Source organism: Falco punctatus (genome assembly GCF_963210335.1).
Source record: "Falco punctatus genome assembly, chromosome: 5".
Taxonomy (NCBI): Eukaryota; Metazoa; Chordata; class Aves; order Falconiformes; family Falconidae; genus Falco; species Falco punctatus.
The window spans coordinates 189,270-477,627 of NC_137584.1; the positions used below are offsets into that span (position 1 = coordinate 189,270).

At 46.8% G+C, this 288,358-nt stretch overlaps 1 protein-coding gene across 1 annotated transcript; it reads right to left on the minus strand.

The window, feature by feature from the left end:
• Positions 1 to 101,086: 101,086 nt before the first annotated feature.
• Positions 101,087 to 239,025, minus strand: LOC308064564 (vigilin-like; the record flags this gene model as incomplete). Its single annotated transcript, XM_080389200.1, is given in 19 exon segments — positions 101,087 to 101,149; positions 101,523 to 101,639; positions 101,901 to 102,005; positions 102,311 to 102,450; positions 104,017 to 104,134; positions 104,136 to 104,149; positions 104,323 to 104,419; positions 104,751 to 104,867; positions 105,129 to 105,233; positions 105,539 to 105,678; positions 129,988 to 130,066; positions 233,272 to 233,376; positions 233,938 to 234,045; positions 234,260 to 234,469; positions 235,301 to 235,516; positions 235,997 to 236,203; positions 237,843 to 238,058; positions 238,598 to 238,641; positions 238,947 to 239,025. Coding segments are annotated over 19 exon segments (2,280 nt in total).
• Between the last annotated feature and the right edge of the window lie 49,333 nt (positions 239,026 to 288,358).

The window sequence follows — 288,358 nt, forward strand, 5'->3', positions numbered from 1 at the left end:
ATTGTGCATATTAAGGCACACCAGAGAGTGAGCTCAGATTTGGAAAAAGGGAATGAACTGGCGGATAGAGAGGCAAAACAAGTGGCCAAAATGAAAATAAGAGTGGCAGGGGCTTTAATTCCCGATAGGCATATTTCCCTACAAGATAAACCAAAATATACTAAGGAAGATCAGAAACTCATTTCAGACTTAGCAGGGTCGTATAATGAAGAGGGATGGGCTTATACCCCACAGGGAAAGTTAATTGTTCCCTCATATTTACTGTGGCATTTAATACGGGAAGAACATAGGAAGAGACATTGGGGAATGGAGGCTCTGTATAAGCATCTGATAAAAGATATTGTAGCTAGAAACTTATATACCACAGTGAGACAGGTGACTCAACAGTGTGAACTTTGCCTCCAAACTAATCCAAAGAATACTCCCAAACTAGAAATGGGCCAGATTGGAAAGGGTAATGGGCCTGGACAACAATGGCAGGTTGATTTCACAGAACTTCCAAGAAAAGGGGGGTACCGATATTTGCTGGTATTAACTGATACCTTTTCAGGTTGGCCAGAAGCGTTCCCAACCAGAACTGCCAAGGCTCGGGAGGTAACTAAAATACTAATACAAGAAATAATACCGCGTTTTGGGGTTCCAGCAACCATATCCTCTGACAGAGGACCACACTTTGTTTCAAAAATAGTGCAACAAACCAGCCACCATTTAGGTATAGATTGGCAACTTCACACCCCATATCGCCCTCAGTCGAGTGGCCAAGTGGAGAAAATGAACCACTTAATCAAACAGCAAATTGTAAAATTGGGACAAGAAGCAAACTTGCCATGGCCTCAGTCTCTCCCTTTAGCCCTTTTGCGTATACGGACAAGACCGAGGGCAAGGGAAGGACTGAGCCCTTTTGAAATTCTGTATGGACGCCCCTATGGAATACAAAAGGGGACATCAATGCAAATTGGGGACGAAATTATGACTTCCTATATGGTGGCATTGAGCAAACAGCTCAATAAAATTGGAAAACATGTAATTGGAACCCGAGGAAGGGGTCTGGATGGGCCTGTACATGATATTCAACCTGGAGATTATGTATATGTAAAGTCTCTTGCAGAAAAAACCTTGAAACCACAGTGGGAAGGACCATACCAAGTACTCCTCACCTCCTTCACAGCAATCAAAATTAAAGAACAGAATTCCTGGATTCATCATACCCGTGTGAAGAAGTCGCCACAAAAGCTTTGGACATCAGAAATTCAAGGGCCATTAAAGCTCAAGCTAAAAAGATAGGATGTGGGTTAAATTTAACATGATTCTGATAATTTTACAGGTGATAGACACAGCGGCCTGGCAAGAGAACTGGTATGTACAGGCGATTCAAAACATCACCAAAATTTTAAATAAAACAGATTGCTGGATCTGTACCCAAATACCAAGACATGCTGGTTATGAGATACCGTTAATAGGCATCCCACTGCCAGTTTCCCTAATGAACCGCCAAGACGGCTCCTTTTGGGGAAATACAATCTGGAGCACAGACCCTCAGGTTAAGTGGAGACAGGGACTAAAAATAACTGTTGAAGAGACCAGCATATTAGGGGATAACTGCCTGGTAAGTTCGGGAAAAGGGCTGTTTATGGGAGAACACCTAAATTGTAACAGAAGTCGTACATTAAATATGACAGGTAGAGATTTGGGATTTTTGAAATTGAACTATACCGGTCTCCCGACCCCACAAGGGACAGGGTGGTATTGGTTGTGTGGCACAACGGCTCATAAAGTCTTGCCCATAGGATGGCGAGGAGCATGCACTCTGGGAGGTCTGGTCCCCAATATTACTATCATTGACAGGTTAATACAACCCCCCATAAGGAAAAAACGAAACGTTGTAAATAACCCCCTCATAAACAGACCAACGAGTTTCCACAGTTTTGCGCGATGGTTCATTCCGTTTTTAGGGGTTAGTGAGTTGGAAAAGGCAATAATAAACATCTCAGCTGTAATAGAAACAGTGGAAAATAGAACAGTTGATGCCCTCCTGGCACTCCAGGAGGAAGTTACTGACTTATCGAAAATAGTATCACAGAATCGTATGGCCTTAGATTTGCTATTAGCCTTTCAAGGAGGGGTATGCACTGTGATCAATGTAGATTGTTGCATGTATGCAGATCAGAGCTGGCGAATCACCGAGGACCTCCAAGAAATAAGGAAACAAGTAAATATTCTACATAAAGTGACACAAGACAACACTTCTTGGAGTTTTTTTTGAATTATGGGAGAAATTGACATCCTGGTTGCCCAATCTAACATGGTTAAAACAATTATTTGTAATGATCATTGTAATTGTCTTTCTATTTTTAATTATTAGTATAGCTGTCCGTTGTGGATTTTGGTGTTTTAAGGGAACTGGAAATTCCTATAGCGAATGGAAGAGAAATCAACTGCGACAAAAATTAGAATCTAATCAATACTTCGAGTCTGAGTAAAAGAATTTACTAATTTATTAGAAAAGGGGGGACTGAGGGGGTGGGGGGGTAAGAGATAGGGTAGAGTTTAACAATTGTAATAGTCTGTTTAGCTGTTTAGGGTAAAAATTGCAAAATTTAAGCTGTTTGCCAAATCTTACACGGTTTGCTTGGGTACTGTGATAAGGTGTACGGGAGTAAAGGGCTTCATGACCATATAAGTCCAGCTTTATGACCATATAAGTCCAAAGAAAGATTACAACCTTGCAAGAACAAGCCAAAGCTGGTTCTGCGGTTTGGACAAAGAGCAGGACGTTACTGAGCCTGCGCCAGATGTGGGGGTCACGAGGAAGACTCACCTGCCTTCATCCTCAGGACCCCTGACGACCACCACCAGGGGACACTGCGCAAACTCAGTCGGGAGAGAGATATGGAAATGACTTGCAGAACTAATTTTAATACAAAGCGGGGATAGGTAATGCATATGTATAGGCGTATTACATCATATTATGAATATGTAATAAGTTGTCTTATAAAAACAGAGCAAGTTTTCGTATCAGGCGCACACGGTTTTGGCGGGACTACTCACCCGTGCTGCCCAGCGCTGAATAAACATACCTACTTTACAATCTTACAGATTGTGGAGTCTGCTTTCCGCACGTCAGTTTTGGCGAGCCAGCCAGGAGGATCTCCATCGGCTGCGGGACCGACTGCGGAGCGGACGCTCCTAGGCGCGCCCCGAGCATTTTACTCGGAGGAGTCTCCGCTGCCGGCCGATCACCGCGGGAGTGGACAACAGCCTCTTTAAGCTGCGGATTTAACGGTATGTTTAACGAAGGGATTTAAGCGTACGCACATTCGGGGCTGCTGATAAATCGCGCAGAGACGTCTGGCGTGCAGCATAGTGCCCGTGGGTTCGGTACCTGTAGGGTTTGGGACTGCAATTGGGAAACTCGCTGGCTGATAGAGCGGCCGGTAGCGATCTCGGGGATAGATCGACTGAGTTTGAGGTAACCGCTGTATCCCATTGTTGGGAGCCAGGATGGACCTGCTAATGACCGGTATATGAGAAGCAGGAGAAGGGTAAGCGGGCCTCTTGTAATTTACAAGATATTTGCAGCTGCTAGAAGGTTGTTAACTGGAGCGATGCTATGTTAGCTTTCTTTTGGTATTGATTTTGGTTATGGCAATAAGGCATTTGGAATAGACTACCGATTTGAATTTGTCGAACCATAGTGTTTGTGTGAAGTGATGTGTGTGTGATTTTCTCTGAGTGCATGGACGTCCGTGAGAGTGGAATTGAGTGAGAATAAGTGAGAGTGTGGCAGACAGGCGTGAAAAGAGAATTTAAAAGTCAGTTTAAATCCCTTAAGAGTATATTGAAAATGGGTAACACCCAAGGAGGGATACTGAAAAAAAGTCCTCTGGGTTGTATACTCGCCCATTGGAAGGATATTGTAGGGAAGGGAAGCACAGAAAGTAAAAAGACCCTCATTAAATATTGTAATCAGTGGTGGCCATTGTATAAGTTAGAGGGCGAAGTTAAGTGGCCATTTAATGGAACATTGGATTATAATACTTTGTTACAGCTTATGCTGTTCTTGAGAAGAGAAGGGAAATGGGATGAAGTATCATAAGATATGTTTTTCACTCTGCGAAACCATCCGGAGTGGCAAAGGGACTGTGGGATAATACCCCCACAGGACCCTATGGTACTCGCATTGGAGCGAGAAAATAAAGGGGGTAGAAGTAAACTAAAAAGATGCTGTTCTTCCTGCAGCATTGGGCAGAGGTGTACAAAGGCAGACAAAGTTCACCAAGCCCCAGAACAAGACTTAGATGACTTGTTTAAACCTCCCCCCCGGGCACGGGACAAGGATGTGGATTCAGAAGGAGCTTTTAATCCTCCTGATAGCCCTGTATCTTCCCACACTCGGCAGAAGTCTGCCCTGACTACTTTACAAGCACCCCTCCAAGAGGCGGTGGGGCCAGATGGTGGAACAATGCTAATTAAAGTGCCTTTCTCCACTGCTGATTTGGGAGAGTGGAGAAAGATTGCAAAGGATTATAGAAGTGACCCGATAAGTGTAGCCAGGCATTTCCAATTTATCGTAAAACAACACAATCCCGATTGGAATGATATACAATTATTATTGGAATATTTGACTGAAACTGAAAAACAGCTAGTTCTGAAAACAGCAGGAAATTTGGCCGAAGATCATTATAAAATTACAGGAGGGGATGTTAAGGAACATTTCCCCCTCCAAGACCCAAAGTGGGATGCTAATAGATCGGCACATATGCAAAGATTACAGGAATATCAGGAATGGGTTTCGAAGGGAATGGAAAGAGCAATTCCCAAAACTATAAACTGGTCAGCTTTATATGCAGTTAAGCAAACTCCTTCTGAGTCCCCGTCTGAGTTCCTGGATCGGCTGAGGGATGCGATGCGTCGTAACACGCCGCTGGACCCTGGGTCTGAGGTAGGGATCCAGCAATTAGTTTCTTTATTCCTGGGTCAATCTGCAGGGGACATAAGGCGAAAACTTCAAAAGCTGCGTTCTACAGAAGGTAGAAACTTAGAGATATTGTTGGATGAAGCGTGGAGGGTGTTTAGTAATAGAGAAGAAGAATATCGACGGGGACAAAAGAAATTGATAGCTGCCATTCAAGAAAAAGGGGAACGGAGAGGTGGTAGGCGAGATTCGTCTCGATTGGAAAGGGATCAGTGCGCTATATGCAGGGGCTTTGGTCATTGGAAAAGGGAATGTCCTAGAAACAGGGAAGGGGGTCGGAAAACCTCAGTGAATGTGAAGATAGCCAATGTAATAGAAGACTGACGGGAACCTGGGGAATCTACCCTAGCGGATCCACTGGTTACAATTAAGCTAGGGGAAAAGCAGCAGCAAGTGAAGTTTTTGATAGATACAGGAGCAACATATTCGGTTTTAAATCAAGCCTTAATTCCTTTAGGAGATGATTACGTTGTAGTACAGGGAGCAACTGGCCAAAGTGAAAAGGCGTATTTTTGCAAACCTTTAAAGTATAAATTGGGAAAGCAATGGGGTATCCACAAGTTCTTATATATGCCCAACTCTCCAAAGGCACTTTTGGGGAGAGATTTGTTGGAACAATTAGGAGCAAAGATCACGTTTGAAAAAGGGGAAATTACTTTGGAGGTAAAGGATCAACAATATACACAAGCATTAAGTCTAGTCCTAACTAGTCTCCCCTCAGAAGGGAAAATCGATGAGGAAATTCTGAACCAAGTGTATCCAGGAGTCTGGGCTACTGATGTGCCTGGAAGAGCGAAAAATGCTCCACCTGTTGAAGTTAAGATAAAGGAAGGTCAACGACCGGTAAGAATTAAACAATATCCTCTAAAGAAAGAGGACAGGGAAGGAATCCGGCCAGTGATAGAAAAATTTTTGCAGCTAGGACTATTAAAGGAATGTGAGTCTGAATTCAATACTCCTATATTACCTATTCGGAAGTCCGGTGGGTCATATAGGGTGGTTCAAGACTTGCGCGCAGTGAACAGGATTACTGAGGATCTCTACCCAGTCGTGGCAAATCCGTATACCCTACTGACTGCATTGGCATCTGAATTAATCTGGTTTACTGTTCTAGATTTAAAGGATGCTTTCTTTTGCCTCCTTCTCCACGAAGCCAGTCAAAAGTTGTTTGCATTTGAGTGGGAAAATCCTAAAAGTGGTCGAAGGACCCAGCTCACTTGGACGGTGTTGCCGCAAGGGTTTAAGAATAGTCCTACCATTTTCGGCAATCAGCTTGCGAGAGACCTGGAATCCTGGGAAGCCCCGTCCGAGAAAGGAAAATTGTTACAGTATGTGGATGACATTCTGATCGCTACCAACACAAAGGAAGATTGTATGGCATGGACGGTGAGTCTGTTGAATTTCTTAGGGCTTCAAGGATACAGGGTGTCTAGGAAGAAGGCTCAGGTAATGCAGCGTAAAGTGAATTATTTGGGCTATGAAATCAGTGCGGGACAGAGAACTTTGGGGCAGGCCCGCAAAGAGGTGATATGCCAAACTAAAAAACCCCAGATGGTAAAGGAATTGCGAACCTTTCTGGGAATGACAGGGTGGTGTCGATTGTGGATCTACAATTATGGACTGCTTGTTAAACCATTATATGCGCTGACAGCGACTGAGCAGAAACACCTCGAATGGAATAAAGAGGCCGAACAAGCTTTTGAACAACTAAAGAAGGCTCTGATGTCAGCCCCGGCCTTAGGACTCCCGGATGTGGGTAAGCCGTTTCTCCTTTTCTCTCATGAGAAACAGGGCATTGCCCTAGGAATATTGGCACAGGAGCTAGGTCCGTATCGTCGGGCAGTTGGCTACCTCTCTAAACAGTTAGACGCGACTGCAAAGGGCTGGCCTGGATGCCTAAGGGCAGTTGCGGCTGTGATACTAAATATACAGGAAGCCCGAAAATTCACCCTGGGCCAGAAAATGACTGTTTTTGTGTCCCATGCAGTGTCGGCAGTATTGGAAGCAAAGGGTGGACACTGGCTATCTCCACAAAGATTCCTGCGATATCAAGCTGTAATAGTGGAACAGGATGATGTGGAAATCGTGGTTACTAACATTGTCAACCCAGCTTCTTTTCTCAGTGGAAACACAGGAGAGCCAGTGCATCATGACTGCCTAGAAACTATTGAAGCGACATACGCAAGTCGCCCAGACTTAAAGGATAGCCCCATAGAAAATGGAGAAAACTGGTTCACAGACGGGAGCAGCTATGTCCTGAATGGCAATCGACACGCTGGATACGCCATCACCACCAGTCAAGAGGTAATAGAGTCAGGACCTTTGCCCATGAACACCTCCACACAAAAGGCAGAAATAATTGCCCTAACTCGAGCTCTGAAGTTGGCTCAGGGCAAAACTGTAAACATTTACACAGACTCAAAATATGCTTTTGGAGTTGTACACGCACATGGAGCAATTTGGAAAGAAAGAGGTTTATTGAACTCCCAAGGGAAAAATATCAAACATGCAGAAGAAATTCTGAAGTTACTAGCAGCTGTTCAACTCCCTGAGAAAGTGGCAATTGTGCATATTAAGGCACACCAGAGAGTGAGCTCAGATTTGGAAAAAGGGAATGAACTGGCGGATAGAGAGGCAAAACAAGTGGCCAAAATGAAAATAAGAGTGGCAGGGGCTTTAATTCCCGATAGGCATATTTCCCTACAAGATAAACCAAAATATACTAAGGAAGATCAGAAACTCATTTCAGACTTAGCAGGGTCGTATAATGAAGAGGGATGGGCTTATACCCCACAGGGAAAGTTAATTGTTCCCTCATATTTACTGTGGCATTTAATACGGGAAGAACATAGGAAGAGACATTGGGGAATGGAGGCTCTGTATAAGCATCTGATAAAAGATATTGTAGCTAGAAACTTATATACCACAGTGAGACAGGTGACTCAACAGTGTGAACTTTGCCTCCAAACTAATCCAAAGAATACTCCCAAACTAGAAATGGGCCAGATTGGAAAGGGTAATGGGCCTGGACAACAATGGCAGGTTGATTTCACAGAACTTCCAAGAAAAGGGGGGTACCGATATTTGCTGGTATTAACTGATACCTTTTCAGGTTGGCCAGAAGCGTTCCCAACCAGAACTGCCAAGGCTCGGGAGGTAACTAAAATACTAATACAAGAAATAATACCGCGTTTTGGGGTTCCAGCAACCATATCCTCTGACAGAGGACCACACTTTGTTTCAAAAATAGTGCAACAAACCAGCCACCATTTAGGTATAGATTGGCAACTTCACACCCCATATCGCCCTCAGTCGAGTGGCCAAGTGGAGAAAATGAACCACTTAATCAAACAGCAAATTGTAAAATTGGGACAAGAAGCAAACTTGCCATGGCCTCAGTCTCTCCCTTTAGCCCTTTTGCGTATACGGACAAGACCGAGGGCAAGGGAAGGACTGAGCCCTTTTGAAATTCTGTATGGACGCCCCTATGGAATACAAAAGGGGACATCAATGCAAATTGGGGACGAAATTATGACTTCCTATATGGTGGCATTGAGCAAACAGCTCAATAAAATTGGAAAACATGTAATTGGAACCCGAGGAAGGGGTCTGGATGGGCCTGTACATGATATTCAACCTGGAGATTATGTATATGTAAAGTCTCTTGCAGAAAAAACCTTGAAACCACAGTGGGAAGGACCATACCAAGTACTCCTCACCTCCTTCACAGCAATCAAAATTAAAGAACAGAATTCCTGGATTCATCATACCCGTGTGAAGAAGTCGCCACAAAAGCTTTGGACATCAGAAATTCAAGGGCCATTAAAGCTCAAGCTAAAAAGATAGGATGTGGGTTAAATTTAACATGATTCTGATAATTTTACAGGTGATAGACACAGCGGCCTGGCAAGAGAACTGGTATGTACAGGCGATTCAAAACATCACCAAAATTTTAAATAAAACAGATTGCTGGATCTGTACCCAAATACCAAGACATGCTGGTTATGAGATACCGTTAATAGGCATCCCACTGCCAGTTTCCCTAATGAACCGCCAAGACGGCTCCTTTTGGGGAAATACAATCTGGAGCACAGACCCTCAGGTTAAGTGGAGACAGGGACTAAAAATAACTGTTGAAGAGACCAGCATATTAGGGGATAACTGCCTGGTAAGTTCGGGAAAAGGGCTGTTTATGGGAGAACACCTAAATTGTAACAGAAGTCGTACATTAAATATGACAGGTAGAGATTTGGGATTTTTGAAATTGAACTATACCGGTCTCCCGACCCCACAAGGGACAGGGTGGTATTGGTTGTGTGGCACAACGGCTCATAAAGTCTTGCCCATAGGATGGCGAGGAGCATGCACTCTGGGAGGTCTGGTCCCCAATATTACTATCATTGACAGGTTAATACAACCCCCCATAAGGAAAAAACGAAACGTTGTAAATAACCCCCTCATAAACAGACCAACGAGTTTCCACAGTTTTGCGCGATGGTTCATTCCGTTTTTAGGGGTTAGTGAGTTGGAAAAGGCAATAATAAACATCTCAGCTGTAATAGAAACAGTGGAAAATAGAACAGTTGATGCCCTCCTGGCACTCCAGGAGGAAGTTACTGACTTATCGAAAATAGTATCACAGAATCGTATGGCCTTAGATTTGCTATTAGCCTTTCAAGGAGGGGTATGCACTGTGATCAATGTAGATTGTTGCATGTATGCAGATCAGAGCTGGCGAATCACCGAGGACCTCCAAGAAATAAGGAAACAAGTAAATATTCTACATAAAGTGACACAAGACAACACTTCTTGGAGTTTTTTTTGAATTATGGGAGAAATTGACATCCTGGTTGCCCAATCTAACATGGTTAAAACAATTATTTGTAATGATCATTGTAATTGTCTTTCTATTTTTAATTATTAGTATAGCTGTCCGTTGTGGATTTTGGTGTTTTAAGGGAACTGGAAATTCCTATAGCGAATGGAAGAGAAATCAACTGCGACAAAAATTAGAATCTAATCAATACTTCGAGTCTGAGTAAAAGAATTTACTAATTTATTTGAAAAGGGGGGACTGAGGGGGGGGGGGTAAGAGATAGGGTAGAGTTTAACAATTGTAATAGTCTGTTTAGCTGTTTAGGGTAAAAATTGCAAAATTTAAGCTGTTTGCCAAATCTTACACGGTTTGCTTGGGTACTGTGATAAGGTGTACGGGAGTAAAGGGCTTCATGACCATATAAGTCCAGCTTTATGACCATATAAGTCCAAAGAAAGATTACAACCTTGCAAGAACAAGCCAAAGCTGGTTCTGCGGTTTGGACAAAGAGCAGGACGTTACTGAGCCTGCGCCAGATGTGGGGGTCACGAGGAAGACTCACCTGCCTTCATCCTCAGGACCCCTGACGACCACCACCAGGGGACACTGCGCAAACTCAGTCGGGAGAGAGATATGGAAATGACTTGCAGAACTAATTTTAATACAAAGCGGGGATAGGTAATGCATATGTATAGGCGTATTACATCATATTATGAATATGTAATAAGTTGTCTTATAAAAACAGAGCAAGTTTTCGTATCAGGCGCACACGGTTTTGGCGGGACTACTCCCCCGTGCTGCCCAGCGCTGAATAAACATACCTACTTTACAATCTTACAGATTGTGGAGTCTGCTTTCCGCACGTCAGTGGCAAGTGAGGCCCGACTTCAGGAACTCTGATAAACGAGCTTTTGAAAATAGGCTTAGACCCAAGGAAGTTCTCTATACGAGGGACTTGTAAGAATACACAAAGGCAAGTACGTTCCCCTATAGCCTTCACATAACAGGTACTACCCCCCTGCCTCCATTCAGCCAAAACAGCGTCGACAGCTCCCTCCTCTTGAGGTGTTTTAGCTCTACCCAAGCCAGTAGAGCTCTGCTTTGCCCCAGGGTTCTCCAGGCACGTAGGAGGGAACAGCAGGCAGAAGACCTCCTTACCAGGTCTGCCACCATCTTTTGCATGTATTCGGTGCACTTGTCCACCTCATTTTTGGGACCTCGGAGCTGGACGATGTCACTCTTGTGTGCAGCAGGGTCTGGGAAGTTGATGATAACCTGCAGGAGTGGTCATTTATAGTTAGCTCAAGCAAAAGCAAGAACCCTTGTGTCAGACACATGCAAAGGTTGGGGGGATCCTACACATCCCCTTTTCCCATTCAGAAAAGGGTAACCGTGTTAGCGGCCTCTGGCTAAAAGAACTATCTTCTCAGACAGTTGCGCTACAGAGCCACTAAAGTTACGACTTCTGTGACGACAGGCCTACTACCCACGTAGGAAATAACCCCTCTGGATTCCTCATCTCCTAAAAAGCCTTACCTCTGGGAATTTCTCCCGGATTTCCCAGATCCGCTCACCCTTCTGCCCAATGATGGTCCGGTGGAATTTCTGCTCAATGATTAGGTCCGCAGTGTGTTCATTTTCCTGATGGGAACAGAGGGCACGCTGAGTGTTCAGCCAGAGAGCCATCTACTTTTACTTAGCGGTTTGCTGCCCGACAGTTTACTTGCCAGCACTGTCCCTCTTTTCTCTAGACAAAATTCACTCTGCGTTGACAGAGAAGGGCTACCCGAGGGAACAGAGGAAGACATTTGTGAAGAGGAACTTGCACTTGTCATGAGATCCAAGTGCTCGGTGGGCAAGGGGCACACACCCGCACCAGAAGGTTACAAGGGAACACGAGAGCCCAAACCCTGCAGTCTCCCAAACATCACATCCTACTCACCCACCATACGGGAAGCGAGTTCCAGCAGCTCTTTCTTGGCCTGTGGGACCCCCTGTGGGTCTCCTTCAATTCCGATCAGGTTGCTCTTCTCGTTGTCCGGGGGAATGCGCACAGACACCTTGTACAGATCCTTAATCCCGTTAACTTCAAGGCAAGGACTGTGGTGACGCAGTCTGCTAGGCAAAGACTTGGAAGCAAGGCACCTTGATTATCACTGCTCAGAGGCTGTTGAAGAAGTAAACCCGCCTCTGGGAAGGGCTCAGTGGGGTACGGTTGAGACAGGGGAAATTGCCTCTTCACCCTGGAGTTCAGCGAGAGCAGACCTGTGCCACACGAGAACCTGTACAAGTAAATACCGTGGCATCTACAGAGCCAATTGTTCGCTTGTCAGAGCGAGGCGTGTTTCTTCCCCAAACAGTATCACATTTAGAGCAGAGGATAATCATTCATTTCTACCCCAAACTCTTTGCTGGGGACATGTTGCAGTGCTATCAAACTAGCAGACCGCAACAAGGCTTTACCGTTGGCCATATTCTACTGCCGGAGCTGTAGCACCTTCCTCCAGAGGCCAGACCACACTGCTCCTCCTCCATCTGACACCCTCTCCCACAAGCCACAGGGCTATTTAACCACTTAGCGGGAACCAGCTACACCTCCACATCGTCCATGTCAATCAACCCACTGCCTCTGAGGCAAGGCCACAGCTGCATGTTATCAGTGCAAATCAACCCACCACCTTCATTCCTCTACAGGGAGAAGCTCACCAAGCAGATTTCCACCACCCACAACTGGCTGCTAAAATGTCATTCGCACAGAGCAACGTGTGGGGACAAAAAAAAACCAACTTCCTCCAGGACACATCAAAGTAATTCCACTACTGTTCAGGCTCCCAAGGTACTTTCACACGTTAAAGCCATCGCAAGGCCTCACGGCCCATTTCTCTCCTTGTACTACCACCACCACTCCAGAAAAGCAGAGGAAATGTGATGGAGACAGCACACTGGGTGAGCTACAAAGCCCCTGATACCATCTACTAAACACGAAGAGCGTGAGCATGGGAAGGACTAGAAAGGCACTCCACTTACTGTTAGCTCCGTTCTTGCCAATGAGGTGTCGGTGGAATTGGTGGTCAACCTTGATTATTGCGTAATCCATCCCGTTGATCTAAAAAGAATTCTATTTTTTATAGATATATATATGTATGTATGTACAATTATTATATATTATATTAAATAGGGCCAGGTAGGACAGGCCACCGCTTCTGTCTCGTGCCCTAAGTAACTGCCTACTGCCAAGCATTGGCACTGACTCACCAGCGGTCAGCTCCAAGCACTTCTGCTATTAAGCAGAGCACAAGCATTCCTCTGCTTTGAGAAGAGAGCACTGTGCTCATGAAACATTGAAAAGACTTACTTATGTGCCTCTCCGGCTATAACAAAGAGAATCCTTCCTTCTCTGCACCAAAAAAATTAATGCTGACTTTTCAAGAATGCTATGGATGAGTTTCATAACCAAGGGGTGTCATCCACCTGCCACACAATTTGTCTTCTGCAAGTTCGATTAAGCACATCAAGACATCATAGGGATGTGACAAACACCTCATCACCTCTGCTCTGTTGCCCCTTCTTCCCCCAGGTTCTTCCTGGAACTAGTAACTCCAGCTCACCAGTTCCTTGACCATGGCTTCAATCTGTTCCTGAGCCACATGCACATCTTCTGTAGGTCCTTCCAAAGTGATGTTATCCTGTGGCGAGCAGCCTCGCAGTTTGCCCTCTTGCCTGTGATAACAATTGTCTCCGAGTTGCTGTTCTTTGCTGGGAGATCAATTATTGGTGTTGCTTGCTTTACGGATCTGCCACAAAGGGAAAAAAAAAAAAAAAAAAAAAAAATCATCTCAGAAGCGTCCCATGTCAGAAGCAAAGCCCTTGCAGGCTATATTGGACATCACCGATGAGCAGGAGAGAGCATCCAGTGGGATTTTGCTGCAGGCAGTGATCATCACGAGCACTTGAGTTAGGAACAATATCTCCCCTTCTTGATGTTGGCACCTCCTTTCCCTATGATGTTCTTGTGGAACTGTTTGCAGATGGGGACAGAAATAGAAAAGCTGTTTTCAAGCTAAGGGAGAAAGGAAGGGAGAACTGAAGATTACACTGTCGTGGCAAGTGAGGCCCGACTTCAGGAACTCTGATAAACGAGCTTTTGAAAATAGGCTTAGACCCAAGGAAGTTCTCTATACGAGGGACTTGTAAGAATACACAAAGGCAAGTACGTTCCCCTATAGCCTTCACATAACAGGTACTACCCCCCTGCCTCCATTCAGCCAAAACAGCGTCGACAGCTCCCTCCTCTTGAGGTGTTTTAGCTCTACCCAAGCCAGTAGAGCTCTGCTTTGCCCCAGGGTTCTCCAGGCACGTAGGAGGGAACAGCAGGCAGAAGACCTCCTTACCAGGTCTGCCACCATCTTTTGCATGTATTCGGTGCACTTGTCCACCTCATTTTTGGGACCTCGGAGCTGGACGATGTCACTCTTGTGTGCAGCAGGGTCTGGGAAGTTGATGATAACCTGCAGGAGTGGTCATTTATAGTTAGCTCAAGCAAAAGTAAGAACCCTTGTGTCAGACACATGCAAAGGTTGGGGGGATCCTACACATCCCCTTTTCCCATTCAGAAAAGGGTAACCGTGTTAGCGGCCTCTGGCTACAAGAACTATCTTCTCAGACAGTTGCGCTACAGAGCCACTAAAGTTACGACTTCTGTGACGACAGGCCTACTACCCACGTAGGAAATAACCCCTCTGGATTCCTCATCTCCTAAAAAGCCTTACCTCTGGGAATTTCTCCCGGATTTCCCAGATCCGCTCACCCTTCTGCCCAATGATGGTCCGGTGGAATTTCTGCTCAATGATTAGGTCCGCAGTGTGTTCATTTTCCTGATGGGAACAGAGGGCACGCTGAGTGTTCAGCCGGAGAGCCATCTACTTTTACTTAGCGGTTTGCTGCCCGACAGTTTACTTGCCAGCACTGTCCCTCTTTTCTCTAGACAAAATTCACTCTGCGTTGACAGAGAAGGGCTACCCGAGGGAACAGAGGAAGACATTTGTGAAGAGGAACTTGCACTTGTCATGAGATCCAAGTGCTCGGTGGGCAAGGGGCACACACCCGCACCAGAAGGTTACAAGGGAACACGAGAGCCCAAACCCTGCAGTCTCCCAAACATCACATCCTACTCACCCACCATACGGGAAGCGAGTTCCAGCAGCTCTTTCTTGGCCTGTGGGACCCCCTGTGGGTCTCCTTCAATTCCGATCAGGTTGCTCTTCTCGTTGTCCGGGGGAATGCGCACAGACACCTTGTACAGATCCTTAATCCCGTTAACTTCAAGGCAAGGACTGTGGTGACGCAGTCTGCTAGGCAAAGACTTGGAAGCAAGGCACCTTGATTATCACTGCTCAGAGGCTGTTGAAGAAGTAAACCCGCCTCTGGGAAGGGCTCAGTGGGGTACGGTTGAGACAGGGGAAATTGCCTCTTCACCCTGGAGTTCAGCGAGAGCAGACCTGTGCCACACGAGAACCTGTACAAGTAAATACCGTGGCATCTACAGAGCCAATTGTTCGCTTGTCAGAGCGAGGCGTGTTTCTTCCCCAAACAGTATCACATTTAGAGCAGAGGATAATCATTCATTTCTACCCCAAACTCTTTGCTGGGGACATGTTGCAGTGCTATCAAACTAGCAGACCGCAACAAGGCTTTACCGTTGGCCATATTCTACTGCCGGAGCTGTAGCACCTTCCTCCAGAGGCCAGACCACACTGCTCCTCCTCCATCTGACACCCTCTCCCACAAGCCACAGGGCTATTTAACCACTTAGCGGGAACCAGCTACACCTCCACATCGTCCATGTCAATCAACCCACTGCCTCTGAGGCAAGGCCACAGCTGCATGTTATCAGTGCAAATCAACCCACTGCCTTCATTCCTCTACAGGGAGAAGCTCACCAAGCAGATTTCCACCACCCACAACTGGCTGCTAAAATGTCATTCGCACAGAGCAACGTGTGGGGACAAAAAAAAACCAACTTCCTCCAGGACACATCAAAGTAATTCCACTACTGTTCAGGCTCCCAAGGTACTTTCACACGTTAAAGCCATCGCAAGGCCTCACGGCCCATTTCTCTCCTTGTACTACCACCACCACTCCAGAAAAGCAGAGGAAATGTGATGGAGACAGCACACTGGGTGAGCTACAGAGCCCCTGATACCATCTACTAAACACGAAGAGCGTGAGCATGGGAAGGACTAGAAAGGCACTCCACTTACTGTTAGCTCCGTTCTTGCCAATGAGGTGTCGGTGGAATTGGTGGTCAACCTTGATTATTGCGTAATCCATCCCGTTGATCTAAAAAGAATTCTATTTTTTATAGATATATATATGTATGTATGTACAATTATTATATATTATATTAAATAGGGCCAGGTAGGACAGGCCACCGCTTCTGTCTCGTGCCCTAAGTAACTGCCTACTGCCAAGCATTGGCACTGACTCACCAGCGGTCAGCTCCAAGCACTTCTGCTATTAAGCAGAGCACAAGCATTCCTCTGCTTTGAGAAGAGAGCACTGTACTCATGAAACATTGAAAAGACTTACTTATGTGCCTCTCCGGCTATAACAAAGAGAACCCTTCCTTCTCTGCACCAAAAAAATTAATGCTGACTTTTCAAGAATGCTATGGATGAGTTTCATAACCAAGGGGTGTCATCCACCTGCCACACAATTTGTCTTCTGCAAGTTCGATTAAGCACGTCAAGACATCATAGGGATGTGACAAACACCTCATCACCTCTGCTCTGTTGCCCCTTCTTCCCCCAGGTTCTTCCTGGAACTAGTAACTCCAGCTCACCAGTTCCTTGACCATGGCTTCAATCTGTTCCTGAGCCACATGCACATCTTCTGTAGGTCCTTCCAAAGTGATGTTATCCTGTGGCGAGCAGCCTCGCAGTTTGCCCTCTTGCCTGTGATAACAATTGTCTCCGAGTTGCTGTTCTTTGCTGGGAGATCAATTATTGGTGTTGCTTGCTTTACGGATCTGCCACAAAGGGAAAAAAAAAAAAAAAAAAAAATCATCTCAGAAGCGTCCCATGTCAGAAGCAAAGCCCTTGCAGGCTATATTGGACATCACCGATGAGCAGGAGAGAGCATCCAGTGGGATTTTGCTGCAGGCAGTGATCATCACGAGCACTTGAGTTAGGAACAATATCTCCCCTTCTTGATGTTGGCACCTCCTTTCCCTATGATGTTCTTGTGGAACTGTTTGCAGATGGGGACAGAAATAGAAAAGCTGTTTTCAAGCTAAGGGAGAAAGGAAGGGAGAACTGAAGATTACACTGTCGTGGCAAGTGAGGCCCGACTTCAGGAACTCTGATAAACGAGCTTTTGAAAATAGGCTTAGACCCAAGGAAGTTCTCTATACGAGGGACTTGTAAGAATACACAAAGGCAAGTACGTTCCCCTATAGCCTTCACATAACAGGTACTACCCCCCTGCCTCCATTCAGCCAAAACAGCGTCGACAGCTCCCTCCTCTTGAGGTGTTTTAGCTCTACCCAAGCCAGTAGAGCTCTGCTTTGCCCCAGGGTTCTCCAGGCACGTAGGAGGGAACAGCAGGCAGAAGACCTCCTTACCAGGTCTGCCACCATCTTTTGCATGTATTCGGTGCACTTGTCCACCTCATTTTTGGGACCTCGGAGCTGGACGATGTCACTCTTGTGTGCAGCAGGGTCTGGGAAGTTGATGATAACCTGCAGGAGTGGTCATTTATAGTTAGCTCAAGCAAAAGCAAGAACCCTTGTGTCAGACACATGCAAAGGTTGGGGGGATCCTACACATCCCCTTTTCCCATTCAGAAAAGGGTAACCGTGTTAGCGGCCTCTGGCTAAAAGAACTATCTTCTCAGACAGTTGCGCTACAGAGCCACTAAAGTTACGACTTCTGTGACGACAGGCCTACTACCCACGTAGGAAATAACCCCTCTGGATTCCTCATCTCCTAAAAAGCCTTACCTCTGGGAATTTCTCCCGGATTTCCCAGATCCGCTCACCCTTCTGCCCAATGATGGTCCGGTGGAATTTCTGCTCAATGATTAGGTCCGCAGTGTGTTCATTTTCCTGATGGGAACAGAGGGCACGCTGAGTGTTCAGCCAGAGAGCCATCTACTTTTACTTAGCGGTTTGCTGCCCGACAGTTTACTTGCCAGCACTGTCCCTCTTTTCTCTAGACAAAATTCACTCTGCGTTGACAGAGAAGGGCTACCCGAGGGAACAGAGGAAGACATTTGTGAAGAGGAACTTGCACTTGTCATGAGATCCAAGTGCTCGGTGGGCAAGGGGCACACACCCGCACCAGAAGGTTACAAGGGAACACGAGAGCCCAAACCCTGCAGTCTCCCAAACATCACATCCTACTCACCCACCATACGGGAAGCGAGTTCCAGCAGCTCTTTCTTGGCCTGTGGGACCCCCTGTGGGTCTCCTTCAATTCCGATCAGGTTGCTCTTCTCGTTGTCTGGGGGAATGCGCACAGACACCTTGTACAGATCCTTAATCCCGTTAACTTCAAGGCAAGGACTGTGGTGACGCAGTCTGCTAGGCAAAGACTTGGAAGCAAGGCACCTTGATTATCACTGCTCAGAGGCTGTTGAAGAAGTAAACCCGCCTCTGGGAAGGGCTCAGTGGGGTACGGTTGAGACAGGGGAAATTGCCTCTTCACCCTGGAGTTCAGCAAGAGCAGACCTGTGCCACACGAGAACCTGTACAAGTAAATACCGTGGCATCTACAGAGCCAATTGTTCGCTTGTCAGAGCGAGGCGTGTTTCTTCCCCAAACAGTATCACATTTAGAGCAGAGGATAATCATTCATTTCTACCCCAAACTCTTTGCTGGGGACATGTTGCAGTGCTATCAAACTAGCAGACCGCAACAAGGCTTTACCGTTGGCCATATTCTACTGCCGGAGCTGTAGCACCTTCCTCCAGAGGCCAGACCACACTGCTCCTCCTCCATCTGACACCCTCTCCCACAAGCCACAGGGCTATTTAACCACTTAGCGGGAACCAGCTACACCTGCACATCGTCCATGTCAATCAACCCACTGCCTCTGAGGCAAGGCCACAGCTGCATGTTATCAGTGCAAATCAACCCACCGCCTTCATTTCTCTACAGGGAGAAGCTCACCAAGCAGATTTCCACCACCCACAACTGGCTGCTAAAATGTCATTCGCACAGAGCAACGTGTGGGGACAAAAAAAAAACCAACTTCCTCCAGGACACATCAAAGTAATTCCACTACTGTTCAGGCTCCCAAGGTACTTTCACACGTTAAAGCCATCGCAAGGCCTCACGGCCCATTTCTCTCCTTGTACTACCACCACCACTCCAGAAAAGCAGAGGAAATGTGATGGAGACAGCACACTGGGTGAGCTACAGAGCCCCTGATACCATCTACTAAACACGAAGAGCGTGAGCATGGGAAGGACTAGAAAGGCACTCCACTTACTGTTAGCTCCGTTCTTGCCAATGAGGTGTCGGTGGAATTGGTGGTCAACCTTGATTATTGCGTAATCCATCCCGTTGATCTAAAAAGAATTCTATTTTTTATAGATATATATATGTATGTATGTACAATTATTATATATTATATTATATAGGGCCAGGTAGGACAGGCCACCGCTTCTGTCTCGTGCCCTAAGTAGCTGCCTACTGCCAAGTATTGGCACTGACTCACCAGCGGTCAGCTCCAAGCACTTCTGCTATTAAGCAGAGCACAAGCATTCCTCTGCTTTGAGAAGAGAGCACTGTGCTCATGAAACATTGAAAAGACTTACTTATGTGCCTCTCCGGCTATAACAAAGAGAACCCTTCCTTCTCTGCACCAAAAAAATTAATGCTGACTTTTCAAGAATGCTATGGATGAGTTTCATAACCAAGGGGTGTCATCCACCTGCCACACAATTTGTCTTCTGCAAGTTCGATTAAGCACGTCAAGACATCATAGGGATGTGACAAACACCTCATCACCTCTGCTCTGTTGCCCCTTCTTCCCCCAGGTTCTTCCTGGAACTAGTAACTCCAGCTCACCAGTTCCTTGACCATGGCTTCAATCTGTTCCTGAGCCACATGCACATCTTCTGTAGGTCCTTCCAAAGTGATGTTATCCTGTGGCGAGCAGCCTCGCAGTTTGCCCTCTTGCCTGTGATAACAATTGTCTCCGAGTTGCTGTTCTTTGCTGGGAGATCAATTATTGGTGTTGCTTGCTTTACGGATCTGCCACAAAGGGAAAAAAAAAAAAAAAAAAAATCATCTCAGAAGCGTCCCATGTCAGAAGCAAAGCCCTTGCAGGCTATATTGGACATCACCGATGAGCAGGAGAGAGCATCCAGTGGGATTTTGCTGCAGGCAGTGATCATCACGAGCACTTGAGTTAGGAACAATATCTCCCCTTCTTGATGTTGGCACCTCCTTTCCCTATGATGTTCTTGTGGAACTGTTTGCAGATGGGGACAGAAATAGAAAAGCTGTTTTCAAGCTAAGGGAGAAAGGAAGGGAGAACTGAAGATTACACTGTCGTGGCAAGTGAGGCCCGACTTCAGGAACTCTGATAAACGAGCTTTTGAAAATAGGCTTAGACCCAAGGAAGTTCTCTATACGAGGGACTTGTAAGAATACACAAAGGCAAGTACGTTCCCCTATAGCCTTCACATAACAGGTACTACCCCCCTGCCTCCATTCAGCCAAAACAGCATCGACAGCTCCCTCCTCTTGAGGTGTTTTAGCTCTACCCAAGCCAGTAGAGCTCTGCTTTGCCCCAGGGTTCTCCAGGCACGTAGGAGGGAACAGCAGGCAGAAGACCTCCTTACCAGGTCTGCCACCATCTTTTGCATGTATTCGGTGCACTTGTCCACCTCATTTTTGGGACCTCGGAGCTGGACGATGTCACTCTTGTGTGCAGCAGGGTCTGGGAAGTTGATGATAACCTGCAGGAGTGGTCATTTATAGTTAGCTCAAGCAAAAGCAAGAACCCTTGTGTCAGACACATGCAAAGGTTGGGGGGATCCTACACATCCCCTTTTCCCATTCAGAAAAGGGTAACCGTGTTAGCGGCCTCTGGCTAAAAGAACTATCTTCTCAGACAGTTGCGCTACAGAGCCACTAAAGTTACGACTTCTGTGACGACAGGCCTACTACCCACGTAGGAAATAACCCCTCTGGATTCCTCATCTCCTAAAAAGCCTTACCTCTGGGAATTTCTCCCGGATTTCCCAGATCCGCTCACCCTTCTGCCCAATGATGGTCCGGTGGAATTTCTGCTCAATGATTAGGTCCGCAGTGTGTTCATTTTCCTGATGGGAACAGAGGGCACGCTGAGTGTTCAGCCGGAGAGCCATCTACTTTTACTTAGCGGTTTGCTGCCCGACAGTTTACTTGCCAGCACTGTCCCTCTTTTCTCTAGACAAAATTCACTCTGCGTTGACAGAGAAGGGCTACCCGAGGGAACAGAGGAAGACATTTGTGAAGAGGAACTTGCACTTGTCATGAGATCCAAGTGCTCGGTGGGCAAGGGGCACACACCCGCACCAGAAGGTTACAAGGGAACACGAGAGCCCAAACCCTGCAGTCTCCCAAACATCACATCCTACTCACCCACCATACGGGAAGCGAGTTCCAGCAGCTCTTTCTTGGCCTGTGGGACCCCCTGTGGGTCTCCTTCAATTCCGATCAGGTTGCTCTTCTCGTTGTCCGGGGGAATGCGCACAGACACCTTGTACAGATCCTTAATCCCGTTAACTTCAAGGCAAGGACTGTGGTGACGCAGTCTGCTAGGCAAAGACTTGGAAGCAAGGCACCTTGATTATCACTGCTCAGAGGCTGTTGAAGAAGTAAACCCGCCTCTGGGAAGGGCTCAGTGGGGTACGGTTGAGACAGGGGAAATTGCCTCTTCACCCTGGAGTTCAGCGAGAGCAGACCTGTGCCACACGAGAACCTGTACAAGTAAATACCGTGGCATCTACAGAGCCAATTGTTCGCTTGTCAGAGCGAGGCGTGTTTCTTCCCCAAACAGTATCACATTTAGAGCAGAGGATAATCATTCATTTCTACCCCAAACTCTTTGCTGGGGACATGTTGCAGTGCTATCAAACTAGCAGACCGCAACAAGGCTTTACCGTTGGCCATATTCTACTGCCGGAGCTGTAGCACCTTCCTCCAGAGGCCAGACCACACTGCTCCTCCTCCATCTGACACCCTCTCCCACAAGCCACAGGGCTATTTAACCACTTAGCGGGAACCAGCTACACCTGCACATCGTCCATGTCAATCAACCCACTGCCTCTGAGGCAAGGCCACAGCTGCATGTTATCAGTGCAAATCAACCCACTGCCTTCATTCCTCTACAGGGAGAAGCTCACCAAGCAGATTTCCACCACCCACAACTGGCTGCTAAAATGTCATTCGCACAGAGCAACGTGTGGGGACAAAAAAAAAACCAACTTCCTCCAGGACACATCAAAGTAATTCCACTACTGTTCAGGCTCCCAAGGTACTTTCACACGTTAAAGCCATCGCAAGGCCTCACGGCCCATTTCTCTCCTTGTACTACCACCACCACTCCAGAAAAGCAGAGGAAATGTGATGGAGACAGCACACTGGGTGAGCTACAGAGCCCCTGATACCATCTACTAAACACGAAGAGCGTGAGCATGGGAAGGACTAGAAAGGCACTCCACTTACTGTTAGCTCCGTTCTTGCCAATGAGGTGTCGGTGGAATTGGTGGTCAACCTTGATTATTGCGTAATCCATCCCGTTGATCTAAAAAGAATTCTATTTTTTATAGATATATATATGTATGTATGTACAATTATTATATATTATATTATATAGGGCCAGGTAGGACAGGCCACCGCTTCTGTCTCGTGCCCTAAGTAGCTGCCTACTGCCAAGTATTGGCACTGACTCACCAGCGGTCAGCTCCAAGCACTTCTGCTATTAAGCAGAGCACAAGCATTCCTCTGCTTTGAGAAGAGAGCACTGTGCTCATGAAACATTGAAAAGACTTACTTATGTGCCTCTCCGGCTATAACAAAGAGAACCCTTCCTTCTCTGCACCAAAAAAATTAATGCTGACTTTTCAAGAATGCTATGGATGAGTTTCATAACCAAGGGGTGTCATCCACCTGCCACACAATTTGTCTTCTGCAAGTTCGATTAAGCACGTCAAGACATCATAGGGATGTGACAAACACCTCATCACCTCTGCTCTGTTGCCCCTTCTTCCCCCAGGTTCTTCCTGGAACTAGTAACTCCAGCTCACCAGTTCCTTGACCATGGCTTCAATCTGTTCCTGAGCCACATGCACATCTTCTGTAGGTCCTTCCAAAGTGATGTTATCCTGTGGCGAGCAGCCTCGCAGTTTGCCCTCTTGCCTGTGATAACAATTGTCTCCGAGTTGCTGTTCTTTGCTGGGAGATCAATTATTGGTGTTGCTTGCTTTACGGATCTGCCACAAAGGGAAAAAAAAAAAAAAAAAAATCATCTCAGAAGCGTCCCATGTCAGAAGCAAAGCCCTTGCAGGCTATATTGGACATCACCGATGAGCAGGAGAGAGCATCCAGTGGGATTTTGCTGCAGGCAGTGATCATCACGAGCACTTGAGTTAGGAACAATATCTCCCCTTCTTGATGTTGGCACCTCCTTTCCCTATGATGTTCTTGTGGAACTGTTTGCAGATGGGGACAGAAATAGAAAAGCTGTTTTCAAGCTAAGGGAGAAAGGAAGGGAGAACTGAAGATTACACTGTCGTGGCAAGTGAGGCCCGACTTCAGGAACTCTGATAAACGAGCTTTTGAAAATAGGCTTAGACCCAAGGAAGTTCTCTATACGAGGGACTTGTAAGAATACACAAAGGCAAGTACGTTCCCCTATAGCCTTCACATAACAGGTACTACCCCCCTGCCTCCATTCAGCCAAAACAGTGTCGACAGCTCCCTCCTCTTGAGGTGTTTTAGCTCTACCCAAGCCAGTAGAGCTCTGCTTTGCCCCAGGGTTCTCCAGGCACGTAGGAGGGAACAGCAGGCAGAAGACCTCCTTACCAGGTCTGCCACCATCTTTTGCATGTATTCGGTGCACTTGTCCACCTCATTTTTGGGACCTCGGAGCTGGACGATGTCACTCTTGTGTGCAGCAGGGTCTGGGAAGTTGATGATAACCTGCAGGAGTGGTCATTTATAGTTAGCTCAAGCAAAAGCAAGAACCCTTGTGTCAGACACATGCAAAGGTTGGGGGGATCCTACACATCCCCTTTTCCCATTCAGAAAAGGGTAACCGTGTTAGCGGCCTCTGGCTAAAAGAACTATCTTCTCAGACAGTTGCGCTACAGAGCCACTAAAGTTACGACTTCTGTGACGACAGGCCTACTACCCACGTAGGAAATAACCCCTCTGGATTCCTCATCTCCTAAAAAGCCTTACCTCTGGGAATTTCTCCCGGATTTCCCAGATCCGCTCACCCTTCTGCCCAATGATGGTCCGGTGGAATTTCTGCTCAATGATTAGGTCCGCAGTGTGTTCATTTTCCTGATGGGAACAGAGGGCACGCTGAGTGTTCAGCCGGAGAGCCATCTACTTTTACTTAGCGGTTTGCTGCCCGACAGTTTACTTGCCAGCACTGTCCCTCTTTTCTCTAGACAAAATTCACTCTGCGTTGACAGAGAAGGGCTACCCGAGGGAACAGAGGAAGACATTTGTGAAGAGGAACTTGCACTTGTCATGAGATCCAAGTGCTCGGTGGGCAAGGGGCACACACCCGCACCAGAAGGTTACAAGGGAACACGAGAGCCCAAACCCTGCAGTCTCCCAAACATCACATCCTACTCACCCACCATACGGGAAGCGAGTTCCAGCAGCTCTTTCTTGGCCTGTGGGACCCCCTGTGGGTCTCCTTCAATTCCGATCAGGTTGCTCTTCTCGTTGTCCGGGGGAATGCGCACAGACACCTTGTACAGATCCTTAATCCCGTTAACTTCAAGGCAAGGACTGTGGTGACGCAGTCTGCTAGGCAAAGACTTGGAAGCAAGGCACCTTGATTATCACTGCTCAGAGGCTGTTGAAGAAGTAAACCCGCCTCTGGGAAGGGCTCAGTGGGGTACGGTTGAGACAGGGGAAATTGCCTCTTCACCCTGGAGTTCAGCGAGAGCAGACCTGTGCCACACGAGAACCTGTACAAGTAAATACCGTGGCATCTACAGAGCCAATTGTTCGCTTGTCAGAGCGAGGCGTGTTTCTTCCCCAAACAGTATCACATTTAGAGCAGAGGATAATCATTCATTTCTACCCCAAACTCTTTGCTGGGGACATGTTGCAGTGCTATCAAACTAGCAGACCGCAACAAGGCTTTACCGTTGGCCATATTCTACTGCCGGAGCTGTAGCACCTTCCTCCAGAGGCCAGACCACACTGCTCCTCCTCCATCTGACACCCTCTCCCACAAGCCACAGGGCTATTTAACCACTTAGCGGGAACCAGCTACACCTGCACATCGTCCATGTCAATCAACCCACTGCCTCTGAGGCAAGGCCACAGCTGCATGTTATCAGTGCAAATCAACCCACCGCCTTCATTTCTCTACAGGGAGAAGCTCACCAAGCAGATTTCCACCACCCACAACTGGCTGCTAAAATGTCATTCGCACAGAGCAACGTGTGGGGACAAAAAAAAAACCAACTTCCTCCAGGACACATCAAAGTAATTCCACTACTGTTCAGGCTCCCAAGGTACTTTCACACGTTAAAGCCATCGCAAGGCCTCACGGCCCATTTCTCTCCTTGTACTACCACCACCACTCCAGAAAAGCAGAGGAAATGTGATGGAGACAGCACACTGGGTGAGCTACAGAGCCCCTGATACCATCTACTAAACACGAAGAGCGTGAGCATGGGAAGGACTAGAAAGGCACTCCACTTACTGTTAGCTCCGTTCTTGCCAATGAGGTGTCGGTGGAATTGGTGGTCAACCTTGATTATTGCGTAATCCATCCCGTTGATCTAAAAAGAATTCTATTTTTTATAGATATATATATGTATGTATGTACAATTATTATATATTATATTATATAGGGCCAGGTAGGACAGGCCACCGCTTCTGTCTCGTGCCCTAAGTAGCTGCCTACTGCCAAGTATTGGCACTGACTCACCAGCGGTCAGCTCCAAGCACTTCTGCTATTAAGCAGAGCACAAGCATTCCTCTGCTTTGAGAAGAGAGCACTGTGCTCATGAAACATTGAAAAGACTTACTTATGTGCCTCTCCGGCTATAACAAAGAGAACCCTTCCTTCTCTGCACCAAAAAAATTAATGCTGACTTTTCAAGAATGCTATGGATGAGTTTCATAACCAAGGGGTGTCATCCACCTGCCACACAATTTGTCTTCTGCAAGTTCGATTAAGCACGTCAAGACATCATAGGGATGTGACAAACACCTCATCACCTCTGCTCTGTTGCCCCTTCTTCCCCCAGGTTCTTCCTGGAACTAGTAACTCCAGCTCACCAGTTCCTTGACCATGGCTTCAATCTGTTCCTGAGCCACATGCACATCTTCTGTAGGTCCTTCCAAAGTGATGTTATCCTGTGGCGAGCAGCCTCGCAGTTTGCCCTCTTGCCTGTGATAACAATTGTCTCCGAGTTGCTGTTCTTTGCTGGGAGATCAATTATTGGTGTTGCTTGCTTTACGGATCTGCCACAAAGGGAAAAAAAAAAAAAAAAAAATCATCTCAGAAGCGTCCCATGTCAGAAGCAAAGCCCTTGCAGGCTATATTGGACATCACCGATGAGCAGGAGAGAGCATCCAGTGGGATTTTGCTGCAGGCAGTGATCATCACGAGCACTTGAGTTAGGAACAATATCTCCCCTTCTTGATGTTGGCACCTCCTTTCCCTATGATGTTCTTGTGGAACTGTTTGCAGATGGGGACAGAAATAGAAAAGCTGTTTTCAAGCTAAGGGAGAAAGGAAGGGAGAACTGAAGATTACACTGTCGTGGCAAGTGAGGCCCGACTTCAGGAACTCTGATAAACGAGCTTTTGAAAATAGGCTTAGACCCAAGGAAGTTCTCTATACGAGGGACTTGTAAGAATACACAAAGGCAAGTACGTTCCCCTATAGCCTTCACATAACAGGTACTACCCCCCTGCCTCCATTCAGCCAAAACAGCGTCGACAGCTCCCTCCTCTTGAGGTGTTTTAGCTCTACCCAAGCCAGTAGAGCTCTGCTTTGCCCCAGGGTTCTCCAGGCACGTAGGAGGGAACAGCAGGCAGAAGACCTCCTTACCAGGTCTGCCACCATCTTTTGCATGTATTCGGTGCACTTGTCCACCTCATTTTTGGGACCTCGGAGCTGGACGATGTCACTCTTGTGTGCAGCAGGGTCTGGGAAGTTGATGATAACCTGCAGGAGTGGTCATTTATAGTTAGCTCAAGCAAAAGCAAGAACCCTTGTGTCAGACACATGCAAAGGTTGGGGGGATCCTACACATCCCCTTTTCCCATTCAGAAAAGGGTAACCGTGTTAGCGGCCTCTGGCTAAAAGAACTATCTTCTCAGACAGTTGCGCTACAGAGCCACTAAAGTTACGACTTCTGTGACGACAGGCCTACTACCCACGTAGGAAATAACCCCTCTGGATTCCTCATCTCCTAAAAAGCCTTACCTCTGGGAATTTCTCCCGGATTTCCCAGATCCGCTCACCCTTCTGCCCAATGATGGTCCGGTGGAATTTCTGCTCAATGATTAGGTCCGCAGTGTGTTCATTTTCCTGATGGGAACAGAGGGCACGCTGAGTGTTCAGCCGGAGAGCCATCTACTTTTACTTAGCGGTTTGCTGCCCGACAGTTTACTTGCCAGCACTGTCCCTCTTTTCTCTAGACAAAATTCACTCTGCGTTGACAGAGAAGGGCTACCCGAGGGAACAGAGGAAGACATTTGTGAAGAGGAACTTGCACTTGTCATGAGATCCAAGTGCTCGGTGGGCAAGGGGCACACACCCGCACCAGAAGGTTACAAGGGAACACGAGAGCCCAAACCCTGCAGTCTCCCAAACATCACATCCTACTCACCCACCATACGGGAAGCGAGTTCCAGCAGCTCTTTCTTGGCCTGTGGGACCCCCTGTGGGTCTCCTTCAATTCCGATCAGGTTGCTCTTCTCGTTGTCCGGGGGAATGCGCACAGACACCTTGTACAGATCCTTAATCCCGTTAACTTCAAGGCAAGGACTGTGGTGACGCAGTCTGCTAGGCAAAGACTTGGAAGCAAGGCACCTTGATTATCACTGCTCAGAGGCTGTTGAAGAAGTAAACCCGCCTCTGGGAAGGGCTCAGTGGGGTACGGTTGAGACAGGGGAAATTGCCTCTTCACCCTGGAGTTCAGCGAGAGCAGACCTGTGCCACACGAGAACCTGTACAAGTAAATACCGTGGCATCTACAGAGCCAATTGTTCGCTTGTCAGAGCGAGGCGTGTTTCTTCCCCAAACAGTATCACATTTAGAGCAGAGGATAATCATTCATTTCTACCCCAAACTCTTTGCTGGGGACATGTTGCAGTGCTATCAAACTAGCAGACCGCAACAAGGCTTTACCGTTGGCCATATTCTACTGCCGGAGCTGTAGCACCTTCCTCCAGAGGCCAGACCACACTGCTCCTCCTCCATCTGACACCCTCTCCCACAAGCCACAGGGCTATTTAACCACTTAGCGGGAACCAGCTACACCTGCACATCGTCCATGTCAATCAACCCACTGCCTCTGAGGCAAGGCCACAGCTGCATGTTATCAGTGCAAATCAACCCACCGCCTTCATTTCTCTACAGGGAGAAGCTCACCAAGCAGATTTCCACCACCCACAACTGGCTGCTAAAATGTCATTCGCACAGAGCAACGTGTGGGGACAAAAAAAAAACCAACTTCCTCCAGGACACATCAAAGTAATTCCACTACTGTTCAGGCTCCCAAGGTACTTTCACACGTTAAAGCCATCGCAAGGCCTCACGGCCCATTTCTCTCCTTGTACTACCACCACCACTCCAGAAAAGCAGAGGAAATGTGATGGAGACAGCACACTGGGTGAGCTACAGAGCCCCTGATACCATCTACTAAACACGAAGAGCGTGAGCATGGGAAGGACTAGAAAGGCACTCCACTTACTGTTAGCTCCGTTCTTGCCAATGAGGTGTCGGTGGAATTGGTGGTCAACCTTGATTATTGCGTAATCCATCCCGTTGATCTAAAAAGAATTCTATTTTTTATAGATATATATATGTATGTATGTACAATTATTATATATTATATTATATAGGGCCAGGTAGGACAGGCCACCGCTTCTGTCTCGTGCCCTAAGTAGCTGCCTACTGCCAAGTATTGGCACTGACTCACCAGCGGTCAGCTCCAAGCACTTCTGCTATTAAGCAGAGCACAAGCATTCCTCTGCTTTGAGAAGAGAGCACTGTGCTCATGAAACATTGAAAAGACTTACTTATGTGCCTCTCCGGCTATAACAAAGAGAACCCTTCCTTCTCTGCACCAAAAAAATTAATGCTGACTTTTCAAGAATGCTATGGATGAGTTTCATAACCAAGGGGTGTCATCCACCTGCCACACAATTTGTCTTCTGCAAGTTCGATTAAGCACGTCAAGACATCATAGGGATGTGACAAACACCTCATCACCTCTGCTCTGTTGCCCCTTCTTCCCCCAGGTTCTTCCTGGAACTAGTAACTCCAGCTCACCAGTTCCTTGACCATGGCTTCAATCTGTTCCTGAGCCACATGCACATCTTCTGTAGGTCCTTCCAAAGTGATGTTATCCTGTGGCGAGCAGCCTCGCAGTTTGCCCTCTTGCCTGTGATAACAATTGTCTCCGAGTTGCTGTTCTTTGCTGGGAGATCAATTATTGGTGTTGCTTGCTTTACGGATCTGCCACAAAGGGAAAAAAAAAAAAAAAAAAAAATCATCTCAGAAGCGTCCCATGTCAGAAGCAAAGCCCTTGCAGGCTATATTGGACATCACCGATGAGCAGGAGAGAGCATCCAGTGGGATTTTGCTGCAGGCAGTGATCATCACGAGCACTTGAGTTAGGAACAATATCTCCCCTTCTTGATGTTGGCACCTCCTTTCCCTATGATGTTCTTGTGGAACTGTTTGCAGATGAGGACAGAAATAGAAAAGCTGTTTTCAAGCTAAGGGAGAAAGGAAGGGAGAACTGAAGAGTACACTGTCGTGGCAAGTGAGGCCCGACTTCAGGAACTCTGATAAACGAGCTTTTGAAAATAGGCTTAGACCCAAGGAAGTTCTCTATACGAGGGACTTGTAAGAATACACAAAGGCAAGTACGTTCCCCTATAGCCTTCACATAACAGGTACTACCCCCCTGCCTCCATTCAGCCAAAACAGTGTCGACAGCTCCCTCCTCTTGAGGTGTTTTAGCTCTACCCAAGCCAGTAGAGCTCTGCTTTGCCCCAGGGTTCTCCAGGCACGTAGGAGGGAACAGCAGGCAGAAGACCTCCTTACCAGGTCTGCCACCATCTTTTGCATGTATTCGGTGCACTTGTCCACCTCATTTTTGGGACCTCGGAGCTGGACGATGTCACTCTTGTGTGCAGCAGGGTCTGGGAAGTTGATGATAACCTGCAGGAGTGGTCATTTATAGTTAGCTCAAGCAAAAGCAAGAACCCTTGTGTCAGACACATGCAAAGGTTGGGGGGATCCTACACATCCCCTTTTCCCATTCAGAAAAGGGTAACCGTGTTAGCGGCCTCTGGCTAAAAGAACTATCTTCTCAGACAGTTGCGCTACAGAGCCACTAAAGTTACGACTTCTGTGACGACAGGCCTACTACCCACGTAGGAAATAACCCCTCTGGATTCCTCATCTCCTAAAAAGCCTTACCTCTGGGAATTTCTCCCGGATTTCCCAGATCCGCTCACCCTTCTGCCCAATGATGGTCCGGTGGAATTTCTGCTCAATGATTAGGTCCGCAGTGTGTTCATTTTCCTGATGGGAACAGAGGGCACGCTGAGTGTTCAGCCGGAGAGCCATCTACTTTTACTTAGCGGTTTGCTGCCCGACAGTTTACTTGCCAGCACTGTCCCTCTTTTCTCTAGACAAAATTCACTCTGCGTTGACAGAGAAGGGCTACCCGAGGGAACAGAGGAAGACATTTGTGAAGAGGAACTTGCACTTGTCATGAGATCCAAGTGCTCGGTGGGCAAGGGGCACACACCCGCACCAGAAGGTTACAAGGGAACACGAGAGCCCAAACCCTGCAGTCTCCCAAACATCACATCCTACTCACCCACCATACGGGAAGCGAGTTCCAGCAGCTCTTTCTTGGCCTGTGGGACCCCCTGTGGGTCTCCTTCAATTCCGATCAGGTTGCTCTTCTCGTTGTCCGGGGGAATGCGCACAGACACCTTGTACAGATCCTTAATCCCGTTAACTTCAAGGCAAGGACTGTGGTGACGCAGTCTGCTAGGCAAAGACTTGGAAGCAAGGCACCTTGATTATCACTGCTCAGAGGCTGTTGAAGAAGTAAACCCGCCTCTGGGAAGGGCTCAGTGGGGTACGGTTGAGACAGGGGAAATTGCCTCTTCACCCTGGAGTTCAGCAAGAGCAGACCTGTGCCACACGAGAACCTGTACAAGTAAATACCGTGGCATCTACAGAGCCAATTGTTCGCTTGTCAGAGCGAGGCGTGTTTCTTCCCCAAACAGTATCACATTTAGAGCAGAGGATAATCATTCATTTCTACCCCAAACTCTTTGCTGGGGACATGTTGCAGTGCTATCAAACTAGCAGACCGCAACAAGGCTTTACCGTTGGCCATATTCTACTGCCGGAGCTGTAGCACCTTCCTCCAGAGGCCAGACCACACTGCTCCTCCTCCATCTGACACCCTCTCCCACAAGCCACAGGGCTATTTAACCACTTAGCGGGAACCAGCTACACCTCCACATCGTCCATGTCAATCAACCCACTGCCTCTGAGGCAAGGCCACAGCTGCATGTTATCAGTGCAAATCAACCCACCGCCTTCATTTCTCTACAGGGAGAAGCTCACCAAGCAGATTTCCACCACCCACAACTGGCTGCTAAAATGTCATTCGCACAGAGCAACGTGTGGGGACAAAAAAAAAACCAACTTCCTCCAGGACACATCAAAGTAATTCCACTACTGTTCAGGCTCCCAAGGTACTTTCACACGTTAAAGCCATCGCAAGGCCTCACGGCCCATTTCTCTCCTTGTACTACCACCACCACTCCAGAAAAGCAGAGGAAATGTGATGGAGACAGCACACTGGGTGAGCTACAGAGCCCCTGATACCATCTACTAAACACGAAGAGCGTGAGCATGGGAAGGACTAGAAAGGCACTCCACTTACTGTTAGCTCCGTTCTTGCCAATGAGGTGTCGGTGGAATTGGTGGTCAACCTTGATTATTGCGTAATCCATCCCGTTGATCTAAAAAGAATTCTATTTTTTATAGATATATATATGTATGTATGTACAATTATTATATATTATATTATATAGGGCCAGGTAGGACAGGCCACCGCTTCTGTCTCGTGCCCTAAGTAGCTGCCTACTGCCAAGTATTGGCACTGACTCACCAGCGGTCAGCTCCAAGCACTTCTGCTATTAAGCAGAGCACAAGCATTCCTCTGCTTTGAGAAGAGAGCACTGTGCTCATGAAACATTGAAAAGACTTACTTATGTGCCTCTCCGGCTATAACAAAGAGAACCCTTCCTTCTCTGCACCAAAAAAATTAATGCTGACTTTTCAAGAATGCTATGGATGAGTTTCATAACCAAGGGGTGTCATCCACCTGCCACACAATTTGTCTTCTGCAAGTTCGATTAAGCACGTCAAGACATCATAGGGATGTGACAAACACCTCATCACCTCTGCTCTGTTGCCCCTTCTTCCCCCAGGTTCTTCCTGGAACTAGTAACTCCAGCTCACCAGTTCCTTGACCATGGCTTCAATCTGTTCCTGAGCCACATGCACATCTTCTGTAGGTCCTTCCAAAGTGATGTTATCCTGTGGCGAGCAGCCTCGCAGTTTGCCCTCTTGCCTGTGATAACAATTGTCTCCGAGTTGCTGTTCTTTGCTGGGAGATCAATTATTGGTGTTGCTTGCTTTACGGATCTGCCACAAAGGGAAAAAAAAAAAAAAAAAAATCATCTCAGAAGCGTCCCATGTCAGAAGCAAAGCCCTTGCAGGCTATATTGGACATCACCGATGAGCAGGAGAGAGCATCCAGTGGGATTTTGCTGCAGGCAGTGATCATCACGAGCACTTGAGTTAGGAACAATATCTCCCCTTCTTGATGTTGGCACCTCCTTTCCCTATGATGTTCTTGTGGAACTGTTTGCAGATGGGGACAGAAATAGAAAAGCTGTTTTCAAGCTAAGGGAGAAAGGAAGGGAGAACTGAAGATTACACTGTCGTGGCAAGTGAGGCCCGACTTCAGGAACTCTGATAAACGAGCTTTTGAAAATAGGCTTAGACCCAAGGAAGTTCTCTATACGAGGGACTTGTAAGAATACACAAAGGCAAGTACGTTCCCCTATAGCCTTCACATAACAGGTACTACCCCCCTGCCTCCATTCAGCCAAAACAGTGTCGACAGCTCCCTCCTCTTGAGGTGTTTTAGCTCTACCCAAGCCAGTAGAGCTCTGCTTTGCCCCAGGGTTCTCCAGGCACGTAGGAGGGAACAGCAGGCAGAAGACCTCCTTACCAGGTCTGCCACCATCTTTTGCATGTATTCGGTGCACTTGTCCACCTCATTTTTGGGACCTCGGAGCTGGACGATGTCACTCTTGTGTGCAGCAGGGTCTGGGAAGTTGATGATAACCTGCAGGAGTGGTCATTTATAGTTAGCTCAAGCAAAAGCAAGAACCCTTGTGTCAGACACATGCAAAGGTTGGGGGGATCCTACACATCCCCTTTTCCCATTCAGAAAAGGGTAACCGTGTTAGCGGCCTCTGGCTAAAAGAACTATCTTCTCAGACAGTTGCGCTACAGAGCCACTAAAGTTACGACTTCTGTGACGACAGGCCTACTACCCACGTAGGAAATAACCCCTCTGGATTCCTCATCTCCTAAAAAGCCTTACCTCTGGGAATTTCTCCCGGATTTCCCAGATCCGCTCACCCTTCTGCCCAATGATGGTCCGGTGGAATTTCTGCTCAATGATTAGGTCCGCAGTGTGTTCATTTTCCTGATGGGAACAGAGGGCACGCTGAGTGTTCAGCCGGAGAGCCATCTACTTTTACTTAGCGGTTTGCTGCCCGACAGTTTACTTGCCAGCACTGTCCCTCTTTTCTCTAGACAAAATTCACTCTGCGTTGACAGAGAAGGGCTACCCGAGGGAACAGAGGAAGACATTTGTGAAGAGGAACTTGCACTTGTCATGAGATCCAAGTGCTCGGTGGGCAAGGGGCACACACCCGCACCAGAAGGTTACAAGGGAACACGAGAGCCCAAACCCTGCAGTCTCCCAAACATCACATCCTACTCACCCACCATACGGGAAGCGAGTTCCAGCAGCTCTTTCTTGGCCTGTGGGACCCCCTGTGGGTCTCCTTCAATTCCGATCAGGTTGCTCTTCTCGTTGTCTGGGGGAATGCGCACAGACACCTTGTACAGATCCTTAATCCCGTTAACTTCAAGGCAAGGACTGTGGTGACGCAGTCTGCTAGGCAAAGACTTGGAAGCAAGGCACCTTGATTATCACTGCTCAGAGGCTGTTGAAGAAGTAAACCCGCCTCTGGGAAGGGCTCAGTGGGGTACGGTTGAGACAGGGGAAATTGCCTCTTCACCCTGGAGTTCAGCGAGAGCAGACCTGTGCCACACGAGAACCTGTACAAGTAAATACCGTGGCATCTACAGAGCCAATTGTTCGCTTGTCAGAGCGAGGCGTGTTTCTTCCCCAAACAGTATCACATTTAGAGCAGAGGATAATCATTCATTTCTACCCCAAACTCTTTGCTGGGGACATGTTGCAGTGCTATCAAACTAGCAGACCGCAACAAGGCTTTACCGTTGGCCATATTCTACTGCCGGAGCTGTAGCACCTTCCTCCAGAGGCCAGACCACACTGCTCCTCCTCCATCTGACACCCTCTCCCACAAGCCACAGGGCTATTTAACCACTTAGCGGGAACCAGCTACACCTCCACATCGTCCATGTCAATCAACCCACTGCCTCTGAGGCAAGGCCACAGCTGCATGTTATCAGTGCAAATCAACCCACCGCCTTCATTTCTCTACAGGGAGAAGCTCACCAAGCAGATTTCCACCACCCACAACTGGCTGCTAAAATGTCATTCGCACAGAGCAACGTGTGGGGACAAAAAAAAAACCAACTTCCTCCAGGACACATCAAAGTAATTCCACTACTGTTCAGGCTCCCAAGGTACTTTCACACGTTAAAGCCATCGCAAGGCCTCACGGCCCATTTCTCTCCTTGTACTACCACCACCACTCCAGAAAAGCAGAGGAAATGTGATGGAGACAGCACACTGGGTGAGCTACAGAGCCCCTGATACCATCTACTAAACACGAAGAGCGTGAGCATGGGAAGGACTAGAAAGGCACTCCACTTACTGTTAGCTCCGTTCTTGCCAATGAGGTGTCGGTGGAATTGGTGGTCAACCTTGATTATTGCGTAATCCATCCCGTTGATCTAAAAAGAATTCTATTTTTTATAGATATATATATGTATGTATGTACAATTATTATATATTATATTATATAGGGCCAGGTAGGACAGGCCACCGCTTCTGTCTCGTGCCCTAAGTAGCTGCCTACTGCCAAGTATTGGCACTGACTCACCAGCGGTCAGCTCCAAGCACTTCTGCTATTAAGCAGAGCACAAGCATTCCTCTGCTTTGAGAAGAGAGCACTGTGCTCATGAAACATTGAAAAGACTTACTTATGTGCCTCTCCGGCTATAACAAAGAGAATCCTTCCTTCTCTGCACCAAAAAAATTAATGCTGACTTTTCAAGAATGCTATGGATGAGTTTCATAACCAAGGGGTGTCATCCACCTGCCACACAATTTGTCTTCTGCAAGTTCGATTAAGCACGTCAAGACATCATAGGGATGTGACAAACACCTCATCACCTCTGCTCTGTTGCCCCTTCTTCCCCCAGGTTCTTCCTGGAACTAGTAACTCCAGCTCACCAGTTCCTTGACCATGGCTTCAATCTGTTCCTGAGCCACATGCACATCTTCTGTAGGTCCTTCCAAAGTGATGTTATCCTGTGGCGAGCAGCCTCGCAGTTTGCCCTCTTGCCTGTGATAACAATTGTCTCCGAGTTGCTGTTCTTTGCTGGGAGATCAATTATTGGTGTTGCTTGCTTTACGGATCTGCCACAAAGGGAAAAAAAAAAAAAAAAAATCATCTCAGAAGCGTCCCATGTCAGAAGCAAAGCCCTTGCAGGCTATATTGGACATCACCGATGAGCAGGAGAGAGCATCCAGTGGGATTTTGCTGCAGGCAGTGATCATCACGAGCACTTGAGTTAGGAACAATATCTCCCCTTCTTGATGTTGGCACCTCCTTTCCCTATGATGTTCTTGTGGAACTGTTTGCAGATGGGGACAGAAATAGAAAAGCTGTTTTCAAGCTAAGGGAGAAAGGAAGGGAGAACTGAAGATTACACTGTCGTGGCAAGTGAGGCCCGACTTCAGGAACTCTGATAAACGAGCTTTTGAAAATAGGCTTAGACCCAAGGAAGTTCTCTATACGAGGGACTTGTAAGAATACACAAAGGCAAGTACGTTCCCCTATAGCCTTCACATAACAGGTACTACCCCCCTGCCTCCATTCAGCCAAAACAGCGTCGACAGCTCCCTCCTCTTGAGGTGTTTTAGCTCTACCCAAGCCAGTAGAGCTCTGCTTTGCCCCAGGGTTCTCCAGGCACGTAGGAGGGAACAGCAGGCAGAAGACCTCCTTACCAGGTCTGCCACCATCTTTTGCATGTATTCGGTGCACTTGTCCACCTCATTTTTGGGACCTCGGAGCTGGACGATGTCACTCTTGTGTGCAGCAGGGTCTGGGAAGTTGATGATAACCTGCAGGAGTGGTCATTTATAGTTAGCTCAAGCAAAAGCAAGAACCCTTGTGTCAGACACATGCAAAGGTTGGGGGGATCCTACACATCCCCTTTTCCCATTCAGAAAAGGGTAACCGTGTTAGCGGCCTCTGGCTAAAAGAACTATCTTCTCAGACAGTTGCGCTACAGAGCCACTAAAGTTACGACTTCTGTGACGACAGGCCTACTACCCACGTAGGAAATAACCCCTCTGGATTCCTCATCTCCTAAAAAGCCTTACCTCTGGGAATTTCTCCCGGATTTCCCAGATCCGCTCACCCTTCTGCCCAATGATGGTCCGGTGGAATTTCTGCTCAATGATTAGGTCCGCAGTGTGTTCATTTTCCTGATGGGAACAGAGGGCACGCTGAGTGTTCAGCCGGAGAGCCATCTACTTTTACTTAGCGGTTTGCTGCCCGACAGTTTACTTGCCAGCACTGTCCCTCTTTTCTCTAGACAAAATTCACTCTGCGTTGACAGAGAAGGGCTACCCGAGGGAACAGAGGAAGACATTTGTGAAGAGGAACTTGCACTTGTCATGAGATCCAAGTGCTCGGTGGGCAAGGGGCACACACCCGCACCAGAAGGTTACAAGGGAACACGAGAGCCCAAACCCTGCAGTCTCCCAAACATCACATCCTACTCACCCACCATACGGGAAGCGAGTTCCAGCAGCTCTTTCTTGGCCTGTGGGACCCCCTGTGGGTCTCCTTCAATTCCGATCAGGTTGCTCTTCTCGTTGTCCGGGGGAATGCGCACAGACACCTTGTACAGATCCTTAATCCCGTTAACTTCAAGGCAAGGACTGTGGTGACGCAGTCTGCTAGGCAAAGACTTGGAAGCAAGGCACCTTGATTATCACTGCTCAGAGGCTGTTGAAGAAGTAAACCCGCCTCTGGGAAGGGCTCAGTGGGGTACGGTTGAGACAGGGGAAATTGCCTCTTCACCCTGGAGTTCAGCGAGAGCAGACCTGTGCCACACGAGAACCTGTACAAGTAAATACCGTGGCATCTACAGAGCCAATTGTTCGCTTGTCAGAGCGAGGCGTGTTTCTTCCCCAAACAGTATCACATTTAGAGCAGAGGATAATCATTCATTTCTACCCCAAACTCTTTGCTGGGGACATGTTGCAGTGCTATCAAACTAGCAGACCGCAACAAGGCTTTACCGTTGGCCATATTCTACTGCCGGAGCTGTAGCACCTTCCTCCAGAGGCCAGACCACACTGCTCCTCCTCCATCTGACACCCTCTCCCACAAGCCACAGGGCTATTTAACCACTTAGCGGGAACCAGCTACACCTCCACATCGTCCATGTCAATCAACCCACTGCCTCTGAGGCAAGGCCACAGCTGCATGTTATCAGTGCAAATCAACCCACCGCCTTCATTTCTCTACAGGGAGAAGCTCACCAAGCAGATTTCCACCACCCACAACTGGCTGCTAAAATGTCATTCGCACAGAGCAACGTGTGGGGACAAAAAAAAAACCAACTTCCTCCAGGACACATCAAAGTAATTCCACTACTGTTCAGGCTCCCAAGGTACTTTCACACGTTAAAGCCATCGCAAGGCCTCACGGCCCATTTCTCTCCTTGTACTACCACCACCACTCCAGAAAAGCAGAGGAAATGTGATGGAGACAGCACACTGGGTGAGCTACAGAGCCCCTGATACCATCTACTAAACACGAAGAGCGTGAGCATGGGAAGGACTAGAAAGGCACTCCACTTACTGTTAGCTCCGTTCTTGCCAATGAGGTGTCGGTGGAATTGGTGGTCAACCTTGATTATTGCGTAATCCATCCCGTTGATCTAAAAAGAATTCTATTTTTTATAGATATATATATGTATGTATGTACAATTATTATATATTATATTATATAGGGCCAGGTAGGACAGGCCACCGCTTCTGTCTCGTGCCCTAAGTAGCTGCCTACTGCCAAGTATTGGCACTGACTCACCAGCGGTCAGCTCCAAGCACTTCTGCTATTAAGCAGAGCACAAGCATTCCTCTGCTTTGAGAAGAGAGCACTGTGCTCATGAAACATTGAAAAGACTTACTTATGTGCCTCTCCGGCTATAACAAAGAGAACCCTTCCTTCTCTGCACCAAAAAAATTAATGCTGACTTTTCAAGAATGCTATGGATGAGTTTCATAACCAAGGGGTGTCATCCACCTGCCACACAATTTGTCTTCTGCAAGTTCGATTAAGCACGTCAAGACATCATAGGGATGTGACAAACACCTCATCACCTCTGCTCTGTTGCCCCTTCTTCCCCCAGGTTCTTCCTGGAACTAGTAACTCCAGCTCACCAGTTCCTTGACCATGGCTTCAATCTGTTCCTGAGCCACATGCACATCTTCTGTAGGTCCTTCCAAAGTGATGTTATCCTGTGGCGAGCAGCCTCGCAGTTTGCCCTCTTGCCTGTGATAACAATTGTCTCCGAGTTGCTGTTCTTTGCTGGGAGATCAATTATTGGTGTTGCTTGCTTTACGGATCTGCCACAAAGGGAAAAAAAAAAAAAAAAATCATCTCAGAAGCGTCCCATGTCAGAAGCAAAGCCCTTGCAGGCTATATTGGACATCACCGATGAGCAGGAGAGAGCATCCAGTGGGATTTTGCTGCAGGCAGTGATCATCACGAGCACTTGAGTTAGGAACAATATCTCCCCTTCTTGATGTTGGCACCTCCTTTCCCTATGATGTTCTTGTGGAACTGTTTGCAGATGGGGACAGAAATAGAAAAGCTGTTTTCAAGCTAAGGGAGAAAGGAAGGGAGAACTGAAGATTACACTGTCGTGGCAAGTGAGGCCCGACTTCAGGAACTCTGATAAACGAGCTTTTGAAAATAGGCTTAGACCCAAGGAAGTTCTCTATACGAGGGACTTGTAAGAATACACAAAGGCAAGTACGTTCCCCTATAGCCTTCACATAACAGGTACTACCCCCCTGCCTCCATTCAGCCAAAACAGTGTCGACAGCTCCCTCCTCTTGAGGTGTTTTAGCTCTACCCAAGCCAGTAGAGCTCTGCTTTGCCCCAGGGTTCTCCAGGCACGTAGGAGGGAACAGCAGGCAGAAGACCTCCTTACCAGGTCTGCCACCATCTTTTGCATGTATTCGGTGCACTTGTCCACCTCATTTTTGGGACCTCGGAGCTGGACGATGTCACTCTTGTGTGCAGCAGGGTCTGGGAAGTTGATGATAACCTGCAGGAGTGGTCATTTATAGTTAGCTCAAGCAAAAGCAAGAACCCTTGTGTCAGACACATGCAAAGGTTGGGGGGATCCTACACATCCCCTTTTCCCATTCAGAAAAGGGTAACCGTGTTAGCGGCCTCTGGCTAAAAGAACTATCTTCTCAGACAGTTGCGCTACAGAGCCACTAAAGTTACGACTTCTGTGACGACAGGCCTACTACCCACGTAGGAAATAACCCCTCTGGATTCCTCATCTCCTAAAAAGCCTTACCTCTGGGAATTTCTCCCGGATTTCCCAGATCCGCTCACCCTTCTGCCCAATGATGGTCCAGTGGAATTTCTGCTCAATGATTAGGTCCGCAGTGTGTTCATTTTCCTGATGGGAACAGAGGGCACGCTGAGTGTTCAGCCGGAGAGCCATCTACTTTTACTTAGCGGTTTGCTGCCCGACAGTTTACTTGCCAGCACTGTCCCTCTTTTCTCTAGACAAAATTCACTCTGCGTTGACAGAGAAGGGCTACCCGAGGGAACAGAGGAAGACATTTGTGAAGAGGAACTTGCACTTGTCATGAGATCCAAGTGCTCGGTGGGCAAGGGGCACACACCCGCACCAGAAGGTTACAAGGGAACACGAGAGCCCAAACCCTGCAGTCTCCCAAACATCACATCCTACTCACCCACCATACGGGAAGCGAGTTCCAGCAGCTCTTTCTTGGCCTGTGGGACCCCCTGTGGGTCTCCTTCAATTCCGATCAGGTTGCTCTTCTCGTTGTCCGGGGGAATGCGCACAGACACCTTGTACAGATCCTTAATCCCGTTAACTTCAAGGCAAGGACTGTGGTGACGCAGTCTGCTAGGCAAAGACTTGGAAGCAAGGCACCTTGATTATCACTGCTCAGAGGCTGTTGAAGAAGTAAACCCGCCTCTGGGAAGGGCTCAGTGGGGTACGGTTGAGACAGGGGAAATTGCCTCTTCACCCTGGAGTTCAGCGAGAGCAGACCTGTGCCACACGAGAACCTGTACAAGTAAATACCGTGGCATCTACAGAGCCAATTGTTCGCTTGTCAGAGCGAGGCGTGTTTCTTCCCCAAACAGTATCACATTTAGAGCAGAGGATAATCATTCATTTCTACCCCAAACTCTTTGCTGGGGACATGTTGCAGTGCTATCAAACTAGCAGACCGCAACAAGGCTTTACCGTTGGCCATATTCTACTGCCGGAGCTGTAGCACCTTCCTCCAGAGGCCAGACCACACTGCTCCTCCTCCATCTGACACCCTCTCCCACAAGCCACAGGGCTATTTAACCACTTAGCGGGAACCAGCTACACCTCCACATCGTCCATGTCAATCAACCCACTGCCTCTGAGGCAAGGCCACAGCTGCATGTTATCAGTGCAAATCAACCCACCGCCTTCATTTCTCTACAGGGAGAAGCTCACCAAGCAGATTTCCACCACCCACAACTGGCTGCTAAAATGTCATTCGCACAGAGCAACGTGTGGGGACAAAAAAAAAACCAACTTCCTCCAGGACACATCAAAGTAATTCCACTACTGTTCAGGCTCCCAAGGTACTTTCACACGTTAAAGCCATCGCAAGGCCTCACGGCCCATTTCTCTCCTTGTACTACCACCACCACTCCAGAAAAGCAGAGGAAATGTGATGGAGACAGCACACTGGGTGAGCTACAGAGCCCCTGATACCATCTACTAAACACGAAGAGCGTGAGCATGGGAAGGACTAGAAAGGCACTCCACTTACTGTTAGCTCCGTTCTTGCCAATGAGGTGTCGGTGGAATTGGTGGTCAACCTTGATTATTGCGTAATCCATCCCGTTGATCTAAAAAGAATTCTATTTTTTATAGATATATATATGTATGTATGTACAATTATTATATATTATATTATATAGGGCCAGGTAGGACAGGCCACCGCTTCTGTCTCGTGCCCTAAGTAGCTGCCTACTGCCAAGTATTGGCACTGACTCACCAGCGGTCAGCTCCAAGCACTTCTGCTATTAAGCAGAGCACAAGCATTCCTCTGCTTTGAGAAGAGAGCACTGTGCTCATGAAACATTGAAAAGACTTACTTATGTGCCTCTCCGGCTATAACAAAGAGAACCCTTCCTTCTCTGCACCAAAAAAATTAATGCTGACTTTTCAAGAATGCTATGGATGAGTTTCATAACCAAGGGGTGTCATCCACCTGCCACACAATTTGTCTTCTGCAAGTTCGATTAAGCACGTCAAGACATCATAGGGATGTGACAAACACCTCATCACCTCTGCTCTGTTGCCCCTTCTTCCCCCAGGTTCTTCCTGGAACTAGTAACTCCAGCTCACCAGTTCCTTGACCATGGCTTCAATCTGTTCCTGAGCCACATGCACATCTTCTGTAGGTCCTTCCAAAGTGATGTTATCCTGTGGCGAGCAGCCTCGCAGTTTGCCCTCTTGCCTGTGATAACAATTGTCTCCGAGTTGCTGTTCTTTGCTGGGAGATCAATTATTGGTGTTGCTTGCTTAACGGATCTGCCACAAAGGGAAAAAAAAAAAAAATCATCTCAGAAGCGTCCCATGTCAGAAGCAAAGCCCTTGCAGGCTATATTGGACATCACCGATGAGCAGGAGAGAGCATCCAGTGGGATTTTGCTGCAGGCAGTGATCATCACGAGCACTTGAGTTAGGAACAATATCTCCCCTTCTTGATGTTGGCACCTCCTTTCCCTATGATGTTCTTGTGGAACTGTTTGCAGATGGGGACAGAAATAGAAAAGCTGTTTTCAAGCTAAGGGAGAAAGGAAGGGAGAACTGAAGATTACACTGTCGTGGCAAGTGAGGCCCGACTTCAGGAACTCTGATAAACGAGCTTTTGAAAATAGGCTTAGACCCAAGGAAGTTCTCTATACGAGGGACTTGTAAGAATACACAAAGGCAAGTACGTTCCCCTATAGCCTTCACATAACAGGTACTACCCCCCTGCCTCCATTCAGCCAAAACAGTGTCGACAGCTCCCTCCTCTTGAGGTGTTTTAGCTCTACCCAAGCCAGTAGAGCTCTGCTTTGCCCCAGGGTTCTCCAGGCACGTAGGAGGGAACAGCAGGCAGAAGACCTCCTTACCAGGTCTGCCACCATCTTTTGCATGTATTCGGTGCACTTGTCCACCTCATTTTTGGGACCTCGGAGCTGGACGATGTCACTCTTGTGTGCAGCAGGGTCTGGGAAGTTGATGATAACCTGCAGGAGTGGTCATTTATAGTTAGCTCAAGCAAAAGCAAGAACCCTTGTGTCAGACACATGCAAAGGTTGGGGGGATCCTACACATCCCCTTTTCCCATTCAGAAAAGGGTAACCGTGTTAGCGGCCTCTGGCTAAAAGAACTATCTTCTCAGACAGTTGCGCTACAGAGCCACTAAAGTTACGACTTCTGTGACGACAGGCCTACTACCCACGTAGGAAATAACCCCTCTGGATTCCTCATCTCCTAAAAAGCCTTACCTCTGGGAATTTCTCCCGGATTTCCCAGATCCGCTCACCCTTCTGCCCAATGATGGTCCAGTGGAATTTCTGCTCAATGATTAGGTCCGCAGTGTGTTCATTTTCCTGATGGGAACAGAGGGCACGTTGAGTGTTCAGCCGGAGAGCCATCTACTTTTACTTAGCGGTTTGCTGCCCGACAGTTTACTTGCCAGCACTGTCCCTCTTTTCTCTAGACAAAATTCACTCTGCGTTGACAGAGAAGGGCTACCCGAGGGAACAGAGGAAGACATTTGTGAAGAGGAACTTGCACTTGTCATGAGATCCAAGTGCTCGGTGGGCAAGGGGCACACACCCGCACCAGAAGGTTACAAGGGAACACGAGAGCCCAAACCCTGCAGTCTCCCAAACATCACATCCTACTCACCCACCATACGGGAAGCGAGTTCCAGCAGCTCTTTCTTGGCCTGTGGGACCCCCTGTGGGTCTCCTTCAATTCCGATCAGGTTGCTCTTCTCGTTGTCCGGGGGAATGCGCACAGACACCTTGTACAGTTCCTTAATCCCGTTAACTTCAAGGCAAGGACTGTGGTGACGCAGTCTGCTAGGCAAAGACTTGGAAGCAAGGCACCTTGATTATCACTGCTCAGAGGCTGTTGAAGAAGTAAACCCGCCTCTGGGAAGGGCTCAGTGGGGTACGGTTGAGACAGGGGAAATTGCCTCTTCACCCTGGAGTTCAGCGAGAGCAGACCTGTGCCACACGAGAACCTGTACAAGTAAATACCGTGGCATCTACAGAGCCAATTGTTCGCTTGTCAGAGCGAGGCGTGTTTCTTCCCCAAACAGTATCACATTTAGAGCAGAGGATAATCATTCATTTCTACCCCAAACTCTTTGCTGGGGACATGTTGCAGTGCTATCAAACTAGCAGACCGCAACAAGGCTTTACCGTTGGCCATATTCTACTGCCGGAGCTGTAGCACCTTCCTCCAGAGGCCAGACCACACTGCTCCTCCTCCATCTGACACCCTCTCCCACAAGCCACAGGGCTATTTAACCACTTAGCGGGAACCAGCTACACCTCCACATCGTCCATGTCAATCAACCCACTGCCTCTGAGGCAAGGCCACAGCTGCATGTTATCAGTGCAAATCAACCCACCGCCTTCATTCCTCTACAGGGAGAAGCTCACCAAGGAGATTTCCACCACCCACAACTGGCTGCTAAAATGTCATTCGCACAGAGCAACGTGTGGGGACAAAAAAAAACCAACTTCCTCCAGGACACATCAAAGTAATTCCACTACTGTTCAGGCTCCCAAGGTACTTTCACACGTTAAAGCCATCGCAAGGCCTCACGGCCCATTTCTCTCCTTGTACTACCACCACCACTCCAGAAAAGCAGAGGAAATGTGATGGAGACAGCACACTGGGTGAGCTACAGAGCCCCTGATACCATCTACTAAACACGAAGAGCGTGAGCATGGGAAGGACTAGAAAGGCACTCCACTTACTGTTAGCTCCGTTCTTGCCAATGAGGTGTCGGTGGAATTGGTGGTCAACCTTGATTATTGCGTAATCCATCCCGTTGATCTAAAAAGAATTCTATTTTTTATAGATATATATATGTATGTATGTACAATTATTATATATTATATTATATAGGGCCAGGTAGGACAGGCCACCGCTTCTGTCTCGTGCCCTAAGTAACTGCCTACTGCCAAGCATTGGCACTGACTCACCAGCGGTCAGCTACAAGCACTTCTGCTATTAAGCAGAGCACAAGCATTCCTCTGCTTTGAGAAGAGAGCACTGTGCTCATGAAACATTGAAAAGACTTACTTATGTGCCTCTCCGGCTATAACAAAGAGAATCCTTCCTTCTCTGCACCAAAAACAATTAATGCTGACTTTTCAAGAATGCTATGGATGAGTTTCATAACCAAGGGGTGTCATCCACCTGCCACACAATTTGTCTTCTGCAAGTTCGATTAAGCACGTCAAGACATCATAGGGATGTGACAAACACCTCATCACCTCTGCTCTGTTGCCCCTTCTTCCCCCAGGTTCTTCCTGGAACTAGTAACTCCAGCTCACCAGTTCCTTGACCATGGCTTCAATCTGTTCCTGAGCCACATGCACATCTTCTGTAGGTCCTTCCAAAGTGATGTTATCCTGTGGCGAGCAGCCTCGCAGTTTGCCCTCTTGCCTGTGATAACAATTGTCTCCGAGTTGCTGTTCTTTGCTGGGAGATCAATTATTGGTGTTGCTTGCTTTACGGATCTGCCACAAAGGGAAAAAAAAAAAAAAAAAAAATCATCTCAGAAGCGTCCCATGTCAGAAGCAAAGCCCTTGCAGGCTATATTGGACATCACCGATGAGCAGGAGAGAGCATCCAGTGGGATTTTGCTGCAGGCAGTGATCATCACGAGCACTTGAGTTAGGAACAATATCTCCCCTTCTTGATGTTGGCACCTCCTTTCCCTATGATGTTCTTGTGGAACTGTTTGCAGATGGGGACAGAAATAGAAAAGCTGTTTTCAAGCTAAGGGAGAAAGGAAGGGAGAACTGAAGATTACACTGTCATGGTGAGAGGGGGGGGGGTAAGAGATAGGGTAGAGTTTAACAATTGTAATAGTCTGTTTAGCTGTTTAGGGTAAAAATTGCAAAATTTAAGCTGTTTGCCAAATCTTACACGGTTTGCTTGGGTACTGTGATAAGGTGTACGGGAGTTAAGGGCTTCATGACCATATAAGTCCAGCTTTATGATCATATAAGTCCAAAGAAAGATTACAACCTTGCAAGAACAAGCCAAAGCTGGTTCTGCGGTTTGGACAAAGAGCAGGACGTTACTGAGCCTGCGCCAGATGTGGGGGTCACGAGGAAGACTCACCTGCCTTCATCCTCAGGACCCCTGACGACCACCACCAGGGGACACTGCGCAAACTCAGTCGGGAGAGAGATATGGAAATGACTTGCAGAACTAATTTTAATACAAAGCGGGGATAGGTAATGCATATGTATAGGCGTATTACATCATATTATGAATATGTAATAAGTTGTCTTATAAAAACAGAGCAAGTTTTCGTATCAGGCGCACACGGTTTTGGCGGGACTACTCACCCGTGCTGCCCAGCGCTGAATAAACATACCTACTTTACAATCTTACAGATTGTGGAGTCTGCTTTCCGCACGTCAGTTTTGGCGAGCCAGCCAGGAGGATCTCCATCGGCTGCGGGACCGACTGCGGAGCGGACGCTCCTAGGCGCGCCCCGAGCATTTTACTCGGAGGAGTCTCCGCTGCCGGCCGATCACCGCGGGAGTGGACAACAGCCTCTTTAAGCTGCGGATTTAACGGTATGTTTAACGAAGGGATTTAAGCGTACGCACATTCGGGGCTGCTGATAAATCGCGCAGAGACGTCTGGCGTGCAGCATAGTGCCCGTGGGTTCGGTACCTGTAGGGTTTGGGAGTGCAGTTTGGGACTGCAATTGGGAAACTCGCTGGCTGATAGAGCGGCCGGTAGCGATCTCGGGGATAGATCGACTGAGTTTGAGGTAACCGCTGTATCCCATTGTTGGGAGCCAGGATGGACCTGCTAATGACCGGTATATGAGAAGCAGGAGAAGGGTAAGCGGGCCTCTTGTAATTTACAAGATATTTGCAGCTGCTAGAAGGTTGTTAACTGGAGCGATGCTATGTTAGCTTTCTTTTGGTATTGATTTTGGTTATGGCAATAAGGCATTTGGAATAGACTACCGATTTGAATTTGTCGAACCATAGTGTTTGTGTGAAGTGATGTGTGTGTGATTTTCTCTGAGTGCATGGACGTCCGTGAGAGTGGAATTGAGTGAGAATAAGTGAGAGTGTGGCAGACAGGCGTGAAAAGAGAATTTAAAAGTCAGTTTAAATCCCTTAAGAGTATATTGAAAATGGGTAACACCCAAGGAGGGATACTGAAAAAAAGTCCTCTGGGTTGTATACTCGCCCATTGGAAGGATATTGTAGGGAAGGGAAGCACAGAAAGTAAAAAGACCCTCATTAAATATTGTAATCAGTGGTGGCCATTGTATAAGTTAGAGGGCGAAGTTAAGTGGCCATTTAATGGAACATTGGATTATAATACTTTGTTACAGCTTATGCTGTTCTTGAGAAGAGAAGGGAAATGGGATGAAGTATCATAAGATATGTTTTTCACTCTGCGAAACCATCCGGAGTGGCAAAGGGACTGTGGGATAATACCCCCACAGGACCCTATGGTACTCGCATTGGAGCGAGAAAATAAAGGGGGTAGAAGTAAACTAAAAAGATGCTGTTCTTCCTGCAGCATTGGGCAGAGGTGTACAAAGGCAGACAAAGTTCACCAAGCCCCAGAACAAGACTTAGATGACTTGTTTAAACCTCCCCCCCGGGCACGGGACAAGGATGTGGATTCAGAAGGAGCTTTTAATCCTCCTGATAGCCCTGTATCTTCCCACACTCGGCAGAAGTCTGCCCTGACTACTTTACAAGCACCCCTCCAAGAGGCGGTGGGGCCAGATGGTGGAACAATGCTAATTAAAGTGCCTTTCTCCACTGCTGATTTGGGAGAGTGGAGAAAGATTGCAAAGGATTATAGAAGTGACCCGATAAGTGTAGCCAGGCATTTCCAATTTATCGTAAAACAACACAATCCCGATTGGAATGATATACAATTATTATTGGAATATTTGACTGAAACTGAAAAACAGCTAGTTCTGAAAACAGCAGGAAATTTGGCCGAAGATCATTATAAAATTACAGGAGGGGATGTTAAGGAACATTTCCCCCTCCAAGACCCAAAGTGGGATGCTAATAGATCGGCACATATGCAAAGATTACAGGAATATCAGGAATGGGTTTCGAAGGGAATGGAAAGAGCAATTCCCAAAACTATAAACTGGTCAGCTTTATATGCAGTTAAGCAAACTCCTTCTGAGTCCCCGTCTGAGTTCCTGGATCGGCTGAGGGATGCGATGCGTCGTAACACGCCGCTGGACCCTGGGTCTGAGGTAGGGATCCAGCAATTAGTTTCTTTATTCCTGGGTCAATCTGCAGGGGACATAAGGCGAAAACTTCAAAAGCTGCGTTCTACAGAAGGTAGAAACTTAGAGATATTGTTGGATGAAGCGTGGAGGGTGTTTAGTAATAGAGAAGAAGAATATCGACGGGGACAAAAGAAATTGATAGCTGCCATTCAAGAAAAAGGGGAACGGAGAGGTGGTAGGCGAGATTCGTCTCGATTGGAAAGGGATCAGTGCGCTATATGCAGGGGCTTTGGTCATTGGAAAAGGGAATGTCCTAGAAACAGGGAAGGGGGTCGGAAAACCTCAGTGAATGTGAAGATAGCCAATGTAATAGAAGACTGACGGGAACCTGGGGAATCTACCCTAGCGGATCCACTGGTTACAATTAAGCTAGGGGAAAAGCAGCAGCAAGTGAAGTTTTTGATAGATACAGGAGCAACATATTCGGTTTTAAATCAAGCCTTAATTCCTTTAGGAGATGATTACGTTGTAGTACAGGGAGCAACTGGCCAAAGTGAAAAGGCGTATTTTTGCAAACCTTTAAAGTATAAATTGGGAAAGCAATGGGGTATCCACAAGTTCTTATATATGCCCAACTCTCCAAAGGCACTTTTGGGGAGAGATTTGTTGGAACAATTAGGAGCAAAGATCACGTTTGAAAAAGGGGAAATTACTTTGGAGGTAAAGGATCAACAATATACACAAGCATTAAGTCTAGTCCTAACTAGTCTCCCCTCAGAAGGGAAAATCGATGAGGAAATTCTGAACCAAGTGTATCCAGGAGTCTGGGCTACTGATGTGCCTGGAAGAGCGAAAAATGCTCCACCTGTTGAAGTTAAGATAAAGGAAGGTCAACGACCGGTAAGAATTAAACAATATCCTCTAAAGAAAGAGGACAGGGAAGGAATCCGGCCAGTGATAGAAAAATTTTTGCAGCTAGGACTATTAAAGGAATGTGAGTCTGAATTCAATACTCCTATATTACCTATTCGGAAGTCCGATGGGTCATATAGGGTGGTTCAAGACTTGCGCGCAGTGAACAGGATTACTGAGGATCTCTACCCAGTCGTGGCAAATCCGTATACCCTACTGACTGCATTGGCATCTGAATTAATCTGGTTTACTGTTCTAGATTTAAAGGATGCTTTCTTTTGCCTCCTTCTCCACGAAGCCAGTCAAAAGTTGTTTGCATTTGAGTGGGAAAATCCTAAAAGTGGTCGAAGGACCCAGCTCACTTGGACGGTGTTGCCGCAAGGGTTTAAGAATAGTCCTACCATTTTCGGCAATCAGCTTGCGAGAGACCTGGAATCCTGGGAAGCCCCGTCCGAGAAAGGAAAATTGTTACAGTATGTGGATGACATTCTGATCGCTACCAACACAAAGGAAGATTGTATGGCATGGACGGTGAGTCTGTTGAATTTCTTAGGGCTTCAAGGATACAGGGTGTCTAGGAAGAAGGCTCAGGTAATGCAGCGTAAAGTGAATTATTTGGGCTATGAAATCAGTGCGGGACAGAGAACTTTGGGGCAGGCCCGCAAAGAGGTGATATGCCAAACTAAAAAACCCCAGATGGTAAAGGAATTGCGAACCTTTCTGGGAATGACAGGGTGGTGTCGATTGTGGATCTACAATTATGGACTGCTTGTTAAACCATTATATGCGCTGACAGCGACTGAGCAGAAACACCTCGAATGGAATAAAGAGGCCGAACAAGCTTTTGAACAACTAAAGAAGGCTCTGATGTCAGCCCCGGCCTTAGGACTCCCGGATGTGGGTAAGCCGTTTCTCCTTTTCTCTCATGAGAAACAGGGCATTGCCCTAGGAATATTGGCACAGGAGCTAGGTCCGTATCGTCGGGCAGTTGGCTACCTCTCTAAACAGTTAGACGCGACTGCAAAGGGCTGGCCTGGATGCCTAAGGGCAGTTGCGGCTGTGATACTAAATATACAGGAAGCCCGAAAATTCACCCTGGGCCAGAAAATGACTGTTTTTGTGTCCCATGCAGTGTCGGCAGTATTGGAAGCAAAGGGTGGACACTGGCTATCTCCACAAAGATTCCTGCGATATCAAGCTGTAATAGTGGAACAGGATGATGTGGAAATCGTGGTTACTAACATTGTCAACCCAGCTTCTTTTCTCAGTGGAAACACAGGAGAGCCAGTGCATCATGACTGCCTAGAAACTATTGAAGCGACATACGCAAGTCGCCCAGACTTAAAGGATAGCCCCATAGAAAATGGAGAAAACTGGTTCACAGACGGGAGCAGCTATGTCCTGAATGGCAATCGACACGCTGGATACGCCATCACCACCAGTCAAGAGGTAATAGAGTCAGGACCTTTGCCCATGAACACCTCCACACAAAAGGCAGAAATAATTGCCCTAACTCGAGCTCTGAAGTTGGCTCAGGGCAAAACTGTAAACATTTACACAGACTCAAAATATGCTTTTGGAGTTGTACACGCACATGGAGCAATTTGGAAAGAAAGAGGTTTATTGAACTCCCAAGGGAAAAATATCAAACATGCAGAAGAAATTCTGAAGTTACTAGCAGCTGTTCAACTCCCTGAGAAAGTGGCAATTGTGCATATTAAGGCACACCAGAGAGTGAGCTCAGATTTGGAAAAAGGGAATGAACTGGCGGATAGAGAGGCAAAACAAGTGGCCAAAATGAAAATAAGAGTGGCAGGGGCTTTAATTCCCGATAGGCATATTTCCCTACAAGATAAACCAAAATATACTAAGGAAGATCAGAAACTCATTTCAGACTTAGCAGGGTCGTATAATGAAGAGGGATGGGCTTATACCCCACAGGGAAAGTTAATTGTTCCCTCATATTTACTGTGGCATTTAATACGGGAAGAACATAGGAAGAGACATTGGGGAATGGAGGCTCTGTATAAGCATCTGATAAAAGATATTGTAGCTAGAAACTTATATACCACAGTGAGACAGGTGACTCAACAGTGTGAACTTTGCCTCCAAACTAATCCAAAGAATACTCCCAAACTAGAAATGGGCCAGATTGGAAAGGGTAATGGGCCTGGACAACAATGGCAGGTTGATTTCACAGAACTTCCAAGAAAAGGGGGGTACCGATATTTGCTGGTATTAACTGATACCTTTTCAGGTTGGCCAGAAGCGTTCCCAACCAGAACTGCCAAGGCTCGGGAGGTAACTAAAATACTAATACAAGAAATAATACCGCGTTTTGGGGTTCCAGCAACCATATCCTCTGACAGAGGACCACACTTTGTTTCAAAAATAGTGCAACAAACCAGCCACCATTTAGGTATAGATTGGCAACTTCACACCCCATATCGCCCTCAGTCGAGTGGCCAAGTGGAGAAAATGAACCACTTAATCAAACAGCAAATTGTAAAATTGGGACAAGAAGCAAACTTGCCATGGCCTCAGTCTCTCCCTTTAGCCCTTTTGCGTATACGGACAAGACCGAGGGCAAGGGAAGGACTGAGCCCTTTTGAAATTCTGTATGGACGCCCCTATGGAATACAAAAGGGGACATCAATGCAAATTGGGGACGAAATTATGACTTCCTATATGGTGGCATTGAGCAAACAGCTCAATAAAATTGGAAAACATGTAATTGGAACCCGAGGAAGGGGTCTGGATGGGCCTGTACATGATATTCAACCTGGAGATTATGTATATGTAAAGTCTCTTGCAGAAAAAACCTTGAAACCACAGTGGGAAGGACCATACCAAGTACTCCTCACCTCCTTCACAGCAATCAAAATTAAAGAACAGAATTCCTGGATTCATCATACCCGTGTGAAGAAGTCGCCACAAAAGCTTTGGACATCAGAAATTCAAGGGCCATTAAAGCTCAAGCTAAAAAGATAGGATGTGGGTTAAATTTAACATGATTCTGATAATTTTACAGGTGATAGACACAGCGGCCTGGCAAGAGAACTGGTATGTACAGGCGATTCAAAACATCACCAAAATTTTAAATAAAACAGATTGCTGGATCTGTACCCAAATACCAAGACATGCTGGTTATGAGATACCGTTAATAGGCATCCCACTGCCAGTTTCCCTAATGAACCGCCAAGACGGCTCCTTTTGGGGAAATACAATCTGGAGCACAGACCCTCAGGTTAAGTGGAGACAGGGACTAAAAATAACTGTTGAAGAGACCAGCATATTAGGGGATAACTGCCTGGTAAGTTCGGGAAAAGGGCTGTTTATGGGAGAACACCTAAATTGTAACAGAAGTCGTACATTAAATATGACAGGTAGAGATTTGGGATTTTTGAAATTGAACTATACCGGTCTCCCGACCCCACAAGGGACAGGGTGGTATTGGTTGTGTGGCACAACGGCTCATAAAGTCTTGCCCATAGGATGGCGAGGAGCATGCACTCTGGGAGGTCTGGTCCCCAATATTACTATCATTGACAGGTTAATACAACCCCCCATAAGGAAAAAACGAAACGTTGTAAATAACCCCCTCATAAACAGACCAACGAGTTTCCACAGTTTTGCGCGATGGTTCATTCCGTTTTTAGGGGTTAGTGAGTTGGAAAAGGCAATAATAAACATCTCAGCTGTAATAGAAACAGTGGAAAATAGAACAGTTGATGCCCTCCTGGCACTCCAGGAGGAAGTTACTGACTTATCGAAAATAGTATCACAGAATCGTATGGCCTTAGATTTGCTATTAGCCTTTCAAGGAGGGGTATGCACTGTGATCAATGTAGATTGTTGCATGTATGCAGATCAGAGCTGGCGAATCACCGAGGACCTCCAAGAAATAAGGAAACAAGTAAATATTCTACATAAAGTGACACAAGACAACACTTCTTGGAGTTTTTTTTGAATTATGGGAGAAATTGACATCCTGGTTGCCCAATCTAACATGGTTAAAACAATTATTTGTAATGATCATTGTAATTGTCTTTCTATTTTTAATTATTAGTATAGCTGTCCGTTGTGGATTTTGGTGTTTTAAGGGAACTGGAAATTCCTATAGCGAATGGAAGAGAAATCAACTGCGACAAAAATTAGAATCTAATCAATACTTCGAGTCTGAGTAAAAGAATTTACTAATTTATTTGAAAAGGGGGGACTGAGGGGGGGGGGGGTAAGAGATAGGGTAGAGTTTAACAATTGTAATAGTCTGTTTAGCTGTTTAGGGTAAAAATTGCAAAATTTAAGCTGTTTGCCAAATCTTACACGGTTTGCTTGGGTACTGTGATAAGGTGTACGGGAGTAAAGGGCTTCATGACCATATAAGTCCAGCTTTATGACCATATAAGTCCAAAGAAAGATTACAACCTTGCAAGAACAAGCCAAAGCTGGTTCTGCGGTTTGGACAAAGAGCAGGACGTTACTGAGCCTGCGCCAGATGTGGGGGTCACGAGGAAGACTCACCTGCCTTCATCCTCAGGACCCCTGACGACCACCACCAGGGGACACTGCGCAAACTCAGTCGGGAGAGAGATATGGAAATGACTTGCAGAACTAATTTTAATACAAAGCGGGGATAGGTAATGCATATGTATAGGCGTATTACATCATATTATGAATATGTAATAAGTTGTCTTATAAAAACAGAGCAAGTTTTCGTATCAGGCGCACACGGTTTTGGCGGGACTACTCCCCCGTGCTGCCCAGCGCTGAATAAACATACCTACTTTACAATCTTACAGATTGTGGAGTCTGCTTTCCGCACGTCAGTGGCAAGTGAGGCCCGACTTCAGGAACTCTGATAAACGAGCTTTTGAAAATAGGCTTAGACCCAAGGAAGTTCTCTATACGAGGGACTTGTAAGAATACACAAAGGCAAGTACGTTCCCCTATAGCCTTCACATAACAGGTACTACCCCCCTGCCTCCATTCAGCCAAAACAGCGTCGACAGCTCCCTCCTCTTGAGGTGTTTTAGCTCTACCCAAGCCAGTAGAGCTCTGCTTTGCCCCAGGGTTCTCCAGGCACGTAGGAGGGAACAGCAGGCAGAAGACCTCCTTACCAGGTCTGCCACCATCTTTTGCATGTATTCGGTGCACTTGTCCACCTCATTTTTGGGACCTCGGAGCTGGACGATGTCACTCTTGTGTGCAGCAGGGTCTGGGAAGTTGATGATAACCTGCAGGAGTGGTCATTTATAGTTAGCTCAAGCAAAAGCAAGAACCCTTGTGTCAGACACATGCAAAGGTTGGGGGGATCCTACACATCCCCTTTTCCCATTCAGAAAAGGGTAACCGTGTTAGCGGCCTCTGGCTACAAGAACTATCTTCTCAGACAGTTGCGCTACAGAGCCACTAAAGTTACGACTTCTGTGACGACAGGCCTACTACCCACGTAGGAAATAACCCCTCTGGATTCCTCATCTCCTAAAAAGCCTTACCTCTGGGAATTTCTCCCGGATTTCCCAGATCCGCTCACCCTTCTGCCCAATGATGGTCCGGTGGAATTTCTGCTCAATGATTAGGTCCGCAGTGTGTTCATTTTCCTGATGGGAACAGAGGGCACGCTGAGTGTTCAGCCGGAGAGCCATCTACTTTTACTTAGCGGTTTGCTGCCCGACAGTTTACTTGCCAGCACTGTCCCTCTTTTCTCTAGACAAAATTCACTCTGCGTTGACAGAGAAGGGCTACCCGAGGGAACAGAGGAAGACATTTGTGAAGAGGAACTTGCACTTGTCATGAGATCCAAGTGCTCGGTGGGCAAGGGGCACACACCCGCACCAGAAGGTTACAAGGGAACACGAGAGCCCAAACCCTGCAGTCTCCCAAACATCACATCCTACTCACCCACCATACGGGAAGCGAGTTCCAGCAGCTCTTTCTTGGCCTGTGGGACCCCCTGTGGGTCTCCTTCAATTCCGATCAGGTTGCTCTTCTCGTTGTCCGGGGGAATGCGCACAGACACCTTGTACAGATCCTTAATCCCGTTAACTTCAAGGCAAGGACTGTGGTGACGCAGTCTGCTAGGCAAAGACTTGGAAGCAAGGCACCTTGATTATCACTGCTCAGAGGCTGTTGAAGAAGTAAACCCGCCTCTGGGAAGGGCTCAGTGGGGTACGGTTGAGACAGGGGAAATTGCCTCTTCACCCTGGAGTTCAGCGAGAGCAGACCTGTGCCCCACGAGAACCTGTACAAGTAAATACCGTGGCATCTACAGAGCCAATTGTTCGCTTGTCAGAGCGAGGCGTGTTTCTTCCCCAAACAGTATCACATTTAGAGCAGAGGATAATCATTCATTTCTACCCCAAACTCTTTGCTGGGGACATGTTGCAGTGCTATCAAACTAGCAGACCGCAACAAGGCTTTACCGTTGGCCATATTCTACTGCCGGAGCTGTAGCACCTTCCTCCAGAGGCCAGACCACACTGCTCCTCCTCCATCTGACACCCTCTCCCACAAGCCACAGGGCTATTTAACCACTTAGCGGGAACCAGCTACACCTGCACATCGTCCATGTCAATCAACCCACTGCCTCTGAGGCAAGGCCACAGCTGCATGTTATCAGTGCAAATCAACCCACTGCCTTCATTCCTCTACAGGGAGAAGCTCACCAAGCAGATTTCCACCACCCACAACTGGCTGCTAAAATGTCATTCGCACAGAGCAACGTGTGGGGACAAAAAAAAACCAACTTCCTCCAGGACACATCAAAGTAATTCCACTACTGTTCAGGCTCCCAAGGTACTTTCACACGTTAAAGCCATCGCAAGGCCTCACGGCCCATTTCTCTCCTTGTACTACCACCACCACTCCAGAAAAGCAGAGGAAATGTGATAGAGACAGCACACTGGGTGAGCTACAGAGCCCCTGATACCATCTACTAAACACGAAGAGCGTGAGCATGGGAAGGACTAGAAAGGCACTCCACTTACTGTTAGCTCCGTTCTTGCCAATGAGGTGTCGGTGGAATTGGTGGTCAACCTTGATTATTGCGTAATCCATCCCGTTGATCTAAAAAGAATTCTATTTTTTATAGATATATATATGTATGTATGTACAATTATTATATATTATATTAAATAGGGCCAGGTAGGACAGGCCACCGCTTCTGTCTCGTGCCCTAAGTAACTGCCTACTGCCAAGCATTGGCACTGACTCACCAGCGGTCAGCTCCAAGCACTTCTGCTATTAAGCAGAGCACAAGCATTCCTCTGCTTTGAGAAGAGAGCACTGTGCTCATGAAACATTGAAAAGACTTACTTATGTGCCTCTCCGGCTATAACAAAGAGAATCCTTCCTTCTCTGCACCAAAAAAATTAATGCTGACTTTTCAAGAATGCTATGGATGAGTTTCATAACCAAGGAGTGTCATCCACCTGCCACACAATTTGTCTTCTGCAAGTTCGATTAAGCACGTCAAGACATCATAGGGATGTGACAAACACCTCATCACCTCTGCTCTGTTGCCCCTTCTTCCCCCAGGTTCTTCCTGGAACTAGTAACTCCAGCTCACCAGTTCCTTGACCATGGCTTCAATCTGTTCCTGAGCCACATGCACATCTTCTGTAGGTCCTTCCAAAGTGATGTTATCCTGTGGCGAGCAGCCTCGCAGTTTGCCCTCTTGCCTGTGATAACAATTGTCTCCGAGTTGCTGTTCTTTGCTGGGAGATCAATTATTGGTGTTGCTTGCTTTACGGATCTGCCACAAAGGGAAAAAAAAAAAAAAAAAAATCATCTCAGAAGCGTCCCATGTCAGAAGCAAAGCCCTTGCAGGCTATATTGGACATCACCGATGAGCAGGAGAGAGCATCCAGTGGGATTTTGCTGCAGGCAGTGATCATCACGAGCACTTGAGTTAGGAACAATATCTCCCCTTCTTGATGTTGGCACCTCCTTTCCCTATGATGTTCTTGTGGAACTGTTTGCAGATGGGGACAGAAATAGAAAAGCTGTTTTCAAGCTAAGGGAGAAAGGAAGGGAGAACTGAAGATTACACTGTCGTGGCAAGTGAGGCCCGACTTCAGGAACTCTGATAAACGAGCTTTTGAAAATAGGCTTAGACCCAAGGAAGTTCTCTATACGAGGGACTTGTAAGAATACACAAAGGCAAGTACGTTCCCCTATAGCCTTCACATAACAGGTACTACCCCCCTGCCTCCATTCAGCCAAAACAGCGTCGACAGCTCCCTCCTCTTGAGGTGTTTTAGCTCTACCCAAGCCAGTAGAGCTCTGCTTTGCCCCAGGGTTCTCCAGGCACGTAGGAGGGAACAGCAGGCAGAAGACCTCCTTACCAGGTCTGCCACCATCTTTTGCATGTATTCGGTGCACTTGTCCACCTCATTTTTGGGACCTCGGAGCTGGACGATGTCACTCTTGTGTGCAGCAGGGTCTGGGAAGTTGATGATAACCTGCAGGAGTGGTCATTTATAGTTAGCTCAAGCAAAAGCAAGAACCCTTGTGTCAGACACATGCAAAGGTTGGGGGGATCCTACACATCCCCTTTTCCCATTCAGAAAAGGGTAACCGTGTTAGCGGCCTCTGGCTACAAGAACTATCTTCTCAGACAGTTGCGCTACAGAGCCACTAAAGTTACGACTTCTGTGACGACAGGCCTACTACCCACGTAGGAAATAACCCCTCTGGATTCCTCATCTCCTAAAAAGCCTTACCTCTGGGAATTTCTCCCGGATTTCCCAGATCCGCTCACCCTTCTGCCCAATGATGGTCCGGTGGAATTTCTGCTCAATGATTAGGTCCGCAGTGTGTTCATTTTCCTGATGGGAACAGAGGGCACGCTGAGTGTTCAGCCGGAGAGCCATCTACTTTTACTTAGCGGTTTGCTGCCCGACAGTTTACTTGCCAGCACTGTCCCTCTTTTCTCTAGACAAAATTCACTCTGCGTTGACAGAGAAGGGCTACCCGAGGGAACAGAGGAAGACATTTGTGAAGAGGAACTTGCACTTGTCATGAGATCCAAGTGCTCGGTGGGCAAGGGGCACACACCCGCACCAGAAGGTTACAAGGGAACACGAGAGCCCAAACCCTGCAGTCTCCCAAACATCACATCCTACTCACCCACCATACGGGAAGCGAGTTCCAGCAGCTCTTTCTTGGCCTGTGGGACCCCCTGTGGGTCTCCTTCAATTCCGATCAGGTTGCTCTTCTCGTTGTCCGGGGGAATGCGCACAGACACCTTGTACAGATCCTTAATCCCGTTAACTTCAAGGCAAGGACTGTGGTGACGCAGTCTGCTAGGCAAAGACTTGGAAGCAAGGCACCTTGATTATCACTGCTCAGAGGCTGTTGAAGAAGTAAACCCGCCTCTGGGAAGGGCTCAGTGGGGTACGGTTGAGACAGGGGAAATTGCCTCTTCACCCTGGAGTTCAGCGAGAGCAGACCTGTGCCACACGAGAACCTGTACAAGTAAATACCGTGGCATCTACAGAGCCAATTGTTCGCTTGTCAGAGCGAGGCGTGTTTCTTCCCCAAACAGTATCACATTTAGAGCAGAGGATAATCATTCATTTCTACCCCAAACTCTTTGCTGGGGACATGTTGCAGTGCTATCAAACTAGCAGACCGCAACAAGGCTTTACCGTTGGCCATATTCTACTGCCGGAGCTGTAGCACCTTCCTCCAGAGGCCAGACCACACTGCTCCTCCTCCATCTGACACCCTCTCCCACAAGCCACAGGGCTATTTAACCACTTAGCGGGAACCAGCTACACCTCCACATCGTCCATGTCAATCAACCCACTGCCTCTGAGGCAAGGCCACAGCTGCATGTTATCAGTGCAAATCAACCCACCGCCTTCATTCCTCTACAGGGAGAAGCTCACCAAGCAGATTTCCACCACCCACAACTGGCTGCTAAAATGTCATTCGCACAGAGCAACGTGTGGGGACAAAAAAAAACCAACTTCCTCCAGGACACATCAAAGTAATTCCACTACTGTTCAGGCTCCCAAGGTACTTTCACACGTTAAAGCCATCGCAAGGCCTCACGGCCCATTTCTCTCCTTGTACTACCACCACCACTCCAGAAAAGCAGAGGAAATGTGATGGAGACAGCACACTGGGTGAGCTACAGAGCCCCTGATACCATCTACTAAACACGAAGAGCGTGAGCATGGGAAGGACTAGAAAGGCACTCCACTTACTGTTAGCTCCGTTCTTGCCAATGAGGTGTCGGTGGAATTGGTGGTCAACCTTGATTATTGCGTAATCCATCCCGTTGATCTAAAAAGAATTCTATTTTTTATAGATATATATATGTATGTATGTACAATTATTATATATTATATTAAATAGGGCCAGGTAGGACAGGCCACCGCTTCTGTCTCGTGCCCTAAGTAACTGCCTACTGCCAAGCATTGGCACTGACTCACCAGCGGTCAGCTACAAGCACTTCTGCTATTAAGCAGAGCACAAGCATTCCTCTGCTTTGAGAAGAGAGCACTGTACTCATGAAACATTGAAAAGACTTACTTATGTGCCTCTCCGGCTATAACAAAGAGAATCCTTCCTTCTCTGCACCAAAAAAATTAATGCTGACTTTTCAAGAATGCTATGGATGAGTTTCATAACCAAGGGGTGTCATCCACCTGCCACACAATTTGTCTTCTGCAAGTTCGATTAAGCACGTCAAGACATCATAGGGATGTGACAAACACCTCATCACCTCTGCTCTGTTGCCCCTTCTTCCCCCAGGTTCTTCCTGGAACTAGTAACTCCAGCTCACCAGTTCCTTGACCATGGCTTCAATCTGTTCCTGAGCCACATGCACATCTTCTGTAGGTCCTTCCAAAGTGATGTTATCCTGTGGCGAGCAGCCTCGCAGTTTGCCCTCTTGCCTGTGATAACAATTGTCTCCGAGTTGCTGTTCTTTGCTGGGAGATCAATTATTGGTGTTGCTTGCTTTACGGATCTGCCACAAAGGGAAAAAAAAAAAAAAAAAAAAAATCATCTCGGAAGCGTCCCATGTCAGAAGCAAAGCCCTTGCAGGCTATATTGGACATCACCGATGAGCAGGAGAGAGCATCCAGTGGGATTTTGCTGCAGGCAGTGATCATCACGAGCACTTGAGTTAGGAACAATATCTCCCCTTCTTGATGTTGGCACCTCCTTTCCCTATGATGTTCTTGTGGAACTGTTTGCAGATGGGGACAGAAATAGAAAAGCTGTTTTCAAGCTAAGGGAGAAAGGAAGGGAGAACTGAAGATTACACTGTCGTGGCAAGTGAGGCCCGACTTCAGGAACTCTGATAAACGAGCTTTTGAAAATAGGCTTAGACCCAAGGAAGTTCTCTATACGAGGGACTTGTAAGAATACACAAAGGCAAGTACGTTCCCCTATAGCCTTCACATAACAGGTACTACCCCCCTGCCTCCATTCAGCCAAAACAGCGTCGACAGCTCCCTCCTCTTGAGGTGTTTTAGCTCTACCCAAGCCAGTAGAGCTCTGCTTTGCCCCAGGGTTCTCCAGGCACGTAGGAGGGAACAGCAGGCAGAAGACCTCCTTACCAGGTCTGCCACCATCTTTTGCATGTATTCGGTGCACTTGTCCACCTCATTTTTGGGACCTCGGAGCTGGACGATGTCACTCTTGTGTGCAGCAGGGTCTGGGAAGTTGATGATAACCTGCAGGAGTGGTCATTTATAGTTAGCTCAAGCAAAAGCAAGAACCCTTGTGTCAGACACATGCAAAGGTTGGGGGGATCCTACACATCCCCTTTTCCCATTCAGAAAAGGGTAACCGTGTTAGCGGCCTCTGGCTAAAAGAACTATCTTCTCAGACAGTTGCGCTACAGAGCCACTAAAGTTACGACTTCTGTGACGACAGGCCTACTACCCACGTAGGAAATAACCCCTCTGGATTCCTCATCTCCTAAAAAGCCTTACCTCTGGGAATTTCTCCCGGATTTCCCAGATCCGCTCACCCTTCTGCCCAATGATGGTCCGGTGGAATTTCTGCTCAATGATTAGGTCCGCAGTGTGTTCATTTTCCTGATGGGAACAGAGGGCACGCTGAGTGTTCAGCCGGAGAGCCATCTACTTTTACTTAGCGGTTTGCTGCCCGACAGTTTACTTGCCAGCACTGTCCCTCTTTTCTCTAGACAAAATTCACTCTGCGTTGACAGAGAAGGGCTACCCGAGGGAACAGAGGAAGACATTTGTGAAGAGGAACTTGCACTTGTCATGAGATCCAAGTGCTCGGTGGGCAAGGGGCACACACCCGCACCAGAAGGTTACAAGGGAACACGAGAGCCCAAACCCTGCAGTCTCCCAAACATCACATCCTACTCACCCACCATACGGGAAGCGAGTTCCAGCAGCTCTTTCTTGGCCTGTGGGACCCCCTGTGGGTCTCCTTCAATTCCGATCAGGTTGCTCTTCTCGTTGTCCGGGGGAATGCGCACAGACACCTTGTACAGATCCTTAATCCCGTTAACTTCAAGGCAAGGACTGTGGTGACGCAGTCTGCTAGGCAAAGACTTGGAAGCAAGGCACCTTGATTATCACTGCTCAGAGGCTGTTGAAGAAGTAAACCCGCCTCTGGGAAGGGCTCAGTGGGGTACGGTTGAGACAGGGGAAATTGCCTCTTCACCCTGGAGTTCAGCAAGAGCAGACCTGTGCCACACGAGAACCTGTACAAGTAAATACCGTGGCATCTACAGAGCCAATTGTTCGCTTGTCAGAGCGAGGCGTGTTTCTTCCCCAAACAGTATCACATTTAGAGCAGAGGATAATCATTCATTTCTACCCCAAACTCTTTGCTGGGGACATGTTGCAGTGCTATCAAACTAGCAGACCGCAACAAGGCTTTACCGTTGGCCATATTCTACTGCCGGAGCTGTAGCACCTTCCTCCAGAGGCCAGACCACACTGCTCCTCCTCCATCTGACACCCTCTCCCACAAGCCACAGGGCTATTTAACCACTTAGCGGGAACCAGCTACACCTCCACATCGTCCATGTCAATCAACCCACTGCCTCTGAGGCAAGGCCACAGCTGCATGTTATCAGTGCAAATCAACCCACCGCCTTCATTCCTCTACAGGGAGAAGCTCACCAAGCAGATTTCCACCACCCACAACTGGCTGCTAAAATGTCATTCGCACAGAGCAACGTGTGGGGACAAAAAAAAAACCAACTTCCTCCAGGACACATCAAAGTAATTCCACTACTGTTCAGGCTCCCAAGGTACTTTCACACGTTAAAGCCATCGCAAGGCCTCACGGCCCATTTCTCTCCTTGTACTACCACCACCACTCCAGAAAAGCAGAGGAAATGTGATGGAGACAGCACACTGGGTGAGCTACAGAGCCCCTGATACCATCTACTAAACACGAAGAGTGTGAGCATGGGAAGGACTAGAAAGGCACTCCACTTACTGTTAGCTCCGTTCTTGCCAATGAGGTGTCGGTGGAATTGGTGGTCAACCTTGATTATTGCGTAATCCATCCCGTTGATCTAAAAAGAATTCTATTTTTTATAGATATATATATGTATGTATGTACAATTATTATATATTATATTATATAGGGCCAGGTAGGACAGGCCACCGCTTCTGTCTCGTGCCCTAAGTAGCTGCCTACTGCCAAGTATTGGCACTGACTCACCAGCGGTCAGCTCCAAGCACTTCTGCTATTAAGCAGAGCACAAGCATTCCTCTGCTTTGAGAAGAGAGCACTGTGCTCATGAAACATTGAAAAGACTTACTTATGTGCCTCTCCGGCTATAACAAAGAGAACCCTTCCTTCTCTGCACCAAAAAAATTAATGCTGACTTTTCAAGAATGCTATGGATGAGTTTCATAACCAAGGGGTGTCATCCACCTGCCACACAATTTGTCTTCTGCAAGTTCGATTAAGCACGTCAAGACATCATAGGGATGTGACAAACACCTCATCACCTCTGCTCTGTTGCCCCTTCTTCCCCCAGGTTCTTCCTGGAACTAGTAACTCCAGCTCACCAGTTCCTTGACCATGGCTTCAATCTGTTCCTGAGCCACATGCACATCTTCTGTAGGTCCTTCCAAAGTGATGTTATCCTGTGGCGAGCAGCCTCGCAGTTTGCCCTCTTGCCTGTGATAACAATTGTCTCCGAGTTGCTGTTCTTTGCTGGGAGATCAATTATTGGTGTTGCTTGCTTTACGGATCTGCCACAAAGGGAAAAAAAAAAAAAAAAATCATCTCAGAAGCGTCCCATGTCAGAAGCAAAGCCCTTGCAGGCTATATTGGACATCACCGATGAGCAGGAGAGAGCATCCAGTGGGATTTTGCTGCAGGCAGTGATCATCACGAGCACTTGAGTTAGGAACAATATCTCCCCTTCTTGATGTTGGCACCTCCTTTCCCTATGATGTTCTTGTGGAACTGTTTGCAGATGGGGACAGAAATAGAAAAGCTGTTTTCAAGCTAAGGGAGAAAGGAAGGGAGAACTGAAGATTACACTGTCGTGGCAAGTGAGGCCCGACTTCAGGAACTCTGATAAACGAGCTTTTGAAAATAGGCTTAGACCCAAGGAAGTTCTCTATACGAGGGACTTGTAAGAATACACAAAGGCAAGTACGTTCCCCTATAGCCTTCACATAACAGGTACTACCCCCCTGCCTCCATTCAGCCAAAACAGCGTCGACAGCTCCCTCCTCTTGAGGTGTTTTAGCTCTACCCAAGCCAGTAGAGCTCTGCTTTGCCCCAGGGTTCTCCAGGCACGTAGGAGGGAACAGCAGGCAGAAGACCTCCTTACCAGGTCTGCCACCATCTTTTGCATGTATTCGGTGCACTTGTCCACCTCATTTTTGGGACCTCGGAGCTGGACGATGTCACTCTTGTGTGCAGCAGGGTCTGGGAAGTTGATGATAACCTGCAGGAGTGGTCATTTATAGTTAGCTCAAGCAAAAGCAAGAACCCTTGTGTCAGACACATGCAAAGGTTGGGGGGATCCTACACATCCCCTTTTCCCATTCAGAAAAGGGTAACCGTGTTAGCGGCCTCTGGCTAAAAGAACTATCTTCTCAGACAGTTGCGCTACAGAGCCACTAAAGTTACGACTTCTGTGACGACAGGCCTACTACCCACGTAGGAAATAACCCCTCTGGATTCCTCATCTCCTAAAAAGCCTTACCTCTGGGAATTTCTCCCGGATTTCCCAGATCCGCTCACCCTTCTGCCCAATGATGGTCCGGTGGAATTTCTGCTCAATGATTAGGTCCGCAGTGTGTTCATTTTCCTGATGGGAACAGAGGGCACGCTGAGTGTTCAGCCGGAGAGCCATCTACTTTTACTTAGCGGTTTGCTGCCCGACAGTTTACTTGCCAGCACTGTCCCTCTTTTCTCTAGACAAAATTCACTCTGCGTTGACAGAGAAGGGCTACCCGAGGGAACAGAGGAAGACATTTGTGAAGAGGAACTTGCACTTGTCATGAGATCCAAGTGCTCGGTGGGCAAGGGGCACACACCCGCACCAGAAGGTTACAAGGGAACACGAGAGCCCAAACCCTGCAGTCTCCCAAACATCACATCCTACTCACCCACCATACGGGAAGCGAGTTCCAGCAGCTCTTTCTTGGCCTGTGGGACCCCCTGTGGGTCTCCTTCAATTCCGATCAGGTTGCTCTTCTCGTTGTCCGGGGGAATGCGCACAGACACCTTGTACAGATCCTTAATCCCGTTAACTTCAAGGCAAGGACTGTGGTGACGCAGTCTGCTAGGCAAAGACTTGGAAGCAAGGCACCTTGATTATCACTGCTCAGAGGCTGTTGAAGAAGTAAACCCGCCTCTGGGAAGGGCTCAGTGGGGTACGGTTGAGACAGGGGAAATTGCCTCTTCACCCTGGAGTTCAGCGAGAGCAGACCTGTGCCACACGAGAACCTGTACAAGTAAATACCGTGGCATCTACAGAGCCAATTGTTCGCTTGTCAGAGCGAGGCGTGTTTCTTCCCCAAACAGTATCACATTTAGAGCAGAGGATAATCATTCATTTCTACCCCAAACTCTTTGCTGGGGACATGTTGCAGTGCTATCAAACTAGCAGACCGCAACAAGGCTTTACCGTTGGCCATATTCTACTGCCGGAGCTGTAGCACCTTCCTCCAGAGGCCAGACCACACTGCTCCTCCTCCATCTGACACCCTCTCCCACAAGCCACAGGGCTATTTAACCACTTAGCGGGAACCAGCTACACCTGCACATCGTCCATGTCAATCAACCCACTGCCTCTGAGGCAAGGCCACAGCTGCATGTTATCAGTGCAAATCAACCCACCGCCTTCATTTCTCTACAGGGAGAAGCTCACCAAGCAGATTTCCACCACCCACAACTGGCTGCTAAAATGTCATTCGCACAGAGCAACGTGTGGGGACAAAAAAAAAACCAACTTCCTCCAGGACACATCAAAGTAATTCCACTACTGTTCAGGCTCCCAAGGTACTTTCACACGTTAAAGCCATCGCAAGGCCTCACGGCCCATTTCTCTCCTTGTACTACCACCACCACTCCAGAAAAGCAGAGGAAATGTGATGGAGACAGCACACTGGGTGAGCTACAGAGCCCCTGATACCATCTACTAAACACGAAGAGCGTGAGCATGGGAAGGACTAGAAAGGCACTCCACTTACTGTTAGCTCCGTTCTTGCCAATGAGGTGTCGGTGGAATTGGTGGTCAACCTTGATTATTGCGTAATCCATCCCGTTGATCTAAAAAGAATTCTATTTTTTATAGATATATATATGTATGTATGTACAATTATTATATATTATATTATATAGGGCCAGGTAGGACAGGCCACCGCTTCTGTCTCGTGCCCTAAGTAGCTGCCTACTGCCAAGTATTGGCACTGACTCACCAGCGGTCAGCTCCAAGCACTTCTGCTATTAAGCAGAGCACAAGCATTCCTCTGCTTTGAGAAGAGAGCACTGTGCTCATGAAACATTGAAAAGACTTACTTATGTGCCTCTCCGGCTATAACAAAGAGAACCCTTCCTTCTCTGCACCAAAAAAATTAATGCTGACTTTTCAAGAATGCTATGGATGAGTTTCATAACCAAGGGGTGTCATCCACCTGCCACACAATTTGTCTTCTGCAAGTTCGATTAAGCACGTCAAGACATCATAGGGATGTGACAAACACCTCATCACCTCTGCTCTGTTGCCCCTTCTTCCCCCAGGTTCTTCCTGGAACTAGTAACTCCAGCTCACCAGTTCCTTGACCATGGCTTCAATCTGTTCCTGAGCCACATGCACATCTTCTGTAGGTCCTTCCAAAGTGATGTTATCCTGTGGCGAGCAGCCTCGCAGTTTGCCCTCTTGCCTGTGATAACAATTGTCTCCGAGTTGCTGTTCTTTGCTGGGAGATCAATTATTGGTGTTGCTTGCTTTACGGATCTGCCACAAAGGGAAAAAAAAAAAAAAAAAAAATCATCTCAGAAGCGTCCCATGTCAGAAGCAAAGCCCTTGCAGGCTATATTGGACATCACCGATGAGCAGGAGAGAGCATCCAGTGGGATTTTGCTGCAGGCAGTGATCATCACGAGCACTTGAGTTAGGAACAATATCTCCCCTTCTTGATGTTGGCACCTCCTTTCCCTATGATGTTCTTGTGGAACTGTTTGCAGATGGGGACAGAAATAGAAAAGCTGTTTTCAAGCTAAGGGAGAAAGGAAGGGAGAACTGAAGATTACACTGTCGTGGCAAGTGAGGCCCGACTTCAGGAACTCTGATAAACGAGCTTTTGAAAATAGGCTTAGACCCAAGGAAGTTCTCTATACGAGGGACTTGTAAGAATACACAAAGGCAAGTACGTTCCCCTATAGCCTTCACATAACAGGTACTACCCCCCTGCCTCCATTCAGCCAAAACAGCGTCGACAGCTCCCTCCTCTTGAGGTGTTTTAGCTCTACCCAAGCCAGTAGAGCTCTGCTTTGCCCCAGGGTTCTCCAGGCACGTAGGAGGGAACAGCAGGCAGAAGACCTCCTTACCAGGTCTGCCACCATCTTTTGCATGTATTCGGTGCACTTGTCCACCTCATTTTTGGGACCTCGGAGCTGGACGATGTCACTCTTGTGTGCAGCAGGGTCTGGGAAGTTGATGATAACCTGCAGGAGTGGTCATTTATAGTTAGCTCAAGCAAAAGCAAGAACCCTTGTGTCAGACACATGCAAAGGTTGGGGGGATCCTACACATCCCCTTTTCCCATTCAGAAAAGGGTAACCGTGTTAGCGGCCTCTGGCTAAAAGAACTATCTTCTCAGACAGTTGCGCTACAGAGCCACTAAAGTTACGACTTCTGTGACGACAGGCCTACTACCCACGTAGGAAATAACCCCTCTGGATTCCTCATCTCCTAAAAAGCCTTACCTCTGGGAATTTCTCCCGGATTTCCCAGATCCGCTCACCCTTCTGCCCAATGATGGTCCGGTGGAATTTCTGCTCAATGATTAGGTCCGCAGTGTGTTCATTTTCCTGATGGGAACAGAGGGCACGCTGAGTGTTCAGCCGGAGAGCCATCTACTTTTACTTAGCGGTTTGCTGCCCGACAGTTTACTTGCCAGCACTGTCCCTCTTTTCTCTAGACAAAATTCACTCTGCGTTGACAGAGAAGGGCTACCCGAGGGAACAGAGGAAGACATTTGTGAAGAGGAACTTGCACTTGTCATGAGATCCAAGTGCTCGGTGGGCAAGGGGCACACACCCGCACCAGAAGGTTACAAGGGAACACGAGAGCCCAAACCCTGCAGTCTCCCAAACATCACATCCTACTCACCCACCATACGGGAAGCGAGTTCCAGCAGCTCTTTCTTGGCCTGTGGGACCCCCTGTGGGTCTCCTTCAATTCCGATCAGGTTGCTCTTCTCGTTGTCCGGGGGAATGCGCACAGACACCTTGTACAGATCCTTAATCCCGTTAACTTCAAGGCAAGGACTGTGGTGACGCAGTCTGCTAGGCAAAGACTTGGAAGCAAGGCACCTTGATTATCACTGCTCAGAGGCTGTTGAAGAAGTAAACCCGCCTCTGGGAAGGGCTCAGTGGGGTACGGTTGAGACAGGGGAAATTGCCTCTTCACCCTGGAGTTCAGCGAGAGCAGACCTGTGCCACACGAGAACCTGTACAAGTAAATACCGTGGCATCTACAGAGCCAATTGTTCGCTTGTCAGAGCGAGGCGTGTTTCTTCCCCAAACAGTATCACATTTAGAGCAGAGGATAATCATTCATTTCTACCCCAAACTCTTTGCTGGGGACATGTTGCAGTGCTATCAAACTAGCAGACCGCAACAAGGCTTTACCGTTGGCCATATTCTACTGCCGGAGCTGTAGCACCTTCCTCCAGAGGCCAGACCACACTGCTCCTCCTCCATCTGACACCCTCTCCCACAAGCCACAGGGCTATTTAACCACTTAGCGGGAACCAGCTACACCTCCACATCGTCCATGTCAATCAACCCACTGCCTCTGAGGCAAGGCCACAGCTGCATGTTATCAGTGCAAATCAACCCACCGCCTTCATTTCTCTACAGGGAGAAGCTCACCAAGCAGATTTCCACCACCCACAACTGGCTGCTAAAATGTCATTCGCACAGAGCAACGTGTGGGGACAAAAAAAAAACCAACTTCCTCCAGGACACATCAAAGTAATTCCACTACTGTTCAGGCTCCCAAGGTACTTTCACACGTTAAAGCCATCGCAAGGCCTCACGGCCCATTTCTCTCCTTGTACTACCACCACCACTCCAGAAAAGCAGAGGAAATGTGATGGAGACAGCACACTGGGTGAGCTACAGAGCCCCTGATACCATCTACTAAACACGAAGAGCGTGAGCATGGGAAGGACTAGAAAGGCACTCCACTTACTGTTAGCTCCGTTCTTGCCAATGAGGTGTCGGTGGAATTGGTGGTCAACCTTGATTATTGCGTAATCCATCCCGTTGATCTAAAAAGAATTCTATTTTTTATAGATATATATATGTATGTATGTACAATTATTATATATTATATTATATAGGGCCAGGTAGGACAGGCCACCGCTTCTGTCTCGTGCCCTAAGTAGCTGCCTACTGCCAAGTATTGGCACTGACTCACCAGCGGTCAGCTCCAAGCACTTCTGCTATTAAGCAGAGCACAAGCATTCCTCTGCTTTGAGAAGAGAGCACTGTGCTCATGAAACATTGAAAAGACTTACTTATGTGCCTCTCCGGCTATAACAAAGAGAACCCTTCCTTCTCTGCACCAAAAAAATTAATGCTGACTTTTCAAGAATGCTATGGATGAGTTTCATAACCAAGGGGTGTCATCCACCTGCCACACAATTTGTCTTCTGCAAGTTCGATTAAGCACGTCAAGACATCATAGGGATGTGACAAACACCTCATCACCTCTGCTCTGTTGCCCCTTCTTCCCCCAGGTTCTTCCTGGAACTAGTAACTCCAGCTCACCAGTTCCTTGACCATGGCTTCAATCTGTTCCTGAGCCACATGCACATCTTCTGTAGGTCCTTCCAAAGTGATGTTATCCTGTGGCGAGCAGCCTCGCAGTTTGCCCTCTTGCCTGTGATAACAATTGTCTCCGAGTTGCTGTTCTTTGCTGGGAGATCAATTATTGGTGTTGCTTGCTTTACGGATCTGCCACAAAGGGAAAAAAAAAAAAAAAAAAAAATCATCTCAGAAGCGTCCCATGTCAGAAGCAAAGCCCTTGCAGGCTATATTGGACATCACCGATGAGCAGGAGAGAGCATCCAGTGGGATTTTGCTGCAGGCAGTGATCATCACGAGCACTTGAGTTAGGAACAATATCTCCCCTTCTTGATGTTGGCACCTCCTTTCCCTATGATGTTCTTGTGGAACTGTTTGCAGATGAGGACAGAAATAGAAAAGCTGTTTTCAAGCTAAGGGAGAAAGGAAGGGAGAACTGAAGAGTACACTGTCGTGGCAAGTGAGGCCCGACTTCAGGAACTCTGATAAACGAGCTTTTGAAAATAGGCTTAGACCCAAGGAAGTTCTCTATACGAGGGACTTGTAAGAATACACAAAGGCAAGTACGTTCCCCTATAGCCTTCACATAACAGGTACTACCCCCCTGCCTCCATTCAGCCAAAACAGTGTCGACAGCTCCCTCCTCTTGAGGTGTTTTAGCTCTACCCAAGCCAGTAGAGCTCTGCTTTGCCCCAGGGTTCTCCAGGCACGTAGGAGGGAACAGCAGGCAGAAGACCTCCTTACCAGGTCTGCCACCATCTTTTGCATGTATTCGGTGCACTTGTCCACCTCATTTTTGGGACCTCGGAGCTGGACGATGTCACTCTTGTGTGCAGCAGGGTCTGGGAAGTTGATGATAACCTGCAGGAGTGGTCATTTATAGTTAGCTCAAGCAAAAGCAAGAACCCTTGTGTCAGACACATGCAAAGGTTGGGGGGATCCTACACATCCCCTTTTCCCATTCAGAAAAGGGTAACCGTGTTAGCGGCCTCTGGCTAAAAGAACTATCTTCTCAGACAGTTGCGCTACAGAGCCACTAAAGTTACGACTTCTGTGACGACAGGCCTACTACCCACGTAGGAAATAACCCCTCTGGATTCCTCATCTCCTAAAAAGCCTTACCTCTGGGAATTTCTCCCGGATTTCCCAGATCCGCTCACCCTTCTGCCCAATGATGGTCCGGTGGAATTTCTGCTCAATGATTAGGTCCGCAGTGTGTTCATTTTCCTGATGGGAACAGAGGGCACGCTGAGTGTTCAGCCGGAGAGCCATCTACTTTTACTTAGCGGTTTGCTGCCCGACAGTTTACTTGCCAGCACTGTCCCTCTTTTCTCTAGACAAAATTCACTCTGCGTTGACAGAGAAGGGCTACCCGAGGGAACAGAGGAAGACATTTGTGAAGAGGAACTTGCACTTGTCATGAGATCCAAGTGCTCGGTGGGCAAGGGGCACACACCCGCACCAGAAGGTTACAAGGGAACACGAGAGCCCAAACCCTGCAGTCTCCCAAACATCACATCCTACTCACCCACCATACGGGAAGCGAGTTCCAGCAGCTCTTTCTTGGCCTGTGGGACCCCCTGTGGGTCTCCTTCAATTCCGATCAGGTTGCTCTTCTCGTTGTCTGGGGGAATGCGCACAGACACCTTGTACAGATCCTTAATCCCGTTAACTTCAAGGCAAGGACTGTGGTGACGCAGTCTGCTAGGCAAAGACTTGGAAGCAAGGCACCTTGATTATCACTGCTCAGAGGCTGTTGAAGAAGTAAACCCGCCTCTGGGAAGGGCTCAGTGGGGTACGGTTGAGACAGGGGAAATTGCCTCTTCACCCTGGAGTTCAGCGAGAGCAGACCTGTGCCACACGAGAACCTGTACAAGTAAATACCGTGGCATCTACAGAGCCAATTGTTCGCTTGTCAGAGCGAGGCGTGTTTCTTCCCCAAACAGTATCACATTTAGAGCAGAGGATAATCATTCATTTCTACCCCAAACTCTTTGCTGGGGACATGTTGCAGTGCTATCAAACTAGCAGACCGCAACAAGGCTTTACCGTTGGCCATATTCTACTGCCGGAGCTGTAGCACCTTCCTCCAGAGGCCAGACCACACTGCTCCTCCTCCATCTGACACCCTCTCCCACAAGCCACAGGGCTATTTAACCACTTAGCGGGAACCAGCTACACCTCCACATCGTCCATGTCAATCAACCCACTGCCTCTGAGGCAAGGCCACAGCTGCATGTTATCAGTGCAAATCAACCCACCGCCTTCATTTCTCTACAGGGAGAAGCTCACCAAGCAGATTTCCACCACCCACAACTGGCTGCTAAAATGTCATTCGCACAGAGCAACGTGTGGGGACAAAAAAAAAACCAACTTCCTCCAGGACACATCAAAGTAATTCCACTACTGTTCAGGCTCCCAAGGTACTTTCACACGTTAAAGCCATCGCAAGGCCTCACGGCCCATTTCTCTCCTTGTACTACCACCACCACTCCAGAAAAGCAGAGGAAATGTGATGGAGACAGCACACTGGGTGAGCTACAGAGCCCCTGATACCATCTACTAAACACGAAGAGCGTGAGCATGGGAAGGACTAGAAAGGCACTCCACTTACTGTTAGCTCCGTTCTTGCCAATGAGGTGTCGGTGGAATTGGTGGTCAACCTTGATTATTGCGTAATCCATCCCGTTGATCTAAAAAGAATTCTATTTTTTATAGATATATATATGTATGTATGTACAATTATTATATATTATATTATATAGGGCCAGGTAGGACAGGCCACCGCTTCTGTCTCGTGCCCTAAGTAGCTGCCTACTGCCAAGTATTGGCACTGACTCACCAGCGGTCAGCTCCAAGCACTTCTGCTATTAAGCAGAGCACAAGCATTCCTCTGCTTTGAGAAGAGAGCACTGTGCTCATGAAACATTGAAAAGACTTACTTATGTGCCTCTCCGGCTATAACAAAGAGAACCCTTCCTTCTCTGCACCAAAAAAATTAATGCTGACTTTTCAAGAATGCTATGGATGAGTTTCATAACCAAGGGGTGTCATCCACCTGCCACACAATTTGTCTTCTGCAAGTTCGATTAAGCACGTCAAGACATCATAGGGATGTGACAAACACCTCATCACCTCTGCTCTGTTGCCCCTTCTTCCCCCAGGTTCTTCCTGGAACTAGTAACTCCAGCTCACCAGTTCCTTGACCATGGCTTCAATCTGTTCCTGAGCCACATGCACATCTTCTGTAGGTCCTTCCAAAGTGATGTTATCCTGTGGCGAGCAGCCTCGCAGTTTGCCCTCTTGCCTGTGATAACAATTGTCTCCGAGTTGCTGTTCTTTGCTGGGAGATCAATTATTGGTGTTGCTTGCTTTACGGATCTGCCACAAAGGGAAAAAAAAAAAAAAAAAAAAATCATCTCAGAAGCGTCCCATGTCAGAAGCAAAGCCCTTGCAGGCTATATTGGACATCACCGATGAGCAGGAGAGAGCATCCAGTGGGATTTTGCTGCAGGCAGTGATCGTCACGAGCACTTGAGTTAGGAACAATATCTCCCCTTCTTGATGTTGGCACCTCCTTTCCCTATGATGTTCTTGTGGAACTGTTTGCAGATGAGGACAGAAATAGAAAAGCTGTTTTCAAGCTAAGGGAGAAAGGAAGGGAGAACTGAAGAGTACACTGTCGTGGCAAGTGAGGCCCGACTTCAGGAACTCTGATAAACGAGCTTTTGAAAATAGGCTTAGACCCAAGGAAGTTCTCTATACGAGGGACTTGTAAGAATACACAAAGGCAAGTACGTTCCCCTATAGCCTTCACATAACAGGTACTACCCCCCTGCCTCCATTCAGCCAAAACAGTGTCGACAGCTCCCTCCTCTTGAGGTGTTTTAGCTCTACCCAAGCCAGTAGAGCTCTGCTTTGCCCCAGGGTTCTCCAGGCACGTAGGAGGGAACAGCAGGCAGAAGACCTCCTTACCAGGTCTGCCACCATCTTTTGCATGTATTCGGTGCACTTGTCCACCTCATTTTTGGGACCTCGGAGCTGGACGATGTCACTCTTGTGTGCAGCAGGGTCTGGGAAGTTGATGATAACCTGCAGGAGTGGTCATTTATAGTTAGCTCAAGCAAAAGCAAGAACCCTTGTGTCAGACACATGCAAAGGTTGGGGGGATCCTACACATCCCCTTTTCCCATTCAGAAAAGGGTAACCGTGTTAGCGGCCTCTGGCTAAAAGAACTATCTTCTCAGACAGTTGCGCTACAGAGCCACTAAAGTTACGACTTCTGTGACGACAGGCCTACTACCCACGTAGGAAATAACCCCTCTGGATTCCTCATCTCCTAAAAAGCCTTACCTCTGGGAATTTCTCCCGGATTTCCCAGATCCGCTCACCCTTCTGCCCAATGATGGTCCGGTGGAATTTCTGCTCAATGATTAGGTCCGCAGTGTGTTCATTTTCCTGATGGGAACAGAGGGCACGCTGAGTGTTCAGCCGGAGAGCCATCTACTTTTACTTAGCGGTTTGCTGCCCGACAGTTTACTTGCCAGCACTGTCCCTCTTTTCTCTAGACAAAATTCACTCTGCGTTGACAGAGAAGGGCTACCCGAGGGAACAGAGGAAGACATTTGTGAAGAGGAACTTGCACTTGTCATGAGATCCAAGTGCTCGGTGGGCAAGGGGCACACACCCGCACCAGAAGGTTACAAGGGAACACGAGAGCCCAAACCCTGCAGTCTCCCAAACATCACATCCTACTCACCCACCATACGGGAAGCGAGTTCCAGCAGCTCTTTCTTGGCCTGTGGGACCCCCTGTGGGTCTCCTTCAATTCCGATCAGGTTGCTCTTCTCGTTGTCTGGGGGAATGCGCACAGACACCTTGTACAGATCCTTAATCCCGTTAACTTCAAGGCAAGGACTGTGGTGACGCAGTCTGCTAGGCAAAGACTTGGAAGCAAGGCACCTTGATTATCACTGCTCAGAGGCTGTTGAAGAAGTAAACCCGCCTCTGGGAAGGGCTCAGTGGGGTACGGTTGAGACAGGGGAAATTGCCTCTTCACCCTGGAGTTCAGCGAGAGCAGACCTGTGCCACACGAGAACCTGTACAAGTAAATAGCGTGGCATATACAGAGCCAATTGTTCGCTTGTCAGAGCGAGGCGTGTTTCTTCCCCAAACAGTATCACATTTAGAGCAGAGGATAATCATTCATTTCTACCCCAAACTCTTTGCTGGGGACATGTTGCAGTGCTATCAAACTAGCAGACCGCAACAAGGCTTTACCGTTGGCCATATTCTACTGCCGGAGCTGTAGCACCTTCCTCCAGAGGCCAGACCACACTGCTCCTCCTCCATCTGACACCCTCTCCCACAAGCCACAGGGCTATTTAACCACTTAGCGGGAACCAGCTACACCTCCACATCGTCCATGTCAATCAACCCACTGCCTCTGAGGCAAGGCCACAGCTGCATGTTATCAGTGCAAATCAACCCACCGCCTTCATTTCTCTACAGGGAGAAGCTCACCAAGCAGATTTCCACCACCCACAACTGGCTGCTAAAATGTCATTCGCACAGAGCAACGTGTGGGGACAAAAAAAAAACCAACTTCCTCCAGGACACATCAAAGTAATTCCACTACTGTTCAGGCTCCCAAGGTACTTTCACACGTTAAAGCCATCGCAAGGCCTCACGGCCCATTTCTCTCCTTGTACTACCACCACCACTCCAGAAAAGCAGAGGAAATGTGATGGAGACAGCACACTGGGTGAGCTACAGAGCCCCTGATACCATCTACTAAACACGAAGAGCGTGAGCATGGGAAGGACTAGAAAGGCACTCCACTTACTGTTAGCTCCGTTCTTGCCAATGAGGTGTCGGTGGAATTGGTGGTCAACCTTGATTATTGCGTAATCCATCCCGTTGATCTAAAAAGAATTCTATTTTTTATAGATATATATATGTATGTATGTACAATTATTATATATTATATTATATAGGGCCAGGTAGGACAGGCCACCGCTTCTGTCTCGTGCCCTAAGTAGCTGCCTACTGCCAAGTATTGGCACTGACTCACCAGCGGTCAGCTCCAAGCACTTCTGCTATTAAGCAGAGCACAAGCATTCCTCTGCTTTGAGAAGAGAGCACTGTGCTCATGAAACATTGAAAAGACTTACTTATGTGCCTCTCCGGCTATAACAAAGAGAATCCTTCCTTCTCTGCACCAAAAAAATTAATGCTGACTTTTCAAGAATGCTATGGATGAGTTTCATAACCAAGGGGTGTCATCCACCTGCCACACAATTTGTCTTCTGCAAGTTCGATTAAGCACGTCAAGACATCATAGGGATGTGACAAACACCTCATCACCTCTGCTCTGTTGCCCCTTCTTCCCCCAGGTTCTTCCTGGAACTAGTAACTCCAGCTCACCAGTTCCTTGACCATGGCTTCAATCTGTTCCTGAGCCACATGCACATCTTCTGTAGGTCCTTCCAAAGTGATGTTATCCTGTGGCGAGCAGCCTCGCAGTTTGCCCTCTTGCCTGTGATAACAATTGTCTCCGAGTTGCTGTTCTTTGCTGGGAGATCAATTATTGGTGTTGCTTGCTTTACGGATCTGCCACAAAGGGAAAAAAAAAAAAAAAAAATCATCTCAGAAGCGTCCCATGTCAGAAGCAAAGCCCTTGCAGGCTATATTGGACATCACCGATGAGCAGGAGAGAGCATCCAGTGGGATTTTGCTGCAGGCAGTGATCATCACGAGCACTTGAGTTAGGAACAATATCTCCCCTTCTTGATGTTGGCACCTCCTTTCCCTATGATGTTCTTGTGGAACTGTTTGCAGATGGGGACAGAAATAGAAAAGCTGTTTTCAAGCTAAGGGAGAAAGGAAGGGAGAACTGAAGATTACACTGTCGTGGCAAGTGAGGCCCGACTTCAGGAACTCTGATAAACGAGCTTTTGAAAATAGGCTTAGACCCAAGGAAGTTCTCTATACGAGGGACTTGTAAGAATACACAAAGGCAAGTACGTTCCCCTATAGCCTTCACATAACAGGTACTACCCCCCTGCCTCCATTCAGCCAAAACAGCGTCGACAGCTCCCTCCTCTTGAGGTGTTTTAGCTCTACCCAAGCCAGTAGAGCTCTGCTTTGCCCCAGGGTTCTCCAGGCACGTAGGAGGGAACAGCAGGCAGAAGACCTCCTTACCAGGTCTGCCACCATCTTTTGCATGTATTCGGTGCACTTGTCCACCTCATTTTTGGGACCTCGGAGCTGGACGATGTCACTCTTGTGTGCAGCAGGGTCTGGGAAGTTGATGATAACCTGCAGGAGTGGTCATTTATAGTTAGCTCAAGCAAAAGCAAGAACCCTTGTGTCAGACACATGCAAAGGTTGGGGGGATCCTACACATCCCCTTTTCCCATTCAGAAAAGGGTAACCGTGTTAGCGGCCTCTGGCTAAAAGAACTATCTTCTCAGACAGTTGCGCTACAGAGCCACTAAAGTTACGACTTCTGTGACGACAGGCCTACTACCCACGTAGGAAATAACCCCTCTGGATTCCTCATCTCCTAAAAAGCCTTACCTCTGGGAATTTCTCCCGGATTTCCCAGATCCGCTCACCCTTCTGCCCAATGATGGTCCGGTGGAATTTCTGCTCAATGATTAGGTCCGCAGTGTGTTCATTTTCCTGATGGGAACAGAGGGCACGCTGAGTGTTCAGCCGGAGAGCCATCTACTTTTACTTAGCGGTTTGCTGCCCGACAGTTTACTTGCCAGCACTGTCCCTCTTTTCTCTAGACAAAATTCACTCTGCGTTGACAGAGAAGGGCTACCCGAGGGAACAGAGGAAGACATTTGTGAAGAGGAACTTGCACTTGTCATGAGATCCAAGTGCTCGGTGGGCAAGGGGCACACACCCGCACCAGAAGGTTACAAGGGAACACGAGAGCCCAAACCCTGCAGTCTCCCAAACATCACATCCTACTCACCCACCATACGGGAAGCGAGTTCCAGCAGCTCTTTCTTGGCCTGTGGGACCCCCTGTGGGTCTCCTTCAATTCCGATCAGGTTGCTCTTCTCGTTGTCCGGGGGAATGCGCACAGACACCTTGTACAGATCCTTAATCCCGTTAACTTCAAGGCAAGGACTGTGGTGACGCAGTCTGCTAGGCAAAGACTTGGAAGCAAGGCACCTTGATTATCACTGCTCAGAGGCTGTTGAAGAAGTAAACCCGCCTCTGGGAAGGGCTCAGTGGGGTACGGTTGAGACAGGGGAAATTGCCTCTTCACCCTGGAGTTCAGCGAGAGCAGACCTGTGCCACACGAGAACCTGTACAAGTAAATACCGTGGCATCTACAGAGCCAATTGTTCGCTTGTCAGAGCGAGGCGTGTTTCTTCCCCAAACAGTATCACATTTAGAGCAGAGGATAATCATTCATTTCTACCCCAAACTCTTTGCTGGGGACATGTTGCAGTGCTATCAAACTAGCAGACCGCAACAAGGCTTTACCGTTGGCCATATTCTACTGCCGGAGCTGTAGCACCTTCCTCCAGAGGCCAGACCACACTGCTCCTCCTCCATCTGACACCCTCTCCCACAAGCCACAGGGCTATTTAACCACTTAGCGGGAACCAGCTACACCTCCACATCGTCCATGTCAATCAACCCACTGCCTCTGAGGCAAGGCCACAGCTGCATGTTATCAGTGCAAATCAACCCACCGCCTTCATTTCTCTACAGGGAGAAGCTCACCAAGCAGATTTCCACCACCCACAACTGGCTGCTAAAATGTCATTCGCACAGAGCAACGTGTGGGGACAAAAAAAAAACCAACTTCCTCCAGGACACATCAAAGTAATTCCACTACTGTTCAGGCTCCCAAGGTACTTTCACACGTTAAAGCCATCGCAAGGCCTCACGGCCCATTTCTCTCCTTGTACTACCACCACCACTCCAGAAAAGCAGAGGAAATGTGATGGAGACAGCACACTGGGTGAGCTACAGAGCCCCTGATACCATCTACTAAACACGAAGAGCGTGAGCATGGGAAGGACTAGAAAGGCACTCCACTTACTGTTAGCTCCGTTCTTGCCAATGAGGTGTCGGTGGAATTGGTGGTCAACCTTGATTATTGCGTAATCCATCCCGTTGATCTAAAAAGAATTCTATTTTTTATAGATATATATATGTATGTATGTACAATTATTATATATTATATTATATAGGGCCAGGTAGGACAGGCCACCGCTTCTGTCTCGTGCCCTAAGTAGCTGCCTACTGCCAAGTATTGGCACTGACTCACCAGCGGTCAGCTCCAAGCACTTCTGCTATTAAGCAGAGCACAAGCATTCCTCTGCTTTGAGAAGAGAGCACTGTGCTCATGAAACATTGAAAAGACTTACTTATGTGCCTCTCCGGCTATAACAAAGAGAATCCTTCCTTCTCTGCACCAAAAAAATTAATGCTGACTTTTCAAGAATGCTATGGATGAGTTTCATAACCAAGGGGTGTCATCCACCTGCCACACAATTTGTCTTCTGCAAGTTCGATTAAGCACGTCAAGACATCATAGGGATGTGACAAACACCTCATCACCTCTGCTCTGTTGCCCCTTCTTCCCCCAGGTTCTTCCTGGAACTAGTAACTCCAGCTCACCAGTTCCTTGACCATGGCTTCAATCTGTTCCTGAGCCACATGCACATCTTCTGTAGGTCCTTCCAAAGTGATGTTATCCTGTGGCGAGCAGCCTCGCAGTTTGCCCTCTTGCCTGTGATAACAATTGTCTCCGAGTTGCTGTTCTTTGCTGGGAGATCAATTATTGGTGTTGCTTGCTTTACGGATCTGCCACAAAGGGAAAAAAAAAAAAAAAAAATCATCTCAGAAGCGTCCCATGTCAGAAGCAAAGCCCTTGCAGGCTATATTGGACATCACCGATGAGCAGGAGAGAGCATCCAGTGGGATTTTGCTGCAGGCAGTGATCATCACGAGCACTTGAGTTAGGAACAATATCTCCCCTTCTTGATGTTGGCACCTCCTTTCCCTATGATGTTCTTGTGGAACTGTTTGCAGATGGGGACAGAAATAGAAAAGCTGTTTTCAAGCTAAGGGAGAAAGGAAGGGAGAACTGAAGATTACACTGTCGTGGCAAGTGAGGCCCGACTTCAGGAACTCTGATAAACGAGCTTTTGAAAATAGGCTTAGACCCAAGGAAGTTCTCTATACGAGGGACTTGTAAGAATACACAAAGGCAAGTACGTTCCCCTATAGCCTTCACATAACAGGTACTACCCCCCTGCCTCCATTCAGCCAAAACAGCGTCGACAGCTCCCTCCTCTTGAGGTGTTTTAGCTCTACCCAAGCCAGTAGAGCTCTGCTTTGCCCCAGGGTTCTCCAGGCACGTAGGAGGGAACAGCAGGCAGAAGACCTCCTTACCAGGTCTGCCACCATCTTTTGCATGTATTCGGTGCACTTGTCCACCTCATTTTTGGGACCTCGGAGCTGGACGATGTCACTCTTGTGTGCAGCAGGGTCTGGGAAGTTGATGATAACCTGCAGGAGTGGTCATTTATAGTTAGCTCAAGCAAAAGCAAGAACCCTTGTGTCAGACACATGCAAAGGTTGGGGGGATCCTACACATCCCCTTTTCCCATTCAGAAAAGGGTAACCGTGTTAGCGGCCTCTGGCTAAAAGAACTATCTTCTCAGACAGTTGCGCTACAGAGCCACTAAAGTTACGACTTCTGTGACGACAGGCCTACTACCCACGTAGGAAATAACCCCTCTGGATTCCTCATCTCCTAAAAAGCCTTACCTCTGGGAATTTCTCCCGGATTTCCCAGATCCGCTCACCCTTCTGCCCAATGATGGTCCGGTGGAATTTCTGCTCAATGATTAGGTCCGCAGTGTGTTCATTTTCCTGATGGGAACAGAGGGCACGCTGAGTGTTCAGCCGGAGAGCCATCTACTTTTACTTAGCGGTTTGCTGCCCGACAGTTTACTTGCCAGCACTGTCCCTCTTTTCTCTAGACAAAATTCACTCTGCGTTGACAGAGAAGGGCTACCCGAGGGAACAGAGGAAGACATTTGTGAAGAGGAACTTGCACTTGTCATGAGATCCAAGTGCTCGGTGGGCAAGGGGCACACACCCGCACCAGAAGGTTACAAGGGAACACGAGAGCCCAAACCCTGCAGTCTCCCAAACATCACATCCTACTCACCCACCATACGGGAAGCGAGTTCCAGCAGCTCTTTCTTGGCCTGTGGGACCCCCTGTGGGTCTCCTTCAATTCCGATCAGGTTGCTCTTCTCGTTGTCCGGGGGAATGCGCACAGACACCTTGTACAGATCCTTAATCCCGTTAACTTCAAGGCAAGGACTGTGGTGACGCAGTCTGCTAGGCAAAGACTTGGAAGCAAGGCACCTTGATTATCACTGCTCAGAGGCTGTTGAAGAAGTAAACCCGCCTCTGGGAAGGGCTCAGTGGGGTACGGTTGAGACAGGGGAAATTGCCTCTTCACCCTGGAGTTCAGCGAGAGCAGACCTGTGCCACACGAGAACCTGTACAAGTAAATACCGTGGCATCTACAGAGCCAATTGTTCGCTTGTCAGAGCGAGGCGTGTTTCTTCCCCAAACAGTATCACATTTAGAGCAGAGGATAATCATTCATTTCTACCCCAAACTCTTTGCTGGGGACATGTTGCAGTGCTATCAAACTAGCAGACCGCAACAAGGCTTTACCGTTGGCCATATTCTACTGCCGGAGCTGTAGCACCTTCCTCCAGAGGCCAGACCACACTGCTCCTCCTCCATCTGACACCCTCTCCCACAAGCCACAGGGCTATTTAACCACTTAGCGGGAACCAGCTACACCTCCACATCGTCCATGTCAATCAACCCACTGCCTCTGAGGCAAGGCCACAGCTGCATGTTATCAGTGCAAATCAACCCACCGCCTTCATTTCTCTACAGGGAGAAGCTCACCAAGCAGATTTCCACCACCCACAACTGGCTGCTAAAATGTCATTCGCACAGAGCAACGTGTGGGGACAAAAAAAAAACCAACTTCCTCCAGGACACATCAAAGTAATTCCACTACTGTTCAGGCTCCCAAGGTACTTTCACACGTTAAAGCCATCGCAAGGCCTCACGGCCCATTTCTCTCCTTGTACTACCACCACCACTCCAGAAAAGCAGAGGAAATGTGATGGAGACAGCACACTGGGTGAGCTACAGAGCCCCTGATACCATCTACTAAACACGAAGAGCGTGAGCATGGGAAGGACTAGAAAGGCACTCCACTTACTGTTAGCTCCGTTCTTGCCAATGAGGTGTCGGTGGAATTGGTGGTCAACCTTGATTATTGCGTAATCCATCCCGTTGATCTAAAAAGAATTCTATTTTTTATAGATATATATATGTATGTATGTACAATTATTATATATTATATTATATAGGGCCAGGTAGGACAGGCCACCGCTTCTGTCTCGTGCCCTAAGTAGCTGCCTACTGCCAAGTATTGGCACTGACTCACCAGCGGTCAGCTCCAAGCACTTCTGCTATTAAGCAGAGCACAAGCATTCCTCTGCTTTGAGAAGAGAGCACTGTGCTCATGAAACATTGAAAAGACTTACTTATGTGCCTCTCCGGCTATAACAAAGAGAACCCTTCCTTCTCTGCACCAAAAAAATTAATGCTGACTTTTCAAGAATGCTATGGATGAGTTTCATAACCAAGGGGTGTCATCCACCTGCCACACAATTTGTCTTCTGCAAGTTCGATTAAGCACGTCAAGACATCATAGGGATGTGACAAACACCTCATCACCTCTGCTCTGTTGCCCCTTCTTCCCCCAGGTTCTTCCTGGAACTAGTAACTCCAGCTCACCAGTTCCTTGACCATGGCTTCAATCTGTTCCTGAGCCACATGCACATCTTCTGTAGGTCCTTCCAAAGTGATGTTATCCTGTGGCGAGCAGCCTCGCAGTTTGCCCTCTTGCCTGTGATAACAATTGTCTCCGAGTTGCTGTTCTTTGCTGGGAGATCAATTATTGGTGTTGCTTGCTTTACGGATCTGCCACAAAGGGAAAAAAAAAAAAAAAAAATCATCTCAGAAGCGTCCCATGTCAGAAGCAAAGCCCTTGCAGGCTATATTGGACATCACCGATGAGCAGGAGAGAGCATCCAGTGGGATTTTGCTGCAGGCAGTGATCATCACGAGCACTTGAGTTAGGAACAATATCTCCCCTTCTTGATGTTGGCACCTCCTTTCCCTATGATGTTCTTGTGGAACTGTTTGCAGATGGGGACAGAAATAGAAAAGCTGTTTTCAAGCTAAGGGAGAAAGGAAGGGAGAACTGAAGATTACACTGTCGTGGCAAGTGAGGCCCGACTTCAGGAACTCTGATAAACGAGCTTTTGAAAATAGGCTTAGACCCAAGGAAGTTCTCTATACGAGGGACTTGTAAGAATACACAAAGGCAAGTACGTTCCCCTATAGCCTTCACATAACAGGTACTACCCCCCTGCCTCCATTCAGCCAAAACAGTGTCGACAGCTCCCTCCTCTTGAGGTGTTTTAGCTCTACCCAAGCCAGTAGAGCTCTGCTTTGCCCCAGGGTTCTCCAGGCACGTAGGAGGGAACAGCAGGCAGAAGACCTCCTTACCAGGTCTGCCACCATCTTTTGCATGTATTCGGTGCACTTGTCCACCTCATTTTTGGGACCTCGGAGCTGGACGATGTCACTCTTGTGTGCAGCAGGGTCTGGGAAGTTGATGATAACCTGCAGGAGTGGTCATTTATAGTTAGCTCAAGCAAAAGCAAGAACCCTTGTGTCAGACACATGCAAAGGTTGGGGGGATCCTACACATCCCCTTTTCCCATTCAGAAAAGGGTAACCGTGTTAGCGGCCTCTGGCTAAAAGAACTATCTTCTCAGACAGTTGCGCTACAGAGCCACTAAAGTTACGACTTCTGTGACGACAGGCCTACTACCCACGTAGGAAATAACCCCTCTGGATTCCTCATCTCCTAAAAAGCCTTACCTCTGGGAATTTCTCCCGGATTTCCCAGATCCGCTCACCCTTCTGCCCAATGATGGTCCGGTGGAATTTCTGCTCAATGATTAGGTCCGCAGTGTGTTCATTTTCCTGATGGGAACAGAGGGCACGCTGAGTGTTCAGCCGGAGAGCCATCTACTTTTACTTAGCGGTTTGCTGCCCGACAGTTTACTTGCCAGCACTGTCCCTCTTTTCTCTAGACAAAATTCACTCTGCGTTGACAGAGAAGGGCTACCCGAGGGAACAGAGGAAGACATTTGTGAAGAGGAACTTGCACTTGTCATGAGATCCAAGTGCTCGGTGGGCAAGGGGCACACACCCGCACCAGAAGGTTACAAGGGAACACGAGAGCCCAAACCCTGCAGTCTCCCAAACATCACATCCTACTCACCCACCATACGGGAAGCGAGTTCCAGCAGCTCTTTCTTGGCCTGTGGGACCCCCTGTGGGTCTCCTTCAATTCCGATCAGGTTGCTCTTCTCGTTGTCTGGGGGAATGCGCACAGACACCTTGTACAGATCCTTAATCCCGTTAACTTCAAGGCAAGGACTGTGGTGACGCAGTCTGCTAGGCAAAGACTTGGAAGCAAGGCACCTTGATTATCACTGCTCAGAGGCTGTTGAAGAAGTAAACCCGCCTCTGGGAAGGGCTCAGTGGGGTACGGTTGAGACAGGGGAAATTGCCTCTTCACCCTGGAGTTCAGCAAGAGCAGACCTGTGCCACACGAGAACCTGTACAAGTAAATACCGTGGCATCTACAGAGCCAATTGTTCGCTTGTCAGAGCGAGGCGTGTTTCTTCCCCAAACAGTATCACATTTAGAGCAGAGGATAATCATTCATTTCTACCCCAAACTCTTTGCTGGGGACATGTTGCAGTGCTATCAAACTAGCAGACCGCAACAAGGCTTTACCGTTGGCCATATTCTACTGCCGGAGCTGTAGCACCTTCCTCCAGAGGCCAGACCACACTGCTCCTCCTCCATCTGACACCCTCTCCCACAAGCCACAGGGCTATTTAACCACTTAGCGGGAACCAGCTACACCTCCACATCGTCCATGTCAATCAACCCACTGCCTCTGAGGCAAGGCCACAGCTGCATGTTATCAGTGCAAATCAACCCACTGCCTTCATTCCTCTACAGGGAGAAGCTCACCAAGCAGATTTCCACCACCCACAACTGGCTGCTAAAATGTCATTCGCACAGAGCAACGTGTGGGGACAAAAAAAAAACCAACTTCCTCCAGGACACATCAAAGTAATTCCACTACTGTTCAGGCTCCCAAGGTACTTTCACACGTTAAAGCCATCGCAAGGCCTCACGGCCCATTTCTCTCCTTGTACTACCACCACCACTCCAGAAAAGCAGAGGAAATGTGATGGAGACAGCACACTGGGTGAGCTACAGAGCCCCTGATACCATCTACTAAACACGAAGAGCGTGAGCATGGGAAGGACTAGAAAGGCACTCCACTTACTGTTAGCTCCGTTCTTGCCAATGAGGTGTCGGTGGAATTGGTGGTCAACCTTGATTATTGCGTAATCCATCCCGTTGATCTAAAAAGAATTCTATTTTTTATAGATATATATATGTATGTATGTACAATTATTATATATTATATTATATAGGGCCAGGTAGGACAGGCCACCGCTTCTGTCTCGTGCCCTAAGTAGCTGCCTACTGCCAAGTATTGGCACTGACTCACCAGCGGTCAGCTCCAAGCACTTCTGCTATTAAGCAGAGCACAAGCATTCCTCTGCTTTGAGAAGAGAGCACTGTGCTCATGAAACATTGAAAAGACTTACTTATGTGCCTCTCCGGCTATAACAAAGAGAACCCTTCCTTCTCTGCACCAAAAAAATTAATGCTGACTTTTCAAGAATGCTATGGATGAGTTTCATAACCAAGGGGTGTCATCCACCTGCCACACAATTTGTCTTCTGCAAGTTCGATTAAGCACGTCAAGACATCATAGGGATGTGACAAACACCTCATCACCTCTGCTCTGTTGCCCCTTCTTCCCCCAGGTTCTTCCTGGAACTAGTAACTCCAGCTCACCAGTTCCTTGACCATGGCTTCAATCTGTTCCTGAGCCACATGCACATCTTCTGTAGGTCCTTCCAAAGTGATGTTATCCTGTGGCGAGCAGCCTCGCAGTTTGCCCTCTTGCCTGTGATAACAATTGTCTCCGAGTTGCTGTTCTTTGCTGGGAGATCAATTATTGGTGTTGCTTGCTTAACGGATCTGCCACAAAGGGAAAAAAAAAAAAAATCATCTCAGAAGCGTCCCATGTCAGAAGCAAAGCCCTTGCAGGCTATATTGGACATCACCGATGAGCAGGAGAGAGCATCCAGTGGGATTTTGCTGCAGGCAGTGATCATCACGAGCACTTGAGTTAGGAACAATATCTCCCCTTCTTGATGTTGGCACCTCCTTTCCCTATGATGTTCTTGTGGAACTGTTTGCAGATGGGGACAGAAATAGAAAAGCTGTTTTCAAGCTAAGGGAGAAAGGAAGGGAGAACTGAAGATTACACTGTCGTGGCAAGTGAGGCCCGACTTCAGGAACTCTGATAAACGAGCTTTTGAAAATAGGCTTAGACCCAAGGAAGTTCTCTATACGAGGGACTTGTAAGAATACACAAAGGCAAGTACGTTCCCCTATAGCCTTCACATAACAGGTACTACCCCCCTGCCTCCATTCAGCCAAAACAGTGTCGACAGCTCCCTCCTCTTGAGGTGTTTTAGCTCTACCCAAGCCAGTAGAGCTCTGCTTTGCCCCAGGGTTCTCCAGGCACGTAGGAGGGAACAGCAGGCAGAAGACCTCCTTACCAGGTCTGCCACCATCTTTTGCATGTATTCGGTGCACTTGTCCACCTCATTTTTGGGACCTCGGAGCTGGACGATGTCACTCTTGTGTGCAGCAGGGTCTGGGAAGTTGATGATAACCTGCAGGAGTGGTCATTTATAGTTAGCTCAAGCAAAAGCAAGAACCCTTGTGTCAGACACATGCAAAGGTTGGGGGGATCCTACACATCCCCTTTTCCCATTCAGAAAAGGGTAACCGTGTTAGCGGCCTCTGGCTAAAAGAACTATCTTCTCAGACAGTTGCGCTACAGAGCCACTAAAGTTACGACTTCTGTGACGACAGGCCTACTACCCACGTAGGAAATAACCCCTCTGGATTCCTCATCTCCTAAAAAGCCTTACCTCTGGGAATTTCTCCCGGATTTCCCAGATCCGCTCACCCTTCTGCCCAATGATGGTCCAGTGGAATTTCTGCTCAATGATTAGGTCCGCAGTGTGTTCATTTTCCTGATGGGAACAGAGGGCACGCTGAGTGTTCAGCCGGAGAGCCATCTACTTTTACTTAGCGGTTTGCTGCCCGACAGTTTACTTGCCAGCACTGTCCCTCTTTTCTCTAGACAAAATTCACTCTGCGTTGACAGAGAAGGGCTACCCGAGGGAACAGAGGAAGACATTTGTGAAGAGGAACTTGCACTTGTCATGAGATCCAAGTGCTCGGTGGGCAAGGGGCACACACCCGCACCAGAAGGTTACAAGGGAACACGAGAGCCCAAACCCTGCAGTCTCCCAAACATCACATCCTACTCACCCACCATACGGGAAGCGAGTTCCAGCAGCTCTTTCTTGGCCTGTGGGACCCCCTGTGGGTCTCCTTCAATTCCGATCAGGTTGCTCTTCTCGTTGTCCGGGGGAATGCGCACAGACACCTTGTACAGTTCCTTAATCCCGTTAACTTCAAGGCAAGGACTGTGGTGACGCAGTCTGCTAGGCAAAGACTTGGAAGCAAGGCACCTTGATTATCACTGCTCAGAGGCTGTTGAAGAAGTAAACCCGCCTCTGGGAAGGGCTCAGTGGGGTACGGTTGAGACAGGGGAAATTGCCTCTTCACCCTGGAGTTCAGCGAGAGCAGACCTGTGCCACACGAGAACCTGTACAAGTAAATACCGTGGCATCTACAGAGCCAATTGTTCGCTTGTCAGAGCGAGGCGTGTTTCTTCCCCAAACAGTATCACATTTAGAGCAGAGGATAATCATTCATTTCTACCCCAAACTCTTTGCTGGGGACATGTTGCAGTGCTATCAAACTAGCAGACCGCAACAAGGCTTTACCGTTGGCCATATTCTACTGCCAGAGCTGTAGCACCTTCCTCCAGAGGCCAGACCACACTGCTCCTCCTCCATCTGACACCCTCTCCCACAAGCCACAGGGCTATTTAACCACTTAGCGGGAACCAGCTACACCTCCACATCGTCCATGTCAATCAACCCACTGCCTCTGAGGCAAGGCCACAGCTGCATGTTATCAGTGCAAATCAACCCACCGCCTTCATTCCTCTACAGGGAGAAGCTCACCAAGCAGATTTCCACCACCCACAACTGGCTGCTAAAATGTCATTCGCACAGAGCAACGTGTGGGGACAAAAAAAAACCAACTTCCTCCAGGACACATCAAAGTAATTCCACTACTGTTCAGGCTCCCAAGGTACTTTCACACGTTAAAGCCATCGCAAGGCCTCACGGCCCATTTCTCTCCTTGTACTACCACCACCACTCCAGAAAAGCAGAGGAAATGTGATGGAGACAGCACACTGGGTGAGCTACAGAGCCCCTGATACCATCTACTAAACACGAAGAGCGTGAGCATGGGAAGGACTAGAAAGGCACTCCACTTACTGTTAGCTCCGTTCTTGCCAATGAGGTGTCGGTGGAATTGGTGGTCAACCTTGATTATTGCGTAATCCATCCCGTTGATCTAAAAAGAATTCTATTTTTTATAGATATATATATGTATGTATGTACAATTATTATATATTATATTATATAGGGCCAGGTAGGACAGGCCACCGCTTCTGTCTCGTGCCCTAAGTAACTGCCTACTGCCAAGCATTGGCACTGACTCACCAGCGGTCAGCTCCAAGCACTTCTGCTATTAAGCAGAGCACAAGCATTCCTCTGCTTTGAGAAGAGAGCACTGTGCTCATGAAACATTGAAAAGACTTACTTATGTGCCTCTCCGGCTATAACAAAGAGAATCCTTCCTTCTCTGCACCAAAAAAATTAATGCTGACTTTTCAAGAATGCTATGGATGAGTTTCATAACCAAGGAGTGTCATCCACCTGCCACACAATTTGTCTTCTGCAAGTTCGATTAAGCACGTCAAGACATCATAGGGATGTGACAAACACCTCATCACCTCTGCTCTGTTGCCCCTTCTTCCCCCAGGTTCTTCCTGGAACTAGTAACTCCAGCTCACCAGTTCCTTGACCATGGCTTCAATCTGTTCCTGAGCCACATGCACATCTTCTGTAGGTCCTTCCAAAGTGATGTTATCCTGTGGCGAGCAGCCTCGCAGTTTGCCCTCTTGCCTGTGATAACAATTGTCTCCGAGTTGCTGTTCTTTGCTGGGAGATCAATTATTGGTGTTGCTTGCTTTACGGATCTGCCACAAAGGGAAAAAAAAAAAAAAAAAAAATCATCTCAGAAGCGTCCCATGTCAGAAGCAAAGCCCTTGCAGGCTATATTGGACATCACCGATGAGCAGGAGAGAGCATCCAGTGGGATTTTGCTGCAGGCAGTGATCATCACGAGCACTTGAGTTAGGAACAATATCTCCCCTTCTTGATGTTGGCACCTCCTTTCCCTATGATGTTCTTGTGGAACTGTTTGCAGATGGGGACAGAAATAGAAAAGCTGTTTTCAAGCTAAGGGAGAAAGGAAGGGAGAACTGAAGATTACACTGTCATGGTGAGAGGGGGGGGGGTAAGAGATAGGGTAGAGTTTAACAATTGTAATAGTCTGTTTAGCTGTTTAGGGTAAAAATTGCAAAATTTAAGCTGTTTGCCAAATCTTACACGGTTTGCTTGGGTACTGTGATAAGGTGTACGGGAGTTAAGGGCTTCATGACCATATAAGTCCAGCTTTATGATCATATAAGTCCAAAGAAAGATTACAACCTTGCAAGAACAAGCCAAAGCTGGTTCTGCGGTTTGGACAAAGAGCAGGACGTTACTGAGCCTGCGCCAGATGTGGGGGTCACGAGGAAGACTCACCTGCCTTCATCCTCAGGACCCCTGACGACCACCACCAGGGGACACTGCGCAAACTCAGTCGGGAGAGAGATATGGAAATGACTTGCAGAACTAATTTTAATACAAAGCGGGGATAGGTAATGCATATGTATAGGCGTATTACATCATATTATGAATATGTAATAAGTTGTCTTATAAAAACAGAGCAAGTTTTCGTATCAGGCGCACACGGTTTTGGCGGGACTACTCACCCGTGCTGCCCAGCGCTGAATAAACATACCTACTTTACAATCTTACAGATTGTGGAGTCTGCTTTCCGCACGTCAGTTTTGGCGAGCCAGCCAGGAGGATCTCCATCGGCTGCGGGACCGACTGCGGAGCGGACGCTCCTAGGCGCGCCCCGAGCATTTTACTCGGAGGAGTCTCCGCTGCCGGCCGATCACCGCGGGAGTGGACAACAGCCTCTTTAAGCTGCGGATTTAACGGTATGTTTAACGAAGGGATTTAAGCGTACGCACATTCGGGGCTGCTGATAAATCGCGCAGAGACGTCTGGCGTGCAGCATAGTGCCCGTGGGTTCGGTACCTGTAGGGTTTGGGACTGCAATTGGGAAACTCGCTGGCTGATAGAGCGGCCGGTAGCGATCTCGGGGATAGATCGACTGAGTTTGAGGTAACCGCTGTATCCCATTGTTGGGAGCCAGGATGGACCTGCTAATGACCGGTATATGAGAAGCAGGAGAAGGGTAAGCGGGCCTCTTGTAATTTACAAGATATTTGCAGCTGCTAGAAGGTTGTTAACTGGAGCGATGCTATGTTAGCTTTCTTTTGGTATTGATTTTGGTTATGGCAATAAGGCATTTGGAATAGACTACCGATTTGAATTTGTCGAACCATAGTGTTTGTGTGAAGTGATGTGTGTGTGATTTTCTCTGAGTGCATGGACGTCCGTGAGAGTGGAATTGAGTGAGAATAAGTGAGAGTGTGGCAGACAGGCGTGAAAAGAGAATTTAAAAGTCAGTTTAAATCCCTTAAGAGTATATTGAAAATGGGTAACACCCAAGGAGGGATACTGAAAAAAAGTCCTCTGGGTTGTATACTCGCCCATTGGAAGGATATTGTAGGGAAGGGAAGCACAGAAAGTAAAAAGACCCTCATTAAATATTGTAATCAGTGGTGGCCATTGTATAAGTTAGAGGGCGAAGTTAAGTGGCCATTTAATGGAACATTGGATTATAATACTTTGTTACAGCTTATGCTGTTCTTGAGAAGAGAAGGGAAATGGGATGAAGTATCATAAGATATGTTTTTCACTCTGCGAAACCATCCGGAGTGGCAAAGGGACTGTGGGATAATACCCCCACAGGACCCTATGGTACTCGCATTGGAGCGAGAAAATAAAGGGGGTAGAAGTAAACTAAAAAGATGCTGTTCTTCCTGCAGCATTGGGCAGAGGTGTACAAAGGCAGACAAAGTTCACCAAGCCCCAGAACAAGACTTAGATGACTTGTTTAAACCTCCCCCCCGGGCACGGGACAAGGATGTGGATTCAGAAGGAGCTTTTAATCCTCCTGATAGCCCTGTATCTTCCCACACTCGGCAGAAGTCTGCCCTGACTACTTTACAAGCACCCCTCCAAGAGGCGGTGGGGCCAGATGGTGGAACAATGCTAATTAAAGTGCCTTTCTCCACTGCTGATTTGGGAGAGTGGAGAAAGATTGCAAAGGATTATAGAAGTGACCCGATAAGTGTAGCCAGGCATTTCCAATTTATCGTAAAACAACACAATCCCGATTGGAATGATATACAATTATTATTGGAATATTTGACTGAAACTGAAAAACAGCTAGTTCTGAAAACAGCAGGAAATTTGGCCGAAGATCATTATAAAATTACAGGAGGGGATGTTAAGGAACATTTCCCCCTCCAAGACCCAAAGTGGGATGCTAATAGATCGGCACATATGCAAAGATTACAGGAATATCAGGAATGGGTTTCGAAGGGAATGGAAAGAGCAATTCCCAAAACTATAAACTGGTCAGCTTTATATGCAGTTAAGCAAACTCCTTCTGAGTCCCCGTCTGAGTTCCTGGATCGGCTGAGGGATGCGATGCGTCGTAACACGCCGCTGGACCCTGGGTCTGAGGTAGGGATCCAGCAATTAGTTTCTTTATTCCTGGGTCAATCTGCAGGGGACATAAGGCGAAAACTTCAAAAGCTGCGTTCTACAGAAGGTAGAAACTTAGAGATATTGTTGGATGAAGCGTGGAGGGTGTTTAGTAATAGAGAAGAAGAATATCGACGGGGACAAAAGAAATTGATAGCTGCCATTCAAGAAAAAGGGGAACGGAGAGGTGGTAGGCGAGATTCGTCTCGATTGGAAAGGGATCAGTGTGCTATATGCAGGGGCTTTGGTCATTGGAAAAGGGAATGTCCTAGAAACAGGGAAGGGGGTCGGAAAACCTCAGCGAATGTGAAGATAGCCAATGTAATAGAAGACTGACGGGAACCTGGGGAATCTACCCTAGCGGATCCACTGGTTACAATTAAGCTAGGGGAAAAGCAGCAGCAAGTGAAGTTTTTGATAGATACAGGAGCAACATATTCGGTTTTAAATCAAGCCTTAATTCCTTTAGGAGATGATTACGTTGTAGTACAGGGAGCAACTGGCCAAAGTGAAAAGGCGTATTTTTGCAAACCTTTAAAGTATAAATTGGGAAAGCAATGGGGTATCCACAAGTTCTTATATATGCCCAACTCTCCAAAGGCACTTTTGGGGAGAGATTTGTTGGAACAATTAGGAGCAAAGATCACGTTTGAAAAAGGGGAAATTACTTTGGAGGTAAAGGATCAACAATATACACAAGCATTAAGTCTAGTCCTAACTAGTCTCCCCTCAGAAGGGAAAATCGATGAGGAAATTCTGAACCAAGTGTATCCAGGAGTCTGGGCTACTGATGTGCCTGGAAGAGCGAAAAATGCTCCACCTGTTGAAGTTAAGATAAAGGAAGGTCAACGACCGGTAAGAATTAAACAATATCCTCTAAAGAAAGAGGACAGGGAAGGAATCCGGCCAGTGATAGAAAAATTTTTGCAGCTAGGACTATTAAAGGAATGTGAGTCTGAATTCAATACTCCTATATTACCTATTCGGAAGTCCGATGGGTCATATAGGGTGGTTCAAGACTTGCGCGCAGTGAACAGGATTACTGAGGATCTCTACCCAGTCGTGGCAAATCCGTATACCCTACTGACTGCATTGGCATCTGAATTAATCTGGTTTACTGTTCTAGATTTAAAGGATGCTTTCTTTTGCCTCCCTCTCCACGAAGCCAGTCAAAAGTTGTTTGCATTTGAGTGGGAAAATCCTAAAAGTGGTCGAAGGACCCAGCTCACTTGGACGGTGTTGCCGCAAGGGTTTAAGAATAGTCCTACCATTTTCGGCAATCAGCTTGCGAGAGACCTGGAATCCTGGGAAGCCCCGTCCGAGAAAGGAAAATTGTTACAGTATGTGGATGACATTCTGATCGCTACCAACACAAAGGAAGATTGTATGGCATGGACGGTGAGTCTGTTGAATTTCTTAGGGCTTCAAGGATACAGGGTGTCTAGGAAGAAGGCTCAGGTAATGCAGCGTAAAGTGAATTATTTGGGCTATGAAATCAGTGCGGGACAGAGAACTTTGGGGCAGGCCCGCAAAGAGGTGATATGCCAAACTAAAAAACCCCAGATGGTAAAGGAATTGCGAACCTTTCTGGGAATGACAGGGTGGTGTCGATTGTGGATCTACAATTATGGACTGCTTGTTAAACCATTATATGCGCTGACAGCGACTGAGCAGAAACACCTCGAATGGAATAAAGAGGCCGAACAAGCTTTTGAACAACTAAAGAAGGCTCTGATGTCAGCCCCGGCCTTAGGACTCCCGGATGTGGGTAAGCCGTTTCTCCTTTTCTCTCATGAGAAACAGGGCATTGCCCTAGGAATATTGGCACAGGAGCTAGGTCCGTATCGTCGGGCAGTTGGCTACCTCTCTAAACAGTTAGACGCGACTGCAAAGGGCTGGCCTGGATGCCTAAGGGCAGTTGCGGCTGTGATACTAAATATACAGGAAGCCCGAAAATTCACCCTGGGCCAGAAAATGACTGTTTTTGTGTCCCATGCAGTGTCGGCAGTATTGGAAGCAAAGGGTGGACACTGGCTATCTCCACAAAGATTCCTGCGATATCAAGCTGTAATAGTGGAACAGGATGATGTGGAAATCGTGGTTACTAACATTGTCAACCCAGCTTCTTTTCTCAGTGGAAACACAGGAGAGCCAGTGCATCATGACTGCCTAGAAACTATTGAAGCGACATACGCAAGTCGCCCAGACTTAAAGGATAGCCCCATAGAAAATGGAGAAAACTGGTTCACAGACGGGAGCAGCTATGTCCTGAATGGCAATCGACACGCTGGATACGCCATCACCACCAGTCAAGAGGTAATAGAGTCAGGACCTTTGCCCATGAACACCTCCACACAAAAGGCAGAAATAATTGCCCTAACTCGAGCTCTGAAGTTGGCTCAGGGCAAAACTGTAAACATTTACACAGACTCAAAATATGCTTTTGGAGTTGTACACGCACATGGAGCAATTTGGAAAGAAAGAGGTTTATTGAACTCCCAAGGGAAAAATATCAAACATGCAGAAGAAATTCTGAAGTTACTAGCAGCTGTTCAACTCCCTGAGAAAGTGGCAATTGTGCATATTAAGGCACACCAGAGAGTGAGCTCAGATTTGGAAAAAGGGAATGAACTGGCGGATAGAGAGGCAAAACAAGTGGCCAAAATGAAAATAAGAGTGGCAGGGGCTTTAATTCCCGATAGGCATATTTCCCTACAAGATAAACCAAAATATACTAAGGAAGATCAGAAACTCATTTCAGACTTAGCAGGGTCGTATAATGAAGAGGGATGGGCTTATACCCCACAGGGAAAGTTAATTGTTCCCTCATATTTACTGTGGCATTTAATACGGGAAGAACATAGGAAGAGACATTGGGGAATGGAGGCTCTGTATAAGCATCTGATAAAAGATATTGTAGCTAGAAACTTATATACCACAGTGAGACAGGTGACTCAACAGTGTGAACTTTGCCTCCAAACTAATCCAAAGAATACTCCCAAACTAGAAATGGGCCAGATTGGAAAGGGTAATGGGCCTGGACAACAATGGCAGGTTGATTTCACAGAACTTCCAAGAAAAGGGGGGTACCGATATTTGCTGGTATTAACTGATACCTTTTCAGGTTGGCCAGAAGCGTTCCCAACCAGAACTGCCAAGGCTCGGGAGGTAACTAAAATACTAATACAAGAAATAATACCGCGTTTTGGGGTTCCAGCAACCATATCCTCTGACAGAGGACCACACTTTGTTTCAAAAATAGTGCAACAAACCAGCCACCATTTAGGTATAGATTGGCAACTTCACACCCCATATCGCCCTCAGTCGAGTGGCCAAGTGGAGAAAATGAACCACTTAATCAAACAGCAAATTGTAAAATTGGGACAAGAAGCAAACTTGCCATGGCCTCAGTCTCTCCCTTTAGCCCTTTTGCGTATACGGACAAGACCGAGGGCAAGGGAAGGACTGAGCCCTTTTGAAATTCTGTATGGACGCCCCTATGGAATACAAAAGGGGACATCAATGCAAATTGGGGACGAAATTATGACTTCCTATATGGTGGCATTGAGCAAACAGCTCAATAAAATTGGAAAACATGTAATTGGAACCCGAGGAAGGGGTCTGGATGGGCCTGTACATGATATTCAACCTGGAGATTATGTATATGTAAAGTCTCTTGCAGAAAAAACCTTGAAACCACAGTGGGAAGGACCATACCAAGTACTCCTCACCTCCTTCACAGCAATCAAAATTAAAGAACAGAATTCCTGGATTCATCATACCCGTGTGAAGAAGTCGCCACAAAAGCTTTGGACATCAGAAATTCAAGGGCCATTAAAGCTCAAGCTAAAAAGATAGGATGTGGGTTAAATTTAACATGATTCTGATAATTTTACAGGTGATAGACACAGCGGCCTGGCAAGAGAACTGGTATGTACAGGCGATTCAAAACATCACCAAAATTTTAAATAAAACAGATTGCTGGATCTGTACCCAAATACCAAGACATGCTGGTTATGAGATACCGTTAATAGGCATCCCACTGCCAGTTTCCCTAATGAACCGCCAAGACGGCTCCTTTTGGGGAAATACAATCTGGAGCACAGACCCTCAGGTTAAGTGGAGACAGGGACTAAAAATAACTGTTGAAGAGACCAGCATATTAGGGGATAACTGCCTGGTAAGTTCGGGAAAAGGGCTGTTTATGGGAGAACACCTAAATTGTAACAGAAGTCGTACATTAAATATGACAGGTAGAGATTTGGGATTTTTGAAATTGAACTATACCGGTCTCCCGACCCCACAAGGGACAGGGTGGTATTGGTTGTGTGGCACAACGGCTCATAAAGTCTTGCCCATAGGATGGCGAGGAGCATGCACTCTGGGAGGTCTGGTCCCCAATATTACTATCATTGACAGGTTAATACAACCCCCCATAAGGAAAAAACGAAACGTTGTAAATAACCCCCTCATAAACAGACCAACGAGTTTCCACAGTTTTGCGCGATGGTTCATTCCGTTTTTAGGGGTTAGTGAGTTGGAAAAGGCAATAATAAACATCTCAGCTGTAATAGAAACAGTGGAAAATAGAACAGTTGATGCCCTCCTGGCACTCCAGGAGGAAGTTACTGACTTATCGAAAATAGTATCACAGAATCGTATGGCCTTAGATTTGCTATTAGCCTTTCAAGGAGGGGTATGCACTGTGATCAATGTAGATTGTTGCATGTATGCAGATCAGAGCTGGCGAATCACCGAGGACCTCCAAGAAATAAGGAAACAAGTAAATATTCTACATAAAGTGACACAAGACAACACTTCTTGGAGTTTTTTTTGAATTATGGGAGAAATTGACATCCTGGTTGCCCAATCTAACATGGTTAAAACAATTATTTGTAATGATCATTGTAATTGTCTTTCTATTTTTAATTATTAGTATAGCTGTCCGTTGTGGATTTTGGTGTTTTAAGGGAACTGGAAATTCCTATAGCGAATGGAAGAGAAATCAACTGCGACAAAAATTAGAATCTAATCAATACTTCGAGTCTGAGTAAAAGAATTTACTAATTTATTTGAAAAGGGGGGACTGAGGGGGGGGGGGTAAGAGATAGGGTAGAGTTTAACAATTGTAATAGTCTGTTTAGCTGTTTAGGGTAAAAATTGCAAAATTTAAGCTGTTTGCCAAATCTTACACGGTTTGCTTGGGTACTGTGATAAGGTGTACGGGAGTAAAGGGCTTCATGACCATATAAGTCCAGCTTTATGACCATATAAGTCCAAAGAAAGATTACAACCTTGCAAGAACAAGCCAAAGCTGGTTCTGCGGTTTGGACAAAGAGCAGGACGTTACTGAGCCTGCGCCAGATGTGGGGGTCACGAGGAAGACTCACCTGCCTTCATCCTCAGGACCCCTGACGACCACCACCAGGGGACACTGCGCAAACTCAGTCGGGAGAGAGATATGGAAATGACTTGCAGAACTAATTTTAATACAAAGCGGGGATAGGTAATGCATATGTATAGGCGTATTACATCATATTATGAATATGTAATAAGTTGTCTTATAAAAACAGAGCAAGTTTTCGTATCAGGCGCACACGGTTTTGGCGGGACTACTCCCCCGTGCTGCCCAGCGCTGAATAAACATACCTACTTTACAATCTTACAGATTGTGGAGTCTGCTTTCCGCACGTCAGTGGCAAGTGAGGCCCGACTTCAGGAACTCTGATAAACGAGCTTTTGAAAATAGGCTTAGACCCAAGGAAGTTCTCTATACGAGGGACTTGTAAGAATACACAAAGGCAAGTACGTTCCCCTATAGCCTTCACATAACAGGTACTACCCCCCTGCCTCCATTCAGCCAAAACAGCGTCGACAGCTCCCTCCTCTTGAGGTGTTTTAGCTCTACCCAAGCCAGTAGAGCTCTGCTTTGCCCCAGGGTTCTCCAGGCACGTAGGAGGGAACAGCAGGCAGAAGACCTCCTTACCAGGTCTGCCACCATCTTTTGCATGTATTCGGTGCACTTGTCCACCTCATTTTTGGGACCTCGGAGCTGGACGATGTCACTCTTGTGTGCAGCAGGGTCTGGGAAGTTGATGATAACCTGCAGGAGTGGTCATTTATAGTTAGCTCAAGCAAAAGCAAGAACCCTTGTGTCAGACACATGCAAAGGTTGGGGGGATCCTACACATCCCCTTTTCCCATTCAGAAAAGGGTAACCGTGTTAGCGGCCTCTGGCTAAAAGAACTATCTTCTCAGACAGTTGCGCTACAGAGCCACTAAAGTTACGACTTCTGTGACGACAGGCCTACTACCCACGTAGGAAATAACCCCTCTGGATTCCTCATCTCCTAAAAAGCCTTACCTCTGGGAATTTCTCCCGGATTTCCCAGATCCGCTCACCCTTCTGCCCAATGATGGTCCGGTGGAATTTCTGCTCAATGATTAGGTCCGCAGTGTGTTCATTTTCCTGATGGGAACAGAGGGCACGCTGAGTGTTCAGCCGGAGAGCCATCTACTTTTACTTAGCGGTTTGCTGCCCGACAGTTTACTTGCCAGCACTGTCCCTCTTTTCTCTAGACAAAATTCACTCTGCGTTGACAGAGAAGGGCTACCCGAGGGAACAGAGGAAGACATTTGTGAAGAGGAACTTGCACTTGTCATGAGATCCAAGTGCTCGGTGGGCAAGGGGCACACACCCGCACCAGAAGGTTACAAGGGAACACGAGAGCCCAAACCCTGCAGTCTCCCAAACATCACATCCTACTCACCCACCATACGGGAAGCGAGTTCCAGCAGCTCTTTCTTGGCCTGTGGGACCCCCTGTGGGTCTCCTTCAATTCCGATCAGGTTGCTCTTCTCGTTGTCCGGGGGAATGCGCACAGACACCTTGTACAGATCCTTAATCCCGTTAACTTCAAGGCAAGGACTGTGGTGACGCAGTCTGCTAGGCAAAGACTTGGAAGCAAGGCACCTTGATTATCACTGCTCAGAGGCTGTTGAAGAAGTAAACCCGCCTCTGGGAAGGGCTCAGTGGGGTACGGTTGAGACAGGGGAAATTGCCTCTTCACCCTGGAGTTCAGCGAGAGCAGACCTGTGCCCCACGAGAACCTGTACAAGTAAATACCGTGGCATCTACAGAGCCAATTGTTCGCTTGTCAGAGCGAGGCGTGTTTCTTCCCCAAACAGTATCACATTTAGAGCAGAGGATAATCATTCATTTCTACCCCAAACTCTTTGCTGGGGACATGTTGCAGTGCTATCAAACTAGCAGACCGCAACAAGGCTTTACCGTTGGCCATATTCTACTGCCGGAGCTGTAGCACCTTCCTCCAGAGGCCAGACCACACTGCTCCTCCTCCATCTGACACCCTCTCCCACAAGCCACAGGGCTATTTAACCACTTAGCGGGAACCAGCTACACCTGCACATCGTCCATGTCAATCAACCCACTGCCTCTGAGGCAAGGCCACAGCTGCATGTTATCAGTGCAAATCAACCCACTGCCTTCATTCCTCTACAGGGAGAAGCTCACCAAGCAGATTTCCACCACCCACAACTGGCTGCTAAAATGTCATTCGCACAGAGCAACGTGTGGGGACAAAAAAAAACCAACTTCCTCCAGGACACATCAAAGTAATTCCACTACTGTTCAGGCTCCCAAGGTACTTTCACACGTTAAAGCCATCGCAAGGCCTCACGGCCCATTTCTCTCCTTGTACTACCACCACCACTCCAGAAAAGCAGAGGAAATGTGATAGAGACAGCACACTGGGTGAGCTACAGAGCCCCTGATACCATCTACTAAACACGAAGAGCGTGAGCATGGGAAGGACTAGAAAGGCACTCCACTTACTGTTAGCTCCGTTCTTGCCAATGAGGTGTCGGTGGAATTGGTGGTCAACCTCGATTATTGCGTAATCCATCCCGTTGATCTAAAAAGAATTCTATTTTTTATAGATATATATATGTATGTATGTACAATTATTATATATTATATTAAATAGGGCCAGGTAGGACAGGCCACCGCTTCTGTCTCGTGCCCTAAGTAACTGCCTACTGCCAAGCATTGGCACTGACTCACCAGCGGTCAGCTCCAAGCACTTCTGCTATTAAGCAGAGCACAAGCATTCCTCTGCTTTGAGAAGAGAGCACTGTGCTCATGAAACATTGAAAAGACTTACTTATGTGCCTCTCCGGCTATAACAAAGAGAACCCTTCCTTCTCTGCACCAAAAAAATTAATGCTGACTTTTCAAGAATGCTATGGATGAGTTTCATAACCAAGGGGTGTCATCCACCTGCCACACAATTTGTCTTCTGCAAGTTCGATTAAGCACGTCAAGACATCATAGGGATGTGACAAACACCTCATCACCTCTGCTCTGTTGCCCCTTCTTCCCCCAGGTTCTTCCTGGAACTAGTAACTCCAGCTCACCAGTTCCTTGACCATGGCTTCAATCTGTTCCTGAGCCACATGCACATCTTCTGTAGGTCCTTCCAAAGTGATGTTATCCTGTGGCGAGCAGCCTCGCAGTTTGCCCTCTTGCCTGTGATAACAATTGTCTCCGAGTTGCTGTTCTTTGCTGGGAGATCAATTATTGGTGTTGCTTGCTTTACGGATCTGCCACAAAGGGAAAAAAAAAAAAAAAAAAATCATCTCAGAAGCGTCCCATGTCAGAAGCAAAGCCCTTGCAGGCTATATTGGACATCACCGATGAGCAGGAGAGAGCATCCAGTGGGATTTTGCTGCAGGCAGTGATCATCACGAGCACTTGAGTTAGGAACAATATCTCCCCTTCTTGATGTTGGCACCTCCTTTCCCTATGATGTTCTTGTGGAACTGTTTGCAGATGGGGACAGAAATAGAAAAGCTGTTTTCAAGCTAAGGGAGAAAGGAAGGGAGAACTGAAGATTACACTGTCGTGGCAAGTGAGGCCCGACTTCAGGAACTCTGATAAACGAGCTTTTGAAAATAGGCTTAGACCCAAGGAAGTTCTCTATACGAGGGACTTGTAAGAATACACAAAGGCAAGTACGTTCCCCTATAGCCTTCACATAACAGGTACTACCCCCCTGCCTCCATTCAGCCAAAACAGCGTCGACAGCTCCCTCCTCTTGAGGTGTTTTAGCTCTACCCAAGCCAGTAGAGCTCTGCTTTGCCCCAGGGTTCTCCAGGCACGTAGGAGGGAACAGCAGGCAGAAGACCTCCTTACCAGGTCTGCCACCATCTTTTGCATGTATTCGGTGCACTTGTCCACCTCATTTTTGGGACCTCGGAGCTGGACGATGTCACTCTTGTGTGCAGCAGGGTCTGGGAAGTTGATGATAACCTGCAGGAGTGGTCATTTATAGTTAGCTCAAGCAAAAGCAAGAACCCTTGTGTCAGACACATGCAAAGGTTGGGGGGATCCTACACATCCCCTTTTCCCATTCAGAAAAGGGTAACCGTGTTAGCGGCCTCTGGCTAAAAGAACTATCTTCTCAGACAGTTGCGCTACAGAGCCACTAAAGTTACGACTTCTGTGACGACAGGCCTACTACCCACGTAGGAAATAACCCCTCTGGATTCCTCATCTCCTAAAAAGCCTTACCTCTGGGAATTTCTCCCGGATTTCCCAGATCCGCTCACCCTTCTGCCCAATGATGGTCCGGTGGAATTTCTGCTCAATGATTAGGTCCGCAGTGTGTTCATTTTCCTGATGGGAACAGAGGGCACGCTGAGTGTTCAGCCGGAGAGCCATCTACTTTTACTTAGCGGTTTGCTGCCCGACAGTTTACTTGCCAGCACTGTCCCTCTTTTCTCTAGACAAAATTCACTCTGCGTTGACAGAGAAGGGCTACCCGAGGGAACAGAGGAAGACATTTGTGAAGAGGAACTTGCACTTGTCATGAGATCCAAGTGCTCGGTGGGCAAGGGGCACACACCCGCACCAGAAGGTTACAAGGGAACACGAGAGCCCAAACCCTGCAGTCTCCCAAACATCACATCCTACTCACCCACCATACGGGAAGCGAGTTCCAGCAGCTCTTTCTTGGCCTGTGGGACCCCCTGTGGGTCTCCTTCAATTCCGATCAGGTTGCTCTTCTCGTTGTCCGGGGGAATGCGCACAGACACCTTGTACAGATCCTTAATCCCGTTAACTTCAAGGCAAGGACTGTGGTGACGCAGTCTGCTAGGCAAAGACTTGGAAGCAAGGCACCTTGATTATCACTGCTCAGAGGCTGTTGAAGAAGTAAACCCGCCTCTGGGAAGGGCTCAGTGGGGTACGGTTGAGACAGGGGAAATTGCCTCTTCACCCTGGAGTTCAGCGAGAGCAGACCTGTGCCACACGAGAACCTGTACAAGTAAATACCGTGGCATCTACAGAGCCAATTGTTCGCTTGTCAGAGCGAGGCGTGTTTCTTCCCCAAACAGTATCACATTTAGAGCAGAGGATAATCATTCATTTCTACCCCAAACTCTTTGCTGGGGACATGTTGCAGTGCTATCAAACTAGCAGACCGCAACAAGGCTTTACCGTTGGCCATATTCTACTGCCGGAGCTGTAGCACCTTCCTCCAGAGGCCAGAACCACACTGCTCCTCCTCCATCTGACACCCTCTCCCACAAGCCACAGGGCTATTTAACCACTTAGCGGGAACCAGCTACACCTCCACATCGTCCATGTCAATCAACCCACTGCCTCTGAGGCAAGGCCACAGCTGCATGTTATCAGTGCAAATCAACCCACCGCCTTCATTCCTCTACAGGGAGAAGCTCACCAAGCAGATTTCCACCACCCACAACTGGCTGCTAAAATGTCATTCGCACAGAGCAACGTGTGGGGACAAAAAAAAACCAACTTCCTCCAGGACACATCAAAGTAATTCCACTACTGTTCAGGCTCCCAAGGTACTTTCACACGTTAAAGCCATCGCAAGGCCTCACGGCCCATTTCTCTCCTTGTACTACCACCACCACTCCAGAAAAGCAGAGGAAATGTGATGGAGACAGCACACTGGGTGAGCTACAGAGCCCCTGATACCATCTACTAAACACGAAGAGCGTGAGCATGGGAAGGACTAGAAAGGCACTCCACTTACTGTTAGCTCCGTTCTTGCCAATGAGGTGTCGGTGGAATTGGTGGTCAACCTTGATTATTGCGTAATCCATCCCGTTGATCTAAAAAGAATTCTATTTTTTATAGATATATATATGTATGTATGTACAATTATTATATATTATATTATATAGGGCCAGGTAGGACAGGCCACCGCTTCTGTCTCGTGCCCTAAGTAACTGCCTACTGCCAAGCATTGGCACTGACTCACCAGCGGTCAGCTCCAAGCACTTCTGCTATTAAGCAGAGCACAAGCATTCCTCTGCTTTGAGAAGAGAGCACTGTGCTCATGAAACATTGAAAAGACTTACTTATGTGCCTCTCCGGCTATAACAAAGAGAACCCTTCCTTCTCTGCACCAAAAAAATTAATGCTGACTTTTCAAGAATGCTATGGATGAGTTTCATAACCAAGGGGTGTCATCCACCTGCCACACAATTTGTCTTCTGCAAGTTCGATTAAGCACGTCAAGACATCATAGGGATGTGACAAACACCTCATCACCTCTGCTCTGTTGCCCCTTCTTCCCCCAGTTTCTTCCTGGAACTAGTAACTCCAGCTCACCAGTTCCTTGACCATGGCTTCAATCTGTTCCTGAGCCACATGCACATCTTCTGTAGGTCCTTCCAAAGTGATGTTATCCTGTGGCGAGCAGCCTCGCAGTTTGCCCTCTTGCCTGTGATAACAATTGTCTCCGAGTTGCTGTTCTTTGCTGGGAGATCAATTATTGGTGTTGCTTGCTTTACGGATCTGCCACAAAGGGAAAAAAAAAAAAAAAAAATCATCTCAGAAGCGTCCCATGTCAGAAGCAAAGCCCTTGCAGGCTATATTGGACATCACCGATGAGCAGGAGAGAGCATCCAGTGGGATTTTGCTGCAGGCAGTGATCATCACGAGCACTTGAGTTAGGAACAATATCTCCCCTTCTTGATGTTGGCACCTCCTTTCCCTATGATGTTCTTGTGGAACTGTTTGCAGATGGGGACAGAAATAGAAAAGCTGTTTTCAAGCTAAGGGAGAAAGGAAGGGAGAACTGAAGATTACACTGTCGTGGCAAGTGAGGCCCGACTTCAGGAACTCTGATAAACGAGCTTTTGAAAATAGGCTTAGACCCAAGGAAGTTCTCTATACGAGGGACTTGTAAGAATACACAAAGGCAAGTACGTTCCCCTATAGCCTTCACATAACAGGTACTACCCCCCTGCCTCCATTCAGCCAAAACAGCGTCGACAGCTCCCTCCTCTTGAGGTGTTTTAGCTCTACCCAAGCCAGTAGAGCTCTGCTTTGCCCCAGGGTTCTCCAGGCACGTAGGAGGGAACAGCAGGCAGAAGACCTCCTTACCAGGTCTGCCACCATCTTTTGCATGTATTCGGTGCACTTGTCCACCTCATTTTTGGGACCCCGGAGCTGGACGATGTCACTCTTGTGTGCAGCAGGGTCTGGGAAGTTGATGATAACCTGCAGGAGTGGTCATTTATAGTTAGCTCAAGCAAAAGCAAGAACCCTTGTGTCAGACACATGCAAAGGTTGGGGGGATCCTACACATCCCCTTTTCCCATTCAGAAAAGGGTAACCGTGTTAGCGGCCTCTGGCTAAAAGAACTATCTTCTCAGACAGTTGCGCTACAGAGCCACTAAAGTTACGACTTCTGTGACGACAGGCCTACTACCCACGTAGGAAATAACCCCTCTGGATTCCTCATCTCCTAAAAAGCCTTACCTCTGGGAATTTCTCCCGGATTTCCCAGATCCGCTCACCCTTCTGCCCAATGATGGTCCGGTGGAATTTCTGCTCAATGATTAGGTCCGCAGTGTGTTCATTTTCCTGATGGGAACAGAGGGCACGCTGAGTGTTCAGCCGGAGAGCCATCTACTTTTACTTAGCGGTTTGCTGCCCGACAGTTTACTTGCCAGCACTGTCCCTCTTTTCTCTAGACAAAATTCACTCTGCGTTGACAGAGAAGGGCTACCCGAGGGAACAGAGGAAGACATTTGTGAAGAGGAACTTGCACTTGTCATGAGATCCAAGTGCTCGGTGGGCAAGGGGCACACACCCGCACCAGAAGGTTACAAGGGAACACGAGAGCCCAAACCCTGCAGTCTCCCAAACATCACATCCTACTCACCCACCATACGGGAAGCGAGTTCCAGCAGCTCTTTCTTGGCCTGTGGGACCCCCTGTGGGTCTCCTTCAATTCCGATCAGGTTGCTCTTCTCGTTGTCCGGGGGAATGCGCACAGACACCTTGTACAGATCCTTAATCCCGTTAACTTCAAGGCAAGGACTGTGGTGACGCAGTCTGCTAGGCAAAGACTTGGAAGCAAGGCACCTTGATTATCACTGCTCAGAGGCTGTTGAAGAAGTAAACCCGCCTCTGGGAAGGGCTCAGTGGGGTACGGTTGAGACAGGGGAAATTGCCTCTTCACCCTGGAGTTCAGCGAGAGCAGACCTGTGCCACACGAGAACCTGTACAAGTAAATACCGTGGCATCTACAGAGCCAATTGTTCGCTTGTCAGAGCGAGGCGTGTTTCTTCCCCAAACAGTATCACATTTAGAGCAGAGGATAATCATTCATTTCTACCCCAAACTCTTTGCTGGGGACATGTTGCAGTGCTATCAAACTAGCAGACCGCAACAAGGCTTTACCGTTGGCCATATTCTACTGCCGGAGCTGTAGCACCTTCCTCCAGAGGCCAGAACCACACTGCTCCTCCTCCATCTGACACCCTCTCCCACAAGCCACAGGGCTATTTAACCACTTAGCGGGAACCAGCTACACCTCCACATCGTCCATGTCAATCAACCCACTGCCTCTGAGGCAAGGCCACAGCTGCATGTTATCAGTGCAAATCAACCCACCGCCTTCATTCCTCTACAGGGAGAAGCTCACCAAGCAGATTTCCACCACCCACAACTGGCTGCTAAAATGTCATTCGCACAGAGCAACGTGTGGGGACAAAAAAAAACCAACTTCCTCCAGGACACATCAAAGTAATTCCACTACTGTTCAGGCTCCCAAGGTACTTTCACACGTTAAAGCCATCGCAAGGCCTCACGGCCCATTTCTCTCCTTGTACTACCACCACCACTCCAGAAAAGCAGAGGAAATGTGATGGAGACAGCACACTGGGTGAGCCACAGAGCCCCTGATACCATCTACTAAACACGAAGAGCGTGAGCATGGGAAGGACTAGAAAGGCACTCCACTTACTGTTAGCTCCGTTCTTGCCAATGAGGTGTCGGTGGAATTGGTGGTCAACCTTGATTATTGCGTAATCCATCCCGTTGATCTAAAAAGAATTCTATTTTTTATAGATATATATATGTATGTATGTACAATTATTATATATTATATTAAATAGGGCCAGGTAGGACAGGCCACCGCTTCTGTCTCGTGCCCTAAGTAACTGCCTACTGCCAAGCATTGGCACTGACTCACCAGCGGTCAGCTACAAGCACTTCTGCTATTAAGCAGAGCACAAGCATTCCTCTGCTTTGAGAAGAGAGCACTGTGCTCATGAAACATTGAAAAGACTTACTTATGTGCCTCTCCGGCTATAACAAAGAGAACCCTTCCTTCTCTGCACCAAAAAAATTAATGCTGACTTTTCAAGAATGCTATGGATGAGTTTCATAACCAAGGGGTGTCACCCACCTGCCACACAATTTGTCTTCTGCAAGTTCGATTAAGCACGTCAAGACATCATAGGGATGTGACAAACACCTCATCACCTCTGCTCTGTTGCCCCTTCTTCCCCCAGTTTCTTCCTGGAACTAGTAACTCCAGCTCACCAGTTCCTTGACCATGGCTTCAATCTGTTCCTGAGCCACATGCACATCTTCTGTAGGTCCTTCCAAAGTGATGTTATCCTCTCCTCCAGTGAATTTGATGTGAACCTTGAGGTGAAAGACAATGAATCTCTTAAGAATTTGCCAAGATCCAAGCCAGGCCAATGCCCTTGGTTCTTGAAGCTAAGCCTTGCATACTAGGCAATCCCTGACTGGTGGCTAACTACCAGCAATTAACAGCAAGGGGTTACCTTTCCTTGGCGCCACCCTTGGCACCATCCGTCTCCCACTCCCCTGTGCTCTGTAAACATGCCTCATCATGTTAATTGTTGTCTAGACAAGCTCGAGCACATTCCCCTCAGCTGACCGATTGCCACGCACGGTCCTAGTTTCCAGCCCGCTCCTGCGTCTCCCCCTTCCTGTCACACAAAAGAACCTTTGAAAGCCAACGAGTAAAAACAAGGCATAAGTAACCGAACAAATAAAAAACCAACTAAGACATATTAGCAATGTCAAAATAACCCACTGTCTTTGTTCCGTACCATTTGACAATTGCCCCTGTTTGTTTTTGAACAGCTAGGACCAGGTTTGCCATGTTCTGCAGGGCCCTTGCAAACATGACAGCAACCAAGGAAATAGCAAACAACCAAGACTGCCAATTGAGTGAATGGATGCCAAAAAAGGCTGAAATTTTCTCAGATTTTGATACCCTGTTGCTGCAATGGGGCGCCTAAAATCCACGCAGCACATACCATCAAAATCCTCACAGCCGTGTCCTTGAAGCAACAACAAAAAGCAGTGGCAATTTTGACTCACATTCTTAACCGCCTACCAAACAAGGTGATTTAACTCTTCAATGCTTTCCCTGCTGTTACTCTGCATTAGAGAAGAACCGCTGCGACACGTTCCCCTCATAGCCTCCTACTCCATTAGCATCTACAGAAAGACAATGATCGACATTCAAAGTGTAAACAACATCATCTTCTTTTGGATTAACATTATACGTAGCTGGAAGGGCACACCAAACAAGAACTGGTTCCGTCCAAAAGTTCGAAACATAGCATGCCTTCTCTGAACATACCTCTGGGGTCATTCCCTTCATTCCCTCTTCTTTATGCAAAGAGAGACACTTTACCATAACAGAGAAGCCCCCGTTTACATCTCTGAGCCAGGACACAAACCGCAGCTGTGTGCGCCACCAGGCTCAGGGCAGAAACCACTCCTGTAGTTACATAACTATATATCTCTACGAGCGTGCAGACCCCTATTAAACACTAAATAACCATGTTTATCTTTCCTATTCTCCTTCATAATACCTAGTTGTTCTCTCATGATGAATCCTCCCTTCCCCTTATCGGTGTCAAGGGAATCATTGTTCCATGCACATGTCCCGTGTACAATGACTTGTCCTGTTCCCCTGCTTGGTCCGAGAGTATCACCTTTGTTAAGTGGTTTGATCCAGGGTGATAGCGATTCGTTCTAGGCGCTGTAAAAAGCGAAATGTATATTCTACGTCCTGACGTTGGGTATCTAACATGAATGCAAAACAGTAATCCTCACACAGTTTTTATTTCATTCTGTAGGGTCGGTGTCGGTATCCGTGGCCTGCAGTAAAGGTTCACGGAAAGGTCTTACAGTCTTCGCTGGGATCCATCTAGGTCCTTTTTCTGTAGGGACACAAGCATAACCTTTTCCCCATGTAACAAGAGGATACGGTCCCATAATTTTACCTGTGTCTGGATCTCGGACCAATACCGGGGCTTTAACCCGTGCCTCGAAGGAGGCATTTGCAGTGAAACGTCGAACTATCGGTGGGTTGTTATCTATGAAAGAACAATTCACAAAATTTAAACCATACAATGCTTTCCGCAACCGTTCCTCCGGAATAGCCATTCCCCTTCCCCCTTTTTGTTGTTGTAATAAACGTTTTAGAGACTGATGCGACCGTTCAATGAGAGATTGACCGGTGGGGGAATGAGGAATGCCAGTAATATGAGTTATACCCCATAGGGCAAAAAAGGTTTTTACAGTTGTTGAAACATAAAGACAGATAATGGTCCAGCTTAAGGGAATACCTAAAGTAGCAAAAGCACGCATTAAAGGTCTACGAACATCTCGTGCCTTTTCTCCTGTGTGACAAGAGGCAAACAAGGCACCTGAAAATGTATCAATGGAAGAGTGGATATATTTAAGGTTACCAAATTCAGAACCATGTGTGACATCTGTTTGCCGTAATTGTAGGCTTTGTCATCCTCTAGGATTAACTCCTGTAGCAATTGATGGGAAAGAATGTTTTTGACCATCAGGACAGACAGCAACAATATTTGACGCTTGTTGAGAAGTAAGGTCAAACTGTCGCTTAAGAGCTCCAGCATTTCGATGGAAAAAAGAGTGACTTAGTTTAGCTTGTGCAATCCGGTCTGGCAGTACTTGAACTGGTCACGTCAATAGGTCAGCTCGTCGATTGCCTTCTGCAAGAAAACCAGGTAGTGAGGTATGAGACCTAATATGCATAACAAAATAAGGCGCAGATCGAGAGTCCAAAAGGAAAATAAGTTCCTGTAACAGGGCAAGAAGTTGGGAATGCGAAACACTCCGCAGCACAGAAGCTTCAGCTCGTGTAACAATACCTGCAACAGAAGCAGAATCAGTAACAAGGTTGAGGGGTACGTTCCATTTTCGGAAAACACCAACAACTGCATTCAGTTGTACTATTTGAGGTGAACCCGAGACTGTCTCTCTGTGCGAATCCCATTGTCTCCGTTGATCATCCCACCACAGAAGAACAGACTTACGTGATTTGCCCGATCCACCTGTAAACACAGGAAGTGCCTGTAAGGGTTGTTCGCTTCTTCTGGGTTTTAACATCAGACGAAAATCAACGTTAAACAGGTTGTGTGAAGGTGGATGGGAAGTTATTTGACCTGTATATTCTCGCCCGGCACCTCCCCGGGACCTATAGCTTGACAAACTATTGTTGTACAATTCAACCACGAGAACCTCTAACACCTTTACCACTCAAACCTAGCCTTCTCCTTGACATCTTACATATCCCATAAACACCACCTACCCAACACCTCAACACCAAAATCATATTAACCCAAAGCCCCCATACTCACACGCCCCTAAGACTATAGGCGCCCAAACAGCCAACGAAACCACGTCCCCGTAGCTTACAATCCAAAAGCGTGGCACTGAAGATGCCAAGACGGCGTACGATATGAAAGCCGAGGACAAAAGACTTAGTCCTAACCTTACAGTTGGCTCCTGCTAGACATATACATGCAAGTATCCGCGGCCCAGTGTAAATGCCCTAGGCCTCTTGCTAAGACCAAAGGAGCAGGCATCAGGCACACACTACCAACTGTAGCCCAAGACGCCTTGCTCAGCCACACCCCCACGGGCACTCAGCAGTAAGTAACAGTAAGCAATAAGCGCAAGCTTGACTTAGTCACGGCAGCCTTCCGGGTTGGTAAATCTTGTGCCAGCCACCGCGGACACACAAGAAACCCAAGCCAACGGTCACACGGCGTAAAGAGCGGACTAGAGCCTGTCATAATAACTAGGAAACCCAAACGCAACTAAGCTGTCATAAGCCCGAGATACCCCTAAGGCCAACCTAAAGATGATCCTAGTAAACCTGACTGCGGCGAATGAAGAGACGGGACGCAGCTTGATGCAAGCAAATGTCAATGTGTGGTACAGAAGCACGAGGTTTTATACGCTTTCAGAAGCTGCGCGTTCTAAACTAATTGGTTCTTGAAGCTAAGCCTTGCATACTAGGCGACCCCTGACTGGTGGTTAACTACCAGCAATTAACAGCAAGGGCTTACCTTTCCTTGGCGCCATCCGTCTCCCACGTCCCTGTGCTCTGTAAACATGCCTCATCATGTTAATTGTTGTCTAGACAAGCTCGAGCACATTCCCCTCAGCTGACCGATTGCCACGCATGGTCCGAGTTTCCAGCCCGCTCCTGCGTCTCCCCCTTCCTGTCGCACAAAAAGAACCTTTGAAAGCCAACGAGTAAAAACAAGGCATAAGTAATAGAACAAATAAAAAACCAACCAAGACATATTATCAATGTCAAAATATCCCACTGTCTTTGTTCCGTACCATTTGACAATTGCCCCTTTTTGGTTTTGAACAGCTAGGACCAGGTTTGCCATGTTCTGCAGGGCCCTTGCAAACATGACAGCAACCAAGGTAATAGCAAACAACCAAGACTGCCAATTGAGTGAATGGATGCCAAAAAAGGCTGAAATTTTCTCAGATTTTGATACCGTGTTGCTGCAATGGGGCGCCTAAAATCCACGCAGCACATACCATCAAAATCCTCACAGCCGTGTCCTTGAAGCAACAACAAAAAGCAGTGGCAATTTTGACTCACATTCTTAACCGCCTACCAAACAAGGTGATTTAACTCTTCAATGCTTTCCCTGCTGTTACTCTGCATTAGAGAAGAACCGCTGCGACACGTTCCCCTCATAGCCTCCTACTCCATTAGCATCTACAGAAAGACAATGATCGACATTCAAAGTGTAAACAACATCATCTTCTTTTGGATTAACATTATACGTAGCTGGAAGGGCACACCAAACAAGAACTGGTTCCGTCCAAAAGTTCGAAACATAGCATGCCTTCTCTGAACATACCTCTGGGGTCATTCCCTTCATTCCCTCTTCTTTATGCAAAGAGAGACACTTTACCATAACAGAGAAGCCCCCGTTTACATCTCTGAGCCAGGACACAAACCGCAGCCGTGTGCGCCACCAGGCTCAGGGCAGAAACCACTCCTGTAGTTACATAACTATATATCTCTACGAGCGTGCAGACCCCTATTAAACACTAAATAACCATGTTTATCTTTCCTATTCTCCTTCATAATACCTAGTTGTTCTCTCATGATGAATCCTCCCTTCCCCTTATCGGTGTCAAGGGAATCATTGTTCCATGCACATGTCCCGTGTACAATGACTTGTCCTGTTCCCCTGCTTGGTCCGAGAGTATCACCTTTGTTAAGTGGTTTGATCCAGGGTGATAGCGATTCGTTCTAGGCGCTGTAAAAAGCGAAATGTATATTCTACGTCCTGACGTTGGGTATCTAACATGAATGCAAAACAGTAATCCTCACACAGTTTTTATTTCATTCTGTAGGGTCGGTGTCGGTATCCGTGGCCTGCAGTAAAGGTTCACGGAAAGGTCTTACAGTCTTCGCTGGGATCCATCTAGGTCCTTTTTCTGTAGGGACACAAGCATAACCTTTTCCCCATGTAACAAGAGGATACGGTCCCATAATTTTACCTGTGTCTGGATCTCGGACCAATACCGGGGCTTTAACCCGTGCCTCGAAGGAGGCATTTGCAGTGAAACGTCGAACTATCGGTGGGTTGTTATCTATGAAAGAACAATTCACAAAATTTAAACCATACAATGCTTTCCGCAACCGTTCCTCCAGAATAGCCATTCCCCTTCCCCCTTTTTGTTGTTGTAATAAACGTTTTAGAGACTGATGCGACCGTTCAATGAGAGATTGACCGGTGGGGGAATGAGGAATGCCAGTAATATGAGTTATACCCCATAGGGCAAAAAAGGTTTTTACAGTTGTTGAAACATAAAGACAGATAATGGTCCAGCTTAAGGGAATACCTAAAGTAGCAAAAGCACGCATTAAAGGTCTACGAACATCTCGTGCCTTTTCTCCTGTGTGACAAGAGGCAAACAAGGCACCTGAAAATGTATCAATGGAAGAGTGGATATATTTAAGGTTACCAAATTCAGAACCATGTGTGACATCTGTTTGCCGTAATTGTAGGCTTTGTCATCCTCTAGGATTAACTCCTGTAGCAATTGATGGGAAAGAATGTTTTTGACCATCAGAACAGACAGCAACAATATTTGACGCTTGTTGAGAAGTAAGGTCAAACTGTCGCTTAAGAGCTCCAGCATTTCGATGGAAAAAAGAGTGACTTAGTTTAGCTTGTGCAATCCGGTCTGGCAGTACTTGAACTGGTCACGTCAATAGGTCAGCTCGTCGATTGCCTTCTGCAAGAAAACCAGGTAGTGAGGTATGAGACCTAATATGCATAACAAAATAAGGCGCAGATCGAGAGTCCAAAAGGAAAATAAGTTCCTGTAACAGGGCAAGAAGTTGGGAATGCGAAACACTCCGCAGCACAGAAGCTTCAGCTCGTGTAACAATACCTGCAACAGAAGCAGAATCAGTAACAAGGTTGAGGGGTACGTTCCATTTTCGGAAAACACCAACAACTGCATTCAGTTGTACTATTTGAGGTGAACCCGAGACTGTCTCTCTGTGCGAATCCCATTGTCTCCGTTGATCATCCCACCACAGAAGAACAGACTTACGTGATTTGCCCGATCCACCTGTAAACACAGGAAGTGCCTGTAAGGGTTGTTCGCTTCTTCTGGGTTTTAACATCAGACGAAAATCAACGTTAAACAGGTTGTGTGAAGGTGGATGGGAAGTTATTTGACCTGTATATTCTCGCCCGGCACCTCCCCGGGACCTATAGCTTGACAAACTATTGTTGTACAATTCAACCACGAGAACCTCTAACACCTTTACCACTCAAACCTAGCCTTCTCCTTGACATCTTACATATCCCATAAACACCACCTACCCAACACCTCAACACCAAAATCATATTAACCCAAAGCCCCCATACTCACACGCCCCTAAGACTATAGGCGCCCAAACAGCCAACGAAACCACGTCCCCGTAGCTTACAATCCAAAAGCGTGGCACTGAAGATGCCAAGACGGCGTACGATATGAAAGCCGAGGACAAAAGACTTAGTCCTAACCTTACAGTTGGCTCCTGCTAGACATATACATGCAAGTATCCGCGGCCCAGTGTAAATGCCCTAGGCCTCTTGCTAAGACCAAAGGAGCAGGCATCAGGCACACACTACCAACTGTAGCCCAAGACGCCTTGCTCAGCCACACCCCCACGGGCACTCAGCAGTAAGTAACAGTAAGCAATAAGCGCAAGCTTGACTTAGTCACGGCAGCCTTCCGGGTTGGTAAATCTTGTGCCAGCCACCGCGGACACACAAGAAACCCAAGCCAACGGTCACACGGCGTAAAGAGCGGACTAGAGCCTGTCATAATAACTAGGAAACCCAAACGCAACTAAGCTGTCATAAGCCCGAGATACCCCTAAGGCCAACCTAAAGATGATCCTAGTAAACCTGACTGCGGCGAATGAAGAGACGGGACGCAGCTTGATGCAAGCAAATGTCAATGTGTGGTACAGAAGCACGAGGTTTTATACGCTTTCAGAAGCTGCGCGTTCTAAACTAATTGGTTCTTGAAGCTAAGCCTTGCATACTAGGCGACCCCTGACTGGTGGTTAACTACCAGCAATTAACAGCAAGGGCTTACCTTTCCTTGGCGCCATCCGTCTCCCACGTCCCTGTGCTCTGTAAACATGCCTCATCATGTTAATTGTTGTCTAGACAAGCTCGAGCACATTCCCCTCAGCTGACCGATTGCCACGCATGGTCCGAGTTTCCAGCCCGCTCCTGCGTCTCCCCCTTCCTGTCGCACAAAAAGAACCTTTGAAAGCCAACGAGTAAAAACAAGGCATAAGTAATAGAACAAATAAAAAACCAACCAAGACATATTATCAATGTCAAAATATCCCACTGTCTTTGTTCCGTACCATTTGACAATTGCCCCTTTTTGGTTTTGAACAGCTAGGACCAGGTTTGCCATGTTCTGCAGGGCCCTTGCAAACATGACAGCAACCAAGGTAATAGCAAACAACCAAGACTGCCAATTGAGTGAATGGATGCCAAAAAAGGCTGAAATTTTCTCAGATTTTGATACCGTGTTGCTGCAATGGGGCGCCTAAAATCCACGCAGCACATACCATCAAAATCCTCACAGCCGTGTCCTTGAAGCAACAACAAAAAGCAGTGGCAATTTTGACTCACATTCTTAACCGCCTACCAAACAAGGTGATTTAACTCTTCAATGCTTTCCCTGCTGTTACTCTGCATTAGAGAAGAACCGCTGCGACACGTTCCCCTCATAGCCTCCTACTCCATTAGCATCTACAGAAAGACAATGATCGACATTCAAAGTGTAAACAACATCATCTTCTTTTGGATTAACATTATACGTAGCTGGAAGGGCACACCAAACAAGAACTGGTTCCGTCCAAAAGTTCGAAACATAGCATGCCTTCTCTGAACATACCTCTGGGGTCATTCCCTTCATTCCCTCTTCTTTATGCAAAGAGAGACACTTTACCATAACAGAGAAGCCCCCGTTTACATCTCTGAGCCAGGACACAAACCGCAGCCGTGTGCGCCACCAGGCTCAGGGCAGAAACCACTCCTGTAGTTACATAACTATATATCTCTACGAGCGTGCAGACCCCTATTAAACACTAAATAACCATGTTTATCTTTCCTATTCTCCTTCATAATACCTAGTTGTTCTCTCATGATGAATCCTCCCTTCCCCTTATCGGTGTCAAGGGAATCATTGTTCCATGCACATGTCCCGTGTACAATGACTTGTCCTGTTCCCCTGCTTGGTCCGAGAGTATCACCTTTGTTAAGTGGTTTGATCCAGGGTGATAGCGATTCGTTCTAGGCGCTGTAAAAAGCGAAATGTATATTCTACGTCCTGACGTTGGGTATCTAACATGAATGCAAAACAGTAATCCTCACACAGTTTTTATTTCATTCTGTAGGGTCGGTGTCGGTATCCGTGGCCTGCAGTAAAGGTTCACGGAAAGGTCTTACAGTCTTCGCTGGGATCCATCTAGGTCCTTTTTCTGTAGGGACACAAGCATAACCTTTTCCCCATGTAACAAGAGGATACGGTCCCATAATTTTACCTGTGTCTGGATCTCGGACCAATACCGGGGCTTTAACCCGTGCCTCGAAGGAGGCATTTGCAGTGAAACGTCGAACTATCGGTGGGTTGTTATCTATGAAAGAACAATTCACAAAATTTAAACCATACAATGCTTTCCGCAACCGTTCCTCCAGAATAGCCATTCCCCTTCCCCCTTTTTGTTGTTGTAATAAACGTTTTAGAGACTGATGCGACCGTTCAATGAGAGATTGACCGGTGGGGGAATGAGGAATGCCAGTAATATGAGTTATACCCCATAGGGCAAAAAAGGTTTTTACAGTTGTTGAAACATAAAGACAGATAATGGTCCAGCTTAAGGGAATACCTAAAGTAGCAAAAGCACGCATTAAAGGTCTACGAACATCTCGTGCCTTTTCTCCTGTGTGACAAGAGGCAAACAAGGCACCTGAAAATGTATCAATGGAAGAGTGGATATATTTAAGGTTACCAAATTCAGAACCATGTGTGACATCTGTTTGCCGTAATTGTAGGCTTTGTCATCCTCTAGGATTAACTCCTGTAGCAATTGATGGGAAAGAATGTTTTTGACCATCAGAACAGACAGCAACAATATTTGACGCTTGTTGAGAAGTAAGGTCAAACTGTCGCTTAAGAGCTCCAGCATTTCGATGGAAAAAAGAGTGACTTAGTTTAGCTTGTGCAATCCGGTCTGGCAGTACTTGAACTGGTCACGTCAATAGGTCAGCTCGTCGATTGCCTTCTGCAAGAAAACCAGGTAGTGAGGTATGAGACCTAATATGCATAACAAAATAAGGCGCAGATCGAGAGTCCAAAAGGAAAATAAGTTCCTGTAACAGGGCAAGAAGTTGGGAATGCGAAACACTCCGCAGCACAGAAGCTTCAGCTCGTGTAACAATACCTGCAACAGAAGCAGAATCAGTAACAAGGTTGAGGGGTACGTTCCATTTTCGGAAAACACCAACAACTGCATTCAGTTGTACTATTTGAGGTGAACCCGAGACTGTCTCTCTGTGCGAATCCCATTGTCTCCGTTGATCATCCCACCACAGAAGAACAGACTTACGTGATTTGCCCGATCCACCTGTAAACACAGGAAGTGCCTGTAAGGGTTGTTCGCTTCTTCTGGGTTTTAACATCAGACGAAAATCAACGTTAAACAGGTTGTGTGAAGGTGGATGGGAAGTTATTTGACCTGTATATTCTCGCCCGGCACCTCCCCGGGACCTATAGCTTGACAAACTATTGTTGTACAATTCAACCACGAGAACCTCTAACACCTTTACCACTCAAACCTAGCCTTCTCCTTGACATCTTACATATCCCATAAACACCACCTACCCAACACCTCAACACCAAAATCATATTAACCCAAAGCCCCCATACTCACACGCCCCTAAGACTATAGGCGCCCAAACAGCCAACGAAACCACGTCCCCGTAGCTTACAATCCAAAAGCGTGGCACTGAAGATGCCAAGATGGCGTACGATATGAAAGCCGAGGACAAAAGACTTAGTCCTAACCTTACAGTTGGCTCCTGCTAGACATATACATGCAAGTATCCGCGGCCCAGTGTAAATGCCCTAGGCCTCTTGCTAAGACCAAAGGAGCAGGCATCAGGCACACACTACCAACTGTAGCCCAAGACGCCTTGCTCAGCCACACCCCCACGGGCACTCAGCAGTAAGTAACAGTAAGCAATAAGCGCAAGCTTGACTTAGTCACGGCAGCCTTCCGGGTTGGTAAATCTTGTGCCAGCCACCGCGGACACACAAGAAACCCAAGCCAACGGTCACACGGCGTAAAGAGCGGACTAGAGCCTGTCATAATAACTAGGAAACCCAAACGCAACTAAGCTGTCATAAGCCCGAGATACCCCTAAGGCCAACCTAAAGATGATCCTAGTAAACCTGACTGCGGCGAATGAAGAGACGGGACGCAGCTTGATGCAAGCAAATGTCAATGTGTGGTACAGAAGCACGAGGTTTCATACGCTTTCAGAAGCTGCGCGTTTTAAACTAATTGGTTCTTGAAGCTAAGCCTTGCATACTAGGCGACCCCTGACTGGTGGTTAACTACCAGCAATTAACAGCAAGGGCTTACCTTTCCTTGGCGCCATCCGTCTCCCACGTCCCTGTGCTCTGTAAACATGCCTCATCATGTTAATTGTCGTCTAGACAAGCTCGAGCACATTCCCCTCAGCTGACCGATTGCCACGCATGGTCCGAGTTTCCAGCCCGCTCCTGCGTCTCCCCCTTCCTGTCGCACAAAAAGAACCTTTGAAAGCCAACGAGTAAAAACAAGGCATAAGTAATAGAACAAATAAAAAACCAACCAAGACATATTATCAATGTCAAAATATCCCACTGTCTTTGTTCCGTACCATTTGACAATTGCCCCTTTTTGGTTTTGAACAGCTAGGACCAGGTTTGCCATGTTCTGCAGGGCCCTTGCAAACATGACAGCAACCAAGGTAATAGCAAACAACCAAGACTGCCAATTGAGTGAATGGATGCCAAAAAAGGCTGAAATTTTCTCAGATTTTGATACCGTGTTGCTGCAATGGGGCGCCTAAAATCCACGCAGCACATACCATCAAAATCCTCACAGCCGTGTCCTTGAAGCAACAACAAAAAGCAGTGGCAATTTTGACTCACATTCTTAACCGCCTACCAAACAAGGTGATTTAACTCTTCAATGCTTTCCCTGCTGTTACTCTGCATTAGAGAAGAACCGCTGCGACACGTTCCCCTCATAGCCTCCTACTCCATTAGCATCTACAGAAAGACAATGATCGACATTCAAAGTGTAAACAACATCATCTTCTTTTGGATTAACATTATACGTAGCTGGAAGGGCACACCAAACAAGAACTGGTTCCGTCCAAAAGTTCGAAACATAGCATGCCTTCTCTGAACATACCTCTGGGGTCATTCCCTTCATTCCCTCTTCTTTATGCAAAGAGAGACACTTTACCATAACAGAGAAGCCCCCGTTTACATCTCTGAGCCAGGACACAAACCGCAGCCGTGTGCGCCACCAGGCTCAGGGCAGAAACCACTCCTGTAGTTACATAACTATATATCTCTACGAGCGTGCAGACCCCTATTAAACACTAAATAACCATGTTTATCTTTCCTATTCTCCTTCATAATACCTAGTTGTTCTCTCATGATGAATCCTCCCTTCCCCTTATCGGTGTCAAGGGAATCATTGTTCCATGCACATGTCCCGTGTACAATGACTTGTCCTGTTCCCCTGCTTGGTCCGAGAGTATCACCTTTGTTAAGTGGTTTGATCCAGGGTGATAGCGATTCGTTCTAGGCGCTGTAAAAAGCGAAATGTATATTCTACGTCCTGACGTTGGGTATCTAACATGAATGCAAAACAGTAATCCTCACACAGTTTTTATTTCATTCTGTAGGGTCGGTGTCGGTATCCGTGGCCTGCAGTAAAGGTTCACGGAAAGGTCTTACAGTCTTCGCTGGGATCCATCTAGGTCCTTTTTCTGTAGGGACACAAGCATAACCTTTTCCCCATGTAACAAGAGGATACGGTCCCATAATTTTACCTGTGTCTGGATCTCGGACCAATACCGGGGCTTTAACCCGTGCCTCGAAGGAGGCATTTGCAGTGAAACGTCGAACTATCGGTGGGTTGTTATCTATGAAAGAACAATTCACAAAATTTAAACCATACAATGCTTTCCGCAACCGTTCCTCCAGAATAGCCATTCCCCTTCCCCCTTTTTGTTGTTGTAATAAACGTTTTAGAGACTGATGCGACCGTTCAATGAGAGATTGACCGGTGGGGGAATGAGGAATGCCAGTAATATGAGTTATACCCCATAGGGCAAAAAAGGTTTTTACAGTTGTTGAAACATAAAGACAGATAATGGTCCAGCTTAAGGGAATACCTAAAGTAGCAAAAGCACGCATTAAAGGTCTACGAACATCTCGTGCCTTTTCTCCTGTGTGACAAGAGGCAAACAAGGCACCTGAAAATGTATCAATGGAAGAGTGGATATATTTAAGGTTACCAAATTCAGAACCATGTGTGACATCTGTTTGCCGTAATTGTAGGCTTTGTCATCCTCTAGGATTAACTCCTGTAGCAATTGATGGGAAAGAATGTTTTTGACCATCAGAACAGACAGCAACAATATTTGACGCTTGTTGAGAAGTAAGGTCAAACTGTCGCTTAAGAGCTCCAGCATTTCGATGGAAAAAAGAGTGACTTAGTTTAGCTTGTGCAATCCGGTCTGGCAGTACTTGAACTGGTCACGTCAATAGGTCAGCTCGTCGATTGCCTTCTGCAAGAAAACCAGGTAGTGAGGTATGAGACCTAATATGCATAACAAAATAAGGCGCAGATCGAGAGTCCAAAAGGAAAATAAGTTCCTGTAACAGGGCAAGAAGTTGGGAATGCGAAACACTCCGCAGCACAGAAGCTTCAGCTCGTGTAACAATACCTGCAACAGAAGCAGAATCAGTAACAAGGTTGAGGGGTACGTTCCATTTTCGGAAAACACCAACAACTGCATTCAGTTGTACTATTTGAGGTGAACCCGAGACTGTCTCTCTGTGCGAATCCCATTGTCTCCGTTGATCATCCCACCACAGAAGAACAGACTTACGTGATTTGCCCGATCCACCTGTAAACACAGGAAGTGCCTGTAAGGGTTGTTCGCTTCTTCTGGGTTTTAACATCAGACGAAAATCAACGTTAAACAGGTTGTGTGAAGGTGGATGGGAAGTTATTTGACCTGTATATTCTCGCCCGGCACCTCCCCGGGACCTATAGCTTGACAAACTATTGTTGTACAATTCAACCACGAGAACCTCTAACACCTTTACCACTCAAACCTAGCCTTCTCCTTGACATCTTACATATCCCATAAACACCACCTACCCAACACCTCAACACCAAAATCATATTAACCCAAAGCCCCCATACTCACACGCCCCTAAGACTATAGGCGCCCAAACAGCCAACGAAACCACGTCCCCGTAGCTTACAATCCAAAAGCGTGGCACTGAAGATGCCAAGATGGCGTACGATATGAAAGCCGAGGACAAAAGACTTAGTCCTAACCTTACAGTTGGCTCCTGCTAGACATATACATGCAAGTATCCGCGGCCCAGTGTAAATGCCCTAGGCCTCTTGCTAAGACCAAAGGAGCAGGCATCAGGCACACACTACCAACTGTAGCCCAAGACGCCTTGCTCAGCCACACCCCCACGGGCACTCAGCAGTAAGTAACAGTAAGCAATAAGCGCAAGCTTGACTTAGTCACGGCAGCCTTCCGGGTTGGTAAATCTTGTGCCAGCCACCGCGGACACACAAGAAACCCAAGCCAACGGTCACACGGCGTAAAGAGCGGACTAGAGCCTGTCATAATAACTAGGAAACCCAAACGCAACTAAGCTGTCATAAGCCCGAGATACCCCTAAGGCCAACCTAAAGATGATCCTAGTAAACCTGACTGCGGCGAATGAAGAGACGGGACGCAGCTTGATGCAAGCAAATGTCAATGTGTGGTACAGAAGCACGAGGTTTCATACGCTTTCAGAAGCTGCGCGTTTTAAACTAATTGGTTCTTGAAGCTAAGCCTTGCATACTAGGCGACCCCTGACTGGTGGTTAACTACCAGCAATTAACAGCAAGGGCTTACCTTTCCTTGGCGCCATCCGTCTCCCACGTCCCTGTGCTCTGTAAACATGCCTCATCATGTTAATTGTCGTCTAGACAAGCTCGAGCACATTCCCCTCAGCTGACCGATTGCCACGCATGGTCCGAGTTTCCAGCCCGCTCCTGCGTCTCCCCCTTCCTGTCGCACAAAAAGAACCTTTGAAAGCCAACGAGTAAAAACAAGGCATAAGTAATAGAACAAATAAAAAACCAACCAAGACATATTATCAATGTCAAAATATCCCACTGTCTTTGTTCCGTACCATTTGACAATTGCCCCTTTTTGGTTTTGAACAGCTAGGACCAGGTTTGCCATGTTCTGCAGGGCCCTTGCAAACATGACAGCAACCAAGGTAATAGCAAACAACCAAGACTGCCAATTGAGTGAATGGATGCCAAAAAAGGCTGAAATTTTCTCAGATTTTGATACCGTGTTGCTGCAATGGGGCGCCTAAAATCCACGCAGCACATACCATCAAAATCCTCACAGCCGTGTCCTTGAAGCAACAACAAAAAGCAGTGGCAATTTTGACTCACATTCTTAACCGCCTACCAAACAAGGTGATTTAACTCTTCAATGCTTTCCCTGCTGTTACTCTGCATTAGAGAAGAACCGCTGCGACACGTTCCCCTCATAGCCTCCTACTCCATTAGCATCTACAGAAAGACAATGATCGACATTCAAAGTGTAAACAACATCATCTTCTTTTGGATTAACATTATACGTAGCTGGAAGGGCACACCAAACAAGAACTGGTTCCGTCCAAAAGTTCGAAACATAGCATGCCTTCTCTGAACATACCTCTGGGGTCATTCCCTTCATTCCCTCTTCTTTATGCAAAGAGAGACACTTTACCATAACAGAGAAGCCCCCGTTTACATCTCTGAGCCAGGACACAAACCGCAGCCGTGTGCGCCACCAGGCTCAGGGCAGAAACCACTCCTGTAGTTACATAACTATATATCTCTACGAGCGTGCAGACCCCTATTAAACACTAAATAACCATGTTTATCTTTCCTATTCTCCTTCATAATACCTAGTTGTTCTCTCATGATGAATCCTCCCTTCCCCTTATCGGTGTCAAGGGAATCATTGTTCCATGCACATGTCCCGTGTACAATGACTTGTCCTGTTCCCCTGCTTGGTCCGAGAGTATCACCTTTGTTAAGTGGTTTGATCCAGGGTGATAGCGATTCGTTCTAGGCGCTGTAAAAAGCGAAATGTATATTCTACGTCCTGACGTTGGGTATCTAACATGAATGCAAAACAGTAATCCTCACACAGTTTTTATTTCATTCTGTAGGGTCGGTGTCGCTATCAGTGGCCTGCAGTAAAGGTTCACGGAAAGGTCTTACAGTCTTCGCTGGGATCCATCTAGGTCCTTTTTCTGTAGGGACACAAGCATAACCTTTTCCCCATGTAACAAGAGGATACGGTCCCATAATTTTACCTGTGTCTGGATCTCGGACCAATACCGGGGCTTTAACCCGTGCCTCGAAGGAGGCATTTGCAGTGAAACGTCGAACTATCGGTGGGTTGTTATCTATGAAAGAACAATTCACAAAATTTAAACCATACAATGCTTTCCGCAACCGTTCCTCCGGAATAGCCATTCCCCTTCCCCCTTTTTGTTGTTGTAATAAACGTTTTAGAGACTGATGCGACCGTTCAATGAGAGATTGACCGGTGGGGGAATGAGGAATGCCAGTAATATGAGTTATACCCCATAGGGCAAAAAAGGTTTTTACAGTTGTTGAAACATAAAGACAGATAATGGTCCAGCTTAAGGGAATACCTAAAGTAGCAAAAGCACGCATTAAAGGTCTACGAACATCTCGTGCCTTTTCTCCTGTGTGACAAGAGGCAAACAAGGCACCTGAAAATGTATCAATGGAAGAGTGGATATATTTAAGGTTACCAAATTCAGAACCATGTGTGACATCTGTTTGCCGTAATTGTAGGCTTTGTCATCCTCTAGGATTAACTCCTGTAGCAATTGATGGGAAAGAATGTTTTTGACCATCAGGACAGACAGCAACAATATTTGACGCTTGTTGAGAAGTAAGGTCAAACTGTCGCTTAAGAGCTCCAGCATTTCGATGGAAAAAAGAGTGACTTAGTTTAGCTTGTGCAACCCGGTCTGGCAGTACTTGAACTGGTCACATCAATAGGTCAGCTCGTCGATTGCCTTCTGCAAGAAAACCAGGTAGTGAGGTATGAGACCTAATATGCATAACAAAATAAGGCGCAGATCGAGAGTCCAAAAGGAAAATAAGTTCCTGTAACAGGGCAAGAAGTTGGGAATGCGAAACACTCCGCAGCACAGAAGCTTCAGCTCGTGTAACAATACCTGCAACAGAAGCAGAATCAGTAACAAGGTTGAGGGGTACGTTCCATTTTCGGAAAACACCAACAACTGCATTCAGTTGTACTATTTGAGGTGAACCCGAGACTGTCTCTCTGTGCGAATCCCATTGTCTCCGTTGATCATCCCACCACAGAAGAACAGACTTACGTGATTTGCCCGATCCACCTGTAAACACAGGAAGTGCCTGTAAGGGTTGTTCGCTTCTTCTGGGTTTTAACATCAGACGAAAATCAACGTTAAACAGGTTGTGTGAAGGTGGATGGGAAGTTATTTGACCTGTATAGTCGGCAAGTGCCATAACAAAGGTGTCTGATTGCCGAAAAAGCCATTTTAAGTATACTGTTGTTATTGGTAGACAAATAGAGACAAAATCCTTCCCTGATAAGGTTAACAGGCGTGATCTAACTTTAACAATCAGAGGCTCAAACGTTTCCTGTTGTGTCAAAATAGTTTTTGTAGGCTGGTTAGGTAAAAGGATCCATTCAATAATCAACAGGGGGTCTGAGTTCTGAAGGTCCCGTTGAAATATCAGGGCATGAGGCTGTCGTACAGCCGTTTAAAATCATCAAGTAAAAAGGCAGTTCAGGGGCCCATCGGTGGGCCTGTCGAGAAGCGATAGCTGAGGCAACCTGTTGTAAAGAGCTATCTGCTTCAGAGTTAAGATTACGTGGAGAACAAGATTAGTGTCCCCTTTTAGTAGGTCAAACAGAGGACCCAAGTCTGTATTAGAAATTCCCAATAATGGTCGAACCCAATTTATTGTTCCCAGTAATTTTTGTGCATCATGCAGGTTTCTTACATTGGTATTGCTCTGCAATGGTTGAGGAACAATAGTTTGTGCTCTTATCCGCCAGCCCAGATATTTCCAAGGGGGAAACTTTTGGACCTTTTCTGGTGCTATAGAGAGACCTGCCGAATTCACGGCATCCGTGACAAGGGCTACAGCTTTCTCCATGACTTCGTGATGTTGTGCTGCCACTAAAAGGTCATCCATATAATGATACAATAACACAGTAGGCATAGCGTTTCGGACAGGACCGAGTATTTTTGCAACATACCATTGACACGTTGTTGGGCTATTTTTCATACCTTGTGGCAGTCCAACCCACTGATATCTCTGCAACGGAGCTTGCGTGTTGAGGCTCGGAATGGAAAAGGCAAGATTTGGGGCATCATCTAGATGCAATGGGATACTGGAAAAACAATCTTTAATATCTATGACAGTTAGATGCCAATGTCGAGGGATCATAGTTGGAGACGGGAGCCCGGGTTGGAGGGCTCCCATATCTTCCAAAGCATCATTAATTTTTCTGAGATCATGGAGCAAGCGCCCCTTGCCAGTTTGTTTTTTAATAACAAAAACTGGTGAATTCCATGGGCGGGTAGAAGGTACAATGTGTCCTTTGGACAGTTGTTCTGAGACTAAGTTTTGAAGTACGCGGAGTTTTTCCAAAGGAAGGGGCCATTGAGCCACCCAAATAGGAACATCAGTCTTCCAGGTTATTTTTAGGGTGTCACGCACTTCAATGGCCCCATCTAAAAATGTGTATGGATAGACATTCCCCATTGTGACAATACATCACGTCCCCACAAAACCATAGGGACAGGTAGCACAAAAGGTTTAACAGAAGCCACATGTCCCTCTGGTCCTTCAATTCAAATTGGTTCCAAACTCTGACGACTGTTACCAGTCCCCCTATCCCAGCCAGTGTCTGAGAGACATTAGTCAGTGGCCATTGCGGAGGCCATTTGGCTTGAGAAATTACTGTGACATCAGCTCCAGTGTCAATGATCCCATTTAATGCTATTTGTTGGTCGTTGTAAATAAGGGTACACTGATACATAGGTCGCTGTGGAGAAATAGATTGTACCCACAAAATGTGAGGTAACCCTGTAGATGCACTACCTCCTCTCCTCTGCGGAGGGTGATCAGTGGTAAGAGAGCTTACCCCTGCCGGGATCAAAATCAATTGCGCTATTCGACTACCCTGAGGTATCGTACAAGGTGGAAATGGAGTCCACGCCATAATTTTGATTTCGTCCACCCTGTCAGAGTCAATAACACCTGGTAAAACAAATAGACCACACAACGTTGTGGAAGATCTACCAACTAATAGAGCTTGTGTAGCAGGGGGTAATGGTCCTTTGACATTTGTTGATAATAAACGAACCGAGGAATCCAGCAACGTTACTGTGTGTGAGGTTGCCAGGTCCAATCCTGCGCTGCCTGAGGTTGCTGGACAGAGACTTGAGGTGTCGGTACTTCTCTCCGAGCTTGTTGAAATGTCAGCTGTGGCATTTGTGTCTGCACGCGTCGCTGCCCCGCACTCCGCGGTCGGTTTCCCTGTATCTGTTGTCCCTGGAAATCATACTTAGATCGACATTGATTAGCATAATGACGCCCTTTCCGACATGTCGGACAAACTCCACTACCAGGAGGTTGTTGTTTATTCCCCGCAGCCCGCCCAAGACAATTTCTCTTTAGATGACCAGGCTTACCACAACCATAGCAATTCCCCACACCACGCATCGTTGCAGAAGCAGCAGCCATAGCTTCAAACCTGTGGTCAACCGTACCGATTCGGTTACATGCTTCCACCACTTCCACTAGAGTGGGGTTCCGGTTCGGAAGAGACTTCAATAGCCTTTTACAATCAACATTAGCATTTTCAACAGCTAGTTTTGTCAGCAATATACCTCGAGCTTCCGCATTATCTACTTGACGTTCCAAAGCCTGTTTTAGTCTGTCAATAAACTGCATATAAGGTTCTCGAGACTCCTGAGTGATGTTAGTAAAGGCTTTTTGTGGCGTTTGTACGTCAGGAACCTGGAGAAAAGCCTTTTTCGCCTCTTCTCTAAGTGCCTCGAGAGCCGCACGGGGGCAGTGTTGAGCCCGTGTTACCGGATCAACATGTGCACCGGTGCCCGTAAGATGTTCTATTGTTAGTGCAGCTAATACAGGATCATTATGATTAACATACGTGAGGAGGAGTGCTTGCAATCCTCCTTTCCAGTGCGACTCCCACAACGTATACCGAGTCCGGGTTAGCAGCAATCGTGCTAAAGATTTCAAATCACGAGGAGTCACGATATAAGTATCAAACACGGAAGATAACAGACTTATACAACAGGGAGAAGAAATACCATGTTCTGTAACTGTGCGGCGCAGTTCTTTAACAACCGAAAAAGAAAGAGCCTCCCATCGTGCTCCCCCTGCTCAACCCTGAGAATACAAGACCGGAGCAACTATAGTTTTAGCCATTTCTAAATCCCCCTCCTTTAAGGCTTGTCTCTTTATTTTTGCCCACACGTCACGTAGATCAGGAGGGTATAAACCAGGTTCTTTTGCACGGTCTAGCGGTCCCGGGTCAAAAGGATCTTCTTCTGGCAGATACCCCACCGCATTGACACCCAGGGGTCTAGAGCACTGTGACTTAGAGGCTGATAAGGAAAGAGCTATAGGAGCTTGCGATTCCTCCTCCTCTCCTTCCTCTGCGTTCATAGTCTCAAAAATAACTCTCCATGAAGAAAGCAGACGGTGGGACTCAATATTGCCTTTTCTCGCAGAATCCCATAATTTCACCCCTGTGTCGTCCCAAAGTTCCCACGTAAAAATTGTAGATGCAGTCACTGCAGGCATATTTACTTGCACCCACCTGAGCATTGCTTTAAGGTCATGCCCAGAGATATTTTACTTATGTTTATTAAGAAGACCTTTCATAAGCTCATAAACGTCTCCTTCTGGGGACGAAGCCTGATTCCCCATTACGGATTTCCCACAGCTCACCTCTCAACTCCGGAAGGATTTCTTGCTGGCTCCTGCTTCCTTTCAGCAGACCAGTCAAAGTTCTGTGGGATTCGCTGCATGTCGCTCAGATAGGCTCCCTCCTCTTGAGGTGTTTTAGCTCTACCCAAGCCAGAATAGCTCTGCTTGACCCAGGGTTCTCCAGGCACGTAGGGGGGAACAGCAGGCAGAAGACCTCCTTACCAGGTGTGCCACCATCTTGTGCATGTACTTGGTGCAGTTGTCCACCTCATTTTTGGGACCTCGGAGTTGGACCATGTCACTCTTGTGTGCAGCAGGGTCTGGGAAGTTGATGATAACCTGCAGGAGTGGTCATTTATAGTTAGCTCAAGCAAAAGCAAGAACCCTTGTGTCAGACACATGCAAAGGTTGGGGGGATCCTACACATCCCCTTTTCCCATTCAGAAAAGGGTAACCGTGTTAGCGGCCTCTGGCTAAAAGAACTATCTTCTCAGACAGTTGCGCTACAGAGCCACTAAAGTTACGACTTCTGTGACGACAGGCCTACTACCCACGTAGGAAATAACCCCTCTGGATTCCTCATCTCCTAAAAAGCCTTACCTCTGGGAATTTCTCCCGGATTTCCCAGATCCGCTCACCCTTCTGCCCAATGATGGTCCGGTGGAATTTCTGCTCAATGATTAGGTCCGCAGTGTGTTCATTTTCCTGATGGGAACAGAGGGCACGCTGAGTGTTCAGCCGGAGAGCCATCTACTTTTACTTAGCGGTTTGCTGCCCGACAGTTTACTTGCCAGCACTGTCCCTCTTTTCTCTAGACAAAATTCACTCTGCGTTGACAGAGAAGGGCTACCCGAGGGAACAGAGGAAGACATTTGTGAAGAGGAACTTGCACTTGTCATGAGATCCAAGTGCTCGGTGGGCAAGGGGCACACACCCGCACCAGAAGGTTACAAGGGAACACGAGAGCCCAAACCCTGCAGTCTCCCAAACATCACATCCTACTCACCCACCATACGGGAAGCGAGTTCCAGCAGCTCTTTCTTGGCCTGTGGGACCCCCTGTGGGTCTCCTTCAATTCCGATCAGGTTGCTCTTCTCGTTGTCCGGGGGAATGCGCACAGACACCTTGTACAGATCCTTAATCCCGTTAACTTCAAGGCAAGGACTGTGGTGACGCAGTCTGCTAGGCAAAGACTTGGAAGCAAGGCACCTTGATTATCACTGCTCAGAGGCTGTTGAAGAAGTAAACCCGCCTCTGGGAAGGGCTCAGTGGGGTACGGTTGAGACAGGGGAAATTGCCTCTTCACCCTGGAGTTCAGCGAGAGCAGACCTGTGCCACACGAGAACCTGTACAAGTAAATACCGTGGCATCTACAGAGCCAATTGTTCGCTTGTCAGAGCGAGGCGTGTTTCTTCCCCAAACAGTATCACATTTAGAGCAGAGGATAATCATTCATTTCTACCCCAAACTCTTTGCTGGGGACATGTTGCAGTGCTATCAAACTAGCAGACCGCAACAAGGCTTTACCGTTGGCCATATTCTACTGCCGGAGCTGTAGCACCTTCCTCCAGAGGCCAGACCACACTGCTCCTCCTCCATCTGACACCCTCTCCCACAGGCCACAGGGCTATTTAACCACTTAGCGGGAACCAGCTACACCTGCACATCGTCCATGTCAATCAACCCACTGCCTCTGAGGCAAGGCCACAGCTGCATGTTATCAGTGCAAATCAACCCACTGCCTTCATTCCTCTACAGGGAGAAGCTCACCAAGCAGATTTCCACCACCCACAACTGGCTGCTAAAATGTCATTCGCACAGAGCAACGTGTGGGGACAAAAAAAAACCAACTTCCTCCAGGACACATCAAAGTAATTCCACTACTGTTCAGGCTCCCAAGGTACTTTCACACGTTAAAGCCATCGCAAGGCCTCACGGCCCATTTCTCTCCTTGTACTACCACCACCACTCCAGAAAAGCAGAGGAAATGTGATGGAGACAGCACACTGGGTGAGCTACAGAGCCCCTGATACCATCTACTAAACACGAAGAGCGTGAGCATGGGAAGGACTAGAAAGGCACTCCACTTACTGTTAGCTCCGTTCTTGCCAATGAGGTGTCGGTGGAATTGGTGGTCAACCTTGATTATTGCGTAATCCATCCCGTTGATCTAAAAAGAATTCTATTTTTTATAGATATATATATGTATGTATGTACAATTATTATATATTATATTAAATAGGGCCAGGTAGGACAGGCCACCGCTTCTGTCTCGTGCCCTAAGTAACTGCCTACTGCCAAGCATTGGCACTGACTCACCAGCGGTCAGCTCCAAGCACTTCTGCTATTAAGCAGAGCACAAGCATTCCTCTGCTTTGAGAAGAGAGCACTGTGCTCATGAAACATTGAAAAGACTTACTTATGTGCCTCTCCGGCTATAACAAAGAGAACCCTTCCTTCTCTGCACCAAAAAAATTAATGCTGACTTTTCAAGAATGCTATGGATGAGTTTCATAACCAAGGGGTGTCATCCACCTGCCACACAATTTGTCTTCTGCAAGTTCGATTAAGCACGTCAAGACATCATAGGGATGTGACAAACACCTCATCACCTCTGCTCTGTTGCCCCTTCTTCCCCCAGTTTCTTCCTGGAACTAGTAACTCCAGCTCACCAGTTCCTTGACCATGGCTTCAATCTGTTCCTGAGCCACATGCACATCTTCTGTAGGTCCTTCCAAAGTGATGTTATCCTCTCCTCCAGTGAATTTGATGTGAACCTTGAGGTGAAAGACAATGAATCTCTTAAGAATTTGCCAAGATCCAAGCCAGGCCAATGCCCTTGGTTCTTGAAGCTAAGCCTTGCATACTAGGCAATCCCTGACTGGTGGCTAACTACCAGCAATTAACAGCAAGGGGTTACCTTTCCTTGGCGCCACCCTTGGCACCATCCGTCTCCCACTCCCCTGTGCTCTGTAAACATGCCTCATCATGTTAATTGTTGTCTAGACAAGCTCGAGCACATTCCCCTCAGCTGACCGATTGCCACGCACGGTCCTAGTTTCCAGCCGGCTCCTGCGTCTCCCCCTTCCTGTCGCACAAAAGAACCTTTGAAAGCCAACGAGTAAAAACAAGGCATAAGTAACCGAACAAATAAAAAACCAACTAAGACATATTAGCAATGTCAAAATAACCCACTGTCTTTGTTCCGTACCATTTGACAATTGCCCCTGTTTGTTTTTGAACAGCTAGGACCAGATTTGCCATGTTCTGCAGGGCCCTTGCAAACATGACAGCAACCAAGGAAATAGCAAACAACCAAGACTGCCAATTGAGTGAATGGATGCCAAAAAAGGCTGAAATTTTCTCAGATTTTGATACCCTGTTGCTGCAATGGGGCGCCTAAAATCCACACAGCACATACCATCAAAATCCTCACAGCCGTGTCCTTGAAGCAACAACAAAAAGCAATGGCAATTTTGACTCACATTCTTAACCGCCTACCAAACAAGGTGATTTAACTCTTCAATGCTTTCCCTGCTGTTTCTCTGGATAAGAGAAGAACCGCTGCGACACGTTCCCCTCATAGCCTCCTACTCCATTAGCATCTACAGAAAGACAATGATCGACATTCAAAGAGTAAACAACATCATCTTCTTTTGGATTAATATTATACGTAGCTGGAAGGGCACACCAAACAAGAACTGGTTCCGTCCAAAAGTTCGAAACATAGCATGCCTTCTCTGAACGTACCTCTGGGGTCATTCCCTTCATTCCCTCTTCTTTATGCAAAGAGAGACACTTTACCAATACAGAGAAGCCCCCGTTTACATCTCTGAGCCAGGACACAAACCGCAGCTGTGTGCGCCACCAGGCTCAGGGCAGAAACCACTCCTGTAGTTACATAACTATATATCTCTACGAGCGTGCAGACCCCTATTAAACACTAAATAACCATGTTTATCTTTCCTATTCTCCTTCATAATACCTAGTTGTTCTCTCATGATGAATCCTCCCTTCCCCTTATCGGTGTCAAGGGAAACATTGTTCCGTGTACAATGAGTTGTCCTGTTCCCCTGCTCGGTCCGAGAGTATTACCTTTGTTAAGTGGTTTGATCCAGGGTGATAGTGTTCGTTCTAGGCGCGGTAAAAAGCGAAATCTATATTCCATGTCCCGATTTTGTGTATCTCACATGAATGCAAAACAGTAATCCTCACGCAGTTTTTATTTCATTCTGTAGGGTCGGTGTCGGTATCGGTTGCCTGCAGTAAAGGTTCACGGAAAGGTCTTGCATTCTTCGCTGGGATCCATCTAGGTCCTTTTTCTGTAGAGACGCAAGCATAACCTTTTCCCCATGTAACAAGAGGATACGGTCCCATAATTTTACCTGTGTCTGGATCTCGGACCAATACCGGGGCTTTAACCCGTGCCTCGAAGGAGGTATTTGCAGTGAAACGTCGAACTATCGGTGGGTTGTTATCTATGAAAGAACAATTCACAAAATTAAAAACATACAATGCTTTCCGCAACCGTTCCTCCGGAATAGCCATTCCCCTTCCCCCTTTTTGTTGTTGTAATAAACCTTTTAGAGACTGATGAGACCGTTCAATGAGAGATTGACCGGTGGGGGAATGAGGAATGCCAGTAATATGAGTTATACCCCATAGGGCAAAAAAGGTTTTTACAGTTGTTGAAACATAAAGACAGATAATGGTCCAGCTTAAGGGAATACCTAAAGTAGCAAAAGCACGCATTAAAGGTCTACGAACATCTCGTGCCTTTTCTCCTGTGTGACAGGAGGCAAACAAGGCACCTGAAAATGTATCAATGGAAGAGTGGATATATTTAAGGTTACCAAATTCAGAACCATGTGTGACATCTGTTTGCCGTAATTGTAGGCTTTGTCATCCTCTAGGATTAACTCCTGTAGCAATTGAAGGGAAGGAATGTTTTTGACCATCAGGACAGACAGCAACAATATTTGATGCTCCTTGAGAAGTAAGGTCAAACTGTCCCTTAAGAGCTCCAGCATTTTGATGCAAAAAAAGAGTGACTTAGTTTAGCTTGTGCAACCCGGTCTGGCAGTACTTGAACTGGTCACGTCAATAGGTCAGCTCGTCGATTGCCTTCTGCAAGAAAACCAGGTAGTGAGGTATGAGACCTAATATGCATAACAAAGTAAGGCGCAGATCGAGAGTCCAAAAGGAAAATAAGTTCCTGTAACAGGGCAAAAAGTTGGGAATGCGAAACACTCCGCAGCACAGAAGCTTCAGCTCGTGTAACAATACCTGCAACAGAAGCAGAATCAGTAACAAGGCTGAGGGGTACGTTCCATTTTCGGAAAACACCAACAACTGCATTCAGTTGTACTATTTGAGGTGAACCCGAGACTGTCTCTCTGTGCGAATCCCATTGTCTCCGTTGATCATCCCACCACAGAAGAACAGACTTACGTGATTTGCCCGATCCACCTGTAAACACAGGAAGTGCCTGTAAGGGTTGTTCGCTTCTTCTGGGTTTTAACATCAGACGAAAATCAACGTTAAACAGGTTGTGTGAAGGTGGATGGGAAGTTATTTGACCTGTATATTCTCGCCCGGCACCTCCCCGGGACCTACAGCTTGACAAACTATTGTTGTACAATTCAACCACGAGAACCTCTGACACCTTTACCACTCAAACCTAGCCTTCTCCTTGACATCTTATATATCCCATAAACACCACCTACCCAACACCTCAACACCAAAATCATATTAACCCAAAGCCCCCATACACACACGCCCCTAAGACTATAGGCACCCAAACGGCCAACGAAACCACGTTCCCGTAGCTTACAATCCAAAAGCGTGGCACTGAAGATGCCAAAATGGCGTACGATATGAAAGCCGAGGACAAAAGACTTAGTCCTAACCTTACAGTTGGCTCCTGCTAGACATATACATGCAAGTATCCGCGGCCCAGTGTAAATGCCCTAGGCCTCTTGCTAAGACCAAAGGAGCAGGCATCAGGCACACACTACCAACTGTAGCCCAAGACGCCTTGCTCAGCCACACCCCCACGGGCACTCAGCAGTAAGTAACAGTAAGCAATAAGCGCAAGCTTGACTTAGTCACGGCAGCCTTCCGGGTTGGTAAATCTTGTGCCAGCCACCGCGGACACACAAGAAACCCAAGCCAACGGTCACACGGCGTAAAGAGCGGACTAGAGCCTGTCATAATAACTAGGAAACCCAAACACAACTAAACTGTCATAAGCCCGAGATACCCCTAAGGCCAACCTAAAGATGATCCTAGTAAACCTGACTGCGGCGAATGAAAAGACGGGACGCAGCTTGATGCAAGCAAATGTCAATGTGTGGTACAGAAGCACGAGGTTTCATACGCTTTCAGAAGCTGCGCGTTTTAAACTAATTGGTTCTTGAAGCTAAGCCTTGCATACTAGGCGACCCCTGACTGGTGGCTAACTACCAGCAATTAACAGCAAGGGGTTACCTTTCCTTGGCGCCATCTGTCTCCCACTCCCCTGTGCTCTGTAAACATGCCTCATCATGTTAATTGTTGTCTAGACAAGCTCGAGCACATTCCCCTCAGCTGACCGATTGCCACGCATGGTCCGAGTTTCCAGCCCGCTCCTGCGTCTCCCCCTTCCTGTCGCACAAAAGAACCTTTGAAAGCCAACGAGTAAAAACAAGGCATAAGTAATAGAACAAATAAAAAACCAACCAAGACATATTATCGATGTCAAAATATCCCACTGTCTTTGTTCCGTACCATTTGACAATTGCCCCTTTTTGGTTTTGAACAGCTAGGACCAGGTTTGCCATGTTCTGCAGGGCCCTTGCAAACATGACAGCAACCAAGGTAATAGCAAACAACCAAGACTGCCAATTGAGTGAATGGATGCCAAAAAAGGCTGAAATTTTCTCAGATTTTGATACCGTGTTGCTGCAATGGGGCGCCTAAAATCCACGCAGCACATACCATCAAAATCCTCACAGCCGTGTCCTTGAAGCAACAACAAAAAGCAATGGCAATTTTGACTCACATTCTTAACCGCCTACCAAACAAGGTGATTTAACTCTTCAATGCTTTCCCTGCTGTTACTCTGCATTAGAGAAGAACCGCTGCGACACGTTCCCCTCATAGCCTCCTACTCCATTAGCATCTACAGAAAGACAATGATCGACATTCAAAGTGTAAACAACATCATCTTCTTTTGGATTAACATTATACGTAGCTGGAAGGGCACACCAAACAAGAACTGGTTCCGTCCAAAAGTTCGAAACATAGCGTGCCTTCTCTGAACATACCTCTGGGGTCACTCCCTTCATTCCCTCTTTTTTTACGCAAAGAGAGACACTTTACCATAACAGAGAAGCCCCCGTTTACATCTCTGAGCCAGGACACAAACCGCAGCTGTGTGCGCCACCAGGCTCAGGGCAGACAACCACTCCTGTAGTTACTTAACTATATATCTCTACGAGCGTGCAGACCCCTATTAAACACTAAATAACCATGTTTATCTTTCCTATTCTCCTTCATAATACCTAGTTGTTCTCTCATGATGAATCCTCCCTTCCCCTTATCGGTGTCAAGGGAATCATTGTTCCGTGTTAATGTTCCGTGTACAATGAGTTGTCCTGTTCCCCTGCTCGGTCCGAGAGCATTACCTTTGTTAAGTGGTTTGATCCAGGGTGATAGTGTTCGTTCTAGGCACGGTAAAAAGCGAAATGTATATTCTACGTCCCGATTTTGGGTATCTAACATGAATGCAAAACAGTAATCCTCACACAGTTTTTATTTCATTCTGTAGGGTCGGTGTCGCTATCGGTTGCCTGCAGTAAAGGTTCACGGAAAGGTCTTGCATTCTTCGCTGGGATCCATCTAGGTCCTTTTTCTGTAGAGACGCAAACTTAACCTTTTCCCCATGTAACAAGAGGATACGGTCCCATAATTTTACCTGTTTCTGGATCTCGGACCAATACCGGGGCTTTAACCCGTGCCTCGAAGGAGGCATTTGCAGTGAAACGTCGAACTATCGGTGGGTTGTTATCTATGAAAGAACAATTCACAAAATTTAAACCATACAATGCTTTCCGCAACCGTTCCTCCAGAATAGCCATTCCCCTTCCCCCTTTTTGTTGTTGTAATAAACGTTTTAGAGACTGATGCGACCGTTCAATGAGAGATTGACCGGTGGGGGAATGAGGAATGCCAGTAATATGAGTTATACCCCATAGGGCAAAAAAGGTTTTTACAGTTGTTGAAACATAAAGACAGATAATGGTCCAGCTTAAGGGAATACCTAAAGTAGCAAAAGCACGCATTAAAGGTCTACGAACATCTCGTGCCTTTTCTCCTGTGTGACAAGAGGCAAACAAGGCACCTGAAAATGTATCAATGGAAGAGTGGATATATTTAAGGTTACCAAATTCAGAACCATGTGTGACATCTGTTTGCCGTAATTGTAGGCTTTGTCATCCTCTAGGATTAACTCCTGTAGCAATTGATGGGAAAGAATGTTTTTGACCATCAGGACAGACAGCAACAATATTTGACGCTTGTTGAGAAGTAAGGTCAAACTGTCGCTTAAGAGCTCCAGCATTTCGATGGAAAAAAGAGTGACTTAGTTTAGCTAGTGCAACCCGGTCTGGCAGTACTTGAACTGGTCACGTCAATAGGTCAGCTCGTCGATTGCCTTCTGCAAGAAAACCAGGTAGTGAGGTATGAGACCTAATATGCATAACAAAGTAAGGCGCAGATCGAGAGTCCAAAAGGAAAATAAGTTCCTGAAACAGGGCAAGAAGTTGGGAATGCGAAACACTCCGCAGCACAGAAGCTTCAGCTCGTGTAACAATACCTGCAACAGAAGCAGAATCAGTAACAAGGTTGAGGGGTACGTTCCATTTTCGGAAAACACCAACAACTGCATTCAGTTGTACTATTTGAGGTGAACCCGAGACTGTCTCTCTGTGCGAATCCCATTGTCTCCGTTGATCATCCCACCACAGAAGAACAGACTTACGTGATTTGCCCGATCCACCTGTAAACACAGGAAGTGCCTGTAAGGGTTGTTCGCTTCTTCTGGGTTTTAACATCAGACGAAAATCAACGTTAAACAGGTTGTGTGAAGGTGGATGGGAAGTTATTTGACCTGTATATTCTCGCCCGGCACCTCCCCGGGACCTACAGCTTGACAAACTATTGTTGTACAATTCAACCACGAGAACCTCTGACACCTTTACCACTCAAACCTAGCCTTCTCCTTGACATCTTATATATCCCATAAACACCACCTACCCAACACCTCAACACCAAAATCATATTAACCCAAAGCCCCCATACACACACGCCCCTAAGACTATAGGCACCCAAACGGCCAACGAAACCACGTTCCCGTAGCTTACAATCCAAAAGCGTGGCACTGAAGATGCCAAAATGGCGTACGATATGAAAGCCGAGGACAAAAGACTTAGTCCTAACCTTACAGTTGGCTCCTGCTAGACATATACATGCAAGTATCTGCGGCCCAGTGTAAATGCCCTAGGCCTCTTGCTAAGACCAAAGGAGCAGGCATCAGGCACACACTACCAACTGTAGCCCAAGACGCCTTGCTCAGCCACACCCCCACGGGCACTCAGCAGTAAGTAACAGTAAGCAATAAGCGCAAGCTTGACTTAGTCACGGCAGCCTTCCGGGTTGGTAAATCTTGTGCCAGCCACCGCGGACACACAAGAAACCCAAGCCAACGGTCACACGGCGTAAAGAGCGGACTAGAGCCTGTCATAATAACTAGGAAACCCAAACACAACTAAACTGTCATAAGCCCGAGATACCCCTAAGGCCAACCTAAAGATGATCCTAGTAAACCTGACTGCGGCGAATGAAAAGACGGGACGCAGCTTGATGCAAGCAAATGTCAATGTGTGGTACAGAAGCACGAGGTTTCATACGCTTTCAGAAGCTGCGCGTTTTAAACTAATTGGTTCTTGAAGCTAAGCCTTGCATACTAGGCGACCCCTGACTGGTGGCTAACTACCAGCAATTAACAGCAAGGGGTTACCTTTCCTTGGCGCCATCCGTCTCCCACGTCCCTGTGCTCTGTAAACATGCCTCATCATGTTAATTGTCGTCTAGACAAGCTCGAGCACATTCCCCTCAGCTGACCGATTGCCACGCATGGTCCGAGTTTCCAGCCCGCTCCTGCGTCTCCCCCTTCCTGTCGCACAAAAGAACCTTTGAAAGCCAACGAGTAAAAACAAGGCATAAGTAATAGAACAAATAAAAAACCAACCAAGACATATTATCGATGTCAAAATATCCCACTGTCTTTGTTCCGTACCATTTGACAATTGCCCCTTTTTGGTTTTGAACAGCTAGGACCAGGTTTGCCATGTTCTGCAGGGCCCTTGCAAACATGACAGCAACCAAGGTAATAGCAAACAACCAAGACTGCCAATTGAGTGAATGGATGCCAAAAAAGGCTGAAATTTTCTCAGATTTTGATACCGTGTTGCTGCAATGGGGCGCCTAAAATCCACGCAGCACATACCATCAAAATCCTCACAGCCGTGTCCTTGAAGCAACAACAAAAAGCAGTGGCAATTTTGACTCACATTCTTAACCGCCTACCAAACAAGGTGATTTAACTCTTCAATGCTTTCCCTGCTGTTACTCTGCATTAGAGAAGAACCGCTGCGACACGTTCCCCTCATAGCCTCCTACTCCATTAGCATCTACAGAAAGACAATGATCGACATTCAAAGTGTAAACAACATCATCTTCTTTTGGATTAACATTATACGTAGCTGGAAGGGCACACCAAACAAGAACTGGTTCCGTCCAAAAGTTCGAAACATAGCGTGCCTTCTCTGAACATACCTCTGGGGTCACTCCCTTCATTCCCTCTTTTTTTACGCAAAGAGAGACACTTTACCATAACAGAGAAGCCCCCGTTTACATCTCTGAGCCAGGACACAAACCGCAGCTGTGTGCGCCACCAGGCTCAGGGCAGACAACCACTCCTGTAGTTACTTAACTATATATCTCTACGAGCGTGCAGACCCCTATTAAACACTAAATAACCATGTTTATCTTTCCTATTCTCCTTCATAATACCTAGTTGTTCTCTCATGATGAATCCTCCCTTCCCCTTATTGGTGTCAAGGGAATCATTGTTCCGTGTACATGTTCCGTGTACAATGAGTTGTCCTGTTCCCCTGCTCGGTCCGAGAGCATTACCTTTGTTAAGTGGTTTGATCCAGGGTGATAGTGTTCGTTCTAGGCACGGTAAAAAGCGAAATGTATATTCTACGTCCCGATTTTGGGTATCTAACATGAATGCAAAACAGTAATCCTCACACAGTTTTTATTTCATTCTGTAGGGTCGGTGTCGCTATCGGTTGCCTGCAGTAAAGGTTCACGGAAAGGTCTTGCATTCTTCGCTGGGATCCATCTAGGTCCTTTTTCTGTAGAGACGCAAACTTAACCTTTTCCCCATGTAACAAGAGGATACGGTCCCATAATTTTACCTGTTTCTGGATCTCGGACCAATACCGGGGCTTTAACCCGTGCCTCGAAGGAGGCATTTGCAGTGAAACGTCGAACTATCGGTGGGTTGTTATCTATGAAAGAACAATTCACAAAATTTAAACCATACAATGCTTTCCGCAACCGTTCCTCCAGAATAGCCATTCCCCTTCCCCCTTTTTGTTGTTGTAATAAACGTTTTAGAGACTGATGCGACCGTTCAATGAGAGATTGACCGGTGGGGGAATGAGGAATGCCAGTAATATGAGTTATACCCCATAGGGCAAAAAAGGTTTTTACAGTTGTTGAAACATAAAGACAGATAATGGTCCAGCTTAAGGGAATACCTAAAGTAGCAAAAGCACGCATTAAAGGTCTACGAACATCTCGTGCCTTTTCTCCTGTGTGACAAGAGGCAAACAAGGCACCTGAAAATGTATCAATGGAAGAGTGGATATATTTAAGGTTACCAAATTCAGAACCATGTGTGACATCTGTTTGCCGTAATTGTAGGCTTTGTCATCCTCTAGGATTAACTCCTGTAGCAATTGATGGGAAAGAATGTTTTTGACCATCAGGACAGACAGCAACAATATTTGACGCTTGTTGAGAAGTAAGGTCAAACTGTCGCTTAAGAGCTCCAGCATTTCGATGGAAAAAAGAGTGACTTAGTTTAGCTAGTGCAACCCGGTCTGGCAGTACTTGAACTGGTCACGTCAATAGGTCAGCTCGTCGATTGCCTTCTGCAAGAAAACCAGGTAGTGAGGTATGAGACCTAATATGCATAACAAAATAAGGCGCAGATCGAGAGTCCAAAAGGAAAATAAGTTCCTGTAACAGGGCAAGAAGTTGGGAATGCGAAACACTCCGCAGCACAGAAGCTTCAGCTCGTGTAACAATACCTGCAACAGAAGCAGAATCAGTAACAAGGTTGAGGGGTACGTTCCATTTTCGGAAAACACCAACAACTGCATTCAGTTGTACTATTTGAGGTGAACCCGAGACTGTCTCTCTGTGCGAATCCGATTGTCTCCGTTGATCATCCCACCACAGAAGAACAGACTTACGTGATTTGCCCGATCCACCTGTAAACACAGGAAGTGCCTGTAAGGGTTGTTCGCTTCTTCTGGGTTTTAACATCAGACGAAAATCAACGTTAAACAGGTTGTGTGAAGGTGGATGGGAAGTTATTTGACCTGTATATTCTCGCCCGGCACCTCCCCGGGACCTACAGCTTGACAAACTATTGTTGTACAATTCAACCACGAGAACCTCTGACACCTTTACCACTCAAACCTAGCCTTCTCCTTGACATCTTATATATCCCATAAACACCACCTACCCAACACCTCAACACCAAAATCATATTAACCCAAAGCCCCCATACACACACGCCCCTAAGACTATAGGCACCCAAACGGCCAACGAAACCACGTTCCCGTAGCTTACAATCCAAAAGCGTGGCACTGAAGATGCCAAAATGGCGTACGATATGAAAGCCGAGGACAAAAGACTTAGTCCTAACCTTACAGTTGGCTCCTGCTAGACATATACATGCAAGTATCCGCGGCCCAGTGTAAATGCCCTAGGCCTCTTGCTAAGACCAAAGGAGCAGGCATCAGGCACACACTACCAACTGTAGCCCAAGACGCCTTGCTCAGCCACACCCCCACGGGCACTCAGCAGTAAGTAACAGTAAGCAATAAGCGCAAGCTTGACTTAGTCACGGCAGCCTTCCGGGTTGGTAAATCTTGTGCCAGCCACCGCGGACACACAAGAAACCCAAGCCAACGGTCACACGGCGTAAAGAGCGGACTAGAGCCTGTCATAATAACTAGGAAACCCAAACACAACTAAACTGTCATAAGCCCGAGATACCCCTAAGGCCAACCTAAAGATGATCCTAGTAAACCTGACTGCGGCGAATGAAAAGACGGGACGCAGCTTGATGCAAGCAAATGTCAATGTGTGGTACAGAAGCACGAGGTTTCATACGCTTTCAGAAGCTGCGCGTTTTAAACTAATTGGTTCTTGAAGCTAAGCCTTGCATACTAGGCGACCCCTGACTGGTGGCTAACTACCAGCAATTAACAGCAAGGGGTTACCTTTCCTTGGCGCCATCCGTCTCCCACGTCCCTGTGCTCTGTAAACATGCCTCATCATGTTAATTGTCGTCTAGACAAGCTCGAGCACATTCCCCTCAGCTGACCGATTGCCACGCATGGTCCGAGTTTCCAGCCCGCTCCTGCGTCTCCCCCTTCCTGTCGCACAAAAGAACCTTTGAAAGCCAACGAGTAAAAACAAGGCATAAGTAATAGAACAAATAAAAAACCAACCAAGACATATTATCGATGTCAAAATATCCCACTGTCTTTGTTCCGTACCATTTGACAATTGCCCCTTTTTGGTTTTGAACAGCTAGGACCAGGTTTGCCATGTTCTGCAGGGCCCTTGCAAACATGACAGCAACCAAGGTAATAGCAAACAACCAAGACTGCCAATTGAGTGAATGGATGCCAAAAAAGGCTGAAATTTTCTCAGATTTTGATACCCTGTTGCTGCAATGGGGCGCCTAAAATCCACGCAGCACATACCATCAAAATCCTCACAGCCGTGTCCTTGAAGCAACAACAAAAAGCAATGGCAATTTTGACTCACATTCTTAACCGCCTACCAAACAAGGTGATTTAACTCTTCAATGCTTTCCCTGCTGTTACTCTGCATTAGAGAAGAACCGCTGCGACACGTTCCCCTCATAGCCTCCTACTCCATTAGCATCTACAGAAAGACAATGATCGACATTCAAAGTGTAAACAACATCATCTTCTTTTGGATTAACATTATACGTAGCTGGAAGGGCACACCAAACAAGAACTGGTTCCGTCCAAAAGTTCGAAACATAGCGTGCCTTCTCTGAACATACCTCTGGGGTCACTCCCTTCATTCCCTCTTTTTTTACGCAAAGAGAGACACTTTACCATAACAGAGAAGCCCCCGTTTACATCTCTGAGCCAGGACACAAACCGCAGCTGTGTGCGCCACCAGGCTCAGGGCAGACAACCACTCCTGTAGTTACTTAACTATATATCTCTACGAGCGTGCAGACCCCTATTAAACACTAAATAACCATGTTTATCTTTCCTATTCTCCTTCATAATACCTAGTTGTTCTCTCATGATGAATCCTCCCTTCCCCTTATCGGTGTCAAGGGAATCATTGTTCCGTGTTAATGTTCCGTGTACAATGAGTTGTCCTGTTCCCCTGCTCGGTCCGAGAGTATTACCTTTGTTAAGTGGTTTGATCCAGGGTGATAGTGTTCGTTCTAGGCACGGTAAAAAGCGAAATGTATATTCTACGTCCCGATTTTGGGTATCTAACATGAATGCAAAACAGTAATCCTCACACAGTTTTTATTTCATTCTGTAGGGTCGGTGTCGCTATCGGTTGCCTGCAGTAAAGGTTCACGGAAAGGTCTTGCATTCTTCGCTGGGATCCATCTAGGTCCTTTTTCTGTAGGGACACAAGCATAACCTTTTCCCCATGTAACAAGAGGATACGGTCCCATAATTTTACCTGTGTCTGGATCTCGGACCAATACCGGGGCTTTAACCTGTGCCTCGAAGGAGGCATTTGCAGTGAAACGTCGAACTATCGGTGGGTTGTTATCTATGAAAGAACAATTCACAAAATTTAAACCATACAATGCTTTCCGCAACCGTTCCTCCAGAATAGCCATTCCCCTTCCCCCTTTTTGTTGTTGTAATAAACGTTTTAGAGACTGATGCGACCGTTCAATGAGAGATTGACCGGTGGGGGAATGAGGAATGCCAGTAATATGAGTTATACCCCATAGGGCAAAAAAGGTTTTTACAGTTGTTGAAACATAAAGACAGATAATGGTCCAGCTTAAGGGAATACCTAAAGTAGCAAAAGCACGCATTAAAGGTCTACGAACATCTCGTGCCTTTTCTCCTGTGTGACAGGAGGCAAACAAGGCACCTGAAAATGTATCAATGGAAGAGTGGATATATTTAAGGTTACCAAATTCAGAACCATGTGTGACATCTGTTTGCCGTAATTGTAGGCTTTGTCATCCTCTAGGATTAACTCCTGTAGCAATTGAAGGGAAGGAATGTTTTTGACCATCAGGACAGACAGCAACAATATTTGATGCTCCTTGAGAAGTAAGGTCAAACTGTCCCTTAAGAGCTCCAGCATTTTGATGCAAAAAAAGAGTGACTTAGTTTAGCTAGTGCAACCCGGTCTGGCAGTACTTGAACTGGTCACGTCAATAGGTCAGCTCGTCGATTGCCTTCTGCAAGAAAACCAGGTAGTGAGGTATGAGACCTAATATGCATAACAAAGTAAGGCGCAGATCGAGAGTCCAAAAGGAAAATAAGTTCCTGTAACAGGGCAAAAAGTTGGGAATGCGAAACACTCCGCAGCACAGAAGCTTCAGCTCGTGTAACAATACCTGCAACAGAAGCAGAATCAGTAACAAGGCTGAGGGGTACGTTCCATTTTCGGAAAACACCAACAACTGCATTCAGTTGTACTATTTGAGGTGAACCCGAGACTGTCTCTCTGTGCGAATCCCATTGTCTCCGTTGATCATCCCACCACAGAAGAACAGACTTACGTGATTTGCCCGATCCACCTGTAAACACAGGAAGTGCCTGTAAGGGTTGTTCGCTTCTTCTGGGTTTTAACATCAGACGAAAATCAACGTTAAACAGGTTGTGTGAAGGTGGATGGGAAGTTATTTGACCTGTATATTCTCGCCCGGCACCTCCCCGGGACCTACAGCTTGACAAACTATTGTTGTACAATTCAACCACGAGAACCTCTGACACCTTTACCACTCAAACCTAGCCTTCTCCTTGACATCTTATATATCCCATAAACACCACCTACCCAACACCTCAACACCAAAATCATATTAACCCAAAGCCCCCATACACACACGCCCCTAAGACTATAGGCACCCAAACGGCCAACGAAACCACGTTCCCGTAGCTTACAATCCAAAAGCGTGGCACTGAAGATGCCAAAATGGCGTACGATATGAAAGCCGAGGACAAAAGACTTAGTCCTAACCTTACAGTTGGCTCCTGCTAGACATATACATGCAAGTATCCGCGGCCCAGTGTAAATGCCCTAGGCCTCTTGCTAAGACCAAAGGAGCAGGCATCAGGCACACACTACCAACTGTAGCCCAAGACGCCTTGCTCAGCCACACCCCCACGGGCACTCAGCAGTAAGTAACAGTAAGCAATAAGCGCAAGCTTGACTTAGTCACGGCAGCCTTCCGGGTTGGTAAATCTTGTGCCAGCCACCGCGGACACACAAGAAACCCAAGCCAACGGTCACACGGCGTAAAGAGCGGACTAGAGCCTGTCATAATAACTAGGAAACCCAAACACAACTAAACTGTCATAAGCCCGAGATACCCCTAAGGCCAACCTAAAGATGATCCTAGTAAACCTGACTGCGGCGAATGAAAAGACGGGACGCAGCTTGATGCAAGCAAATGTCAATGTGTGGTACAGAAGCACGAGGTTTCATACGCTTTCAGAAGCTGCGCGTTTTAAACTAATTGGTTCTTGAAGCTAAGCCTTGCATACTAGGCGACCCCTGACTGGTGGCTAACTACCAGCAATTAACAGCAAGGGGTTACCTTTCCTTGGCGCCATCTGTCTCCCACTCCCCTGTGCTCTGTAAACATGCCTCATCATGTTAATTGTTGTCTAGACAAGCTCGAGCACATTCCCCTCAGCTGACCGATTGCCACGCATGGTCCGAGTTTCCAGCCCGCTCCTGCGTCTCCCCCTTCCTGTCGCACAAAAGAACCTTTGAAAGCCAACGAGTAAAAACAAGGCATAAGTAATAGAACAAATAAAAAACCAACCAAGACATATTATCGATGTCAAAATATCCCACTGTCTTTGTTCCGTACCATTTGACAATTGCCCCTTTTTGGTTTTGAACAGCTAGGACCAGGTTTGCCATGTTCTGCAGGGCCCTTGCAAACATGACAGCAACCAAGGTAATAGCAAACAACCAAGACTGCCAATTGAGTGAATGGATGCCAAAAAAGGCTGAAATTTTCTCAGATTTTGATACCCTGTTGCTGCAATGGGGCGCCTAAAATCCACGCAGCACATACCATCAAAATCCTCACAGCCGTGTCCTTGAAGCAACAACAAAAAGCAATGGCAATTTTGACTCACATTCTTAACCGCCTACCAAACAAGGTGATTTAACTCTTCAATGCTTTCCCTGCTGTTACTCTGCATTAGAGAAGAACCGCTGCGACACGTTCCCCTCATAGCCTCCTACTCCATTAGCATCTACAGAAAGACAATGATCGACATTCAAAGTGTAAACAACATCATCTTCTTTTGGATTAACATTATACGTAGCTGGAAGGGCACACCAAACAAGAACTGGTTCCGTCCAAAAGTTCGAAACATAGCATGCCTTCTCTGAACATACCTCTGGGGTCATTCCCTTCATTCCCTCTTCTTTATGCAAAGAGAGACACTTTACCATAACAGAGAAGCCCCCGTTTACATCTCTGAGCCAGGACACAAACCGCAGCCGTGTGCGCCACCAGGCTCAGGGCAGACAACCACTCCTGTAGTTACATAACTATATATCTCTACGAGCGTGCAGACCCCTATTAAACACTAAATAACCATGTTTATCTTTCCTATTCTCCTTCATAATACCTAGTTGTTCTCTCATGATGAATCCTCCCTTCCCCTTATCGGTGTCAAGGGAATCATTGTTCCATGCACATGTCCCGTGTACAATGACTTGTCCTGTTCCCCTGCTTGGTCCGAGAGTATCACCTTTGTTAAGTGGTTTGATCCAGGGTGATAGCGATTCGTTCTAGGCGCTGTAAAAAGCGAAATGTATATTCTACGTCCTGACGTTGGGTATCTAACATGAATGCAAAACAGTAATCCTCACACAGTTTTTATTTCATTCTGTAGGGTCGGTGTCGGTATCCGTGGCCTGCAGTAAAGGTTCACGGAAAGGTCTTACAGTCTTCGCTGGGATCCATCTAGGTCCTTTTTCTGTAGGGACACAAGCATAACCTTTTCCCCATGTAACAAGAGGATACGGTCCCATAATTTTACCTGTGTCTGGATCTCGGACCAATACCGGGGCTTTAACCCGTGCCTCGAAGGAGGCATTTGCAGTGAAACGTCGAACTATCGGTGGGTTGTTATCTATGAAAGAACAATTCACAAAATTTAAACCATACAATGCTTTCCGCAACCGTTCCTCCGGAATAGCCATTCCCCTTCCCCCTTTTTGTTGTTGTAATAAACGTTTTAGAGACTGATGCGACCGTTCAATGAGAGATTGACCGGTGGGGGAATGAGGAATGCCAGTAATATGAGTTATACCCCATAGGGCAAAAAAGGTTTTTACAGTTGTTGAAACATAAAGATAAAGACAGATAATGGTCCAGCTTAAGGGAATACCTAAAGTAGCAAAAGCACGCATTAAAGGTCTACGAACATCTCGTGCCTTTTCTCCTGTGTGACAAGAGGCAAACAAGGCACCTGAAAATGTATCAATGGAAGAGTGGATATATTTAAGGTTACCAAATTCAGAACCATGTGTGACATCTGTTTGCCGTAATTGTAGGCTTTGTCATCCTCTAGGATTAACTCCTGTAGCAATTGATGGGAAAGAATGTTTTTGACCATCAGGACAGACAGCAACAATATTTGACGCTTGTTGAGAAGTAAGGTCAAACTGTCGCTTAAGAGCTCCAGCATTTCGATGGAAAAAAGAGTGACTTAGTTTAGCTTGTGCAACCCGGTCTGGCAGTACTTGAACTGGTCACGTCAATAGGTCAGCTCGTCGATTGCCTTCTGCAAGAAAACCAGGTAGTGAGGTATGAGACCTAATATGCATAACAAAATAAGGCGCAGATCGAGAGTCCAAAAGGAAAATAAGTTCCTGTAACAGGGCAAGAAGTTGGGAATGCGAAACACTCCGCAGCACAGAAGCTTCAGCTCGTGTAACAATACCTGCAACAGAAGCAGAATCAGTAACAAGGTTGAGGGGTACGTTCCATTTTCGGAAAACACCAACAACTGCATTCAGTTGTACTATTTGAGGTGAACCCGAGACTGTCTCTCTGTGCGAATCCCATTGTCTCCGTTGATCATCCCACCACAGAAGAACAGACTTACGTGATTTGCCCGATCCACCTGTAAACACAGGAAGTGCCTGTAAGGGTTGTTCGCTTCTTCTGGGTTTTAACATCAGACGAAAATCAACGTTAAACAGGTTGTGTGAAGGTGGATGGGAAGTTATTTGACCTGTATATTCTCGCCCGGCACCTCCCCGGGACCTATAGCTTGACAAACTATTGTTGTACAATTCAACCACGAGAACCTCTAACACCTTTACCACTCAAACCTAGCCTTCTCCTTGACATCTTACATATCCCATAAACACCACCTACCCAACACCTCAACACCAAAATCATATTAACCCAAAGCCCCCATACTCACACGCCCCTAAGACTATAGGCGCCCAAACAGCCAACGAAACCACGTCCCCGTAGCTTACAATCCAAAAGCGTGGCACTGAAGATGCCAAGATGGCGTACGATATGAAAGCCGAGGACAAAAGACTTAGTCCTAACCTTACAGTTGGCTCCTGCTAGGCATATACATGCAAGTATCCGCGGCCCAGTGTAAATGCCCTAGGCCTCTTGCTAAGACCAAAGGAGCAGGCATCAGGCACACACTACCAACTGTAGCCCAAGACGCCTTGCTCAGCCACACCCCCACGGGCACTCAGCAGTAAGTAACAGTAAGCAATAAGCGCAAGCTTGACTTAGTCACGGCAGCCTTCCGGGTTGGTAAATCTTGTGCCAGCCACCGCGGACACACAAGAAACCCAAGCCAACGGTCACACGGCGTAAAGAGCGGACTAGAGCCTGTCATAATAACTAGGAAACCCAAACGCAACTAAGCTGTCATAAGCCCGAGATACCCCTAAGGCCAACCTAAAGATGATCCTAGTAAACCTGACTGCGGCGAATGAAGAGACGGGACGCAGCTTGATGCAAGCAAATGTCAATGTGTGGTACAGAAGCACGAGGTTTTATACGCTTTCAGAAGCTGCGCGTTCTAAACTAATTGGTTCTTGAAGCTAAGCCTTGCATACTAGGCGACCCCTGATTGGTGGTTAACTACCAGCAATTAACAGCAAGGGCTTACCTTTCCTTGGCGCCATCCGTCTCCCACGTCCCTGTGCTCTGTAAACATGCCTCATCATGTTAATTGTCGTCTAGACAAGCTCGAGCACATTCCCCTCAGCTGACCGATTGCCACGCATGGTCCGAGTTTCCAGCCCGCTCCTGCGTCTCCCCCTTCCTGTCGCACAAAAGAACCTTTGAAAGCCAACGAGTAAAAACAAGGCATAAGTAATAGAACAAATAAAAAACCAACCAAGACATATTATCGATGTCAAAATATCCCACTGTCTTTGTTCCGTACCATTTGACAATTGCCCCTTTTTGGTTTTGAACAGCTAGGACCAGGTTTGCCATGTTCTGCAGGGCCCTTGCAAACATGACAGCAACCAAGGTAATAGCAAACAACCAAGACTGCCAATTGAGTGAATGGATGCCAAAAAAGGCTGAAATTTTCTCAGATTTTGATACCCTGTTGCTGCAATGGGGCGCCTAAAATCCACGCAGCACATACCATCAAAATCCTCACAGCCGTGTCCTTGAAGCAACAACAAAAAGCAATGGCAATTTTGACTCACATTCTTAACCGCCTACCAAACAAGGTGATTTAACTCTTCAATGCTTTCCCTGCTGTTACTCTGCATTAGAGAAGAACCGCTGCGACACGTTCCCCTCATAGCCTCCTACTCCATTAGCATCTACAGAAAGACAATGATCGACATTCAAAGTGTAAACAACATCATCTTCTTTTGGATTAACATTATACGTAGCTGGAAGGGCACACCAAACAAGAACTGGTTCCGTCCAAAAGTTCGAAACATAGCGTGCCTTCTCTGAACATACCTCTGGGGTCACTCCCTTCATTCCCTCTTTTTTTACGCAAAGAGAGACACTTTACCATAACAGAGAAGCCCCCGTTTACATCTCTGAGCCAGGACACAAACCGCAGCTGTGTGCGCCACCAGGCTCAGGGCAGACAACCACTCCTGTAGTTACTTAACTATATATCTCTACGAGCGTGCAGACCCCTATTAAACACTAAATAACCATGTTTATCTTTCCTATTCTCCTTCATAATACGTAGTTGTTCTCTCATGATGAATCCTCCCTTCCCCTTATCGGTGTCAAGGGAATCATTGTTCCGTGTTAATGTTCCGTGTACAATGAGTTGTCCTGTTCCCCTGCTCGGTCCGAGAGTATTACCTTTGTTAAGTGGTTTGATCCAGGGTGATAGTGTTCGTTCTAGGCACGGTAAAAAGCGAAATGTATATTCTACGTCCCGATTTTGGGTATCTAACATGAATGCAAAACAGTAATCCTCACACAGTTTTTATTTCATTCTGTAGGGTCGGTGTCGCTATCGGTTGCCTGCAGTAAAGGTTCACGGAAAGGTCTTGCATTCTTCGCTGGGATCCATCTAGGTCCTTTTTCTGTAGGGACACAAGCATAACCTTTTCCCCATGTAACAAGAGGATACGGTCCCATAATTTTACCTGTTTCTGGATCTCGGACCAATACCGGGGCTTTAACCTGTGCCTCGAAGGAGGCATTTGCAGTGAAACGTCGAACTATCGGTGGGTTGTTATCTATGAAAGAACAATTCACAAAATTTAAACCATACAATGCTTTCCGCAACCGTTCCTCCAGAATAGCCATTCCCCTTCCCCCTTTTTGTTGTTGTAATAAACGTTTTAGAGACTGATGCGACCGTTCAATGAGAGATTGACCGGTGGGGGAATGAGGAATGCCAGTAATATGAGTTATACCCCATAGGGCAAAAAAGGTTTTTACAGTTGTTGAAACATAAAGACAGATAATGGTCCAGCTTAAGGGAATACCTAAAGTAGCAAAAGCACGCATTAAAGGTCTACGAACATCTCGTGCCTTTTCTCCTGTGTGACAGGAGGCAAACAAGGCACCTGAAAATGTATCAATGGAAGAGTGGATATATTTAAGGTTACCAAATTCAGAACCATGTGTGACATCTGTTTGCCGTAATTGTAGGCTTTGTCATCCTCTAGGATTAACTCCTGTAGCAATTGAAGGGAAGGAATGTTTTTGACCATCAGGACAGACAGCAACAATATTTGATGCTCCTTGAGAAGTAAGGTCAAACTGTCCCTTAAGAGCTCCAGCATTTTGATGCAAAAAAAGAGTGACTTAGTTTAGCTTGTGCAATCCGGTCTGGCAGTACTTGAACTGGTCACGTCAATAGGTCAGCTCGTCGATTGCCTTCTGCAAGAAAACCAGGTAGTGAGGTATGAGACCTAATATGCATAACAAAGTAAGGCGCAGATCGAGAGTCCAAAAGGAAAATAAGTTCCTGTAACAGGGCAAGAAGTTGGGAATGCGAAACACTCCGCAGCACAGAAGCTTCAGCTCGTGTAACAATACCTGCAACAGAAGCAGAATCAGTAACAAGGCTGAGGGGTACGTTCCATTTTCGGAAAACACCAACAACTGCATTCAGTTGTACTATTTGAGGTGAACCCGAGACTGTCTCTCTGTGCGAATCCCATTGTCTCCGTTGATCATCCCACCACAGAAGAACAGACTTACGTGATTTGCCCGATCCACCTGTAAACACAGGAAGTGCCTGTAAGGGTTGTTCGCTTCTTCTGGGTTTTAACATCAGACGAAAATCAACGTTAAACAGGTTGTGTGAAGGTGGATGGGAAGTTATTTGACCTGTATATTCTCGCCCGGCACCTCCCCGGGACCTATAGCTTGACAAACTATTGTTGTACAATTCAACCACGAGAACCTCTGACACCTTTACCACTCAAACCTAGCCTTCTCCTTGACATCTTACATATCCCATAAACACCACCTACCCAACACCTCAACACCAAAATCATATTAACCCAAAGCCCCCATACTCACACGCCCCTAAGACTATAGGCGCCCAAACAGCCAACGAAACCACGTCCCCGTAGCTTACAATCCAAAAGCGTGGCACTGAAGATGCCAAGATGGCGTACGATATGAAAGCCGAGGACAAAAGACTTAGTCCTAACCTTACAGTTGGCTCCTGCTAGGCATATACATGCAAGTATCCGCGGCCCAGTGTAAATGCCCTAGGCCTCTTGCTAAGACCAAAGGAGCAGGCATCAGGCACACACTACCAACTGTAGCCCAAGACGCCTTGCTCAGCCACACCCCCACGGGCACTCAGCAGTAAGTAACAGTAAGCAATAAGCGCAAGCTTGACTTAGTCACGGCAGCCTTCCGGGTTGGTAAATCTTGTGCCAGCCACCGCGGACACACAAGAAACCCAAGCCAACGGTCACACGGCGTAAAGAGCGGACTAGAGCCTGTCATAATAACTAGGAAACCCAAACGCAACTAAGCTGTCATAAGCCCGAGATACCCCTAAGGCCAACCTAAAGATGATCCTAGTAAACCTGACTGCGGCGAATGAAGAGACGGGACGCAGCTTGATGCAAGCAAATGTCAATGTGTGGTACAGAAGCACGAGGTTTTATACGCTTTCAGAAGCTGCGCGTTCTAAACTAATTGGTTCTTGAAGCTAAGCCTTGCATACTAGGCGACCCCTGATTGGTGGTTAACTACCAGCAATTAACAGCAAGGGCTTACCTTTCCTTGGCGCCATCCGTCTCCCACGTCCCTGTGCTCTGTAAACATGCCTCATCATGTTAATTGTCGTCTAGACAAGCTCGAGCACATTCCCCTCAGCTGACCGATTGCCACGCATGGTCCGAGTTTCCAGCCCGCTCCTGCGTCTCCCCCTTCCTGTCGCACAAAAGAACCTTTGAAAGCCAACGAGTAAAAACAAGGCATAAGTAATAGAACAAATAAAAAACCAACCAAGACATATTATCGATGTCAAAATATCCCACTGTCTTTGTTCCGTACCATTTGACAATTGCCCCTTTTTGGTTTTGAACAGCTAGGACCAGGTTTGCCATGTTCTGCAGGGCCCTTGCAAACATGACAGCAACCAAGGTAATAGCAAACAACCAAGACTGCCAATTGAGTGAATGGATGCCAAAAAAGGCTGAAATTTTCTCAGATTTTGATACCCTGTTGCTGCAATGGGGCGCCTAAAATCCACGCAGCACATACCATCAAAATCCTCACAGCCGTGTCCTTGAAGCAACAACAAAAAGCAATGGCAATTTTGACTCACATTCTTAACCGCCTACCAAACAAGGTGATTTAACTCTTCAATGCTTTCCCTGCTGTTACTCTGCATTAGAGAAGAACCGCTGCGACACGTTCCCCTCATAGCCTCCTACTCCATTAGCATCTACAGAAAGACAATGATCGACATTCAAAGTGTAAACAACATCATCTTCTTTTGGATTAACATTATACGTAGCTGGAAGGGCACACCAAACAAGAACTGGTTCCGTCCAAAAGTTCGAAACATAGCGTGCCTTCTCTGAACATACCTCTGGGGTCATTCCCTTCATTCCCTCTTCTTTATGCAAAGAGAGACACTTTACCATAACAGAGAAGCCCCCGTTTACATCTCTGAGCCAGGACACAAACCGCAGCCGTGTGCGCCACCAGGCTCAGGGCAGAAACCACTCCTGTAGTTACATAACTATATATCTCTACGAGCGTGCAGACCCCTATTAAACACTAAATAACCATGTTTATCTTTCCTATTCTCCTTCATAATACCTAGTTGTTCTCTCATGATGAATCCTCCCTTCCCCTTATCGGTGTCAAGGGAATCATTGTTCCATGCACATGTCCCGTGTACAATGACTTGTCCTGTTCCCCTGCTTGGTCCGAGAGTATCACCTTTGTTAAGTGGTTTGATCCAGGGTGATAGCGATTCGTTCTAGGCGCTGTAAAAAGCGAAATGTATATTCTACGTCCTGACGTTGGGTATCTAACATGAATGCAAAACAGTAATCCTCACACAGTTTTTATTTCATTCTGTAGGGTCGGTGTCGGTATCCGTGGCCTGCAGTAAAGGTTCACGGAAAGGTCTTACAGTCTTCGCTGGGATCCATCTAGGTCCTTTTTCTGTAGGGACACAAGCATAACCTTTTCCCCATGTAACAAGAGGATACGGTCCCATAATTTTACCTGTGTCTGGATCTCGGACCAATACCGGGGCTTTAACCCGTGCCTCGAAGGAGGCATTTGCAGTGAAACGTCGAACTATCGGTGGGTTGTTATCTATGAAAGAACAATTCACAAAATTTAAACCATACAATGCTTTCCGCAACCGTTCCTCCAGAATAGCCATTCCCCTTCCCCCTTTTTGTTGTTGTAATAAACGTTTTAGAGACTGATGCGACCGTTCAATGAGAGATTGACCGGTGGGGGAATGAGGAATGCCAGTAATATGAGTTATACCCCATAGGGCAAAAAAGGTTTTTACAGTTGTTGAAACATAAAGACAGATAATGGTCCAGCTTAAGGGAATACCTAAAGTAGCAAAAGCACGCATTAAAGGTCTACGAACATCTCGTGCCTTTTCTCCTGTGTGACAAGAGGCAAACAAGGCACCTGAAAATGTATCAATGGAAGAGTGGATATATTTAAGGTTACCAAATTCAGAACCATGTGTGACATCTGTTTGCCGTAATTGTAGGCTTTGTCATCCTCTAGGATTAACTCCTGTAGCAATTGATGGGAAAGAATGTTTTTGACCATCAGGACAGACAGCAACAATATTTGACGCTTGTTGAGAAGTAAGGTCAAACTGTCGCTTAAGAGCTCCAGCATTTCGATGGAAAAAAGAGTGACTTAGTTTAGCTTGTGCAACCCGGTCTGGCAGTACTTGAACTGGTCACATCAATAGGTCAGCTCGTCGATTGCCTTCTGCAAGAAAACCAGGTAGTGAGGTATGAGACCTAATATGCATAACAAAATAAGGCGCAGATCGAGAGTCCAAAAGGAAAATAAGTTCCTGTAACAGGGCAAGAAGTTGGGAATGCGAAACACTCCGCAGCACAGAAGCTTCAGCTCGTGTAACAATACCTGCAACAGAAGCAGAATCAGTAACAAGGTTGAGGGGTACGTTCCATTTTCGGAAAACACCAACAACTGCATTCAGTTGTACTATTTGAGGTGAACCCGAGACTGTCTCTCTGTGCGAATCCCATTGTCTCCGTTGATCATCCCACCACAGAAGAACAGACTTACGTGATTTGCCCGATCCACCTGTAAACACAGGAAGTGCCTGTAAGGGTTGTTCGCTTCTTCTGGGTTTTAACATCAGACGAAAATCAACGTTAAACAGGTTGTGTGAAGGTGGATGGGAAGTTATTTGACCTGTATATTCTCGCCCGGCACCTCCCCGGGACCTATAGCTTGACAAACTATTGTTGTACAATTCAACCACGAGAACCTCTAACACCTTTACCACTCAAACCTAGCCTTCTCCTTGACATCTTACATATCCCATAAACACCACCTACCCAACACCTCAACACCAAAATCATATTAACCCAAAGCCCCCATACTCACACGCCCCTAAGACTATAGGCGCCCAAACAGCCAACGAAACCACGTCCCCGTAGCTTACAATCCAAAAGCGTGGCACTGAAGATGCCAAGACGGCGTACGATATGAAAGCCGAGGACAAAAGACTTAGTCCTAACCTTACAGTTGGCTCCTGCTAGACATATACATGCAAGTATCCGCGGCCCAGTGTAAATGCCCTAGGCCTCTTGCTAAGACCAAAGGAGCAGGCATCAGGCACACACTACCAACTGTAGCCCAAGACGCCTTGCTCAGCCACACCCCCACGGGCACTCAGCAGTAAGTAACAGTAAGCAATAAGCGCAAGCTTGACTTAGTCACGGCAGCCTTCCGGGTTGGTAAATCTTGTGCCAGCCACCGCGGACACACAAGAAACCCAAGCCAACGGTCACACGGCGTAAAGAGCGGACTAGAGCCTGTCATAATAACTAGGAAACCCAAACGCAACTAAGCTGTCATAAGCCCGAGATACCCCTAAGGCCAACCTAAAGATGATCCTAGTAAACCTGACTGCGGCGAATGAAGAGACGGGACGCAGCTTGATGCAAGCAAATGTCAATGTGTGGTACAGAAGCACGAGGTTTTATACGCTTTCAGAAGCTGCGCGTTCTAAACTAATTGGTTCTTGAAGCTAAGCCTTGCATACTAGGCGACCCCTGACTGGTGGTTAACTACCAGCAATTAACAGCAAGGGCTTACCTTTCCTTGGCGCCATCCGTCTCCCACGTCCCTGTGCTCTGTAAACATGCCTCATCATGTTAATTGTCGTCTAGACAAGCTCGAGCACATTCCCCTCAGCTGACCGATTGCCACGCATGGTCCGAGTTTCCAGCCCGCTCCTGCGTCTCCCCCTTCCTGTCGCACAAAAAGAACCTTTGAAAGCCAACGAGTAAAAACAAGGCATAAGTAATAGAACAAATAAAAAACCAACCAAGACATATTATCAATGTCAAAATATCCCACTGTCTTTGTTCCGTACCATTTGACAATTGCCCCTTTTTGGTTTTGAACAGCTAGGACCAGGTTTGCCATGTTCTGCAGGGCCCTTGCAAACATGACAGCAACCAAGGTAATAGCAAACAACCAAGACTGCCAATTGAGTGAATGGATGCCAAAAAAGGCTGAAATTTTCTCAGATTTTGATACCGTGTTGCTGCAATGGGGCGCCTAAAATCCACGCAGCACATACCATCAAAATCCTCACAGCCGTGTCCTTGAAGCAACAACAAAAAGCAGTGGCAATTTTGACTCACATTCTTAACCGCCTACCAAACAAGGTGATTTAACTCTTCAATGCTTTCCCTGCTGTTACTCTGCATTAGAGAAGAACCGCTGCGACACGTTCCCCTCATAGCCTCCTACTCCATTAGCATCTACAGAAAGACAATGATCGACATTCAAAGTGTAAACAACATCATCTTCTTTTGGATTAACATTATACGTAGCTGGAAGGGCACACCAAACAAGAACTGGTTCCGTCCAAAAGTTCGAAACATAGCATGCCTTCTCTGAACATACCTCTGGGGTCATTCCCTTCATTCCCTCTTCTTTATGCAAAGAGAGACACTTTACCATAACAGAGAAGCCCCCGTTTACATCTCTGAGCCAGGACACAAACCGCAGCCGTGTGCGCCACCAGGCTCAGGGCAGAAACCACTCCTGTAGTTACATAACTATATATCTCTACGAGCGTGCAGACCCCTATTAAACACTAAATAACCATGTTTATCTTTCCTATTCTCCTTCATAATACCTAGTTGTTCTCTCATGATGAATCCTCCCTTCCCCTTATCGGTGTCAAGGGAATCATTGTTCCATGCACATGTCCCGTGTACAATGACTTGTCCTGTTCCCCTGCTTGGTCCGAGAGTATCACCTTTGTTAAGTGGTTTGATCCAGGGTGATAGCGATTCGTTCTAGGCGCTGTAAAAAGCGAAATGTATATTCTACGTCCTGACGTTGGGTATCTAACATGAATGCAAAACAGTAATCCTCACACAGTTTTTATTTCATTCTGTAGGGTCGGTGTCGGTATCCGTGGCCTGCAGTAAAGGTTCACGGAAAGGTCTTACAGTCTTCGCTGGGATCCATCTAGGTCCTTTTTCTGTAGGGACACAAGCATAACCTTTTCCCCATGTAACAAGAGGATACGGTCCCATAATTTTACCTGTGTCTGGATCTCGGACCAATACCGGGGCTTTAACCCGTGCCTCGAAGGAGGCATTTGCAGTGAAACGTCGAACTATCGGTGGGTTGTTATCTATGAAAGAACAATTCACAAAATTTAAACCATACAATGCTTTCCGCAACCGTTCCTCCAGAATAGCCATTCCCCTTCCCCCTTTTTGTTGTTGTAATAAACGTTTTAGAGACTGATGCAACCGTTCAATGAGAGATTGACCGGTGGGGGAATGAGGAATGCCAGTAATATGAGTTATACCCCATAGGGCAAAAAAGGTTTTTACAGTTGTTGAAACATAAAGACAGATAATGGTCCAGCTTAAGGGAATACCTAAAGTAGCAAAAGCACGCATTAAAGGTCTACGAACATCTCGTGCCTTTTCTCCTGTGTGACAAGAGGCAAACAAGGCACCTGAAAATGTATCAATGGAAGAGTGGATATATTTAAGGTTACCAAATTCAGAACCATGTGTGACATCTGTTTGCCGTAATTGTAGGCTTTGTCATCCTCTAGGATTAACTCCTGTAGCAATTGATGGGAAAGAATGTTTTTGACCATCAGGACAGACAGCAACAATATTTGACGCTTGTTGAGAAGTAAGGTCAAACTGTCGCTTAAGAGCTCCAGCATTTCGATGGAAAAAAGAGTGACTTAGTTTAGCTTGTGCAACCCGGTCTGGCAGTACTTGAACTGGTCACGTCAATAGGTCAGCTCGTCGATTGCCTTCTGCAAGAAAACCAGGTAGTGAGGTATGAGACCTAATATGCATAACAAAATAAGGCGCAGATCGAGAGTCCAAAAGGAAAATAAGTTCCTGTAACAGGGCAAGAAGTTGGGAATGCGAAACACTCCGCAGCACAGAAGCTTCAGCTCGTGTAACAATACCTGCAACAGAAGCAGAATCAGTAACAAGGTTGAGGGGTACGTTCCATTTTCGGAAAACACCAACAACTGCATTCAGTTGTACTATTTGAGGTGAACCCGAGACTGTCTCTCTGTGCGAATCCCATTGTCTCCGTTGATCATCCCACCACAGAAGAACAGACTTACGTGATTTGCCCGATCCACCTGTAAACACAGGAAGTGCCTGTAAGGGTTGTTCGCTTCTTCTGGGTTTTAACATCAGACAAAAATCAACGTTAAACAGGTTGTGTGAAGGTGGATGGGAAGTTATTTGACCTGTATAGTCGGCAAGTGCCATAACAAAGGTGTCTGATTGCCGAAAAAGCCATTTTAAGTATACTGTTGTTATTGGTAGACAAATAGAGACAAAATCCTTCCCTGATAAGGTTAACAGGCGTGATCTAACTTTAACAATCAGAGGCTCAAACGTTTCCTGTTGTGTCAAAATAGTTTTTGTAGGCTGGTTAGGTAAAAGGATCCATTCAATAATCAACAGGGGGTCTGAGTTCTGAAGGTCCCGTTGAAATATCAGGGCATGAGGCTGTCGTACAGCCGTTTAAAATCATCAAGTAAAAAGGCAGTTCAGGGGCCCATCGGTGGGCCTGTCGAGAAGCGATAGCTGAGGCAACCTGTTGTAAAGAGCTATCTGCTTCAGAGTTAAGATTACGTGGAGAACAAGATTAGTGTCCCCTTTTAGTAGGTCAAACAGAGGACCCAAGTCTGTATTAGAAATTCCCAATAATGGTCGAACCCAATTTATTGTTCCCAGTAATTTTTGTGCATCATGCAGGTTTCTTACATTGGTATTGCTCTGCAATGGTTGAGGAACAATAGTTTGTGCTCTTATCCGCCAGCCCAGATATTTCCAAGGGGGAAACTTTTGGACCTTTTCTGGTGCTATAGAGAGACCTGCCGAATTCACGGCATCCGTGACAAGGGCTACAGCTTTCTCCATGACTTCGTGATGTTGTGCTGCCACTAAAAGGTCATCCATATAATGATACAATAACACAGTAGGCATAGCGTTTCGGACAGGACCGAGTATTTTTGCAACATACCATTGACACGTTGTTGGGCTATTTTTCATACCTTGTGGCAGTCCAACCCACTGATATCTCTGCAACGGAGCTTGCGTGTTGAGGCTCGGAATGGAAAAGGCAAGATTTGGGGCATCATCTAGATGCAATGGGATACTGGAAAAACAATCTTTAATATCTATGACAGTTAGATGCCAATGTCGAGGGATCATAGTTGGAGACGGGAGCCCGGGTTGGAGGGCTCCCATATCTTCCAAAGCATCATTAATTTTTCTGAGATCATGGAGCAAGCGCCCCTTGCCAGTTTGTTTTTTAATAACAAAAACTGGTGAATTCCATGGGCGGGTAGAAGGTACAATGTGTCCTTTGGACAGTTGTTCTGAGACTAAGTTTTGAAGTACGCGGAGTTTTTCCAAAGGAAGGGGCCATTGATCCACCCAAATAGGAACATCAGTCTTCCAGGTTATTTTTAGGGTGTCACGCACTTCAATGGCCCCATCTAAAAATGTGTATGGATAGACATTCCCCATTGTGACAATACATCACGTCCCCACAAAACCATAGGGACAGGTAGCACAAAAGGTTTAACAGAAGCCACATGTCCCTCTGGTCCTTCAATTCAAATTGGTTCCAAACTCTGACGACTGTTACCAGTCCCCCTATCCCAGCCAGTGTCTGAGAGACATTAGTCAGTGGCCATTGCGGAGGCCATTTGGCTTGAGAAATTACTGTGACATCAGCTCCAGTGTCAATGATCCCATTTAATGCTATTTGTTGGTCGTTGTAAATAAGGGTACACTGATACATAGGTCGCTGTGGAGAAATAGATTGTACCCACAAAATGTGAGGTAACCCTGTAGATGCACTACCTCCTCTCCTCTGCGGAGGGTGATCAGTGGTAAGAGAGCTTACCCCTGCCGGGATCAAAATCAATTGCGCTATTCGACTACCCTGAGGTATCGTACAAGGTGGAAATGGAGTCCACGCCATAATTTTGATTTCGTCCACCCTGTCAGAGTCAATAACACCTGGTAAAACAAATAGACCACACAACGTTGTGGAAGATCTACCAACTAATAGAGCTTGTGTAGCAGGGGGTAATGGTCCTTTGACATTTGTTGATAATAAACGAACCGAGGAATCCAGCAACGTTACTGTGTGTGAGGTTGCCAGGTCCAATCCTGCGCTGCCTGAGGTTGCTGGACAGAGACTTGAGGTGTCGGTACTTCTCTCCGAGCTTGTTGAAATGTCAGCTGTGGCATTTGTGTCTGCACGCGTCGCTGCCCCGCACTCCGCGGTCGGTTTCCCTGTATCTGTTGTCCCTGGAAATCATACTTAGATCGACATTGATTAGCATAATGACGCCCTTTCCGACATGTCGGACAAACTCCACTACCAGGAGGTTGTTGTTTATTCCCCGCAGCCCGCCCAAGACAATTTCTCTTTAGATGACCAGGCTTACCACAACCATAGCAATTCCCCACACCACGCATCGTTGCAAAAGCAGCAGCCATAGCTTCAAACCTGTGGTCAACCGTACCGATTCGGTTACATGCTTCCACCACTTCCACTAGAGTGGGGTTCGGGTTGGGAAGAGACTTCAATAGCCTTTTACAAATCAACATTAGCATTTTCAACAGCTAGTTTTGTCAGCAATATACCTCGAGCTTCCGCATTATCTACTTGACGTTCCAAAGCCTGTTTTAGTCTGTCAATAAACTGCATATAAGGTTCTCGAGACTCCTGAGTGATGTTAGTAAAGGCTTTTTGTGGCGTTTGTACGTCAGGAACCTGGAGAAAAGCCTTTTTCGCCTCTTCTCTAAGTGCCTCGAGAGCCGCACGGGGGCAGTGTTGAGCCCGTGTTACCGGATCAACATGTGCACCGGTGCCCGTAAGATGTTCTATTGTTAGTGCAGCTAATACAGGATCATTATGATTAACATACGTGAGGAGGAGTGCTTGCAATCCTCCTTTCCAGTGCGACTCCCACAACGTATACCGAGTCCGGGTTAGCAGCAATCGTGCTAAAGATTTCAAATCACGAGGAGTCACGATATAAGTATCAAACACGGAAGATAACAGACTTATACAACAGGGAGAAGAAATACCATGTTCTGTAACTGTGCGGCGCAGTTCTTTAACAACCGAAAAAGAAAGAGCCTCCCATCGTGCTCCCCCTGCTCAACCCTGAGAATACAAGACCGGAGCAACTATAGTTTTAGCCATTTCTAAATCCCCCTCCTTTAAGGCTTGTCTCTTTATTTTTGCCCACACGTCACGTAGATCAGGAGGGTATAAACCAGGTTCTTTTGCACGGTCTAGCGGTCCCGGGTCAAAAGGATCTTCTTCTGGCAGATACCCCACCGCATTGACACCCAGGGGTCTAGAGCACTGTGACTTAGAGGCTGATAAGGAAAGAGCTATAGGAGCTTGCGATTCCTCCTCCTCTCCTTCCTCTGCGTTCATAGTCTCAAAAATAACTCTCCATGAAGAAAGCAGACGGTGGGACTCAATATTGCCTTTTCTCGCAGAATCCCATAATTTCACCCCTGTGTCGTCCCAAAGTTCCCGCCTAAAAATTGTAGTTGCAGCCACTGCAGGCATATTTACTTGCACCCACCTGAGCATTGCTTTAAGGTCTTGCCCAGAGATATTTTACTTGTGTTTATTAAGAAGACCTTTCATAAGCTCATAAACGTCACCTTCTGGGGACGAAGCCTGATTCCCCATTACGGATTTCCCACAGCTCACCTCTCAACTCCGGAGGTATTTCTGGCCGGCAGATCAGTCAAAGTTCTGTGGGATTCGTTGCATGTCGCTCAGATAGGCGATTCGAAAGCCCTTCACGTTAGATCCTTAAACGGATCACGTCGGGGTCACCAATTTGCGGCGAATGAAGAGACGGGACGCAGCTTGATGCAAGCAAATGTCAATGTGTGGTACAGAAGCACGAGGTTTTATACGCTTTCAGAAGCTGCGCGTTCTAAACTAATTGGTTCTTGAAGCTAAGCCTTGCATACTAGGCGACCCCTGACTGGTGGTTAACTACCAGCAATTAACAGCAAGGGCTTACCTTTCCTTGGCGCCATCCGTCTCCCACGTCCCTGTGCTCTGTAAACATGCCTCATCATGTTAATTGTCGTCTAGACAAGCTCGAGCACATTCCCCTCAGCTGACCGATTGCCACGCATGGTCCGAGTTTCCAGCCCGCTCCTGCGTCTCCCCCTTCCTGTCGCACAAAAAGAACCTTTGAAAGCCAACGAGTAAAAACAAGGCATAAGTAATAGAACAAATAAAAAACCAACCAAGACATATTATCAATGTCAAAATATCCCACTGTCTTTGTTCCGTACCATTTGACAATTGCCCCTTTTTGGTTTTGAACAGCTAGGACCAGGTTTGCCATGTTCTGCAGGGCCCTTGCAAACATGACAGCAACCAAGGTAATAGCAAACAACCAAGACTGCCAATTGAGTGAATGGATGCCAAAAAAGGCTGAAATTTTCTCAGATTTTGATACCGTGTTGCTGCAATGGGGCGCCTAAAATCCACGCAGCACATACCATCAAAATCCTCACAGCCGTGTCCTTGAAGCAACAACAAAAAGCAGTGGCAATTTTGACTCACATTCTTAACCGCCTACCAAACAAGGTGATTTAACTCTTCAATGCTTTCCCTGCTGTTACTCTGCATTAGAGAAGAACCGCTGCGACACGTTCCCCTCATAGCCTCCTACTCCATTAGCATCTACAGAAAGACAATGATCGACATTCAAAGTGTAAACAACATCATCTTCTTTTGGATTAACATTATACGTAGCTGGAAGGGCACACCAAACAAGAACTGGTTCCGTCCAAAAGTTCGAAACATAGCATGCCTTCTCTGAACATACCTCTGGGGTCATTCCCTTCATTCCCTCTTCTTTATGCAAAGAGAGACACTTTACCATAACAGAGAAGCCCCCGTTTACATCTCTGAGCCAGGACACAAACCGCAGCCGTGTGCGCCACCAGGCTCAGGGCAGAAACCACTCCTGTAGTTACATAACTATATATCTCTACGAGCGTGCAGACCCCTATTAAACACTAAATAACCATGTTTATCTTTCCTATTCTCCTTCATAATACCTAGTTGTTCTCTCATGATGAATCCTCCCTTCCCCTTATCGGTGTCAAGGGAATCATTGTTCCATGCACATGTCCCGTGTACAATGACTTGTCCTGTTCCCCTGCTTGGTCCGAGAGTATCACCTTTGTTAAGTGGTTTGATCCAGGGTGATAGCGATTCGTTCTAGGCGCTGTAAAAAGCGAAATGTATATTCTACGTCCTGACGTTGGGTATCTAACATGAATGCAAAACAGTAATCCTCACACAGTTTTTATTTCATTCTGTAGGGTCGGTGTCGGTATCCGTGGCCTGCAGTAAAGGTTCACGGAAAGGTCTTACAGTCTTCGCTGGGATCCATCTAGGTCCTTTTTCTGTAGGGACACAAGCATAACCTTTTCCCCATGTAACAAGAGGATACGGTCCCATAATTTTACCTGTGTCTGGATCTCGGACCAATACCGGGGCTTTAACCCGTGCCTCGAAGGAGGCATTTGCAGTGAAACGTCGAACTATCGGTGGGTTGTTATCTATGAAAGAACAATTCACAAAATTTAAACCATACAATGCTTTCCGCAACCGTTCCTCCAGAATAGCCATTCCCCTTCCCCCTTTTTGTTGTTGTAATAAACGTTTTAGAGACTGATGCGACCGTTCAATGAGAGATTGACCGGTGGGGGAATGAGGAATGCCAGTAATATGAGTTATACCCCATAGGGCAAAAAAGGTTTTTACAGTTGTTGAAACATAAAGATAAAGACAGATAATGGTCCAGCTTAAGGGAATACCTAAAGTAGCAAAAGCACGCATTAAAGGTCTACGAACATCTCGTGCCTTTTCTCCTGTGTGACAAGAGGCAAACAAGGCACCTGAAAATGTATCAATGGAAGAGTGGATATATTTAAGGTTACCAAATTCAGAACCATGTGTGACATCTGTTTGCCGTAATTGTAGGCTTTGTCATCCTCTAGGATTAACTCCTGTAGCAATTGATGGGAAAGAATGTTTTTGACCATCAGGACAGACAGCAACAATATTTGACGCTTGTTGAGAAGTAAGGTCAAACTGTCGCTTAAGAGCTCCAGCATTTCGATGGAAAAAAGAGTGACTTAGTTTAGCTTGTGCAACCCGGTCTGGCAGTACTTGAACTGGTCACGTCAATAGGTCAGCTCGTCGATTGCCTTCTGCAAGAAAACCAGGTAGTGAGGTATGAGACCTAATATGCATAACAAAATAAGGCGCAGATCGAGAGTCCAAAAGGAAAATAAGTTCCTGTAACAGGGCAAGAAGTTGGGAATGCGAAACACTCCGCAGCACAGAAGCTTCAGCTCGTGTAACAATACCTGCAACAGAAGCAGAATCAGTAACAAGGTTGAGGGGTACGTTCCATTTTCGGAAAACACCAACAACTGCATTCAGTTGTACTATTTGAGGTGAACCCGAGACTGTCTCTCTGTGCGAATCCCATTGTCTCCGTTGATCATCCCACCACAGAAGAACAGACTTACGTGATTTGCCCGATCCACCTGTAAACACAGGAAGTGCCTGTAAGGGTTGTTCGCTTCTTCTGGGTTTTAACATCAGACGAAAATCAACGTTAAACAGGTTGTGTGAAGGTGGATGGGAAGTTATTTGACCTGTATATTCTCGCCCGGCACCTCCCCGGGACCTATAGCTTGACAAACTATTGTTGTACAATTCAACCACGAGAACCTCTAACACCTTTACCACTCAAACCTAGCCTTCTCCTTGACATCTTACATATCCCATAAACACCACCTACCCAACACCTCAACACCAAAATCATATTAACCCAAAGCCCCCATACTCACACGCCCCTAAGACTATAGGCGCCCAAACAGCCAACGAAACCACGTCCCCGTAGCTTACAATCCAAAAGCGTGGCACTGAAGATGCCAAGATGGCGTACGATATGAAAGCCGAGGACAAAAGACTTAGTCCTAACCTTACAGTTGGCTCCTGCTAGACATATACATGCAAGTATCCGCGGCCCAGTGTAAATGCCCTAGGCCTCTTGCTAAGACCAAAGGAGCAGGCATCAGGCACACACTACCAACTGTAGCCCAAGACGCCTTGCTCAGCCACACCCCCACGGGCACTCAGCAGTAAGTAACAGTAAGCAATAAGCGCAAGCTTGACTTAGTCACGGCAGCCTTCCGGGTTGGTAAATCTTGTGCCAGCCACCGCGGACACACAAGAAACCCAAGCCAACGGTCACACGGCGTAAAGAGCGGACTAGAGCCTGTCATAATAACTAGGAAACCCAAACGCAACTAAGCTGTCATAAGCCCGAGATACCCCTAAGGCCAACCTAAAGATGATCCTAGTAAACCTGACTGCGGCGAATGAAGAGACGGGACGCAGCTTGATGCAAGCAAATGTCAATGTGTGGTACAGAAGCACGAGGTTTTATACGCTTTCAGAAGCTGCGCGTTCTAAACTAATTGGTTCTTGAAGCTAAGCCTTGCATACTAGGCGACCCCTGACTGGTGGTTAACTACCAGCAATTAACAGCAAGGGCTTACCTTTCCTTGGCGCCATCCGTCTCCCACGTCCCTGTGCTCTGTAAACATGCCTCATCATGTTAATTGTCGTCTAGACAAGCTCGAGCACATTCCCCTCAGCTGACCGATTGCCACGCATGGTCCGAGTTTCCAGCCCGCTCCTGCGTCTCCCCCTTCCTGTCGCACAAAAAGAACCTTTGAAAGCCAACGAGTAAAAACAAGGCATAAGTAATAGAACAAATAAAAAACCAACCAAGACATATTATCAATGTCAAAATATCCCACTGTCTTTGTTCCGTACCATTTGACAATTGCCCCTTTTTGGTTTTGAACAGCTAGGACCAGGTTTGCCATGTTCTGCAGGGCCCTTGCAAACATGACAGCAACCAAGGTAATAGCAAACAACCAAGACTGCCAATTGAGTGAATGGATGCCAAAAAAGGCTGAAATTTTCTCAGATTTTGATACCGTGTTGCTGCAATGGGGCGCCTAAAATCCACGCAGCACATACCATCAAAATCCTCACAGCCGTGTCCTTGAAGCAACAACAAAAAGCAGTGGCAATTTTGACTCACATTCTTAACCGCCTACCAAACAAGGTGATTTAACTCTTCAATGCTTTCCCTGCTGTTACTCTGCATTAGAGAAGAACCGCTGCGACACGTTCCCCTCATAGCCTCCTACTCCATTAGCATCTACAGAAAGACAATGATCGACATTCAAAGTGTAAACAACATCATCTTCTTTTGGATTAACATTATACGTAGCTGGAAGGGCACACCAAACAAGAACTGGTTCCGTCCAAAAGTTCGAAACATAGCATGCCTTCTCTGAACATACCTCTGGGGTCATTCCCTTCATTCCCTCTTCTTTATGCAAAGAGAGACACTTTACCATAACAGAGAAGCCCCCGTTTACATCTCTGAGCCAGGACACAAACCGCAGCCGTGTGCGCCACCAGGCTCAGGGCAGAAACCACTCCTGTAGTTACATAACTATATATCTCTACGAGCGTGCAGACCCCTATTAAACACTAAATAACCATGTTTATCTTTCCTATTCTCCTTCATAATACCTAGTTGTTCTCTCATGATGAATCCTCCCTTCCCCTTATCGGTGTCAAGGGAATCATTGTTCCATGCACATGTCCCGTGTACAATGACTTGTCCTGTTCCCCTGCTTGGTCCGAGAGTATCACCTTTGTTAAGTGGTTTGATCCAGGGTGATAGCGATTCGTTCTAGGCGCTGTAAAAAGCGAAATGTATATTCTACGTCCTGACGTTGGGTATCTAACATGAATGCAAAACAGTAATCCTCACACAGTTTTTATTTCATTCTGTAGGGTCGGTGTCGGTATCCGTGGCCTGCAGTAAAGGTTCACGGAAAGGTCTTACAGTCTTCGCTGGGATCCATCTAGGTCCTTTTTCTGTAGGGACACAAGCATAACCTTTTCCCCATGTAACAAGAGGATACGGTCCCATAATTTTACCTGTGTCTGGATCTCGGACCAATACCGGGGCTTTAACCCGTGCCTCGAAGGAGGCATTTGCAGTGAAACGTCGAACTATCGGTGGGTTGTTATCTATGAAAGAACAATTCACAAAATTTAAACCATACAATGCTTTCCGCAACCGTTCCTCCAGAATAGCCATTCCCCTTCCCCCTTTTTGTTGTTGTAATAAACGTTTTAGAGACTGATGCAACCGTTCAATGAGAGATTGACCGGTGGGGGAATGAGGAATGCCAGTAATATGAGTTATACCCCATAGGGCAAAAAAGGTTTTTACAGTTGTTGAAACATAAAGACAGATAATGGTCCAGCTTAAGGGAATACCTAAAGTAGCAAAAGCACGCATTAAAGGTCTACGAACATCTCGTGCCTTTTCTCCTGTGTGACAAGAGGCAAACAAGGCACCTGAAAATGTATCAATGGAAGAGTGGATATATTTAAGGTTACCAAATTCAGAACCATGTGTGACATCTGTTTGCCGTAATTGTAGGCTTTGTCATCCTCTAGGATTAACTCCTGTAGCAATTGATGGGAAAGAATGTTTTTGACCATCAGGACAGACAGCAACAATATTTGACGCTTGTTGAGAAGTAAGGTCAAACTGTCGCTTAAGAGCTCCAGCATTTCGATGGAAAAAAGAGTGACTTAGTTTAGCTTGTGCAACCCGGTCTGGCAGTACTTGAACTGGTCACGTCAATAGGTCAGCTCGTCGATTGCCTTCTGCAAGAAAACCAGGTAGTGAGGTATGAGACCTAATATGCATAACAAAATAAGGCGCAGATCGAGAGTCCAAAAGGAAAATAAGTTCCTGTAACAGGGCAAGAAGTTGGGAATGCGAAACACTCCGCAGCACAGAAGCTTCAGCTCGTGTAACAATACCTGCAACAGAAGCAGAATCAGTAACAAGGTTGAGGGGTACGTTCCATTTTCGGAAAACACCAACAACTGCATTCAGTTGTACTATTTGAGGTGAACCCGAGACTGTCTCTCTGTGCGAATCCCATTGTCTCCGTTGATCATCCCACCACAGAAGAACAGACTTACGTGATTTGCCCGATCCACCTGTAAACACAGGAAGTGCCTGTAAGGGTTGTTCGCTTCTTCTGGGTTTTAACATCAGACAAAAATCAACGTTAAACAGGTTGTGTGAAGGTGGATGGGAAGTTATTTGACCTGTATAGTCGGCAAGTGCCATAACAAAGGTGTCTGATTGCCGAAAAAGCCATTTTAAGTATACTGTTGTTATTGGTAGACAAATAGAGACAAAATCCTTCCCTGATAAGGTTAACAGGCGTGATCTAACTTTAACAATCAGAGGCTCAAACGTTTCCTGTTGTGTCAAAATAGTTTTTGTAGGCTGGTTAGGTAAAAGGATCCATTCAATAATCAACAGGGGGTCTGAGTTCTGAAGGTCCCGTTGAAATATCAGGGCATGAGGCTGTCGTACAGCCGTTTAAAATCATCAAGTAAAAAGGCAGTTCAGGGGCCCATCGGTGGGCCTGTCGAGAAGCGATAGCTGAGGCAACCTGTTGTAAAGAGCTATCTGCTTCAGAGTTAAGATTACGTGGAGAACAAGATTAGTGTCCCCTTTTAGTAGGTCAAACAGAGGACCCAAGTCTGTATTAGAAATTCCCAATAATGGTCGAACCCAATTTATTGTTCCCAGTAATTTTTGTGCATCATGCAGGTTTCTTACATTGGTATTGCTCTGCAATGGTTGAGGAACAATAGTTTGTGCTCTTATCCGCCAGCCCAGATATTTCCAAGGGGGAAACTTTTGGACCTTTTCTGGTGCTATAGAGAGACCTGCCGAATTCACGGCATCCGTGACAAGGGCTACAGCTTTCTCCATGACTTCGTGATGTTGTGCTGCCACTAAAAGGTCATCCATATAATGATACAATAACACAGTAGGCATAGCGTTTCGGACAGGACCGAGTATTTTTGCAACATACCATTGACACGTTGTTGGGCTATTTTTCATACCTTGTGGCAGTCCAACCCACTGATATCTCTGCAACGGAGCTTGCGTGTTGAGGCTCGGAATGGAAAAGGCAAGATTTGGGGCATCATCTAGATGCAATGGGATACTGGAAAAACAATCTTTAATATCTATGACAGTTAGATGCCAATGTCGAGGGATCATAGTTGGAGACGGGAGCCCGGGTTGGAGGGCTCCCATATCTTCCAAAGCATCATTAATTTTTCTGAGATCATGGAGCAAGCGCCCCTTGCCAGTTTGTTTTTTAATAACAAAAACTGGTGAATTCCATGGGCGGGTAGAAGGTACAATGTGTCCTTTGGACAGTTGTTCTGAGACTAAGTTTTGAAGTACGCGGAGTTTTTCCAAAGGAAGGGGCCATTGAGCCACCCAAATAGGAACATCAGTCTTCCAGGTTATTTTTAGGGTGTCACGCACTTCAATGGCCCCATCTAAAAATGTGTATGGATAGACATTCCCCATTGTGACAATACATCACGTCCCCACAAAACCATAGGGACAGGTAGCACAAAAGGTTTAACAGAAGCCACATGTCCCTCTGGTCCTTCAATTCAAATTGGTTCCAAACTCTGACGACTGTTACCAGTCCCCCTATCCCAGCCAGTGTCTGAGAGACATTAGTCAGTGGCCATTGCGGAGGCCATTTGGCTTGAGAAATTACTGTGACATCAGCTCCAGTGTCAATGATCCCATTTAATGCTATTTGTTGGTCGTTGTAAATAAGGGTACACTGATACATAGGTCGCTGTGGAGAAATAGATTGTACCCACAAAATGTGAGGTAACCCTGTAGATGCACTACCTCCTCTCCTCTGCGGAGGGTGATCAGTGGTAAGAGAGCTTACCCCTGCCGGGATCAAAATCAATTGCGCTATTCGACTACCCTGAGGTATCGTACAAGGTGGAAATGGAGTCCACGCCATAATTTTGATTTCGTCCACCCTGTCAGAGTCAATAACACCTGGTAAAACAAATAGACCACACAACGTTGTGGAAGATCTACCAACTAATAGAGCTTGTGTAGCAGGGGGTAATGGTCCTTTGACATTTGTTGATAATAAACGAACCGAGGAATCCAGCAACGTTACTGTGTGTGAGGTTGCCAGGTCCAATCCTGCGCTGCCTGAGGTTGCTGGACAGAGACTTGAGGTGTCGGTACTTCTCTCCGAGCTTGTTGAAATGTCAGCTGTGGCATTTGTGTCTGCACGCGTCGCTGCCCCGCACTCCGCGGTCGGTTTCCCTGTATCTGTTGTCCCTGGAAATCATACTTAGATCGACATTGATTAGCATAATGACGCCCTTTCCGACATGTCGGACAAACTCCACTACCAGGAGGTTGTTGTTTATTCCCCGCAGCCCGCCCAAGACAATTTCTCTTTAGATGACCAGGCTTACCACAACCATAGCAATTCCCCACACCACGCATCGTTGCAAAAGCAGCAGCCATAGCTTCAAACCTGTGGTCAACCGTACCGATTCGGTTACATGCTTCCACCACTTCCACTAGAGTGGGGTTCGGGTTGGGAAGAGACTTCAATAGCCTTTTACAAATCAACATTAGCATTTTCAACAGCTAGTTTTGTCAGCAATATACCTCGAGCTTCCGCATTATCTACTTGACGTTCCAAAGCCTGTTTTAGTCTGTCAATAAACTGCATATAAGGTTCTCGAGACTCCTGAGTGATGTTAGTAAAGGCTTTTTGTGGCGTTTGTACGTCAGGAACCTGGAGAAAAGCCTTTTTCGCCTCTTCTCTAAGTGCCTCGAGAGCCGCACGGGGGCAGTGTTGAGCCCGTGTTACCGGATCAACATGTGCACCGGTGCCCGTAAGATGTTCTATTGTTAGTGCAGCTAATACAGGATCATTATGATTAACATACGTGAGGAGGAGTGCTTGCAATCCTCCTTTCCAGTGCGACTCCCACAACGTATACCGAGTCCGGGTTAGCAGCAATCGTGCTAAAGATTTCAAATCACGAGGAGTCACGATATAAGTATCAAACACGGAAGATAACAGACTTATACAACAGGGAGAAGAAATACCATGTTCTGTAACTGTGCGGCGCAGTTCTTTAACAACCGAAAAAGAAAGAGCCTCCCATCGTGCTCCCCCTGCTCAACCCTGAGAATACAAGACCGGAGCAACTATAGTTTTAGCCATTTCTAAATCCCCCTCCTTTAAGGCTTGTCTCTTTATTTTTGCCCACACGTCACGTAGATCAGGAGGGTATAAACCAGGTTCTTTTGCACGGTCTAGCGGTCCCGGGTCAAAAGGATCTTCTTCTGGCAGATACCCCACCGCATTGACACCCAGGGGTCTAGAGCACTGTGACTTAGAGGCTGATAAGGAAAGAGCTATAGGAGCTTGCGATTCCTCCTCCTCTCCTTCCTCTGCGTTCATAGTCTCAAAAATAACTCTCCATGAAGAAAGCAGACGGTGGGACTCAATATTGCCTTTTCTCGCAGAATCCCATAATTTCACCCCTGTGTCGTCCCAAAGTTCCCGCCTAAAAATTGTAGTTGCAGCCACTGCAGGCATATTTACTTGCACCCACCTGAGCATTGCTTTAAGGTCTTGCCCAGAGATATTTTACTTATGTTTATTAAGAAGACCTTTCATAAGCTCATAAACGTCACCTTCTGGGGACGAAGCCTGATTCCCCATTACGGATTTCCCACAGCTCACCTCTCAACTCCGGAGGTATTTCTGGCCGGCAGATCAGTCAAAGTTCTGTGGGATTCGTTGCATGTCGCTCAGATAGGCGATTCGAAAGCCCTTCACGTTAGATCCTTAAACGGATCACGTCGGGGTCACCAATTTGCGGCGAATGAAGAGACGGGACGCAGCTTGATGCAAGCAAATGTCAATGTGTGGTACAGAAGCACGAGGTTTTATACGCTTTCAGAAGCTGCGCGTTCTAAACTAATTGGTTCTTGAAGCTAAGCCTTGCATACTAGGCGACCCCTGACTGGTGGTTAACTACCAGCAATTAACAGCAAGGGCTTACCTTTCCTTGGCGCCATCCGTCTCCCACGTCCCTGTGCTCTGTAAACATGCCTCATCATGTTAATTGTCGTCTAGACAAGCTCGAGCACATTCCCCTCAGCTGACCGATTGCCACGCATGGTCCGAGTTTCCAGCCCGCTCCTGCGTCTCCCCCTTCCTGTCGCACAAAAAGAACCTTTGAAAGCCAACGAGTAAAAACAAGGCATAAGTAATAGAACAAATAAAAAACCAACCAAGACATATTATCAATGTCAAAATATCCCACTGTCTTTGTTCCGTACCATTTGACAATTGCCCCTTTTTGGTTTTGAACAGCTAGGACCAGGTTTGCCATGTTCTGCAGGGCCCTTGCAAACATGACAGCAACCAAGGTAATAGCAAACAACCAAGACTGCCAATTGAGTGAATGGATGCCAAAAAAGGCTGAAATTTTCTCAGATTTTGATACCGTGTTGCTGCAATGGGGCGCCTAAAATCCACGCAGCACATACCATCAAAATCCTCACAGCCGTGTCCTTGAAGCAACAACAAAAAGCAGTGGCAATTTTGACTCACATTCTTAACCGCCTACCAAACAAGGTGATTTAACTCTTCAATGCTTTCCCTGCTGTTACTCTGCATTAGAGAAGAACCGCTGCGACACGTTCCCCTCATAGCCTCCTACTCCATTAGCATCTACAGAAAGACAATGATCGACATTCAAAGTGTAAACAACATCATCTTCTTTTGGATTAACATTATACGTAGCTGGAAGGGCACACCAAACAAGAACTGGTTCCGTCCAAAAGTTCGAAACATAGCATGCCTTCTCTGAACATACCTCTGGGGTCATTCCCTTCATTCCCTCTTCTTTATGCAAAGAGAGACACTTTACCATAACAGAGAAGCCCCCGTTTACATCTCTGAGCCAGGACACAAACCGCAGCCGTGTGCGCCACCAGGCTCAGGGCAGAAACCACTCCTGTAGTTACATAACTATATATCTCTACGAGCGTGCAGACCCCTATTAAACACTAAATAACCATGTTTATCTTTCCTATTCTCCTTCATAATACCTAGTTGTTCTCTCATGATGAATCCTCCCTTCCCCTTATCGGTGTCAAGGGAATCATTGTTCCATGCACATGTCCCGTGTACAATGACTTGTCCTGTTCCCCTGCTTGGTCCGAGAGTATCACCTTTGTTAAGTGGTTTGATCCAGGGTGATAGCGATTCGTTCTAGGCGCTGTAAAAAGCGAAATGTATATTCTACGTCCTGACGTTGGGTATCTAACATGAATGCAAAACAGTAATCCTCACACAGTTTTTATTTCATTCTGTAGGGTCGGTGTCAGTATCCGTGGCCTGCAGTAAAGGTTCACGGAAAGGTCTTACAGTCTTCGCTGGGATCCATCTAGGTCCTTTTTCTGTAGGGACACAAGCATAACCTTTTCCCCATGTAACAAGAGGATACGGTCCCATAATTTTACCTGTGTCTGGATCTCGGACCAATACCGGGGCTTTAACCCGTGCCTCGAAGGAGGCATTTGCAGTGAAACGTCGAACTATCGGTGGGTTGTTATCTATGAAAGAACAATTCACAAAATTTAAACCATACAATGCTTTCCGCAACCGTTCCTCCAGAATAGCCATTCCCCTTCCCCCTTTTTGTTGTTGTAATAAACGTTTTAGAGACTGATGCGACCGTTCAATGAGAGATTGACCGGTGGGGGAATGAGGAATGCCAGTAATATGAGTTATACCCCATAGGGCAAAAAAGGTTTTTACAGTTGTTGAAACATAAAGATAAAGACAGATAATGGTCCAGCTTAAGGGAATACCTAAAGTAGCAAAAGCACGCATTAAAGGTCTACGAACATCTCGTGCCTTTTCTCCTGTGTGACAAGAGGCAAACAAGGCACCTGAAAATGTATCAATGGAAGAGTGGATATATTTAAGGTTACCAAATTCAGAACCATGTGTGACATCTGTTTGCCGTAATTGTAGGCTTTGTCATCCTCTAGGATTAACTCCTGTAGCAATTGATGGGAAAGAATGTTTTTGACCATCAGGACAGACAGCAACAATATTTGACGCTTGTTGAGAAGTAAGGTCAAACTGTCGCTTAAGAGCTCCAGCATTTCGATGGAAAAAAGAGTGACTTAGTTTAGCTTGTGCAACCCGGTCTGGCAGTACTTGAACTGGTCACGTCAATAGGTCAGCTCGTCGATTGCCTTCTGCAAGAAAACCAGGTAGTGAGGTATGAGACCTAATATGCATAACAAAATAAGGCGCAGATCGAGAGTCCAAAAGGAAAATAAGTTCCTGTAACAGGGCAAGAAGTTGGGAATGCGAAACACTCCGCAGCACAGAAGCTTCAGCTCGTGTAACAATACCTGCAACAGAAGCAGAATCAGTAACAAGGTTGAGGGGTACGTTCCATTTTCGGAAAACACCAACAACTGCATTCAGTTGTACTATTTGAGGTGAACCCGAGACTGTCTCTCTGTGCGAATCCCATTGTCTCCGTTGATCATCCCACCACAGAAGAACAGACTTACGTGATTTGCCCGATCCACCTGTAAACACAGGAAGTGCCTGTAAGGGTTGTTCGCTTCTTCTGGGTTTTAACATCAGACGAAAATCAACGTTAAACAGGTTGTGTGAAGGTGGATGGGAAGTTATTTGACCTGTATATTCTCGCCCGGCACCTCCCCGGGACCTATAGCTTGACAAACTATTGTTGTACAATTCAACCACGAGAACCTCTAACACCTTTACCACTCAAACCTAGCCTTCTCCTTGACATCTTACATATCCCATAAACACCACCTACCCAACACCTCAACACCAAAATCATATTAACCCAAAGCCCCCATACTCACACGCCCCTAAGACTATAGGCGCCCAAACAGCCAACGAAACCACGTCCCCGTAGCTTACAATCCAAAAGCGTGGCACTGAAGATGCCAAGATGGCGTACGATATGAAAGCCGAGGACAAAAGACTTAGTCCTAACCTTACAGTTGGCTCCTGCTAGACATATACATGCAAGTATCCGCGGCCCAGTGTAAATGCCCTAGGCCTCTTGCTAAGACCAAAGGAGCAGGCATCAGGCACACACTACCAACTGTAGCCCAAGACGCCTTGCTCAGCCACACCCCCACGGGCACTCAGCAGTAAGTAACAGTAAGCAATAAGCGCAAGCTTGACTTAGTCACGGCAGCCTTCCGGGTTGGTAAATCTTGTGCCAGCCACCGCGGACACACAAGAAACCCAAGCCAACGGTCACACGGCGTAAAGAGCGGACTAGAGCCTGTCATAATAACTAGGAAACCCAAACGCAACTAAGCTGTCATAAGCCCGAGATACCCCTAAGGCCAACCTAAAGATGATCCTAGTAAACCTGACTGCGGCGAATGAAGAGACGGGACGCAGCTTGATGCAAGCAAATGTCAATGTGTGGTACAGAAGCACGAGGTTTTATACGCTTTCAGAAGCTGCGCGTTCTAAACTAATTGGTTCTTGAAGCTAAGCCTTGCATACTAGGCGACCCCTGACTGGTGGTTAACTACCAGCAATTAACAGCAAGGGCTTACCTTTCCTTGGCGCCATCCGTCTCCCACGTCCCTGTGCTCTGTAAACATGCCTCATCATGTTAATTGTCGTCTAGACAAGCTCGAGCACATTCCCCTCAGCTGACTGATTGCCACGCATGGTCCGAGTTTCCAGCCCGCTCCTGCGTCTCCCCCTTCCTGTCGCACAAAAAGAACCTTTGAAAGCCAACGAGTAAAAACAAGGCATAAGTAATAGAACAAATAAAAAACCAACCAAGACATATTATCAATGTCAAAATATCCCACTGTCTTTGTTCCGTACCATTTGACAATTGCCCCTTTTTGGTTTTGAACAGCTAGGACCAGGTTTGCCATGTTCTGCAGGGCCCTTGCAAACATGACAGCAACCAAGGTAATAGCAAACAACCAAGACTGCCAATTGAGTGAATGGATGCCAAAAAAGGCTGAAATTTTCTCAGATTTTGATACCGTGTTGCTGCAATGGGGCGCCTAAAATCCACGCAGCACATACCATCAAAATCCTCACAGCCGTGTCCTTGAAGCAACAACAAAAAGCAGTGGCAATTTTGACTCACATTCTTAACCGCCTACCAAACAAGGTGATTTAACTCTTCAATGCTTTCCCTGCTGTTACTCTGCATTAGAGAAGAACCGCTGCGACACGTTCCCCTCATAGCCTCCTACTCCATTAGCATCTACAGAAAGACAATGATCGACATTCAAAGTGTAAACAACATCATCTTCTTTTGGATTAACATTATACGTAGCTGGAAGGGCACACCAAACAAGAACTGGTTCCGTCCAAAAGTTCGAAACATAGCATGCCTTCTCTGAACATACCTCTGGGGTCATTCCCTTCATTCCCTCTTCTTTATGCAAAGAGAGACACTTTACCATAACAGAGAAGCCCCCGTTTACATCTCTGAGCCAGGACACAAACCGCAGCCGTGTGCGCCACCAGGCTCAGGGCAGAAACCACTCCTGTAGTTACATAACTATATATCTCTACGAGCGTGCAGACCCCTATTAAACACTAAATAACCATGTTTATCTTTCCTATTCTCCTTCATAATACCTAGTTGTTCTCTCATGATGAATCCTCCCTTCCCCTTATCGGTGTCAAGGGAATCATTGTTCCATGCACATGTCCCGTGTACAATGACTTGTCCTGTTCCCCTGCTTGGTCCGAGAGTATCACCTTTGTTAAGTGGTTTGATCCAGGGTGATAGCGATTCGTTCTAGGCGCTGTAAAAAGCGAAATGTATATTCTACGTCCTGACGTTGGGTATCTAACATGAATGCAAAACAGTAATCCTCACACAGTTTTTATTTCATTCTGTAGGGTCGGTGTCGGTATCCGTGGCCTGCAGTAAAGGTTCACGGAAAGGTCTTACAGTCTTCGCTGGGATCCATCTAGGTCCTTTTTCTGTAGGGACACAAGCATAACCTTTTCCCCATGTAACAAGAGGATACGGTCCCATAATTTTACCTGTGTCTGGATCTCGGACCAATACCGGGGCTTTAACCCGTGCCTCGAAGGAGGCATTTGCAGTGAAACGTCGAACTATCGGTGGGTTGTTATCTATGAAAGAACAATTCACAAAATTTAAACCATACAATGCTTTCCGCAACCGTTCCTCCAGAATAGCCATTCCCCTTCCCCCTTTTTGTTGTTGTAATAAACGTTTTAGAGACTGATGCGACCGTTCAATGAGAGATTGACCGGTGGGGGAATGAGGAATGCCAGTAATATGAGTTATACCCCATAGGGCAAAAAAGGTTTTTACAGTTGTTGAAACATAAAGATAAAGACAGATAATGGTCCAGCTTAAGGGAATACCTAAAGTAGCAAAAGCACGCATTAAAGGTCTACGAACATCTCGTGCCTTTTCTCCTGTGTGACAAGAGGCAAACAAGGCACCTGAAAATGTATCAATGGAAGAGTGGATATATTTAAGGTTACCAAATTCAGAACCATGTGTGACATCTGTTTGCCGTAATTGTAGGCTTTGTCATCCTCTAGGATTAACTCCTGTAGCAATTGATGGGAAAGAATGTTTTTGACCATCAGGACAGACAGCAACAATATTTGACGCTTGTTGAGAAGTAAGGTCAAACTGTCGCTTAAGAGCTCCAGCATTTCGATGGAAAAAAGAGTGACTTAGTTTAGCTTGTGCAACCCGGTCTGGCAGTACTTGAACTGGTCACGTCAATAGGTCAGCTCGTCGATTGCCTTCTGCAAGAAAACCAGGTAGTGAGGTATGAGACCTAGTATGCATAACAAAATAAGGCGCAGATCGAGAGTCCAAAAGGAAAATAAGTTCCTGTAACAGGGCAAGAAGTTGGGAATGCGAAACACTCCGCAGCACAGAAGCTTCAGCTCGTGTAACAATACCTGCAACAGAAGCAGAATCAGTAACAAGGTTGAGGGGTACGTTCCATTTTCGGAAAACACCAACAACTGCATTCAGTTGTACTATTTGAGGTGAACCCGAGACTGTCTCTCTGTGCGAATCCCATTGTCTCCGTTGATCATCCCACCACAGAAGAACAGACTTACGTGATTTGCCCGATCCACCTGTAAACACAGGAAGTGCCTGTAAGGGTTGTTCGCTTCTTCTGGGTTTTAACATCAGACGAAAATCAACGTTAAACAGGTTGTGTGAAGGTGGATGGGAAGTTATTTGACCTGTATATTCTCGCCCGGCACCTCCCCGGGACCTATAGCTTGACAAACTATTGTTGTACAATTCAACCACGAGAACCTCTAACACCTTTACCACTCAAACCTAGCCTTCTCCTTGACATCTTACATATCCCATAAACACCACCTACCCAACACCTCAACACCAAAATCATATTAACCCAAAGCCCCCATACTCACACGCCCCTAAGACTATAGGCGCCCAAACAGCCAACGAAACCACGTCCCCGTAGCTTACAATCCAAAAGCGTGGCACTGAAGATGCCAAGATGGCGTACGATATGAAAGCCGAGGACAAAAGACTTAGTCCTAACCTTACAGTTGGCTCCTGCTAGACATATACATGCAAGTATCCGCGGCCCAGTGTAAATGCCCTAGGCCTCTTGCTAAGACCAAAGGAGCAGGCATCAGGCACACACTACCAACTGTAGCCCAAGACGCCTTGCTCAGCCACACCCCCACGGGCACTCAGCAGTAAGTAACAGTAAGCAATAAGCGCAAGCTTGACTTAGTCACGGCAGCCTTCCGGGTTGGTAAATCTTGTGCCAGCCACCGCGGACACACAAGAAACCCAAGCCAACGGTCACACGGCGTAAAGAGCGGACTAGAGCCTGTCATAATAACTAGGAAACCCAAACGCAACTAAGCTGTCATAAGCCCGAGATACCCCTAAGGCCAACCTAAAGATGATCCTAGTAAACCTGACTGCGGCGAATGAAGAGACGGGACGCAGCTTGATGCAAGCAAATGTCAATGTGTGGTACAGAAGCACGAGGTTTTATACGCTTTCAGAAGCTGCGCGTTCTAAACTAATTGGTTCTTGAAGCTAAGCCTTGCATACTAGGCGACCCCTGACTGGTGGTTAACTACCAGCAATTAACAGCAAGGGCTTACCTTTCCTTGGCGCCATCCGTCTCCCACGTCCCTGTGCTCTGTAAACATGCCTCATCATGTTAATTGTCGTCTAGACAAGCTCGAGCACATTCCCCTCAGCTGACCGATTGCCACGCATGGTCCGAGTTTCCAGCCCGCTCCTGCGTCTCCCCCTTCCTGTCGCACAAAAAGAACTTTTGAAAGCCAACGAGTAAAAACAAGGCATAAGTAATAGAACAAATAAAAAACCAACCAAGACATATTATCAATGTCAAAATATCCCACTGTCTTTGTTCCGTACCATTTGACAATTGCCCCTTTTTGGTTTTGAACAGCTAGGACCAGGTTTGCCATGTTCTGCAGGGCCCTTGCAAACATGACAGCAACCAAGGTAATAGCAAACAACCAAGACTGCCAATTGAGTGAATGGATGCCAAAAAAGGCTGAAATTTTCTCAGATTTTGATACCGTGTTGCTGCAATGGGGCGCCTAAAATCCACGCAGCACATACCATCAAAATCCTCACAGCCGTGTCCTTGAAGCAACAACAAAAAGCAGTGGCAATTTTGACTCACATTCTTAACCGCCTACCAAACAAGGTGATTTAACTCTTCAATGCTTTCCCTGCTGTTACTCTGCATTAGAGAAGAACCGCTGCGACACGTTCCCCTCATAGCCTCCTACTCCATTAGCATCTACAGAAAGACAATGATCGACATTCAAAGTGTAAACAACATCATCTTCTTTTGGATTAACATTATACGTAGCTGGAAGGGCACACCAAACAAGAACTGGTTCCGTCCAAAAGTTCGAAACATAGCATGCCTTCTCTGAACATACCTCTGGGGTCATTCCCTTCATTCCCTCTTCTTTATGCAAAGAGAGACACTTTACCATAACAGAGAAGCCCCCGTTTACATCTCTGAGCCAGGACACAAACCGCAGCCGTGTGCGCCACCAGGCTCAGGGCAGAAACCACTCCTGTAGTTACATAACTATATATCTCTACGAGCGTGCAGACCCCTATTAAACACTAAATAACCATGTTTATCTTTCCTATTCTCCTTCATAATACCTAGTTGTTCTCTCATGATGAATCCTCCCTTCCCCTTATCGGTGTCAAGGGAATCATTGTTCCATGCACATGTCCCGTGTACAATGACTTGTCCTGTTCCCCTGCTTGGTCCGAGAGTATCACCTTTGTTAAGTGGTTTGATCCAGGGTGATAGCGATTCGTTCTAGGCGCTGTAAAAAGCGAAATGTATATTCTACGTCCTGACGTTGGGTATCTAACATGAATGCAAAACAGTAATCCTCACACAGTTTTTATTTCATTCTGTAGGGTCGGTGTCGGTATCCGTGGCCTGCAGTAAAGGTTCACGGAAAGGTCTTACAGTCTTCGCTGGGATCCATCTAGGTCCTTTTTCTGTAGGGACACAAGCATAACCTTTTCCCCATGTAACAAGAGGATACGGTCCCATAATTTTACCTGTGTCTGGATCTCGGACCAATACCGGGGCTTTAACCCGTGCCTCGAAGGAGGCATTTGCAGTGAAACGTCGAACTATCGGTGGGTTGTTATCTATGAAAGAACAATTCACAAAATTTAAACCATACAATGCTTTCCGCAACCGTTCCTCCGGAATAGCCATTCCCCTTCCCCCTTTTTGTTGTTGTAATAAACGTTTTAGAGACTGATGCGACCGTTCAATGAGAGATTGACCGGTGGGGGAATGAGGAATGCCAGTAATATGAGTTATACCCCATAGGGCAAAAAAGGTTTTTACAGTTGTTGAAACATAAAGATAAAGACAGATAATGGTCCAGCTTAAGGGAATACCTAAAGTAGCAAAAGCACGCATTAAAGGTCTACGAACATCTCGTGCCTTTTCTCCTGTGTGACAAGAGGCAAACAAGGCACCTGAAAATGTATCAATGGAAGAGTGGATATATTTAAGGTTACCAAATTCAGAACCATGTGTGACATCTGTTTGCCGTAATTGTAGGCTTTGTCATCCTCTAGGATTAACTCCTGTAGCAATTGATGGGAAAGAATGTTTTTGACCATCAGGACAGACAGCAACAATATTTGACGCTTGTTGAGAAGTAAGGTCAAACTGTCGCTTAAGAGCTCCAGCATTTCGATGGAAAAAAGAGTGACTTAGTTTAGCTTGTGCAACCCGGTCTGGCAGTACTTGAACTGGTCACGTCAATAGGTCAGCTCGTCGATTGCCTTCTGCAAGAAAACCAGGTAGTGAGGTATGAGACCTAGTATGCATAACAAAATAAGGCGCAGATCGAGAGTCCAAAAGGAAAATAAGTTCCTGTAACAGGGCAAGAAGTTGGGAATGCGAAACACTCCGCAGCACAGAAGCTTCAGCTCGTGTAACAATACCTGCAACAGAAGCAGAATCAGTAACAAGGTTGAGGGGTACGTTCCATTTTCGGAAAACACCAACAACTGCATTCAGTTGTACTATTTGAGGTGAACCCGAGACTGTCTCTCTGTGCGAATCCCATTGTCTCCGTTGATCATCCCACCACAGAAGAACAGACTTACGTGATTTGCCCGATCCACCTGTAAACACAGGAAGTGCCTGTAAGGGTTGTTCGCTTCTTCTGGGTTTTAACATCAGACGAAAATCAACGTTAAACAGGTTGTGTGAAGGTGGATGGGAAGTTATTTGACCTGTATATTCTCGCCCGGCACCTCCCCGGGACCTATAGCTTGACAAACTATTGTTGTACAATTCAACCACGAGAACCTCTAACACCTTTACCACTCAAACCTAGCCTTCTCCTTGACATCTTACATATCCCATAAACACCACCTACCCAACACCTCAACACCAAAATCATATTAACCCAAAGCCCCCATACTCACAGGCCCCTAAGACTATAGGCGCCCAAACAGCCAACGAAACCACGTCCCCGTAGCTTACAATCCAAAAGCGTGGCACTGAAGATGCCAAGATGGCGTACGATATGAAAGCCGAGGACAAAAGACTTAGTCCTAACCTTACAGTTGGCTCCTGCTAGACATATACATGCAAGTATCCGCGGCCCAGTGTAAATGCCCTAGGCCTCTTGCTAAGACCAAAGGAGCAGGCATCAGGCACACACTACCAACTGTAGCCCAAGACGCCTTGCTCAGCCACACCCCCACGGGCACTCAGCAGTAAGTAACAGTAAGCAATAAGCGCAAGCTTGACTTAGTCACGGCAGCCTTCCGGGTTGGTAAATCTTGTGCCAGCCACCGCGGACACACAAGAAACCCAAGCCAACGGTCACACGGCGTAAAGAGCGGACTAGAGCCTGTCATAATAACTAGGAAACCCAAACGCAACTAAGCTGTCATAAGCCCGAGATACCCCTAAGGCCAACCTAAAGATGATCCTAGTAAACCTGACTGCGGCGAATGAAGAGACGGGACGCAGCTTGATGCAAGCAAATGTCAATGTGTGGTACAGAAGCACGAGGTTTTATACGCTTTCAGAAGCTGCGCGTTCTAAACTAATTGGTTCTTGAAGCTAAGCCTTGCATACTAGGCGACCCCTGACTGGTGGTTAACTACCAGCAATTAACAGCAAGGGCTTACCTTTCCTTGGCGCCATCCGTCTCCCACGTCCCTGTGCTCTGTAAACATGCCTCATCATGTTAATTGTCGTCTAGACAAGCTCGAGCACATTCCCCTCAGCTGACCGATTGCCACGCATGGTCCGAGTTTCCAGCCCGCTCCTGCGTCTCCCCCTTCCTGTCGCACAAAAAGAACCTTTGAAAGCCAACGAGTAAAAACAAGGCATAAGTAATAGAACAAATAAAAAACCAACCAAGACATATTATCAATGTCAAAATATCCCACTGTCTTTGTTCCGTACCATTTGACAATTGCCCCTTTTTGGTTTTGAACAGCTAGGACCAGGTTTGCCATGTTCTGCAGGGCCCTTGCAAACATGACAGCAACCAAGGTAATAGCAAACAACCAAGACTGCCAATTGAGTGAATGGATGCCAAAAAAGGCTGAAATTTTCTCAGATTTTGATACCGTGTTGCTGCAATGGGGCGCCTAAAATCCACGCAGCACATACCATCAAAATCCTCACAGCCGTGTCCTTGAAGCAACAACAAAAAGCAGTGGCAATTTTGACTCACATTCTTAACCGCCTACCAAACAAGGTGATTTAACTCTTCAATGCTTTCCCTGCTGTTACTCTGCATTAGAGAAGAACCGCTGCGACACGTTCCCCTCATAGCCTCCTACTCCATTAGCATCTACAGAAAGACAATGATCGACATTCAAAGTGTAAACAACATCATCTTCTTTTGGATTAACATTATACGTAGCTGGAAGGGCACACCAAACAAGAACTGGTTCCGTCCAAAAGTTCGAAACATAGCATGCCTTCTCTGAACATACCTCTGGGGTCATTCCCTTCATTCCCTCTTCTTTATGCAAAGAGAGACACTTTACCATAACAGAGAAGCCCCCGTTTACATCTCTGAGCCAGGACACAAACCGCAGCCGTGTGCGCCACCAGGCTCAGGGCAGAAACCACTCCTGTAGTTACATAACTATATATCTCTACGAGCGTGCAGACCCCTATTAAACACTAAATAACCATGTTTATCTTTCCTATTCTCCTTCATAATACCTAGTTGTTCTCTCATGATGAATCCTCCCTTCCCCTTATCGGTGTCAAGGGAATCATTGTTCCATGCACATGTCCCGTGTACAATGACTTGTCCTGTTCCCCTGCTTGGTCCGAGAGTATCACCTTTGTTAAGTGGTTTGATCCAGGGTGATAGCGATTCGTTCTAGGCGCTGTAAAAAGCGAAATGTATATTCTACGTCCTGACGTTGGGTATCTAACATGAATGCAAAACAGTAATCCTCACACAGTTTTTATTTCATTCTGTAGGGTCGGTGTCGGTATCCGTGGCCTGCAGTAAAGGTTCACGGAAAGGTCTTACAGTCTTCGCTGGGATCCATCTAGGTCCTTTTTCTGTAGGGACACAAGCATAACCTTTTCCCCATGTAACAAGAGGATACGGTCCCATAATTTTACCTGTGTCTGGATCTCGGACCAATACCGGGGCTTTAACCCGTGCCTCGAAGGAGGCATTTGCAGTGAAACGTCGAACTATCGGTGGGTTGTTATCTATGAAAGAACAATTCACAAAATTTAAACCATACAATGCTTTCCGCAACCGTTCCTCCGGAATAGCCATTCCCCTTCCCCCTTTTTGTTGTTGTAATAAACGTTTTGGAGACTGATGCGACCGTTCAATGAGAGATTGACCGGTGGGGGAATGAGGAATGCCAGTAATGTGAGTTATACCCCATAGGGCAAAAAAGGTTTTTACAGTTGTTGAAACATAAAGATAAAGACAGATAATGGTCCAGCTTAAGGGAATACCTAAAGTAGCAAAAGCACGCATTAAAGGTCTACGAACATCTCGTGCCTTTTCTCCTGTGTGACAAGAGGCAAACAAGGCACCTGAAAATGTATCAATGGAAGAGTGGATATATTTAAGGTTACCAAATTCAGAACCATGTGTGACATCTGTTTGCCGTAATTGTAGGCTTTGTCATCCTCTAGGATTAACTCCTGTAGCAATTGATGGGAAAGAATGTTTTTGACCATCAGGACAGACAGCAACAATATTTGACGCTTGTTGAGAAGTAAGGTCAAACTGTCGCTTAAGAGCTCCAGCATTTCGATGGAAAAAAGAGTGACTTAGTTTAGCTTGTGCAACCCGGTCTGGCAGTACTTGAACTGGTCACGTCAATAGGTCAGCTCGTCGATTGCCTTCTGCAAGAAAACCAGGTAGTGAGGTATGAGACCTAATATGCATAACAAAATAAGGCGCAGATCGAGAGTCCAAAAGGAAAATAAGTTCCTGTAACAGGGCAAGAAGCTGGGAATGCGAAACACTCCGCAGCACAGAAGCTTCAGCTCGTGTAACAATACCTGCAACAGAAGCAGAATCAGTAACAAGGCTGAGGGGTACGTTCCATTCTCGGAAAACACGAACAACTGCATTCAGTTGTACTATTTGAGGTGAACCGGAGACTGTCTCTCTGTGCGAATCCCATTGTCTCCGTTGATCATCCCACCACAGAAGAACAGACTTACGTGATTTGCCCGATCCACCTGTAAACACAGGAAGTGCCTGTAAGGGTTGTTCGCTTCTTCTGGGTTTTAACATCAGACAAAAATCAACGTTAAACAGGTTGTGTGAAGGTGGATGGGAAGTTATTTGACCTGTATATTCTCGCCCGGCACCTCCCCGGGACCTATAGCTTGACAAACTATTGTTGTACAATTCAACCACGAGAACCTCTAACACCTTTACCACTCAAACCTAGCCTTCTCCTTGACATCTTACATATCCCATAAACACCACCTACCCAACACCTCAACACTAAATTCATATTAACCCAAAGCCCCCATACTCACAGGCCCCTAAGACTATAGGCACCCAAACAGCCAACGAAACCACGTCCCCGTAGCTTACAATCCAAAAGCGTGGCACTGAAGATGCCAAGATGGCGTACGATATGAAAGCCGAGGACAAAAGACTTAGTCCTAACCTTACAGTTGGCTCCTGCTAGACATATACATGCAAGTATCCGCGGCCCAGTGTAAATGCCCTAGGCCTCTTGCTAAGACCAAAGGAGCAGGCATCAGGCACACACTACCAACTGTAGCCCAAGACGCCTTGCTCAGCCACACCCCCACGGGCACTCAGCAGTAAGTAACAGTAAGCAATAAGCGCAAGCTTGACTTAGTCACGGCAGCCTTCCGGGTTGGTAAATCTTGTGCCAGCCACCGCGGACACACAAGAAACCCAAGCCAACGGTCACACGGCGTAAAGAGCGGACTAGAGCCTGTCATAATAACTAGGAAACCCAAACGCAACTAAGCTGTCATAAGCCCGAGATACCCCTAAGGCCAACCTAAAGATGATCCTAGTAAACCTGACTGCGGCGAATGAAGAGACGGGACGCAGCTTGATGCAAGCAAATGTCAATGTGTGGTACAGAAGCACGAGGTTTTATACGCTTTCAGAAGCTGCGCGTTCTAAACTAATTGGTTCTTGAAGCTAAGCCTTGCATACTAGGCGACCCCTGACTGGTGGTTAACTACCAGCAATTAACAGCAAGGGCTTACCTTTCCTTGGCGCCATCCGTCTCCCACTCCCCTGTGCTCTGTAAACATGCCTCATCATGTTAATTGTTGTCTAGACAAGCTCGAGCACATTCCCCTCAGCTGACCGATTGCCACGCATGGTCCGAGTTTCCAGCCCGCTCCTGCGTCTCCCCCTTCCTGTCGCACAAAAGAACCTTTGAAAGCCAACGAGTAAAAACAAGGCATAAGTAATAGAACAAATAAAAAACCAACCAAGACATATTATCGATGTCAAAATATCCCACTGTCTTTGTTCCGTACCATTTGACAATTGCCCCTTTTTGGTTTTGAACAGCTAGGACCAGGTTTGCCATGTTCTGCAGGGCCCTTGCAAACATGACAGCAACCAAGGTAATAGCAAACAACCAAGACTGCCAATTGAGTGAATGGATGCCAAAAAAGGCTGAAATTTTCTCAGATTTTGATACCGTGTTGCTGCAATGGGGCGCCTAAAATCCACGCAGCACATACCATCAAAATCCTCACAGCCGTGTCCTTGAAGCAACAACAAAAAGCAATGGCAATTTTGACTCACATTCTTAACCGCCTACCAAACAAGGTGATTTAACTCTTCAATGCTTTCCCTGCTGTTACTCTGCATTAGAGAAGAACCGCTGCGACACGTTCCCCTCATAGCCTCCTACTCCATTAGCATCTACAGAAAGACAATGATCGACATTCAAAGTGTAAACAACATCATCTTCTTTTGGATTAACATTATACGTAGCTGGAAGGGCACACCAAACAAGAACTGGTTCCGTCCAAAAGTTCGAAACATAGCATGCCTTCTCTGAACATACCTCTGGGGTCATTCCCTTCATTCCCTCTTCTTTATGCAAAGAGAGACACTTTACCATAACAGAGAAGCCCCCGTTTACATCTCTGAGCCAGGACACAAACCGCAGCCGTGTGCGCCACCAGGCTCAGGGCAGAAACCACTCCTGTAGTTACATAACTATATATCTCTACGAGCGTGCAGACCCCTATTAAACACTAAATAACCATGTTTATCTTTCCTATTCTCCTTCATAATACCTAGTTGTTCTCTCATGATGAATCCTCCCTTCCCCTTATCGGTGTCAAGGGAATCATTGTTCCATGCACATGTCCCGTGTACAATGACTTGTCCTGTTCCCCTGCTTGGTCCGAGAGTATCACCTTTGTTAAGTGGTTTGATCCAGGGTGATAGCGATTCGTTCTAGGCGCTGTAAAAAGCGAAATGTATATTCTACGTCCTGACGTTGGGTATCTAACATGAATGCAAAACAGTAATCCTCACACAGTTTTTATTTCATTCTGTAGGGTCGGTGTCGGTATCCGTGGCCTGCAGTAAAGGTTCACGGAAAGGTCTTACAGTCTTCGCTGGGATCCATCTAGGTCCTTTTTCTGTAGGGACACAAGCATAACCTTTTCCCCATGTAACAAGAGGATACGGTCCCATAATTTTACCTGTGTCTGGATCTCGGACCAATACCGGGGCTTTAACCCGTGCCTCGAAGGAGGCATTTGCAGTGAAACGTCGAACTATCGGTGGGTTGTTATCTATGAAAGAACAATTCACAAAATTTAAACCATACAATGCTTTCCGCAACCGTTCCTCCGGAATAGCCATTCCCCTTCCCCCTTTTTGTTGTTGTAATAAACGTTTTGGAGACTGATGCGACCGTTCAATGAGAGATTGACCGGTGGGGGAATGAGGAATGCCAGTAATGTGAGTTATACCCCATAGGGCAAAAAAGGTTTTTACAGTTGTTGAAACATAAAGATAAAGACAGATAATGGTCCAGCTTAAGGGAATACCTAAAGTAGCAAAAGCACGCATTAAAGGTCTACGAACATCTCGTGCCTTTTCTCCTGTGTGACAAGAGGCAAACAAGGCACCTGAAAATGTATCAATGGAAGAGTGGATATATTTAAGGTTACCAAATTCAGAACCATGTGTGACATCTGTTTGCCGTAATTGTAGGCTTTGTCATCCTCTAGGATTAACTCCTGTAGCAATTGATGGGAAAGAATGTTTTTGACCATCAGGACAGACAGCAACAATATTTGACGCTTGTTGAGAAGTAAGGTCAAACTGTCGCTTAAGAGCTCCAGCATTTCGATGGAAAAAAGAGTGACTTAGTTTAGCTTGTGCAACCCGGTCTGGCAGTACTTGAACTGGTCACGTCAATAGGTCAGCTCGTCGATTGCCTTCTGCAAGAAAACCAGGTAGTGAGGTATGAGACCTAATATGCATAACAAAATAAGGCGCAGATCGAGAGTCCAAAAGGAAAATAAGTTCCTGTAACAGGGCAAGAAGCTGGGAATGCGAAACACTCCGCAGCACAGAAGCTTCAGCTCGTGTAACAATACCTGCAACAGAAGCAGAATCAGTAACAAGGCTGAGGGGTACGTTCCATTCTCGGAAAACACGAACAACTGCATTCAGTTGTACTATTTGAGGTGAACCGGAGACTGTCTCTCTGTGCGAATCCCATTGTCTCCGTTGATCATCCCACCACAGAAGAACAGACTTACGTGATTTGCCCGATCCACCTGTAAACACAGGAAGTGCCTGTAAGGGTTGTTCGCTTCTTCTGGGTTTTAACATCAGACAAAAATCAACGTTAAACAGGTTGTGTGAAGGTGGATGGGAAGTTATTTGACCTGTATATTCTCGCCCGGCACCTCCCCGGGACCTATAGCTTGACAAACTATTGTTGTACAATTCAACCACGAGAACCTCTAACACCTTTACCACTCAAACCTAGCCTTCTCCTTGACATCTTACATATCCCATAAACACCACCTACCCAACACCTCAACACTAAATTCATATTAACCCAAAGCCCCCATACTCACAGGCCCCTAAGACTATAGGCACCCAAACAGCCAACGAAACCACGTCCCCGTAGCTTACAATCCAAAAGCGTGGCACTGAAGATGCCAAGATGGCGTACGATATGAAAGCCGAGGACAAAAGACTTAGTCCTAACCTTACAGTTGGCTCCTGCTAGACATATACATGCAAGTATCCGCGGCCCAGTGTAAATGCCCTAGGCCTCTTGCTAAGACCAAAGGAGCAGGCATCAGGCACACACTACCAACTGTAGCCCAAGACGCCTTGCTCAGCCACACCCCCACGGGCACTCAGCAGTAAGTAACAGTAAGCAATAAGCGCAAGCTTGACTTAGTCACGGCAGCCTTCCGGGTTGGTAAATCTTGTGCCAGCCACCGCGGACACACAAGAAACCCAAGCCAACGGTCACACGGCGTAAAGAGCGGACTAGAGCCTGTCATAATAACTAGGAAACCCAAACGCAACTAAGCTGTCATAAGCCCGAGATACCCCTAAGGCCAACCTAAAGATGATCCTAGTAAACCTGACTGCGGCGAATGAAGAGACGGGACGCAGCTTGATGCAAGCAAATGTCAATGTGTGGTACAGAAGCACGAGGTTTTATACGCTTTCAGAAGCTGCGCGTTCTAAACTAATTGGTTCTTGAAGCTAAGCCTTGCATACTAGGCGACCCCTGACTGGTGGTTAACTACCAGCAATTAACAGCAAGGGCTTACCTTTCCTTGGCGCCATCCGTCTCCCACGTCCCTGTGCTCTGTAAACATGCCTCATCATGTTAATTGTCGTCTAGACAAGCTCGAGCACATTCCCCTCAGCTGACCGATTGCCACGCATGGTCCGAGTTTCCAGCCCGCTCCTGCGTCTCCCCCTTCCTGTCGCACAAAAAGAACCTTTGAAAGCCAACGAGTAAAAACAAGGCATAAGTAATAGAACAAATAAAAAACCAACCAAGACATATTATCAATGTCAAAATATCCCACTGTCTTTGTTCCGTACCATTTGACAATTGCCCCTTTTTGGTTTTGAACAGCTAGGACCAGGTTTGCCATGTTCTGCAGGGCCCTTGCAAACATGACAGCAACCAAGGTAATAGCAAACAACCAAGACTGCCAATTGAGTGAATGGATGCCAAAAAAGGCTGAAATTTTCTCAGATTTTGATACCGTGTTGCTGCAATGGGGCGCCTAAAATCCACGCAGCACATACCATCAAAATCCTCACAGCCGTGTCCTTGAAGCAACAACAAAAAGCAGTGGCAATTTTGACTCACATTCTTAACCGCCTACCAAACAAGGTGATTTAACTCTTCAATGCTTTCCCTGCTGTTACTCTGCATTAGAGAAGAACCGCTGCGACACGTTCCCCTCATAGCCTCCTACTCCATTAGCATCTACAGAAAGACAATGATCGACATTCAAAGTGTAAACAACATCATCTTCTTTTGGATTAACATTATACGTAGCTGGAAGGGCACACCAAACAAGAACTGGTTCCGTCCAAAAGTTCGAAACATAGCATGCCTTCTCTGAACATACCTCTGGGGTCATTCCCTTCATTCCCTCTTCTTTATGCAAAGAGAGACACTTTACCATAACAGAGAAGCCCCCGTTTACATCTCTGAGCCAGGACACAAACCGCAGCCGTGTGCGCCACCAGGCTCAGGGCAGAAACCACTCCTGTAGTTACATAACTATATATCTCTACGAGCGTGCAGACCCCTATTAAACACTAAATAACCATGTTTATCTTTCCTATTCTCCTTCATAATACCTAGTTGTTCTCTCATGATGAATCCTCCCTTCCCCTTATCGGTGTCAAGGGAATCATTGTTCCATGCACATGTCCCGTGTACAATGACTTGTCCTGTTCCCCTGCTTGGTCCGAGAGTATCACCTTTGTTAAGTGGTTTGATCCAGGGTGATAGCGATTCGTTCTAGGCGCTGTAAAAAGCGAAATGTATATTCTACGTCCTGACGTTGGGTATCTAACATGAATGCAAAACAGTAATCCTCACACAGTTTTTATTTCATTCTGTAGGGTCGGTGTCGGTATCCGTGGCCTGCAGTAAAGGTTCACGGAAAGGTCTTACAGTCTTCGCTGGGATCCATCTAGGTCCTTTTTCTGTAGGGACACAAGCATAACCTTTTCCCCATGTAACAAGAGGATACGGTCCCATAATTTTACCTGTGTCTGGATCTCGGACCAATACCGGGGCTTTAACCCGTGCCTCGAAGGAGGCATTTGCAGTGAAACGTCGAACTATCGGTGGGTTGTTATCTATGAAAGAACAATTCACAAAATTTAAACCATACAATGCTTTCCGCAACCGTTCCTCCAGAATAGCCATTCCCCTTCCCCCTTTTTGTTGTTGTAATAAACGTTTTAGAGACTGATGCGACCGTTCAATGAGAGATTGACCGGTGGGGGAATGAGGAATGCCAGTAATATGAGTTATACCCCATAGGGCAAAAAAGGTTTTTACAGTTGTTGAAACATAAAGATAAAGACAGATAATGGTCCAGCTTAAGGGAATACCTAAAGTAGCAAAAGCACGCATTAAAGGTCTACGAACATCTCGTGCCTTTTCTCCTGTGTGACAAGAGGCAAACAAGGCACCTGAAAATGTATCAATGGAAGAGTGGATATATTTAAGGTTACCAAATTCAGAACCATGTGTGACATCTGTTTGCCGTAATTGTAGGCTTTGTCATCCTCTAGGATTAACTCCTGTAGCAATTGATGGGAAAGAATGTTTTTGACCATCAGGACAGACAGCAACAATATTTGACGCTTGTTGAGAAGTAAGGTCAAACTGTCGCTTAAGAGCTCCAGCATTTCGATGGAAAAAAGAGTGACTTAGTTTAGCTTGTGCAACCCGGTCTGGCAGTACTTGAACTGGTCACGTCAATAGGTCAGCTCGTCGATTGCCTTCTGCAAGAAAACCAGGTAGTGAGGTATGAGACCTAATATGCATAACAAAATAAGGCGCAGATCGAGAGTCCAAAAGGAAAATAAGTTCCTGTAACAGGGCAAGAAGTTGGGAATGCGAAACACTCCGCAGCACAGAAGCTTCAGCTCGTGTAACAATACCTGCAACAGAAGCAGAATCAGTAACAAGGTTGAGGGGTACGTTCCATTTTCGGAAAACACCAACAACTGCATTCAGTTGTACTATTTGAGGTGAACCCGAGACTGTCTCTCTGTGCGAATCCCATTGTCTCCGTTGATCATCCCACCACAGAAGAACAGACTTACGTGATTTGCCCGATCCACCTGTAAACACAGGAAGTGCCTGTAAGGGTTGTTCGCTTCTTCTGGGTTTTAACATCAGACGAAAATCAACGTTAAACAGGTTGTGTGAAGGTGGATGGGAAGTTATTTGACCTGTATATTCTCGCCCGGCACCTCCCCGGGACCTATAGCTTGACAAACTATTGTTGTACAATTCAACCACGAGAACCTCTAACACCTTTACCACTCAAACCTAGCCTTCTCCTTGACATCTTACATATCCCATAAACACCACCTACCCAACACCTCAACACCAAAATCATATTAACCCAAAGCCCCCATACTCACACGCCCCTAAGACTATAGGCGCCCAAACAGCCAACGAAACCACGTCCCCGTAGCTTACAATCCAAAAGCGTGGCACTGAAGATGCCAAGACGGCGTACGATATGAAAGCCGAGGACAAAAGACTTAGTCCTAACCTTACAGTTGGCTCCTGCTAGACATATACATGCAAGTATCCGCGGCCCAGTGTAAATGCCCTAGGCCTCTTGCTAAGACCAAAGGAGCAGGCATCAGGCACACACTACCAACTGTAGCCCAAGACGCCTTGCTCAGCCACACCCCCACGGGCACTCAGCAGTAAGTAACAGTAAGCAATAAGCGCAAGCTTGACTTAGTCACGGCAGCCTTCCGGGTTGGTAAATCTTGTGCCAGCCACCGCGGACACACAAGAAACCCAAGCCAACGGTCACACGGCGTAAAGAGCGGACTAGAGCCTGTCATAATAACTAGGAAACCCAAACGCAACTAAGCTGTCATAAGCCCGAGATACCCCTAAGGCCAACCTAAAGATGATCCTAGTAAACCTGACTGCGGCGAATGAAGAGACGGGACGCAGCTTGATGCAAGCAAATGTCAATGTGTGGTACAGAAGCACGAGGTTTTATACGCTTTCAGAAGCTGCGCGTTCTAAACTAATTGGTTCTTGAAGCTAAGCCTTGCATACTAGGCGACCCCTGACTGGTGGTTAACTACCAGCAATTAACAGCAAGGGCTTACCTTTCCTTGGCGCCATCCGTCTCCCACGTCCCTGTGCTCTGTAAACATGCCTCATCATGTTAATTGTCGTCTAGACAAGCTCGAGCACATTCCCCTCAGCTGACCGATTGCCACGCATGGTCCGAGTTTCCAGCCCGCTCCTGCGTCTCCCCCTTCCTGTCGCACAAAAAGAACCTTTGAAAGCCAACGAGTAAAAACAAGGCATAAGTAATAGAACAAATAAAAAACCAACCAAGACATATTATCAATGTCAAAATATCCCACTGTCTTTGTTCCGTACCATTTGACAATTGCCCCTTTTTGGTTTTGAACAGCTAGGACCAGGTTTGCCATGTTCTGCAGGGCCCTTGCAAACATGACAGCAACCAAGGTAATAGCAAACAACCAAGACTGCCAATTGAGTGAATGGATGCCAAAAAAGGCTGAAATTTTCTCAGATTTTGATACCGTGTTGCTGCAATGGGGCGCCTAAAATCCACGCAGCACATACCATCAAAATCCTCACAGCCGTGTCCTTGAAGCAACAACAAAAAGCAGTGGCAATTTTGACTCACATTCTTAACCGCCTACCAAACAAGGTGATTTAACTCTTCAATGCTTTCCCTGCTGTTACTCTGCATTAGAGAAGAACCGCTGCGACACGTTCCCCTCATAGCCTCCTACTCCATTAGCATCTACAGAAAGACAATGATCGACATTCAAAGTGTAAACAACATCATCTTCTTTTGGATTAACATTATACGTAGCTGGAAGGGCACACCAAACAAGAACTGGTTCCGTCCAAAAGTTCGAAACATAGCATGCCTTCTCTGAACATACCTCTGGGGTCATTCCCTTCATTCCCTCTTCTTTATGCAAAGAGAGACACTTTACCATAACAGAGAAGCCCCCGTTTACATCTCTGAGCCAGGACACAAACCGCAGCCGTGTGCGCCACCAGGCTCAGGGCAGAAACCACTCCTGTAGTTACATAACTATATATCTCTACGAGCGTGCAGACCCCTATTAAACACTAAATAACCATGTTTATCTTTCCTATTCTCCTTCATAATACCTAGTTGTTCTCTCATGATGAATCCTCCCTTCCCCTTATCGGTGTCAAGGGAATCATTGTTCCATGCACATGTCCCGTGTACAATGACTTGTCCTGTTCCCCTGCTTGGTCCGAGAGTATCACCTTTGTTAAGTGGTTTGATCCAGGGTGATAGCGATTCGTTCTAGGCGCTGTAAAAAGCGAAATGTATATTCTACGTCCTGACGTTGGGTATCTAACATGAATGCAAAACAGTAATCCTCACACAGTTTTTATTTCATTCTGTAGGGTCGGTGTCGGTATCCGTGGCCTGCAGTAAAGGTTCACGGAAAGGTCTTACAGTCTTCGCTGGGATCCATCTAGGTCCTTTTTCTGTAGGGACACAAGCATAACCTTTTCCCCATGTAACAAGAGGATACGGTCCCATAATTTTACCTGTGTCTGGATCTCGGACCAATACCGGGGCTTTAACCCGTGCCTCGAAGGAGGCATTTGCAGTGAAACGTCGAACTATCGGTGGGTTGTTATCTATGAAAGAACAATTCACAAAATTTAAACCATACAATGCTTTCCGCAACCGTTCCTCCAGAATAGCCATTCCCCTTCCCCCTTTTTGTTGTTGTAATAAACGTTTTAGAGACTGATGCAACCGTTCAATGAGAGATTGACCGGTGGGGGAATGAGGAATGCCAGTAATATGAGTTATACCCCATAGGGCAAAAAAGGTTTTTACAGTTGTTGAAACATAAAGATAAAGACAGATAATGGTCCAGCTTAAGGGAATACCTAAAGTAGCAAAAGCACGCATTAAAGGTCTACGAACATCTCGTGCCTTTTCTCCTGTGTGACAAGAGGCAAACAAGGCACCTGAAAATGTATCAATGGAAGAGTGGATATATTTAAGGTTACCAAATTCAGAACCATGTGTGACATCTGTTTGCCGTAATTGTAGGCTTTGTCATCCTCTAGGATTAACTCCTGTAGCAATTGATGGGAAAGAATGTTTTTGACCATCAGGACAGACAGCAACAATATTTGACGCTTGTTGAGAAGTAAGGTCAAACTGTCGCTTAAGAGCTCCAGCATTTCGATGGAAAAAAGAGTGACTTAGTTTAGCTTGTGCAACCCGGTCTGGCAGTACTTGAACTGGTCACGTCAATAGGTCAGCTCGTCGATTGCCTTCTGCAAGAAAACCAGGTAGTGAGGTATGAGACCTAATATGCATAACAAAATAAGGCGCAGATCGAGAGTCCAAAAGGAAAATAAGTTCCTGTAACAGGGCAAGAAGTTGGGAATGCGAAACACTCCGCAGCACAGAAGCTTCAGCTCGTGTAACAATACCTGCAACAGAAGCAGAATCAGTAACAAGGTTGAGGGGTACGTTCCATTTTCGGAAAACACCAACAACTGCATTCAGTTGTACTATTTGAGGTGAACCCGAGACTGTCTCTCTGTGCGAATCCCATTGTCTCCGTTGATCATCCCACCACAGAAGAACAGACTTACGTGATTTGCCCGATCCACCTGTAAACACAGGAAGTGCCTGTAAGGGTTGTTCGCTTCTTCTGGGTTTTAACATCAGACGAAAATCAACGTTAAACAGGTTGTGTGAAGGTGGATGGGAAGTTATTTGACCTGTATATTCTCGCCCGGCACCTCCCCGGGACCTATAGCTTGACAAACTATTGTTGTACAATTCAACCACGAGAACCTCTAACACCTTTACCACTCAAACCTAGCCTTCTCCTTGACATCTTACATATCCCATAAACACCACCTACCCAACACCTCAACACCAAAATCATATTAACCCAAAGCCCCCATACTCACACGCCCCTAAGACTATAGGCGCCCAAACAGCCAACGAAACCACGTCCCCGTAGCTTACAATCCAAAAGCGTGGCACTGAAGATGCCAAGACGGCGTACGATATGAAAGCCGAGGACAAAAGACTTAGTCCTAACCTTACAGTTGGCTCCTGCTAGACATATACATGCAAGTATCCGCGGCCCAGTGTAAATGCCCTAGGCCTCTTGCTAAGACCAAAGGAGCAGGCATCAGGCACACACTACCAACTGTAGCCCAAGACGCCTTGCTCAGCCACACCCCCACGGGCACTCAGCAGTAAGTAACAGTAAGCAATAAGCGCAAGCTTGACTTAGTCACGGCAGCCTTCCGGGTTGGTAAATCTTGTGCCAGCCACCGCGGACACACAAGAAACCCAAGCCAACGGTCACACGGCGTAAAGAGCGGACTAGAGCCTGTCATAATAACTAGGAAACCCAAACGCAACTAAGCTGTCATAAGCCCGAGATACCCCTAAGGCCAACCTAAAGATGATCCTAGTAAACCTGACTGCGGCGAATGAAGAGACGGGACGCAGCTTGATGCAAGCAAATGTCAATGTGTGGTACAGAAGCACGAGGTTTTATACGCTTTCAGAAGCTGCGCGTTCTAAACTAATTGGTTCTTGAAGCTAAGCCTTGCATACTAGGCGACCCCTGACTGGTGGTTAACTACCAGCAATTAACAGCAAGGGCTTACCTTTCCTTGGCGCCATCCGTCTCCCACGTCCCTGTGCTCTGTAAACATGCCTCATCATGTTAATTGTCGTCTAGACAAGCTCGAGCACATTCCCCTCAGCTGACCGATTGCCACGCATGGTCCGAGTTTCCAGCCCGCTCCTGCGTCTCCCCCTTCCTGTCGCACAAAAAGAACCTTTGAAAGCCAACGAGTAAAAACAAGGCATAAGTAATAGAACAAATAAAAAACCAACCAAGACATATTATCAATGTCAAAATATCCCACTGTCTTTGTTCCGTACCATTTGACAATTGCCCCTTTTTGGTTTTGAACAGCTAGGACCAGGTTTGCCATGTTCTGCAGGGCCCTTGCAAACATGACAGCAACCAAGGTAATAGCAAACAACCAAGACTGCCAATTGAGTGAATGGATGCCAAAAAAGGCTGAAATTTTCTCAGATTTTGATACCGTGTTGCTGCAATGGGGCGCCTAAAATCCACGCAGCACATACCATCAAAATCCTCACAGCCGTGTCCTTGAAGCAACAACAAAAAGCAGTGGCAATTTTGACTCACATTCTTAACCGCCTACCAAACAAGGTGATTTAACTCTTCAATGCTTTCCCTGCTGTTACTCTGCATTAGAGAAGAACCGCTGCGACACGTTCCCCTCATAGCCTCCTACTCCATTAGCATCTACAGAAAGACAATGATCGACATTCAAAGTGTAAACAACATCATCTTCTTTTGGATTAACATTATACGTAGCTGGAAGGGCACACCAAACAAGAACTGGTTCCGTCCAAAAGTTCGAAACATAGCATGCCTTCTCTGAACATACCTCTGGGGTCATTCCCTTCATTCCCTCTTCTTTATGCAAAGAGAGACACTTTACCATAACAGAGAAGCCCCCGTTTACATCTCTGAGCCAGGACACAAACCGCAGCCGTGTGCGCCACCAGGCTCAGGGCAGAAACCACTCCTGTAGTTACATAACTATATATCTCTACGAGCGTGCAGACCCCTATTAAACACTAAATAACCATGTTTATCTTTCCTATTCTCCTTCATAATACCTAGTTGTTCTCTCATGATGAATCCTCCCTTCCCCTTATCGGTGTCAAGGGAATCATTGTTCCATGCACATGTCCCGTGTACAATGACTTGTCCTGTTCCCCTGCTTGGTCCGAGAGTATCACCTTTGTTAAGTGGTTTGATCCAGGGTGATAGCGATTCGTTCTAGGCGCTGTAAAAAGCGAAATGTATATTCTACGTCCTGACGTTGGGTATCTAACATGAATGCAAAACAGTAATCCTCACACAGTTTTTATTTCATTCTGTAGGGTCGGTGTCGGTATCCGTGGCCTGCAGTAAAGGTTCACAGAAAGGTCTTACAGTCTTCGCTGGGATCCATCTAGGTCCTTTTTCTGTAGGGACACAAGCATAACCTTTTCCCCATGTAACAAGAGGATACGGTCCCATAATTTTACCTGTGTCTGGATCTCGGACCAATACCGGGGCTTTAACCCGTGCCTCGAAGGAGGCATTTGCAGTGAAACGTCGAACTATCGGTGGGTTGTTATCTATGAAAGAACAATTCACAAAATTTAAACCATACAATGCTTTCCGCAACCGTTCCTCCGGAATAGCCATTCCCCTTCCCCCTTTTTGTTGTTGTAATAAACGTTTTAGAGACTGATGCAACCGTTCAATGAGAGATTGACCGGTGGGGGAATGAGGAATGCCAGTAATGTGAGTTATACCCCATAGGGCAAAAAAGGTTTTTACAGTTGTTGAAACATAAAGACAGATAATGGTCCAGCTTAAGGGAATACCTAAAGTAGCAAAAGCACGCATTAAAGGTCTACGAACATCTCGTGCCTTTTCTCCTGTGTGACAAGAGGCAAACAAGGCACCTGAAAATGTATCAATGGAAGAGTGGATATATTTAAGGTTACCAAATTCAGAACCATGTGTGACATCTGTTTGCCGTAATTGTAGGCTTTGTCATCCTCTAGGATTAACTCCTGTAGCAATTGATGGGAAAGAATGTTTTTGACCATCAGGACAGACAGCAACAATATTTGACGCTTGTTGAGAAGTAAGGTCAAACTGTCGCTTAAGAGCTCCAGCATTTCGATGGAAAAAAGAGTGACTTAGTTTAGCTTGTGCAACCCGGTCTGGCAGTACTTGAACTGGTCACGTCAATAGGTCAGCTCGTCGATTGCCTTCTGCAAGAAAACCAGGTAGTGAGGTATGAGACCTAATATGCATAACAAAATAAGGCGCAGATCGAGAGTCCAAAAGGAAAATAAGTTCCTGTAACAGGGCAAGAAGTTGGGAATGCGAAACACTCCGCAGCACAGAAGCTTCAGCTCGTGTAACAATACCTGCAACAGAAGCAGAATCAGTAACAAGGTTGAGGGGTACGTTCCATTTTCGGAAAACACCAACAACTGCATTCAGTTGTACTATTTGAGGTGAACCCGAGACTGTCTCTCTGTGCGAATCCCATTGTCTCCGTTGATCATCCCACCACAGAAGAACAGACTTACGTGATTTGCCCGATCCACCTGTAAACACAGGAAGTGCCTGTAAGGGTTGTTCGCTTCTTCTGGGTTTTAACATCAGACGAAAATCAACGTTAAACAGGTTGTGTGAAGGTGGATGGGAAGTTATTTGACCTGTATATTCTCGCCCGGCACCTCCCCGGGACCTATAGCTTGACAAACTATTGTTGTACAATTCAACCACGAGAACCTCTAACACCTTTACCACTCAAACCTAGCCTTCTCCTTGACATCTTACATATCCCATAAACACCACCTACCCAACACCTCAACACCAAAATCATATTAACCCAAAGCCCCCATACTCACACGCCCCTAAGACTATAGGCGCCCAAACAGCCAACGAAACCACGTCCCCGTAGCTTACAATCCAAAAGCGTGGCACTGAAGATGCCAAGATGGCGTACGATATGAAAGCCGAGGACAAAAGACTTAGTCCTAACCTTACAGTTGGCTCCTGCTAGACATATACATGCAAGTATCCGCGGCCCAGTGTAAATGCCCTAGGCCTCTTGCTAAGACCAAAGGAGCAGGCATCAGGCACACACTACCAACTGTAGCCCAAGACGCCTTGCTCAGCCACACCCCCACGGGCACTCAGCAGTAAGTAACAGTAAGCAATAAGCGCAAGCTTGACTTAGTCACGGCAGCCTTCCGGGTTGGTAAATCTTGTGCCAGCCACCGCGGACACACAAGAAACCCAAGCCAACGGTCACACGGCGTAAAGAGCGGACTAGAGCCTGTCATAATAACTAGGAAACCCAAACGCAACTAAGCTGTCATAAGCCCGAGATACCCCTAAGGCCAACCTAAAGATGATCCTAGTAAACCTGACTGCGGCGAATGAAGAGACGGGACGCAGCTTGATGCAAGCAAATGTCAATGTGTGGTACAGAAGCACGAGGTTTTATACGCTTTCAGAAGCTGCGCGTTCTAAACTAATTGGTTCTTGAAGCTAAGCCTTGCATACTAGGCGACCCCTGACTGGTGGTTAACTACCAGCAATTAACAGCAAGGGCTTACCTTTCCTTGGCGCCATCCGTCTCCCACGTCCCTGTGCTCTGTAAACATGCCTCATCATGTTAATTGTCGTCTAGACAAGCTCGAGCACATTCCCCTCAGCTGACCGATTGCCACGCATGGTCCGAGTTTCCAGCCCGCTCCTGCGTCTCCCCCTTCCTGTCGCACAAAAAGAACCTTTGAAAGCCAACGAGTAAAAACAAGGCATAAGTAATAGAACAAATAAAAAACCAACCAAGACATATTATCAATGTCAAAATATCCCACTGTCTTTGTTCCGTACCATTTGACAATTGCCCCTTTTTGGTTTTGAACAGCTAGGACCAGGTTTGCCATGTTCTGCAGGGCCCTTGCAAACATGACAGCAACCAAGGTAATAGCAAACAACCAAGACTGCCAATTGAGTGAATGGATGCCAAAAAAGGCTGAAATTTTCTCAGATTTTGATACCGTGTTGCTGCAATGGGGCGCCTAAAATCCACGCAGCACATACCATCAAAATCCTCACAGCCGTGTCCTTGAAGCAACAACAAAAAGCAGTGGCAATTTTGACTCACATTCTTAACCGCCTACCAAACAAGGTGATTTAACTCTTCAATGCTTTCCCTGCTGTTACTCTGCATTAGAGAAGAACCGCTGCGACACGTTCCCCTCATAGCCTCCTACTCCATTAGCATCTACAGAAAGACAATGATCGACATTCAAAGTGTAAACAACATCATCTTCTTTTGGATTAACATTATACGTAGCTGGAAGGGCACACCAAACAAGAACTGGTTCCGTCCAAAAGTTCGAAACATAGCATGCCTTCTCTGAACATACCTCTGGGGTCATTCCCTTCATTCCCTCTTCTTTATGCAAAGAGAGACACTTTACCATAACAGAGAAGCCCCCGTTTACATCTCTGAGCCAGGACACAAACCGCAGCCGTGTGCGCCACCAGGCTCAGGGCAGAAACCACTCCTGTAGTTACATAACTATATATCTCTACGAGCGTGCAGACCCCTATTAAACACTAAATAACCATGTTTATCTTTCCTATTCTCCTTCATAATACCTAGTTGTTCTCTCATGATGAATCCTCCCTTCCCCTTATCGGTGTCAAGGGAATCATTGTTCCATGCACATGTCCCGTGTACAATGACTTGTCCTGTTCCCCTGCTTGGTCCGAGAGTATCACCTTTGTTAAGTGGTTTGATCCAGGGTGATAGCGATTCGTTCTAGGCGCTGTAAAAAGCGAAATGTATATTCTACGTCCTGACGTTGGGTATCTAACATGAATGCAAAACAGTAATCCTCACACAGTTTTTATTTCATTCTGTAGGGTCGGTGTCGGTATCCGTGGCCTGCAGTAAAGGTTCACGGAAAGGTCTTACAGTCTTCGCTGGGATCCATCTAGGTCCTTTTTCTGTAGGGACACAAGCATAACCTTTTCCCCATGTAACAAGAGGATACGGTCCCATAATTTTACCTGTGTCTGGATCTCGGACCAATACCGGGGCTTTAACCCGTGCCTCGAAGGAGGCATTTGCAGTGAAACGTCGAACTATCGGTGGGTTGTTATCTATGAAAGAACAATTCACAAAATTTAAACCATACAATGCTTTCCGCAACCGTTCCTCCGGAATAGCCATTCCCCTTCCCCCTTTTTGTTGTTGTAATAAACGTTTTAGAGACTGATGCAACCGTTCAATGAGAGATTGACCGGTGGGGGAATGAGGAATGCCAGTAATGTGAGTTATACCCCATAGGGCAAAAAAGGTTTTTACAGTTGTTGAAACATAAAGACAGATAATGGTCCAGCTTAAGGGAATACCTAAAGTAGCAAAAGCACGCATTAAAGGTCTACGAACATCTCGTGCCTTTTCTCCTGTGTGACAAGAGGCAAACAAGGCACCTGAAAATGTATCAATGGAAGAGTGGATATATTTAAGGTTACCAAATTCAGAACCATGTGTGACATCTGTTTGCCGTAATTGTAGGCTTTGTCATCCTCTAGGATTAACTCCTGTAGCAATTGATGGGAAAGAATGTTTTTGACCATCAGGACAGACAGCAACAATATTTGACGCTTGTTGAGAAGTAAGGTCAAACTGTCGCTTAAGAGCTCCAGCATTTCGATGGAAAAAAGAGTGACTTAGTTTAGCTTGTGCAACCCGGTCTGGCAGTACTTGAACTGGTCACGTCAATAGGTCAGCTCGTCGATTGCCTTCTGCAAGAAAACCAGGTAGTGAGGTATGAGACCTAATATGCATAACAAAATAAGGCGCAGATCGAGAGTCCAAAAGGAAAATAAGTTCCTGTAACAGGGCAAGAAGTTGGGAATGCGAAACACTCCGCAGCACAGAAGCTTCAGCTCGTGTAACAATACCTGCAACAGAAGCAGAATCAGTAACAAGGTTGAGGGGTACGTTCCATTTTCGGAAAACACCAACAACTGCATTCAGTTGTACTATTTGAGGTGAACCCGAGACTGTCTCTCTGTGCGAATCCCATTGTCTCCGTTGATCATCCCACCACAGAAGAACAGACTTACGTGATTTGCCCGATCCACCTGTAAACACAGGAAGTGCCTGTAAGGGTTGTTCGCTTCTTCTGGGTTTTAACATCAGACGAAAATCAACGTTAAACAGGTTGTGTGAAGGTGGATGGGAAGTTATTTGACCTGTATATTCTCGCCCGGCACCTCCCCGGGACCTATAGCTTGACAAACTATTGTTGTACAATTCAACCACGAGAACCTCTAACACCTTTACCACTCAAACCTAGCCTTCTCCTTGACATCTTACATATCCCATAAACACCACCTACCCAACACCTCAACACCAAAATCATATTAACCCAAAGCCCCCATACTCACACGCCCCTAAGACTATAGGCGCCCAAACAGCCAACGAAACCACGTCCCCGTAGCTTACAATCCAAAAGCGTGGCACTGAAGATGCCAAGATGGCGTACGATATGAAAGCCGAGGACAAAAGACTTAGTCCTAACCTTACAGTTGGCTCCTGCTAGACATATACATGCAAGTATCCGCGGCCCAGTGTAAATGCCCTAGGCCTCTTGCTAAGACCAAAGGAGCAGGCATCAGGCACACACTACCAACTGTAGCCCAAGACGCCTTGCTCAGCCACACCCCCACGGGCACTCAGCAGTAAGTAACAGTAAGCAATAAGCGCAAGCTTGACTTAGTCACGGCAGCCTTCCGGGTTGGTAAATCTTGTGCCAGCCACCGCGGACACACAAGAAACCCAAGCCAACGGTCACACGGCGTAAAGAGCGGACTAGAGCCTGTCATAATAACTAGGAAACCCAAACGCAACTAAGCTGTCATAAGCCCGAGATACCCCTAAGGCCAACCTAAAGATGATCCTAGTAAACCTGACTGCGGCGAATGAAGAGACGGGACGCAGCTTGATGCAAGCAAATGTCAATGTGTGGTACAGAAGCACGAGGTTTTATACGCTTTCAGAAGCTGCGCGTTCTAAACTAATTGGTTCTTGAAGCTAAGCCTTGCATACTAGGCGACCCCTGACTGGTGGTTAACTACCAGCAATTAACAGCAAGGGCTTACCTTTCCTTGGCGCCATCCGTCTCCCACGTCCCTGTGCTCTGTAAACATGCCTCATCATGTTAATTGTCGTCTAGACAAGCTCGAGCACATTCCCCTCAGCTGACCGATTGCCACGCATGGTCCGAGTTTCCAGCCCGCTCCTGCGTCTCCCCCTTCCTGTCGCACAAAAAGAACCTTTGAAAGCCAACGAGTAAAAACAAGGCATAAGTAATAGAACAAATAAAAAACCAACCAAGACATATTATCAATGTCAAAATATCCCACTGTCTTTGTTCCGTACCATTTGACAATTGCCCCTTTTTGGTTTTGAACAGCTAGGACCAGGTTTGCCATGTTCTGCAGGGCCCTTGCAAACATGACAGCAACCAAGGTAATAGCAAACAACCAAGACTGCCAATTGAGTGAATGGATGCCAAAAAAGGCTGAAATTTTCTCAGATTTTGATACCGTGTTGCTGCAATGGGGCGCCTAAAATCCACGCAGCACATACCATCAAAATCCTCACAGCCGTGTCCTTGAAGCAACAACAAAAAGCAGTGGCAATTTTGACTCACATTCTTAACCGCCTACCAAACAAGGTGATTTAACTCTTCAATGCTTTCCCTGCTGTTACTCTGCATTAGAGAAGAACCGCTGCGACACGTTCCCCTCATAGCCTCCTACTCCATTAGCATCTACAGAAAGACAATGATCGACATTCAAAGTGTAAACAACATCATCTTCTTTTGGATTAACATTATACGTAGCTGGAAGGGCACACCAAACAAGAACTGGTTCCGTCCAAAAGTTCGAAACATAGCATGCCTTCTCTGAACATACCTCTGGGGTCATTCCCTTCATTCCCTCTTCTTTATGCAAAGAGAGACACTTTACCATAACAGAGAAGCCCCCGTTTACATCTCTGAGCCAGGACACAAACCGCAGCCGTGTGCGCCACCAGGCTCAGGGCAGAAACCACTCCTGTAGTTACATAACTATATATCTCTACGAGCGTGCAGACCCCTATTAAACACTAAATAACCATGTTTATCTTTCCTATTCTCCTTCATAATACCTAGTTGTTCTCTCATGATGAATCCTCCCTTCCCCTTATCGGTGTCAAGGGAATCATTGTTCCATGCACATGTCCCGTGTACAATGACTTGTCCTGTTCCCCTGCTTGGTCCGAGAGTATCACCTTTGTTAAGTGGTTTGATCCAGGGTGATAGCGATTCGTTCTAGGCGCTGTAAAAAGCGAAATGTATATTCTACGTCCTGACGTTGGGTATCTAACATGAATGCAAAACAGTAATCCTCACACAGTTTTTATTTCATTCTGTAGGGTCGGTGTCGGTATCCGTGGCCTGCAGTAAAGGTTCACGGAAAGGTCTTACAGTCTTCGCTGGGATCCATCTAGGTCCTTTTTCTGTAGGGACACAAGCATAACCTTTTCCCCATGTAACAAGAGGATACGGTCCCATAATTTTACCTGTGTCTGGATCTCGGACCAATACCGGGGCTTTAACCCGTGCCTCGAAGGAGGCATTTGCAGTGAAACGTCGAACTATCGGTGGGTTGTTATCTATGAAAGAACAATTCACAAAATTTAAACCATACAATGCTTTCCGCAACCGTTCCTCCAGAATAGCCATTCCCCTTCCCCCTTTTTGTTGTTGTAATAAACGTTTTAGAGACTGATGCAACCGTTCAATGAGAGATTGACCGGTGGGGGAATGAGGAATGCCAGTAATATGAGTTATACCCCATAGGGCAAAAAAGGTTTTTACAGTTGTTGAAACATAAAGATAAAGACAGATAATGGTCCAGCTTAAGGGAATACCTAAAGTAGCAAAAGCACGCATTAAAGGTCTACGAACATCTCGTGCCTTTTCTCCTGTGTGACAAGAGGCAAACAAGGCACCTGAAAATGTATCAATGGAAGAGTGGATATATTTAAGGTTACCAAATTCAGAACCATGTGTGACATCTGTTTGCCGTAATTGTAGGCTTTGTCATCCTCTAGGATTAACTCCTGTAGCAATTGATGGGAAAGAATGTTTTTGACCATCAGGACAGACAGCAACAATATTTGACGCTTGTTGAGAAGTAAGGTCAAACTGTCGCTTAAGAGCTCCAGCATTTCGATGGAAAAAAGAGTGACTTAGTTTAGCTTGTGCAACCCGGTCTGGCAGTACTTGAACTGGTCACGTCAATAGGTCAGCTCGTCGATTGCCTTCTGCAAGAAAACCAGGTAGTGAGGTATGAGACCTAATATGCATAACAAAATAAGGCGCAGATCGAGAGTCCAAAAGGAAAATAAGTTCCTGTAACAGGGCAAGAAGTTGGGAATGCGAAACACTCCGCAGCACAGAAGCTTCAGCTCGTGTAACAATACCTGCAACAGAAGCAGAATCAGTAACAAGGTTGAGGGGTACGTTCCATTTTCGGAAAACACCAACAACTGCATTCAGTTGTACTATTTGAGGTGAACCCGAGACTGTCTCTCTGTGCGAATCCCATTGTCTCCGTTGATCATCCCACCACAGAAGAACAGACTTACGTGATTTGCCCGATCCACCTGTAAACACAGGAAGTGCCTGTAAGGGTTGTTCGCTTCTTCTGGGTTTTAACATCAGACGAAAATCAACGTTAAACAGGTTGTGTGAAGGTGGATGGGAAGTTATTTGACCTGTATATTCTCGCCCGGCACCTCCCCGGGACCTATAGCTTGACAAACTATTGTTGTACAATTCAACCACGAGAACCTCTAACACCTTTACCACTCAAACCTAGCCTTCTCCTTGACATCTTACATATCCCATAAACACCACCTACCCAACACCTCAACACCAAAATCATATTAACCCAAAGCCCCCATACTCACACGCCCCTAAGACTATAGGCGCCCAAACAGCCAACGAAACCACGTCCCCGTAGCTTACAATCCAAAAGCGTGGCACTGAAGATGCCAAGACGGCGTACGATATGAAAGCCGAGGACAAAAGACTTAGTCCTAACCTTACAGTTGGCTCCTGCTAGACATATACATGCAAGTATCCGCGGCCCAGTGTAAATGCCCTAGGCCTCTTGCTAAGACCAAAGGAGCAGGCATCAGGCACACACTACCAACTGTAGCCCAAGACGCCTTGCTCAGCCACACCCCCACGGGCACTCAGCAGTAAGTAACAGTAAGCAATAAGCGCAAGCTTGACTTAGTCACGGCAGCCTTCCGGGTTGGTAAATCTTGTGCCAGCCACCGCGGACACACAAGAAACCCAAGCCAACGGTCACACGGCGTAAAGAGCGGACTAGAGCCTGTCATAATAACTAGGAAACCCAAACGCAACTAAGCTGTCATAAGCCCGAGATACCCCTAAGGCCAACCTAAAGATGATCCTAGTAAACCTGACTGCGGCGAATGAAGAGACGGGACGCAGCTTGATGCAAGCAAATGTCAATGTGTGGTACAGAAGCACGAGGTTTTATACGCTTTCAGAAGCTGCGCGTTCTAAACTAATTGGTTCTTGAAGCTAAGCCTTGCATACTAGGCGACCCCTGACTGGTGGTTAACTACCAGCAATTAACAGCAAGGGCTTACCTTTCCTTGGCGCCATCCGTCTCCCACGTCCCTGTGCTCTGTAAACATGCCTCATCATGTTAATTGTCGTCTAGACAAGCTCGAGCACATTCCCCTCAGCTGACCGATTGCCACGCATGGTCCGAGTTTCCAGCCCGCTCCTGCGTCTCCCCCTTCCTGTCGCACAAAAAGAACCTTTGAAAGCCAACGAGTAAAAACAAGGCATAAGTAATAGAACAAATAAAAAACCAACCAAGACATATTATCAATGTCAAAATATCCCACTGTCTTTGTTCCGTACCATTTGACAATTGCCCCTTTTTGGTTTTGAACAGCTAGGACCAGGTTTGCCATGTTCTGCAGGGCCCTTGCAAACATGACAGCAACCAAGGTAATAGCAAACAACCAAGACTGCCAATTGAGTGAATGGATGCCAAAAAAGGCTGAAATTTTCTCAGATTTTGATACCGTGTTGCTGCAATGGGGCGCCTAAAATCCACGCAGCACATACCATCAAAATCCTCACAGCCGTGTCCTTGAAGCAACAACAAAAAGCAGTGGCAATTTTGACTCACATTCTTAACCGCCTACCAAACAAGGTGATTTAACTCTTCAATGCTTTCCCTGCTGTTACTCTGCATTAGAGAAGAACCGCTGCGACACGTTCCCCTCATAGCCTCCTACTCCATTAGCATCTACAGAAAGACAATGATCGACATTCAAAGTGTAAACAACATCATCTTCTTTTGGATTAACATTATACGTAGCTGGAAGGGCACACCAAACAAGAACTGGTTCCGTCCAAAAGTTCGAAACATAGCATGCCTTCTCTGAACATACCTCTGGGGTCATTCCCTTCATTCCCTCTTCTTTATGCAAAGAGAGACACTTTACCATAACAGAGAAGCCCCCGTTTACATCTCTGAGCCAGGACACAAACCGCAGCCGTGTGCGCCACCAGGCTCAGGGCAGAAACCACTCCTGTAGTTACATAACTATATATCTCTACGAGCGTGCAGACCCCTATTAAACACTAAATAACCATGTTTATCTTTCCTATTCTCCTTCATAATACCTAGTTGTTCTCTCATGATGAATCCTCCCTTCCCCTTATCGGTGTCAAGGGAATCATTGTTCCATGCACATGTCCCGTGTACAATGACTTGTCCTGTTCCCCTGCTTGGTCCGAGAGTATCACCTTTGTTAAGTGGTTTGATCCAGGGTGATAGCGATTCGTTCTAGGCGCTGTAAAAAGCGAAATGTATATTCTACGTCCTGACGTTGGGTATCTAACATGAATGCAAAACAGTAATCCTCACACAGTTTTTATTTCATTCTGTAGGGTCGGTGTCGGTATCCGTGGCCTGCAGTAAAGGTTCACGGAAAGGTCTTACAGTCTTCGCTGGGATCCATCTAGGTCCTTTTTCTGTAGGGACACAAGCATAACCTTTTCCCCATGTAACAAGAGGATACGGTCCCATAATTTTACCTGTGTCTGGATCTCGGACCAATACCGGGGCTTTAACCCGTGCCTCGAAGGAGGCATTTGCAGTGAAACGTCGAACTATCGGTGGGTTGTTATCTATGAAAGAACAATTCACAAAATTTAAACCATACAATGCTTTCCGCAACCGTTCCTCCGGAATAGCCATTCCCCTTCCCCCTTTTTGTTGTTGTAATAAACGTTTTAGAGACTGATGCGACCGTTCAATGAGAGATTGACCGGTGGGGGAATGAGGAATGCCAGTAATATGAGTTATACCCCATAGGGCAAAAAAGGTTTTTACAGTTGTTGAAACATAAAGATAAAGACAGATAATGGTCCAGCTTAAGGGAATACCTAAAGTAGCAAAAGCACGCATTAAAGGTCTACGAACATCTCGTGCCTTTTCTCCTGTGTGACAAGAGGCAAACAAGGCACCTGAAAATGTATCAATGGAAGAGTGGATATATTTAAGGTTACCAAATTCAGAACCATGTGTGACATCTGTTTGCCGTAATTGTAGGCTTTGTCATCCTCTAGGATTAACTCCTGTAGCAATTGATGGGAAAGAATGTTTTTGACCATCAGGACAGACAGCAACAATATTTGACGCTTGTTGAGAAGTAAGGTCAAACTGTCGCTTAAGAGCTCCAGCATTTCGATGGAAAAAAGAGTGACTTAGTTTAGCTTGTGCAACCCGGTCTGGCAGTACTTGAACTGGTCACGTCAATAGGTCAGCTCGTCGATTGCCTTCTGCAAGAAAACCAGGTAGTGAGGTATGAGACCTAGTATGCATAACAAAATAAGGCGCAGATCGAGAGTCCAAAAGGAAAATAAGTTCCTGTAACAGGGCAAGAAGTTGGGAATGCGAAACACTCCGCAGCACAGAAGCTTCAGCTCGTGTAACAATACCTGCAACAGAAGCAGAATCAGTAACAAGGTTGAGGGGTACGTTCCATTTTCGGAAAACACCAACAACTGCATTCAGTTGTACTATTTGAGGTGAACCCGAGACTGTCTCTCTGTGCGAATCCCATTGTCTCCGTTGATCATCCCACCACAGAAGAACAGACTTACGTGATTTGCCCGATCCACCTGTAAACACAGGAAGTGCCTGTAAGGGTTGTTCGCTTCTTCTGGGTTTTAACATCAGACGAAAATCAACGTTAAACAGGTTGTGTGAAGGTGGATGGGAAGTTATTTGACCTGTATATTCTCGCCCGGCACCTCCCCGGGACCTATAGCTTGACAAACTATTGTTGTACAATTCAACCACGAGAACCTCTAACACCTTTACCACTCAAACCTAGCCTTCTCCTTGACATCTTACATATCCCATAAACACCACCTACCCAACACCTCAACACCAAAATCATATTAACCCAAAGCCCCCATACTCACACGCCCCTAAGACTATAGGCGCCCAAACAGCCAACGAAACCACGTCCCCGTAGCTTACAATCCAAAAGCGTGGCACTGAAGATGCCAAGATGGCGTACGATATGAAAGCCGAGGACAAAAGACTTAGTCCTAACCTTACAGTTGGCTCCTGCTAGACATATACATGCAAGTATCCGCGGCCCAGTGTAAATGCCCTAGGCCTCTTGCTAAGACCAAAGGAGCAGGCATCAGGCACACACTACCAACTGTAGCCCAAGACGCCTTGCTCAGCCACACCCCCACGGGCACTCAGCAGTAAGTAACAGTAAGCAATAAGCGCAAGCTTGACTTAGTCACGGCAGCCTTCCGGGTTGGTAAATCTTGTGCCAGCCACCGCGGACACACAAGAAACCCAAGCCAACGGTCACACGGCGTAAAGAGCGGACTAGAGCCTGTCATAATAACTAGGAAACCCAAACGCAACTAAGCTGTCATAAGCCCGAGATACCCCTAAGGCCAACCTAAAGATGATCCTAGTAAACCTGACTGCGGCGAATGAAGAGACGGGACGCAGCTTGATGCAAGCAAATGTCAATGTGTGGTACAGAAGCACGAGGTTTTATACGCTTTCAGAAGCTGCGCGTTCTAAACTAATTGGTTCTTGAAGCTAAGCCTTGCATACTAGGCGACCCCTGACTGGTGGTTAACTACCAGCAATTAACAGCAAGGGCTTACCTTTCCTTGGCGCCATCCGTCTCCCACGTCCCTGTGCTCTGTAAACATGCCTCATCATGTTAATTGTCGTCTAGACAAGCTCGAGCACATTCCCCTCAGCTGACCGATTGCCACGCATGGTCCGAGTTTCCAGCCCGCTCCTGCGTCTCCCCCTTCCTGTCGCACAAAAAGAACCTTTGAAAGCCAACGAGTAAAAACAAGGCATAAGTAATAGAACAAATAAAAAACCAACCAAGACATATTATCAATGTCAAAATATCCCACTGTCTTTGTTCCGTACCATTTGACAATTGCCCCTTTTTGGTTTTGAACAGCTAGGACCAGGTTTGCCATGTTCTGCAGGGCCCTTGCAAACATGACAGCAACCAAGGTAATAGCAAACAACCAAGACTGCCAATTGAGTGAATGGATGCCAAAAAAGGCTGAAATTTTCTCAGATTTTGATACCGTGTTGCTGCAATGGGGCGCCTAAAATCCACGCAGCACATACCATCAAAATCCTCACAGCCGTGTCCTTGAAGCAACAACAAAAAGCAGTGGCAATTTTGACTCACATTCTTAACCGCCTACCAAACAAGGTGATTTAACTCTTCAATGCTTTCCCTGCTGTTACTCTGCATTAGAGAAGAACCGCTGCGACACGTTCCCCTCATAGCCTCCTACTCCATTAGCATCTACAGAAAGACAATGATCGACATTCAAAGTGTAAACAACATCATCTTCTTTTGGATTAACATTATACGTAGCTGGAAGGGCACACCAAACAAGAACTGGTTCCGTCCAAAAGTTCGAAACATAGCATGCCTTCTCTGAACATACCTCTGGGGTCATTCCCTTCATTCCCTCTTCTTTATGCAAAGAGAGACACTTTACCATAACAGAGAAGCCCCCGTTTACATCTCTGAGCCAGGACACAAACCGCAGCCGTGTGCGCCACCAGGCTCAGGGCAGAAACCACTCCTGTAGTTACATAACTATATATCTCTACGAGCGTGCAGACCCCTATTAAACACTAAATAACCATGTTTATCTTTCCTATTCTCCTTCATAATACCTAGTTGTTCTCTCATGATGAATCCTCCCTTCCCCTTATCGGTGTCAAGGGAATCATTGTTCCATGCACATGTCCCGTGTACAATGACTTGTCCTGTTCCCCTGCTTGGTCCGAGAGTATCACCTTTGTTAAGTGGTTTGATCCAGGGTGATAGCGATTCGTTCTAGGCGCTGTAAAAAGCGAAATGTATATTCTACGTCCTGACGTTGGGTATCTAACATGAATGCAAAACAGTAATCCTCACACAGTTTTTATTTCATTCTGTAGGGTCGGTGTCGGTATCCGTGGCCTGCAGTAAAGGTTCACGGAAAGGTCTTACAGTCTTCGCTGGGATCCATCTAGGTCCTTTTTCTGTAGGGACACAAGCATAACCTTTTCCCCATGTAACAAGAGGATACGGTCCCATAATTTTACCTGTGTCTGGATCTCGGACCAATACCGGGGCTTTAACCCGTGCCTCGAAGGAGGCATTTGCAGTGAAACGTCGAACTATCGGTGGGTTGTTATCTATGAAAGAACAATTCACAAAATTTAAACCATACAATGCTTTCCGCAACCGTTCCTCCGGAATAGCCATTCCCCTTCCCCCTTTTTGTTGTTGTAATAAACGTTTTAGAGACTGATGCGACCGTTCAATGAGAGATTGACCGGTGGGGGAATGAGGAATGCCAGTAATATGAGTTATACCCCATAGGGCAAAAAAGGTTTTTACAGTTGTTGAAACATAAAGATAAAGACAGATAATGGTCCAGCTTAAGGGAATACCTAAAGTAGCAAAAGCACGCATTAAAGGTCTACGAACATCTCGTGCCTTTTCTCCTGTGTGACAAGAGGCAAACAAGGCACCTGAAAATGTATCAATGGAAGAGTGGATATATTTAAGGTTACCAAATTCAGAACCATGTGTGACATCTGTTTGCCGTAATTGTAGGCTTTGTCATCCTCTAGGATTAACTCCTGTAGCAATTGATGGGAAAGAATGTTTTTGACCATCAGGACAGACAGCAACAATATTTGACGCTTGTTGAGAAGTAAGGTCAAACTGTCGCTTAAGAGCTCCAGCATTTCGATGGAAAAAAGAGTGACTTAGTTTAGCTTGTGCAACCCGGTCTGGCAGTACTTGAACTGGTCACGTCAATAGGTCAGCTCGTCGATTGCCTTCTGCAAGAAAACCAGGTAGTGAGGTATGAGACCTAGTATGCATAACAAAATAAGGCGCAGATCGAGAGTCCAAAAGGAAAATAAGTTCCTGTAACAGGGCAAGAAGTTGGGAATGCGAAACACTCCGCAGCACAGAAGCTTCAGCTCGTGTAACAATACCTGCAACAGAAGCAGAATCAGTAACAAGGTTGAGGGGTACGTTCCATTTTCGGAAAACACCAACAACTGCATTCAGTTGTACTATTTGAGGTGAACCCGAGACTGTCTCTCTGTGCGAATCCCATTGTCTCCGTTGATCATCCCACCACAGAAGAACAGACTTACGTGATTTGCCCGATCCACCTGTAAACACAGGAAGTGCCTGTAAGGGTTGTTCGCTTCTTCTGGGTTTTAACATCAGACGAAAATCAACGTTAAACAGGTTGTGTGAAGGTGGATGGGAAGTTATTTGACCTGTATATTCTCGCCCGGCACCTCCCCGGGACCTATAGCTTGACAAACTATTGTTGTACAATTCAACCACGAGAACCTCTAACACCTTTACCACTCAAACCTAGCCTTCTCCTTGACATCTTACATATCCCATAAACACCACCTACCCAACACCTCAACACCAAAATCATATTAACCCAAAGCCCCCATACTCACACGCCCCTAAGACTATAGGCGCCCAAACAGCCAACGAAACCACGTCCCCGTAGCTTACAATCCAAAAGCGTGGCACTGAAGATGCCAAGATGGCGTACGATATGAAAGCCGAGGACAAAAGACTTAGTCCTAACCTTACAGTTGGCTCCTGCTAGACATATACATGCAAGTATCCGCGGCCCAGTGTAAATGCCCTAGGCCTCTTGCTAAGACCAAAGGAGCAGGCATCAGGCACACACTACCAACTGTAGCCCAAGACGCCTTGCTCAGCCACACCCCCACGGGCACTCAGCAGTAAGTAACAGTAAGCAATAAGCGCAAGCTTGACTTAGTCACGGCAGCCTTCCGGGTTGGTAAATCTTGTGCCAGCCACCGCGGACACACAAGAAACCCAAGCCAACGGTCACACGGCGTAAAGAGCGGACTAGAGCCTGTCATAATAACTAGGAAACCCAAACGCAACTAAGCTGTCATAAGCCCGAGATACCCCTAAGGCCAACCTAAAGATGATCCTAGTAAACCTGACTGCGGCGAATGAAGAGACGGGACGCAGCTTGATGCAAGCAAATGTCAATGTGTGGTACAGAAGCACGAGGTTTTATACGCTTTCAGAAGCTGCGCGTTCTAAACTAATTGGTTCTTGAAGCTAAGCCTTGCATACTAGGCGACCCCTGACTGGTGGTTAACTACCAGCAATTAACAGCAAGGGCTTACCTTTCCTTGGCGCCATCCGTCTCCCACGTCCCTGTGCTCTGTAAACATGCCTCATCATGTTAATTGTCGTCTAGACAAGCTCGAGCACATTCCCCTCAGCTGACCGATTGCCACGCATGGTCCGAGTTTCCAGCCCGCTCCTGCGTCTCCCCCTTCCTGTCGCACAAAAAGAACTTTTGAAAGCCAACGAGTAAAAACAAGGCATAAGTAATAGAACAAATAAAAAACCAACCAAGACATATTATCAATGTCAAAATATCCCACTGTCTTTGTTCCGTACCATTTGACAATTGCCCCTTTTTGGTTTTGAACAGCTAGGACCAGGTTTGCCATGTTCTGCAGGGCCCTTGCAAACATGACAGCAACCAAGGTAATAGCAAACAACCAAGACTGCCAATTGAGTGAATGGATGCCAAAAAAGGCTGAAATTTTCTCAGATTTTGATACCGTGTTGCTGCAATGGGGCGCCTAAAATCCACGCAGCACATACCATCAAAATCCTCACAGCCGTGTCCTTGAAGCAACAACAAAAAGCAGTGGCAATTTTGACTCACATTCTTAACCGCCTACCAAACAAGGTGATTTAACTCTTCAATGCTTTCCCTGCTGTTACTCTGCATTAGAGAAGAACCGCTGCGACACGTTCCCCTCATAGCCTCCTACTCCATTAGCATCTACAGAAAGACAATGATCGACATTCAAAGTGTAAACAACATCATCTTCTTTTGGATTAACATTATACGTAGCTGGAAGGGCACACCAAACAAGAACTGGTTCCGTCCAAAAGTTCGAAACATAGCATGCCTTCTCTGAACATACCTCTGGGGTCATTCCCTTCATTCCCTCTTCTTTATGCAAAGAGAGACACTTTACCATAACAGAGAAGCCCCCGTTTACATCTCTGAGCCAGGACACAAACCGCAGCCGTGTGCGCCACCAGGCTCAGGGCAGAAACCACTCCTGTAGTTACATAACTATATATCTCTACGAGCGTGCAGACCCCTATTAAACACTAAATAACCATGTTTATCTTTCCTATTCTCCTTCATAATACCTAGTTGTTCTCTCATGATGAATCCTCCCTTCCCCTTATCGGTGTCAAGGGAATCATTGTTCCATGCACATGTCCCGTGTACAATGACTTGTCCTGTTCCCCTGCTTGGTCCGAGAGTATCACCTTTGTTAAGTGGTTTGATCCAGGGTGATAGCGATTCGTTCTAGGCGCTGTAAAAAGCGAAATGTATATTCTACGTCCTGACGTTGGGTATCTAACATGAATGCAAAACAGTAATCCTCACACAGTTTTTATTTCATTCTGTAGGGTCGGTGTCGGTATCCGTGGCCTGCAGTAAAGGTTCACGGAAAGGTCTTACAGTCTTCGCTGGGATCCATCTAGGTCCTTTTTCTGTAGGGACACAAGCATAACCTTTTCCCCATGTAACAAGAGGATACGGTCCCATAATTTTACCTGTGTCTGGATCTCGGACCAATACCGGGGCTTTAACCCGTGCCTCGAAGGAGGCATTTGCAGTGAAACGTCGAACTATCGGTGGGTTGTTATCTATGAAAGAACAATTCACAAAATTTAAACCATACAATGCTTTCCGCAACCGTTCCTCCGGAATAGCCATTCCCCTTCCCCCTTTTTGTTGTTGTAATAAACGTTTTGGAGACTGATGCGACCGTTCAATGAGAGATTGACCGGTGGGGGAATGAGGAATGCCAGTAATGTGAGTTATACCCCATAGGGCAAAAAAGGTTTTTACAGTTGTTGAAACATAAAGATAAAGACAGATAATGGTCCAGCTTAAGGGAATACCTAAAGTAGCAAAAGCACGCATTAAAGGTCTACGAACATCTCGTGCCTTTTCTCCTGTGTGACAAGAGGCAAACAAGGCACCTGAAAATGTATCAATGGAAGAGTGGATATATTTAAGGTTACCAAATTCAGAACCATGTGTGACATCTGTTTGCCGTAATTGTAGGCTTTGTCATCCTCTAGGATTAACTCCTGTAGCAATTGATGGGAAAGAATGTTTTTGACCATCAGGACAGACAGCAACAATATTTGACGCTTGTTGAGAAGTAAGGTCAAACTGTCGCTTAAGAGCTCCAGCATTTCGATGGAAAAAAGAGTGACTTAGTTTAGCTTGTGCAATCCGGTCTGGCAGTACTTGAACTGGTCACGTCAATAGGTCAGCTCGTCGATTGCCTTCTGCAAGAAAACCAGGTAGTGAGGTATGAGACCTAATATGCATAACAAAATAAGGCGCAGATCGAGAGTCCAAAAGGAAAATAAGTTCCTGTAACAGGGCAAGAAGTTGGGAATGCGAAACACTCCGCAGCACAGAAGCTTCAGCTCGTGTAACAATACCTGCAACAGAAGCAGAATCAGTAACAAGGCTGAGGGGTACGTTCCATTCTCGGAAAACACGAACAACTGCATTCAGTTGTACTATTTGAGGTGAACCGGAGACTGTCTCTCTGTGCGAATCCCATTGTCTCCGTTGATCATCCCACCACAGAAGAACAGACTTACGTGATTTGCCCGATCCACCTGTAAACACAGGAAGTGCCTGTAAGGGTTGTTCGCTTCTTCTGGGTTTTAACATCAGACAAAAATCAACGTTAAACAGGTTGTGTGAAGGTGGATGGGAAGTTATTTGACCTGTATATTCTCGCCCGGCACCTCCCCGGGACCTATAGCTTGACAAACTATTGTTGTACAATTCAACCACGAGAACCTCTAACACCTTTACCACTCAAACCTAGCCTTCTCCTTGACATCTTACATATCCCATAAACACCACCTACCCAACACCTCAACACTAAATTCATATTAACCCAAAGCCCCCATACTCACACGCCCCTAAGACTATAGGCACCCAAACAGCCAACGAAACCACGTCCCCGTAGCTTACAATCCAAAAGCGTGGCACTGAAGATGCCAAGATGGCGTACGATATGAAAGCCGAGGACAAAAGACTTAGTCCTAACCTTACAGTTGGCTCCTGCTAGACATATACATGCAAGTATCCGCGGCCCAGTGTAAATGCCCTAGGCCTCTTGCTAAGACCAAAGGAGCAGGCATCAGGCACACACTACCAACTGTAGCCCAAGACGCCTTGCTCAGCCACACCCCCACGGGCACTCAGCAGTAAGTAACAGTAAGCAATAAGCGCAAGCTTGACTTAGTCACGGCAGCCTTCCGGGTTGGTAAATCTTGTGCCAGCCACCGCGGACACACAAGAAACCCAAGCCAACGGTCACACGGCGTAAAGAGCGGACTAGAGCCTGTCATAATAACTAGGAAACCCAAACGCAACTAAGCTGTCATAAGCCCGAGATACCCCTAAGGCCAACCTAAAGATGATCCTAGTAAACCTGACTGCGGCGAATGAAGAGACGGGACGCAGCTTGATGCAAGCAAATGTCAATGTGTGGTACAGAAGCACGAGGTTTTATACGCTTTCAGAAGCTGCGCGTTCTAAACTAATTGGTTCTTGAAGCTAAGCCTTGCATACTAGGCGACCCCTGACTGGTGGTTAACTACCAGCAATTAACAGCAAGGGCTTACCTTTCCTTGGCGCCATCCGTCTCCCACGTCCCTGTGCTCTGTAAACATGCCTCATCATGTTAATTGTCGTCTAGACAAGCTCGAGCACATTCCCCTCAGCTGACCGATTGCCACGCATGGTCCGAGTTTCCAGCCCGCTCCTGCGTCTCCCCCTTCCTGTCGCACAAAAAGAACCTTTGAAAGCCAACGAGTAAAAACAAGGCATAAGTAATAGAACAAATAAAAAACCAACCAAGACATATTATCAATGTCAAAATATCCCACTGTCTTTGTTCCGTACCATTTGACAATTGCCCCTTTTTGGTTTTGAACAGCTAGGACCAGGTTTGCCATGTTCTGCAGGGCCCTTGCAAACATGACAGCAACCAAGGTAATAGCAAACAACCAAGACTGCCAATTGAGTGAATGGATGCCAAAAAAGGCTGAAATTTTCTCAGATTTTGATACCGTGTTGCTGCAATGGGGCGCCTAAAATCCACGCAGCACATACCATCAAAATCCTCACAGCCGTGTCCTTGAAGCAACAACAAAAAGCAGTGGCAATTTTGACTCACATTCTTAACCGCCTACCAAACAAGGTGATTTAACTCTTCAATGCTTTCCCTGCTGTTACTCTGCATTAGAGAAGAACCGCTGCGACACGTTCCCCTCATAGCCTCCTACTCCATTAGCATCTACAGAAAGACAATGATCGACATTCAAAGTGTAAACAACATCATCTTCTTTTGGATTAACATTATACGTAGCTGGAAGGGCACACCAAACAAGAACTGGTTCCGTCCAAAAGTTCGAAACATAGCATGCCTTCTCTGAACATACCTCTGGGGTCATTCCCTTCATTCCCTCTTCTTTATGCAAAGAGAGACACTTTACCATAACAGAGAAGCCCCCGTTTACATCTCTGAGCCAGGACACAAACCGCAGCCGTGTGCGCCACCAGGCTCAGGGCAGAAACCACTCCTGTAGTTACATAACTATATATCTCTACGAGCGTGCAGACCCCTATTAAACACTAAATAACCATGTTTATCTTTCCTATTCTCCTTCATAATACCTAGTTGTTCTCTCATGATGAATCCTCCCTTCCCCTTATCGGTGTCAAGGGAATCATTGTTCCATGCACATGTCCCGTGTACAATGACTTGTCCTGTTCCCCTGCTTGGTCCGAGAGTATCACCTTTGTTAAGTGGTTTGATCCAGGGTGATAGCGATTCGTTCTAGGCGCTGTAAAAAGCGAAATGTATATTCTACGTCCTGACGTTGGGTATCTAACATGAATGCAAAACAGTAATCCTCACACAGTTTTTATTTCATTCTGTAGGGTCGGTGTCGGTATCCGTGGCCTGCAGTAAAGGTTCACGGAAAGGTCTTACAGTCTTCGCTGGGATCCATCTAGGTCCTTTTTCTGTAGGGACACAAGCATAACCTTTTCCCCATGTAACAAGAGGATACAGTCCCATAATTTTACCTGTGTCTGGATCTCGGACCAATACCGGGGCTTTAACCCGTGCCTCGAAGGAGGCATTTGCAGTGAAACGTCGAACTATCGGTGGGTTGTTATCTATGAAAGAACAATTCACAAAATTTAAACCATACAATGCTTTCCGCAACCGTTCCTCCGGAATAGCCATTCCCCTTCCCCCTTTTTGTTGTTGTAATAAACGTTTTAGAGACTGATGCGACCGTTCAATGAGAGATTGACCGGTGGGGGAATGAGGAATGCCAGTAATATGAGTTATACCCCATAGGGCAAAAAAGGTTTTTACAGTTGTTGAAACATAAAGACAGATAATGGTCCAGCTTAAGGGAATACCTAAAGTAGCAAAAGCACGCATTAAAGGTCTACGAACATCTCGTGCCTTTTCTCCTGTGTGACAAGAGGCAAACAAGGCACCTGAAAATGTATCAATGGAAGAGTGGATATATTTAAGGTTACCAAATTCAGAACCATGTGTGACATCTGTTTGCCGTAATTGTAGGCTTTGTCATCCTCTAGGATTAACTCCTGTAGCAATTGATGGGAAAGAATGTTTTTGACCATCAGGACAGACAGCAACAATATTTGACGCTTGTTGAGAAGTAAGGTCAAACTGTCGCTTAAGAGCTCCAGCATTTCGATGGAAAAAAGAGTGACTTAGTTTAGCTTGTGCAACCCGGTCTGGCAGTACTTGAACTGGTCACGTCAATAGGTCAGCTCGTCGATTGCCTTCTGCAAGAAAACCAGGTAGTGAGGTATGAGACCTAATATGCATAACAAAGTAAGGCGCAGATCGAGAGTCCAAAAGGAAAATAAGTTCCTGTAACAGGGCAAGAAGTTGGGAATGCGAAACACTCCGCAGCACAGAAGCTTCAGCTCGTGTAACAATACCTGCAACAGAAGCAGAATCAGTAACAAGGTTGAGGGGTACGTTCCATTTTCGGAAAACACAAACAACTGCATTCAGTTGTACTATTTGAGGTGAACCCGAGACTGTCTCTCTGTGCGAATCCCATTGTCTCCGTTGATCATCCCACCACAGAAGAACAGACTTACGTGATTTGCCCGATCCACCTGTAAACACAGGAAGTGCCTGTAAGGGTTGTTCGCTTCTTCTGGGTTTTAACATCAGACGAAAATCAACGTTAAACAGGTTGTGTGAAGGTGGATGGGAAGTTATTTGACCTGTATATTCTCGCCCGGCACCTCCCCGGGACCTATAGCTTGACAAACTATTGTTGTACAATTCAACCACGAGAACCTCTAACACCTTTACCACTCAAACCTAGCCTTCTCCTTGACATCTTACATATCCCATAAACACCACCTACCCAACACCTCAACACCAAAATCATATTAACCCAAAGCCCCCATACTCACACGCCCCTAAGACTATAGGCACCCAAACAGCCAACGAAACCACGTCCCCGTAGCTTACAATCCAAAAGCGTGGCACTGAAGATGCCAAGATGGCGTACGATATGAAAGCCGAGGACAAAAGACTTAGTCCTAACCTTACAGTTGGCTCCTGCTAGACATATACATGCAAGTATCCGCGGCCCAGTGTAAATGCCCTAGGCCTCTTGCTAAGACCAAAGGAGCAGGCATCAGGCACACACTACCAACTGTAGCCCAAGACGCCTTGCTCAGCCACACCCCCACGGGCACTCAGCAGTAAGTAACAGTAAGCAATAAGCGCAAGCTTGACTTAGTCACGGCAGCCTTCCGGGTTGGTAAATCTTGTGCCAGCCACCGCGGACACACAAGAAACCCAAGCCAACGGTCACACGGCGTAAAGAGCGGACTAGAGCCTGTCATAATAACTAGGAAACCCAAACGCAACTAAGCTGTCATAAGCCCGAGATACCCCTAAGGCCAACCTAAAGATGATCCTAGTAAACCTGACTGCGGCGAATGAAGAGACGGGACGCAGCTTGATGCAAGCAAATGTCAATGTGTGGTACAGAAGCACGAGGTTTTATACGCTTTCAGAAGCTGCGCGTTCTAAACTAATTGGTTCTTGAAGCTAAGCCTTGCATACTAGGCGACCCCTGACTGGTGGTTAACTACCAGCAATTAACAGCAAGGGCTTACCTTTCCTTGGCGCCATCCGTCTCCCACGTCCCTGTGCTCTGTAAACATGCCTCATCATGTTAATTGTCGTCTAGACAAGCTCGAGCACATTCCCCTCAGCTGACCGATTGCCACGCATGGTCCGAGTTTCCAGCCCGCTCCTGCGTCTCCCCCTTCCTGTCGCACAAAAAGAACCTTTGAAAGCCAACGAGTAAAAACAAGGCATAAGTAATAGAACAAATAAAAAACCAACCAAGACATATTATCAATGTCAAAATATCCCACTGTCTTTGTTCCGTACCATTTGACAATTGCCCCTTTTTGGTTTTGAACAGCTAGGACCAGGTTTGCCATGTTCTGCAGGGCCCTTGCAAACATGACAGCAACCAAGGTAATAGCAAACAACCAAGACTGCCAATTGAGTGAATGGATGCCAAAAAAGGCTGAAATTTTCTCAGATTTTGATACCGTGTTGCTGCAATGGGGCGCCTAAAATCCACGCAGCACATACCATCAAAATCCTCACAGCCGTGTCCTTGAAGCAACAACAAAAAGCAGTGGCAATTTTGACTCACATTCTTAACCGCCTACCAAACAAGGTGATTTAACTCTTCAATGCTTTCCCTGCTGTTACTCTGCATTAGAGAAGAACCGCTGCGACACGTTCCCCTCATAGCCTCCTACTCCATTAGCATCTACAGAAAGACAATGATCGACATTCAAAGTGTAAACAACATCATCTTCTTTTGGATTAACATTATACGTAGCTGGAAGGGCACACCAAACAAGAACTGGTTCCGTCCAAAAGTTCGAAACATAGCATGCCTTCTCTGAACATACCTCTGGGGTCATTCCCTTCATTCCCTCTTCTTTATGCAAAGAGAGACACTTTACCATAACAGAGAAGCCCCCGTTTACATCTCTGAGCCAGGACACAAACCGCAGCCGTGTGCGCCACCAGGCTCAGGGCAGAAACCACTCCTGTAGTTACATAACTATATATCTCTACGAGCGTGCAGACCCCTATTAAACACTAAATAACCATGTTTATCTTTCCTATTCTCCTTCATAATACCTAGTTGTTCTCTCATGATGAATCCTCCCTTCCCCTTATCGGTGTCAAGGGAATCATTGTTCCATGCACATGTCCCGTGTACAATGACTTGTCCTGTTCCCCTGCTTGGTCCGAGAGTATCACCTTTGTTAAGTGGTTTGATCCAGGGTGATAGCGATTCGTTCTAGGCGCTGTAAAAAGCGAAATGTATATTCTACGTCCTGACGTTGGGTATCTAACATGAATGCAAAACAGTAATCCTCACACAGTTTTTATTTCATTCTGTAGGGTCGGTGTCGGTATCCGTGGCCTGCAGTAAAGGTTCACGGAAAGGTCTTACAGTCTTCGCTGGGATCCATCTAGGTCCTTTTTCTGTAGAGACGCAAGCATAACCTTTTCCCCATGTAACAAGAGGATACGGTCCCATAATTTTACCTGTGTCTGGATCTCGGACCAATACCGGGGCTTTAACCTGTGCCTCGAAGGAGGCATTTGCAGTGAAACGTCGAACTATCGGTGGGTTGTTATCTATGAAAGAACAATTCACAAAATTAAAAACATACAATGCTTTCCGCAACCGTTCCTCCGGAAGAGCCATTCCCCTTCCCCCTTTTTGTTGTTGTAATAAACGTTTTAGAGACTGATGCGACCGTTCAATGAGAGATTGACCGGTGGGGGAATGAGGAATGCCAGTAATATGAGTTATACCCCATAGGGCAAAAACGTTTTTTACAGTTGTTGAAACATAAAGATAAAGACAGATAATGGTCCAGCTTAAGGGAATACCTATAGTAGCAAAAGCACGCATTAAAGGTCTACGAACATCTCGTGCCTTTTCTCCTGTGTGACAAGAGGCAAACAAGGCACCTGAAAATGTATCAATGGAAGAGTGGATATATTTAAGGTTACCAAATTCAGAACCATGTGTGACATCTGTTTGCCGTAATTGTAGGCTTTGTCATCCTCTAGGATTAACTCCTGTAGCAATTGATGGGAAAGAATGTTTTTGACCATCAGGACAGACAGCAACAATATTTGACGCTTGTTGAGAAGCAAGGTCAAACTGTCGCTTAAGAGCTCCAGCATTTTGATGGAAAAAAAGAGTGACTTAGTTTAGCTTGTGCAACCCGGTCTGGCAGTACTTGAACTGGTCACGTCAATAGGTCAGCTCGTCGATTGCCTTCTGCAAGAAAACCAGGTAGTGAGGTATGAGACCTAATATGCATAACAAAATAAGGCGCAGATCGAGAGTCCAAAAGGAAAATAAGTTCCTGTAACAGGGCAAAAAGTTGGGAATGCGAAACACTCCGCAGCACAGAAGCTTCAGCTCGTGTAACAATACCTGCAACAGAAGCAGAATCAGTAACAAGGCTGAGGGGTACGTTCCATTTTCGGAAAACACCAACAACTGCATTCAGTTGTACTATTTGAGGTGAACCGGAGACTGTCTCTCTGTGCGAATCCCATTGTCTCCGTTGATCATCCCACCACAGAAGAACAGACTTACGTGATTTGCCCGATCCACCTGTAAACACAGGAAGTGCCTGTAAGGGTTGTTCGCTTCTGCTGGGTTCTAACATCAGACGAAAATCAACGTTAAACAGGTTGTGTGAAGGTGGATGGGAAGTTATTTGACCTGTATAGTCGGCAAGTGCCATAACAAAGGTGTCTGATTGCCGAAAAAGCCATTTTAAGTATACTGTTGTTATTGGTAGACAAATAGAGACAAAATCCTTCCCTGATAAGGTTAACAGGCGTGATCTAGCTTTAACCATCAGAGGCGCAAACGTTTCCTGTTGTGTCAAAATAGTTTTTGTAGGCTGGTTAGGTAAAAGGATCCATTCAATAATCAACAGGGGGTCTGAGTTCTGAAGGTCCCGTTGAAATATCAGGGCATGAGGCTGTCGTACAGCCGTTTAAAATCATCAAGTAAAAAGGCAGTTCAGGGGCCCATCGGTGGGCCTGTCGAGAAGCGATAGCTGAGGCAACCTGTTGTAAAGAGGTATCTGCTTCAGAGTTAAGATTACGTGGAGAACAAGATTAGTGTCCCCTTTTAGTAGGTCAAACAGAGGACCCAAGTCTGTATTAGAAATTCCCAATAATGGTCGAACCCAATTTATTGTTCCCAGTAATTTTTGTGCATCGTGCAGGTTTCTTACATTGGTATTGCTCTGCAATGGTTGAGGAACAATAGTTTGTGCTCTTATCCGCCAGCCCAGATATTTCCAAGGGGGAAACTTTTGGACCTTTTCTGGTGCTATAGAGAGACCTGCCGAATTCACGGCATCCGTGACAAGGGCTACAGCTTTCTCCATGACTTCGTGATGTTGTGCTGCCACTAAAAGGTCATCCATATAATGATACAACAACACAGTAGGCATAGCGTTTCGGATAGGACCGAGTCTTTTTCAACATACCATTGACACATTGTAGGGCTATTTTTCATACCTTGTGGCAGTCCAACCCACTGATATCTCTGCAACGGAGCTTGCGTGTTGAGGCTCGGAATGGAAAAGGCAAGATTTGGGGCATCATCTAGATGCAATGGGATACTGAAAAAGCAATCATATATATATAGATGACTAGAGCTTGTCATAGTAACTAGGAAACCGAAACACAACTAAGCTGTCATAAGGCCAAGATACCCCTAAGGCCAACCTAAAGATGATCCTAGTAAACCTGACGGACCAGGCCCCACGAAAGCTAGGTCTCAAACTGGGATTAGATACCCCACAATGCCTAGCCCTAAATCCTGATGTACACCATACCAAAACACATCCGCCCGAGAATTATGAGCACAAACACTTGAACCTCTAAGGACTTGGCGGTGCCCCAAACCCACCTAGAGGAGCCTGTTCTGTAAACGACACCCCACGTTACACCCTACCACTCCTCGCCAGAAACAGCCTACATACCGCCGTCGGCAGCTCACCCTAATTGAGGGATACACAGTGAGCACAATAACCACCCCGTTAACACGACAGGTCAAGGTATAGCCCACGGAGTGGAAGTAACGGGCTACATTTTCTAAGATAGAACACTTCAATGGAAGGAAGCATGACATTGTTTCCGGAAGGCGGATTTAGCAGTAAAGCAGGATAACATAAGCCTACTTTAAGTCGGCCCTGAGGCACGTACATACCGCCCATCACCCTCCTCACAAGCTACCAACCCCAAATAACTAATCCACCACTATAGCCAAAGATGAGTTAAGTCATAACAAGGGAAGTGTACCCGAAGGTATACTTAGTATACCGGGGCGTAGCTATAAGACTAAAGCACTCCGCTTACACCTGAAAGATGTCTGTCACCAACCAGATCGCCCTGAGCCTCCTCTAGCCCAACCACAACACCCAAAAAATTAATTAAAAATTCACCCCTCCATCACTGAACTAAAACATTTTCTTACCTTAGTATAGGCGATAGAAAAGGCCCACTGGCGCAATAGAGCTCTGTACCGCAAGGGATAGGTGAAATAAAAGTGAAACCTCAAGCAATAAACAGCAAAGATACGCCCTTTTACCTTCTGCATCGTGGTTTAGCAAGAACAACCAAGCAAAGCGAACTTAAGCTTCCCCCCCCGAAACCCATGCGAGCTACTTACAAGCAGCTGCCCCCGAGCGAACCCGTCTCTATTGCAAAAGAGTGAGATGACTTGCCAGTAGAGGTGAAAAGCCAGCCGAGCTGGGTGATAGCTGGTTACCTGTGAAGCGAATGTAAGTTCACCCTTAGCCTCTCCCCTAGGGACTCCCAACAGCCCAAAGTGAGCTAAGAGCCATTTAAAGGGGGTACAGCTCCTTTAAGAAAGAATACAGCCTTCACTAGTGGATAACTCAAAAACTTTTTCAAAATTGTAGGCCTTCAAGCAGCCACCAACAAAGAATGCGTCAAAGCTCCATGGAAAACATCCCAAACCAACATGACTCCCTTCAAAACTAGCAGGTCAATCTATCATCAATAGTAGAACTAATGCTAAAATGAGTAACTAGGTAATCTACTACCTCTCAACCGCAAACTTAATACCAAATACCATTAACAGAAAAATTAATGTCCCAACTACAACAAGATCAAGCATTCTAGCAGGCTGTTAACCCAACCCAGGTGCGCCCACTAGAAAGATTAAAATCTGTAAAAGGAACTCAGCAAACACAAGGCCCGACTGTTTACCAAAACCATAGCCTCCAGCCTGACAAGTATCGGAGGTGATGCCTGCCCAGTGACACTACATTCAACGGCCGCGGTATCCTAACCGTGCAAAGGTAGCTCAACCAATTGTCCCATAAATCGAGACTTGTATGAATGGCTAAACAAGGTCTTAACTGTCTCTTACAGATAATCAGCGAAATTGATCTTCCTGTGCAAAAGCAGGAATAAAACCATAAGACGAGAAGACCCCGTGGAACTTAAAAAAAAAAAAAATCGATGGCCACCACGCACCAAACCTAAACCTATCAGGCACACTACGCCCACAACACTGGCCTATAATTTTTCGGTTGGGGCAACCTTGGAGTAAAACACACCCTCCAAAAATAAGACCACCTATCTTAACCAAGAACCACCCATCAACGTGCAAACAGCAACCAGACCCAATACGGTTGAACAATGGACCAAGCTACCCCAGGGATAACAGCGCAATCTCTCCCAAGAGCCCCCATCGACAGAGAGGTTCACGACCTCGATGTTGGATCAGGACATCCCAATGGTGCAGCCGCTATTAAGGGTCCGTTTGTTCAACTATTAACAGTCCTACGTGATCTGAGTTCAGACCGGAGTAATCCAGGTCGATTTCTATCTATGACAAACCCTTCCCAGTACGAAAGGACCAGAAAGGTGGGGCCAATACTTCCAGGCACGCCCCCTCTCCCCAAGCAATGACCTCAACTAAATTGCTCAAGGGACTACCTACTCAAACCCCTAAAAAAGGGCCGCTAGTGTAGCAAAGCCTGGCAAATGCAAAAGGTTTAAGCCCTTTCACTAGAGGTTCAAATCCTCTCCCTAGCTCCCCACAACTCAACCATGACCCAACCAACACCTCTAATACACCTTATCATGTTTTCAGCCTATGCTCTTCCAGTCCTAATCGCCGAAGCCTTCCTAACATTAGTAGAAGGAAAAATCCTAAGCTATATACAAGCCCGAAAGGGCCCAAACATTGTCGGCCCCTTTGGACTTCTACAGCCCGCAGCAGACGGCGTAAAACTATTTACCAATGAACCCATCCGACCATCAACCTCCTCCCCCCTGCTCTTCACCCTGACCCCAGTACTAGCCCTCCTTCTTGCAACCTCCATCTGAACTCCCCTCCCCCTGCCCTTCTCCCTCGCAGACTTGAATTTAGGCCTACTATTCCTTTTAGCCATATCAAGCTTAGCAGTATATTCAATCTTGTGATCAGGCTGAGCTTCAAACTCCAAATACGCCCTGATCGGCGCCCTCCGAGCAGTCGCACAGACCATCTCATATGAAGTGACACTGGCCATCCTCCTCCTCTCCGTAATCATACTAAGCGGAAACGACAGCCTAAACACCCTTGCTACCACACCCAAGAGCCCTTATACCTAATCTTCTCCACCTGACCTCTCACGATAATATGATACATTTCTACCCTTGCCGAAACCAACGGCGCCCCATTCTATCTGACAGAGGGAGAATCCGAACTGGTTTCGGGCTTCAATGTAGAATACGCCACAGGTCCATTCGCCTTATTCTTCCTAGCTGAGTACGCAAACATTATACTAATAAACGCACTCACCACCATTCTATTCATCAACCCCAGCTCCTTAGGCCTCCCCTTCGAACTAGTCCCAATAATCCTCGCCACAAAAACCCTCCTCCTCTCCTCTGGCTTCCTCTGAGTCCGCGCCTCGTACCCAGAATTTCGTTATGACCAACTCATACACCTTCTCTGAAAAAACTTCCTACCACTAACATTAGCCCTATGTCTCTGACACACTAGCATAGCAATCTGCTATGCAGGTCTCCCCCCCGCTTAAAAACACACCCACATAAGGAAATGTGCCTGAATGTCTAAGGGTCACTATGATAAAGTGAACACAGAGGTCTACCAACCCTCTCATTTCCTTGCAAAACCTTAGGAAGACAGGAATTGAACCTGCACAGAAGAGATCAAAGCCCTCCATACTCCCCTTATATTACTTCTTAGTAGGGTCAGCTAAACAAAAGCTATCGGGCCCATACCCCAAAAATGATGGTTTAACCCCTTCCTCTACTAAATGAGCCCCCTCACAAAACTAACATCTTCTTAAGCCTTCTACTAGGAACAACCATCACAATTTCAAGCAACCACTGAATACTAGCCTGGACTGGACTAGAAATCAACACCCTTGCCATTATCACCTTCATTTCAAAATCACACCACCCTCGAGCTATCGAAGCTGCAATCAAATACTTTCTCGTCCAAGCAACCGCCTCTGCATTAATCCTCTTCTCAAGCACAATCAACGCACAATTCACCGGACAATGAGACATTACCCGACTAACCCACCCAACAGCCTCCCTACTACTAACTACAGCAATCGCAATAAAACTAGGCCTAGTACCCTTTCACTTCTGATTTCCAGAGGTCATACAAGGCTCACCCATAACCACTGCCCTACTCCTCTCTACGTTAATAACACTCCCCCCCATCACTATTCTTTTCTTAACTGCCCGCTCACTGAACCCACTCCTACTGACAAACATGGCCATTGCATCCGCAGCCATCGGAGGGTGAATAGGACTTAACCAAACACAAATCCGAAAAGTCCTAGCTTTCTCATCAATCGCCCACCTAGGCTGAATAACCATCATCCTCATATACAACCCCAAGCTAACAATAACCACCTTCTACCTATACTCCATAATAACCGCCTCCATTTTCTTAGCCCTCAACACAACCAACTCATCAAAACTATCCACAATAATAACCTCCTGAACAAAAGTACCATCACTAAATGCATCCTTGATGCTAGCACTACTATCCCTATCCGGCCTACCCCCACTCACTGGCTTTTCACCAAAATGACTCATTATCCAGGAACTAACTAAGCAAGAGAGATCAACCGCAGCCATAATTATTTCAATACTCTCCCTACTAGGTTTATTTTTCTACCTACGCCTTGCATATTGCTCCACAATCACACTCCCACCAAACACTACAAACTTCATAAAACAATGATACAATAACAAATCCACAGGCACACCAATTGCTACCTTAATTTCCCTGTCAGTCCTCTTTCTCCCCCTTTCTCCCGCGAGCTTGACCATTACCTAAGAAACTTAGGATAACCTGCCTACCAAACCGAAGGCCTTCAAAGCCTTAAATAAGAGTTAAATCCTCTTAGTTTCTGCCCACACCACTAAAGCCCGCAAGACACTAAACCTGCACCATCTAAATGCAACTTAGATACTCTAATTAAGCTAGGGCCCCCGCGATAAGCCTAGAGAGACAGGCCTCGATCCCATAAACTTCTAATTAACAGCTAGACGCTCAAACCAACAAGCTTCTGTCTACCAGACTCCGGCACACTCTCAGTGTACATCAATGAGTTTGCAACTCAACATGAACTTCACCACAGAGTCGATAAGAAGAGGAATTAAACCTCTGTAAAAAGGACTACAGCCTAACGCCTAAACACTCATCCATCTTACCCGTGACCTTCATCAACCGATGACTATTTTCAACAAACCACAAAGACATTGGCACCCTATACCTACTCTTCGGAGCATGGGCAGGCATAGCCGGTACCGCCCTCAGCCGCCTTATTCGAGCAGAACTTGGCCAACCAGGAACTCTCCTAAGAGACGACCAAATCTACAATGTTATCATCACCGCCCATGCCTTCGTAATAATCTTCTTCCTAGTTATACCCATTAAAATTGAAGGGTTTGGAAACTGACTAGTCCCCCTTATACTTGGAGCCCCAGACATAGCATTCCCCCGCATAAACAACATAAGTTTCTGACTACTTCCTCCGTCCTTCCTACTGCTCCTAGCGTCCTCCACAGTAGAAGCTGGAGTCGGAACAGGATGAACCGTATACCCACCCCTAGCAGGCAACCTAGCCCATGCTGGCGCCTCAGTAGACCTAGCCATCTTCTCCCTACACCTCGCAGGTGTGTCTTCCATCTTAGGGGCCATCAACTTTAACACAACAGCCATTAACGTAAAACCTCCTGCCTTATCGCACTATCAAACTCCCCTATTCGTATGATCCGTACTCATCACCGCCGTACTCCCATTGCTCTCACTTCCAGTCCTGGCTGCCGGCATCACCATACTACTGACCGACTGAAACCTAAACACTACATTCTTTGACCCCGCCGGAGGAGGAGACCCCATTCTCTACCAGCACCTGTTCTGATTCTTTGGCCACCCAGAAGTTTACATCTTAATCCTTCTCGGCTTTGGAATCATCTCACACGTTGTAACGTATTATGCAGGCAAAAAAGAACCATTCGGCTACATAGGAAAAGTCTGAGCTATACTATCGATTGGATTCCTGGGCTTTATCGTACGAGCCCACCGCATATTCACTGTAGGAACAGATGTAGACACCCGAGCATACTTCATCTCCGCCACTATAATCATCGCCAACCCAACCGGCATTAAGGTATTCAGCTGAATAGCCACACTACACGGATGCACCATCAAAAAAGACCCACCGATACTGTGAGCCTTGGGCTTCATTTCCTCTTCACACTGCTCCTCCTCCATCTGACACCCTCTCCCACAAGCCACAGGGCTATTTAACCACTTAGCGGGAACCAGCTACACCTGCACATCGTCCATGTCAATCAACCCACTGCCTCTGAGGCAAGGCCACAGCTGCATGTTATCAGTGCAAATCAACCCACCACCTTCATTCCTCTACAGGGAGAAGCTCACCAAGCAGATTTCCACCACCCACAACTGGCTGCTAAAATGTCATTCGCACAGAGCAACGTGTGGGGACAAAAAAAAACCAACTTCCTCCAGGACACATCAAAGTAATTCCACTACTGTTCAGGCTCCCAAGGTACTTTCACACGTTAAAGCCATCGCAAGGCCTCACGGCCCATTTCTCTCCTTGTGCCACCACCACTCCAGAAAAGCAGAGGAAATGTGATGGAGACAGCACACTGGGTGAGCTACAGAGCCCCTGATACCATCTACTAAACACGAAGAGCGTGAGCATGGGAAGGACTAGAAAGGCACTCCACTTACTGTTAGCTCCGTTCTTGCCAATGAGGTGTCAGTGGAATTGGTGGTCAACCTTGATTATTGCGTAATCCATCCCGTTGATCTAAAAAGAATTCTATTTTTATATATATATATATATATATATATATGTATGTACAATATTATATATTATATTATATAGGGCCAGGTAGGACAGGCCACCGCTTCTGTCTCGTGCCCTAAGTAACTGCCTACTGCCAAGTATTGGCACTGACTCACCAGCGGTCAGCTCCAAGCACTTCTGCTATTAAGCAGAGCACAAGCATTCCTCTGCTTTGAGAAGAGAGCACTGTGCTCATGAAACATTGAAAAGACTTACTTATGTGCCTCTCCGGCTATAACAAAGAGAACCCTTCCTTCTCTGCACCAAAAAAATTAATGCTGACTTTTCAAGAATGCTATGGATGAGTTTCATAACCAAGGGGTGTCATCCACCTGCCACACAATTTGTCTTCTGCAAGTTCGATTAAGCACGTCAAGACATCATAGGGATGTGACAAACACCTCATCACCTCTGCTCTGTTGCCCCTTCTTCCCCCAGTTTCTTCCTGGAGCTAGTAACTCCAGCTCACCAGTTCCTTGACCATGGCTTCAATCTGTTCCTGAGCCACATGCACATCTTCTGTAGGTCCTTCCAAAGTGATGTTATCCTCTCCTCCAGTGAATTTGATGTGAACCTTGAGGTGAAAGACAATGAATCTCTTAAGAATTTGCCAAGATCCAAGCCAGGCCAATGCTCTTGGTCAGGCTTACACCATCGGTCCCTGCCACTGAGAGATGTGCTCCTTCCCAAAAAGCCCAAACAAAATCCCCACAATTTTACAAGTCAGTAACTTAACAATTTCGGCCATATGGCAGTGCCTAGAGCCCAAGGCTCTGGTGCTGTCCCGGTTTCTGCAAGGGCTTTGGAGAAGTTTACTCATCTAGCCTTTATCTAGATACCGTCTAACTCACCAGGGAGAAGCCTTGCTGCACTCGCCATTTCCAGGTATCCTACTACATCAGTTCTCAAAACAGCACCACATAAAGCTTCCTTGGAAGGGCTCAACCCATGACAACAACATAGGATGAGCAGTGTTTGCAGCAGTAAAAGAGAGGGTTCCCTTGAACAGCAAAGATCTGTGTCATTTCCCCCTGGTTTTACCCACGCTAGAATACACCTCTCTCTCCCGTGACGAGTGATCTGGACTAAACCTTTTTCCACGCCGGGGGTGCTAAGCTAACCAGCTCATCCATACCTTTGGCACCTGCTGAGTTATTTTGGCCAGGTTCTGTCCTTTCTTTCCAATCATGAAACGATGAAGCCAAGAGGGGGCAGAGACCGAGGAGACGGTAAAACTGTTGGCCTGAGAGACAGAAAAACAGAGAAGCTGTTTGATGGACAAACTGGAAGAGGCCTTCCCAACAATTCAGTTCCAATTCCCATGCTGCACCTCCGGTATTGACTTCTAAGCTGCACCTCTAATGGCCCAAGAGAGAGCAGCCCCGCTACACCTGTCAGTGCTCACAAATGTATCTTCATGGGACCTTCAAAGGAGGCCTAGCCCATCTTGTCAGTACCTTTGCATAGACTTCAGTCAATGCTTGCCCGAGTTGTTTTTCAGGCTCGCCTCGCAGTATCACCGTCTCCGAGCTACTCTCAGTGGGTGGGATCTCGATAGAGACTCCAGTCTTCTCCAAGATCTCCTGCAGGGAATTCCCCTTGGGGCCGATGACATACTTGTGCTGAGACTTTTTCACCTCCACTGCAATAGTAGTAGTCTTCTTTTTCTGTAGGGGCAGAGACACTGAGGCGGGGAAGGACAAGAGCGACAGGAAGAGGCACAAGATGCAGTCAAACTCTGCGCCCAGCAAAGAGCAAAGCCAAGCTGAGCACAGTGGCTCGGCAGTACCCTAGCACCCCTTGGGCCCCTGCCTACAGAAAGCCTTGTGCTCAAAAATTCACAGGGGAAGTACAAAACTAGCATGCTGTGTCAAGCTCCCTGGGACACGGCATGGAAGAGACCACACGCACACACAGGCATGTCGTTGTCGTCGTCCCCGTCCCCCCGTTGGACAACAGGGTTCAACTCCCAGCCGTCTCCCAGGCAGTGCTGTGATGCAACACTGTGCAGGCTATAAGCCGATTGCTGAAATCCAGACTGCTACAAATACAGACCTAACCACGAGGACAAACAGCCCAGCAACCCACAACAAGGATATTCACAGCAGCGTTGGCTGTGGGAAATAAACTGAAAGAGTGACATTCACTCTTCAGCAACTTCTACTTAGGTAGCAACTTTGATACTGTCAGCTGGCCACCGCTGTAGACTTCACACTTCTTTCCTTCCTTAGTAGCACCGGTGTGAACAAGAGCCAGGGGAGCTCTTGGTGGCCTGCTAAGTCCCACGATACAGAAAAGCGAGAAATCTGTCACCTCCCTGATAGCATCAGCCCAGCTCCCACTCTGCCAAGTGAGGAAACGGTAGGATTCGGGGTCATGTACTGCAAGGGCTGCTGAGCCAGATGCAACAGAGGGATGCACAAAAGTAGAACAAGAAGGGAAGAGTGCCTAGGAGCAGGTGCCAGGGGAAGGTGGGAAGCTTTATGGACCATCCGTACCTTCTCCTCATAGATCTTCTTAACTCGAGCCACAGCCTGGGCTAGTTGCTCCTTTTCTCCGGTGAAGACTATCTCTGTCTTGTTGACACTGGGTGGAGGAATGTTGATGCGCGTCCCTGTGTCCTGCATGAGCTCCCTCACCAGCTTGTTGTAAGGGCCAGCAATGAAAGGGTGGTACCCTTTCTCCACGTCCAGCTGCTCCACGGCACGCTTATCCTGGAAGAGCCCACAACAGACCTTGGTGGGAACTGCCCTCTATATTACAGTCTCTGCCAGGCACAGCTAAGTTCCCAGGGGTGTCCTGCCTGACGCTCTGGCTCAAGCAACCTTCTCAGTTTGCGGGCTTGTAGATCTCCACCTCTTTCAATCTACAAATATGGTTGCTGCTGCTGCTGCTCCTTCTTTACGATATTCACCCCTGTGATCTCCTGCCTTATCTCAGCTGGCACCTAAGACGCGTCGCTTCAACTCTCAAATGCTTGTTTTGGCTTCAGAGACGGACAAAACGCAGCACAAGAAGTTTCAGGACCTGGCAGCGGTGCTCACACAGCCAGCGAGTGGCACAGTATACGTCTCCGTTCAGGCTAACGTTAGCCACTGACTGTAGCCACGGTGGCTGCAAACTCCGACTACACCACGGGGAAGCAAAATGGCTGACCAGCCAATGCCATGAGAGAGATCACAGTACTGAGGGACCTGCTCAGCGGAGATAAGCAGGATCTCGTGCCGGGCCTTCTCAATCCCTTCTTTAGTGCCGCTGATCTTGATCTGGTTGCTGGGGTCATCTGGGCGGGGGACCTGCATTTTGGTTGCAGTTTTGAGCTTCAGGTCCTGCAGCTTCTCACCCTTCTTTCCAACGACAAAACGGTGGTGCTCCTTGGGGATGGCAACTGTTGCTGAAGCCTGCAGCAGAAGAACCAAGCATCTGTGAAAAGCCTTGCCTGCACTGGCAGATCCACAGGAACAGAGCCAGGGAAAGCAAGGTAGACGCTGCTCAGTGGTACTGCTCCTCAGAGCAAACACAACGCCTTCCCAGCACATTCTGTCTGAGGGCTGACACTGTACCAGTTGATCTACAGCGCCTCCGTGCCAGGAGTATAAACCCCACCTTTCCCTCAAAACCCTTCTGTTTGCACAGGAGCAGTACTCTGCATTAGCAAAGGCCTTCCGACACAGACGAGGAGGTGCCTCTCCTCCAGTGTAAGACACCAGACAACAACTGAGATGACAGCGCACAGCTGGAGTTTATCGGAACTCTGACTTCTGCTGCCAAGGCTACAGAGAACAAGGCATACAGTATGACTCCTAGGAAAGAGAAATTCAACACCAGAAACCTACTGCAGGAGGCAGGCAGCTAGCAGATGCTTACCGCTGCTTAAGTGCTAAGGTGTCTTCAAGTGTAGCACATGCGGCTCCTGGGACTGCTTCTAGAAGGCCCCACATGCAAAAGGGGTCCTTCTCAATCTACCATTAAGGGGCTGGTCTATACAAGGGCTTCCTGACTTCTTCCCTTCTCACGGAGTTTGTACAGGTCTGGTAGCTGATGACTGCTATCGTGCTCCTGATCCCTGTGATTAGGTAACCACTAACAGCAATTAGACAATGAAAATTCAAGCTATAATGGAAAAACAAAAGATGAAGAAAAGATCACTCGGTGTGACTTTTCAGCTCTGTGTTCCTGTCCTGAAGCCAGCCAAGCCTAAGAGAAGCTGGAATACAGACACACCTTCCAGACCTGGGGCCAGGGCAGTAGGAGGTATATTTGAGAACAGTGCCTCATGGATCTGTGGCAGCACAACCTGAACTGATTTTTCAGATGCACATTGTGGATGTAGGGTTTTGTTCCTTTCTCTTTCCTCTGGCAGGGTATGACACAGGGGCTGAACAGCACTAAGCAGACATGGTATTAACACCGCATTACCTACCTTTGGCATTATACTTTAAAACACACTGCAACACCTGGCTGCGAAACATCCTAACAAGAGCTACCACCTTGACTATGAGCTCAAGAACCTTAAGGTAAGAGATCAGAACCTAGAGGACTGAAGCAACCGAAACAACAGGGTTGTGGCTCCTTACCAGTGTGCCTTGAGTTACACAAGGCAGAACCCTGACCCAAAGCTTTTGGCTTTTGGCAGGACTTCCTTTTCTCTACTTTTCTTTCTCCCAGCCTTCCACGTTCTCCTCTGAAGGACTTCAGGAAAAGCACAGTCCCGTTCTCACACACTACTAGCTTTGTGTGTGAGGCTCCTGCACCAGCACCTCAGCACAAAGTCACTGGTTGCAACTCAAATGTTCCAGAGATCGCAGACTCCACGCTTCATGCAACACCACGGCCTGTAATTAACTTGGAACCCTATTTTAAGCCTCATTCCCATTCCAAAGTGCCAATTGGGTGCTTTGAAAACGTATGGCGAAGCTGAATTAGTCATGTAACAACGTACCTCTTTGGCTTACAAGCACACGGGCCCAAGGGTCTCAAAGCATTTGCGAGTCTTGGGGAAGAGCAAAGATGAAGGCAGAAACAGTTAGATGCCCTCACCTGAGTCTGCAGTCGAGCGACAATCTGCTTCCGAGCCTTCGTGACTGCTTCCGGCTTGCCAGAGACCACGATCGAAAGGCCCTGGTCCTTTGCGAGAGACAGCTCCAGGTGAGCTCCTGTCTTCTGCATGACGTCAAGGCAGATCTTGGCCTGCTCGCCTTCTCCAAACTGATTCATGGCCTTGTATTTCCTCTCCTCCAGTGGCACAGGGATCACCTGCTCAGCCACGGGACAGACAAAAGCAGGGCACAGCAAGGTGTCAGTGTGCTTTTGATTATCAGTGTCTCCCTCTCTTACTGCCATACAGGAGGACTTCATTGGTGTACTAAGTTCCCAGATTTAGGCGACCCATCAGCCTTTCCAGTGGAGACACCAGCTGCAGTATGAGGGCACGGCAGCAGGCAGTGTGTCCCAAACCAAGTGCTTACCTAAAGAACATGCTGTTGGGGGGGGGGGGAATACTTTAATGCATTAGCACTCACTCCTTGAATTCTGCAATCCTCCCTTCAGGCCTGTTCCAGCTATCTGTGGAACAGGGATGCAGAGCTTCTTCTGGGCAGTTTTTCAACACATCCCTCCCCCTCCAGAGCAGTCCTAGCATTCAGCTGCGGTCTTCCTTGTGCCTCAGGGCAAAGTACAGCAAAGAGGCAGTTCCTCTGACACACTAAGGGATTTCACACTCCAGGGAAAGCTTCACTTCACCTACTTTTTGGAGGGATGAAAAGGAGGGATATAAGACGCCCACTCCCACCAACCTGAGTGATGACAGAAGCCTTTATTGTCTGCACCTGTTCTGATTCTTTGGCCACCCAGAAGTTTACATCTTAATCCTTCCCGACTTTGGAATCATCTCACACGTTGTAACGTATTACGCAGGCAAAAAAGAACCATTCGGCTACATAGGAATAGTCTGAGCTGTACTATCGATTAGATTCCTGGGCTTTATCGTACGAGCCCACCGCATATTCACTGTAGGAATAGACGTAGACACCCGAGTATACTTCATCTCCGCCACTATAATCATCGCCATCCCAACCGGCATTCAGGTATTCAGCTGACTAGCCACGCTACACGGAGGCACCATCAAATGAGATCCACCGATACTGTGAGCCTTGGGCTTCATCTTCCTCTTCACAATTGGAGGACTAACAGGTATTGTACTAGCAAACTCCTCATTAGACATTGTCTTACACGACACATACTATGTAGTTGCCCGCTTTCATTACATCCTCTCAATAGGAGCTGTATTTGCCATCCTAGCTGGATTTACCCACCGATTCCCACTATTTACTGGATACACCCTCCACCCCACATGATCTAAAACCCACTTCGGAATTATATTCACAGGCGTAAACCTAACATTCTTCCCCCAACACTTCCTAGGCCTAGCCGGCATACCACGACGTTACTCAGACTACCCCGACGCCTACACCCTATGAAACACCCTATCCTCTGTTGGCTCCCTCATTTCAATAACAGCCGTAATCTTACTAATATTCATCATCTGAGAGGCATTTGCAGCACAACGAAAAGTCCTCCAAGCAGAATTAACCGCTACCAACATCGAGTGAATGTATGGCTGCCCACCCCCCTATCACACCTTTGAAGAACCAACCTTCGTCCAGACCCAAGAAAGGAAGGAATCGAACCCTCACACGCCGGTTTCAAGCCAACTGCATCAAACCACTCATGCTTCTTTCTTACGGAGTGTTAGTAAACCCATTACACAGCTTTGTCAAAGCTAAATGTACACCCCTACCATGGCCAACCAATCCCAACTCAGATTCCAAGACGCCTCCTCGCCGATCATAGAAGAACTCGTAGAATTCCACGACCACGCCCTAATAGTTGCACTCGCAATCTGCAGCCTAGTTCTCCGTTTGCTGACACTTATACTAGCAGAAAAACTATCCTCCAACACCGTAGATGCACAAGAAGTAGAACTCATCTGAACAATCCTACCCGCCACCGTCCTCATCCTACTCGCGCCCTACCATCTCTACAAATTCTATACATAATAGACGAAATTGACGAGCCCGATTTAACTCTGAAAGCCATCGGACACCAATGGTATTGAGCCTATGAATACACAGACTTCAAAGACCTAATATTCGACTCCTACATAATCCCAACCACAGAACTCCCTCCAGGGCACTTCTGACTACTAGAAGTAGACCATCACATTGTAATCCCAATGGAATCCCCCATCCGTATCATCATCGCCGCCAACGACGTACTCCACTCATGGGCTGTCCCATCCCTGGGGGTAAAGATTGACGCAATCCCAGGACGACTTAACCAAACATCCTTCATCACAACCCGACCGGGCATCTCCTACGGCCAATGCTCAGAGATCTGTGGAGCCAACCATAGCTGCATACCAATCGTGGTAGAATCAACCCCCCTAGCCCATTTCGAACGCTGATCCACACTCCTATCATCCTAATCATTGAGAAGCTATGTACCAGCACTAGCCTTTTAAGCTAGGGAAAGAGGACAACCCACCCCTCCTTAATGACATGCCCCAACTAAACCCAAATCCATGATTCCTAACCATGCTTGCCACCTGAACGATCTTCTCGCTAATCATCCAACCTAAACGCCTACCATTCACCCCCATCAACCACCCCCCCAAACAAAACCAACGTCCCTGACAAATCCACCCCCTGAACCTGACCATGAGCCTAAGCTTCTTTGACCAATTCTCAAGCCCCTATTTAATAGGCATACCCTTAGCCCTCCTCTCTATTCTCTTTCCCACCCTATTATTCCCCTCCCCCGACAACCGATGAATCAAGAACCGCCTCACCACCCTTCAATCGTGACTAATTCACCTAATCACAAAACAACTAATAATACCCCTAGACAAAAAGGGCCACAAATGAGCGCTAATCCTCACATCCCTAATAATACTACTCCTTACAATCAACCTCCTAGGCCTACTACCATACACATTCACCCCCACTACCCAACTATCCATAAACATAGCACTAGCCTTCCCGCTCTGACTCGCCACCCTCCTCACAGGATTACGAAACCAACCCACAGTCTCCCTAGGACACCTACTGCCCGAAGGCACCCCCACCCCGCTTATCCCCGCCTCAATTATAATTGAAACTACAAGCCTACTTATCCGCCCACTAGCACTTGGAGTCCGACTTACAGCAAACCTAACAGCAGGACACCTACTCATCCAACTCATTCCCACAGCCACCGCCACCCTTCTTCCCATCATACCCACCCGCAGTCTCCGCTCTAACCGTGCTAGTCCTTCTGCTACTCACCATTCTAGAAGCAGCAGTAGCTATAATCCAAGCATACGTCTTCGTTCTCCTACTAAGCTTATACTTACAAGAAAACATCTAATGGCCCACCAAGCACACCCCTTCCACATAGTAGACCCCAGCCCCTGACCAATTTCCGGAGCCGCTGCCGCCCTCCTCACTACCTCAGGACTGGCCATGTGATTTCACTACAACTCCCCCCAGCCCCTGGCCTTAGGCCTAATCTCCATAATCCTTGGAATACTCCAATGATGACGAGACATTATCCGAGAAAGTACATTCCAAGGCCACCACACACTCCCAGTACAAAAGAGCCTCCGATACGGAATAATCCTGTTCATCCCATCAGAAGTATCCTTCTTCCTGGGCTTCCTCTGAGCCTTCTTCCACTCAAGCCTAGCCCCCACACCAGAGCTAGGAGGACAATGACCCCCCACAGGAATCAAACCCATAAACCCCATAGAAGTACCCCTACTTAACACAGCCATTCTACTAGCATCAGGGGTTACCGTCACATGAGCCCACCACAGCATCACCGAGGGGGGCCGTAAACAAGCAATCCAAGCTCTGAGCCTGACCGTCCTCTTAGGAACCTACTTCACAATCCTTCAAGCCATAGAGTACTACGAAGCCCCATTCTCAATTGCCGACAGCGTATACGGCTCAACCTTCTTCATCGCTACAGGGTTCCATGGCCTACACGTAATCATCGGATCCTCCTTCCTCCTAGTCTGCCTGTTACGACTGATCAACTTCCACTTTACACCAAGGCACCGCTTTGGATTCGAAGCCGCAGCCTGATATTGACACTTCGTAGATGTCATTTGATTATTCCTATATATAACTATCTACTGATGAGGATCCTGCTCCCCTAGTATATTAATTACAATTGACTTCCAATCTCTAAAATCTGGTATAACCCCAGAGGAGAGCAATAAACATAATCCTTTTCATACTCATACTATCCCTCACCCTGAGCATCATCCTAATCTCCCTAAACTTCTGACTAGCCCAAACAGCCCCAGACTCAGAAAAACTATCCCCATATGAGTGTGGATTTGACCCCCTAGGGTCAGCTCGACTGCCATTCTCAATCCCATTCTTCCTCAGTAGCAATCCTATTCCTCTTATTTGACCTAGAAATTGCACTCCTACTCCCCCCCTACCATGAGCCACCCAACTACAATCCCCCATCACCACCCTAACCTGAACCCTACTAATCATTATTCTACTCACACTAGGACTAATCTATGAATGACTTCAAGGGGGCCTAGAATGAGCAGAATAACAGAAAGTTAGTCTAATCAAGACAGTTCATTTCGACTCAACAAACCATAGCCCTACACTATGACTTTGTACATGCCCCCTATATACCTAAGCTACTGCTCAGCCTTCGCCCTAAGCAGCCTAGGCCTCACTCTCCACCGCACCCACCTAATCTCCGCCCTACTATGTTTAGAAAGCATAATATTATCCCTATACATCGCCCTATCAGCACTCCCCATTGAAAACCAAACAGCATCACTCGCCCTAACACCAATCCTCATACTAACATTCTCGGCTTGCGAAGCTGGTACGGGCTTAGCCATACTAGTAGCCTCAACCCGCACTCACGGTTCCGATCACCTACACAACCTAAACCTCCTCCAATGTTAAAAATCCTCCTCCCAACCCTCCTGCTACCCCCAACAGCTCTCCTATCCCCAACCAAATTCCTATGAATTAACGCCACGGCCCATAGCCTATTAATTGCCCTCCTCAGCCTACACTGACTCCTCCCAACCTACTACCCAAACAAAGCCCTAACTCAATGAACAGGCATAGACCAAATTTCCTCCCCCCTCCTAACACTCACCTGCTGATTACTGCCCCTCATAGTCCTAGCATCCCAAAATCACCTCCAACATGAACCCACCCCCACGAAAATGAATCTTCATCCTAACCCTCACCCAACCCCTTATTATCCTGGCATTTTCAGCCACAGAACTCATGCTATTCTACATCTCATTCGAAGCAACCCTAATCCCAACCCTAGCCCTAATCACTCGATGGGGAAACCAACCAGACCGCCTAAGTGCAGGCATCTACTTACTATTTTACACCCTCATCAGCTCCCTGCCACTGCTAATCACAATCCTAGCCCTACACTCAGAAACTGGCACCCTCCACCTCCTAATAATAAAGCTCAATCACCCCACCATACCCCACTCATGAACAGGCCTCCTATCAACCCTGGCCCTACTCCTAGCGTTCATGGTAAAAGCACCCCTCTATGGACTTCACCTGTGACTCCCTAAAGCCCACGTAGAAGCTCCAATCGCAGGATCCATGCTACTCGCAGCCCTCCTCCTAAAACTAGGGGGATACGGCACTATACAAAGAACCTTATTTCACATACAAAGAACTCCTAAACCACCTACACTACCCATTCATTGCCCTAGCATTGTGGGGGGCACGAATAACTAGCTCAATTTGTCTGCGACAAATTGACCTGAAATCACTCATCGCCTACTCATCTGTAAGCCATATAGGACTCGTAATTGCAGCTAGCGTAATCCAAACCCCCTGGTCATTTTCAGGGGCAATAATCCTCATAGTGTCCCACGGCTTAACCTCCTCAATACTATTCTGTTTAGCCAATACCAACTACGAACGAACACACAGCCGAGTCCTCTTAATGACATGAGGTCTCCAACCTCTCCTCCCATTAATAGCAACTCGATGGCTACTGGCAAACCTCACAAACATAGCACTACCTCCCGCCACCAACCTAATAGCAGAACTAACCATCATAACTGCGCTATTCAACTGATCCACTCCAACAATTCTTCTCGCCGGGACAGCGACCCTAATAACCGCCTCATACACCCTCTACCTCCTCCTTCACAACCCAGCGAGGAACTACCCCAACCCACACTACCTGCCTACAAAACTCCAACACACGAGAACATCTCTTAATAACCCTACACATCCTCCCCCTGATCCTACTCATCTTTAAACCTGATCTTATATCCGGTATCCCCCAATTGCAAGCATAGTTTAAACCCAAACGTCAGGTTGTGATCCTGGAAATAGAAGTTAAACCCTTCTTGCTCGCCGAGGGGGAGTTCAACCAGCAAGAACTGCTCATTCTTGCATCTGAGTTTAAAACCTCAGCCCCCTTGCTTTTAAAGGATAGTAGCAATCCACTGGTCTTGGGAACCAACCACCTTGGTGCAAATCCAAGTAAAAGCAATGGGAACCACACTACTCCTAAGCACCTCCATAATCCCTACACTCACACTCACCTTAACCCCCATAATACTACCCCTCCTAACAAAAACCCTAAAAAGCTCCCCAACCATTATCACCCACGCCATTAAAACAGCATTCCTAATCAGCTTAATGCCCATAGTACTCTTTATATACTCAAACACAGAAAGCATTACCACCTGCTGAGAATGAAAATTCACCACAAACTTTAAAATCCCAATTAGTCTAAAAATAGACCAATACTCAATCATATTCTTCCCCATCGCACTATTTGTAACCTGATCTATTCTACAATTCGCAACATGATACATAGCCTCAGAACCAAACACCACAAAATTCTTCTCCTACCTATCCATCTTCCTGATCGCCATACTAACCTTAACCCTCGCCAACAACATATTCCTCCTATTCGTAGGCTGAGGAGGACTGGGAATCATGTCATTTCTATTAATTGGATGATGGCATGGACGAGCAAAAGCCAATAAAGCTGCTCTGCAAGCTGTACTCTACAACCGAATCGGAGACATTGGCCTCATCATCAGCATAGCATGAATAGCATCCACCCTAAACACCTGAGAAATCCAACAAACCTTTTCCCACACACATACCCCAATACTCCCCCTCCTGGGCCTAATCTTGGCAGCCACAGGGAAGTCAGCCCAATTCGGCCTACGCCCCTGACTCCCAGCTGCCATAGAGGGCCCCACCCCCGTCTCTGCCCTACTCCACTCCAGCACCATAGTAGTAGCCGGAATCTTCCTACTCATCCGAACCCATGCCATACTATCCAACAACCAAGCTGCCCGAACCATGTGCCTATGTCTAGGCGCCCTCTCCACGCTGTTTGCCGCTACATGTGCTCTGACCCAAAACGACATCAAAAAAATCATCGCCTTCTCTACATCTAGCCAACTAGGCCTAAAAATAGTCGCCGTTGGACTAAACCTCCCCCAACTAGCCTTCCTTCACATCTCAACACATGCATTTTTTAAAGCCATACTATTCCTTTGCTCCGGTTCAATCATCCACAATCTAGCCGGAGAACAAGACATCCGAAAAATAGGAGGCCTGCAAAAAACACTACCAACAACCACGTCTTGCTTAACCATCGGCAAGCTAGCACTGATGGGAACCCCCTTCTGAGCAGGATTCTACTCAAAAGACTTAACCATTGAAAACCTAAACACCTCTTACTTAAACACGTGAGCACTCACCCTGACCCTCCTAGCTACATCCTTTACAGCAACTTACAGCCTTCGCATGACATCCCTAGTCCAAGCAGGATTCACCCGAATCTCCCCAACAACCCCAACCAACGAAAACAACTCACTAATCACCAGCCCCATCCTACGCCTAGCACTAGGCACCATCCTATCAGGCCTGCTCATCACATCCTGCACCATCCCAACACACCCCCCCCCCATAACCATGCCCACAGTCACAAAAACTGCAGCCATCCTAGTCACAATCATAGGCATCATCCTAGCACTAGAATTATCAAACATAACCCACACCCTGACACACCCCAAACAAAACACCTACTCAAACTTCTCCACCAACCTGGGATACTTCAACCCACTAACCCACCGCCCTAGCACCACAAACCTACTAAACCACGGACAAAAATTTGCCCTCCACCTAAGCGACCTGTTCTGGTACAAAAAAATGGGCCCCAAAGGACTTGCCGACCTACAACAAATGGTCACAAAAACCTCAACAACCCTACACACAGGGCTAATTAAAACATACCTAGGATCCTTCGCCCTGTCAATCCTAGGCATCCTACTGACACTCAAAAGAAACTAATGGCACCCAACATCCGAAAATCACACCCCCTAATAAAAACAATCATAAACTCCTTAATTGACCTTCCCACTCCATCCAACATTTCTATGTGATGAAACTTCGGATCCCTGCTAGGAATCTGCCTGGCCACCCAAATCCTAGCTGGCCTACTACTAGCCATACACTACACAGCAGATCAAGTCTAGCCTTCTCGTCCGTCGCTCACACATGTCGAAACGTACGAGATGGATGATTAATCCGCAACCTACACGCCAACAGAGCATCACTATTCTTTATCTGTATTTACATACACATTGGACGAGGCATCTACTACGGCTCCTACCTGTACAAAGACACCTGAAATACAGGCATCATTCTTCTACTCACCCTGATAGCAACAGCCTTCGTCGGCTACGTACTACCCTGAGGACAAATATCATTCTGAGGAGCCACAGTCATCACCAACTTATTCTCAGCAATCCCATACATCGGCCAAACCCTAGTTGAATGGGCCTGAGGAGGATTCTCAGTGGACAACCCAACACTGACCCGATTCTTCACCCTACACTTCCTCCTACCATTCCTAATCGCAGGACTCACCCTAATTCACCTCACCTTCCTACATGAATCAGGCTCAAACAACCCCCTACGAATCACATCAAATTGCGACAAAATCCCATTGCACCCTTACTACTCTCTTAAAGACCTCCTAGGATGCATACTCATATACCTCCCCCTAATAACCTTAGCCCTATTCACCCCAAATCTACTAGGAGACCCAGAAAACTTTACACCAGCAAACCCCCTAGTCACTCCCCCACACATCAAGCCAGAATGATACTTCCTATTTGCCTACGCCATCCTACGCTCAATCCCCAATAAACTAGGTGGAGTCTTAGCACTAGCTGCCTCCGTATTAATCCTATTCCTAAATCCATTACTCCATAAATCTAAACAGCACACAATAACCTTCCGCCCATTATCCCAATCACTATTCTGACTCCTAATCACTAACCTACTCATCCTAACCTGAGTAGAAAGCCAACCCGTCGAACAGCCATTCATCATTATTGAACAGCTAGCCTCCCTCTCCTACTTCGTAATCCTCCTAATCCTCCTCCCTCTCACCGGAGCCCTAGAAAACAAAATTCTCAACTACTAAACACTCTAATAGTTTATAAAAACATTGGTCTTGTAAACCAAAGAACGAAGGCCCACAACCTGCTTAGAGTTCCCACCAGCCACGCCAACACCCCAATAAAAGCAACCCCCCCTCCCCCCAAATGCCAGCCCCAAGCTGGCATTTTCGCCCGAACCAACCAACTCCCCTAAAAAATAAAACCATTCACCACCACCACCCTCCCCCCAAACGCCAGCCCCAAGCTGCCATTTTTGCCCAAACCAACCAACTCCCCTAAAAATAAAACCATTCACCACCACCCCCTCCCCCCTCTGTATTACTTTGCATTAATATAATTATCCCATTACATTGTAACTCAATGTACTGGATTCATATAATGTATGTACTGAACCCATACCCTGTATAATCGGGCATCAGATTATCAACAGCCATCTATACATTCTAGGACAAATCAAGCAATGAAGCACGGAACGTCAACTATCTCCCCTCGAGCTAAATCCATTAAAGTTGAGCCTTATACACCAAACTCTTTCCAGAATATGGAAGTGCTGTAATATGTAATATGAATGGTAACAGGCCATAGTACCTAAATCAATTCTCGTAGTGCTGGTTTCAGGTATTAGGTTATCTATTAATCGTCCTTCTCACGAGGTTCGGACTACTGCCGTTGCATAATCTCATTACACGACCAGCGTCAGGATCATTCTTTCCCCCTACACCCCTAGCACAACTTGCACTTTTGCGCCGCTGGTTCCTCGGTCAGGGCCATAACTTGGCTCTTCCCTTGAACTTGCCCTTCTCGGAGCCATCTGGTTCGCTTTATTCCACTTCTAAGTCTGTGATCGCGGCATTTTTCCTTTATGGGGCGGCTGGCTCCTTTTTTTTTTTTGGAACGCTTCACAGGTGACCCTTCTGAGTGCAACGGGAGCCCTTAGATAGGTCTGAGCATTATGGACTTTGAGCCGTTCCTCACCCTCAGGAGTTGCTGAATGAGACGGTTTGCGTATTTGGAGTCGACCAACGTTACACTGATGCACTTGCTATCAGCATTTAGTTATGATTCATCCACCTAAATAGAATATACCATTATATATGAATGCTTGTTGGACATGCTTTACTACTTTCCTCAATAATTCCTACCAACTAAACAACAAAACCTAAAAAACCCTGCCTACCACCCCGCCAAAATTCACATCTTACCCCGTTATCAAATCTTTCATTTTTTCATCCAATATGGCACTCCCCGGCGCCGAAGTTACATTAACAAATACGCCCATTTTTCCCACACAATCTTCCCCAAAATCATTACATTCCGGCCGCAACTTCAGAAAAAGAGGACTCAAACCTCTATCACCAACTCCCAAAGCCGGCATTCTCAGTAAACTATCTTCTGAGCCACCCAATAAACCTAAACTGCCCAAATCGCCCCACGAGACAGCCCTCGCACAAGCTCCAACACCACAAACAGAGTCAACAACAACCCCCAACCAGCAATAAAAAACATCCCAACCCCACAGAAATAAAACATCGCCACCCCACTAAAGTCTAATCGTACAGAAACCATTCCCCCACTATCAACAGTACCCACCCCCGGACCCAGACGACCAACACCACCGCTGATCGCAACCCCAACAAACAACAACAAAATCAACCCCACACCATACCCCACAACCCGTCAATTCCCTCAAGCCTCAGGAAAAGGATCTGCTGCCAGTGCCACAGAATAAACAAAAACAACCAACACCTGGTAAAACAAATAGACCACACAACGTTGTGGAAGATCTACCAACTAATAGAGCTTGTGTAGCAGGGGGTAATGGTCCTTTGACATTTGTTGATAATAAACGAACCGAGGAATCCAGCAACGTTACTGTGTGTGAGGTTGCCAGGTCCAATCCTGCGCTGCCTGAGGTTGCTGGACAGAGACTTGAGGTGTCGGTACTTCTCTCCGAGCTTGTTGAAATGTCAGCTGTGGCATTTGTGTCTGCACGCGTCGCTGCCCCGCACTCCGCGGTCGGTTTCCCTGTATCTGTTGTCCCTGGAAATCATACTTAGATCGACATTGATTAGCATAATGACGCCCTTTCCGACATGTCGGACAAACTCCACTACCAGGAGGTTGTTGTTTATTCCCCGCAGCCCGCCCAAGACAATTTCTCTTTAGATGACCAGGCTTACCACAACCATAGCAATTCCCCACACCACGCATCGTTGCAAAAGCAGCAGCCATAGCTTCAAACCTGTGGTCAACCGTACCGATTCGGTTACATGCTTCCACCACTTCCACTAGAGTGGGGTTCGGGTTGGGAAGAGACTTCAATAGCCTTTTACAAATCAACATTAGCATTTTCAACAGCTAGTTTTGTCAGCAATATACCTCGAGCTTCCGCATTATCTACTTGACGTTCCAAAGCCTGTTTTAGTCTGTCAATAAACTGCATATAAGGTTCTCGAGACTCCTGAGTGATGTTAGTAAAGGCTTTTTGTGGCGTTTGTACGTCAGGAACCTGGAGAAAAGCCTTTTTCGCCTCTTCTCTAAGTGCCTCGAGAGCCGCACGGGGGCAGTGTTGAGCCCGTGTTACCGGATCAACATGTGCACCGGTGCCCGTAAGATGTTCTATTGTTAGTGCAGCTAATACAGGATCATTATGATTAACATACGTGAGGAGGAGTGCTTGCAATCCTCCTTTCCAGTGCGACTCCCACAACGTATACCGAGTCCGGGTTAGCAGCAATCGTGCTAAAGATTTCAAATCACGAGGAGTCACGATATAAGTATCAAACACGGAAGATAACAGACTTATACAACAGGGAGAAGAAATACCATGTTCTGTAACTGTGCGGCGCAGTTCTTTAACAACCGAAAAAGAAAGAGCCTCCCATCGTGCTCCCCCTGCTCAACCCTGAGAATACAAGACCGGAGCAACTATAGTTTTAGCCATTTCTAAATCCCCCTCCTTTAAGGCTTGTCTCTTTATTTTTGCCCACACGTCACGTAGATCAGGAGGGTATAAACCAGGTTCTTTTGCACGGTCTAGCGGTCCCGGGTCAAAAGGATCTTCTTCTGGCAGATACCCCACCGCATTGACACCCAGGGGTCTAGAGCACTGTGACTTAGAGGCTGATAAGGAAAGAGCTATAGGAGCTTGCGATTCCTCCTCCTCTCCTTCCTCTGCGTTCATAGTCTCAAAAATAACTCTCCATGAAGAAAGCAGACGGTGGGACTCAATATTGCCTTTTCTCGCAGAATCCCATAATTTCACCCCTGTGTCGTCCCAAAGTTCCCGCCTAAAAATTGTAGTTGCAGCCACTGCAGGCATATTTACTTGCACCCACCTGAGCATTGCTTTAAGGTCTTGCCCAGAGATATTTTACTTATGTTTATTAAGAAGACCTTTCATAAGCTCATAAACGTCACCTTCTGGGGACGAAGCCTGATTCCCCATTACGGATTTCCCACAGCTCACCTCTCAACTCCGGAGGTATTTCTGGCCGGCAGATCAGTCAAAGTTCTGTGGGATTCGTTGCATGTCGCTCAGATAGGCGATTCGAAAGCCCTTCACGTTAGATCCTTAAACGGATCACGTCGGGGTCACCAATTTGCGGCGAATGAAGAGACGGGACGCAGCTTGATGCAAGCAAATGTCAATGTGTGGTACAGAAGCACGAGGTTTTATACGCTTTCAGAAGCTGCGCGTTCTAAACTAATTGGTTCTTGAAGCTAAGCCTTGCATACTAGGCGACCCCTGACTGGTGGTTAACTACCAGCAATTAACAGCAAGGGCTTACCTTTCCTTGGCGCCATCCGTCTCCCACGTCCCTGTGCTCTGTAAACATGCCTCATCATGTTAATTGTCGTCTAGACAAGCTCGAGCACATTCCCCTCAGCTGACCGATTGCCACGCATGGTCCGAGTTTCCAGCCCGCTCCTGCGTCTCCCCCTTCCTGTCGCACAAAAAGAACCTTTGAAAGCCAACGAGTAAAAACAAGGCATAAGTAATAGAACAAATAAAAAACCAACCAAGACATATTATCAATGTCAAAATATCCCACTGTCTTTGTTCCGTACCATTTGACAATTGCCCCTTTTTGGTTTTGAACAGCTAGGACCAGGTTTGCCATGTTCTGCAGGGCCCTTGCAAACATGACAGCAACCAAGGTAATAGCAAACAACCAAGACTGCCAATTGAGTGAATGGATGCCAAAAAAGGCTGAAATTTTCTCAGATTTTGATACCGTGTTGCTGCAATGGGGCGCCTAAAATCCACGCAGCACATACCATCAAAATCCTCACAGCCGTGTCCTTGAAGCAACAACAAAAAGCAGTGGCAATTTTGACTCACATTCTTAACCGCCTACCAAACAAGGTGATTTAACTCTTCAATGCTTTCCCTGCTGTTACTCTGCATTAGAGAAGAACCGCTGCGACACGTTCCCCTCATAGCCTCCTACTCCATTAGCATCTACAGAAAGACAATGATCGACATTCAAAGTGTAAACAACATCATCTTCTTTTGGATTAACATTATACGTAGCTGGAAGGGCACACCAAACAAGAACTGGTTCCGTCCAAAAGTTCGAAACATAGCATGCCTTCTCTGAACATACCTCTGGGGTCATTCCCTTCATTCCCTCTTCTTTATGCAAAGAGAGACACTTTACCATAACAGAGAAGCCCCCGTTTACATCTCTGAGCCAGGACACAAACCGCAGCCGTGTGCGCCACCAGGCTCAGGGCAGAAACCACTCCTGTAGTTACATAACTATATATCTCTACGAGCGTGCAGACCCCTATTAAACACTAAATAACCATGTTTATCTTTCCTATTCTCCTTCATAATACCTAGTTGTTCTCTCATGATGAATCCTCCCTTCCCCTTATCGGTGTCAAGGGAATCATTGTTCCATGCACATGTCCCGTGTACAATGACTTGTCCTGTTCCCCTGCTTGGTCCGAGAGTATCACCTTTGTTAAGTGGTTTGATCCAGGGTGATAGCGATTCGTTCTAGGCGCTGTAAAAAGCGAAATGTATATTCTACGTCCTGACGTTGGGTATCTAACATGAATGCAAAACAGTAATCCTCACACAGTTTTTATTTCATTCTGTAGGGTCGGTGTCGGTATCCGTGGCCTGCAGTAAAGGTTCACGGAAAGGTCTTACAGTCTTCGCTGGGATCCATCTAGGTCCTTTTTCTGTAGGGACACAAGCATAACCTTTTCCCCATGTAACAAGAGGATACGGTCCCATAATTTTACCTGTGTCTGGATCTCGGACCAATACCGGGGCTTTAACCCGTGCCTCGAAGGAGGCATTTGCAGTGAAACGTCGAACTATCGGTGGGTTGTTATCTATGAAAGAACAATTCACAAAATTTAAACCATACAATGCTTTCCGCAACCGTTCCTCCGGAATAGCCATTCCCCTTCCCCCTTTTTGTTGTTGTAATAAACGTTTTAGAGACTGATGCGACCGTTCAATGAGAGATTGACCGGTGGGGGAATGAGGAATGCCAGTAATATGAGTTATACCCCATAGGGCAAAAAAGGTTTTTACAGTTGTTGAAACATAAAGATAAAGACAGATAATGGTCCAGCTTAAGGGAATACCTAAAGTAGCAAAAGCACGCATTAAAGGTCTACGAACATCTCGTGCCTTTTCTCCTGTGTGACAAGAGGCAAACAAGGCACCTGAAAATGTATCAATGGAAGAGTGGATATATTTAAGGTTACCAAATTCAGAACCATGTGTGACATCTGTTTGCCGTAATTGTAGGCTTTGTCATCCTCTAGGATTAACTCCTGTAGCAATTGATGGGAAAGAATGTTTTTGACCATCAGGACAGACAGCAACAATATTTGACGCTTGTTGAGAAGTAAGGTCAAACTGTCGCTTAAGAGCTCCAGCATTTCGATGGAAAAAAGAGTGACTTAGTTTAGCTTGTGCAACCCGGTCTGGCAGTACTTGAACTGGTCACGTCAATAGGTCAGCTCGTCGATTGCCTTCTGCAAGAAAACCAGGTAGTGAGGTATGAGACCTAATATGCATAACAAAATAAGGCGCAGATCGAGAGTCCAAAAGGAAAATAAGTTCCTGTAACAGGGCAAGAAGTTGGGAATGCGAAACACTCCGCAGCACAGAAGCTTCAGCTCGTGTAACAATACCTGCAACAGAAGCAGAATCAGTAACAAGGTTGAGGGGTACGTTCCATTTTCGGAAAACACCAACAACTGCATTCAGTTGTACTATTTGAGGTGAACCGGAGACTGTCTCTCTGTGCGAATCCCATTGTCTCCGTTGATCATCCCACCACAGAAGAACAGACTTACGTGATTTGCCCGATCCACCTGTAAACACAGGAAGTGCCTGTAAGGGTTGTTCGCTTCTTCTGGGTTTTAACATCAGACGAAAATCAACGTTAAACAGGTTGTGTGAAGGTGGATGGGAAGTTATTTGACCTGTATATTCTCGCCCGGCACCTCCCCGGGACCTATAGCTTGACAAACTATTGTTGTACAATTCAACCACGAGAACCTCTAACACCTTTACCACTCAAACCTAGCCTTCTCCTTGACATCTTACATATCCCATAAACACCACCTACCCAACACCTCAACACCAAAATCATATTAACCCAAAGCCCCCATACTCACACGCCCCTAAGACTATAGGCGCCCAAACAGCCAACGAAACCACGTCCCCGTAGCTTACAATCCAAAAGCGTGGCACTGAAGATGCCAAGATGGCGTACGATATGAAAGCCGAGGACAAAAGACTTAGTCCTAACCTTACAGTTGGCTCCTGCTAGGCATATACATGCAAGTATCCGCGGCCCAGTGTAAATGCCCTAGGCCTCTTGCTAAGACCAAAGGAGCAGGCATCAGGCACACACTACCAACTGTAGCCCAAGACGCCTTGCTCAGCCACACCCCCACGGGCACTCAGCAGTAAGTAACAGTAAGCAATAAGCGCAAGCTTGACTTAGTCACGGCAGCCTTCCGGGTTGGTAAATCTTGTGCCAGCCACCGCGGACACACAAGAAACCCAAGCCAACGGTCACACGGCGTAAAGAGCGGACTAGAGCCTGTCATAATAACTAGGAAACCCAAACGCAACTAAGCTGTCATAAGCCCGAGATACCCCTAAGGCCAACCTAAAGATGATCCTAGTAAACCTGACTGCGGCGAATGAAGAGACGGGACGCAGCTTGATGCAAGCAAATGTCAATGTGTGGTACAGAAGCACGAGGTTTTATACGCTTTCAGAAGCTGCGCGTTCTAAACTAATTGGTTCTTGAAGCTAAGCCTTGCATACTAGGCGACCCCTGACTGGTGGTTAACTACCAGCAATTAACAGCAAGGGCTTACCTTTCCTTGGCGCCATCCGTCTCCCACGTCCCTGTGCTCTGTAAACATGCCTCATCATGTTAATTGTCGTCTAGACAAGCTCGAGCACATTCCCCTCAGCTGACCGATTGCCACGCATGGTCCGAGTTTCCAGCCCGCTCCTGCGTCTCCCCCTTCCTGTCGCACAAAAAGAACCTTTGAAAGCCAACGAGTAAAAACAAGGCATAAGTAATAGAACAAATAAAAAACCAACCAAGACATATTATCAATGTCAAAATATCCCACTGTCTTTGTTCCGTACCATTTGACAATTGCCCCTTTTTGGTTTTGAACAGCTAGGACCAGGTTTGCCATGTTCTGCAGGGCCCTTGCAAACATGACAGCAACCAAGGTAATAGCAAACAACCAAGACTGCCAATTGAGTGAATGGATGCCAAAAAAGGCTGAAATTTTCTCAGATTTTGATACCGTGTTGCTGCAATGGGGCGCCTAAAATCCACGCAGCACATACCATCAAAATCCTCACAGCCGTGTCCTTGAAGCAACAACAAAAAGCAGTGGCAATTTTGACTCACATTCTTAACCGCCTACCAAACAAGGTGATTTAACTCTTCAATGCTTTCCCTGCTGTTACTCTGCATTAGAGAAGAACCGCTGCGACACGTTCCCCTCATAGCCTCCTACTCCATTAGCATCTACAGAAAGACAATGATCGACATTCAAAGTGTAAACAACATCATCTTCTTTTGGATTAACATTATACGTAGCTGGAAGGGCACACCAAACAAGAACTGGTTCCGTCCAAAAGTTCGAAACATAGCATGCCTTCTCTGAACATACCTCTGGGGTCATTCCCTTCATTCCCTCTTCTTTATGCAAAGAGAGACACTTTACCATAACAGAGAAGCCCCCGTTTACATCTCTGAGCCAGGACACAAACCGCAGCCGTGTGCGCCACCAGGCTCAGGGCAGAAACCACTCCTGTAGTTACATAACTATATATCTCTACGAGCGTGCAGACCCCTATTAAACACTAAATAACCATGTTTATCTTTCCTATTCTCCTTCATAATACCTAGTTGTTCTCTCATGATGAATCCTCCCTTCCCCTTATCGGTGTCAAGGGAATCATTGTTCCATGCACATGTCCCGTGTACAATGACTTGTCCTGTTCCCCTGCTTGGTCCGAGAGTATCACCTTTGTTAAGTGGTTTGATCCAGGGTGATAGCGATTCGTTCTAGGCGCTGTAAAAAGCGAAATGTATATTCTACGTCCTGACGTTGGGTATCTAACATGAATGCAAAACAGTAATCCTCACACAGTTTTTATTTCATTCTGTAGGGTCGGTGTCGGTATCCGTGGCCTGCAGTAAAGGTTCACGGAAAGGTCTTACAGTCTTCGCTGGGATCCATCTAGGTCCTTTTTCTGTAGAGACGCAAGCATAACCTTTTCCCCATGTAACAAGAGGATACGGTCCCATAATTTTACCTGTGTCTGGATCTCGGACCAATACCGGGGCTTTAACCCATGCCTCGAAGGAGGCATTTGCAGTGAAACGTCGAACTATCGGTGGGTTGTTATCTATGAAAGAACAATTCACAAAATTTAAACCATACAATGCTTTCCGCAACCGTTCCTCCGGAATAGCCATTCCCCTTCCCCCTTTTTGTTGTTGTAATAAACGTTTTAGAGACTGATGAGACCGTTCAATGAGAGATTGACCGGTGGGGGAATGAGGAATGCCAGTAATGTGAGTTATACCCCATAGGGCAAAAAAGGTTTTTACAGTTGTTGAAACATAAAGACAGATAATGGTCCAGCTTAAGGGAATACCTAAAGTAGCAAAAGCACGCATTAAAGGTCTACGAACATCTCGTGCCTTTTCTCCTGTGTGACAAGAGGCAAACAAGGCACCTGAAAATGTATCAATGGAAGAGTGGATATATTTAAGGTTACCAAATTCAGAACCATGTGTGACATCTGTTTGCCGTAATTGTAGGCTTTGTCATCCTCTAGGATTAACTCCTGTAGCAATTGATGGGAAAGAATGTTTTTGACCATCAGGACAGACAGCAACAATATTTGACGCTTGTTGAGAAGCAAGGTCAAACTGTCGCTTAAGAGCTCCAGCATTTTGATGGAAAAAAAGAGTGACTTAGTTTAGCTTGTGCAACCCGGTCTGGCAGTACTTGAACTGGTCACGTCAATAGGTCAGCTCGTCGATTGCCTTCTGCAAGAAAACCAGGTAGTGAGGTATGAGACCTAATATGCATAACAAAATAAGGCGCAGATCGAGAGTCCAAAAGGAAAATAAGTTCCTGTAACAGGGCAAAAAGTTGGGAATGCGAAACACTCCGCAGCACAGAAGCTTCAGCTCGTGTAACAATACCTGCAACAGAAGCAGAATCAGTAACAAGGCTGAGGGGTACGTTCCATTTTCGGAAAACACCAACAACTGCATTCAGTTGTACTATTTGAGGTGAACCGGAGACTGTCTCTCTGTGCGAATCCCATTGTCTCCGTTGATCATCCCACCACAGAAGAACAGACTTACGTGATTTGCCCGATCCACCTGTAAACACAGGAAGTGCCTGTAAGGGTTGTTCGCTTCTGCTGGGTTCTAACATCAGACGAAAATCAACGTTAAACAGGTTGTGTGAAGGTGGATGGGAAGTTATTTGACCTGTATAGTCGGCAAGTGCCATAACAAAGGTGTCTGATTGCCGAAAAAGCCATTTTAAGTATACTGTTGTTATTGGTAGACAAATAGAGACAAAATCCTTCCCTGATAAGGTTAACAGGCGTGATCTAGCTTTAACCATCAGAGGCGCAAACGTTTCCTGTTGTGTCAAAATAGTTTTTGTAGGCTGGTTAGGTAAAAGGATCCATTCAATAATCAACAGGGGGTCTGAGTTCTGAAGGTCCCGTTGAAATATCAGGGCATGAGGCTGTCGTACAGCCGTTTAAAATCATCAAGTAAAAAGGCAGTTCAGGGGCCCATCGGTGGGCCTGTCGAGAAGCGATAGCTGAGGCAACCTGTTGTAAAGAGGTATCTGCTTCAGAGTTAAGATTACGTGGAGAACAAGATTAGTGTCCCCTTTTAGTAGGTCAAACAGAGGACCCAAGTCTGTATTAGAAATTCCCAATAATGGTCGAACCCAATTTATTGTTCCCAGTAATTTTTGTGCATCATGCAGGTTTCTTACATTGGTATTGCTCTGCAATGGTTGAGGAACAATAGTTTGTGCTCTTATCCGCCAGCCCAGATATTTCCAAGGGGGAAACTTTTGGACCTTTTCTGGTGCTATAGAGAGACCTGCCGAATTCACGGCATCCGTGACAAGGGCTACAGCTTTCTCCATGACTTCGTGATGTTGTGCTGCCACTAAAAGGTCATCCATATAATGATACAACAACACAGTAGGCATAGCGTTTCGGATAGGACCGAGTCTTTTTCAACATACCATTGACACATTGTAGGGCTATTTTTCATACCTTGTGGCAGTCCAACCCACTGATATCTCTGCAACGGAGCTTGCGTGTTGAGGCTCGGAATGGAAAAGGCAAGATTTGGGGCATCATCTAGATGCAATGGGATACTGAAAAAGCAATCATATATATATAGATGACTAGAGCTTGTCATAGTAACTAGGAAACCGAAACACAACTAAGCTGTCATAAGGCCAAGATACCCCTAAGGCCAACCTAAAGATGATCCTAGTAAACCTGACGGACCAGGCCCCACGAAAGCTAGGGCTCAAACTGGGATTAGATACCCCACAATGCCTAGCCCTAAATCCTGATGTACACCATACCAAAACACATCCGCCCGAGAATTATGAGCACAAACACTTGAACCTCTAAGGACTTGGCGGTGCCCCAAACCCACCTAGAGGAGCCTGTTCTGTAAACGACACCCCACGTTACACCCTACCACTCCTCGCCAGAAACAGCCTACATACCGCCGTCGGCAGCTCACCCTAATTGAGGGATACACAGTGAGCACAATAACCACCCCGTTAACACGACAGGTCAAGGTATAGCCCACGGAGTGGAAGTAACGGGCTACATTTTCTAAGATAGAACACTTCAATGGAAGGAAGCATGACATTGTTTCCGGAAGGCGGATTTAGCAGTAAAGCAGGATAACATAAGCCTACTTTAAGTCGGCCCTGAGGCACGTACATACCGCCCATCACCCTCCTCACAAGCTACCAACCCCAAATAACTAATCCACCACTATAGCCAAAGATGAGTTAAGTCATAACAAGGGAAGTGTACCCGAAGGTATACTTAGTATACCGGGGCGTAGCTATAAGACTAAAGCACTCCGCTTACACCTGAAAGATGTCTGTCACCAACCAGATCGCCCTGAGCCTCCTCTAGCCCAACCACAACACCCAAAAAATTAATTAAAAATTCACCCCTCCATCACTGAACTAAAACATTTTCTTACCTTAGTATAGGCGATAGAAAAGGCCCACTGGCGCAATAGAGCTCTGTACCGCAAGGGATAGGTGAAATAAAAGTGAAACCTCAAGCAATAAACAGCAAAGATACGCCCTTTTACCTTCTGCATCGTGGTTTAGCAAGAACAACCAAGCAAAGCGAACTTAAGCTTCCCCCCCCGAAACCCATGCGAGCTACTTACAAGCAGCTGCCCCCGAGCGAACCCGTCTCTATTGCAAAAGAGTGAGATGACTTGCCAGTAGAGGTGAAAAGCCAGCCGAGCTGGGTGATAGCTGGTTACCTGTGAAGCGAATGTAAGTTCACCCTTAGCCTCTCCCCTAGGGACTCCCAACAGCCCAAAGTGAGCTAAGAGCCATTTAAAGGGGGTACAGCTCCTTTAAGAAAGAATACAGCCTTCACTAGTGGATAACTCAAAAACTTTTTCAAAATTGTAGGCCTTCAAGCAGCCACCAACAAAGAATGCGTCAAAGCTCCATGGAAAACATCCCAAACCAACATGACTCCCTTCAAAACTAGCAGGTCAATCTATCATCAATAGTAGAACTAATGCTAAAATGAGTAACTAGGTAATCTACTACCTCTCAACCGCAAACTTAATACCAAATACCATTAACAGAAAAATTAATGTCCCAACTACAACAAGATCAAGCATTCTAGCAGGCTGTTAACCCAACCCAGGTGCGCCCACTAGAAAGATTAAAATCTGTAAAAGGAACTCAGCAAACACAAGGCCCGACTGTTTACCAAAACCATAGCCTCCAGCCTGACAAGTATCGGAGGTGATGCCTGCCCAGTGACACTACATTCAACGGCCGCGGTATCCTAACCGTGCAAAGGTAGCTCAACCAATTGTCCCATAAATCGAGACTTGTATGAATGGCTAAACAAGGTCTTAACTGTCTCTTACAGATAATCAGCGAAATTGATCTTCCTGTGCAAAAGCAGGAATAAAACCATAAGACGAGAAGACCCCGTGGAACTTAAAAAAAAAAAAATCGATGGCCACCACGCACCAAACCTAAACCTATCAGGCACACTACGCCCACAACACTGGCCTATAATTTTTCGGTTGGGGCAACCTTGGAGTAAAACACACCCTCCAAAAATAAGACCACCTATCTTAACCAAGAACCACCCATCAACGTGCAAACAGCAACCAGACCCAATACGGTTGAACAATGGACCAAGCTACCCCAGGGATAACAGCGCAATCTCTCCCAAGAGCCCCCATCGACAGAGAGGTTCACGACCTCGATGTTGGATCAGGACATCCCAATGGTGCAGCCGCTATTAAGGGTCCGTTTGTTCAACTATTAACAGTCCTACGTGATCTGAGTTCAGACCGGAGTAATCCAGGTCGATTTCTATCTATGACAAACCCTTCCCAGTACGAAAGGACCAGAAAGGTGGGGCCAATACTTCCAGGCACGCCCCCTCTCCCCAAGCAATGACCTCAACTAAATTGCTCAAGGGACTACCTACTCAAACCCCTAAAAAAGGGCCGCTAGTGTAGCAAAGCCTGGCAAATGCAAAAGGTTTAAGCCCTTTCACTAGAGGTTCAAATCCTCTCCCTAGCTCCCCACAACTCAACCATGACCCAACCAACACCTCTAATACACCTTATCATGTTTTCAGCCTATGCTCTTCCAGTCCTAATCGCCGAAGCCTTCCTAACATTAGTAGAAGGAAAAATCCTAAGCTATATACAAGCCCGAAAGGGCCCAAACATTGTCGGCCCCTTTGGACTTCTACAGCCCGCAGCAGACGGCGTAAAACTATTTACCAATGAACCCATCCGACCATCAACCTCCTCCCCCCTGCTCTTCACCCTGACCCCAGTACTAGCCCTCCTTCTTGCAACCTCCATCTGAACTCCCCTCCCCCTGCCCTTCTCCCTCGCAGACTTGAATTTAGGCCTACTATTCCTTTTAGCCATATCAAGCTTAGCAGTATATTCAATCTTGTGATCAGGCTGAGCTTCAAACTCCAAATACGCCCTGATCGGCGCCCTCCGAGCAGTCGCACAGACCATCTCATATGAAGTGACACTGGCCATCCTCCTCCTCTCCGTAATCATACTAAGCGGAAACGACAGCCTAAACACCCTTGCTACCACACCCAAGAGCCCTTATACCTAATCTTCTCCACCTGACCTCTCACGATAATATGATACATTTCTACCCTTGCCGAAACCAACGGCGCCCCATTCTATCTGACAGAGGGAGAATCCGAACTGGTTTCGGGCTTCAATGTAGAATACGCCACAGGTCCATTCGCCTTATTCTTCCTAGCTGAGTACGCAAACATTATACTAATAAACGCACTCACCACCATTCTATTCATCAACCCCAGCTCCTTAGGCCTCCCCTTCGAACTAGTCCCAATAATCCTCGCCACAAAAACCCTCCTCCTCTCCTCTGGCTTCCTCTGAGTCCGCGCCTCGTACCCAGAATTTCGTTATGACCAACTCATACACCTTCTCTGAAAAAACTTCCTACCACTAACATTAGCCCTATGTCTCTGACACACTAGCATAGCAATCTGCTATGCAGGTCTCCCCCCCGCTTAAAAACACACCCACATAAGGAAATGTGCCTGAATGTCTAAGGGTCACTATGATAAAGTGAACACAGAGGTCTACCAACCCTCTCATTTCCTTGCAAAACCTTAGGAAGACAGGAATTGAACCTGCACAGAAGAGATCAAAGCCCTCCATACTCCCCTTATATTACTTCTTAGTAGGGTCAGCTAAACAAAAGCTATCGGGCCCATACCCCAAAAATGATGGTTTAACCCCTTCCTCTACTAAATGAGCCCCCTCACAAAACTAACATCTTCTTAAGCCTTCTACTAGGAACAACCATCACAATTTCAAGCAACCACTGAATACTAGCCTGGACTGGACTAGAAATCAACACCCTTGCCATTATCACCTTCATTTCAAAATCACACCACCCTCGAGCTATCGAAGCTGCAATCAAATACTTTCTCGTCCAAGCAACCGCCTCTGCATTAATCCTCTTCTCAAGCACAATCAACGCACAATTCACCGGACAATGAGACATTACCCGACTAACCCACCCAACAGCCTCCCTACTACTAACTACAGCAATCGCAATAAAACTAGGCCTAGTACCCTTTCACTTCTGATTTCCAGAGGTCATACAAGGCTCACCCATAACCACTGCCCTACTCCTCTCTACGTTAATAACACTCCCCCCCATCACTATTCTTTTCTTAACTGCCCGCTCACTGAACCCACTCCTACTGACAAACATGGCCATTGCATCCGCAGCCATCGGAGGGTGAATAGGACTTAACCAAACACAAATCCGAAAAGTCCTAGCTTTCTCATCAATCGCCCACCTAGGCTGAATAACCATCATCCTCATATACAACCCCAAGCTAACAATAACCACCTTCTACCTATACTCCATAATAACCGCCTCCATTTTCTTAGCCCTCAACACAACCAACTCATCAAAACTATCCACAATAATAACCTCCTGAACAAAAGTACCATCACTAAATGCATCCTTGATGCTAGCACTACTATCCCTATCCGGCCTACCCCCACTCACTGGCTTTTCACCAAAATGACTCATTATCCAGGAACTAACTAAGCAAGAGAGATCAACCGCAGCCATAATTATTTCAATACTCTCCCTACTAGGTTTATTTTTCTACCTACGCCTTGCATATTGCTCCACAATCACACTCCCACCAAACACTACAAACTTCATAAAACAATGATACAATAACAAATCCACAGGCACACCAATTGCTACCTTAATTTCCCTGTCAGTCCTCTTTCTCCCCCTTTCTCCCGCGAGCTTGACCATTACCTAAGAAACTTAGGATAACCTGCCTACCAAACCGAAGGCCTTCAAAGCCTTAAATAAGAGTTAAATCCTCTTAGTTTCTGCCCACACCACTAAAGCCCGCAAGACACTAAACCTGCACCATCTAAATGCAACTTAGATACTCTAATTAAGCTAGGGCCCCCGCGATAAGCCTAGAGAGACAGGCCTCGATCCCATAAACTTCTAATTAACAGCTAGACGCTCAAACCAACAAGCTTCTGTCTACCAGACTCCGGCACACTCTCAGTGTACATCAATGAGTTTGCAACTCAACATGAACTTCACCACAGAGTCGATAAGAAGAGGAATTAAACCTCTGTAAAAAGGACTACAGCCTAACGCCTAAACACTCATCCATCTTACCCGTGACCTTCATCAACCGATGACTATTTTCAACAAACCACAAAGACATTGGCACCCTATACCTACTCTTCGGAGCATGGGCAGGCATAGCCGGTACCGCCCTCAGCCGCCTTATTCGAGCAGAACTTGGCCAACCAGGAACTCTCCTAAGAGACGACCAAATCTACAATGTTATCATCACCGCCCATGCCTTCGTAATAATCTTCTTCCTAGTTATACCCATTAAAATTGAAGGGTTTGGAAACTGACTAGTCCCCCTTATACTTGGAGCCCCAGACATAGCATTCCCCCGCATAAACAACATAAGTTTCTGACTACTTCCTCCGTCCTTCCTACTGCTCCTAGCGTCCTCCACAGTAGAAGCTGGAGTCGGAACAGGATGAACCGTATACCCACCCCTAGCAGGCAACCTAGCCCATGCTGGCGCCTCAGTAGACCTAGCCATCTTCTCCCTACACCTCGCAGGTGTGTCTTCCATCTTAGGGGCCATCAACTTTAACACAACAGCCATTAACGTAAAACCTCCTGCCTTATCGCACTATCAAACTCCCCTATTCGTATGATCCGTACTCATCACCGCCGTACTCCCATTGCTCTCACTTCCAGTCCTGGCTGCCGGCATCACCATACTACTGACCGACTGAAACCTAAACACTACATTCTTTGACCCCGCCGGAGGAGGAGACCCCATTCTCTACCAGCACCTGTTCTGATTCTTTGGCCACCCAGAAGTTTACATCTTAATCCTTCTCGGCTTTGGAATCATCTCACACGTTGTAACGTATTATGCAGGCAAAAAAGAACCATTCGGCTACATAGGAAAAGTCTGAGCTATACTATCGATTGGATTCCTGGGCTTTATCGTACGAGCCCACCGCATATTCACTGTAGGAACAGATGTAGACACCCGAGCATACTTCATCTCCGCCACTATAATCATCGCCAACCCAACCGGCATTAAGGTATTCAGCTGAATAGCCACACTACACGGATGCACCATCAAAAAAGACCCACCGATACTGTGAGCCTTGGGCTTCATTTCCTCTTCACACTGCTCCTCCTCCATCTGACACCCTCTCCCACAAGCCACAGGGCTATTTAACCACTTAGCGGGAACCAGCTACACCTGCACATCGTCCATGTCAATCAACCCACTGCCTCTGAGGCAAGGCCACAGCTGCATGTTATCAGTGCAAATCAACCCACCACCTTCATTCCTCTACAGGGAGAAGCTCACCAAGCAGATTTCCACCACCCACAACTGGCTGCTAAAATGTCATTCGCACAGAGCAACGTGTGGGGACAAAAAAAAACCAACTTCCTCCAGGACACATCAAAGTAATTCCACTACTGTTCAGGCTCCCAAGGTACTTTCACACGTTAAAGCCATCGCAAGGCCTCACGGCCCATTTCTCTCCTTGTGCCACCACCACTCCAGAAAAGCAGAGGAAATGTGATGGAGACAGCACACTGGGTGAGCTACAGAGCCCCTGATACCATCTACTAAACACGAAGAGCGTGAGCATGGGAAGGACTAGAAAGGCACTCCACTTACTGTTAGCTCCGTTCTTGCCAATGAGGTGTCGGTGGAATTGGTGGTCAACCTTGATTATTGCGTAATCCATCCCGTTGATCTAAAAAGAATTCTATTTTTATATATATATATATATATATATATGTATGTACAATATTATATATTATATTATATAGGGCCAGGTAGGACAGGCCACCGCTTCTGTCTCGTGCCCTAAGTAACTGCCTACTGCCAAGTATTGGCACTGACTCACCAGCGGTCAGCTCCAAGCACTTCTGCTATTAAGCAGAGCACAAGCATTCCTCTGCTTTGAGAAGAGAGCACTGTGCTCATGAAACATTGAAAAGACTTACTTATGTGCCTCTCCGGCTATAACAAAGAGAACCCTTCCTTCTCTGCACCAAAAAAATTAATGCTGACTTTTCAAGAATGCTATGGATGAGTTTCATAACCAAGGGGTGTCATCCACCTGCCACACAATTTGTCTTCTGCAAGTTCGATTAAGCACGTCAAGACATCATAGGGATGTGACAAACACCTCATCACCTCTGCTCTGTTGCCCCTTCTTCCCCCAGTTTCTTCCTGGAGCTAGTAACTCCAGCTCACCAGTTCCTTGACCATGGCTTCAATCTGTTCCTGAGCCACATGCACATCTTCTGTAGGTCCTTCCAAAGTGATGTTATCCTCTCCTCCAGTGAATTTGATGTGAACCTTGAGGTGAAAGACAATGAATCTCTTAAGAATTTGCCAAGATCCAAGCCAGGCCAATGCTCTTGGTCAGGCTTACACCATCGGTCCCTGCCACTGAGAGATGTGCTCCTTCCCAAAAAGCCCAAACAAAATCCCCACAATTTTACAAGTCAGTAACTTAACAATTTCGGCCATATGGCAGTGCCTAGAGCCCAAGGCTCTGGTGCTGTCCCGGTTTCTGCAAGGGCTTTGGAGAAGTTTACTCATCTAGCCTTTATCTAGATACCGTCTAACTCACCAGGGAGAAGCCTTGCTGCACTCGCCATTTCCAGGTATCCTACTACATCAGTTCTCAAAACAGCACCACATAAAGCTTCCTTGGAAGGGCTCAACCCATGACAACAACATAGGATGAGCAGTGTTTGCAGCAGTAAAAGAGAGGGTTCCCTTGAACAGCAAAGATCTGTGTCATTTCCCCCTGGTTTTACCCACGCTAGAATACACCTCTCTCTCCCGTGACGAGTGATCTGGACTAAACCTTTTTCCACGCCGGGGGTGCTAAGCTAACCAGCTCATCCATACCTTTGGCACCTGCTGAGTTATTTTGGCCAGGTTCTGTCCTTTCTTTCCAATCATGAAACGATGAAGCCAAGAGGGGGCAGAGACCGAGGAGACGGTAAAACTGTTGGCCTGAGAGACAGAAAAACAGAGAAGCTGTTTGATGGACAAACTGGAAGAGGCCTTCCCAACAATTCAGTTCCAATTCCCATGCTGCACCTCCGGTATTGACTTCTAAGCTGCACCTCTAATGGCCCAAGAGAGAGCAGCCCCGCTACACCTGTCAGTGCTCACAAATGTATCTTCATGGGACCTTCAAAGGAGGCCTAGCCCATCTTGTCAGTACCTTTGCATAGACTTCAGTCAATGCTTGCCCGAGTTGTTTTTCAGGCTCGCCTCGCAGTATCACCGTCTCCGAGCTACTCTCAGTGGGTGGGATCTCGATAGAGACTCCAGTCTTCTCCAAGATCTCCTGCAGGGAATTCCCCTTGGGGCCGATGACATACTTGTGCTGAGACTTTCACCTCCACTGCAATAGTAGTAGTCTTCTTTTTCTGTAGGGGCAGAGACACTGAGGCGGGGAAGGACAAGAGCGACAGGAAGAGGCACAAGATGCAGTCAAACTCTGCGCCCAGCAAAGAGCAAAGCCAAGCTGAGCACAGTGGCTCGGCAGTACCCTAGCACCCCTTGGGCCCCTGCCTACAGAAAGCCTTGTGCTCAAAAATTCACAGGGGAAGTACAAAACTAGCATGCTGTGTCAAGCTCCCTGGGACACGGCATGGAAGAGACCACACGCACACACAGGCATGTCGTTGTCGTCGTCCCCGTCCCCCCGTTGGACAACAGGGTTCAACTCCCAGCCGTCTCCCAGGCAGTGCTGTGATGCAACACTGTGCAGGCTATAAGCCGATTGCTGAAATCCAGACTGCTACAAATACAGACCTAACCACGAGGACAAACAGCCCAGCAACCCACAACAAGGATATTCACAGCAGCGTTGGCTGTGGGAAATAAACTGAAAGAGTGACATTCACTCTTCAGCAACTTCTACTTAGGTAGCAACTTTGATACTGTCAGCTGGCCACCGCTGTAGACTTCACACTTCTTTCCTTCCTTAGTAGCACCGGTGTGAACAAGAGCCAGGGGAGCTCTTGGTGGCCTGCTAAGTCCCACGATACAGAAAAGCGAGAAATCTGTCACCTCCCTGATAGCATCAGCCCAGCTCCCACTCTGCCAAGTGAGGAAACGGTAGGATTCGGGGTCATGTACTGCAAGGGCTGCTGAGCCAGATGCAACAGAGGGATGCACAAAAGTAGAACAAGAAGGGAAGAGTGCCTAGGAGCAGGTGCCAGGGGAAGGTGGGAAGCTTTATGGACCATCCGTACCTTCTCCTCATAGATCTTCTTAACTCGAGCCACAGCCTGGGCTAGTTGCTCCTTTTCTCCGGTGAAGACTATCTCTGTCTTGTTGACACTGGGTGGAGGAATGTTGATGCGCGTCCCTGTGTCCTGCATGAGCTCCCTCACCAGCTTGTTGTAAGGGCCAGCAATGAAAGGGTGGTACCCTTTCTCCACGTCCAGCTGCTCCACGGCACGCTTATCCTGGAAGAGCCCACAACAGACCTTGGTGGGAACTGCCCTCTATATTACAGTCTCTGCCAGGCACAGCTAAGTTCCCAGGGGTGTCCTGCCTGACGCTCTGGCTCAAGCAACCTTCTCAGTTTGCGGGCTTGTAGATCTCCACCTCTTTCAATCTACAAATATGGTTGCTGCTGCTGCTGCTCCTTCTTTACGATATTCACCCCTGTGATCTCCTGCCTTATCTCAGCTGGCACCTAAGACGCGTCGCTTCAACTCTCAAATGCTTGTTTTGGCTTCAGAGACGGACAAAACGCAGCACAAGAAGTTTCAGGACCTGGCAGCGGTGCTCATACAGCCAGCGAGTGGCACAGTATACGTCTCCGTTCAGGCTAACGTTAGCCACTGACTGTAGCCACGGTGGCTGCAAACTCCGACTACACCACGGGGAAGCAAAATGGCTGACCAGCCAATGCCATGAGAGAGATCACAGTACTGAGGGACCTGCTCAGCGGAGATAAGCAGGATCTCGTGCCGGGCCTTCTCAATCCCTTCTTTAGTGCCGCTGATCTTGATCTGGTTGCTGGGGTCATCTGGGCGGGGGACCTGCATTTTGGTTGCAGTTTTGAGCTTCAGGTCCTGCAGCTTCTCACCCTTCTTTCCAACGACAAAACGGTGGTGCTCCTTGGGGATGGCAACTGTTGCTGAAGCCTGCAGCAGAAGAACCAAGCATCTGTGAAAAGCCTTGCCTGCACTGGCAGATCCACAGGAACAGAGCCAGGGAAAGCAAGGTAGACGCTGCTCAGTGGTACTGCTCCTCAGAGCAAACACAACGCCTTCCCAGCACATTCTGTCTGAGGGCTGACACTGTACCAGTTGATCTACAGCGCCTCCGTGCCAGGAGTATAAACCCCACCTTTCCCTCAAAACCCTTCTGTTTGCACAGGAGCAGTACTCTGCATTAGCAAAGGCCTTCCGACACAGACGAGGAGGTGCCTCTCCTCCAGTGTAAGACACCAGACAACAACTGAGATGACAGCGCACAGCTGGAGTTTATCGGAACTCTGACTTCTGCTGCCAAGGCTACAGAGAACAAGGCATACAGTATGACTCCTAGGAAAGAGAAATTCAACACCAGAAACCTACTGCAGGAGGCAGGCAGCTAGCAGATGCTTACCGCTGCTTAAGTGCTAAGGTGTCTTCAAGTGTAGCACATGCGGCTCCTGGGACTGCTTCTAGAAGGCCCCACATGCAAAAGGGGTCCTTCTCAATCTACCATTAAGGGGCTGGTCTATACAAGGGCTTCCTGACTTCTTCCCTTCTCACGGAGTTTGTACAGGTCTGGTAGCTGATGACTGCTATCGTGCTCCTGATCCCTGTGATTAGGTAACCACTAACAGCAATTAGACAATGAAAATTCAAGCTATAATGGAAAAACAAAAGATGAAGAAAAGATCACTCGGTGTGACTTTTCAGCTCTGTGTTCCTGTCCTGAAGCCAGCCAAGCCTAAGAGAAGCTGGAATACAGACACACCTTCCAGACCTGGGGCCAGGGCAGTAGGAGGTATATTTGAGAACAGTGCCTCATGGATCTGTGGCAGCACAACCTGAACTGATTTTTCAGATGCACATTGTGGATGTAGGGTTTTGTTCCTTTCTCTTTCCTCTGGCAGGGTATGACACAGGGGCTGAACAGCACTAAGCAGACATGGTATTAACACCGCATTACCTACCTTTGGCGTTATACTTTAAAACACACTGCAACACCTGGCTGCGAAACATCCTAACAAGAGCTACCACCTTGACTATGAGCTCAAGAACCTTAAGGTAAGAGATCAGAACCTAGAGGACTGAAGCAACCGAAACAACAGGGTTGTGGCTCCTTACCAGTGTGCCTTGAGTTACACAAGGCAGAACCCTGACCCAAAGCTTTTGGCTTTTGGCAGGACTTCCTTTTCTCTACTTTTCTTTCTCCCAGCCTTCCACGTTCTCCTCTGAAGGACTTCAGGAAAAGCACAGTCCCGTTCTCACACACTACTAGCTTTGTGTGTGAGGCTCCTGCACCAGCACCTCAGCACAAAGTCACTGGTTGCAACTCAAATGTTCCAGAGATCGCAGACTCCACGCTTCATGCAACACCACGGCCTGTAATTAACTTGGAACCCTATTTTAAGCCTCATTCCCATTCCAAAGTGCCAATTGGGTGCTTTGAAAACGTATGGCGAAGCTGAATTAGTCATGTAACAACGTACCTCTTTGGCTTACAAGCACACGGGCCCAAGGGTCTCAAAGCATTTGCGAGTCTTGGGGAAGAGCAAAGATGAAGGCAGAAACAGTTAGATGCCCTCACCTGAGTCTGCAGTCGAGCGACAATCTGCTTCCGAGCCTTCGTGACTGCTTCCGGCTTGCCAGAGACCACGATCGAAAGGCCCTGGTCCTTTGCGAGAGACAGCTCCAGGTGAGCTCCTGTCTTCTGCATGACGTCAAGGCAGATCTTGGCCTGCTCGCCTTCTCCAAACTGATTCATGGCCTTGTATTTCCTCTCCTCCAGTGGCACAGGGATCACCTGCTCAGCCACGGGACAGACAAAAGCAGGGCACAGCAAGGTGTCAGTGTGCTTTTGATTATCAGTGTCTCCCTCTCTTACTGCCATACAGGAGGACTTCATTGGTGTACTAAGTTCCCAGATTTAGGCGACCCATCAGCCTTTCCAGTGGAGACACCAGCTGCAGTATGAGGGCACGGCAGCAGGCAGTGTGTCCCAAACCAAGTGCTTACCTAAAGAACATGCTGTTGGGGGGGGGGGGGAATACTTTAATGCATTAGCACTCACTCCTTGAATTCTGCAATCCTCCCTTCAGGCCTGTTCCAGCTATCTGTGGAACAGGGATGCAGAGCTTCTTCTGGGCAGTTTTTCAACACATCCCTCCCCCTCCAGAGCAGTCCTAGCATTCAGCTGCGGTCTTCCTTGTGCCTCAGGGCAAAGTACAGCAAAGAGGCAGTTCCTCTGACACACTAAGGGATTTCACACTCCAGGGAAAGCTTCACTTCACCTACTTTTTGGAGGGATGAAAAGGAGGGATATAAGACGCCCACTCCCACCAACCTGAGTGATGACAGAAGCCTTTATTGTCTGCACCTGTTCTGATTCTTTGGCCACCCAGAAGTTTACATCTTAATCCTTCCCGACTTTGGAATCATCTCACACGTTGTAACGTATTACGCAGGCAAAAAAGAACCATTCGGCTACATAGGAATAGTCTGAGCTGTACTATCGATTAGATTCCTGGGCTTTATCGTACGAGCCCACCGCATATTCACTGTAGGAATAGACGTAGACACCCGAGTATACTTCATCTCCGCCACTATAATCATCGCCATCCCAACCGGCATTCAGGTATTCAGCTGACTAGCCACGCTACACGGAGGCACCATCAAATGAGATCCACCGATACTGTGAGCCTTGGGCTTCATCTTCCTCTTCACAATTGGAGGACTAACAGGTATTGTACTAGCAAACTCCTCATTAGACATTGTCTTACACGACACATACTATGTAGTTGCCCGCTTTCATTACATCCTCTCAATAGGAGCTGTATTTGCCATCCTAGCTGGATTTACCCACCGATTCCCACTATTTACTGGATACACCCTCCACCCCACATGATCTAAAACCCACTTCGGAATTATATTCACAGGCGTAAACCTAACATTCTTCCCCCAACACTTCCTAGGCCTAGCCGGCATACCACGACGTTACTCAGACTACCCCGACACCTACACCCTATGAAACACCCTATCCTCTGTTGGCTCCCTCATTTCAATAACAGCCGTAATCTTACTAATATTCATCATCTGAGAGGCATTTGCAGCACAACGAAAAGTCCTCCAAGCAGAATTAACCGCTACCAACATCGAGTGAATGTATGGCTGCCCACCCCCCTATCACACCTTTGAAGAACCAACCTTCGTCCAGACCCAAGAAAGGAAGGAATCGAACCCTCACACGCCGGTTTCAAGCCAACTGCATCAAACCACTCATGCTTCTTTCTTACGGAGTGTTAGTAAACCCATTACACAGCTTTGTCAAAGCTAAATGTACACCCCTACCATGGCCAACCAATCCCAACTCAGATTCCAAGACGCCTCCTCGCCGATCATAGAAGAACTCGTAGAATTCCACGACCACGCCCTAATAGTTGCACTCGCAATCTGCAGCCTAGTTCTCCGTTTGCTGACACTTATACTAGCAGAAAAACTATCCTCCAACACCGTAGATGCACAAGAAGTAGAACTCATCTGAACAATCCTACCCGCCACCGTCCTCATCCTACTCGCGCCCTACCATCTCTACAAATTCTATACATAATAGACGAAATTGACGAGCCCGATTTAACTCTGAAAGCCATCGGACACCAATGGTATTGAGCCTATGAATACACAGACTTCAAAGACCTAATATTCGACTCCTACATAATCCCAACCACAGAACTCCCTCCAGGGCACTTCTGACTACTAGAAGTAGACCATCACATTGTAATCCCAATGGAATCCCCCATCCGTATCATCATCGCCGCCAACGACGTACTCCACTCATGGGCTGTCCCATCCCTGGGGGTAAAGATTGACGCAATCCCAGGACGACTTAACCAAACATCCTTCATCACAACCCGACCGGGCATCTCCTACGGCCAATGCTCAGAGATCTGTGGAGCCAACCATAGCTGCATACCAATCGTGGTAGAATCAACCCCCCTAGCCCATTTCGAACGCTGATCCACACTCCTATCATCCTAATCATTGAGAAGCTATGTACCAGCACTAGCCTTTTAAGCTAGGGAAAGAGGACAACCCACCCCTCCTTAATGACATGCCCCAACTAAACCCAAATCCATGATTCCTAACCATGCTTGCCACCTGAACGATCTTCTCGCTAATCATCCAACCTAAACGCCTACCATTCACCCCCATCAACCACCCCCCCAAACAAAACCAACGTCCCTGACAAATCCACCCCCTGAACCTGACCATGAGCCTAAGCTTCTTTGACCAATTCTCAAGCCCCTATTTAATAGGCATACCCTTAGCCCTCCTCTCTATTCTCTTTCCCACCCTATTATTCCCCTCCCCCGACAACCGATGAATCAAGAACCGCCTCACCACCCTTCAATCGTGACTAATTCACCTAATCACAAAACAACTAATAATACCCCTAGACAAAAAGGGCCACAAATGAGCGCTAATCCTCACATCCCTAATAATACTACTCCTTACAATCAACCTCCTAGGCCTACTACCATACACATTCACCCCCACTACCCAACTATCCATAAACATAGCACTAGCCTTCCTGCTCTGACTCGCCACCCTCCTCACAGGATTACGAAACCAACCCACAGTCTCCCTAGGACACCTACTGCCCGAAGGCACCCCCACCCCGCTTATCCCCGCCTCAATTATAATTGAAACTACAAGCCTACTTATCCGCCCACTAGCACTTGGAGTCCGACTTACAGCAAACCTAACAGCAGGACACCTACTCATCCAACTCATTCCCACAGCCACCGCCACCCTTCTTCCCATCATACCCACCCGCAGTCTCCGCTCTAACCGTGCTAGTCCTTCTGCTACTCACCATTCTAGAAGCAGCAGTAGCTATAATCCAAGCATACGTCTTCGTTCTCCTACTAAGCTTATACTTACAAGAAAACATCTAATGGCCCACCAAGCACACCCCTTCCACATAGTAGACCCCAGCCCCTGACCAATTTCCGGAGCCGCTGCCGCCCTCCTCACTACCTCAGGACTGGCCATGTGATTTCACTACAACTCCCCCCAGCCCCTGGCCTTAGGCCTAATCTCCATAATCCTTGGAATACTCCAATGATGACGAGACATTATCCGAGAAAGTACATTCCAAGGCCACCACACACTCCCAGTACAAAAGAGCCTCCGATACGGAATAATCCTGTTCATCCCATCAGAAGTATCCTTCTTCCTGGGCTTCCTCTGAGCCTTCTTCCACTCAAGCCTAGCCCCCACACCAGAGCTAGGAGGACAATGACCCCCCACAGGAATCAAACCCATAAACCCCATAGAAGTACCCCTACTTAACACAGCCATTCTACTAGCATCAGGGGTTACCGTCACATGAGCCCACCACAGCATCACCGAGGGGGGCCGTAAACAAGCAATCCAAGCTCTGAGCCTGACCGTCCTCTTAGGAACCTACTTCACAATCCTTCAAGCCATAGAGTACTACGAAGCCCCATTCTCAATTGCCGACAGCGTATACGGCTCAACCTTCTTCATCGCTACAGGGTTCCATGGCCTACACGTAATCATCGGATCCTCCTTCCTCCTAGTCTGCCTGTTACGACTGATCAACTTCCACTTTACACCAAGGCACCGCTTTGGATTCGAAGCCGCAGCCTGATATTGACACTTCGTAGATGTCATTTGATTATTCCTATATATAACTATCTACTGATGAGGATCCTGCTCCCCTAGTATATTAATTACAATTGACTTCCAATCTCTAAAATCTGGTATAACCCCAGAGGAGAGCAATAAACATAATCCTTTTCATACTCATACTATCCCTCACCCTGAGCATCATCCTAATCTCCCTAAACTTCTGACTAGCCCAAACAGCCCCAGACTCAGAAAAACTATCCCCATATGAGTGTGGATTTGACCCCCTAGGGTCAGCTCGACTGCCATTCTCAATCCCATTCTTCCTCAGTAGCAATCCTATTCCTCTTATTTGACCTAGAAATTGCACTCCTACTCCCCCCCTACCATGAGCCACCCAACTACAATCCCCCATCACCACCCTAACCTGAACCCTACTAATCATTATTCTACTCACACTAGGACTAATCTATGAATGACTTCAAGGGGGCCTAGAATGAGCAGAATAACAGAAAGTTAGTCTAATCAAGACAGTTCATTTCGACTCAACAAACCATAGCCCTACACTATGACTTTGTACATGCCCCCTATATACCTAAGCTACTGCTCAGCCTTCGCCCTAAGCAGCCTAGGCCTCACTCTCCACCGCACCCACCTAATCTCCGCCCTACTATGTTTAGAAAGCATAATATTATCCCTATACATCGCCCTATCAGCACTCCCCATTGAAAACCAAACAGCATCACTCGCCCTAACACCAATCCTCATACTAACATTCTCGGCTTGCGAAGCTGGTACGGGCTTAGCCATACTAGTAGCCTCAACCCGCACTCACGGTTCCGATCACCTACACAACCTAAACCTCCTCCAATGTTAAAAATCCTCCTCCCAACCCTCCTGCTACCCCCAACAGCTCTCCTATCCCCAACCAAATTCCTATGAATTAATGCCACGGCCCATAGCCTATTAATTGCCCTCCTCAGCCTACACTGACTCCTCCCAACCTACTACCCAAACAAAGCCCTAACTCAATGAACAGGCATAGACCAAATTTCCTCCCCCCTCCTAACACTCACCTGCTGATTACTGCCCCTCATAGTCCTAGCATCCCAAAATCACCTCCAACATGAACCCACCCCCACGAAAATGAATCTTCATCCTAACCCTAACCCTCACCCAACCCCTTATTATCCTGGCATTTTCAGCCACAGAACTCATGCTATTCTACATCTCATTCGAAGCAACCCTAATCCCAACCCTAGCCCTAATCACTCGATGGGGAAACCAACCAGACCGCCTAAGTGCAGGCATCTACTTACTATTTTACACCCTCATCAGCTCCCTGCCACTGCTAATCACAATCCTAGCCCTACACTCAGAAACTGGCACCCTCCACCTCCTAATAATAAAGCTCAATCACCCCACCATACCCCACTCATGAACAGGCCTCCTATCAACCCTGGCCCTACTCCTAGCGTTCATGGTAAAAGCACCCCTCTATGGACTTCACCTGTGACTCCCTAAAGCCCACGTAGAAGCTCCAATCGCAGGATCCATGCTACTCGCAGCCCTCCTCCTAAAACTAGGGGGATACGGCACTATACAAAGAACCTTATTTCACATACAAAGAACTCCTAAACCACCTACACTACCCATTCATTGCCCTAGCATTGTGGGGGGCACGAATAACTAGCTCAATTTGTCTGCGACAAATTGACCTGAAATCACTCATCGCCTACTCATCTGTAAGCCATATAGGACTCGTAATTGCAGCTAGCGTAATCCAAACCCCCTGGTCATTTTCAGGGGCAATAATCCTCATAGTGTCCCACGGCTTAACCTCCTCAATACTATTCTGTTTAGCCAATACCAACTACGAACGAACACACAGCCGAGTCCTCTTAATGACATGAGGTCTCCAACCTCTCCTCCCATTAATAGCAACTCGATGGCTACTGGCAAACCTCACAAACATAGCACTACCTCCCGCCACCAACCTAATAGCAGAACTAACCATCATAACTGCGCTATTCAACTGATCCACTCCAACAATTCTTCTCGCCGGGACAGCGACCCTAATAACCGCCTCATACACCCTCTACCTCCTCCTTCACAACCCAGCGAGGAACTACCCCAACCCACACTACCTGCCTACAAAACTCCAACACACGAGAACATCTCTTAATAACCCTACACATCCTCCCCCTGATCCTACTCATCTTTAAACCTGATCTTATATCCGGTATCCCCCAATTGCAAGCATAGTTTAAACCCAAACGTCAGGTTGTGATCCTGGAAATAGAAGTTAAACCCTTCTTGCTCGCCGAGGGGGAGTTCAACCAGCAAGAACTGCTCATTCTTGCATCTGAGTTTAAAACCTCAGCCCCCTTGCTTTTAAAGGATAGTAGCAATCCACTGGTCTTGGGAACCAACCACCTTGGTGCAAATCCAAGTAAAAGCAATGGGAACCACACTACTCCTAAGCACCTCCATAATCCCTACACTCACACTCACCTTAACCCCCATAATACTACCCCTCCTAACAAAAACCCTAAAAAGCTCCCCAACCATTATCACCCACGCCATTAAAACAGCATTCCTAATCAGCTTAATGCCCATAGTACTCTTTATATACTCAAACACAGAAAGCATTACCACCTGCTGAGAATGAAAATTCACCACAAACTTTAAAATCCCAATTAGTCTAAAAATAGACCAATACTCAATCATATTCTTCCCCATCGCACTATTTGTAACCTGATCTATTCTACAATTCGCAACATGATACATAGCCTCAGAACCAAACACCACAAAATTCTTCTCCTACCTATCCATCTTCCTGATCGCCATACTAACCTTAACCCTCGCCAACAACATATTCCTCCTATTCGTAGGCTGAGGAGGACTGGGAATCATGTCATTTCTATTAATTGGATGATGGCATGGACGAGCAAAAGCCAATAAAGCTGCTCTGCAAGCTGTACTCTACAACCGAATCGGAGACATTGGCCTCATCATCAGCATAGCATGAATAGCATCCACCCTAAACACCTGAGAAATCCAACAAACCTTTTCCCACACACATACCCCAATACTCCCCCTCCTGGGCCTAATCTTGGCAGCCACAGGGAAGTCAGCCCAATTCGGCCTACGCCCCTGACTCCCAGCTGCCATAGAGGGCCCCACCCCCGTCTCTGCCCTACTCCACTCCAGCACCATAGTAGTAGCCGGAATCTTCCTACTCATCCGAACCCATGCCATACTATCCAACAACCAAGCTGCCCGAACCATGTGCCTATGTCTAGGCGCCCTCTCCACGCTGTTTGCCGCTACATGTGCTCTGACCCAAAACGACATCAAAAAAATCATCGCCTTCTCTACATCTAGCCAACTAGGCCTAAAAATAGTCGCCGTTGGACTAAACCTCCCCCAACTAGCCTTCCTTCACATCTCAACACATGCATTTTTTAAAGCCATACTATTCCTTTGCTCCGGTTCAATCATCCACAATCTAGCCGGAGAACAAGACATCCGAAAAATAGGAGGCCTGCAAAAAACACTACCAACAACCACGTCTTGCTTAACCATCGGCAAGCTAGCACTGATGGGAACCCCCTTCTGAGCAGGATTCTACTCAAAAGACTTAACCATTGAAAACCTAAACACCTCTTACTTAAACACGTGAGCACTCACCCTGACCCTCCTAGCTACATCCTTTACAGCAACTTACAGCCTTCGCATGACATCCCTAGTCCAAGCAGGATTCACCCGAATCTCCCCAACAACCCCAACCAACGAAAACAACTCACTAATCACCAGCCCCATCCTACGCCTAGCACTAGGCACCATCCTATCAGGCCTGCTCATCACATCCTGCACCATCCCAACACACCCCCCCCCATAACCATGCCCACAGTCACAAAAACTGCAGCCATCCTAGTCACAATCATAGGCATCATCCTAGCACTAGAATTATCAAACATAACCCACACCCTGACACACCCCAAACAAAACACCTACTCAAACTTCTCCACCAACCTGGGATACTTCAACCCACTAACCCACCGCCCTAGCACCACAAACCTACTAAACCACGGACAAAAATTTGCCCTCCACCTAAGCGACCTGTTCTGGTACAAAAAAATGGGCCCCAAAGGACTTGCCGACCTACAACAAATGGTCACAAAAACCTCAACAACCCTACACACAGGGCTAATTAAAACATACCTAGGATCCTTCGCCCTGTCAATCCTAGGCATCCTACTGACACTCAAAAGAAACTAATGGCACCCAACATCCGAAAATCACACCCCCTAATAAAAACAATCATAAACTCCTTAATTGACCTTCCCACTCCATCCAACATTTCTATGTGATGAAACTTCGGATCCCTGCTAGGAATCTGCCTGGCCACCCAAATCCTAACTGGCCTACTACTAGCCATACACTACACAGCAGATCAAGTCTAGCCTTCTCGTCCGTCGCTCACACATGTCGAAACGTACGAGATGGATGATTAATCCGCAACCTACACGCCAACAGAGCATCACTATTCTTTATCTGTATTTACATACACATTGGACGAGGCATCTACTACGGCTCCTACCTGTACAAAGACACCTGAAATACAGGCATCATTCTTCTACTCACCCTGATAGCAACAGCCTTCGTCGGCTACGTACTACCCTGAGGACAAATATCATTCTGAGGAGCCACAGTCATCACCAACTTATTCTCAGCAATCCCATACATCGGCCAAACCCTAGTTGAATGGGCCTGAGGAGGATTCTCAGTGGACAACCCAACACTGACCCGATTCTTCACCCTACACTTCCTCCTACCATTCCTAATCGCAGGACTCACCCTAATTCACCTCACCTTCCTACATGAATCAGGCTCAAACAACCCCCTACGAATCACATCAAATTGCGACAAAATCCCATTGCACCCTTACTACTCTCTTAAAGACCTCCTAGGATGCATACTCATATACCTCCCCCTAATAACCTTAGCCCTATTCACCCCAAATCTACTAGGAGACCCAGAAAACTTTACACCAGCAAACCCCCTAGTCACTCCCCCACACATCAAGCCAGAATGATACTTCCTATTTGCCTACGCCATCCTACGCTCAATCCCCAATAAACTAGGTGGAGTCTTAGCACTAGCTGCCTCCGTATTAATCCTATTCCTAAATCCATTACTCCATAAATCTAAACAGCACACAATAACCTTCCGCCCATTATCCCAATCACTATTCTGACTCCTAATCACTAACCTACTCATCCTAACCTGAGTAGGAAGCCAACCCGTCGAACAGCCATTCATCATTATTGAACAGCTAGCCTCCCTCTCCTACTTCGTAATCCTCCTAATCCTCCTCCCTCTCACCGGAGCCCTAGAAAACAAAATTCTCAACTACTAAACACTCTAATAGTTTATAAAAACATTGGTCTTGTAAACCAAAGAACGAAGGCCCACAACCTGCTTAGAGTTCCCACCAGCCACGCCAACACCCCAATAAAAGCAACCCCCCCTCCCCCCAAATGCCAGCCCCAAGCTGGCATTTTCGCCCGAACCAACCAACTCCCCTAAAAAATAAAACCATTCACCACCACCACCCTCCCCCCAAACGCCAGCCCCAAGCTGCCATTTTTGCCCAAACCAACCAACTCCCCTAAAAATAAAACCATTCACCACCACCCCCTCCCCCCTCTGTATTACTTTGCATTAATATAATTATCCCATTACATTGTAACTCAATGTACTGGATTCATATAATGTATGTACTGAACCCATACCCTGTATAATCGGGCATCAGATTATCAACAGCCATCTATACATTCTAGGACAAATCAAGCAATGAAGCACGGAACGTCAACTATCTCCCCTCGAGCTAAATCCATTAAAGTTGAGCCTTATACACCAAACTCTTTCCAGAATATGGAAGTGCTGTAATATGTAATATGAATGGTAACAGGCCATAGTACCTAAATCAATTCTCGTAGTGCTGGTTTCAGGTATTAGGTTATCTATTAATCGTCCTTCTCACGAGGTTCGGACTACTGCCGTTGCATAATCTCATTACACGACCAGCGTCAGGATCATTCTTTCCCCCTACACCCCTAGCACAACTTGCACTTTTGCGCCGCTGGTTCCTCGGTCAGGGCCATAACTTGGCTCTTCCCTTGAACTTGCCCTTCTCGGAGCCATCTGGTTCGCTTTATTCCACTTCTAAGTCTGTGATCGCGGCATTTTTCCTTTATGGGGCGGCTGGCTCCTTTTTTTTTTTTGGAACGCTTCACAGGTGACCCTTCTGAGTGCAACGGGAGCCCTTAGATAGGTCTGAGCATTATGGACTTTGAGCCGTTCCTCACCCTCAGGAGTTGCTGAATGAGACGGTTTGCGTATTTGGAGTCGACCAACGTTACACTGATGCACTTGCTATCAGCATTTAGTTATGATTCATCCACCTAAATAGAATATACCATTATATATGAATGCTTGTTGGACATGCTTTACTACTTTCCTCAATAATTCCTACCAACTAAACAACAAAACCTAAAAAACCCTGCCTACCACCCCGCCAAAATTCACATCTTACCCCGTTATCAAATCTTTCATTTTTTCATCCAATATGGCACTCCCCGGCGCCGAAGTTACATTAACAAATACGCCCATTTTTCCCACACAATCTTCCCCAAAATCATTACATTCCGGCCGCAACTTCAGAAAAAGAGGACTCAAACCTCTATCACCAACTCCCAAAGCCGGCATTCTCAGTAAACTATCTACTGAGCCACCCAATAAACCTAAACTGCCCAAATCGCCCCACGAGACAGCCCTCGCACAAGCTCCAACACCACAAACAGAGTCAACAACAACCCCCAACCAGCAATAAAAAACATCCCAACCCCACAGAAATAAAACATCGCCACCCCACTAAAGTCTAATCGTACAGAAACCATTCCCCCACTATCAACAGTACCCACCCCCGGACCCAGACGACCAACACCACCGCTGATCGCAACCCCAACAAACAACAACAAAATCAACCCCACACCATACCCCACAACCCGTCAATTCCCTCAAGCCTCAGGAAAAGGATCTGCTGCCAGTGCCACAGAATAAACAAAAACAACCAACACCTGGTAAAACAAATAGACCACACAACGTTGTGGAAGATCTACCAACTAATAGAGCTTGTGTAGCAGGGGGTAATGGTCCTTTGACATTTGTTGATAATAAACGAACCGAGGAATCCAGCAACGTTACTGTGTGTGAGGTTGCCAGGTCCAATCCTGCGCTGCCTGAGGTTGCTGGACAGAGACTTGAGGTGTCGGTACTTCTCTCCGAGCTTGTTGAAATGTCAGCTGTGGCATTTGTGTCTGCACGCGTCGCTGCCCCGCACTCCGCGGTCGGTTTCCCTGTATCTGTTGTCCCTGGAAATCATACTTAGATCGACATTGATTAGCATAATGACGCCCTTTCCGACATGTCGGACAAACTCCACTACCAGGAGGTTGTTGTTTATTCCCCGCAGCCCGCCCAAGACAATTTCTCTTTAGATGACCAGGCTTACCACAACCATAGCAATTCCCCACACCACGCATCGTTGCAGAAGCAGCAGCCATAGCTTCAAACCTGTGGTCAACCGTACCGATTCGGTTACATGCTTCCACCACTTCCACTAGAGTGGGGTTCGGGTTGGGAAGAGACTTCAATAGCCTTTTACAATCAACATTAGCATTTTCAACAGCTAGTTTTGTCAGCAATATACCTCGAGCTTCCGCATTATCTACTTGACGTTCCAAAGCCTGTTTTAGTCTGTCAATAAACTGCATATAAGGTTCTCGAGACTCCTGAGTGATGTTAGTAAAGGCTTTTTGTGGCGTTTGTACGTCAGGAACCTGGAGAAAAGCCTTTTTCGCCTCTTCTCTAAGTGCCTCGAGAGCCGCACGGGGGCAGTGTTGAGCCCGTGTTACCGGATCAACATGTGCACCGGTGCCCGTAAGATGTTCTATTGTTAGTGCAGCTAATACAGGATCATTATGATTAACATACGTGAGGAGGAGTGCTTGCAATCCTCCTTTCCAGTGCGACTCCCACAACGTATACCGAGTCCGGGTTAGCAGCAATCGTGCTAAAGATTTCAAATCACGAGGAGTCACGATATAAGTATCAAACACAGAAGATAACAGACTTATACAACAGGGAGAAGAAATACCATGTTCTGTAACTGTGCGGCGCAGTTCTTTAACAACCGAAAAAGAAAGAGCCTCCCATTGTGCTCCCCCTGCTCAACCCTGAGAATACAAGACCGGAGCAACTATAGTTTTAGCCATTTCTAAATCCCCCTCCTTTAAGGCTTGTCTCTTTATTTTTGCCCACACGTCACGTAGATCAGGAGGGTATAAACCAGGTTCTTTTGCACGGTCTAGCGGTCCCGGGTCAAAAGGATCTTCTTCTGGCAGATACCCCACCGCATTGACACCCAGGGGTCTAGAGCACTGTGACTTAGAGGCTGATAAGGAAAGAGCTATAGGAGCTTGCGATTCCTCCTCCTCTCCTTCCTCTGCGTTCATAGTCTCAAAAATAACTCTCCATGAAGAAAGCAGACGGTGGGACTCAATATTGCCTTTTCTCGCAGAATCCCATAATTTCACCCCTGTGTCGTCCCAAAGTTCCCGCCTAAAAATTGTAGTTGCAGCCACTGCAGGCATATTTACTTGCACCCACCTGAGCATTGCTTTAAGGTCTTGCCCAGAGATATTTTACTTATGTTTATTAAGAAGACCTTTCATAAGCTCATAAACGTCACCTTCTGGGGACGAAGCCTGATTCCCCATTACGGATTTCCCACAGCTCACCTCTCAATTCCGGAGGTATTTCTGGCCGGCAGATCAGTCAAAGTTCTGTGGGATTCATTGCATGTCGCTCAGATAGGCGATTCGAAAGCCCTTCACGTTAGATCCTTAAACGGATCACGTCGGGGTCACCAATTTGCGGCGAATGAAGAGACGGGACGCAGCTTGATGCAAGCAAATGTCAATGTGTGGTACAGAAGCACGAGGTTTTATACGCTTTCAGAAGCTGCGCGTTCTAAACTAATTGGTTCTTGAAGCTAAGCCTTGCATACTAGGCGACCCCTGACTGGTGGTTAACTACCAGCAATTAACAGCAAGGGCTTACCTTTCCTTGGCGCCATCCGTCTCCCACGTCCCTGTGCTCTGTAAACATGCCTCATCATGTTAATTGTCGTCTAGACAAGCTCGAGCACATTCCCCTCAGCTGACCGATTGCCACGCATGGTCCGAGTTTCCAGCCCGCTCCTGCGTCTCCCCCTTCCTGTCGCACAAAAAGAACCTTTGAAAGCCAACGAGTAAAAACAAGGCATAAGTAATAGAACAAATAAAAAACCAACCAAGACATATTATCAATGTCAAAATATCCCACTGTCTTTGTTCCGTACCATTTGACAATTGCCCCTTTTTGGTTTTGAACAGCTAGGACCAGGTTTGCCATGTTCTGCAGGGCCCTTGCAAACATGACAGCAACCAAGGTAATAGCAAACAACCAAGACTGCCAATTGAGTGAATGGATGCCAAAAAAGGCTGAAATTTTCTCAGATTTTGATACCGTGTTGCTGCAATGGGGCGCCTAAAATCCACGCAGCACATACCATCAAAATCCTCACAGCCGTGTCCTTGAAGCAACAACAAAAAGCAGTGGCAATTTTGACTCACATTCTTAACCGCCTACCAAACAAGGTGATTTAACTCTTCAATGCTTTCCCTGCTGTTACTCTGCATTAGAGAAGAACCGCTGCGACACGTTCCCCTCATAGCCTCCTACTCCATTAGCATCTACAGAAAGACAATGATCGACATTCAAAGTGTAAACAACATCATCTTCTTTTGGATTAACATTATACGTAGCTGGAAGGGCACACCAAACAAGAACTGGTTCCGTCCAAAAGTTCGAAACATAGCATGCCTTCTCTGAACATACCTCTGGGGTCATTCCCTTCATTCCCTCTTCTTTATGCAAAGAGAGACACTTTACCATAACAGAGAAGCCCCCGTTTACATCTCTGAGCCAGGACACAAACCGCAGCCGTGTGCGCCACCAGGCTCAGGGCAGAAACCACTCCTGTAGTTACATAACTATATATCTCTACGAGCGTGCAGACCCCTATTAAACACTAAATAACCATGTTTATCTTTCCTATTCTCCTTCATAATACCTAGTTGTTCTCTCATGATGAATCCTCCCTTCCCCTTATCGGTGTCAAGGGAATCATTGTTCCATGCACATGTCCCGTGTACAATGACTTGTCCTGTTCCCCTGCTTGGTCCGAGAGTATCACCTTTGTTAAGTGGTTTGATCCAGGGTGATAGCGATTCGTTCTAGGCGCTGTAAAAAGCGAAATGTATATTCTACGTCCTGACGTTGGGTATCTAACATGAATGCAAAACAGTAATCCTCACACAGTTTTTATTTCATTCTGTAGGGTCGGTGTCGGTATCCGTGGCCTGCAGTAAAGGTTCACGGAAAGGTCTTACAGTCTTCGCTGGGATCCATCTAGGTCCTTTTTCTGTAGGGACACAAGCATAACCTTTTCCCCATGTAACAAGAGGATACGGTCCCATAATTTTACCTGTGTCTGGATCTCGGACCAATACCGGGGCTTTAACCCGTGCCTCGAAGGAGGCATTTGCAGTGAAACGTCGAACTATCGGTGGGTTGTTATCTATGAAAGAACAATTCACAAAATTTAAACCATACAATGCTTTCCGCAACCGTTCCTCCGGAATAGCCATTCCCCTTCCCCCTTTTTGTTGTTGTAATAAACGTTTTGGAGACTGATGCGACCGTTCAATGAGAGATTGACCGGTGGGGGAATGAGGAATGCCAGTAATGTGAGTTATACCCCATAGGGCAAAAAAGGTTTTTACAGTTGTTGAAACATAAAGATAAAGACAGATAATGGTCCAGCTTAAGGGAATACCTAAAGTAGCAAAAGCACGCATTAAAGGTCTACGAACATCTCGTGCCTTTTCTCCTGTGTGACAAGAGGCAAACAAGGCACCTGAAAATGTATCAATGGAAGAGTGGATATATTTAAGGTTACCAAATTCAGAACCATGTGTGACATCTGTTTGCCGTAATTGTAGGCTTTGTCATCCTCTAGGATTAACTCCTGTAGCAATTGATGGGAAAGAATGTTTTTGACCATCAGGACAGACAGCAACAATATTTGACGCTTGTTGAGAAGTAAGGTCAAACTGTCGCTTAAGAGCTCCAGCATTTCGATGGAAAAAAGAGTGACTTAGTTTAGCTTGTGCAACCCGGTCTGGCAGTACTTGAACTGGTCACGTCAATAGGTCAGCTCGTCGATTGCCTTCTGCAAGAAAACCAGGTAGTGAGGTATGAGACCTAATATGCATAACAAAATAAGGCGCAGATCGAGAGTCCAAAAGGAAAATAAGTTCCTGTAACAGGGCAAGAAGTTGGGAATGCGAAACACTCCGCAGCACAGAAGCTTCAGCTCGTGTAACAATACCTGCAACAGAAGCAGAATCAGTAACAAGGTTGAGGGGTACGTTCCATTTTCGGAAAACACCAACAACTGCATTCAGTTGTACTATTTGAGGTGAACCCGAGACTGTCTCTCTGTGCGAATCCCATTGTCTCCGTTGATCATCCCACCACAGAAGAACAGACTTACGTGATTTGCCCGATCCACCTGTAAACACAGGAAGTGCCTGTAAGGGTTGTTCGCTTCTTCTGGGTTTTAACATCAGACGAAAATCAACGTTAAACAGGTTGTGTGAAGGTGGATGGGAAGTTATTTGACCTGTATATTCTCGCCCGGCACCTCCCCGGGACCTATAGCTTGACAAACTATTGTTGTACAATTCAACCACGAGAACCTCTAACACCTTTACCACTCAAACCTAGCCTTCTCCTTGACATCTTACATATCCCATAAACACCACCTACCCAACACCTCAACACCAAAATCATATTAACCCAAAGCCCCCATACTCACACGCCCCTAAGACTATAGGCGCCCAAACAGCCAACGAAACCACGTCCCCGTAGCTTACAATCCAAAAGCGTGGCACTGAAGATGCCAAGATGGCGTACGATATGAAAGCCGAGGACAAAAGACTTAGTCCTAACCTTACAGTTGGCTCCTGCTAGACATATACATGCAAGTATCCGCGGCCCAGTGTAAATGCCCTAGGCCTCTTGCTAAGACCAAAGGAGCAGGCATCAGGCACACACTACCAACTGTAGCCCAAGACGCCTTGCTCAGCCACACCCCCACGGGCACTCAGCAGTAAGTAACAGTAAGCAATAAGCGCAAGCTTGACTTAGTCACGGCAGCCTTCCGGGTTGGTAAATCTTGTGCCAGCCACCGCGGACACACAAGAAACCCAAGCCAACGGTCACACGGCGTAAAGAGCGGACTAGAGCCTGTCATAATAACTAGGAAACCCAAACGCAACTAAGCTGTCATAAGCCCGAGATACCCCTAAGGCCAACCTAAAGATGATCCTAGTAAACCTGACTGCGGCGAATGAAGAGACGGGACGCAGCTTGATGCAAGCAAATGTCAATGTGTGGTACAGAAGCACGAGGTTTTATACGCTTTCAGAAGCTGCGCGTTCTAAACTAATTGGTTCTTGAAGCTAAGCCTTGCATACTAGGCGACCCCTGACTGGTGGTTAACTACCAGCAATTAACAGCAAGGGCTTACCTTTCCTTGGCGCCATCCGTCTCCCACGTCCCTGTGCTCTGTAAACATGCCTCATCATGTTAATTGTCGTCTAGACAAGCTCGAGCACATTCCCCTCAGCTGACCGATTGCCACGCATGGTCCGAGTTTCCAGCCCGCTCCTGCGTCTCCCCCTTCCTGTCGCACAAAAAGAACCTTTGAAAGCCAACGAGTAAAAACAAGGCATAAGTAATAGAACAAATAAAAAACCAACCAAGACATATTATCAATGTCAAAATATCCCACTGTCTTTGTTCCGTACCATTTGACAATTGCCCCTTTTTGGTTTTGAACAGCTAGGACCAGGTTTGCCATGTTCTGCAGGGCCCTTGCAAACATGACAGCAACCAAGGTAATAGCAAACAACCAAGACTGCCAATTGAGTGAATGGATGCCAAAAAAGGCTGAAATTTTCTCAGATTTTGATACCGTGTTGCTGCAATGGGGCGCCTAAAATCCACGCAGCACATACCATCAAAATCCTCACAGCCGTGTCCTTGAAGCAACAACAAAAAGCAGTGGCAATTTTGACTCACATTCTTAACCGCCTACCAAACAAGGTGATTTAACTCTTCAATGCTTTCCCTGCTGTTACTCTGCATTAGAGAAGAACCGCTGCGACACGTTCCCCTCATAGCCTCCTACTCCATTAGCATCTACAGAAAGACAATGATCGACATTCAAAGTGTAAACAACATCATCTTCTTTTGGATTAACATTATACGTAGCTGGAAGGGCACACCAAACAAGAACTGGTTCCGTCCAAAAGTTCGAAACATAGCATGCCTTCTCTGAACATACCTCTGGGGTCATTCCCTTCATTCCCTCTTCTTTATGCAAAGAGAGACACTTTACCATAACAGAGAAGCCCCCGTTTACATCTCTGAGCCAGGACACAAACCGCAGCCGTGTGCGCCACCAGGCTCAGGGCAGAAACCACTCCTGTAGTTACATAACTATATATCTCTACGAGCGTGCAGACCCCTATTAAACACTAAATAACCATGTTTATCTTTCCTATTCTCCTTCATAATACCTAGTTGTTCTCTCATGATGAATCCTCCCTTCCCCTTATCGGTGTCAAGGGAATCATTGTTCCATGCACATGTCCCGTGTACAATGACTTGTCCTGTTCCCCTGCTTGGTCCGAGAGTATCACCTTTGTTAAGTGGTTTGATCCAGGGTGATAGCGATTCGTTCTAGGCGCTGTAAAAAGCGAAATGTATATTCTACGTCCTGACGTTGGGTATCTAACATGAATGCAAAACAGTAATCCTCACACAGTTTTTATTTCATTCTGTAGGGTCGGTGTCGGTATCCGTGGCCTGCAGTAAAGGTTCACGGAAAGGTCTTACAGTCTTCGCTGGGATCCATCTAGGTCCTTTTTCTGTAGGGACACAAGCATAACCTTTTCCCCATGTAACAAGAGGATACGGTCCCATAATTTTACCT